The sequence below is a fragment of the Globicephala melas genome, chromosome 13 (assembly GCF_963455315.2).
Source record: "Globicephala melas chromosome 13, mGloMel1.2, whole genome shotgun sequence".
Classification (NCBI taxonomy): domain Eukaryota; kingdom Metazoa; phylum Chordata; class Mammalia; order Artiodactyla; family Delphinidae; genus Globicephala; species Globicephala melas.
The window spans coordinates 81199087-81487444 of record NC_083326.1 but is presented as its reverse complement, the minus strand read 5'-3'; the positions used below and the strand labels follow the sequence as shown (position 1 = coordinate 81487444).

Sequence of the window (288358 nt, the reverse complement as noted above, 5' to 3'; positions counted from 1 at the left end):
GCCTGCATGCTCTGGAGCCTGCGCGCCACAACTAGAGAGTCCGCGCACTGCAACGAAAGATCCCAAATGCCGCAACTAAGACCCGACACAGCCAAATAAATAAATAAATATTTTTTAAAAATAATAAGTCTACATTAAAAAAACATACTGAATGTACTTATACAAATTCTTTCATTGAATGTAAACTTTGCTCATTAAATCTGTATAGTCAATGCTAATATTTCACAAATGTGAGAAGTTAATTTTGTTCTTGAAAAATAAGTTTTAGAAATTGTTTCTTTTCTTCCAAAGTGATCAATATAAATAGTAAAAAAGGAAATATAGCTCCTGAACGATTGGTTTTCTTATCAGTTTTCTAGCTAGATATTCCTCTTCATCATTTTAAAAATCATTGTAAACCTTTACCATTCCTCAGTTTTCCAATAGAAAAATACTGTGCCCTGACTAGAGTAGTACATGATAAGAATGTTAAGAATAAAATGGAGTTAATTATACTCTAAACTCACTGATACATGTTTAAAATATTATAACTATGGTAGACACAATATTTTTAATGTTATTTCATTTTCTACTTTTATGGTACTTCCTGGTAAGGCCAAAGGTGTAAGAAATTAGCTTGGTTTTGAAAGATCATCTGCAAATTTTAATTTTACTTAAAGAGGCAGCATATTATATATCAAAGTACTAGAGAGAGACCATAAAATTGTTTCTAACCTGATTTTTCCAGTTCCTAGTTTTGTGGCCTTGGACAAATCATTCCTCATCTATAAAATAAGGAGAATAATGTATACCACAGAGGTTCAAGTTAAATATAATGTATGCAGCAGTATTTTAGAAATGATATAGTATGAATTCCTAGAGGGCAAGGACCCTGTCTGTCCTGTTTTCTTTTTGAAATCCCAGGGCATGCTTGGTACATAACAGGTGCTCTGTAATTATTTCTTGAATAAATTCATTGAATAAATTAAAATTACATATTACTGTTATGGGGAAAGAGCATGTGCCTGTCGATTTCTTGATAAAATATAAATGAAAATTCTAAAACAGTTTGGACATTCCTCGGGCCTAGGGTAATAAATGAATTATTTAAAGCTCTCTTAATAATAACCATACATTCTTCTTGAGGGATATGTCATTTAGTTCCTCCCAGCTTTTTTTCATTGAAGAGCTAGAAAGGTAAACAATTTTGACTTAGTGTCTCATAAATTTTAAGGGCAAAATGAAGGTTCATCAAGATTGTGTCTATTCCCTTCCATTCTTATTCCTGTGCACAAATTCTACCTTCACTTCAGCTCTGTAAGGGCTTCAGGTACTTTTGATTGCCATTCTCTCTGTTCTAATCATGTTTACCTCCCTTTTGACATAAATGCAAATCTTTCTTCACTTAAGCTGCTAGAGTTTGTGGTTTATGATTTCTTAGATTCCCAATTTTGTGTTGTTTAATTTCTTCTTAAGTACTACTGTGTAGCTTTACACAGAAATATAGTCTTTTTCCATACAAATTTGAGGTCTAAAGTCTCTTATCTTCTTGTCACTGGTTCCTTTGTCCTTGGTTCCTGTGTCCTCATCCTTCAATCTTTGTCCTTAACACTTCAAATCTCATTTTTTGTCTTATATAATATTAAAATATAATTATACCTTTGTTTAAAAATACAATACGTTATTTGTATTTCTATTTTTACATTAAAAATTTGTAACTTTTTTAGCTTACAAAAGAAATACTTATAAAAACAAATAGTAACCATTATCAAGTATAGCACACAAAAATTGAATGTTGTCCACACTGCCATACCTCATAAATGTCTACTGTTAATATTTTGTTGTATATTATCCCATATTCTTTTCCCATGCTTTTGCTAATATGTCTGTATATGTGTGTATACATAAATAAAATTAAGCTACATATACAGTTTTTTTCTTAATAATTTATCTAGAATTTTTTCCACTTTAGTATTTATAGATCTACCTCATTCTTTTTTTACAACTCTGTATTATTCCTTTGAACGGATGTACCATAATTTATTTAAACATTTCCCCGTCTATCAACATGTAGTTGGTTGCAGATTTTCACTACTATAAGCAATGGTGAAGTAATAGTCTTTGCTTTCATCTTTATTAACTTATGAGAGTTTTTCTGTAGGATGACTTCCTAGAAGTTGGATTGCTGGGTTAGATGCTATTTAATGTTTTTTAAAAATGTGTATCCTTTCTCTCTTCTGCAAACCTCTTTAAAAAAAAAGTGTAATTTAAGCAAATGGATTACCATTGATTTAAGTGTAGATTAACTGGAAATGGTACTTAACTTCTTACATGATATTTTGCCTTGGTTTTTTCCTTATATTACTGTTTATTAGATGAACTGACTAAAGATTGGAAAAGGGAGTGTTTGATAATGGGTTTCATTCTGACTCTAGTACTCTATAAACTGTATTGTCTAATATATTTAGATAGATATGTTAATTTATAATTTAGTTGTATGATCAAATCGATTGAAGTAAATGTAAACTAAATCATTATGTTTACTCCCCAGGGAACAGTATACCAAAAATATTGCTGAACAGGAAAATCTTGGAAAGGTAAGAATGCATTTTTTTTTTGGCTGCGTTGGGTCTTCGTTGCTGCACGCAGGCTTTCTCTAGTTGCAGTGAGCAGGGACACGGGCTTCTCATTGCTATGGCTTCTCTTGTTGCGGAGCACGGGCTGTAGGCACACAGGCTTCAGTAGTTGCAGCACGTGGGCTCAGTAGTTGTGGTATGTGGGCTCTAGAGCACAGGCTCAGTAGTTGTGGTGCACGGGCTTAGTTGCTCCGTGGCATGTGGGATCTCCCTGGACCAGGGATCAAACTTGTGTCCCCTGCATTGGCAGGGGGGGTTCTTAACCACTGCACCACCAGGGAAGTCCCAAGAATGTTGTTTTTTTTAATGTGTCTATTCAGGCTTTCAGTACATGTTTATGCCATTGTCATTTTTTTTAAGGTTATAGAGGATATTGGAACTTTCTTACTCCCTTTCAAAGATGAAGACTCTTCTTTAGGAATTTAGTTTTATAAAAGTGAAGGCACATGAATTTGGGAGGAGGGGGGAAATCCAGTTTTAAATAACAAAGAGTTCATGCGTAACAAACAAAATGCCACGTTTAATGAACTACAAGTTTCAGTTTATTCCCAGGTATCTGGGAATACTGGGATTATACTTATAAGTGTAAACTTATTCATTTATTTTATTTAATAAACGCAAATGAGCCAGGGGCTAGTTTAAGTCCTTTACAAACATTGATTCAATTAATACAAATAATCGAAAAACTTTACTTAAGATACTCACTCCCTACCTGCCAGTCTTATATGAGGGCTACTAAAAATAGGAGCATGTGATTGAGTCTTGTTTTCTCAGTTCTCTGAGCCACTCCTAGTAGAAGAGGTGGTGGGGCCTTGAACATCAGGACTTAAATGACTAATTGATTTTTCTAATTGATTCTAATCTTCAATGATTTTAAATCCATGTTGCATAGTGAATGCTAACCATGCTTCACTATACGCCATTTTATCTGTTCTTTACTTAGTTTCACTATTGAAAATTGAAGTTCCTTATTAGTTTTTCTAATAGGAGTGTCAAGTTTGTAGCATCAGAGTTAGAAATTGTTGGCTGCAGTTTTTCATTTAAAATACTGATTATATATGGGTGTCTAATTTCAACGTTCAAATATTCTTGAGGCTGCAGCCTGGAAATGATTTTATATACATATATAGGCTTGTCCATCCTAATAGTACAAATGAAAAATATGGCTTTGTTTCAGTCTTAATGCATTGTACAGTTTAGCTATTGGTCTGACTCAATAAATTGGTGATAGTAAAATTATTCATTCTTACTTTCATTTGAGTCATTATTAAAAACATATTTACATATATCTGCTTTTACATAAAAGCTGAATTAGCTCCCATAAACCTGTAAGTAATATTCTAACGATGAACTTCAGAAAAACAAATAGTGTAGAAAGCAATGAAGTAATTGCTAAGTAGACTTTTTAAAAGTCTTTTTGAGAAAAACTTTAAAAAGAACTAAAAAAATAAAAGTTTTTATTATGGAAAATTTCAAGCCTAAATAAAAAATTGAGGAAATAATGTAAAGAACTCACATGTAACCATCACTCAACTTCAGTAATTAAATTTGTGACCAGTCTTGTTTTATCTATAGTCCCACTCCCAGATTTGCCCATTTTTAGGCAAATCTCAGAGATTTAATTGTTTTATCTGGTCATATTTCAGTATGTATCATAAAGACTCTTTTTTTTAACATAACTGCAATACTATTATCATGCCAAAAATAATTTAACAATAATTGCATAATACCCAATACCCAGTCAGTGTTCAAACTTCACCAATTGTCTCATAATTTCTTAATGGTTTATTTGTTCAGATCAGGATCCTAATAAGAGTTCATACATTGCTATTATTTGATATATTTCTTAAGTCCCTTTTTCTCTAGGTTACTAGTCCATCTTTTTTCTTTACAATTTATTTGTTGGAAGAAAAAAAACCTGATCATCTGTCATTTTCCAGCATTCTGAGCTTTGTTGATGGCCTCCCTGTAGTGTCAGTTAGCATGTTCTTCTGTCCCCAGTATGTCCTGTGAATTGGCAGTTGGGTTTAGAGACTTGATTAAATACGATTCAATATTTGGGAAGCTCTCTTTTTGTAATGTAGGCAGCCAATGAAAATCACTTCCTCAGTCCATTAATTCATTAGAGGTTGCAGAACAGTCATATTCTAATTATGTTGTTCCTTCTTCATTTATTGGCTGGAATAATTCTGTTAAGAGCATCTTACCAACTCTGGTTACTCTAAAGTACAGGTCATATAGGAAAGGCAGAATAACTGCTTGATTTGTTTATTACTGGTTTTCAAAATGATGAGTTCATTTTTTATCATTCTTTAAAAGTATGTTTATAACTCCCAGATTTAACATGTTTTATATGTTTCAATCCATTGCAATTATTATTATTATATTTATTTTTATTTATTTTTATTTATTTAATATTTATTATTATTCCTATCCAAATTGCCCCATGTTTGGCCGGTGGAAGCCTCTTGAAGTCAGCTCCTGAATCCTTTTGAAACAATCCTACTAGGTTTTGATGGATTTTTTATTTTCTGGAATGACAAAATGTTCCAGACAAAAGGCTCATTCTGTACATTTCCTGTCCCCAATCTGGAATCAGCCATATCTATAAAAAGTGTTCATCTGTTCTTTTTGTATGAACTGTGAATAGATGTCCATCATATTAATCTAAGTAAAAAGAAACATTAAAGCTGATTCTTCCATTTCATCAGAGAAATTGAGTTCTGTACACCTTATTCCATTTATGAAATGACATGCCATACTCAAAAGGAAAAAATAATTTTCATATTTGAACTTATGTGTTTGAATCAAGTTGTACATTCATTTGTACAGTATTTTAACTAGAGATTTTGGGGGCTTTAGGATTTAGTATGATTGTCAATAATTGACTTTCATCCAGGTATTTCATAAATAATATAATTTTTTATATGAAAATATTCCTCTATTTCATTTGTTTTGAAAAGTATCTGGATGGATGCTATGTGTAGAGAAATATTTGTCAAACTTTGAATCCTTTCAAAGACCCAAACTTAATTGCTAAATATGATTAAAGATTATTCTTTCCCCTTCCAGTGTAGTGTTTTACTGCAGGATTTGGGGGGAAAGCAGTAGCAGCAGTCTGACGTCAAGCATGTTCCAGCAAAATGAGCCACTGATTAGTTCATGCCCCGATTGTCAGGCTGTATCATTTAAGAAACAAAGCTTCTTGATCCTCTCACTCCTAGAGTGGATCTAAATTTTCAAGGCAAACACAGAACATACCTAGGCTTTGAAACTGACAATAGCATATGCCTTCCAAACCAGCAAAGACTGGACATCCACAGACCTCCTCATGCCAACTGAGTTTCTGAAATTAGACCAAGCTATAGTGCTACAATTCACACTATCATATACTAGAATTTGCCTTACCAAGATGGAATATTGTACTGAAAGTTGTAACTTTCCTCCTCCTGTACCACCTCTTCCTTTTAAGAACAATGAAATCTGTGACAAGTATTTTTTGTACATTGCAACTATCCACAAAATAAATCTGTAATAAGTGACAGTAATATAATATTTCTGATACAGACAGTCCCCACCTCCTGTCTTTGGTTCTTTAAATAACTTTTTATAGGTTGTTAGGATTTTGACAAGGAAATTATTCCAATAATATAAGAAAAGTTACAGTTAAGTAGTACCTTAATCTTAAAATCATGCTCAGTACTCTTGATCTGACTTACTACTTTTGTTTTAGTTTATGAGGATAAAAATATTTGTTGTAAGATACTTTATTTGTAACATAGACTTAAATAGATGTATTTGCATGCCAGGCATTGTGTCAAAAAATTGCTGGTTATGTTTAAATTATATTTTCTTAATTCTGTTTTGTTTCCTGTTGCTATTTGCTGTTAACTTTGCTTTTCATTAACCATAGATGGAGAGGGCAGTCTTTAGTAAGCGTTTTGAACCTGGCCTCAGTTTAGTTTAGCCTCTTATTTGGGCAAGTACCAATGACCAGCCTTTTCACTTATGTGCTTAGGTCACCTGTTAAATCAACCGTGTATACTAAAAGAGGAAAAGATGGAGATGTTCCTGTGTAATCTGTTTCTGTGTCTTTGCTTGTTTTTCTGCCCTTCTTGGTGATTTCTCACACTGTGTCAGTGTATGTATTTCTGTCACACTGTTTCCTTATGTGTGTACTATCATCTCTGTTTTTCGCTTCTTTCCCTCCTTCTTTTCTTTCCTCTCATTGTCTCTGACTTTGTGCCTCCCTTTCTTTGTCACTCTCCTCAATTTGCCATAATACAGAACCAAAGTATAGTTTTGCAATGTATTGAAAAATGTTCTTATTCCTATTTATAATTTTAGAGTCAGTAAGTAGAACAATTTTGGCAGGTGGAACTATATAGGCTAGTAGTAACAAAAACAATTCTGATAAGGATTTGGGCCTTTTTAGAATATCACTAGACCTTCTCCCTGAGGAATATTTACATACAATTTGATTTATTTGGGTATAGAGCATACCCTTAGAGCATACTGATTCAGGAAAGAATACAGTATTTAATAATAATAACATGTATAACACATGGTAGTTTATAATTTTTTCCATATCTATTGTCATGTGGAAAAAATAATCTTATAAAGCAGATACTTTTATAATTACCCCTATTATTAGCCTTAATTAACAATTGAGAAAACTACAGTCCAGAGAAATTGTCTTCCCTACAGCTAGTGACAGAGCCAGAGTTGGAACTCAAGTCTTCTGACTTCCAAAATCTGCATATTTTTATATACCATGTTACTGCTCCACTTTCCAGATTCCCTTTATTTTTTTCCCCCCTTCCTTTCTTTTACATTTTTCTGTTCTTTTTAAATTCAGGTTGTCCTAGATCTATCATAAATTTAGTTAACTTTTATCATCTTCGTTTTCATCTATCATAGGAGAACCTGGCTTAGCTATTATTCATCAGATGTACAAAGCATACCATATTCTTCTGATTAGAACAATAGAAGTAAATCCGTGTATGAGATTTAATTATTCTTGATTTTTTTTTTAACAATAGAAACTCCGGGAAAAACAAAAAGCTGTACGAGAAAGTCATGGTCCCAATATGAAACAAGTGAAAATGTGGCGTGATTTTGAACAATTGATGGAATGTAAGAAACAGTGCTTTCTGAAACAACAAAGCCAAACTTCCATTGGTCAGGTAATTCAGGAGGGAGGAGAGGACCGGCTGATACTCTGAGTTCATGTGTCATTGTTTGGGGTTTTAGCTGATACTGCTAGCTATAAGCATAATCCCATGGTGTATTCCCTTTCTTGAAAGTGATTTGTACAACATTTTGCTTTCAGATTAGCCATTCCCTATTAAGTTTTCTTGGAAAATAATGTTAAGGTAGATTTAGGTTTTAAAAGTTTTTTAATATGGAAAAGAGTCCTTTATTTTTTTGCTTAGTTTAGACATAGTGATGTCTTCTGTGTTTTATGAGACAGGAGACTGAGTTTACTATCTGTAAATGTAAACATATGTCCATTAAGAAACATGTAGGTTTTTTTAAACATACTAACCCAGTGGCTTAATGTTTTTCTTAATCTTTTTTTAACTTTAGAGGAATCTTTTAGGAATTAATATCTCTTGTTTTGAAGAAACATTTATCTGAAGTTCAGCAATTCCTACAGTTTCACTTCAGTTTCTTTTTCTTATGTAAAATTCAAGAAGATTTATTATTTTGAATAACATATTTGTTCGATTTGTATCGTTTAAACACAAATAAAACTTGGTGCACATATCATGGCTATTTATTTAAAATTTATATAGTGTAAATTTTTATTCTTTTTTAAGTAAGTATTTATGTTATAGCACTGTGTTAAATTTAAGGATTATTACTTATTTTCACCAAAAGTCTAATATAGTATTTAGGTTTGGGGGACTATTATTTTAAATATAAGAAATTGTCGAAGTGCCTCAAGTTCTCTGCTTCATCTGGACAAGGTATTTGAAGATTTCTTTGGTTTTTCCTTAAAGAAATGTACTAAATTCATATGCCACCCTTTACTTCATTTCAGTTTCAATTTACTTTTCAAAATTTCTTTTAGATTTGAAAATTCAAATTTCAAATTGTTAGCATGTCCACCTTGGGTTCTTTCTTTTTAGCTATCCTGGAGAAAACAAAACAAAAACATTTTAATGAAGAAAGTTGTTTCTATCCTGTGCAAAATATACAAACTGGATTAATGGCTTTGGGTGTATTTGTTCCCACATGTGTTCTACTCTTGATTTTTGTTAGAAAGTGTCTTTCTTGGTAATCAGAGAATCTTATTAGCATGGAAATTATTCGTAATTCTAGGAGCTATTACTGGAAGAGATGGGATCCATCAGAGTATGGAAGAACTTACCAGGAAAGTATAGAAACAAAGTTCTTTTTTTTTTTTTTTTTTTTTTTGCGGTACACGAGCCTCTCACTGTTGTGTCCTCTCCCGTTGCGGAGCACAGGCTCCGAAAGCACAGGCTCAGCGGCCATGGCTCACGGCCCCAGCCGCTCCGCGGCATGTGGGATCTTCCTGGACCGGGGCACGAACCCGTGTCCCCTACATTGGCAGGCGGACCCTCAACCACTGCGCCACCAGGGAAGCCCCAAAGTTCTTTTAACATATCTTAAGAAAAAAAGAAGCATTTCAATGTTATTAAATGGTTTGAATCTGGTCCTCAGCTTACTTTAGCTACTTGTTTGATCAAATATCCGTTACCAGCATTCTCATTTGTGCCCGTAGATCAACTATTAGATCAACCATGTACTAAAAGAGGAAAGGCTATGTTCACTGTGTGGAAGCAAACCCTTATTAACTCAATAATCAGTTTTTGAACACTGAGGTAAATGTATTTGTTCAGTGTTGGCTACTGCCTTGTTATTTTTAAGCCAGTAGTAAGTGATATTCCTTTAACCAGAGTATGAATTCCTTTGCAAATATTTGAAAAAGACTAGATGCGCTTCCCAGAAACAGCATTTTATTCCCCAAAGTTATGTCAATTTGTAAGATTATTAAGCCTAATGATTAGTTTTTTCAGCCTTCACTGTCTTTGATGCTCTTCTCTTAATTTTTAAAATTGTTAGCGACAGATACTCCAAGGAATGCTTACAATTCTGATTTGATTATTGCTTGCTTTCTTTATTCCACACAGAAAGAGTATGTGGATTAAACTCTAAGGCAGCTCCAAAATTACTTTATTAACTGAAACCGAACATCATTATTATTTTAAGAAAAGCAAATTGAAAAAAAAAAAAAGCCCTAAAAGTACAAAGTTATTTATAGTTTTTATGTAACATTGGACATTTAGTAACACAGCTTAATGGGTTTTATACAGTGACTTTCCACTCATTTTACGATTTGATTGGAACATTAAAAAGCTTTGACTAACTCTGACAGTTTTTGACAGCTGGCACTTACAGAAGAAGAATTTATTACATTTTTCCTTCAGGATTGATACTCTAGCTGGCTAATTGATGAGAGTACTTAATCGTTTTGGAAAATAATCCAGCTTCCACATGATGGCCCAAATAAAGGAAAAAAATGTAGCCTGTGAAATCTGCTTCTGCGTTCACAGATCTTCTCCTCCTAGGACCCAGTATTGCCAGCTGTTGCATGGGACTGACTATTTAAACTGTAAATTTCAAAAGGCCAGTGCTTATCTTGCTTCCTGTATTAGTTAAGGAAATAATCCAACTTTAAAGGTTGTCCTTTAAGAAGAATCTTATAATAGGATAATGTCTTTTCTGTTATAAATCTATTAATAACTGAATCCAAGATCATGTATTTTCCCGGTCCAGAAGGTGTAGCAGAATTGTCTTAGAACATTGTTCGAAGGCATATGGAAATTAAACCAGATCTCAGGAAATTGTAGAACATTTAACTTTCTTCTTTAGATTAATATTTTCTATCATTTTGCTTTAATGCAGCAGACAGCAGTAATAAAAGAAGCCATTTCATTAAACTATCAAATAATTAGTTTATATAACATATATAATTCGGGGGGGAAATTTTAAGCTCTGTGAATTTTCCAAGTGTGTTTCTTAAGTTTTTAGGCTAACGTAATACAAAGAACTTTTTGGTAATTTGAGTAAAGGAAGAGACTGAATCTGTTGCTCAAACTAAAAATATATAAATTTGCAGCATTCTTCTGAATTGATTTTGAAAATATGCACAAATGGGTAACTTGCTAAAGCTGCCTTTACAAAGGCAAAAATCAAATTTGTATTGAAAAATGACTTCTCATGGAGATGTGTGTCTTAGTCTTATAGAAACCTCCTTGTCTCACACAGGCATTCACCCAACATTAGTGACTAATAATAAGTGTGAATCAAAGACTTGTTTCTACAAAGGGTTCTAGGCGCTTATATCATTCCTCTTACTTGGCAAGAAGGAGTGTTTAGCCCTAGGGAGTGAGTAAGTTAGCACCACCCTGATGATTAACTTTCCTTAAACTTGGTTATATCAATAACTTCTCCATTGTTGTGGTAAAGGTGAGATCTAGCTTATATATACAATGAATCCTTCTTTTTTAAACAATCCATGGCAGCCAGGAGAGAAATAAAGTTGTACTTTTATTAAATATGTAATTGTTTCCCTACTCAGGAGAAGCTGCTAGCCTGAGCTCCTCCTCCGTTTCCTTTTAATGAGAGCAGTTTAATTAGAGCTCTTTGATGTGTGGCAGCCAGGCACGAGGTGACTTTTGTCTGGGGAGGATGGAGAGGGATCGTTTAAAGTTATGTGTATCAGTCTTTGACCCTTCTGTCTGAAGACAATCTTAAAAAGAGAATATTGTCTGTAACTGTCATTTAGTCTCATCCCATCCTTGCAAAAGAAGTCAAAAACTAAAGCACAGAATCCAAACAAGTATTTTTTTAAAGACTTAGACAAACATGCTTTCTGCTCCCATGCTCCCTCTTTTGGCAAACTGTAAGTACTTTCTCAGCAAATACCGATAATTTCACAATTTCCTTTCTAGAATTGCTAAGAGACTTGAGTCAACAAATTTGGTTTCAGAACACAAAATTCACTGTTCAGAACACAGAAGGAAATTAAAGATTTCTGCTTTTCAGTGAAAGTATTTGTTTCCACCTCAGTTCAGAGTGTTAATGGCAAGTTCCTGGCAAGTCTGCTGCTTAACACTGCATGTGAGAAGCTGGTAAATAGGCATAGAGTTTTGGAGCTTGAAAGGAACCTCAGAATGAGTCATGTAGTCATTTATTAGATTGGGACCTTTGAGGGACCTCTTTCAGCCTCTCTACAGTGCAGAAATCAGGACGTTAACGCTTGTAGCAAATCACTTTCCAGCCTGGGTAGAGTAACCGCAATGCAGCTCACTCCTCATGAGGGAGCCTGTTCCATTGTTAAAGAGCACAGCCTGATTGGTTTATTGGTTCTAGAAGCGAAGCAGACTTACAGAGGAGGAGAAATTTTTTTCAACAGCAGTTAGGCAAAGCGAGATTGAACAAATTTTATTCCCTGTAATCTAAAGCTCTGTAATCATAATAATCATAATCATGATGATGATCATGCTAGCAGCTAACCCATTATTAAGCACTTGGTGTGTACCGGACACTGTCCTAAGTGCTTTATGTGTATGAATCAATGTAAATCTCAAAATAATCCTGTGAGATACTATTATTCTCATTTTATAGATGATGAAACTGAGGCACAGAAAGGCTTTCACAGTATTACACAGCTAATAACTGTGGCAGAGCCAGAGTCTAAGACCTGTGCTCTTTACTACTGTGTTGTCCTGCAGTGTGACCCATGAATATACTGGTTATATATATCCATAAAGGTTAATGTCCATTTATAAACTATAATATGTGTGAAATTATTTTTATTGCTTTTTTTTAATATTTATTTTTTTTATTATTTTTTTTGGCTGCATCAGGTCTTAGTTGTGGCATGCAGGATCTTTTGTTGTGGCGCACGGGCTTCTTTCTAGTTGTGGTACAAGGGCTCCAGAGCACACGGGCTCAGTAGTTGTGGCGCAAGGGCTTAGTTGCCGCACTGCATGTGGGATCTTAGTCCCCGACCAGGGATCGAACCTGCGTTCCCTGCGTTGGAAGGTGGATTCTTAACCACTGGATCACCAGGGAAGTCCCTATTTTTATTGCTTCTTATAATGCTTTTTTAAAAATGTATTTGCTTACTGTACCTGAGGAACAAACTTTACTAATTTACTAAATGGTTAAAAATAAGCTCTACCAACCAGATGAGGGAATTATAGTAAAAATGATTGTCAAGTAAATACATAAAAGAAGCAATAGTTTTAGATACAGAGCAAATAGAAGCTTTATAGGTTATAATTTAAAACTTTCTCTGTGAAAGTCTTAAAATCATGTGTCTCCTGTTGCTGGACATTTAGATTGATTCCAGTTTTTTACTTTATGAGCAGTGCTGCAATGAAACTTAAAGATTGAGATACAATAAAATATTAAGCAAAACCACAAAATTTATTTAATTTGGTCAAATCCAGAATCCATTGAATAGTTTTATGGACATTTCTTGCCTTCATCTATGAAAATGCCAAGGCCAAACTAAAGAAATTAGCAAGATATTACTTGATTAATTGGAGAATGAATTTGTAAGTTCACTCATTTACTTATATGCAAATATTTATTGAGTATTTTCTGTGTGCCTGACACTGTGCTAAGTGCTAAAATGGAAAATGAACAAGACCTGGTTTTTGCTCTCAAAGAGCTTACAGTCTAGAACACTCTAATATTAGGCAGCAAAAAGAAAAGTTTTTTTAATCTATAGAACAAGGAGCTCAGAGGAAGAAGCAATTAATTCTAACAGGGGGGTTTGAGGAAAGATTAATGGAAGAGGTGGGACTGGAGCTAGATTTGTAAGAATAAGTTAAGATTTTGATAGGTATAAGAAAAGTGGAAGACATAAAGGCATTTAAGGACATGGCATTTTCAGGAAATGACAAGTCTAGAATGGCTCAGTAAGTTACCCAGTTACATGGGGCCAGGGTAAGGAGTTCCTATTATGTGCTAAGCTCTTGTGCGCTGTAATTTGATATGCTGGGCATTCAGCTGGATTCTATGAAAAGGTACAGTAAAAGTATAAGACATGGCCCCTGTCATTAACAGGAGTAACAACAATACATTAAACAACAGCAAATATATCGAATCCTAATAACCAAGTGCTAAATTTTGTGTGCTATCAAAGTTCAATCAAAACGGAGATCTAGGGAAGACTAAAAGGTCAAAGGGGAGTCCAGGAGGCTTCATCAAAGAGGGAGGAACGATCTGGGCCTGGAAAGATGAGTAAAATTTGGATAGGAACCAGTAATCGAAGGAGTTTACAGCACTGGATTATCCAGTAGGCAAACAGATGTACCCTGATATTTGATATTTCAGAAATCAGAGAAGTTTTCAGGGCTTCCCTGGTGGCGCAGTGGTTAAGAATCCGCCCGCCAATGCAGGGGACACGGGTTCGAGCCCTGGTCCAGGAAGATCCCACGTGCCACGGAGCAACTAAGCCTGTGCGCCACAACTACTGAGCCCGCGCTCTAGAGCCCGCGAGCCACAACTACTGAACCCACGTGCCACAACTACTGAAGCCCGCGTGCCTAGAGCCCGTGCTCCACAACAAAGAAGACACCGCAATGAGAAGCCTGCGCACCGCAACGAAGAGTAGCCCCCGCTCGCCACAACTAGAGAAAAGCCCGCATACAGCAATGAAGACCCAACACAGCCAAAAATTAAAAAATAAATTAATTTTTAAAAAAAAGAAGTTTTCATTAGAAAAATCAGAACTCAGACTTCCTTACACTCTTTTTAGGGTTTAGGGTCTCTAAAAGTTTCAATTTAACTTTTTGGAATGGGATCAAGAGTTAATAGTCCTATGGGAATTCAAAGGAAAAAAAAAAACACTGTGGGCTGGAGCAGTCTAGGCACGCTAGAGAAGGAGATAGTACAAGTTTCAACCATTCTGGAAGCATGGGTAGAATTTGGCTTAGGGAGGGAACAGGAGCTCCATGGGGAAGAGGAAGCCCCAAGAAAGGGATGCCCTGAGGTACAAGCCAGACAAGGCTGGAGAGAGTAAGAGAGTTGAAGCTGGAAACGGAGTTGGAAACCAAGTTGCTGAAGGTTTTGAGTTGGTACACTTGTTGGCATTGTTCTTAATATCCCTGCTTCCTTTTGAACCCTTGATGAAATGAGAGATTCATACATTGTAGAGAATCACAAATTAATCATCTCCAAGAGAGACTACTATCATGGACTACGTTTGATTTGGTTTTTATGACAAAGGAGAGCAGTATAGGCAATAAGCCAGTTATTTGTTTCATTGTCTTTGGAGGAATATTTTTTACACTAACTCAGAAATTCAACATTTTATTCTTTGATTCAGTTTACAACTCTATCATCTCATCTATACAATCACGTTTTTGCTTCATGTCACATTTTCAGATATATGGAAAAGATTTGCTAATTCAAAGGAGTTTAGGTGAGAAACAAATTTTTTTTTTTTTTTTTATGCGGTACGTGGGCCTCTCACTGTTGTGGCCTCTCCCATTGCAGAGCACAGGTTCCGGACGCACAGGCTCGGCGGCCATGGCTCACGGGCCCAGCTGCTCCACGGCATGTGGGATCTTCCCGGACTGGGGCACGAACCCGTGTCCCTTGCATTGGCAGGCAGACTCTCAACCACTGCACCACCAGAGAAGCCCACAAAATATTTTAAAGTTATATTTTTGTTGGGAGACATTTTTATAAGTTTATATGATTTCCTGTATATCTAAAAATGTGAGAAAAAAAATTCAGAGCTGGTGTTTAACAGTGCTTGATTTCTTTTTCTTGAGAGTAGGAAAAAGAACTCTTTTATGTTGTAATAATTGACAAGTCGCTGAGGAGAGCCTCAGCCCTTGAAGAGACCCACTTGCTAGTGACTTGGCAGTGTCAAACAAATGTTCAACTTTTATTCTGACACTTCTTGAAGAATTTGATTGAAACTATATATGTCCAGATAACACTCAGCAAAGTGCCCTTCTTGCATTTGTTTCAAGATATATTTGGAAACAAGAGAGATGACCTTGGACTCAGCTGCTTTTCCAATTTAGGACTTCTCTCTGGGTCTAGTGAATAATATTCTCCAACATTGAAAATTCAACAAATGGAAAAAACATTTTAGTTACTATATGCCATAAGTCCTATGATAGAGAATTTTTTTCCCCAGCAATATGTTCTGCCTCTAAAAGAATGATATATTTAGACCACAAGCTCTATATTAGCTTTCTAACCATCTACTTCAAAATACAGGAACACATTTGCTTTTCATCAGAGTGCCTTTTTATAAATCTAAATTGAGCTGTCCTTGCTTTTTAAAATATTTTAGCAGCAAATAAATAAAAAATAACGAGCAGTTAACCCTTCACCTTTGCTTTTTGGCATTCAGAATTTGTTCGGAAGCCAGGGTTCATTGTAGCTTGATGTAAGATCTAAAAGAAGACTTTGGAGGCTCTGACATCCCCGTCTAAGGTTATTGCCACCTGTCCAGATGACAATAGAAGTCCTACTAGTCTAGCCTCAAGCCTGAAAGCCAAGGTTAGCTTCCAAATGTATCTACATTTAGCCCATGGAGATGGATGGTTTTAACTGTCATTAAAGCGATATTCTTTCAGTTACCGTTTTGCATATTTTGGAGGTTTAAGCAGTTCCATTTTTAATTTGTTGTCACAGTCACAGGACAAGACTTAGGTAACCTTTCTGATAAAGCAATTTTACTTTTAAGCAAATAATAACAACTGATCATTGTCCTACATGGCATATTACTGGGGATAGGAACGTTTTCTATTTTCATATGGTTTCCTAAGATGTTACAGTCAATCAGAGCATTTATAGAGATGATTATGTTGTTAGCAATAGTCTCCAGCATGCACAATTCATTAATTACCAATAAAATGTTGTGTTAACACACGTGCACATGCTTACATGCACATGTAGAAATAGGGAAACACAACATATTATAATACTTCAAAGGATAGCTTGTTCTCGAGGATTCCTTGTTGCTTGATTTTGAATCAAGTATTATGTCAACTGTTAGCCACATGGTGAGTGATTTTTGCAACTATTACCACTTAAGCAAGATCCTGCAAGCCACTGCGCAGCATGGCCTTAAAAAAATAAATAAAATTTTTTTGCACCAGCATTACTTTGCAGTTTCCTAATTCAAAAGTGGTGACTTATATTTTTAATCTGATATTTACTTCTTTATAAAAACAGGTTTTGCATGAGTGTGGCTATCCTGTGTACATTTCCATTATTATTATTATTATTTATTTTATTTATTTATTATTTTTTTTTTTTGCGGTACACTGGCCTTTCACTGCTGTGGCCTCTCCCGTTGCGGAGCACAGGCTCCGGACGCACAGGCTCAGCGGCCGTGGCTCACGGGCCCAGCTGCTCCGTGGCACGTGGGATCCTCCCGGACCGGGGCACGAACCCGTGTCCCCTGCATCGGCAGGCGGACTCTCAACCGTGCCACCAGGGAAGCCCCTATTTCCATTATTTTATTGATGTTGAACCAGATCAATTGCTATAGTCACCACAGGGCCCTAATTAAGTATATAAGAGCTCGTAGTACCCAAGCTAATTGATTTTATAGGATGATCAGTGAAGTTTGCTTTTCCTGGTGCCAGAGATTCCTCCAATTGCACAGCTTTTGAACTGTGCTTTTTAAAGATACAAAAAAAGGAAATAAGGTGATATTTTACAAAGTATTCCTAAGATCTGTAGTGCTCAAGCAAGATTTTAATGAGGGAAAAGTCTCAGAGAAAAGGTAATTTTAAGTAATACAGAGATTAAATGTGAGTTTTGCTGAATGTTTTCATAAAATATTATCTTTCAAATGTATGTTTTCTCATCCTTCTTCTAAAAACATATACAAAACTTTGAGCCAAAAAGTCAGAATATTCCTACATGGTTTGTGCTTATTAAGTTTGTCGGTATGTTTCAGGAGCCCTTTTCTCTCTACCCAGCTCTCCTTATTCTCAGGTATTCTTTTTTTTTTTTTTTTAGCATCTTTATTGGAGTATAATTGCTTTACAATGGTGTGTTAGTTTCTGCTTTATAACAAAGTGAATCAGCTATACATATACATATATCCCCATATCTCCTCCCTTTTGCGTCTCCCTCCCACCCTTCCTATCCCACCCCTCTAGGTAGTCACAAACCACCTAGCTGATCTCCCTGTGCTATGCGGCTGCTTCCCACTAGCTATCTGTTTTACGTTTGGTAGTGTATACATGTCCATGCCACTCTCTCACTTTGTCACAGCTTACCCTTCCCCCTCCTCATATCCTCAAGTCCATGCTCTAGTAGGTCTGTGTCTTTATTCCCACAAGAGACCTCCCAGCTCCACGTAACATCAAACGGCGAAAATCTCACAGAGATCTCCATCTCAACACCAAGACCCGGCTTCACTCAACAACCAGCAAGCTACAGTGCTGGACACCCTATGCCAAACAACTAGCAAGACAGGAACACAGCCCCATCCATTAGCAGAGAGGCTGCCTAAAATCATAATAAGGCTACAGACATCTCAGGTATTCTTAAGCAAATCAGAGCATTGTTGATGTTCCGTAAGTATTCGTTGCTTAAGAAGTAGTATCTCTCTGTTAACTTCCTAAGACAGGAGAGATTTCTAGCAACTACAAAATCAATATATTTTTCTAAACTAAATTCATATCCAGCTATCTGTAGATTTATATAGAATCTGGTCCAAATATTTGCAGTACAATCAAATCAAAGGTTTCTTTGTTTTCTTTTTCTTATCATGCCTAAATATCTTACCTTGATGTTGTTGGTACAGAATCCAGATGTGTTGATTTAATGAAGGCAGATCTAATATGTTCCTAGTTAAAACTCAATTTAACATCTTTATTTTTTTTTTATCTCTGACCCTCTCCATCATTTTTTTCCTCCTTGTTTATGTGTATCATTCCCTTACTCTTCAAAACTTTCTTTTTTCGTATCTCAGACACACATTCTCTTGCCACTAGTAAGTTTACTTTTAGAGCATTTTTCAAAATATTTTGCATTAAAAAAAATACACACCGTGGTGATGATTGTACAACTCTGTGAATATACTAAAAAATAGTGAATGTGTGCGTACATTTAAATCACTTTAAATTGGTGAATTTTATGCTATGTGAATTATGTCCCAATAAAGCTGTTAAAGATAAAAATACAAGATCAGTGTAACAAAATTCAGATAATATCAAAGAATAGTAGTTTAAAAAAATAAACCCTCACCTGTCTCAGTCTTCTCACTTCTCAGAGGTATGTCCACAGTTAGGTTTTAGAATATTCTTCCAGACATTTTAATTGCATACACAGGCACATATATGTATTTACAGCCTTTTAAAATTGTATACAGAAAGGGTTATATTCACTATTCTGAAACTTGCTTTTTGCACTAAACAGTAAATTATAATCATATGTACATATAGAGCTATCCTACTCTTTTTTTTTTTTTTTTTTGTGGTATGCGGGCCTCTCCCGTTGCAGAGCACAGGCTCCTCCGGATGCGCAGGCTCAGCAGCCATGGCTCACGGGCCCAGCCGCTCCGCGGCATGTGGGATCTTCCCGGACTGGGGCACGAACCCATGTCCCCTGCATCGGCAGGCGGACTCTCAACCACTGCGCCACCAGGGAAGCCCCTCTCCTACTCTTAATAGTTGCAGAATATTCCACTATATAGCTGTAGAACAGTTTAATTAACAAATTCCTTATTGAACATCCTTCTGCTTACATCTTTGCACCCTTATGCAAGTATATCTACAAGGAAAAAAAAATCTTAGAAGTAGAATTGTTGGATTCAGAAGTATGTGCATTTAAAATTTTAGATAGATATTTAGATCAATAGATATTGCCAAATCACCCTGAAAAAAACTGGTGACAATTTGTAATCCCATCAGTCATGAATGACAGTGCCTAGTTTACTGTCCCCTTACCTATACTAGGTATATTAGCTTCATAACATCTCTGTCAATATGATAGACTTAAAGAATTATTTTAATTTGTATTTTTTTAATTATGTAAGGTTGAGTTTTTATGGCCTCTTCTTTAATTTTTTAAGTATTTTTTTCTAAATGAGAAGTCCATAATGTTAATTGTAGAAATTTTGAATACAGAAGATAATTAAAATAACCTGTAATCCCACCACCCAGGGATTATCACCATTTACAATTTTACTTCTAGTCTTCTTTCTGTGAAATTTATCTCATGATTATTTTTAACAAATAATGAAGCTTATTGGTAAAGGAATTTACTTTCGTATTTAAAATACGCAGTTTACAAAATGAGGTTATAATACAGCTACTCAGACTACTGCTTTGAGCTCTTTTAATCAAGGTGCTATATAAACATTCAGTGGACTGAGCTCCCCTCTGCCAAGCTTTTGGGATCAGCTAGTGGAAAAATCATTAGCATTCTTTCCTTGACACTGTCCTGTCACTACCAGGGCTCAAACTGGATGAGATTTCCTAGGAGCCAATAGGTCTCTTAGTGGAGGAGAAGGAGCTCTATAATCCCTTAATGGCATGGAAGATAGAGGAATTCTTTTAAGGAATACCTTAAAGAACAAACACATTTTCTTTAAATATATGTCTATAAAGGAATATATTATATATATAAATATTGTATTATATATGTTTATGTGTGTATATGTAATCATTGTTCTCTCACACACACACATAAAACAGGAGATGAGATTGGTGAGCCAGGGTAAGAACCTTCAGAAAGTGTAGTAGACACCTGGGGAACAGTAAAATGCTTAACATATAGGGTCAGCCATTTAAAGATACAAGTCCTGTATGGTAATCATACATATCCTTATCTGATTCTCCTTTTGGACCATGCTGAATGCGGAATTGGTTTCTGTTCACAGTTGTATTTCCTGTGCCTACTTGCACATAAGCAACTTTGATCAGTTAATACTAGTTAAATGAATAATGAATGAATGAACGTAATAGAGTGTGACCTTGAGTAAATCACTTAATTGCTTTGGACCTCAGTTTCTTTCTCTGACAACTTCAAAGAATTGTTGAAAGGATCAAATAAGGTTATGTATGAAGGTGGTAGGTAAGACTGGGAGCCCTCTCCAAAGTGATTGTCTTCTCATTATTTTTACCGAGCTACTTACAGTCACCATTCAGGTAGGGCTTACTGTAGCAACTGCCCAAGTATCATCTTGATTAACCAGATAGAGAATAAAGTAAATATAATACAGCTCTGTAATTAGAAATAATCACTAGTATGTCCTGGAGACTTTGACATCTTACCCACTGCTTCATTCTCACTATTCAAAAGTATGTTATATAAATCTAATACTAGAACACTCATCAGGCTTAGGATAAAGTTTATAGAAAATGAATGTTGGGACTTCCCTGGTGGCACAGTGGTTGGGAGTCCGCCTGCCAATGCAGGGGACCCAGGTTCGATCCCTGGTCCGGGAGGATCCCACGTGCCGCTGAGGGGCTAGGCCCGTGCACCACAACTGCTGAGGCCCGCACGCCTAGAGCCCGTGCTCTGCAACGGGAGAAGCCACCGCAATGAGAAGCGCACGCACTGCAGCGTTGAGTAGCCCCCGCTCACCAGAACTAGAGAAAGCCCAAGCGCAGCCACGAAGACCCAACGCAGTCAAAATAAATAAAATAAATAAATTTATTTTTTAAAAACAAGAAAATGAATGTTGTCATGCCTTTAACACACAGAAATGCATATGTATGGAAAAATGCATATGTATGATTATTGTCTAAAAGCAGAGACGGTATCTCAGGAACGCACATAGTATAAGTATGGAATAGCTAGTAGCTGTTCTCAGAGTGACCCATTGTACATGATTGTAATGAACATCTGTCCTTTTTGGCTTATCTTGTATCAAATTGTCACAGTTCCAAGCAGTGGTTACATTTTAGAGTTAATGTGATGAAATCAAAAAATCTATGAAATATTTTGTGTATTACTCAAGATAGATTCTGTGACCTTTTAGGTTTGTTGAAAGAGGAAGCTAGTGTATTGTAAAACCAGTTAAAATAATACACTTGGAAGTATAAAGTAGCATCAGCTCATAGACCTTAGGGAAGATGCCTTACTTAGTGGCCAAGGCCCCAGAATTTCAATTTGTTTAGAAATAAATCTGTATAAAAACTTATATAAGTAGAAATATTTCTCAGTCCAGTCCTCTTTAATGTAATGCCATAATAGAGGCAAAAATAATAGACTAGCACATAAACTTTCCTTTTTTTCTATTTGTAACCAAAAGCATTGCATAATCAGGCAGGAACCAGGAAGTAAAAATAATCACAAAATTAAACCAAGTGATCTGTTTTCATTATACTCCAGCAGGAGTAAAAAGTAAAGATAAACACAAGCCAGCAAGTTTCTTTATCAAATTTGAAAATTCTTTCCATGTCAGTCATACCTTAATACAATAAAAATGAAATTTTTATTAAGGCTTGTAACTCAGCACTGTCCTTTTTAAACTTTTTAAATTATGGTGAAAAATATATAACCTAAAATTTACCATCGTAACCATCTTTAAGTGTATGGTTCAGAATATTCACATTATTGCACAATAGATCTCCAGAACAAACTGAAACTCTATACCCATTAAACACTAACTCCCCATCCCCCTTCCCCAGCCCCTGGCAACCACCATTCTACTTTCTGTCTCTGAATTTGACTACTCTAGGATCCTCATATAAGTGGAATCATATAGTATTTATCTTTTTATGACTGGCTTGCTTCACTTAGCATAATATCCTCAAGGTTCTTCCATGCTGTACCATGTGACAGGATTTCCTTCCTGTTTCAGGCAGACCATTGTCCTTTTTAATGTCATTTTTATGGTACAGTCTATTCTACTCTTAAACATCTTTGCAGGTATTGTCTATGTTAACGTCCCAGAGCATGATCAAGTACAGAATGATGAGAAGCAAGTTGAAATGCACATTTGGACTTCCAAATTATCTTGTCAAGAGATCAAAAGCGGTTATAAAGTGATTAAACAATGCAGGACTTAGTTTGAGAAAAACCTTAAAGACCTTTTGCAAGCCCCTTGTATTGAAGGTTTTTAGTTGCTTTGTTTTTCTAGAAATGTATTTGACCTATTACAACTTTTTTTGAAGTATCTTCTAAAAATATCTGCTGCTGGGTTATTTTTTTTCTTTCAAGCCTGCAGACATTTTTTCTCACTTCTTCAATTGAGTTAGCTGTATTCCTGTTTGTGAATAGCACTCCTCCCCTGTTCTGTCATAGCACAGCCTTATGTTCCTACAGTTCATTAAGGGAAAGCAGTCATCAACTAGATATTGTTAGATATTGTTAGATCACAGAACCTAACAATAATAATTTTTAAAAAGAAGCAGTTCATTCATTTTCAGTCTTCTTACCTTAATTTTTTAACAGCCTTATTGAGATATAATTTACATACCATACAATTCACCCATTCAAAAATTCAGTGATTTTCAGTACATTACCAGAGTTGTGCAACCATTACTACATTCACTTTAGGAACATCTCACCACCCTGAAAAGAAACCATGTACCTATTAGCAGTCACTGCCCATTTTCCCCAGACCCCCCCAGCCTGAGAAAACTACTAATCTACTTCTAGCTCTATAGATTTGCCTATTCTCGAACTTCACGTAAAGGGAACCATACAATATGTGGTCTTTTGTGTCTGGCTTCTTTCCCTTAGCATAACGTTGTCAAGGCCATCCATGTCATGGTATGTATCATTAGACTTCATTACTTTTTTTTTATTGTGGGAAAATACACATAACATAAAATTTACCATCTTAACCTTTTTTTTTTTTTTGGTGGGGGGAGGGGGTGTGCCGCACCACACAGCTTTCAGGCTCTTAGTTCCCCAGCCAGGAACTGAACCTGGGCCCATGGCAGCAAAAGCACCAAGTCCTAACCACTGGACCACGAGGGAATTCCCTTAACCATCTTTAAATGTACATTTCAATATTTTAAATATGTCTACATTGGTTCTACAGCCAATCTCCAGAATTCTCTTCATCTTATAAAACTGAACTCTATTCCCATAAAACAGGAATTCCCCATTTTCCTTCTCCCACCCTCTGCAACCACCATTGTATTTTGTCTCTATGAATTTGACTCCTCAGGAACCTCATATAAGTTGAATCATACAGTGTCCTTTCTTGACTGGTTTGTTCCACTTAGCATAATATGCTCAATAACCTTGTCGTTCATGTCGTAGCATTTGTCAGAATTTCCTTTCTACTTCTTTAACTTTTTATGACTGAATAATACTCCATCATATGGCTATACCACATTTTGTTTATCCAGTCATAAGTTGACAAACACTTAGGTTATTTCCACTTTTTGGTTATTACAAATAACAGTATTATGAACATTCATATACAAGTTTTTGTATAGACATGTTTTCAGCTCTCTTGGGCATTTACCTTGGAGTAGAATTGCTGAGTTATATGGTAAGTCTATGTTTAACTTTTTGTGGAACTGCAGAAGTTTTTCAAAAACTTTTTCACTGTACCATTTTACATTCCTACCAGCAAAGTATGAAGGTTCTAATTTCTACACATCCTCACCAAGGATACTGGAAAAAAGGATATTGTTATCATCCATCTTCTTTATTATAGCCAACTTAGTAAGTATGAAATAGTATTTCATTGTGGTTTTGTAAGCATTACCCTGATGGCTAATTTTCATATATTTATTGGCCATTTGTATCTTTTTTGACAAAATGTCTATTCAGATCCTTCGTCCATTTTTTAATTGGGTTATTTGTCTTTTTATTGTTGAGTTGTAGGAGTTCTTTATTCTAAATACAAGTCCCTTCTCAGACATATGACTTACAAATATTTTCTCCTTTTCAACTTCATTATTTTGCATGTGGATATCCATTTGTCCAAGCACCATTTGTTGAAAGACTATTGTTTCCGCATTGAATTGTCTTAGCACCCTTATTGCAAATCAGTTGATCATAATTGTGACAGTTTACTTTTGGACTTCTCAGGGTTAACCTTATAAAGAGGTTCTGTTTCCCATCTGATCCTTAGCCCTGGGTCCCAGTCATCCTGTCCCACTTCTTTTTACCTATCATCCCTGTGTGTGCGTATTTCTAGCATAAGGCAAGGAGATTTGGGGGCGTCGATTATTTTTAGTTTAGGACTAATACAAGGTTGAGGGTTAGTCAAACTCAAAACTGCGTCTGTTAATTTAAGCTCAGATTTTTTTTTAATTTATCTTATTTTTTTTTGGCTGTGTTGGGTCTTTGTTGTTGTGCGCGGGCTTTCTCTAGTTGCAGCAAGAGGGGGCTACTCTTCTTTGCGGTGCGCAGGCTTCTCATTGTGGTGGCTTCTCTTGTTGCAGAGCACAGGCTCAGTAGTTGTGGTTCGCGGGCTTAGTTGCTGTGTGGCACGTGGGATCTTCCCAGACCAGGGCTTGAACCCATGTCCCCTTCCTTGGCAGGCGGATTCTTTTTTATTTTATTTTATTTTATTTATTTTTGGCTGTGTTGGGTCTTTGTTGCTGCACATGGGCTTCCTCCAGTTGTGGCAAGTGGGGGCTACTCTTCATTGCGGCGCACGGGCTTTTCATTGCGGTGGCTTCTCCTGTTGCGGAGCACGGGCTCTAGACGTGGGGCTTCAGTAGTTGCACCACGCTGGCTCAGTAGTTGTGGTTCGCAGGCTCTAGAGTGCAGGCTCAGTAGCTGTGGCGCACGGGCTTAGTTGCTCCGCGGCATGTGGGTTCTTCCTGGACCAGGGCTCGAACCCGTGTCGCCTGCATTGGCAGGCGAATTCTTAACCACTGCACCACCAGGGAAGCCCTAAGCTCAGATTTTAAAAATCACTAGCCAGGGAATTCCCTGGTGGTCCAGTCATAGGACTCCACACTTTCACTGTCGAGGGCTCAGGTTTGATCCCTGGTTGGGGATCTAGGATCCCACAAGCCACGTGGTGTGGCCAAAAAAATAAAATGAAATGAAATAAGTAAATAAAAAGCACTACCAGTCTTGCCAAGTGCCATGTTCCACCAGTCCTTCCTTTCACCTTGTCTTGACATCTTTGGCCCCCCATGGTGTTGTTTTGTCACCTTCCTCCACTCAGACGCTGAGGGTCATTGACTTTGCCTTTGTCAGCTGCCATTTTCTGCCCTCTGCCTCACGTGGCACAGGATCCATATTGTGGGCCCACTCTGGGCCCTTAGGGAAGGCACCTGGCAACATCAGCTTAATTTTTACGTCCACTTTTACATGACAACCCCATTAGGAGTCTGCTACACTTTGAAAATAGTGTAGTGTTAAACCAAGTCATTCCATTCTCCTTTCTTTATACTTGAAAGAAAAGAGAGGGGCACCCTTTCAGTCTTTGAGAGACACAAAATGTAGGTGGCAGGAAATGAAGGTGGCTCTGCAAAGCCCCCTGCGCGTGGAAGGGCAGTAGAAGTGGTGGAGAATGTGCAGAACTTGTCAGCATTTCATGCCGAGCTGTAGGCATTGGTAGTTCTGGCTCTGAAGCCAAAGCCGCTATTCAGTACAAGCCAGCACGATCCCCTTGCAGTGAGTTTGGGGAATCTATTAGTTTTGCTCCTAAAGTCAGATTTCAGGCTCTCAGAAGAATGGTAGAGGGAGAGAGAGGAGGAGGGATAAATGAGAAAGAAGCTAGAAAAAGATTTGTTTTGATGGTAGAAAAAGAAAAATGAAAGCTCTTCATGGGTTTACTGAGGTAAGGTAGGGACTTCCCTGGTGGTCCAGTAGTAAAGAATCCTCCTTCCAATGCAGGGGACCTGGGTTCCATCCCTGGTTGGGGAACTAGGATCCCGCATGACGTGGGGCAACTAAGCCCGCATGCCACAACTACTGAGTTTGCACACCTCAACTAGAGAGCCTGCCTGCCGCAAACTACAGAGCCCACGTGCTCTAGAACCCACGCACCACAACTACAGAGCCCACGTGCCCTGGAGCCCACACACCACAAATAGAGAAGAGAAAACCCGCACGCCACAACTGGAGAGAAGCCTGCGTGCCGCGACGAAAGATCCCACATGCCTCAACGAAGATTCCACAACTAAGACCTAATGCCGCCAAAAATAAATAAATAATAAATCTTTAAAAAAGTACGTCTTTAAAAAAAAAAAGGTAAGGTAGAGTGCAGATACCTTGACCTGGCCGTTGTTTCACACCCCTGACTACCTTCCAAATTCTCACACACGTGCACACACACACACCAGACATACAGAACAATTCAGAGCTCTATTCTGGTCTGGAAAAATCTTTCCCCTGGGGCATCAGTAGCTTGCCTTGTGATGACAGGCTTAATGGTTTCATATCTCTGCATTCCACTGAGACCACCTACCCAGAGGCTATGCCCTACTGACCTGGTTCACCAGGGCCTGAGACTAAGCATGAGAACACGAGGACAGTGCCAGTCTAGGTGTCGGGGGAGCTATGTTCTGGTTTGGGCAAATCGTTTTGGTTGTTTTTGGTTTTTTTTTTTTGCGGTACGCGGGCCTCTCACTGTTGTGGCCTCTCCCGTTGCGGAGCACAGGCTCCGGACGCGCAGGCTCAGTGGCCATGGCTCACGGACCCAGCCGCTCTGCGGCATGTGGGATCTCCCCAGACCGGGGCACGAACCCATGTCCCCTGCATCGGCAGGCGGACTCTTAACCACTGCGCCACCAGGGAAGCCCTGGGCAAATCGTTTTAACTTGCTGGGTGACTGTGTCCATGTTGCTGCTCTCTCTGTAATACTCAGGGTTCCAAATTATAAAATGGGGACCGGACCCATGGTTCTTATCTCCTAGAAATGTCATGAGACAGAGTAAATTATGGTCTTCCAGTGCTTATGCTTCTAGGAGGCAAGGAACTAGGGGAATCCTGTGCTTTTCTCTTTTTTTATTGAGATAGGGTTTCCTAGGCTCTCTATGCAAGCCCTTAGAAGACATTTAATCAGAGAATAGTCTGGAAAAAAGCAAACCTGCTCACAAAAGAAGAGAGAGCCTTGAAATCTCTTAAGTGTTTCCTTCCAAACAGGTCCAAGAGATTCTCTTATAGTTTCTGGCCGGCTACCTGGAGTAGGGAGATAGAAGTGGTTTATTTTTCTTTCTTCCAGTTTCCCTTTCTGGTCTGATCCCTCTGAGTGACACTGGTTGGGGTGGGGCCACAAGTTATGGGAGAAAACCATGTCCCAGCCACTCAAGTCTGCCTATTGGATAATAGATTGATCGGTCTGCCCTGTCGGTGGGTAAAAATAAAAGAGCAGCCTTTTTACTGATTTGTGTTTATTTGATTGTTTGTTTAAAGGAAGCCATGAGATATAATAGTGAATCAGCCCACCTGATTCAGTGCCCTCCGATGGTCTGGTCATGTGTGGTAAAGTACATCAGGAAGGGAACACCATGGTTTCCCAGTCATCTGCCTGCAGTACTAGAGTATGGAGGACCCAAGAACTAACAGAAGGTTTCTTGTCCTTGTAAAAGATCCTTGGGTTCTCAGTTGCTGTATTAGTCTCCTATTGTTGCTGTAACAAATTACTACAAACTTAAAACAACGCAAATGTATTCTCTTACCTTTCTGGAGGTCAGAAGTCTCATGAGGCCAAAATCAAGGTGTCGGCAAGGGTATGTTCCTCCTGGAGACTCTTGGGGAGAATGCAGCTGCTTGTCTTTTCCGGCTTCTGGAGGCCACCTGCGTTCCTTGGCTTGTGGTCCTTCGACTGTCTTCCAGGCGCATCACTCTAAGCTTTCTTTCCATCGTCACATTCCTCTCTAACTCTGACCCTCTGCCTTCCTGGCACAGGACCCTTGTGATTAAGCTGGGCCCCAGCCCTCTTCTTTCTTGGGCTTCTAAGGACTTCTCAGGCATAGGAGTTGCAGTCATTGTCAGGGCTGGGAGCTAGTGGGGAAGTACATTGATAAGAATCTTTGTAGCTTTTCTTAGGACAGGAGGCAGCCTGATATTATAGCCTTTTTGAGCCCCTTCCCCCATAAAGGTGTTGATGACCATGGAAAGAACTAAGAGTCCAGGAATAAAAATCCAACATGCCTGGATTATAAGAAACTCAGTTAAGGGTGAAAGCAGGCAGATGGGCTGATGGGACATAAAAGCAACCTAACTGACACCTTTCTCCTTCACCCCAATTTTGGAATTATTTCCCCAAGACACCACCATGCTTCCTATCCTTTAAAGCCTGTATTTTTAGTTTGGGGTATTTTCTATTGTTTGCAGGTTGCCTTGCAACCCGTTTGCCTGGAGGGTTTAAACAATATAGTTTCTTTGCTGAACAGCAACCGTAGCCAAGAGAGACCGAATATAAACCTTTAAGTCTGTTTTCTCAGAGTTCGTACATCAGCGATGGCTTTAAACAGAATAGCTTATGCCCCCTGGCTTGCTTCTCCCTGGGGGAGGGGAGAAGGGTGGCTGGTGGAGAACATTTTGTGTTCCCTTATCTTTCATACTAGTGGAAGGGGATAAGCACCAGAATAGGAAAACAAAATATCTGTCTATTAATATACCCTAAGTCCTCTAGCACATGGATTGGATTTGTTTATTTGTGAAAGAGAAGGATGCTTCTCTCTGACTGTGGCCTCCCCTGCCAGATGGAAGGGAACTGGCAGGCGTAGTGCCCTCCATAAGGTGAAGGGAATAGGCAACCAGGGCCTAACTTCTTACTTAAAAGAGAAAACTCTCAGCCTTTTCTCAAGAAAAATTGGTTTTCTGGCTCAACCTGCCTTAAGCCCCAGCAGCATCATTCAGGGAAACTAAGAAAGAAAGGGAAAAAAGCAGGAGGATTTACCATGAAAGAGCCAGAGAGTACCCCTACCTCCCCACTAGACATGTGCATCCATCCCCCTCCTTGTGTCCAGCCTGGGGAGCCAGAGGTCTGGAGAACCTTGCTGGAAGAAAGGACACGCAGTTTCCTCAGAACAACCACTTAACTGGCAGTGAGGAAGGCAGACACAGGAGCGTTTCCCTCCCCAAAGGACGAGCCCTGCAAAGAGAAAAGCAGCCCTGCTGAGCTCAAATTCAGGGGCACTGTCCTTTAATATATTCCCTTGGCTCCGTTAGTGGTTATCCGTTAGTAGAAGGAGTGCCCAGAGTCGACACTTTTCTAAAGGAGTAGATGGCTAGTTAATGATAAGCCTTCTAGTTGGAAAAAAGCCAGAAGGGAAGAGATTTCTTTCGGGAACAGGAACATACATGTGCCTAGGAGCCCCGTGCCTGCCATGTCTGGACAGAGGTTCAGAGCGCCCTTTGGCTGCCAGAAGAGGTCTCTGCTTGCCACCCACCAGGGTCAGGCTTTCTCAGGTCCTGGAGAACATTTTGATTAGCAGGAGTCCCAGGCAGACACGGAGAGAAAGAAGAGAGCAGCATTGGCAGGGCCCGCCCTCTCCAAGAGCAAACGGGGACAAAGGTCGGTGTACTTACAGCTGCCCCTCCCAGCCTGCCCGCCTGCCAGCCAGGCCAGATGCCCCAGGTTGTCCCGGCGTTGCTACATGATGCAGGAATCTGTCATCTTTGTGCCTGCTGGGTCACCCATTACCCCAGATCCAATTCCCAGGCAGGGAAGGTTAGGACACGTGAGCAGAAGCAAAGGCTTTGGCATTCAATAGCTTTAAAACAGAAATGCCGTCATGTCTTTACCTGTTCAGTTGGGAGCAAAACATGTTTGTTAGGGGTGTGATGTGGTATTGTGGAATAAGTACGAGAGGAAAGAATCTGTGAGCTGCCCATCTGAGTGGAGGGCTCTCTGTACAAACCATGGTTCTTCAGGCACTTTTAGAATGTGAACAGACTTTCTTTGTGATGATTTCTTATCCTACATTTCACTGCCAGCCCAGCATGTTTGAATTTGTCTCGGCTTCAGCAGGTCTGAGTATCCATTGGGATTCTCTGTGAGAATTTAAACAACTTGGAGGCCACTGAGGTTACCACGTATAACCAGATCTGGCACAGATTTGGCATGAGAGTAAGCAGGAGACAGAAGCTTTGTGTGTTATGAAATCATTGAGGCTGTAGCCCACAGCCCTTCGTGTTTGGGATTACAATTAGAATCGCTGTTATTTGTTTGTTCGTTTTCTGTCTTTGTACCTAAGAATGGGCTTCAGCTAATGAAATAATGGTGATATAGAAGCTAACATTCATCAAGGCACTGAACTAAGCACTCTCCTTGAATTATCTCATTTAATTTCCACCTCAGACCCATGAGGCAGACGTGACATGATCCCCATTTAAAGGTGAGGATCCAGGCTCAGAGAAACTGAGTGACATGCTTAAGATGATCTGCTATATTCATCTGGGATTATGACTTGCTAGCACCGTATTCTGAACATAGAGGAAGAAAGAATCTGAGAACAAGTATTTCTGAGGGCTGCAATTGTGTACAGGTTTCTTGGAAGCTAGGGCCCTCTTGATTTATGCTCCATGGGGCCATCTGGGGAAGTTGTTTAGCTTCAGAGGTGATAGATGAGGGCTGGGTCACTTCTGTTTGCAGAGCATGGGTTGAAGGGTAAGTCAGGACAACATTTCTTCTCTGGTCCCCATCAGGGACTCCACAGGCCAACCTCTGTGGCTGTGTTTATATCATTATTTTTAAGGCATCAGCACCAGCACAGCAGCTCTAAGCTCTCTCTTCCTTTAGCCATCCTCCATGTGGAAAGAAGCCAAATGGGAGAATTTCCCCAACCATTTCCCTTCAGTGCAGCTGGTACCAACTTGAAACCTAAGACATTTAACACTGCAGCCCAGCTGAATCCTGGCTAAGCCGTATTTCTTAGACACAGCAGGAAGCCGTTCTGTGCTCTAGTATCAAGAACCATCTCAGGGCCCAGGGCAGGCTCTGCTTCCTTGGTTTGACCCCAAGAGGTCAGCTGGCTGATGAAGCCCATCAGAAGTACTTATGTAGACTAGGACCGTCAGCTGCAGCTTACCAGAAGAGACGGGAGAGGATGCCCAGGATTTTCATATTTAATTGAAAAGTAGTGTCTTTGGAAAAGGGGGTGGTAGAGGAGTTCCTACAGCATTGAAAGAACTCCCTCCACTTGTTGCTGTGGGAGGGTAGCGTAGATCCAGCTGCTTCAGAGCCATTCATTATCCTTCATCCTGGCAAGTGGAACTCTTCTATGGATAGGCACTGTTGGTAGTGAACCCCTGGCTCTCCCGGCTGCCCCCACAGGTCACAGGACCCTCCAAGCTGATGCTCCGGCGTGGTGACCAGAGTCTGGTTCCATCCTCTGTCACCCAGACCACACACATCAGCTTTGCCCCATTCTGTGCTTCTGAATTACACTCACTGGCAACCAGCACCAGCTCTCCCCTCCCAGTGCCCTGATATCCTCTGGTTAATAAGCAGCTCACATAAAGACACCAAGAACTATTGCAAGAGGGGGAGAAAAGCTGAGGCTCTGAATACAGGCCAGGAAGCCCTGGACTTGGCCCAGGAACTCGGTGGCTGTTTCTGTTCTCTGCCCTTTGGTAGCCTTCCTCACAGGTTATAGAAGGAAGAGAAGCAGGAATGCTTCATCTATAGCTGTAGTGGACCATAAAGCAATGATGTATTTATCTATCAATGAGAGACTCTCACTGAAGCCTGAGGTCCCTTCGTGGAGACTATTAGTCCTCTCCAGAAGAGACCAACTTTCTGCCCTTTATCCTTTCAAACCTATTTCTAGAAGAGTCTTAGGTCCCTGTTAATTAAAGCACTAAGCTCCCCACTTCCCTCTCTCTCCTGTCTTTCTGAGCTGCCCAGATGGCACTCTTCCCACCTTCACCTTCATCTCCCATACTGTGTTTTATCTCCCAAGGTTTGGAGATGTCCTTGAGACGTCCCTGTGGAAGGAACCAGTGGGGACTATGTGCCTGAGCCCCCCTCATTGTCATTTTGGTCTGAATCAAATTCTGCAAGGGAGCTGGAACCCTCTCCCTGGGCCTGCCCATTGTCAAGGTCCTGGTCACCTTTAAAGCCTCCTGCAGGGATTCCCACTGCCAATGGATCCTTTTCTGAAGCCCAGCACTGTGACATTTTAGACTTGGAAATCCCTAGACAAATATGTCTCACTTAATCCTCACCACACTGGAGACTCTCACTTGGCCAAACTTAACAAGTACCACTAGTTCTTGCAGCAAACGTTCCCTGTGTTCCAGGCATTGTGTTCAGGGCTGGGAAAAGGATAAACAAGGTAAGGTCCCTGTCCTTGAGGTGCAACCAGCTATTAGAAGAGACACATGAAACAGGAGCTCCCCTGTCACTCGAAATGCCTCATACCCAATGTTCCTTTAACTTTCCCAGGCTCTCTAAGGCCCTGCTCTTTCACCATTTACCAGCTCTGTAACTTTAGCTCAGTTGCTTGCTCTAAGCATCAGGTTGCTCATCTGTAAAATGGGTTTGTTAATAGTATATATCTACCTTGTAGAGATATTAGGAGGATTACATGAAACCACTTATTTGTAAGGCACATAGGGCTAAATAAATGCTGGCTGTTACTATCTTCCTCCTGAGGATAATGTTTGCCAGGAAGAGTGGTAAAAGCAGGGAGAGCTGGGTTTGAACCCCAGTTTCCCCACCCCACTGATACTGTATGCTTACGGGCAAAAACTATTCTCTCTGAGCATCAGTTTCATGGGTGATAATTTACTTAATTAGAGTAAATTAATATATGTGAAAGTACCTCACATATAGCAGGAGTTCAACACATTAGCCCCTTGGAACTTCTTAAGTATCTGAAGACCCTAAAGCTCCAAGGATCCAGAAGAGACGCAGAAAGATGCTAGCGCCTCCTTTAGGAAATGGCCCGCATTCCCCTGGTTAATCCTTAAAGCATGACCCTCCCCTATTTGGTTCTCGTTCAGCCAGAGAGGCTGCTCCGTGATCAACTGTGTCCCTCCCTCTGTGCTCTGTGCTTCTGTACTAAGTACCTGGAGGCCCTTGTCCTGTCCACACTCAGGCATCACTTGGCCGAGATATCCATTGAGCTCCTCTAATCTTTCCCCACAACTCAGTCTCCCCCTCTCCTCACCCTCCACTTCATCCCTTGTTCCCCTAGCTTCTTAATCAAATTAAGGGAAAGAAGAGGATTTAGATAGGGTTACTAAATATGTTTCTGTTCAGGGGAGGGAGGAACAGAGGAGTCTGGAGGAAGAGGCAGAGTGTGAAATTCCTTAATGGAATGTGCTCTGAGAGCCTCCTTTCTCTAGAATAAGCCCCAGAATCGCCTATCTGGATAGAGTTTTCTCTTTGGCAAAGTGCTTTCACAAACATTATCTCATTATGATACAGGCCCAGGTGGCAGAGTGCCCACTCCCCGGAAAGGTCTGCCGAGGCCATCATGCCTCACAAGCTGGTCTGACCCTGGTCTACATATTTCACAGGACACCCTGGCCTCACAGGGGTGACTCGGCTTTCTGTGGAGCACGACACCCGCGGAGGGGCCACTCACAGATGGAGGTCACAGTTTTCCCTTCTGTGTTCTCCCCACATCAGATTTGGAATCTCTGGAAATTTTTTACTTTTTAAAAATGATAACGTGCTTATTGTAGAGATTTTTGAAAACACAGTACTTGTAAAGGAGAAAACAAAAATCACCCATAATCCACAACTTAACTGCTGGTAATGTTGTGAGGTAACTCCTTTACGTGTTTTTGAAATGCATGCATATATTTGTGTATATGTGTGTGCATTTGAAAAATGGGATTATATGCACACACATTATTTGTATTCTGCTTTTATATTTAATATGTTATTTTTGTGTTCCATTTCATCAAAAACTCTTCTGAAATATTATTTTAAAATAGCGTGAATTAGGATTTTTCCTTATTAAAAAATTATGCATGTCCATTATGAAATAATCATTGCCCACATTGATTGAGTCTCGTAATCAGCCAGAAACCCTGATCACATGATCACATTTAATTCTCACAGCAGCTCTCCTGGGTAGATACTGATAAACTCATTTTACAGGTAAATAGAGTGAGGCCTTGGAGAGGTAAAGAACTTGCCCCACTAGTAAAGACTTAAAATGCCCATGGGATTTCACACACATTTTTGGACCAAATTGCCTATACCAATGACCATATTCAATAACTGCATCATATTCTCCAATGTGGATTTATCATGATTAACTATTCTCTTTTGTTGGACATTTCAATTATTTTTTTGTTGTTATAATGAAGCAATGATCATCTCTGCATAAAACCATCTTTGTTCACATCTCTTGTTATTTCTTTAGTCATTTCCTAGAAGAATTACTGAGTCATCATTTTCAAGTCTTGTTACTTATTACCAAGTGACTTTCCAGAAAGCCAGTATGCACTCCCACCAGCATGCGTAAGATAAGTCCCTCTTTAAAAAAAATTCAGTTTGGTAGGTGGAAATTGTATCTCTTTGATTTGATTTGCGTTTCCTTGATTACTAGTGAGGTTGAACTCTTCTCTCACGCACTCATTAGTCAGTTGTAGACCCATGAGTAAGCATCACAGAGAGCAGCTTGTCCTTCCTGCTGGCACTTACTTCTCTCTTGCTTTCACTCACTATCTCTGTTGATTTTGAGTTTCAGTCTGGACCCAGATAATTTAGGAGTGCATCAGCAAGGAGAAATTTTTTCATATTCAACATACCCAGGAGGACTTGGGTCTTAATGAAGAGTTGGGTCCCCATTTTGCCCCCTGCCCCCTCTTCTCACCCTCAGCCACACTGTGTAGCTCCCTCAGAATTACCCCACCTCAGAGCAAAGGTCAGATTTCAAGATTTCTCAGACCATTCTAGAGACAGTATAGTTTTATTCAGGAAGTAACTGAGCTAGAGCGCTGCTTTCTCTTCCCAAGAAACTTCCGTTCCTTTTGTTCTCAGGGGAGGTGAGACGGGGATGGGGCCAGGAATAAGAAACTGGCATTCACAGCCCCTTGGCCGAGGCTGCCTGAGTTCCCCCTACCGAGCTTTGTGACAGGGACCCCACCCTCCTCCCGTCTTTGAGGAGCCCTTTGATCCCTCGAGTTAGGGAGGAATGCACTGTCATTTCCGATGGGTTGTGTAACCCTCTCTTCTGCCTGGAGCATGAGAAGCACAGAAGGTGCAGCAGCCCTGAGAGAGGCAGGTGCCAGCGGGTTAGTCACGTGCACCCTCAGAGTCCTGGAGGAGTTTGCACAAGAGTTCCTCGATTCAGCTCCAGCCTGAAATGCTGTCCGACAGGTGTGTTCACTTTGGGTTCAATCCTGCACCGCACTCACCCCGTCCTACCTGCTGTTCCTGGACCACCAAACGCTTCCTGCCAGGCTCCACATTGGGTTGTCCTCTTGCTGCCATCAGAGAACTTAGGAATCTCTCTTCTATGGACTCTCTCTCCTCTGCCAAGCTCCAGCTTTTAGCCCCCGCGTCCCCCATCCTCACCTCCACTTAGATCTTCCACTCAGGTTGTTGGACATTCAGTTCTGTCAGGTGTTCCCTGCATGGAGCCAGAGGGGACTTTGAATCACTCCAGGCAGGGGAAGTGGAAAAAAGCAGAAATTTGGCCTGAGGACTGGACAGTAAGACCAATAAGACCTTTCCTCAGCCTCTTGATGTAACTCCTTTGTGTTTTTACATCAAAATCGTGTCTTTGACTCTATTCCCTACTTGGAGTCGTGTTACAGAAGGCTCCCTTCTGTTAAACTAGCCTATCTGAGCCCCAGTACATGGGTGGGGATGTTCCACACTGTGAAAATGTTGGCACTTGTGAAGGGACAGTAATTATGAAAGGCATCAGAAAGCCAAAAACAGCACTCTGCTTGTGCTGGTAGGGTTTCAGAAGCATCATCTTTGAGTAGAGTAGCAGTTAGGATTTGGGAAACAAAGGTGTAGAGGTCATGCTTCTGACCCTTATGGGGTCATAACAATATAAAGTTGGACTGCAGGCCAAACAAGTGGTCACCCACAATGCTGTATGAATTCAGAGGAGGGAGTACCGCCAGATCCCACGCAGCCAGGAAGGCTTCGAAGAGGCAGATCTTCAAGCTGGACCTTAAAGGCAAGATGTAAGACTTGAAAAGTGGCCTCGTGGAAGAGGACATTCCAGCAGGGGGTAAGGAACAAGCTAAAACATAGAGGTAGAAATGCAGTTGGCACATTTGGGAATTGCGAGATCATTCTAGCTGCTCCAGAACACATGTGCAGAGTACTGTATCCATCAGGGTTCCACCAGAGAAACAACCAGTAGATGATATATAGTAAGAGATTTATTGCGAGCAGTTGGCTTCTGTGATGGCGGGGGCTGTCCAGGAAAATCTGAAATCCATAGGGCAGGCTATCAGGAAGGGCAGATTGGAAGGAAACTGTCACACAGGAAGTGGAGCTGCTCTCCATGGGCAGAATTTCTTCTTCAAGGTAGCCTCAGCCTTGCTCTTAAGGTCTTTCAACTGATTAGATCAAGCCTACCCAAATTATCTAGAATAAATTCATTTACTTAAAGTCAGCTGATTTTTTTTCAGCTTTATTGAGGTATAATTGACAAATTGTTAGGTATTTAAAGTGTACATCATGATGATTTGATTACTATATGCATTGTGAAAGGATTCCTTCCCATGTAGTTAATTAATACATCCATCTCACGCACACACACACAGACACACACAGACACACACTATCTATCTATCTATATATATATATATATATGGTGTGTGAGAGAATATTTGTTTTACTCCCTTTCCAAATTTCAGTTACATAATAGTTATCATCTATAGTTACCATGTCATACATTAGATCCTCCCACTTTACTCATATTATAACTGAAAGTTTATACTCTTTTACCAACCTCTCACACCCCCTCATCCCCAGACCCTGGCAACCATTTTTCTACTCCCTGTTTCTTTGAGTTTGACTTTCTTTTTTTTTAGATTCCACATATAAGTGATATCACACAGTATTTGTCTTTCCCTACCTGGTTTATTTCATTTAGCATAATGCCCTGAAGGTCCATCCATATTGTTGAAAATTGCAGGATTTCCTTCTTTCTTGTGGCTGGATACTATTCCAGTGTGGGGGGGGGGCGGGCATGCGTGTGCGCGCCACATCTTCTTTATTCATTCATCCATTGACAGACACTTAGGTTGTTTCTTTATCTTGGCTGTTGCGAATAATGCTGCAATGAACATGGGAGTGCAAGAGTCTATATCCTGTTTTCATTTCCCTTGGATATATACCCAGAAATGGAGTTGCTGGATCATACAGTAATTCTATTTTGAATTTTTTGAGGAGCCTTCATACTGTTTTCCAATTTACACTCCCACCTACACTGCACCAGGGTCCCCTTTTCTCCATATCCTCACCAACGCTCGTTATCTCTTGTCATTTTGATGACAGCCATTCTAACCGTTGTGAGGTTAAATCTCATTGTGGTTTTGATTTACATTTCCCTGATGTGAGTGATTTTGAGTGCCTTTTCATATATTGTGTTGGCCATTTGTATGCCTTCCTTGGAAAATGTTTATTCACTTCCTCTGTTGATTTTTATTTTTATTTTTATTTTTTTTTTGCGGTACGCGGGCCTCCCACTGCTGTGGCCTCTCCCGCTGCGGAGCACAGTCTCCAGACGCGCAGGCCCAGCGGCCATGGCCCACAAGCCCAGCCGCTCGCGGCACGTGGGATCCTCCCGGACCGGGGCACGAACCCGCGTCCCCTGCATCGGCAGGCGGACTCCCAACCACTGCGCCACCAGGGAAGCCCTGTTCATTTTTAAATTGGGTTGTTTGGTTTTTTGCTATTGAGTTGTGTAAGTTCTTTATTTATTTTGAACATTACCCCTTATCAGATATATGACTTACAGATATTTTCTCCCATTCTGTAGCTTGCCTTTTCATTTTGTTGATGGTTTGCTTTTCTGTGCAGAAGCTTTTTAGTTTGATGTAGTCCCACTTGTCTATTTTTGCTTTTGCTTTTGGTGTCAAGTCCAAAAAATCATTGCCAAGACCAAAATGTCAAGGAGATAACCCCCTATAGTTTCTTCTAGGAGTTTTACAGTTTCAGTTCTTAAATTTAATTATTTAATCCATTTTGAGTTGATTTTTGTGTATGGTGTAAGATAGGGGTCCAGTTTCATTCTTTTGCATGTGGCTGTTCAGTTTTCCCAATACCATTTATTGAACAAACTACCCTTTCCCTATCGTATATTCTTTACTACTTTATTGTAAATTAATTGACCATTTATGCATGGGTTTATGTCTGGGCTCTCTATGCTGTTCCACTGATCTATGTGTCTGTTTTTATGCCAATACCATACTGTTTTGATTGTTATAGCTTTGTAATATAATTTGAAATTAGGACATGTGATGTCTCCAGTAAAGTCAACTGATTATGAATGTTAATCACATCTACAAAATACTTTCATAGCAACAATTGATGTTTGATTGAATAACTTGAGAGTGTAATCTAGCCAAGGTGACACATAAAACTGACCATCACAGCTACCAATCATAATGAAAATGGAAAGAGAGAATTGGGTCAACATGATTTTTCAAGGCATGAGACTGACATACATGAGTAAATTTATTACTACCTCCCCATGGAATCAGATTCCCATTATCTTTACCTATTCCCAGATTCTCTAACTGGTGTCTCTTTAATGGAAACTTAAGATTCAGAGAGGGAAATTAGGTTTATCGTGAACCCCCTTTAGAGATGAAACCTCATTTTTCTAAGGCTAAATCGAGATAGGTTAGTTAATTGGTACAGGTTCCAGCCTACCCACGTTTCCAGCAGACAGCATCAATAAGTACTCAGTCCAAGAATTCTGGGCTAAGGAAGAAGACTGTTTTGAACCTTTTCTCTCTCCTCTCTTTCCAACTCTATCCATCACTGAAACTGGAGGATATGTTTCCAGAGGGTAAGAATAATGTTTGAAGGTCTTTGTTTCTCCTTCCATACCTGCCACCCTTCCTCACAAGTCTAAGGTGGACCTCTGAACCCCAGCAGGTCAAATCTACAGCTGAAGCCAAATGAATCAAGCATAGGTGGGAAGTTACTTGTGCTAGACCTACCCTGGTTAGAAGATGATTCAGGATTCCCAAGCTCAGGATTAGCAGTGAGCCAGCTTGCCCATTGATGGGGTGGTTGTACAAAAAAAAGAAACTCTAACTTTTTGGTCCGATATGGAGCTTAAGGGAAAGATCTGAGCAAGGACTCCCTCCTTCTGTGACTTGGGGATTGAATTGTGCATGACTCTGAGCTTTTCCCTTTAAGAGCTCAGTGCTATCAAACCCCTAGAGCTACAGGTGACCCTGAGGAGCAGGAGAACAGAAAGGAAGTTTCTACTAAAGGTTTAGATTCTGTGCACCTGGGCTTCTGAGAGCCAGTTTCACCCACTTCAGTGGCCTCAAGAGCAGAAAAATGACAGAATCAGGCCAACAAACTCCTTCTGACAGTTACATCTCCCTTCCTAGAAGAAAGAGGAGGAAAATAAGAAACAAGTGGCAATGCTTTCCAGATCTAGAATGTAAAAAGTAACCAATAGGGAATGTGAGATTGTTTGGCGACCAGGAACTTGGGGCCTCTGCCTGAGCCCTGCTCCATCTGGAATCACTCTTGGAGGCTTAACCAAGGGGGCTGAATAGGGTGGAGCGGCCAGAACCCCGAGCACCTAGTGTAGCGAGTTGAATTAGCAGGATAGAGAGAACAGGTGGAAGGTGGGCTCACTAAACTGGTGGGGCAAAGCAGGGCAATATGGCAAGGATCAAAAGGAGGTGGACCACTACTGTTGATACGAATGTAAAATGGGGCAGCCTCTATGGAAAACAGGATAGAGGCTCCTAAAAAAATTAAAAATAGAACTACCATATGATCCAGCAATCCTACTTCTGGGGATATGTCCAAAAGAATTGAAAATGGGATCTCGAAGAGATTGGCACACCCATGTTCATTGCAACATTATTCACAATAGCCAGGAGGTGGAGGAAACCTACATGTCCATCAACAGATGAACAGGTCAAGAAAATGTGGTCTATCCATACAATGGAATGTTTTTCAGCCTTTAAAAAACATAAGGAAATTCTGGGGACTTCCCTGGTGGTCCAGTGGTTAAGAATCTTCCTGCCAATGCAGGGGACACGGGTTTGAGCCCCGGTCCAGGGAGATCCCACATGCCGCAGAGCAACTAAGCCTGTGCGCCGCAACTACTGAGCCCACGCACCTAGAGCCCGTGCTCCACAGCAAGAGAAGCCACTGCAATGAGAAGCCTGCACGCAACAACAAAGACCCAACGCAGCCAAAAATAAATAAATAAATAAATGTATTTTAAAAAACATAAGGAAATTCTCATACCTGCTACAATGTATGTGAACCTTGAGGACATTATGCTAAGTGAGATATGCGAGTCATAAAAAGACAAGTACTGCATGATTCCACTTATATGAGGTATATAAAGTAGTCAAACTCTTAGAAACAGAAAGCAGAATGGTAGTGGCCAGGGGCTGTGGGGGAAGGGAAAGAGGGGCAGTGTTGTTCAATGAGTATAGAATTTCAGTCTTGCAGGATGAAAATGTTTTAGAGATCTGTTGTACGACAATGTGCACCTAGTTAATACTACTGGACTGTGCACTTGAAAATAGTTATGATGGTAAACCATTTTACCATGCTTTTTACCACAATTAACAAAACAAAAAAGAAGAGGGAGGGCACTGTACAATCCAATACACATGCCAAAGGTTAGCTCAGTAACGAAACTTGGGGTGAAAGCCTTTCTGCTGTGTAGCAGACCCCACACATGTGGCATGGCAGGCTCCCCTGTCACATCTCATCAGACCACCTGGCCCACCCTAGAACACAGTATCTGGAAGACCCAAAACATCTTCATACGCACTGGTCATTTTCCATGATACCACAAATTGAGTTTTTTCTTCTAATATTTTTGCAAATTTTGTTATATACTTCAATAACAATAGTAATAACTAGCATTTATTGAAAACTTACACAAAGGAATTACATTGTGTATGATGAGCAAGGTGAAAATGAACTATAGTCAAAACCACCTCCGAAAGTCTCTTCAATTGCTAACAAAGTGCAATATATATGATTTAGTGTAAACAACTCTCCCATACAGTATTTCTCAAGCAAACTAAAGCATAAGAATTATTGGGGTAGCTCAGAGGAAAGACCAAAAGGAAAGTTTATAAGCAGATGTCTGGGCATTCACACCATTCTGCCTTTACGATAACTGAAATATTCCCAATGGGGGATGGGAGTGGGGGTGAGTGAAAAATTCCTGCTGACCTGCAGGTTTTACTTGATTCTCTCTTAATACTAAGGCTCTATCAAAAGCCTGACAGGGCTTCCCTGGTGGCGCAGTGATTGAGAGTCCGCCTGCCGATGCAGGGGACACGGGTTCGTGCCCCGGTCCAGGAAGATCTCACATGCCGCGGAGCGGCTGGGCCTGTGAGCCATGGCCGCTGAGCCTGCGCGTCCGGAGCCTGTGCTCCGCAACGGGAGAGGCCACAACAGTGAGAGGCCCGCGTACCACAAAAAAAAAAAAAAAAAAAAAAAAAGCCTGACAATCGAGAAATGTCATCAGCCAAGTCCCCTGCAGTGCCAGACCCCATGGCAATGCTGGCTTCAGCTTTCTTCCAGGTAGGAGCAGCCTTCTCAGTCTGAAATTGGGGGTGGGACCTGACTTACACGAAGATGAATTCTCTACAGTGCAAACCAGACAGTTTGTTTACAGGCACCTGCAGTGTGAAATTTGGCAGCTTTAAATCAATTTTGGAAGCAGTCCAAATTTTGGAAGCAGTCTCATCAATTTTGGAAGCAGAGGAAAAAACAAACAGAGCTAAGTGTTTTGGGAAGAGAGAGAAAGTGAAATCCTCATCTTTGATTTTACCTGGGAAGCCTAACATTGTAAACTACTTATAAGATGGACTGTAGGGGAAAGGGAAACAATGAGGATTTCAGCTTTTTCTGTGTGGTTTTACTTGTTTATTTAAAAAATATAAGTAACTACATAGCAAGAAAAATGAAGTAACCAGAGCTACATATATCTTTGTGGATAAACCTAAAAAAAAAAAAAACTCATTAGTGGTAAGTAAAAAAAGCAAGATGCAAGACATGCACAGAATTGGTGAGGTTTATGTAAATTGTTTTTGGATCTATATATCTGTAGTCAAAATATAAAAATATGCATGAGAATGACAAACTTCAAGTTCAGGGTGGAGGTTATCTCTGGGAAAGCAAGGTGGAGAGTGAGTTCAAGGAGCTCACAAAGAACTCCCATGGTACAAATCATGTATTTCTTACACTGGATGGTGGGTATATATTATATTATTATTGTACTTTTTTTTATATGTCGAGCATGTTTCTTTAAAAGGGAGAGGGGGATATGGAGCCTCTGTATCCTCAATTATGTTAATGATGTGTTTGTTGTTATGAGATTAAACCAAATGTTTTGTTTTAAAAGGGCTGGATCTTAAGGTGAACCTAAGACAAATGTGTGTCTCTCAACAGCTGTACCAGGCGTTGTGCTCTGCACTTCGCATTCAGGAAATCTACATGAGGTAGATTCTGTTATCCGCATTTGACCAGTGAGGAACTAGGGACATTGGTTAAGTAGTTTGTCTAAGAGCATGCTTTCCTTACCAGGTGGCTGCAGTTCTCCGAATTTGTTTCCCCACAATTTGTGAAAGGTGGTATTTTGAAGACCTGTGATAACATGGAATCATGTAGCTAGAACAGGGCGAATCACAAGTTAAAACATCCCTGGGCAATTCCCTGGCAGTCCAGTGGTTGGGACTCTGAGCTTGCACTGCAGAGGGCACGGGTTCGATCCCTGGTCAGGGAACTAAGATCCTGTATGCCACGCGGCTCGGCCAAAAAAAAAAAAAAGTCCCTACTGTCTGACGTCTACAAAGTAACCTCTGAGAGTATCATTAGCCTAAATCTGGGTCTAATGCACTAAGCCCTTTCCCTTCCTTCCCCAGCCCAGTGCTCTTTTGTAATTGACATTCATTTGCCTGCTGTCAGGTATCTTTCACTCCCAGTGCCTACAGGCCCCTGACCTTGAGGGACTGGGAGAGCCAGTACCTAACTTTTCTTAGATTTCCACTGACTTCTCAAGTTTTTTTGTTTGTTTTTAATTTTTTGGCCGCACCACGCGACATGTGGAATCTTAGTTCCCCCACCAGGGATGGAACCCACGCCCCCTGCAGTGGAAGCTCGGAGTCTCAACCACTGGACTGCCAGGGGAGTCCCAACAAGTTTTTATTCTTGGTTACAGTGGGCTCCACGTGCACGTCTTACTTTATATCCCTTTTTCTGTGCACGTGGCGTTAGTTGGGCAATCATAATGCCTTTCTACCGTTATGGTTGGTACGGAAGAGAGTAATCAAACTCTCAATTCTAAACTTCGGTAAGATAAGGTCAGCAGCATGTGTGGTATCGGTATGGCACCCGCAAGGGAAAATGACTCTCGGTGGCTCACATTGTTTTGGGGCTTGTTTGTGCTGCCGTGCAGTTGTAATGGAAAACGAATAAAAATAAAAATCCCGGGGCCCATTTTGGCCAGCGCTTGGGAATCTAATCCCACTGTCTTGGCAGAATTCCAGCTCAGGTCACTGCATTCTGCTGGCGGCAGCCTCCCTGTGCAGTTTTCAGTGGATGTAGCTTTCTGCTTTGCCTCTTTCTCAGCTGTCTGTGCAGTGAATTAATCAGCTGTCCCTTCCCCACCCTGAGGAGGGTGTAGTTCTGCGAGCCTCAGAATGATCCACTAGTGGGATCCTACCACAGCGGGAGTAGGAACTGATCTGGGACCAGCCACAGAGATATTTGCTACAATCAAGATCTATGTGCATGTGTCTTTCTCTGAGTGCATTTATGCAGTCATTGAATCAGACTCCTAACATGAAGTTTTTTCAGCAATCATCTAGCTTCTTTCCAAAACTGTGTGCATATATTCCCTCCATTTGTTTTGTGGCCCTTTGTTATGCAAATTTAAATATTCCTTTTTCTGAAGTACTTAGAAATTTATCTCCCTTCCACACATGTTTGCTTTTGTTGCTTCTTTTAATTGTTTTACAAATTTTTTTCTACTGTTTAACTCTCTTTCCCATAAGAAATTGATTGCATTTCATGGTGTGAGGAATAGCTCCAATCTAATTCTTCTCCATACAAATAATCTTCTATTCCCAACACTGTTTATTGAATAGTGATTTCTAACTGTATTACTTCAGCAAATGACTTAACCTCTCAGAATTAGCTGTGTCTGGAAAAATAGAGATGATAATGGTAACCTATCAGATGGGCTTGTCCTAAGGATGGAGTGAGACAACACATGCTTGGCAAATATGTGTCAAGTAAATGATGTCTTCCTTTTTGTCTCCTTTCCTTCCTTTTTATCTGCATTGGCCTTTTTTTTCTTTTCATGTGGGATCTTAGTTCCCTGACCTGGGATAGAACCAGCGCACCCTGCATTGGGAGCACCAGGGAAATCCAGCCTATTTTTTTCTAACCGACCCAAAGGTTGTCTATGCCAGGTTTTATATTAGGAAGGTACTAAGTAGAAAGGTTGGGGGAAGTGAGGAGAGGGTGAAGGCACTTTTCTTGAAAAGACCCATCCTCACAACACATGTACTTTCTTTGCTTTCGAGTCACCAGACTGTTTCTGCAGCTACCTCTCTGCCCAGTCAGAGAATCCTCTTAGAGGCTGTTCTTCTGAGGCCTCAGAATGCCCCCCTCTCCAAGCTGCCATGTCAGATCTCCGGGGGAAATCTGATTTTTGAGGACAAAGCTCTATGTGTGGGTTGTTTTATTTTGGGGGTAAGATGGGGGTAGGAGTTGGCCATGGGTTGGCATTCCGGGAAGAGGGAGGACTCTGCTGTCCTCTGATGAGTCATGGAAGAGAAACGCCTAATGTTTGCAAACAACTCCGGCCAAGCCTCTGCTTTCTTGTACTCCACCCATCCCCCATCTATGCAGATTGGACCCACCTGAGAAGTTTCTAACGTTAAGCTTGAAGAGTAAAGCAGAGGCCCTATGTTCTACCACCCTTTGAGATGGAAAGCAGCTAAGAGAAGGAGAGGCAGTTGTCTTGTACCTCTGGACTCCAGCAAGTGAGACACAAGACAGGACCTTACAATGAGTTTATCGGTCTCCAGGACACGATCTGGGTGGTGCAGGAGGACTAATTGAGCCAGCAGGGCTGTCCCCAAGGGGCATGCGTGAGAGCATGTCCCCAAGGGGCCTGCGTGAGAGCACTCCCAATCAGCCCCACCTCGCAGAGGCGTGGGAGATGGAGAGAAGCCACGGGTGGGAGAAGGGAGCAAAAGGGATTGTGGGAAAGAAGGCAAAGGCTAGGAAGAGGGGAAAGATGAAGGCTGAGCAGGCTGGAGAGGGACAGGAGCGGCCGGGGTGTGCTGGGAGAGGACCACTGCCTCAGCCTCGGCAGCCTGCTGGAGCCAGATGGGGCTCATGATGCATCCTCCCAGATGGCACGGATCAGCCTTGTCAGACATGCTTTCCTCAGGATACACAGTGTCCCCCACCCTCCCCCTCTCCAAAATCAGGAGAGAATCACAAGGTGACTTGGGAGGGCAGCCAACCTCCTGGGATCTTTTGTGAACTATCAGGTTAACTACAGCAGGATCACAGTAGGAGACCTAAACATGCCTCTGTCACCTCCACCCCCCCCCTTTTTTTTCTATTGTGGGACATCAAGGGAGTGAGTTGGTCAGCTTGGGAACAAAGATCCTATTCTAGGAATTTGTCCACTGCAACTCTATCCACTGCATTCACAGTCCTTGGATTTCTGCCCGTCATCGGAAACTCTACCTGCTCACTGTGCTACCACTACTGCTAGAGCAACACCCTGGCACCTGGCAGGGAAGGGGGAACTCATCATTTAAAATTAAAAATCGCATTTAATCACTGTTCATTTTTCTACCAGGTTCAGGAGGCCCTGTCATCTCTGCATTTTAAGCATTTTGCTGTTTAAGGTCTGAGTACCTTGGTGGCGGGGCGGGGTGAGGAAGGAGGGCAGTGGAGGAGAACTTTTGAAATCTTTCCACAAAAATCAAAGAACAAACCGACTGGAGGGAAAAAATAGCTGCTATATTTAAACTACATTATCCCATCAGGGAGCTATGGTTTTGAAAACCATTCCACAGTACTTTGTTTGGCACTGTGCTGTATGGGTTTCTCTTCTTTAATTTTTTTTTTTTTAAATGGCAACTTTTTTTTCCCCCCAGAGCAGTAATAGCAAAGGAAGTGAAGGGCCTCATTAATTGATGGCAGTAGACAGACATGTACTGAGCACCTGCCACATGGGCCACACTGTGCTAGGCACTGGGGACACAAATAAGGGACACTCAAAGTCCTTAAAGCAAATAATTATCACACGTTCATTCATCACTGTGCATATATCCTAAATGCATATGATCCCTGCTCTCCTGGAGTTTATAATCAGGTGAGTAAGTGCTAGTGATGAGTGCGGTAGAAGAGTACTCTTTGGGTCTGTCTCCTTTGCTCTTCCTCCTGCCCTGAATGCTGTTGTCTCAGCTCTGAATATGCAAACGGACGTATATTCACGGCTCACTTCTCCGAGGGAGGGTCGCCCCAGCCCCCACCCCCACCCCCACCCCTGTCATTCTCACAGGATTCCAAGCTCCAGTCAAATGGCAAAGTCAGGTAGAGAGCTGGGTGTAGGAGTCTGGACATACAAATGGGTGTGTCATCAATATTTTGGTGCCATTTAAACCAGTGGGCCTAAGGCAAAATCCAGATAGAGAAGAAGGCTAAGTCCTCAGTGGTAGGACACTGCACATTTCAGGTTGAGTAGGAGATGGGGAGGTGTGTGAAAAGAAGGCCGTAAAGGATCAGCCAGAGAAGTAAGAAGTAAACCTGAGTTACTGTAGTAGAGCTGAGTGATATACATAGTGCTGCGTGGGACACAGAAGAAGGAGCAAGTAATTTTCTGGGTGGTGAGGAAGGAAGTGATGGAGCGGGTCCTTATCAGGGAAGGCTTCCCAAATGGGGTAGGATTTGAGCCTTCATTTTGAAGGCTGATTAAGCATTCACCAGGCATATCCAAGCAGGAACCTCTGAGCAGAGATGCAGAGGAACAGGTAATGATCCACTGTGGCAGGAGCTTAGAATCGGAGGGGAGGTTGTGGTGGATATAGGGCAGATGAAACTGAAAGCTGCAATGGAATAATCTAGGGCATCTCCAAACAAGGTTTCCAGTGCTCCATGCTAGTTACCTCCGCTTCCTCCAAGTCTGTTAGATCTTTGACTTTTCTTGGTGAAGTACACATCTTTGGTTTTGCTAGCCCAACATCCGTTCCCCCCCTTCTGGTAACAGCACCAGGACCTTCCTCTGGGGTATTGTTTTTCAGGGTGTGGGTCCTGAAGTTGCAGCATTGACATCACGTGGCAACTTGTTAGAAATGCAAATTCTTGGTCTCCATCCCAGACCTACTGAATGAGAATTCTGGAGGTAGGGACCCCGCAGTCTGTTTTCACAAGCCACCCAGGTGATGTTGATGCATGCCAAAGTTTGAAAACCACTGCTTTGGGGACCCACTTCTCCCCCCACTCTCTGTCCATGAAGTTCAGGTAGAGCTGACCACAATCCCTGCTTCCAGGGGTGGACACATGACCCAGAGAAAATATTAGCCCTTTCCTTCCATTGAGATTGCTAAACTTGGTGGACTGTAAACTGGAGATGCTGGGGGTCATATCTGCTACCACCTGGAGAGAACTCACAAGACTGTAAAAAGCAAAGCAAAACAGAGTTTTGCTTTGAGATTCTCAGTTACTTTATCTGAGCACCTGGATCAAGCTGTTCTGAATTTGGAGTCTATTCCCCAATAAGTCCTTTTTTTTATAAGCATAAGCTAATAAGTTGGTCTTTTGACACTTAGCCATGAAAAGAATGCTTATCAATGGGAGAGGGCCAAATTCTGGAAAAGACATTCTGTTAAGTTTAGCAAATTCTCAGATGTTAAACTTATAGTTTGTGGGCATGTAGAAAAAGTGGTGGTCACTAGGTACTGACATGTGATCAGTAACACAAGCCATGCCAAACGGGACACATGTCTGTGAAAAGATCACTAGAATATGGACTGCTGTAGACAATTTACTTAGATCTTAGCAACACATTCGACAGAGTCCTCTCGTTAAGTTCTTATGGACAGTAGAGAAATGTAGGCTAGATAATAATACAGTGGACCAACATCTCATAATTACCTTAAGACACTTTAATTTATGTATGGTCAGGCCACTCAAGATGGCTGTTCTTTTGCTCTCTGTACATCTCCTGCCTGACCAGTGCCAGCTTCACCTATACCCTACACACATGACTGACCTTCCTATGTACTTGCCTCAGCTAGTGATATCTTATCAAAGGGTTGGTGAGGGGCATGCCCCTCTGCTGGTTTCCCTGGTAACTAATGAGCCAACCTGACGTCAATCTCCCATTCCCCTGGGGAGCAAAGACTGCCACCATGTCCTGCCCGCAGTGGGGTTCTTGCTCCAGGACCTCGCTTCAGACATGTAAGCTCCCCTATCCATCAAACCGTTGATGTCTCTGTTGCTAACTTGGCTCTTTCTTTGGTCTTGAAGCTGGACAAGTGCAGGCCTTGTAGGCCTGTAAGGGGGCCGCCCAACAATTTACAGAACAAAGAATGTAAATACTGCAGGCGATTTTGCCTGGCATTCGACTCAACAAGCATGTGTTCCGGAGTCAGTAAGAGACAGCAGATGTGAGTAAGTTGGATAGCCTTAATTCCCACTTACCTTTCAGTGTAAACACCTTACTGTGCCAGTTCTGAGTCTAGTTCGTAAATATGTATTTTTCATATATCATGATCCTTAAGTCACGCTGACTACATCAGGTGCTCAACCAAAAGAATGACCTGTATAATAATGTGTCATGGGAGGTAAGGAGGCAAGAGACTGCATTATAAGATTTTTACTTTCCTGACTTTGGGACCTGTAGTCAAGTTGATTTATAGCAGTTGACAGAAGTCATGCTTATCAAATTTGTGTGTAACCCAAGTTCGGGCATATGGCTAAAACATCACTTGAAGACTCCAGAAGACCACAGCGGACTGCAAAGATGGGCCAAAATGAACAGGAGAACACTCCATTACAGTCAGAGTTCAGTGCCTGGGTTAAAAAGAATCAACAGTGCAAGTAGACGATGGGAAGATTAAATGACTGCAGTTTATATATACAGGACTCATTTTTGAACTGATAACACAAATCAGCAATGTGCAGGGGGAAGCATTGAAACAAAGGTGCACAGTGATAACTCCACCGCAAGATCCTTTCCAGACTTCTGTCTTCAGTGTTGGGTGTCTCCGCGACTGGACGACAAGGATGCTGAGGGGTTGCAGACTCCCGCTATACAAGGCACAGCTCAGAGACAGAGCTGTTCTTTTTAGCAGAGAAAAGAGACTCTTAAAAAGTACAATAAATATCTTGAAGTACTGGAAGAGATCACACACAGAGGAGGGATTAAACTTATTCAGAGTTATTCCAAAGGGCTAAACAAGAACCAATGTATAGGAGAAGTTGTTAATGGGAGGTGGATTCAGCCCAGAATGAGATGGCTTTAATGATTAGAGCTGTCCAAATATGGAACAGACTGCCTTTTACCATCTCCATTGCCTTACAGGAGGGCTGTAGAGCGTTGGGAAGTTAGCATGTCATTCTTTTCTACTGGGCCTTTTCTATCTACCTAGCTTTTTAAACCAGCCTGCCTACTACCAGATAATATCCTCCTTTATTAATTCCTTTGAGGTTCTTTGATCAACTCATCCATCTTTCTGAATCACAGTTTCTCTTTTTTCCTCTCCCTGTTCCCAACCGACTGAAAATAGCTACAATCCTTGGTGAAAAATAGAGTACAGTTGACCCCTGAACAACAGGGGGCTTAGAGGCGCCCACCCTCCATGAGGTTGAAAGTCCGAGTTGGCCCACATACACAGTTCCTCCACATCTGTAGTTCCAAATCCGAGGATTCAACCAACCACAGGCAGATCATACAGTACTTCAGTATTCATTATAGAAAAAAATATGCATGGGAGTGGACCCACACAGTTCAAACCTGTGTTGTTCAAGGGTCAACTGTATTTCTAAAACCCATTCTTACTTTGTTTAACCTTATTAACAAGAAGCATGTGTATAAAATACATTGAGCATAAGTCTATTTCTACATAAGAGTAAATCTTTCTGCCTTTGGGAGGCTATGTTTTGCTAAATTTTGGCAACCTCTAAATAACAGGTTTCACCCCAATGTTCATTGCAGCACTATTTACCATAGCCAGGTCATGGAAGCAACCTAAATGTCTATCGACTGATGAATTGATAAAGAAGGTGTAGTGCATATATACAATGGGATATTAGCCATAAAAAGGAATGAAATTGGGTCATTTGTAAAGATGTGGGTGGACCTAGAGACTGTCATACAGAGGGAAGTAAGTCAGAAAAACAAATATCATATATTGCATATATGTGGAATATAGAAAAATGGTACAGATGAACCATTGAAAGGCAAACATAGAGACACAGATGTAGAAAACAAACGTATGGACACCAAGGGGGGAAGGAGGGTGGGATGAACTGGGAGACTGGGATTGACATATATACACTAATATGTATAAAGTAGATAACTAATGAGAACCTGCTGTATAGCACAGGGAACTCTACTCAGTGGTCTATGGTGACCTAGATGGGAAGCAAATCCAAAAAAGAGGGGATATATGTATACGTAGAGCTGATTCACTTCACTGTACAGCAGAAACTAACAGAACATTGTAAAGCAACTATACCTCAATTTAAAAAGAAAAACCACTGTGACCATTATAAAAATAAATAAATAAATAAACAGCAGATTTCAGAGACACCAATGGGTTGAGGAACCAAGGGCATAATTAGTATGTGATACAGAAGGGGCCAATCCCAGGCTGAAAAGCACACTGTTTCAGTTTAAGGGAATACAGACCATCCCTGACTTATGACGGTTTGACCTACAATTTTTCAACTTCAAGATGGTGCGAAAGCGATACACATTCAGTAGAAACTGAATTTTGATCTTTTCCCAGGCTATCAATACGCAGTACCATCCTCTCTTAAGATGCTGGGCAGCGGCAGTGAGCTGCAGCTCCCAATCAGCTGTGCAGATCACAAGGGTAAACACTGATACACTTAAAACCATTCTGTTTTTCACTTTAAATAAATTACATGAGATATTCAGTACTTTATTATAAAATAGGTATTGTGTTAGATGATTTTGCCCAACTGTAGGCTAATGTGTGCTGAGCACATTGAAGGTAGGCTAGACTAAGCTATGAAGCTCAGTAGGTTAGGTGTCTTACGTACATTTTCGAATTATGATATTTTCAACTTATGATGGGTTTATCAGGCCGTAATCCCATGGTACATTGAGGAATACCTGTATTCCAACCTCCAGGAAATAGCAGATTTGCAAAGAACAGTCTGGTAACACGACCAATGTGAACTTAGACATTACTTGTCTCTGAGAAACCTATAATGCTGCCTCACTTTGTTTTTTGTTTGTCTGCTTTTAATATTTGTCTGCGCTGGGTCTTAGTTGCGGCACGCAGGAACTTCGGTGCCGCATGCGGGATCTTTGGTTGCAGCATGTGGGATCTAGTTCCCTGAACAGGGATCGAACCCAGGCCCCCTGCATTGGGAGTGCTGAGTCTTAGCCACTGGACCACCAGGGAAGTCCCTGTTTGTTCGTTTTAAGCCTAACCTTCACAGCCATTCACATGAGGCAAGTAGTTCAGAGGCCTTCTGGTTTACATCACATACTGGAAATCAATAAACTTGAGTTCAGCAAAAATTTGCTGGGGTCCTCTCAAAGCCAGGCCCTTTGCAAGTCACTGATAGATCAGGGATGGTGGGGCTCTTTCATTCACTCAAATAGTAGGCATTCAATAAATGATGAGTGTATACCAGGGGACTCCTATATCCTGAAGATGGACAAGCTAGACAAGACATGCTGTTCTCATGGAGCTTACATCCTAGTAGGGGGAGACAGGCAGTAAACAGCTAAGCAAAAAATACAACATCAGAGATAAGTGCTGTGAAGAAAATAAAACAATAATGTGATAGCGAGGGTGACTGGGGAGGGTAGCCCTTTTAGTCAAGACATCTCTGAGGAGGTAACATGTAAGCTGAAATCTGAACAATAACAAGGAGCTCGAAGATCTGGGGAAGAGCATTCAGTACAAAAGCACAGATCAGGAACCTCCCAAGAAACTCAAGAAGCAGAAGCACTTACAACCCCAAGCAGAGACCAAGCCACAGAACGGAGATCCAAAGTCAAATGCTCAAGATAATTTCCAGGCTGAGAAAGGTAACAATCCTCCTGCCTGGAGTGCTTTTACACTCGCTGGGGTGAGGCAGAAGAGTTGGTAAGAAGTGGTGCAGGGGCTTCCCTGGTGGCGCAGTGGTTGGGAGTCCGCCTGCCAATGCGGGGGACACGGGTTCGTGCCCCGGTCCGGGAGGATCCCGCATGCCGCGGAGCGGCTGGGCCCCTGAGCCATGGCCGCTGAGCCTGCGCGTCCGGGGCCTGTGCTCCGCAGCGGGAGAGGCCGCAGCGGTGAGAGGCCCGCGTACCGCAAAAAAAAAAAAAAAAAAGAAGTGGTGCAGACCTGGTCTGAGGGGGAAAAGAACCACCAGCCCTCAATTACCACACACCCCCACCGTGCAGCCACGTGTCCCTGCTGGAAGAGGCTCCAATCCTGTGACCTAACCAGTTTCCATTTTGCTTCTCTTAGTGCATTGCCATACACTAGAATTTTTGTTTATTTCATGTAGGGTTTTGTTGGTCCTTTTCCAAGTATCAATTAAAACTGTATACCAGCCTCCACTCCTTGGAAATAATTAAATGAAATGACAAAATGACGTGCCTGATTTTTTCAGCTAGGTAATGTACTGTGATTTGCATCTGTTAAAGGACTTTAAGTCCTGAAGCTGAGCCATCTGAGACAACTGAGGTGATTTTTATTCTGCCTTGGCTCCTGTGGATGGTACACCATAGCCAAACACAAAAGTGGACTAAATGCTTCATTCTGCAACATAGTCCCTTAAGAAAACTGCCCTTTGTGATGCGAATGTGTTCACCTTTTGCTCAAGAATTCAATGCGAAGGTCCTTTTCTCTGTTGTCTAATTTTTTTATATTGGCGAAATTCCCTTTATCTTGCTGTTACATAGGTTTTCTTTTTTTAATTTACTTTTTATTTTATATTATAGTTGATTTACAATGTTGTGTTAGTTTCAGGTGTACAGCTAAGTGATTTAGTTATATATATGTTTTTTCTCAGATTCTTTTCCCATTTAGGTTATTACAGAATATTGAGAAGAGTTCCTTGTGCTATACTGTAGGTCCTTGTTGAGGTAGGTTTTCTACAGACCTCAAGAGCAAATTATCTGTGGTTTAAGAATAGATTTTTGGATTAAAGTCCTTTTTTCCCCTATTGGGGAAAGGGGCAGTCTAGAAAATAGCCTTAATCAATGCCCAAGCGAGGCACCTTCTAGCACAACTCTCGCTTATTTAGCAGTTACAGTAGCGTAATCTGTGACTTCCATGCAGACATGTTATCAAAGGCTGTGTGTGATATTAAAAACAATATGGGATGCGGTGTTCCTGAAGCGACAGATGAGGGATTTTGGCCGTGTGGGAAGTGAACTGCGGAATTCCTCCCCTCGGTTCCTAAGAGGGGCTCTGAAGTACACAGATTGGGTTGCACAGTGCGGCCCTGAGGGGTGGAGGGCAAGGGGACGAGCCAAGGACACCAACCCCAGCGCGCTTCGGTGAAGCTCTGCGCCGACCGAGTTCGTAAGGTTCCTCGGCCTCGCCTTTCCAATCACCCACCCCAACCCGAGGCCGACTCTTAAGGGTAGGCAGTTCCCTTAGGGCAGCGAGTGCAGGGAGCCCACGCGAGCCCTCCACCTCCCTGGGTTCTACGTCTACAGGTGATTGAACCGGGCGGGAATCGAGATCCGCATTAGCCAAAGAGAGGCGGAGAGCTCTCCGCCGAACAGCCGATCAGAGCGCGCAGGGCGCGGGCACGCCGGCTTCGATCCGGGTTCCTGGGGGCGGTTCGAGGGAGGAGGCGGGGCTTGCGCGGCCGCGTGGGCGCAAGTCGCGCGGGAGGGAGGGAGCCTGAGGGAGGGGGCGGGGCCGCGCCTCCCGCGCCGCGCTGGGCCCTCTCGGCCAATGAGCGGCGTCCACATGCCGCGGCGGCGGCGAGAGGGGAGGCAGCGGCGGATAAATGCTATTAGAGCAGCCGCCGCGGAGCCGTCCCCGACGCCACCTCCTTCCCCTCCGCTGCGGTTTCCTCTACTGCTGCCGGGGGTGCAGAGCTGAGGGGACAGGGCGAGCGCGCCGCGCATCACCCCGCCGGCTCTCCTCCGTTGCTCCGTTCCGCTGTCAGGGGTCGACCGAGCGCCCCCTCTACCGGCCCGGGCGGGGCCGAGAATCACCTCAGGAGCACGGGGAGGGGGCCTAGGGGCCGCGGCCTGCACTCCCGGCGGGCGGTTGAGGGTGAAGGAGGCCCTCCCTTCTGACGAGGGGAGGGAGGGTCGGGAGGCCCCCCCCCCACCGTCCAGCTGTGCCCGGGGCGGGCGCCGGCGAGGGCCGGGCTGCGAGAGGGGCGGTTGCTGGGGGAGGGGGTGCGGGGTGATTTAGCGCCCGGCGAGGCGGAAGCGGCCGGAGTAGGAGAAGGAGGGGGGAGAGACCAGTCCGCGCCTGGGCGCCCGGGGTGGCACGCGCCCGCGGCCCGAGTGCGAGGCGGAGGCGAGGAGGCCGCGGGGACTGGAGGCGAGGCCGGCCGGGCCCCCGCAGCCATGGAGAACGCGCACACAAAGACGGTAGAGGAAGTGCTGGGTCACTTCGGCGTCAACGAGAGCACAGGGCTGAGCCTGGAGCAGGTCAAGAAGCTCAAGGAGAGATGGGGCTCCAACGGTAGGTGCCCGGCGCCGGGACTGCAGCGGCGCCGCGCGGCTAGGCGCGGGCCCGAGAGCCAGGAAAGATGGCTGACTGAGCTCCACCTCGTGGGTTTCGGCTCCGCGCCTGACTAGGGCTGCAGGCGGCGGGTTGAGCCCGTGCGCCGGCCCTGCGGGAGAGGGGTTGCAGGCTGGGGGCTCCGGCGTCGGGTCTGCGCCTCCTCTCGACTTCCTCGCGGCTCCAGCCCTTGACCTTCCCCGCACGCAGCTAGCTCCGCGGCTTCTCACCAGCAGCAGCCGGCCCCGGCGGAGGGAGGGATGAGCCTCTTGCATCTAGGTTGAGCCCTGCGAGACATTTTCTCGTCCCTACCCGGTTTATGAGGCGTTGTAGTTGAGAATGCCTCTGACCGTTCTTGTACTACCCAAAGTTACACATCTGGCAGAAGTGATGACAGGGCTGAAATGACTCCTTGTTTCAGGAGACTTACTTAGGTGGTGATGAGATTTCACGTTTCGGAGTAGATCAATACAACAAATACTGCATATTTTCTTGAGGTACCATTTTGGTATGGTTTCTGTTAAATATGGTTGAATGTTCATATATCTAGGTGCGTCTTTCAAAGGCAGTGATAATTTAGTAATTTTTGTAAAGACAGAGTGCTAAAATGTTTTTTTTTTCCCCTCTCTTGACACGTTGCCTGGTGAATTTCTACATTCTACAGAGTTACCGGCTGAAGAAGGTGAGTAATCTTAACACGTTTCTTCCCCCACTTTGTGTGCTGATCTTAAGATGACATTTACAACAGATATGTTTCTTTCTAACAGGAAAAACCTTGCTGGAACTTGTGATTGAGCAGTTTGAAGACTTACTAGTTAGAATTTTATTGTTGGCAGCATGTATATCTTTTGTAAGTATAAAGAAATTTACTTTCCAAAAGTTGAGACTATACCGTAGATGAAAAACCAGGAAACAAATGTCTGTTGAGTGAGAACATTATATTTGGAGATTTAAGCTGTTTCTTCATGTTTTGTGTGGGGTTTTTGGGTTTTTTTTTTTTTGATTCCCTAGGTATTTTAAATTTATAAGTAAAACATTTGAAGCCATTCGCGTACAGAAAATAAATGGATGTCTGACATTGGCAGTGCAGTTAGAGATTGTTCCCAAATGCGGCAGGCAGGGTCTTATAAATTCTTGTGGTTTATCAGCTTTTAATATCAAAAAGTTCTTTATTGGAAGGCCTTTTCTGTTTTGGGTTCTTCCGTTGTGTAAGATCATTCTAAGATGATGTTGGGCTCTTTGTAGTCTGTAAATAGAACTTACAAAAGGAATATTCCAGTTGCTCTCCCTTCCTGGTAATGGCAAGGTGACAGTTGTTTCTGACAGTGACAAGAATGATGACGGCAGTGATGGCACCACTGTTGACCAAATTTGGTCACTGACCTTTAGGGTGGTAAATTTATCTAAATTGGACCCCTGTCTTGAGTGGCTCCTAGGTTGAGAGAACAAGGTTTAGTACAATTGGTTCTAGATCTTAAAAGAAAAAAAAAAAACTTTTCATGTTCTGTATGTGCTTACCAGCTTGAGTCCTGTATGGTTGCTAAGAAACTGGTGAAATGCAAAGAACAGCAGAAGAAAGGTGATGGGGGTTGGAAAGGATAATTCTAGGTTATTATTAACATTTTTTTTGTGTTCAATATTGATTTTTTTATTGCATTTTTTTTCTTGGGCATTGAACTTCGAAGTTTTCCTAAAAATGGTCATGAATAGGACACAGATGTTCCTAATCCTAACAGCATGAGATGCCTTTTGTTCTTAAAGTACAGTATTCTGTTCTTATAAAAACCAAGATGGGAAGTGAAATTCACTCAGTGCGATAACTTGTTTCAGGCTTTGCAAACTTGACACAGCTTCAAGATTTCATTTTTGTGTGTTTGTAAGCATGCAGGCCTCAGGGATCTACCTCTGTCTTTATTGACAACCTTATCCTAGAGGGCTATTTTGAGAACTAAATACATGAAGCAGTGGGCATTTCTTTACTTTCGGTGAAGGGAAAAACTTGGCATGAGGTGAACTTTTTTGGAGTTTCTGTACGCAGATTCTGCCATGAGACTTTAATATGTCATGCCGTGTTAGCCAAGTGATGTGTAGCTGTTAATAATTAATTCCTCACGAATGTTTTCTACGGTTTTCATTGAATAAAATTAAGAGAGTATCATAGCAAATCATTAAGCATCCTGAATTAGTCACTCCATACCTTATACGTGTCTGTTTTTCTTGGTTAAAAAAAATTCCTCTTCAGTAAGTGGCTGCTGCTTTACCAATTCAGATAAAGGAATAGAGCTGTTTGATTAATTAGTTTCAATACATTGTCGTGGAACAAAACAAATAATGTGTTTGAGGTAGTATAATGTTTATGTTTAAGCTGGCTACATAATTTTAAAATAGTCTCAAGCTTGGTAGTTTTAATACTGGGCTTCAGTAAGGTCATCGGGGATCTCTTAGAAGTTAATCAGCTGCTATATACAAGAAGAGATAAAATAAATTTTTATTGCGTTATTTTGTGTGTGTAATTTAAGGCAGTGTTGTAACATCGGTGGCCTTATTTCCAGTAGACAAGCTATTGACTATTTGGATTGTATAGGATCTCTTGAGTGGCCAGTTTGAGTGACTTTATATTAATATTTTGAAATAATGATGTGAGTTTTACTTTGAAGTAAGGAGCTTAAATCTTCTGGGCATTTTCAAATGTTTTTTTAAAATTATTATTATTATTTTATTTTTTGGCTGTGCTGCACAGCTTGCAGTATCTGTAGTTCCCTGATCAGGGAATGAACCCGGCCGCAGCAGTGAAAGCCCCGAATCCTAACCACTGGAGTGCCAGGGAATTCCCTCAAATGGGTTTTTAAATAAAAGCTTTAATTTTGTTGTAAGGTAGGATGTTGGCTTTTTATAGCTTTTTAGAGCTATATTTTGGAGTTGAAATTTGAGTTACCTTTTTGGTAACTACATGGAGTTATTGCTTAGGAAATGAACTATGTTACATTTTTATTTTATGGGTTGCTAAACAGAAAAGTTTAAACATTTATTGTTTAGGAAGTACTGTAACTTAATTTGCTTTGTTTTGTTTGATCAAGAAATTGCAGATATAAAACTTGTTGATTTTCTTCATGTGGGATTAGCACTACTGCTACATTATGCTTGACCCTTTTCATTCCACATTTCTTTACCTTTGAAAAGAGCACTGAGTTTTTTGTGGTAGTCAGTTCATTCCTATTCGTTTAAAAGGAAAAATGGTAAAATATACATGCTCTTATGGAGAAGCAGATAGGCAGTTTTTATAATCTATATATGATACATCATCAGGTTCTGCTCAAGTTAAGAAATACTAGGCTTTAGTGATATATTTCAAATATCTAAGTAGTAAACTGTTAACCATAGTTAATATTTTGCGTTGGCAGAAAGTAGAAACAGCATTAATGTTTTATACTTGTGACCTGTAGGGATAAAGTTTAATTAACTTGTCACTTGGGTTGGAAGAAGTGAGCTATATATCTCCCATTGTATGTGAAGTAACATTAGAAATTCCTTAACTTGACATTCAGTACCTTCCTATCCTTTTCACTTTTTCTTTCCATTCCCCTTGGTCACCAGCTTTGCCCTTCATATAACACATCATATGGTTGCTTAATTGGAATGCCTGTTCTTTTCTCTCTTCCCTGCTTTGTTAGGAATTGAGCACCTTAGGTACATGGCACAAACACTGGGGATACAGCATGGAACGAAATACACTGTCTCTTACCTGGAGCTGACGTTCTAGTGGAGACAGATAAAAGTAAAATATATAATAAACTGTTGGATTGGAGATAGGGCTGTGGGAAAAAATAACATGGTTGTTGGTGGCGGAATAGGGGAGCCTGTGGAAGGAGTGCAGTTTTCAAATAGGGCGGTCAGGAGAGGTGTCTAAGGTGACAGTTAACCTGAAGGAAGTGAGCTTGAGGACCATATTTGTCTCATCTGTCAGAATCATAAAGTCCTCTCTGGTAACACAATTTGCATAAGCTTCTCTACCCTTCACCCCCATTTCCCTATCTCAGTTACTTAGATTGACCCTAAAATGCTAATAAAACTTTCTTAGACCAGGGCATTTCTCAACTTTGATTTACATTTGAATAATTTGTCTTTTCTTCCTACTGGAACCTTTGAAGGGATTCTTAATTCCTTTTAGAACCTAGGTTAGTGCTGCTTTTCTTTACTTAATTAATTAATTTGTTATTTATTTATTTATTTTTGGCTGTGTTGGGTCTTCGTTGCTGCGCGCGCGGGCTTTCTCTAGTTGCAGCGAGCGGGGGGCTACTCTTCGTTGTGGTGCGCAGGCTTCCCATTACGGTGGCTTCTCTTGTTGCAGAGCACGGGCTCTAGGCGTGTGGGCTTCAATAGTTGCAGCACGCAGGCTCAGCAGTTGTGGCTCGTGGGCTCTAGAGTGCAGGCTCAGTAGCTGTGGCTCACGGGCTTAGTTGCTCCACGGCATGTGGGATCTTCCCGGACCAGGGCTCGAACCTGTGTCCCCTGCATTGGTAGGCGGATTCTTAAGCACTGCGCCACTAGAGAAGTGTCCCAGGTTAGTGCTTTTGAGTTAACAAATATTTGGATGAGTTTGTGTTGTAGCATTTTCAAAATACATGAAATTTGTTTACTCTTGTTTTCTCAGTAAGATATATTCAAGAAGTATTTGATAATGTAGTGACTTTAAATTTTTCCTGTGTTTTCTTTTAATTATTTTGAAGGACAAAATGGGCAGTTTACTGATTGGTTTAAGTAATTTATTTAGAGCCTGTCTTTAAAATATGGTTTGAAAGGTGAATGTGTATGGGGTTTTTTGTTTTCTTTTAAATAAGATTGTATTTTCAAATCTGAAACTATTGAAGAGTGTTTTCACATAAGCTTTATGTCTGGTTCACAAGAGAATCTATAGTCTAATTCATACTATTCTTTTTATAATGGCTGAAAGAATTTTTGTTTCTCACTTCAGAAAATTGCTATAACACTTATTGGTGATACTTTCTTATTTGTTTCCTCTTTTTAAATTTCTTGATGTAAATTTTTTCCTTCATTGAACAAATGTTTGAGTGCCCTAAGGCATTGCAAATTTCTAAGGATACAAGGAGGAATGCAGACCTGATACATGTTTTAAGACCCTCAGTCTTAAGAATGTGCTTATGATCTCTCATTTTCTTCTTAAGTTCTTGTTAAGAGCTCTGCACATTATCCTGACGTGTAGATAACTGAGTCATGGTACCGTGACTGTCTCCTAGTTTATACCAGAACATCCCTTTTTACTTTGGATTAAAATTTGCTTAATTCATTAAACCCCGCTCTCTGGCATCTTTCGGCTGTACTCTCAGAAGTTATGGTGATATACAGAGATCAGTCTTCCATATAACAATTAGAAGATACCCTACCCTGTCTAAAGTAACCTAGCAAGGGAATTCCCAGTGGTTAGGACTCTGTGCTTTCACTGCCAGGACCCAGGTTCGATCCCTGGTCAGGGAATTAAATAAATAAAGTAAAATAAATAAAGTAACCTAGCAAGTGTTTACTTTGAATAGGATTGACAAGTTTGAAACTTTTGAACTTGCCGTAGCTGGATACTGTAAGCCCCAGAAGTACTGTTCCTGTATTAATAGTGCAAAGCAAAGGAAGAAGAAACACTATGCCTAAAATTATACTGCAGTAGCTTTTCCTTCCACTTCCCTTTGATATTGTTAATGAGGTTGGTTACCTTTTTGCTCTCTTAATGTTTAAGTTCATAGACTGCCAGGTAGGGACTTGTACCTTAGATGTTGTATGAGATTTTGTTTTGTTTATTCATGCATTTATTCAGTAAATATATAGTGAGCATCAACTATGTACCAGAGACTCTTCTAGACCCCTGGGGGTAGAATAATCAACAAAAGGAAATACAAACAGATAATCCTTTATATTCAACCTGTTCTCAATAAAGATTTTTTAGAAACATTCTCTCTGCCCCCTGTATATTTTGTATAACTTCTGGTAACCATAATTATGAACTGACTGTACTATAATGCTAATAAGACATAGTAATTTGTCACTCATCCAGTTTCCCTCTTCACTACCCTCTTCCCCATCTCATGGGATCTTCCATCGGTCAGCATCATCTTCCCATTTACGCAAGAGAGGTTTTCTTTTCAATAGAACAAAACCATGAAGGACTGCACCATGTGGTTTGAACATGATTGACTGGATTGATTCTTAGCAGTAAATGAAATACGGTTCATCTTTATTTTGAGTTGTAGCACTTAATTCTTTGGGTTATTTGTGGGTTTCAAAATATTTTTTTAAATATTAGAAAATTGGTAGTTGTCAGTGTTAAATAGGTTCAGCACTGCCCTTCCACACTAAGAGATTTGCCCACTAGTTTCTCATCAGGCAGTAATTATACATTGTCCAGAACCCTCAAATAACTATGAATGCCTGTGTTTCTTACACATAAACATTTAAAGTCACATAGTGGAAGAAAATGCTACTTCATAATACAGATGAGGGTTATTGCATTATGGATAAATACCACTTGTGCAAAGGAACCACACATTTCTTGAAAAGCAGAGGTTTGCTTTGATAGTCCTGTCACTGCTTGCTTTCTTTAGTCTTTTCCTTTGTTCCAGCTTATGTGGATATTGCTTTAAGTTTGTTCCTCCCGCCTAGCTGCCAAGAGGGAAATTCATACCCGATTTAACAAGGTGTGAAGCTTATCTTACAGTTGCTAATGCCTCACTGACCTTTTCTAAAGGTCCTAGTTACTCTTCAAGTTGAGCAATTTTTCTCCCCCAAGAGCTAATTAAGTTTCTTATTTCTGATAGCTCTCCTTGGCAAATGTTTGAAAGGCTAGCATCAAAGCAGCTGTGATCTTGCATCTATCAAAATTTATAACTTCCTAGAGAAGTTTTCATCCTGCCATTAGGCCTGGCCTTAACACCAGGAATGCCCAGCTGAAAGCTTGCAGGAACAATTTATATTCATTCTGGTGTTCTGCTTGCCCTGGTTCATTGGCTGTCAGTGGTGATTGGCGTCTTTCAGGACCTGGCCTTGGGTCTCCTGTTTTTTTTCCTGCTCAAATTGATACGATATTTCTTTTGTTGGTGGTATAGTGGTGAGCAAAGCTGCCTAACAAATTGATATTTGTTGTTAATTCATCGTTACCGTCATTTACTTGCAAAATTCATGTTGGGTCTTACCTTAATCATCTTTCTGGTTGTTTGCTGTTTGTGTCAAAGCTCATTTTATAGTATTCCACTAGGTACAAATGTAGTCGTCAGATGGCTTCATTATTGCCATACCTCATATCTGACAATATTAAAAAGTATCAGAAACAGTGCTTTCATTGTTTACTGAATAGATCTTTTAAAGAAAAGATTTCATTGTGGAATATACAAACATTTTAAGCAGTGTTAAAAGGCAAAGGCAAATCTTACCTCCCAGACTGTATCATAAGATACCTTTAACATCCTTTTTGGATTGGCAGTTTTCCACAAAAATTGGTTGTTAAATTTTTAACCATTTAGATGCCTCTTTTACTATGTTATTTATTTTAAGATTCATTGTGTTGGATTCTCTCTTCTTAGGGTTGCTCAGTTAGAAAGTATAGTGTGGCTTGTGTGAGCTAGAAGTTAATTCTCTGCTCATTTTTCTTGGGACAGTGTTCTGTGCCCAGGTATAACATTTTTGGATTTATGTCATCTCTGAAGAGCTGTGTTCCTGTACTAGATATCCTATGGAGGATAACCTTCAAAATACATTCCTGATCGCAGAACAACCTTGCAGTAATGACCTTCAGCAACACCACTGAAAATACGTGGGACATTAGCAGTTTATATACTCTAATTTTGAGTCAATGATTAAGTTGTTTTTACTATGAATTTGTGCCACATAGGTATTATTTGATGTGAATATTAACCAAATTAACAAAGTTTCATGATTGCCTTTTGCTTTAACAAAATCAGGAATTTGTTTTATTTCTTTTGAAAAATATACACAGAAAATGAATGGAATTTAGTTCCCCAAAAGTATTTGTTTTGGATTTTAAACCAATTATTACATGAAAAAATAAATTAGTTCTTAAGGGTATTATTAAGAAGTTTATAGTTTTGAGTCTTAAGAATTATTGGGAACAAGATAGAAGCTTGTTGTTTATGTCATTACATTTTGCTACCTTTTGTTTCTAAGGATGGTAAGAAAAGAGATTTTATGTATCATAATAATTCCTTTAATGCCAGCCACTTTTGTTGTAAGAACACATTACAGTTCTAACGCGTGCCATTTCTCTTTTAGGTTTTGGCTTGGTTTGAAGAAGGTGAAGAAACAATTACAGCTTTTGTAGAACCCTTTGTGATTTTACTTATATTAGTAGCCAATGCAATTGTGGGTGTATGGCAGGTAAGCAAAAATTCCTGTATTGCAAAATTTTGGTAATTTACGTAAGTGATTTAAACTGTTAAAACAATCTGTGGAACTACATGTGTTTTTTATCTATTAATTTATTTAATGGCAAAATTTTAGACCTCATGCATATATACTTTGCTGTTAAAATTGCTCATCCTTCATGGTAGCATGGAATTAAGAACAGTGGATAAAGAAGCTACTTAAGGAAAACCAGAAAATTTGACGACCAGTATTCTCTTTATATTTTCTAGCTGCTTCCTATGAAAAACTTTTATTCTCCTTGGGTGTGTGTGTGTGTGTGTGTGTGTGTGTATTTAGCTATAAAAATTGTTTAAATCCTAAATAATTTTACCTTCAGAGCATATTCCTGGCTATTTTCCCTTAACTGCCCAGTACCCAGGCCTTTCTTATTCACAGAATGGAAGCTGATTTTACTACAGAAACATAACGGGATCACACGTCTGCCCCATATTTGCATGATTGGTCTTCTGCAGATAGCTAGTTTGAGAATTTAACTTTTTTAAGACTATGGATCTTTTAGGTTTTTGTTTTTGATATATTTTAACAAACCCAGACTAATATTTCACATTCATCTTTTTATTTGTGGCTGTGTTGGGTCGTCTTTGCTGTGTGCAGGCTTTCTCTAGTTGCGGTGAGCGGGGGCTACTCTTCATTGCAGTGCGGTGGCTTCTCTTGTTGCGGAGCGCAGGCTTCCGTAGTTGTGGCTCGGGGGCTATAGAGTGCAGGCTCAGTAGTTGTGGCGCACTGGCTTAGTTACTCCGTGGCATGTGGGATCTTCCTGGACCAGGGATCAAATCCGTGTCCCCTGCATTGGCAGGCAGATTCTTAATCACTGTGCCACCGGGGAAGTCCCTCTCATTCATCTTTTAAGTATTGATCTTTTAGATGTTTGATAGATATAGTCACCTCTTTCAGGACTAAAATAGAGTGTATCTGTCATTCTTAAAGTGGAAGCATCTTATAAACATATTTAATCCTATTGGAATTGTAAACTTCTGATCTTATTAATAAACATGAAGGCCTTTATGTGGTGAGCTCATTTAGAAGGAAGCCTACTTAGAAGAAATTTTTAATTGTGCTACATTTGATTTTTTTAAATTGCTTTTATTTAAATAGAAACGATCTTTTTGTGAATAATTTAGGCAAAAGAAACAATATATAGCATTAGATTGTCCTTCTCAAGTTAGTAATATGCATTTTTAAATTAATTTATGTCAGTTACATAGTAGATAACTCATACATATTCCCATTTCATGCTTAGAGTGATTTTGTAAGGCAGATGATATTCCCATTGGACAGATGTGACATAGAAGTTCAGAGTGATTGACTTATCAAAGGCCATACAGATAGTACATACATAGAGTATCTGGGATTTATATCCAGGGTCAGGCTGATCTGAACTCCAAAGTAAAATTTTACAGCAATTTTCACAGGACTTTTAGATATGTCTTAGCTTAAAGAAAACAGTAATATTTTTGATGGATATCCTATTACATAATATACAGAAGGGTATGAGCAATAAATACTATAGGGTTCTTGCTTTTCTGGAAGTAATGAAAGTTATAATTATAGTGTAAGGTAGTATTTGGGAGGGGTGGGGCATGTATTTCTGATCAGTGTCATCAAGGAAGGCTGACAAGCAATTGGGGGAACTATAAAGAAATAGGACTTTTGTGGGTGGAAGCTGGGGAGAATATTCCAGAGAGGGGGTGGCATGAGCAGAGAGGTACAAAGTGTGTTTGAGGAATGACACTTAGACCTATTTAGGTTTGACTGGAGGAGGTAGGAGTTGTAACTTTTAGAACAAAGGAAACCTTAGAAGGTCTTCTAAGTTTTTGTTCATAGTAAGTTAGGTATATTTGTTTTTCCCCAAGCTGACCTGTTTTTTGTTGTTTGTTTGTTTTTGTTTTTTTTAAATAAATTTGTTTATGTTTGGCTGTGTTGGGTCTCTGTTGCTTCACGCGGGTTTTCACTAGTTGCGGTGAGTGGGAGCTACTCTTTGTTGAGGTGCGGTGGCTTCTCTTGTTGCAGAGCACGGGCTCTAGGCGGGTGGGCTCAGTAGTTGTGGCTCACAGGCTCTAGAGTGCAGGCCCAGTAGTTGTGGTGCACGGGCTTAGTTGCTCTGTGGTATGTGGGATCTTCCTGGACCAGGGCTAGAACCTGTGTCCCCTGCATTGGCAGGCAGATGCTTAACCACTGAGCCACCAGGGAAGTCCCCCTGATTTTTAATGTGGAACATTTTTTTTAAAGTCTTTATTGAATTTGTTACAGTATTGCTTCTGTTCTATGTTTTGGTTTTTTGGCCACAAGGCATGTGGGATCTTAGCTCCCTGACCAGGGATCGAACCTGCACCCCCTGCATTGGAAAGCAAAGACTTAACCATTGGACCACCAGGGAAGTCCCTCCCTGATTTTTAATAGAAGCAAAATACAGTGCTCCTGGACATCTTAATTTTGGTCAGTCTAATTAAACTCTACCTGACATGACCTCGAGGAAGGAGAAATAAAACTGCCACAGTTCATAAATTCAGGGGGGAAAATCCTGAGGAAAAAGTAGTTTCAAAGTTGAATAATTGAATAGCAACAATGCTCAGAATTTATTCTTTCTACAGTATCAGTAACATTTGAACTTAACCTGAAGGACCTTTTAGTCAGTGACATTAATTTGAGTTAGATATGCTGGTATTTCTGTTAATTATAAGGTGATACAGATAGACTCATTCTTCAAGCAGATCTGATTGGGATTTAAATTATTCTTATCATGAACTTTCCAAATTTAAGGTTTCCTGTACTTTCTCAGGAATGCATACATAAAAAGTTAGACACATGCCATTAGCTTTCAGTTTTGTGTCATCTAAATTCTCTTTAAGCAGGTTTGGGGACTTAATTTTTACCACAGTGTGAAAAATTAGATTGCATGTTATCGAGCATAAATTTTATCCAAATGTTAAACTGAAGAGCTTTAGGTTGGAGAGCAAAGATGTGAGAGAAATGAAAGAATTATTTCCTTTGTCCACTGAGTAACCTCAACTGGGCATGTGCTTTGTAGATTTGCTCCTTCTAATGGCTTATTTTCTTTTTTTTTTAATTAATTAATTTTATGTTTATTTTTGGCTGCGTTGGGTCTTCGTTGCTGTGTGGGGACTTTCTCTAGTTGCAGTGAGCACTCTTCGTTGTGGAGTGTGGGTTCTCATTGCAGTGGCTCCTCTTGTTGCAGAGCACGGGCTCTAGGCACGAGGGCTTCAATAGTTGTGGCACACGGGCTCAGTAGTTGTGGCTTGCAGGCTCTAGAGTGCAGGCTCAGTAGTTGTGGCGCATGGGCTTAGTTGCTCCACGGCATGTGGGATCTTTCCGGACCAGGGCTCAAATCTGTGTCCCCTGCATTGTCAAGCGGATTCTTAACCACTGTGCCACCAGGGAAGTCCTAATTGCTTATTTTCTAAAAGGAGAAAAGGCAGATTTCACACATACTCCCCCACCGCCCCACAAAGGAACTTTCCCTTAGCTTTTTTTTTTTTTCAACATGGCTCATTTTAATTCTGCATCTTTCATCTTGAAATTAGGAAATAAAAATTGTGTGTCGGGCTTCCCTGGTGGCGCAGTGGTTGAGAGTCCGCCTGCCGATGCAGGGGACACGGGTTCGTGCCCCGGTCAGGAAAGATCCCACATGCCACAGAGTGGCTGGACCCGTGAGCCATGGCCGCTGAGCCTGCGCGTCCAGAGCCTGTGCTCCGCAATGGGAGAGGCCACAACAGTGAGAGGCCCGCGTACTGCAAAAAAAAAAAAAAAAAATTGTGTGTGACTAAGTCTTGACATGTTTATATATAATATTATGGTAAATATGGTATGTGACTGGCAGTGCTTCCGGCCACTTATTGGTCTTTAGTACTGGTGAGAGATTTAGAATTTGTGAGACGTAACTGGATTTTCTTAATTCATCACTCAAAGCATTCACTATGTGCCAAAACACAATCTAAGCATTTTACACATAGCTTGTAAATCCTCACAACCCTTGAGGGTGGGTACTGTTAGTGTCCTGGTTTTGTAGGCCATAAAGCTGTATGTCATATTATCCACAGTCACATAGCTTTTGAATGCAAAAGCCTGTGTTGAGCCTGGGCAGTCCAACCCCAGACCATCACCTTTCATGGGGGTCATGATTGATTTAATGATGTGAGTGTGTGAAGCTGAAGGTGAGGGCCATGTTGCCCAGTGTGCATAGGGACAGCAGGTTCTAATAACTGCTTCTTTCCATTGATTTTTATCTCCTTACCCTTCTTCGGGTGCTTATTTTTTCATTTTTAATACAAAATCATAAGGGCCTAATGTTATTACCTTAAGATGTGAATCATTTATTACAAATGTCATTAATATGCATCTCCTGTGTTTTTTCTTTTTAAGTTTAGTTTACAACTCTAAAATTTGATTCCTAGGGCCAGAAACACTTGGCAGTGGCAGGCTGTATTTACTACTGTTATCTTTTGTTTTCTTTTTTACAGGAAAGAAATGCTGAAAATGCAATCGAAGCCCTTAAGGAGTATGAGCCTGAAATGGGCAAAGTGTATCGACAAGACAGGAAGAGTGTACAGCGGATTAAAGCTAAAGACATAGTTCCTGGTGATATTGTAGAAATTGCTGGTGAGTTCAGTTTGTCATTTTTATTTTAGGTTGTATATCTGAATACAGTCCTTTTCTGAAGGCTCATACTTAAGAATTTTAAAAGTTAGGCTCGTGTATCAATTACGTTAACAGATTTTTAGTGCTATCCAAACAAATCAGGTTTTCTGTAAAATTTTCAAAGTGTTTTGGCACCTCCCTTCATGTTGATGTGTTTATCTTTTTTTTTTAAACAAGGTGTTTTGAATTATTGTGCTTATTACTTTTAGTACATTGTGGAACACTAGTGCAGGTGAGATAATGAACTTAATCTTGATTTGACAGTTAGTTGTAGTGAGCAGTTTGTAGAATACTAGTTAATGGCTACATAGTTTTTCCTGTTTTGGTTCTTGGCACAAATAGGTCAATCTTGGAACCATCAAACCTAGTTGATGGCTAAGGGTAATCTCATGACTTTAAAAGCTCTACTTAAGAATACTTTGACATAACACTGAGCCGGGGATCTAGGTTTGGGCTTTAAAGAGTTAGTGAATCCACTGCAATGCCAGAGCTCTACACAGATCTCAAAAAGGTCCTCTTTCCTATAGGTCAATGCCATGTTTTCAGGCAACCCAAATGCCCCTGGAGCCAATCAGAACTGTGTAATCTTTTTGCTGGGGAATTATTACATTGGGTTATTCAAATCATTGTGGTTTTTCACACCCTCCTGAGCTCAGAATACTTGTTTTCTTTTTGTGAATTGTCTCATAGTAACACCTTTACACTGACTTGTGGGGAAATTGTGCTTTGTCTTACTCATTGTAATGAGAATTCAGTGCTGAGTCTCCTGGCCTGTGCTCTGCAGTTTTGGTCTTTGAAAGTAAATTACCGGGACTTCCCTGGTGGTCCAGTGGTTAAGACTCTGCCCTCCCAATGCAGGGGGCCCGGGTTTGATCCCTGGTTAGGGAAACTAGATCCCGCATGCTGCCTGGCGCAGCCGAAAAACAGAAGAAAAACAAAAGTAAATTACCTTGTCATAGGTCTTCCAGTAAAAGAATAGTGTTGCCTGTGTACCCACACGTTGATTACTTAGGACAGCAAAATTTGTATAAATGACCTAACAGCTTGCTTAATAGTGTTAACAAAAGTACAACTCAGAATGAAGTGTTTTGGCCAGTGGATTTTTTAAACTTAATTTTGACACAATTTCAGACTTAAAAGTTGCAAGACTAGTAAGAGTTCCCATTTAGCTTTTACCCAGATTCTCCAAATGTTTGTTATCACATGTGCATTATCCTCTTTCAGTCTGTATCTATACATTCACACATTTTTGTCTGAACTGTTTGAGAGTAAGTTGCAGAAATGATGCCTCTTTACTCCTAAATACTTGAGTGATTATTTTATAAAATTTAGAGCATTCTTTTAATATGATTCTAGTTAACTACTGAAAGTAGATAACAGTATTGTATCAGTTTTTTTAATCTGTAGACCTTATTTAGATTTAACCATTTTGTCACCATGGATTTTACAGCAAAAATATGACTTAGGGAATTCTGGTGGTGATGTAGGAAGTAGGTCAGAATGGGAAGGCTGGAGATAGGTAAGGGTTAATGAGAGCAAACAATAACGAAGGCTGTAGCATTAAGAATAATGAGGGGAAGATTTTGAGTTTATAAGTAGGAGTTTTAAAGCAAGGGTGCACATCAGAATTATCTGGGGACCCTCCTTAAAAGTTTTTACCAGGTCTCAACCCAAAGTATTAACTCTGAATCTCCCTTGGGCAAGGAATTACAGCCATGTATAGTTTGAAAAGTGAGCCTCAGGTTTAGGTGCCAAGCAACAGGTTTTGATAACTTAATAGATATTGGGGTGGATGTGAAGTAGGGTGTGGCATCAAAGATACTGGCAGGATATCTAGTTTAGGTGCCCGGGTGGTGATGGTGCTAGTAACTGAGGAAGGAAACATTAGAGGAAGATAGTTTGTCTTTCCACAAATATATATGTGGTCAGTGCACTTGCAGGTCACCTAAATATTGCACAAGATTCTTTTTGACTTTGTATGTTTTCCAGTTCTCCAGCTTAGTCTGGTAATATACTTTCAGCCTGTCAAATTAAGATATTGTAAGAATTTTTTGTGCTACTTAAGCTATTTCAGTATATTCAATGTATCTGAAAACTTAGAGAAATCACCCCCAAAGTGTTTATCCTTGGTTTGCATCAGTAGATGGCAGTGGTTTACAGCGTCAGAGGAAACTGTAACCTTGATCCTCAAAGCATCATCTTCCCTTTTGAAGGAATAAACTAAGACCAGCTTCTCTTCAATGGAGGTGGTTTTGGTTTCTCTTTTCTCTGAATTCTGGTTCTCTCCAGTCTTTCCTGTCTCAGTAAGTCACTCTTACCAACTAGTTAACTGAGAGAAACTTGGGAATCATCTTGATTCTTTCCTCTTTTATTCTGTCTCTAAGACCAGTTGATTCTGTCTCCAAAACACACCCAAATTTGTTTACTACTTTTTCCTCAGTCACCACACCAGTCCCACCATCACCTCACACTGACATTGTCATTGTGTCCTAAAGAGCCTCTGCCTTCCTTTACTGTTTTCTTTCCACACAGAAGCCAGTTTCCTAAAGGTCATGTTTATTCACTTGCTAAAACACTTAAGTGGCTTCTCTCTTGCACCAGAAATATAAATTTTTTTCTTTGACCCTAAATGACCTTGCATTGTATAGCTCCTGCTTGCTTCTGTGATTTCATCTTATGCAACTCCCTATGCTCTAGCCATGCAGGACTCTTTTTTTTTTTTTTGGCTGAGTTGGGTCTTTGTTGCTGCGCTCGGGCTTTCTCTAGTTGTGGCTAGCAGGGGTTACTCTTCATTGCAGTGCGCGGGCTTCTCATTGCAGAGCACAGGCTCTAGGTGCGCAGGCTTCAGTGGTTGTGGTGTGTGGGCTCTAGAGTGCAGGCTCAGTAGTTGTGGTGCACAGGCTTGGTTGCTCTGTGGCTCGTGGGATCTTCTCGGACCAGGGCTCGAACCCGTGTCACCTGCATTGGCAGGCAGATTCCCAACCACTGCACCACCAGGGAAGCCCCACTGCCTTTCTTTTAATATTCAAAAAAAATATTAAAACATGAGTTTAAATTCCTCATCTTAGGTGAATCTACTTATTACCAATAGTAATTGTTCTAAGCAGTACACATTCTCAACCCTATTCCGATTTCACCTGTTTTTGAATCCTTTGTGAGGAGTCTAACAGGTCCTGATAGTTAACACTTTTTTCCTCCGACTCTTCCCCCGCTGTATACTAATTGCTAAAAGCATATGCAATGCTTGGACATTGGGCTCTTGTATAGTATTATTTTTTGAATTTTGACCATTCTGAGGAATGCTGAACAGAGGTGGTAACTAGTTTTAGATAGATACGAGCAACTAGTTTTAGATAGATATGAACATTTTATTAAACACTATTGTCATACTACTAGGCAACGAGCAGACGTGTGTCACAGTGATCATTGTAATCTTGCTGAGCATGTAACAAGCGCTCAGTGAGTAATAAATGAAACTTGAAATCGGAAGTATGGAGTAGGTTTAGCTAATGTAAACCTGCTTATTGTGCAGCTTCTGTGCAGAATAGATAATTTGAAGTCTCTGTGCTTAAGTTCAGTAATAACAAAGCTTGAAGTGTGTGCCAGATATAGTGATAAACTTGCTAGTGCTTGGTTTTTAACCATCAACCACTCTATGGGGTGCATACTGTTAGTCATATTTTACAATTGAAACTGAGTCTTTGTGGTTTATTGCTTCTATCTTCAACTGTAGTTAATTTGCTAGAGAATATACAGTATCCTTAGTGAATGTGTACATATTTCATATATCAATTTGTTGGAGGCCTAGTTTATAATCTTTTAAAAACAGCTTTATTGAGATATAATTCACATGCCATAATTAATATTCACTCCTTTAAAGTGTGTAATTAAGTGTTTTTTAGTATATTCAGAGTTCTACAGTCATAACCACTGTCTAATTTCAGAACATCTTCCTCCAAAAAGAAAACCCTATATCCATTAGCAATCACTTCCTCTGCCCTTCTTTCCCCAGTCCCTGGCAACCACAATTTTTTTTTAGGGATTTGCTTATTCTGGATATTGTATATAAATGGAATCATACAATAAATGCCCTTTTTAGACTGACTTCTTTCACTTAGTATATTGTTCTCAGGATTCATTTATGTTGTAGCATGTATCATATAGTTCATTCATGTGTATACTGTATTCTTTATGGCTCAATAATATTCCATTGTTTAGGTATGCCACATTTTGTTTATTCATTCATCAGTTCATGAGTGTTTGAGTGGCTTTCTCCTTTCTGGCTATTACGCTACTGTGAACATTCAAGTACAATTTTTGTGTGAACATATGCTTTCACTCTCTTAGATATATACCTAGACATGGAATTGCTGGAGCTTACGGTGACTCAAAGTTTAACATTTTGAGGAACTTCCCAACTGTTTTCCAAAGTGATTTCATCATTTTACATTCCATCAGCGATGTATATAGGTTCCAGTTTCTCCACATCCTCATCAACACTTGTCTTTTTTTAAATTTTAGCCTTGAAGTGTTATCTCATTGTGATTTTAATTTGTACTTCCCTAATTTCCTAATGATATTGAGCATCTTTTCATGTGCTTATTTTTAATTAGTATGTCATCTTTGAGAACTGTCTAAATCCATTGGGTTTAGTTGGGCTGTCTTTTTAATGTTGAGTTGTAAGAGTTCTTTACATATCCTGGCTTATCAGATAGGGTTTGAAAATTTTTTTTCCCGTTCTGTAGGTGTCTTTTTTACTTGACAGTGTCCTTTGTAGCATAAAAGTTTTTAATTTGATAGAGTCCTATTTGTCTTTTTTTTTCTTTCATTGCTTGTGCTTTTGGTGTCATATCTAAGAAGCTATTCTGTGATCTCATGTCACCAAGATTTTGTATATGGTGTGAGGTAGGTGTCCAACTTGATTTTTTTGCATTTGGATATCCAGTAGTATCAGCACCATTTGTTGAAAAGACTTCTTCATTGAATTGTCCTGACACTCGTCAAAAATCAATTGACTTCATTTTCCACTGCAAATTGACTATTATTCCATTGATCTGTATGTCTTTCCTCATGCCAGTACCACACTGTCTTGATTACTGTAGCTTTGTAGTAAGTTTTGAAATCACTAAATTTGAGTCCCCTGGCTTTGTTGTTTTTCTAGGTTATTTTGGGTGTTCTGAGTCCCTTGCATTTCCATATACATTTTAAGTTTAGCTTGTTAATTTCTGCCCCAAAACCCTGCATAGATTTTGATAAGAATAATGTTGACTCTGTAGCTCAGTTTGGGGAATATATACATCACAGTAATATTAAATCTTCTGATCCATGACCATGGGGTGTCTTTATGTTTATTTAGGTCTCGTTTCTTTTAACACTCTGTTTTCAGCATTCAAGTCTTGTACTACTTTTGTTAAGTTTATTCCTAAGTATTTTATCGTTTTTTGTTCGTTTTTTGCGGGGGAGCTATTTGTAATTGGAATAGTTTTCTTAATTTCATTTTCAGATTGTTCTTTGCTAGTGTATAGAAACACAGTTGATTTTTGTGTACTGATATTGTACCTTGCAATCTTGGTAGACTCTTTTATTCTAATAGTTTTTCAGGGGTTCCTTAAGATTTTCTCTATATAAGACCATGTCATCTGAAAACAAATATTTTTGTCTTTTCAGCCTGGGTGCCTTTTCTTTTTCTTGTCTAATTACCCTGGCTAGACTCTCCAGTAGAATGTTGAAAAGAAGTGGCAAGAGTAGAAATCCTTGTCTTGTTCCTGGTCTTAGGGGAAAAGCATTCAGTCTTTTACCATGAAGTATGATGTTAGCTGTGGGTTTTATAGATGCCCTTTATCATGTCGAGGATGCCTGATCACAATTTTAATTTTTAGGTTGTCAGTATACTCTTGTTTGGTCTGTTCTGGTGACTTTTCATGGTGGTTATGTATTTAGATCAAATTAGAAATGGTTAGTTTTGCTAGACTACTAGGACCAGTGGGTCACTGAACTGGGAAAGATGTAATCCTAAGGCATTTAAGTGAATTATATGGAACATTTTGGGAAAACATATTGTGACTGCTTGACCTGGGCCAGATAAATAGGTATTTATTTTATTCAGACTTTTAATTCTATACACGTTGAGGCTTTTTAACTTCTACTTTTATTAGGATTAGTAATGTAGTTGACCCTGCAATTTGGCATTTAGCCCAATAATTCAGTTCTGTAAAACTGTAGAAATGAACTTCAATTCTAAATGTAGATCTAAATTATTTCTTGTCAAAGTCTTGCATGGCCTGAAGGGATAAATGGCATGAATTGTGCTTTTAGACATGGTAACTTTTATACTATTACTTAAATTATGAAATTGAGTGTGAGGGTTCTTTCTGATGAATTGAAAAACTGGAGAATACTGTGAACTGTTTTGAAGATGAAAGTGAGCATGGAGTTGCTTTTTTGATATTTGCCGAAAGAAAGAGACCTTTTTGTAGTCATTGTTTGGATGTAAGAATCATCTCCTAACTTCAGATGATAAACTTCTTTTTGCTAGCTTCTGGAAGACATCTGATAGGATGGTTCTGCTGAACTTTCTGAAGACTGGGTGGCTTTTTGAGGGGGAGATGGAGGGGGTTTAAGGGAATTATATTTTAGATGTTGCTATACCAACTAATAACCTTTCCAGGAAGACATTGTGTAAGCGTGCATAGCAAAACCATACGTATACTTATAACTATCTAGAATACAGGAACCAAATAAAATTGATTTGGCAAGTATAAATATGGAGACAGTTACCCATGTGTTCATCTTCTGAAGCCACAATAATTTTGTTTTATCTTAATGCCAGGAAAATATTTCTCTGACGGATGGAAACCAAAAGTAATAAAATCAGGGGCTTCCCTGGTGGTGCAGTGGTTGCGAGTCTGCCTGCCGATGCAGGGGACATGGGTTCGTGCCCCGGTCCGGGAAGATCCCACATGCCGCGGAGCGGCTGGGCCCGTGAGCCATGGCCGCTGAGCCTGTGCGTCCGGAGCCTGTGCTCCGCAACGGGAGAGGCCACAACAGTGAGAGAGGCCCGTGTACCGCAAAAAAAAAAAAAAAGTAATAAAATCAGGTATAATTTTATGAGAAATGAACATCAGTGTTTAAGCGTTCTGTATTATCTGCCAATATTATCAAGGTGAATCGAGCTATGATAGTCATGAAACTCTTTAACTTTAGAATTTGGGGAGGTTTCAGTATTTGCATGGGAGGGGTATTACTGACTTCTCAGCTTTTTTTTTTTTTTAATTTATTTTTGGGTGTGTTGGGTCTTCGTTGCTGTGCACGGGCTTTCTCTAGTTGCAGTGAGCAGGGGTTACTATTCGTTGCAGTGCGTGGGCTTCTCATTGCGGTGGCTTCTCTTGTTGCAGAGCATGGGCTCTAGGAGCACAGGCTTCAGTAATTGTGGCTTGTGGGCTCTAGAGTGCAGGCTCAGTAGCTGTGGCGCATGGGCTTAGTTGCTTCGCGGCATGTGGGATCTTACCGGACAAGGGCTCGAACCCGTGTCTCCTGCATTGACAGGCGGATGCTTAACCGCTGTGCCACCAGGGAAGTCCCTTCAGAGTTGTTTAAAACAAACTTCTTGTATCTTGGTAATCCAGAGTTGATAAATAGCACAAGGACATAAATATCCTCAGATGACTTCTGTCCTGTAGTATACTCTGGAATAAATCATATTTTAAGATTATGTAGGTGATAGAAATGAGTCTCAACATAAAACTGCATTTGCTTTATTTAGGTTCTGGAGAAGTTGATTTTATATTTCCTAAAATGAAGAATAAATATTCAGCAGTAGTGCCAGCAATTTCAGGATTTTTTTTTTTTTTTTAATTTCAGGATTTTTTAAATGAAAAGAATAATTCTTAAACTTGGTAATTATTTAAGGGAAGAAAAGTTTCACTTTTGATAGCTTGCAGTAATGAAATTTAGTAACATGTATGAAGTGGCATTTCCAAGCATTTGAGGTAAAGAAAAGATAAAGTTGTAAAATAGAAAGATGACTGATTCATGTAAGAACCTGTGTTATTATCCTAATTCCATATGACACAGGACAAAGTAAATTAACCTAATCTCTACAAAACTGGGTAATTGGAGTAGCCTCTTAAGGAGCTTTCTGGCTCAAAAGATGTATGATTCAGATAATGTAGCCTTATTCATTTAGCTGGGGCCATGAGCCTTTTTTTCTTTTGCTTTTAGAAAGAAGGATAGGAGAAGCCTGACTGAACGGTCAGCAAACACTTAATCCATACCTGTTGAGCTCCCTAACACAAATATCAGAAAAGTTAATTCTGTGCTGTAGAGCAGAGGGTTTGGCAAACTTTTTTTAACGGAGCTACCTAGTAAATATTTTGGCTTTTGTGGTCCCAAACAGTCTCTGTACGGGGGGGGAAATTTTTTTTTAAATAAGACTTTAAAAATGAAAATCATCCCTGGCTCAAGGTCTGTTTTTATATTTATTTATTTTTTTTTTTTTGTCATTTACTTAGGTTGTGCCAGGTCTTAGTTGCAGCAGGTGGGTTCCTTGGTTGTGGTATGCAAACTCTTAGTTGTGGCATGCATGTGGGATCTAGTTCCCTGAGTAGGGATCAGACCCAGGCCCCCTGCATTGGGAGCGCGGAGTCTTACCACTCTGCCACCAGGGAAGTCCTTCAAGGGCTGTTTTTAGTGTGTTTGTTTTTTTTTTTTTTTTTTTTTTTTTTTTGGCCTGCGTTGGGTCTTTGTTGCTGGGCGTGAGCTTTTCTCTAGTTGTGGTGAGCGGGGTCTACCCTTTGTTGCGGTGCGTGGGCTTCTCATTGTGGTGATTTCTCTTGTTGCAGAGCACGGGCTCTAGGGCTCATGGGCTTCAGTAGTTTTGGTGCACAGGCTCAGTAGTTGTGGCGCACGGGCTTAGTTGCTCTGCGGTATGTGGGATCTTCCTGGACCAGGGCTTGAACCTGTGTTGCCTGCATTGGCAGGCAGATTCTTAACCACTGTGCCACCAGGGAAGTCTACAGCAGTAGTTCTTAATCATTTCTAGATCACACGTCCTCTAAAAATTAATGAAATCTATGGACTCTTTCCCCAAATACATGTATTCAAAATCTTGTATGCAATTTCAGGGGATTCTTTTGCCCTTCTCCCTAGAAATCCACCCCAAGATTCTAGCTGTTTGGTTTTAAAAAATGAAGTTACAAGCATACCCAGTTTTACTGTGCTTCTCTTTATTGTGCTTTGCAGATACTGCATTTTTTGCAAATATTTCAACTTTTTATTATTATATTTTTATGATCTGTGATCTTTGATGTTACTATTGCAAAAATATTGACTTACTGAGGGCTCAGGTGATTAGCTTTTTTTAAGTGATTAAGTCTTTTTAAATTAACATATGTACATTTTTTTTTAGACAATGCTATTGCACACTTAATAGAGTACAGTATAGTGTAAAATCTTCCATGTGGCTCTCTTTATTGTAGTATTTGCTTTTGTGGTTGTCTGGAATTGAACCCACAGTGTCTGCAAGGTATGGCTATATACTATATAATCCAGCAATTCCACTTCTGGAGTATATATTCAAAAGACATGAAATCGCTCTCCTTAAGAGGTCTGTACCCTTATGTTCATTGTAGCATTTGTGTATAATAGGAAAAACATGGTAAAAACCTAAGTATCCATCAACGGATAAATGGATAAAGAAAATGGTGTGTGTACACACACACTCTCTAGAATATTATTCAGCCATAAAAATGAAATCCTGCTGTTTGCAACAACATGGATGGATCTTAAGTGAAATAAGTCAGAGAAAGGCAAGTACTGTGTAATCTCACTTACATGTAAATCTTTTAAAAAGCAAACTCATAGAAACGTATATCAGATTGGTGGTTGCCAGGGGCGGGGAGTGGGGGAATTGGGTGAAGGTGGTCAGAAGGTACAAATTCCAGTTTTAAGACAAATGTGTTCTGGGATGTAATGTACAGCATGATGACTATAGGTAACAGAACTGTAGTGCATATATGAAAGTTGCTAAGAATAGATCTTAAGTTCTCATCATAAGGAAAAAATTGTAACTGTGAGGTGATGGATATTAACTGATTGTAGTAATTTCACATTGTATGTATATATCAGATGTTTTACACCCTAAACTTACAGTGTTACAGCTGGTTTATATCTCAGTAAAATGGGAGAAGTCGATTACAGTTAAACAGTCTAGTTAGTAAAATATTGTCTGATGAAGCAATTTACATAGTGTTGGAATATTGTTAGAATAAACAGTTTTCACCTGTTCCTAGAATGATTAAACACAGCTCAGAGAAATAGAAGCAAAGATACATGACCAAATAAGGTTTGTTGTCTTTTGCCTTTTCCCCCATATGCAGTTGTTTCACAACAAGAAGGATGGGAGAACAAGGCTAGTTAGAGATGTAGATCTAAGCCATCTGTAACCAAATAACAGTAGAAATCATTATTTTAGTTGTTCCCGTAAGTTATATCTCTTTGTGTAGAGATATAAGTTCTTAGTCTTAAGAACTTGTATATAAGCAGAACAGCAAATAGTCTAAAACAGAAATCAGCGTGGGAAAAACGAAAGAAATCAGCATGGATGTATTAGAAGCGGAGGGTTTTGAGACCTAGAGCCCTTTATTCATCACTGTGAGAGTAGCTAAGACGTTAAGAACAATGAGAAATGAAGAACTTGGAAAGATCTCCCCAATCATCAGATCATGATGGACCAGTTGATCTTGAAGGCTGACCTGAATTTCATGGAGCTGGCATTTCCTCATTTCCTATAATCATCTCCTCCCCTTCTCCCCTCTCCCTCTGACTCAGTGATAGTCACAGTACCAATAAGTGCCAGCCTTTCCAATCCTTATCAGTGTGATTAAGATTTGGGGAAAATTAGAAGAAAGACATGGTATAGGGAGCACATTTCCTAAGTGTGACACAAAACCACCAAGATCACCAGATTTGACTATGTAAAAATATAAAACAACTTTTGTTTTGAAGATGATAAAAGAATTTAAAAAAATAAAGTGTTTGGTGTTAACAGTGGTCAGAAAAATACAAGATTGAGAGTATGGGGAAATGGCAAGAAAATAAATTTTGGTGGAAGTATACATCTGTAGGAAAATTCTGTTTCTGTGAATCTTTTCTCCAGAAGTAATCTAAGTGCACAAAGATGTTCTCTATATAACATTGTAATAGGAAAATTGGAAACACCTAGATGGCTATGAAAATGGTGACTGATTAATTTAGTCCATCCACAGTATGGCTATCAAATACCTGTGACCTTGAGCAAGTTAGCCTTTTGTGACTCATTTTCCTCATCTGTAAACCGGGAATGAAGATAATCAGACCTTCCCTAGAATTGTGAAGATTAAGAGTTAGTAACTCATAAAGCTCTTGTAGTAGTGCTTGGTATAGAATAAGCATTCTCCAAAGTTTAGCTTTAGAGATTATTGCTTTAGCTTTAGGTATTATTATTATGTAGCCATTAAAAAAGAATGAGACAGATAAGTATATACTAATGTAAAAGGAGATTTGTGATTTTTATTTTAATGAAGTTTTAATAAGTGTTAGCCATAGAGAAAGGTATCTGATAAGTACTGTTAACAGCGAGATATTTGGATGAAGGGAGCGAGGGATGGGTTATCACCTCGTAAAAAGCATACTTTACTTTTGTAATAAAGAGGAATTTATGTTGGTATCCCAGATATTGTATACTCTAAATTTGCCTAATGATGGGCTGCCTCCACAGCATCTAATGAGCCGGCTATCTTCCATTCTAGTAGCTGGAAACTTGCCTGTCTAGGAACCGCCATGCCATTTTTATTGGTAGTTATATATTACACCAGTTTTATTATAAAATATTCCTTTATAAGGAGCTAAAATATACTTGTCTGTTTTATACGTTAGTTTTTTGCTTTGGAGCACATAGAAGTCTGATTCCTCTTCCTATGGTGGCCTGTTACGTAGTTGAAGGTAAATTCGTCTCCCTTTTAGAGCTGGGGGGAGACCTCAACTGAAACTCTGAGAGCGTGCAACTTGTCCAAAAGCGTGTGGCAGTTTATGGTAGAACTGGGAGTCTCGAGTGTTAATGGTGTGGTGTATCCTAAAATTTTTATTTTCAGGTTAGTCTTGGCTCTTTCTGTTGTTCCTGTAATTATTTTTAAACCTTTACCATCTTGATGGCTTTTTTTGGTGCCCAGACTTGAATGCAGTTAATGTAAGTGGAGTCTGGTTGATATTCTAGACCTTATCCTCCACTCTTACACATAAGGACATTTCTTTAGCAATCTTAATTGCCCTACCAGCTAAAACCCATGAGTCTTTTTCATGCTTCTCTTTCCCCACTACATCTAGTCCTCTACTAGCATACATGTATTTTGTTTTTAGTCTAAATTTTAAGCAGCAATCACTGTTAAACCTCATTCAGCTCAACCAAGTCTTAGGTCTGTTTGGATCCTGATTTTTTCGTTCCAAGCTTTGTGACATTCTTCAACTTGATAATTATCATAAGTTTCTGGTGCTTGTTTTTTAAAGAAAATAATGTGTGTGCAGGTACTTCATTCCTTAACAAATATTTTACTTGGTAGCCACTATGTGCCAGCATAATACCAGGACCTGGGAAATCAGTGGTGACTAAGTGACTGCCTTCTTGGAGGTTTTGAGTCTAGTGGGGAAGACACATCAAATATATAATGTGGTGAGTGTTAGGAAAGGACAGCTCTCTGTTAGGTTGGTATCCCTTAATCTTGGAAGTTCAAGGAAAGCCTTGCTTTTTGTGAAGACTCAGAACTTTGAGGAACTGAAGAGCATTGTTTGAAGCTTAGAGGGAAGGGGAGAGTCATAAAAAGTAAGAGCAATTGGGTCGTGGAGGGTGTTAAAAACCATGGTTAAGATACTAAACTTTATTTAGAGTCTAGTAGGAAGAAGCTGTTCAAAGGTTTTAAAGAAAAGAATTATATATCTGCATTTTTAAAAGATGAGTTTCATTTCATCATAGATAATACATCCAAAAAACGAGACTGGGAACAAATACGGTATAAAGTATGGCAGTTTGTAGTGTTCCTTCCATGCTCACCCTGAGGCCTAGAAGTAGTTTTAAGTAGGCAAGTAGGGCTTCTCAAGTGAAGAATTTCATTCATTCTTCCTGACTACAAAATTTATGAACCAAATTGCAAAGAGTGAAAGTATTTGAGTCATAGTTAAATGTTTAAGTAATTTAGGTTAATTCATTCTATTGTGGGTCATTTTTCCTCAGCCATCTAAACTCAGAAACAGTAGTGGTATTTAGGAGATAATTTCTGATCTTATGTATAGTTTTCTCTTAAAAAAAGATTTGAATAACTGGTAGAATTTGCCACAATAAACTAGATTTTTTTCCTTATATATAATCAATTCAAAAAAGACTTTTTCTAAGTAGTGCTGATTTTAACCATCAGTCTTTTTGACGTAATGATATAAACAATGTTAAAGTATCCTGGCTTTATAAAACTCCTTCCTAGGTTTTAAGGTAAAGAAAGCTTGTGTTCATTCGATTCTAAAATGTGGCCAAGTAATAATTTCCTTTAAATGACTTTTTCTCGCCTTCTTGGTAACCTAGCATAAAGTATACATTGAAGAATTTGTTCAGAGTGGAAATCTGTGATAGCAGGTTTTAAAGAGCTACAGACTTAAGGAGCCAAGAGCTGAATTTGAAGTGTCAGATGTTAAACAAATAGAAGGTAGTTTATAACAGAGTTTATTATTTTATTACACTGCCTGAACTCAAGAGACAAAAAAAATTTCAGAGGAAAATATTGCAGAGCATCCCCTTGGCAAGAGTAAGAATTTTCCACTACCACTTGCCCTAAGGGCACTGACATTCCCCATCGGGGAAATATCACTGGATGTGATCATCAGAACAGGCTGCCTACTCCTCATGCACAAAACTGTCTGGAATTCACAGAAGCCTGCAGACAAAGCAAAATTATTTCTTAGTGGAAAAGTATTCATTGAATCTTTGCTTTCATGGATTTTTTACTTCCTTAGACAACCAGCTTCCTAACAGATTTAATCCTAAATTGACTCCTACAAACAAAAAGCACAGAGTCACACAGTAATATAAAGGAAGTCTTTCATTAATTGAGGTTCCTTAGGTAAGACTCCTTTTACTTACTGCCTTTAGTTTTTCCTGTCTAAAATGAGGACTTGAGTTGGGTTGGTCAAGATGATGTGAGGGAGGGTCTGTCTAGCTAGGAGAATACTAGAATTTGGCAGGTTTTTAAAACCAGTTTGGATTTATGCTATTTAGTACCTTTCCACAAAGAGATCGGTTTATAATGGAAACAAATTAAATGTGAAACTTTAAGGTAGTACATTTCCCAAGTGTTGGGGGATTTAGGGTCTTCTTGGCCTAGAGCTGTGGCATACGTGGCACATGAGAAACAGCACATAGTAAAGGCTATTCTAAACAGGCCCTTCACAGGATCTGTGACACCAGGTACTAAGCCTTTTCTTTTTTCTTATATTAATTTTTTAGTGTGCTTGGAGAATTTCTTTAAAATATGAATTCCTGGACCCCAGACTCTTGAAGAGCAGGTCCTGAGATTCTGTAGTTTATAAAAGGCCCCCAGGTCATCTCTTAATTTTAGAATGGCTGTTACAGGATGGAAGAAAAGTGAAGAAGAACTTGAGGTCAGTTTTTTTTTTTTTTTTTTTTTTTTTTGCGGTACGTGGGCCTCTCACTGTTGTGGCCTCTCCCGTTGCGGAGCACAGGCTCCGGACGCGCAGGCTCAGCGGCCGTGGCTCACGGGCCCAGCCGCTCTGCGGCATGTGGGAGCTTCCCGGACGGGGGCACAAACCTGCATCCCCTCCATCGGCAGGCGGACTCTCATCCACTGTGCCACCAGGGAAGCCCTTGAGATCAGTTTTTAAGGACTTCCCAGTCACTTGTTCCACCAGCATTTTAAACTTATTTATTTTTGGCTGCGTTGGGTCTTTGTTGCTGTGCACGGGCTTTCTCTAGTTGTGGTGAGCGGGGGCTACTCTTCGCTGAGGTGCACGGGCTTCTCATTGCGGTGGCTTCTCGTTGCGGAGCACGGGCTCTAGCGCACAGGCATTAGTAGTTGTGGCACGCAGGCTCAGTAGTTGTGGCACACAGGCTTAGTTGCTCTGCGGCATGTGGTATCTTCCCGGACCAGGGCTAGAACCCATGTCCCCTGCATTGGCAGGCGGATTCTTAACCACTGCGCCACCAGGGAAGTCCCTCCATTAGCATTTTACATTTGACTCATTCTTGAATATTTAACCAATAATTAAATGTATATGAATACAATTTTTGTGCAACAAAGAGACAGCCTTCATATATTTAAAACATATAGGGGGAAAAATAGCTGGTTTCTTTGTAGTGCCAGTTTAAATATAATTTTAAATGCTGCATATATAGTATCAATTCCACCTTAAACTAGTAGCTTATATGTTGACTGTGCTACCCAGGAAAGAAATTTAATCTTGGTATTTCTTGCCTCAAAAACACATTTTTCATTCATTTTTAATCCTCTGAGCTTCCACTGAAACAGCAAAGTAAATGGCAAGATAAAACTTTTGGGTCCTCAATTTGAATATTAGATTTGTTGCCCTTAATTAAATTGTGGCCAGGTATATGAGAGTATGAGCTAGGGCTAATATATGAAATTGTTTAAAAAGAAGTAAGAGATTCAACTTTCAGTATAAAATGATGCCTTCTGCTTCCCCCCCTCCCTTTTTTTTTCCTTTTTTGGCTGCACCACTTGGCATGCGGGATCTTAGTTCCCCAACCAGGGATCGAACCCTGTGCCCCCTGCAGTGGAAGTGAGGAGTCCTAGCCACTGGGTCGCCAGGAAATTCCCGGCATTGTGCTTTTAGATTGCTGGTTTATGTTCAGTTGTTACAGTGCAGACATACTTATAGATTGTGGCGACCTCTATACCATGTTAGAAGTTTTCCACTCCTGTAGGATCATGACATAAATTGCTTCAGACCTTAAAGGAACATTTTCAGGTAATTTTTCCATTTAGGGTCATATGCTCATCATTGAACTTGCATTCTTTTCATGTTCAGGGTCATGTGGGGTAAAATTAATTATGACAAACAGAACTAATACAGGAAAATTTTTTTTTTTTTTTTTTTGCTTTTTTTTTTGCGGTACGCGGGCCTCTCACTGCTGTGGCCTCTCCTGTTGCAGAGCACAGGCTCCGGACACGCAGGCTCAGTGGCCGTGGCTCATGGGCCTAGCCGCTCCACGGCACGTGGGATCTTCCCGGACCGGGGCACGAACCCGTGTCCCCTACATCGGCAGGTGGACTCTCCTGCGCCACCAGGGAAGCCCGGAAAAAGTTTTGTTTTTCTTTTTATTTTATTTTATTTTTTGGCCATGCTGTTCAGCTTGCAGGATCTTAGTTCCCCAACCAGGGATCGAACCCGTGCCCTTGGCGGTGAATGTGTAGTCCTAACAACTGGACTCCCAGGGAATTCCCTAAATTGATTTTAAAGTTTTATCTTCATGGGGTATTTTAGGTGTTGAAGGTCACTAAAGTTTAGGGTATGGTTACTTTATTGTAGTATGAGCAGAATTATATTAAAATGAAAGGTTCTAATTTCTTCAGTCTGAATATTGCTGTTTGTTGCATAAGCATTTCCAGCAGGAATTTCACCTTAACTTAATGTATCCCTGCAGTCAAATGCAGGGATGATCTTTGCCTCTTGAGATTATATATTGGCAATCTCTTTCTGTGCCACCTTGTGACCACATTTCCTACTTAGGTTATAGGGTTGTTTCATGAACTAGAGCTCAGAAAGCACACCATACTCTCCCTGAATTTAAAAGCTCTGAGATACAGAAAAATTAGAACTAAACTAAAGGTTTAACAAATGAAATAAATCTACTTCTTGGACAGAATGGCTGTTTTGCCAGTTTATGTATAACCAGTGACAGTTACAGTTCAGTATAGTAGGGTAAGTCTTGAAAATTAAGATTTAACTTAGAAATACCATATGCAGTTGTGGGGGGGGACTGTGCTTATTGTTTTGACTTTTAGCTGTCCTTCCATAAGACTTCTAAAACCACTGTAGTACCTTTCAGAAAGCCAGGGAAAGCTGTTGTATACTTATTTTTTACTCTCCAGTTGCTTTGGTACTGATGCGAACTCATCCAGTAATATTTGAACACCTACAGTACACTGGGCATTGTTCTCAAGGTGCAGGTGAAATATTGGCTTTATCTGTTCCTGGGTCTGTGTTGTGGCATTTACTTCAAATACGTCAAGGAAAGGGGCTAAGACATGGTCTGTTTAAGAGCTGTTAAAGGGACTGTTTGGCCCAGAAAAGAAAACTCAGTTGACTTAAAGATCTTCTAGAGGTTTTGCAAGAGGTTTATTTATTTATCTGATAATTCAGACTTCAAAAGGTACCAAAGGGTACAAGGTGAAAAGTCTCCTGCCACTCATGCCCTGCTCCCTAGTGGTACAAGTCTGTTACACCTTCCCAGAGGTATGTTCTCATACCAGTGGAGCTCCATATACATGATGCTTCACACTTGTGTTTTCCCCACTTAATGTACAGTATGTCTTAGAGGAAGTTTTTACTTTAGTATGAATACAGTTGTCTCTTTTTTCTACTGCTGATTAAAAAAAAACTAACCACATACAGCAAGCATATCTGTAGAATAAATTCTTTGTAGTGGAATTTATGGGATAAAAAGATTGTGCTTTGCATTTTTTTTTTTTTTTTGGCCGCGCCGTGCGGCTTGCGGGGATCCCAGGTCCCCGACCAGGAATCGAACCCACGCCCTCAGCAGTGAAAGCAAAGCGTGGAGTCCCAACCACTGGACCACCAGGGAACTCCTGTGCTTTGCAATTTTGATATGTATTGCCAGTTTGCCCTCCAGAGATTTTGTAAGTTTTTTTCTTCGTACTCAGCAGTGTATATAGGGTCGTCACAAAGTCTGGACGCGTAGTTGAATTAAGAATACTAAATGGGTTACTAACATTACATGGTATGTTTAGTGACATATTCAGTTTATCCTTGTTAGTGCACTAACACTGAGTTTTCATTAATATCTGCTCACGCACTTGCCTCTAAATGATTTGTGCCTCTGGTTTTGTTTTGGTTTGTTTTTTTGCTTATTAAAACTAAACTTGCCACATCTTACAGTCACCCTGTATAAGAAGCCGTTTCTATACATCCTTTCAAACTTGGTGCATTTTTCTCAACTCCTTTGTCAATTTGATAGTTTAAAAGTGGTCTCTCTGTGTAGTTTTATCTTGCCTTTCTTTTATGAGTGATATTAATTGAGCATCTTTTTATAGAGGCATGTTTCCTGTTCATGGTAATTTGGCTTTCTTAGTGGAATAAATCATGGCTTGTACAATTCAGTCCCCTTCACCATGCTGTGTGTGTGTGTAGGTGTGCAAATAATGTGTACTTAGAGCTGTTTGCCCGAGTATCATTATTCTCTTCTTGTGTACTTCAAATCTTGTATCTATCCAGGAAGAGTTTTTATGACCCTGAGAATAAGTTGATTATATTGCTTATTGTAGCAGATTTTTTTTTTTTCCCCTCCCTGCCATGCCATGTGGCCTGCAGGATCTTAGTTCCCCAGGATCAAACCCGTGCCCCCTGCAGTGGGAGCTCGGAGTCCTAACCACTGGACTGCCAGGGAATTCCCTATAGCAGATTTTTATATATTTGTGCTGTATACAGGCTATTTATTTCCTTTAAAAATTGTGTTTGATTTGGAGACAGATTTTTCTTTATGTAACATGATTGCAAAAGTTGCTTATTTTAGCTTTTTTTCTTCCCCAATTAGTTGGTGACAAAGTTCCTGCTGATATAAGATTAACTTCCATCAGATCTACTACTCTAAGAGTTGACCAGTCAATTCTCACAGGTAAATATTATGTATTGGAACGTTGTTGAATTTCTGAAGGCTCCCTCAGATTCCATGCTAATAATTGAGTTGACTTCTTGCCCCACTGTCTCTCTTTTTTTTTTTTTTTTTTTTGCGCTATGCGGGCCTCTCACTGCTGTGGCCTCTCCCATTGCGGAGCACAGGCTCGGGATGCGCAGGCTCAGCGGCCATGGCTCACGGGCCTAGCTGCTCCGCGGCATGTGGGATCTTCCCAGACCGGGGCACGAACCCGTGTCCCCTGCATCGGCAGGCAGACTCTCAACCACTGTGCCACCAGGGAAGCCCCCCCACTGTCTCTTAATCCTCTCCAGGATATTTATTTCTTAATGCTTTATCAGTTAGGCTTTTTGCCAATACATGAGGTAAAGCTATGATTTAAAAACAATTGGCTTTCATCTCATAAGGCCTATTTATCTTTAAATTTTATTAAAAATTAGTTTTGATTTAAACTTAACTTTTAAAAATTTTTTAAAGGGTTACAAATTCCTTCAGTAGCAGAGGTAATATTCTTAAGGTTGAAGTAGTGTTGTTGTCTCTCTGTTTTGTGGAAAGTGCATTAATTACTTAGTGTTCTTTTTCCAAGCAGGATACAGACTCCAGGAATGCTAATCTCACATCTGACATACTTTGCAGTAATCAGATGTACAATTAACAAAAGTTAGCACCCTCTAAAATGGTGAATGTTTACTACCTAAAGTTTGCACACTTAGATTTGGGATTGTTTGGAACATTTTCCCGTTTTTGTTTGATACAGGCACAGTCTAGGGTGGAGGGTTCATATTAACTGGGTGGAAGTAAGGTGGTCAGAAGATTAAACACAATGCTAACCTGAATTAAATAGAGAGTAAATATAAAATTCAAAGATTTATCTGATTATTAGTTTTGAAAAGCAACTCATGTCATAGAAGTAGGGATGTGAGTAACCTGGGCTCTGTTTTTTATTGTTTCTTTATGAATAGCTTATCTACTAAAACTCCCATTAGCAGCAACAACCTGGAAGCTGATTAAGCCATAAAATGGTAGGGAATTGATGGGGTTGAATGTATGAAATTCTCATATTGTGCCTACAAAAATAATTTCCATTTTAAAACTTTCCATAGAGTTTCTTGAATGTTGTTTTTTTGTTTAAAAGTCATACTCTAGTTTTAGGCTAGATTGAAGAACCAGATTCTTTTGTTAAATTTTGAGAGTGAAATTTCCTACCTGGAATTTGACCTAACAACTAGGGCCATATTTCACCCTCATTATATACAGTTAACCCTTGAATAACATGGGTTTGAATTGTGTGGGTTCACTTATCTGCGGATTTTTTTCAATAGTAAATACTACAGTACTTACTATACTAGTTGGTTGAATCCTCAGATGCAGAACCGCAAATATAGAGGAATTGCATATACGGAGGGCCAACCATGAGTTCTGTGCAGATTTATGACTGTGCAGAGGGTTGATGCCCCTACCTCCTGCGGTTTTCAAGGATCAACTGCATTTCATAAGTGATGTTAAGTTGAAACCAGATTCAGACATTGTGAAAGTTCTAAGAAGTAGTCTCTTACTTCTTAGAGACTTCTACTTACTTCTTAGTAGACTTACTTCTTAGTCTCTTGCTGTTTTTCATTTTGGTTTATTGAAATAGAATGGTCTGATTACTGCATGCAGATATTTCTAGAACAATGTTTTCATTTCTCATCTTTGGCATTATTGAACAAAAACAAAAACAGGCTTTCCAGTGGATGATCCTCAGTATTCATATACTGTACCTACAGTTTGTTTATTTTGTTAAAAGTAAATATACTTTCACCTTAAGTATCAGAGTGTATGTGTATATAAATATACAACAAATCTACATTCATAATATTAGAGTATAAAATGATACCTGAAAATGAACTAAATTTGTATAGTTATTCAAGAAAATAAAGGTAATTGACTGGGATTTTACTTCAAAATTAAATTCCTTTATTTTGATTTTTTTTCTTTGAAATTAGTTTCTATTACTGAATTTTACTAGTTTATGTTCTTTTGAATGAATTGGGCCTTTTTTTCTTTTTCCTGAGAGTGGTAGTGGCATGAGCGGTTGAGGGTACCAAGGTTCTAGGTGCACACTGCACAGATCTAAACAAACCTTCTGTATCACAACCTGCTTAGGTGAATCTGTCTCTGTCATCAAGCACACTGATCCCGTCCCTGACCCACGGGCCGTCAATCAAGATAAGAAGAACATGCTCTTTTCTGTGAGTACTTTGTTTGGAAAAGACTTAGCCTATAAAGAGATGTTTTCAAAATGATGTGGATGATAACTGTGTGTAGTTCACAACCTGTGTTTAGAGAGAAAGCAAATGCGGCAAACCATTAATAATTGGTGAGTCTGGATGAAAATGGAATGGATGTTCATTGTACTACTTCAATTTTTCTGTTAAATTTTTTTGAAATAGAAAGTTGGGAAATTTATAGTTTTCGTTTGTTTAGAACTTAAAGTGGTATTTCAAGTAGTGGGCTTTTGTGGGTTAGCATGGGAATCTAACCACCCCATAGTAAGTAAAAAAAGTAGAGCTATAATGAAGCCCTGTTCTTCCAACATTTAGGAATTAAAATGGGTTGGGGGGAACCTTACACTTGATTGTATTGATCTTTGAATACTAGTGCTTAAGTGGAGGTCCTCAAGGACAGCCCATGGTCCTGGTTGCCCTTCTTATTATGGGTGATAAAAGTAGGAGGGGTTGAGTTGTTGGAGCCAGAGGTGGAGAATGCTTAGGGTTGAGAGCTGTATGAAGTATGAAAAGTCAGGAACACAGAGGGGTTAAGCGCTGTCCCAGGCCAAAGCTAGTCTGCAAGCCAGGCTCAGTATTGTGAATAGAGATTCAAGGTGGCCGGTGTAGAGGGCTCTGGGGCAAGTAGGTACCATTCTGATTTCATGGAGAATCAAATCAGAGAGAGATGGACCACACTGCCTGCATGAGGTATTGCTCATCATCAAAGTTAGATGGCTGGTTGCCACTGGAAGGCCCAGTAGAATGTGGTGAGAGAATCTTGTTGCCCTCTTGAAAATCCACACAAGTCTGAGTTTACTAGTCAGTATTTAAATTGGGTGTGGTGTTAGTCTTGTAACCATTTCTCTACTTCTGTCCTAGGGTACAAACATTGCTGCCGGCAAAGCCATGGGAGTGGTGGTGGCAACTGGAGTGAACACTGAAATTGGCAAGATCCGGGATGAAATGGTGGCCACGGAACAGGAGAGAACACCCCTCCAGCAGAAACTAGATGAGTTTGGGGAACAGCTGTCCAAAGTCATCTCCCTTATATGCATTGCGGTCTGGATCATAAACATTGGACACTTCAATGACCCAGTTCATGGAGGCTCCTGGATCAGAGGTGCTATTTACTACTTTAAAATTGCTGTGGCCCTGGCTGTAGCAGCCATTCCTGAAGGTCTGCCTGCTGTCATCACCACCTGTCTGGCTCTTGGAACTCGCAGAATGGCAAAGAAAAATGCCATTGTTCGAAGTCTCCCTTCCGTGGAAACCCTTGGTTGTACTTCTGTTATCTGCTCAGACAAGACTGGTACACTGACAACGAACCAGATGTCAGTCTGCAGGGTAAGTGGGAGTAGTTTCACAATCTTTGCAGGTTATGGTTGTTGATTCATCCTAAGAATATGCCTTCGTGCCATCAAAACCTTTGATTTATTATTTTTTTAATTACTATGTTTTTTTATCAGTGTATAGTTGTTTCACGATATTGTTAGTTTCTACTGTACAGCGAAGTGAAGTAGAGCTCCCTGTGTGATTTATTTTTTTATTTTATTTTTATTGAAGTACTGTTGGTTTACAGTGTTGTGTTAGTTTTGGGTATACAGCAAAGTGATTCATTCATATATATATATATATATATATATATATATATATATATATATTTTTAGATTCTTTCCCCTTAGAGGTTATTAGAAAATACTGAGTATAGTTCCCTGTGCTATACAGTAAGTCCTTGTTGGTTATCTGTTTTATATATAGTAGCAGGTATATGTTAATCCCAAACTCCTAATTTATCCCTCCTCCCCCTTCCCCTCCCCCTCCCCCTCCGGTAACCATAAGTTTGTTTTCTATGTCTGTGGGTCTATTTCTGTTTTGTAAATAAGTTCATTTGTGTCTTTTTTTTTTTAAGATTCCACATACAAGCGATACTATATTTGTCTTTCTCTGACTTACTTCACTTAGTATGATAATCTCTAGGTCCATCCATGTTGCTGCAAGTGGCATTAGTTTTTCCTTTTTTTAAAAATTTTTATTGGAGTATAGTCGATTTACAATGTGTTAGTTTCAGGTGTATAGCAAAGTGAATCAGTTACGCATATACATACACCTGCTTTTTTTTTTAGATTCTTTTCCCATATAGGCCATTACAGAGTATTGAGTAGAGTTCCCTGTGTTAATACAGCAGGTTCTTATTAGTGATCTATTTTATATATAGAAGTGTGTGTATGTCAATCCCAGTCTTCCATGTTATCCCCCCCACTGCTTATCCCCTGGTAACCATAAGTTTGTTTTCTACATCCATAACTCTACTTCTGTTTTGTAAATAAGTTCATTTATACCCTTTTTTTTAGATTCCACATATAACAAGTGGCATTATTTTTATTCTTTTTTATGGCTGAGTAATATTCCATTGTATATCTATATACCACATCTCCTTATCCATTCATCTATCGATGGACAGATACTTAGGTTTCTTCCCATGTCTTCCTCCCTCCCTCCCTGCCTCCCTACCCCTCTTCCTTTCTTTGTTGTGCTGGGCCTCAGCTGCAGCATGCAGGATCTTTTTTTAGTTGCAGCATGCAGACTTCTTTGTATGTGGGCTCTTAGTTGCGGCATGCGAACTCTTAGTTGTGGCATGCGTGCTGGATCCAGCTCCCCAACCAGGGATTGAACCTGGGCCCCCTGCATTGGGAGCGTGGAGTCCTACCCACTGGACCACCTACCCCCTGGACCACCAGGGAAGTCCCTCTATGTCTTTTTTCTTTTCTTTTTTTTTTTTTTTTTTTTTGGCTGCGTTGGGTCTTCATTGCTGCGCATGGGCTTTCTCTAGTTGCGGTGAGCAGGGACTACTCTTTGTTGCAGTGCGCAGGCTTCTTATTGCGGTGGTTTCTCTTGTTGCGGAGCACGGGTTCTAGGTGCACAGGCTTCAGTAGTTGTGGCCCGCAGGCTCAGTAGCTGTGGCACACGGGCTTAGTTGCTCCACGGCATGTGGGATCTTCCCAGACCAGGGCTCAAACCCGTGTCCCCTGCATTGGCAGGCAGATTCTTAACAACTGCGCCACCAGGGAAGTCCCCCTCTGTGTCTTGACTATTGTAAATAGTGCTGCTATGAACACTGGGGTGCATATATCTTTTCATCATTTCTGGATATATGCCCAGGAGTGGGATTGCTGGATCTTAAAACCTTTGATTTATAATTTGATACCTTTTTATGTGCTTTAAGCAAATTGGGTTGTATGTGTAGCTTGAGCCCAAGGGTAATTTCTTATACTCCAGGGGAATTAATCATTTAATTCCCAAAATTATGTCATGAAATAAAGGTTACCTACATGGCTGATATATTTGTACTGGGGAAATAACTGTAAGCAGTTTGTAAATGTGTTAGGTGACTGTGCTTACTTTATTTCCCTGTTCTTCTCTAAGTGTATGTATGTTAACACGAGCTTCAAAGGAAGAGTTCTATAAACCAGCTAGTTACCTGCCTACATAAAATTCTAATTGGTACTTCCTTAACACATTGAATGAGACATGTTTTCTTCTTGAAAAGTAAATAATTGCCTTTAACTTGCTTCATTCTCTGTGTTCATCCTTCCTTTCTTAGGTTGTTTTGACCATCACTTGGGGATAAAATTAAAAACTTTAAACCTTCCCTTAGCAAAATAAGAACTAAAGAAATAATATAATGGTACAGCTGAATGAAGTTCTTTCATGTAATTCAATTTCCCTAGGTTTTGTTGAAACAACTTTGAGGTGGGGTATGAGAGAAATAGATGAGGGAAATTGAGGTACAAACTTCCAGTTACAGAATAAGTGTGTCATGGGTATGAAATGTAGAGTGCAGGGAACACAGTCAATAATAATGTAATATCTTTGTATGGTGACAGATGAGAATTAGACTTATCATGATGATCATTTTGAAATGTATAGAAGTATCGCATCACTATCCCATGCACCAGGAAGTTTTAGGTCAATTACACTTCAAAAACAAACATAGGAAAAGAGATCAAATTTGTGATTATCAGAGGCGGAGGTGTGGGTGGGAGGGGGAGGAATTGGATGAAGGTGATCAAAAGGTACAAAGTTATAGGATAAATAAGTCTTAGGGAATGTAATGGTACAACATGATAAATATAATTAGCACTGCTGTACGTTATATATGAAAGTTGTCAAGAGAGTAAATCTTAAGAGTTCTCATCACAAGGAGAAAACTTTTTTATTTTGTATATATTAGATGATGTTCATTAAACTTATTATGATAATCATTTCATGATGATCATAAGTCAGATCATTGTGCTGTATACCTTAAGCTTATACAGTGCTGTATGTCACTTATATCTCAGTAAAACTGGAAGGATAAATTAAATATAAAATTGACACACGCACACAAAAAAACTACTACTACTATGTACAAGTCAAAGTAATTTTCCAAAAGGTACACAGCTCATACAAATATTGAGTGGACACATGTCAAAGATTCTATTTGGCTCATTAATTCAATGAGGGAGAATCAGTAAGATGGTAAAACTGGTTACAGGATCATGTGAGGAAGTGTGCTCAATATTAGAATAGAATTGATGTGTGTTAGATTACAAAAACTGGTTAATATCCTATAGGGCAGTAAAACTAAGGTTATCTTTTATACAGGAGAAAAAGCCACAACTTCATAAAACATGAGCCCTTAATAATAGCACAGTGAAAGAATGTTAAATTTTTCCAAAACACTAAATCTTTGAGTGTGCTTGTTAAGTAATGCTTCTGAATGGCATTGAAAGGACATGCCATCCTCCCCTTGGCCTTATCTCCAGGTTTTAGTTAATGTTTTTTTAGCACTGGAAATTGTTCGTTTTAATACAGTTGAACCCTCTGAATCTTTTTCTTGCCAAATTTATAGTCATGGTATTTTTTTGATACATCCACCCTCAACTTTTTGTGTTGTCCAAAACCCAGATTTAGAGTGAATGGACAGGTGTTTAAAACACACTGGGGTGTTCTCTCAAGTGGTAACCTTCTAGCTTGTCTTGAGTTTCTTGAGTAGATGCAGGGTGTAACTGAGCTACCTAAGTTCTCTTTCCTTGGAATCAAAAAAGGTTGGACGAATCTGCTAAAAGCTAGTTGTCCGCTAAAAGCTGATTGATTGGGGGAGAGAAAGGGAATTTCATTTTATCTGTTTGGTTTCCCCCAGGAAATTGTTTAAACTTAGACTGTAAGCTTTAATTCCTCAGAATAGTCCTTATATCCATGAAGGTAAAGCAGTGTGTGAAATTGTAATCTTTAAAAAATGGTAAGATTGTGGCAGCTTCAGACTTCAAACTAAGACTAAAACACAATCCATGATAAAAATGTTTTTGTTCTTACATTTTCCCTTAAATGATTTGATTTAAAATGTTCTATTAAAGAAATAGCTTGGCTCTTTGTTCTGTTCTACATTTGGCGACAGAAAGCTGATGCTAATCAGTATTCTACAGGAGGTTTCTTGCAGTGGATTGCATAACTGCCCTTGACTTCGGGATACTTTCATCATGCAGTTTCTAAATGGTTTACTGGCTTGCAGTCTAAAATGCCCATGTGCATTCAGATTTAGTTGGTGTGTGTGAGAATTCTGAATGTCTTAGAATATTTTGAACTCTGGTATAGACCCAAAGAGTTTCACTTTTATAAACAGTGTCATTAAAGAAATGGCATGGTGTATAGTAATAATAATGCCAACTTGCTTTGGTAAGGCTTAGTGCAGTTAATTTTTCACATGTGACTTTATTTGAATTGTATGGTAATCCTGCTCAAGAGGTTAGAAAACTTAGGCTCTGAGAAGTTGTGACATGTCCGAGGGTCGCACAACTTTTAATAGAAAGGTAAAGTTGAATTTTCTGATGGGAAACATTGGTAAACCTGGTTCTCTCTCTTCCACTTAATAATTGTGTAACTGTGAGCACATCTTTTAACCTCTCTAGTCCTTTGTTTCCTCTTCTGTAAATGTCAGACATCTTTGGAAAGAGCTTTGTGCCAAGCTTCCTTTTTTAGATGTTGTATCTGTTAGAAGTTGTAGGGATTGGTGATCTTGCTGCATGTGACCTTGGACATGAATCTTTTCCTCATTTGACAAACCAGTTATATGTGTTTGAACTAACACCTTTTATCAGGAGTCATCACAGTTTTACTTGTATATTTTAATTTTTTAAAAAATCGTTTTGTCTTACTTATAGCTTTAGTTCAGTTCCAAGGTTGATTTAGTTCTGAGTGTACTTTTGAAATGAAGCTTTTGGAATTTAAAAGTATGTGCTATAATTGACGTATATACACTATCAAATGTAAAATGGATGGCTAGTGGGAAGCTGCTGCATAGCACAAGGAGATCAACTCCTTGCTTTGTGACGACCTAGAGGGATGAGATAAGGGAGGGTGGGAAGGAGGCTCAAGAGGGAGGGGATATGGGGGGATATATGTGTGCATATAGCCAATTCACTTTGTTGTACAGAAACTGACACAACATTGTAAAGCATTTATACTCCAATAAAGATGTGGGGAAAAAAAGTATGTGCTATATAATAAGCAAATCTTATGAGGCAAAAGAAGTTATTTTAAAATAAAAATGAGCAGATTTTCTTACTGAATATGAGTCAGAATGCTCTGAAAAGATGTTTTTAAAGCATTACATGGCCCTTTTTTACTTTAGTTTAACATTTTAAAAATTCCTTATTGTAGAATGGTTTGATCATTCCAAACTGGACTTCTGAATTATAATTGGAAAACAAACCAAGAAAAAAAAGCCATCTTTAAGAAACTAGCTTATGTCACTTTATTATTCTGTAAAATTAAGAATTCTTTCCTAAGCCTGCTTCCATCTGTATTGTCTTGGTAGCATCAGTTCATTCAGCTCTGCGGGCTCCTTACTATATACACGTAGTTGTGCAGCTTCATAGAAAATGAGCTATTGCCACAATAAAAATAAGTAGGAAGAAGTAGAGAAGCAGTTTGTCTTATTTTACTTGGGGAGTTTTTATGCAACTCTGAAACGTGAGTTTATTCTTCCTAGGCTTTTACTGTTAGCTCTAAGGCAGGAATACCTGTGTCACTTCCTCAGCCAGCCATTTGAAATGTGGAATTCTGAGCATTCTAAAGAGTACTGCTGAGTCTTGGAATTGACTGACCCAGAGTCCTCATAACTCAGATTTCACGTGGGTTCTCTTCTGTGTCTGGTGCTGTTGCTGCTTATTATTTATTCAGCTCCTCAGTGATGCTGTTTCTCAGACTGTTAGGTGGATGGGGGAGGCAGTCTTAATAGTGTCCAGCAGGAATAAGGGACAATATTCCTCATGCTGAGCTTCAATTAATCACTTTCATTAACATTTATACTTAAGTGAGAAAGGCCTTTTGTCTTAGCAAATGTTACATGTTTTTTCTAGCATATTTTTTATACCTTTTCAACACTTAGGCTTTTTTTTTCTGTAGATGTTCATTCTGGACAAAGTTGACAGTGATACTTGTTCCCTTAATGAGTTTACCATAACTGGATCAACATATGCACCTATCGGAGAAATGTGAGTAATCCCTCCTTGTCTTTTAAAGGCTCCACTCTGGTAGTTTGGTGCTTGTATAGACTTGCAGTGTCTCTAAAATGTTCAGACAGTTTTCCTAATGTGGCTCATGTTTATCAGAGTAGTTCATTTTCTTTAAAAACAAAATTGATAATACATACTTTGGAAATTGAAATTGACATTACAGGTTGTATAAGCCAGTGACCCTTTTTCATCTTTTGAAGCCTAAATTTTCAAGTGGGGTTTCTGGTTTGCTTTGCTTTGGTTTTGGTTTTGGTTTTGATTTGATTTTTTTGGTCACCCTGCACGGCTTGCGGGATCTTAGTTCCCTGACCAGGAATTGGACCCAGGGCCCTGGCAGTGAGAGCACCGAGTCCTAACCACTGGACCACCAGGGAATTCCTGTTTGTTTTTCATTGATACCAGTGGTGGAGGAATTTCATTAACTAAGAATTCCTGGTCTTTACTGATTGACTGCTGATACCAGAGACATATTCTGTCTCCAGCATCAGATTTCTTTTGAATGCTTGCCAGTCTGTTGTCCACAAAATTCTATTTATTAGTAAATAATTAAATAAAAATCAACAGAGATGACCACAGTGTGTTCTAAGAGTTACTTTTTCTTTTGACAGACATAAAGATGATAAACCAGTGAATTGTCATCAGTATGATGGTCTTGTGGAATTGGCAACAATTTGCGCTCTCTGTAATGACTCTGCTTTGGATTACAATGAGGTAAGCCTCCTCACAAATGAGAAACTAGACCTGGCTGTTCCTAGTTCAAGGGTGCGGTGGGTGGAATGAAAATCCAGCCTTCCTTCCTCCCTTTTTGAAAGTATGGGTTCCTGGTTTTATTTTCCCTTTCCATTAAGAGCCTATCTCTATCAGAGCCAGCATGACCTACCCAAAGGAAGCTGGAAGCCTTTCATATATTCTCTGTGACTGAGCATTGCAGTTACTTAACTAGGAATTGTAGCGTACATGATGTTCTCTTCTGTGTATAGCTTAGTTACTATAAATGATTAAAACCAGGATACTTTTTCCTGAAAGTATAGGGTATTGATCTTGCTTTTTAAGATGGGTAACATTATGTCCTAGAGGACAGGCTGAGGCTTAGAAGGTTGTTTTGATGATGATGATGATGATGATGATATAATATAAAATTTAACCAACAGAAAACCTTTTTTTCCTCCCTTTTTAATTTTAAACAGTGAGATAAATTCTTTGGTTTCTAAAGGCAAGCCAGTCCCCAACGGAAACAGAATGTAAACTCTGTAGAATGATAAATAATGACAAGGAATTACAAATACTGTTTGAAAGCTCCCTATGTTTGAATTAATACTGTGAATATTGGCTTCTTATGGTTAAGGGAAATGAAAGATCTAATTATTAGAAAAAGATAAAATGCACACCTATGCTTTGAGTTTATTTTTAATTATCTGGATCATATGCTCCAGAATAGGATAAAAATGGCCCAAAGAATAATGGTACAATGGGCAAGAGATTATCCACCTATGGAAAAAGTCTTTATTAAAGAAAATTTACTACTTTTCCCTTTTTGTAATTTGTATGCTTTTAACTATTACAGGCGAAGGGTGTGTATGAAAAAGTTGGAGAAGCTACAGAGACTGCTCTCACTTGCCTGGTAGAGAAGATGAATGTATTTGATACTGAATTGAAGGGTCTTTCTAAAATAGAACGAGCAAATGCCTGCAACTCGGTCAGTATTTGAGCTTAGTGTTTTATTCATGCTGCCCATCACTCAGACCATATATTCTTAGTCTGCTCACTCTCTTACTCTCTTAGATAACTTAGTGTATACCTTATTTCCTCAAACTTGCAATATCTCCTTCCCCATACTCACTATAAGGTAAAATGGTCTGGCCATTTGACCACGAAAATAAAAGTAATCAATGGATAATTTCCACATGCAGCCTCTGTGCCCATAAGGTCTGCTGTCTCCCCCAGTGCTGTGAAATGGACTCTTCTTGCTCCCAGCAAAACCCAGCTGCTCCTTGTCTAGTGAGCCCCAACATCTTTCCTGCTTATCAATCTCCCATCTCTACTGGATCTTCATTAGAGAAATAATAGTATGTTTTTTATCTAAAAACTTTCTTTTGCCTTAAGCACCCTGCTTCTTTTCCTTCACAGTGAAATTTCTCAAAAGAGCTATTTTTATGTATTGTTTCATTCTTCCCATTTTCTTGAATCCACTCCAGTCAAGCTTTTGCCTTCTTCTAGTCTATCAAAACCTCTTGTCCAAGTTGCCCATGACCTTGTGCTAAATGGTCCAATTGTTTATACATGTGTACTACTAACACATTGAAAGTACACGAAGCAGGGACTTCCCTGGTGGCGCAGTGGTTAAGAATCCTCCTGCCAGTTCAGGGGACATGGGTTTGAGCCCTGGCCCAGGAAGATCCCACATGCTGTGGAGCAACTAAGCCCATGCACAACTACTGAAGCCCGTGTGCCTGAAGCCCGTGTGCCTAAAGCCCTTGCTCCGCAACTAGAGAAGCCACCACAGTGAGAAACCCATGCACCACAATGAAGAGCTCGCCACAACTAGAGAAAGCCCACGCACAGCAACAAAGACGCAACACAGTCAAAGATAAATTTAAAAAGTACACGAAGAGGGCTTCCCTTGTGGCGCAGTCGTTGGGAGTCTGCCTGCCGATGCAGGGGACACGGGTTTGTGCCCCGGTTTGGGAAGATCCTATGTGCCGCGGAGCAGCTGGGCCCGTGGACTGTGGCCGCTGAGCCTGTGCGTCCAGAGCCTGTGCTCCGCAACGGGAGAGGCCGCAGCAGTGAGAGGCCTGCGTACTGCAAAAAAAAAAAAAAAGTACACGAAGCAAAAGTTGACAGAAATAAAAGGGAAAGTAGATGAACTCACAGTGAGTTGGAGATTTTAACACATCTATCTCAAAAATTGACAGAACAAGCAGTTGAAAAATCAGGATGTGGAAAGACACTGTAAATATACTCAATCCAACACTTATTTCTATTGTGCTACTTTTTTTTTAAATTTATTTTTATTTATTTATCTATCTATTTTTAGCTGTGTTGGGTCTTCGTTGCTGCACGTGGGGGCTGTTCTTTGTTGTGGTGCGCGGGCTTCTCATTGAGGTGGCTTCACTTGTTGCAGAGCATGGGCTCTAGGCATGCGGGCTCAGTAGTTGTGGCGCATGGGCTTAGTTGCTCCACAGCATGTGGGATCTTCCCAGACCAGGGCTCGAACCCGTGTCCCCTGCTTTAGCAAGTGGATTCTTAACCACTGTGCCCCCAGGGAAGGTCCCTATCGTGCTACTTCTAATATGCTTTTCAAATGCATAAGGAACATTCACCAGAATAGACCATATTACTGGTCCATGAAGCAAGACTCAACAAATTACAAAGGATTGAAATACAGCTGGTTGCTGACCGTGAAAGAATTAAACTAGAAATTGATAACAAAAAGATAAATAAGCTTCCATCTGAAGAAAGTAGAAAACCAGCAAATTAAATACAAGTAGAAGGGAAATAGCAAAGACAAGATCAGAAAGCTATTCTGAACAATTTTGATGGCGTAGAAGAAATCAACAAGTCCTTTCAGTAACACAGCTTTCTAAGCTGACACAGAAAAATGGAATAATCCTGTGTCTGTTACATTAATTGAATCTGTAATTAAAATCTACCCCACAAAAATTCCTCAGGCCCGGTTCTGTATAATGCTAAAGAAATGCCAGTTTGGGGGAGCTCCCTGGCAGTCCAGTGGTTAGGACTTGGTGCTTTCACTGCAAGCTGTTCAGCATGGCCACAAAAAAACAAAAAAGTGCAGAAAATGAAACCCTTATCACCTCATTTGATGAGGCCAGCATAACCCTGATACCAAAACCTGACATGGATGCGACAAGAAAAGGAAGTTACAAGCTAGTATTCTTCTTAATATATCAATAGAAGTAGAGATTCTCAGCACAACATTAGCAGATTGAGTCTAGTAATATATCGGAACTTTGACGTGTTATATTTGAGCAGAATAACCACAACTACAAGGCTAGCTTGACATTCAAAGCTCAGTGAGGTGGCCGTGTTGCAGGGTGCAGGCGTGTCTGCCCTAGACACTAGACAAATCTGTGGCTCCTCAGCTGCCTTCCCCCTGCCTGTCGGAGCCCCAGAGCCTGGGTTTCTTGGGCTGAACAAAGTGGCAGGCAGGATGGACCAGCCTGTTGAGGACACCCAGGTGCTGGAGGCTGACCAGATGGCCAGTGTCTGTCAGCCTCTGTTGCAGGTGGTTTTACTCAGGTCCAGCTGTACCAAGTGTTCGAGGACACAGAATCCACTGACAGTTTACTGCAGGACAGATCCAGCCTTTGTCCTAGACAGAGTGGTGAATGGTTGCTTAGATGAGAAGCAGCGTAAGCAGTGTGCAAACAAGATGTTATAACACACCAAGGTCAGAGTAACAGGCAGCGGTACGTACAAGTGGAACAAGAGGAAGAGAAGAAGCATAGTGCCAAGAAGCGAGCTAAGGAAGCTCAGAAATGGGAACTGCAGAAGCCGGAGAAGACGGGTTGAAGGGACTGTGATGCCGAGCAGGAGCAGAAGGTACCTAAGAAGGAAGCAGGTCAGGCCCCAGAGTCTCCGTCTGGGCCCACCCCCACAAGCCACCACCCTGGAAACACACCTGCCCCTCTGCACCAGGGACAACATCATCTTCGTGCAGTGCAGGGTGGTGTAGCCAGGAGATCCTACGGTGGGTCCTCCAGACCTATTCCCAGTACCTGCTGCCTCCCAGCCTTGGCGCTTAGATTTCTTTGGAATTGGGTTCTGCCACACATAATCTCTTAGTACCTGTCATCTCCAAATGGCTGCCAGTTAGTGCTTGAGGCTCCTCTTTGTAGCACGTCTTTGATTTGTAGTCAGGGTTTCCTGGTAGATAGAATAAGGAGAAATGGAAAGTTAAAAATATAGCCTTTCCTAGTTATACAAAAGCAAGACTCATTTCTACTAAATGGTCAGCTGTCACTACGTTTCCTTTCTTTCATCCTTCCCTGGATATCCAGGGCAGATTAGGAGGCAGTGTGTTTTGGGGGAGTAGGGTGGCACCACACAGCACAGGCAGCCTAAGGTGGGCGACAGTGTGAGGCAGAACTGGACTTCTGCTCTGGCACTCCGTTTCCTTTACATTGTTTTGCCTCCTTTATACTATCCCGAGAAATCAAAACTCGCACCGGCATGGAGGATGTCTCAGCTGAAGTATAGTCGCCCTATTTGTGCTTCACAACTAACAGTCTCACTGCCATGAGGATCTTGGGCAGCTCCTATGGCATCCTGCCCCGATTTACATGGTTTTCATGAAACAGACATCCAGGCCCTTTGTTTCTGTTATAGGGAATTCACCCCAATTGTCATTAAGTAGGGGGCCAATCCTTGCAAAGCCACATTGTCTGACAGCTCTATTATTAGTTGGTGTGACTAAACCCTCGAGAAGCAACCCGAAGATTCAGCTTCACAGAGACTGAGGTTTAGAATTATATGATTCTAGACCTGTAACTGCTCAACGAAGGGAAACAAGTAGCAGCATGGAACTTAAAAAAGTGGTACGTTAATTGTAATGACCACTGCAAATAAGGGCAGGAGTGTCTGTTCTGTAAGAGTCTGCGGTCTAAGTATTTTCTTGCTCTGTGTCCTCCTTTGCCTCATTTTTTGCCACAGCAGCTGAGTGAAGGGATCAGAAATGACTGTCATGGTGCTCACTCACTGAAAATTCCCAGAAATGAACTTTTGCCTGCTCCTCCCGCCCCCGAAAGCAAGAACCTTTTATAGTACAGAGGTGAATAGAGCAGGACCAGCTTTTTAAGGCCTAGCGGCCCATTTGGATAGGACTGTTGATCTTCACAGCCCTGATACTGGAAGCAATGGCTTTGTTCTTCTCTCCCCCTAGGATGTGTCTGGCGCCGAGGTCCACACCTCACTCAGAATCACTACCCATTCTTTCAGTCTTCCTAGAGTCATTGGTACAAATGCTTAATGGAAACTAAATACATAAGTAATGTATCAGTCAAATAATGTAGAATTCATAGTGATTGTCTTTTTGTTGCTTGGGGCAACTCTTGCTGAGAGGATGGCTTCAGCCCACTTGTAATTGCCTACATTGGATGCTGAGGTTCTTTGGGATTTCTACAGTTATTATTAAATACTTGTCTGAATTAGGGAGAAATCAATGTAATTCACCACATAATTGAGTAAAGGCAAAAAACCGTAAGATCATTTAAATAGATGCAGAAAAGGCATCTGATGAAATTTAATCTCAGTTCATGATAAAAACTCAACAAACTTATCTTCAAGTTGATGGTGTATTTACACAAAATTAACATATCTAATGGCAAAAGAAGAATTTCTACTTTCAACATTTCTATTCAGTGTTGTACTGGCAGTCCTAGTTCATGCAGTAAGGCAAGAAAAATCAAAGATATAAAAATTGGGAAGGATAAAGTATGTTTATTTTGTAGGTAACATGATTGTATACATAGTCCAAATCTGAATCTGAAGGTTAATTCTCAGTCTTCGTTTTACCTGAGCTGTCAGTTTATCCTGTCAGTCTCTCCCTCCTTGAAAGTCCTTCACTTCACTCGTTCTCCTCCCTCCCCCACCCCCTGTCCCCTGCCATCTCCTTGGCTGCATCTTCCACATCCCACCAGAGGTGAAGAGGTTCCAGGGCCCAGTCCTCGACCTTTTCTGTTTGCAGTTACTCCCTTGAACTCCTCTCACCTCATGACTTCAAATACTGTCCATGTGCTGACATCTAATATAGTACCCACTAGCTATCTAAAGCTATTTAGAATATTTAAGTGGTGTTCCTTGCCCCCGCTTCAGCTAATACTTAACTACCAGAGCTCGAAACCCTCCACTGTCTTCCTGTTTCATCTGTTACAAAAGCCAGATGCCTTACATTGACTTTTAAGATCCTACAACCTGCTTCTGCCACTCCTGCCATTAACCTCTCACTTCTTTTTTGCAAACTCTGTTCCAGCCATGTTGGCCTGGAGGCTCCTTGAACGTGCCAGGTCACGTCAGCCTGCACGTCTGTTCTCTCTGCCACACTCACATCTTTCACATTTTTACTCAAATACTGCCTTCTCAATACTTTATGTAAAAGCGCAGTCATACATAATTTTCTCTCTTCCCTGCTTATTTTTAAATATTCTTCTCCGTAGCACTTATAATCTACTTTCACATTCTAGTGTGTCTTTCCCAAACTAGAGGGTAAGTTTTATGAGGGTGAGAACTTGGTTTGTCTGTTGCTGTATCCCTATTGCCTTTCACATAATAGGTACTTAGTGAGTGTTTGTTTAACAAATCAGAAATGTGCAGAAATTGCCATCCAATAATACTCCATATGTTCTCTTTATAGGTCATTAAACAGTTGATGAAAAAAGAATTTACTCTAGAGTTTTCACGCGATAGAAAATCGATGTCGGTTTACTGTACACCAAACAAACCAAGCCGGACATCGATGAGCAAAATGTTTGTGAAGGCAAGTACAACTGATTGCAGTTGAGATGTTCTTACCAGGATTGGAATCCTGGGTGAGCTAATAAATAAAATTGTTGATATAAATCTGTAACATTTCCAGGGTGCCCCCGAAGGTGTCATTGACAGGTGTACCCACATTCGAGTTGGAAGTACTAAAGTCCCCATGACTCCTGGAGTCAAACAGAAGATCATGTCTGTCATTCGGGAATGGGGCAGCGGCAGCGACACACTGCGATGCCTGGCTCTGGCCACTCACGACAACCCACTGAGAAGAGAAGAAATGAACCTGGAGGACTCTGCCAACTTTATTAAATATGAGGTTAGCTAATGAAAAGCTTCCTTGCCCACATCCTGCACATTCATTGTGTTCAGACAGCACTCCTTCAATAAAAGGTCAAACGAGTCTTGCTTTTGCCGAGAAAAGGGTGCGGTTATTTGTTTTTCTTCAGGCCAAATGTATTTATTACCTTTATAATTTAGATTGCTGCTTCAAACATACACAGTTAACAACTTAATACAGGCCTGTTACTTTCAAAGTAGAATCATCAAGGCTAAAAACCTATTTTGCAGCTCTCATGTAAATTTAAGATATTTTAAAAATTGAGGCTATTTTTAAAACACTCAGTTAGTTACTAAAGGTCAAATTGTCCAAGTGGAGAGATTCCGTCTACTTTTCTGCTTATGGAATACTTTCATATCAAGTATGTGACTTCCTGAAGCCTTGAACAGGGAACAGATTTGGGTAGTATGGGCAACTAATTGGCCACTATCAAAATGTTTTTATTCCTCGGTATTTTTTTTCCCTCATTTCAGAGTATTATTATGAAAGCTAAAGAATTTGGTAACAAGAATGTAGTGATTTTTAATTGTTTCTGACTTATTGGAATTAATACTGTTCTTCATTGGATTTATATCAATGGTGTGAATTCTATCATAAGAAAATGCAGAAACCTTTGCTGTCCACACTGGGGGGAAAACCAGAATTTCCTGTTTTGACATAAGGTGATTCTTTAACTCTAGACCAATCTGACTTTTGTTGGCTGTGTGGGCATGCTGGACCCTCCAAGAATTGAAGTGGCCTCCTCTGTGAAGCTGTGTCGGCAGGCAGGCATCCGGGTCATCATGATCACCGGTGACAACAAGGGCACCGCTGTGGCCATCTGCCGGCGCATTGGCATCTTCAGGCAGGACGAGGATGTGACGTCAAAGGCCTTCACGGGTCGGGAGTTTGATGAGCTCAGTCCTTCAGCCCAAAGAGAAGCCTGCTTGAATGCCCGCTGTTTTGCTCGAGTTGAACCTTCCCACAAGTCTAAAATTGTAGAGTTTCTTCAGTCTTTTGATGAGATTACAGCCATGGTGAGTGTCTTTATACATGTACAGGTAACAGACTGCACAGACACAGCAGATTCTGATTCTGACCATTAAATTTTTAGTAATAGCTCCCATATTTGGAACTTCTTTATTTTTGTCATGATCTGGGGCTGTTTATCAAGGATTCTGTTGACCAGTAGTTGGCATGCTGTATGTTGCATGCATGGAAGATTCTGGAGAAGTTTAAGACCTGGAAGTCTGAATCAGTCACAGGGGAAATATTTGGTGATATCTTTTTTAATCTTTGTTGTGGTTAAAATACACATGTTTGTATCTCACGTTTCTAAAAGCTGATTCAGGACATAATCCACACTCTGTCACCCAGTTTTGGATAGCCTTACCTGAGATGAGATGTACTGGTGATGTGTTCTCTTAAGAGCTACCTGTTGATGAAGCATTTCCCATATTCTCCCTCGCATCTGATTTTTTCACTGAGACATGTTAACATTGTGTCATATTTGCTTTCTGCTGCTTATCTGTGAAACTTCACACTCTTAAAAACAACTTAATTTTGTTGATTGAAACCAGTTATTATAGTTGTCTTCCTCCCTTCCTCTTTCCTCCCCCTTCCCTTCTCTCTCCCAGAGGAAAGCACCATTCTGAATTCAGTACTGGGTGTTTACTATAGAAAACATACATGGGAATGATAGTTTTGTATCTGTAGACAATATTTAAGTGTTTTTGCCCTTTTTTGGTCTTTATATATATTATATATTATAGTTTACATATTTTTGAAGTCTGCCTTTATTCTACTTGAGATTTATCCATGTGGATACAAGTATTTTGTCTTGACTGCCATATTGTGTTTTGTTTGGTAAAAAAATAATACAGATAATTTGAAGTCCCCTTTGTCCCACTTCCCTCTGAAGTGTCACCTATTATAGCTCGTTTGGCAATTTTACATTTCCCAGGTGAAATGTGTTTTATGACACCAACTTACAAAAACGAAAACTTTTCCAGAGAATTCTGTTGTCCAGAGGCCCAACAGCTCCATTCATTCCCTGGCTTTAGGATGGCTGAGCGTTTGTTGGCAGCGTGTTAGGTGGCAGGTGTAAACCAGTGGTGGGTTTCTAACCCTTTCAGACTGGAGACGGTGTGAATGATGCTCCTGCTCTGAAGAAATCTGAAATCGGCATTGCCATGGGCTCTGGCACCGCGGTGGCTAAAACCGCCTCTGAGATGGTCCTGGCTGATGACAACTTCTCCACCATCGTGGCTGCCGTGGAGGAGGGACGGGCGATATACAACAACATGAAGCAGTTTATCCGCTACCTCATCTCGTCCAATGTCGGGGAAGTTGTTTGGTGGGTCCCTATGACCAGCTCACATATATTCCTTGGCTTGTGATGACCAGTTTTCCAGATTTGCTCTTCATGTGGCAGTAGCTTTGCTCTTAGTGCAGCGGGAGAGAGGGAGGGCCGGGCAAGACGAAGGAGGCCCTTGTGAAGGTAGAGGTACTTCCTCTGGTCCTCAGGAGGGCTGTCTACGGCTGCTCCAGTGTGCAAAGGATACACTTTCACATAGAAATGAATTTAAATTAACTATATAAGGTAACATGAAATTCTTGGTCTTGTAAAAGTTAACTTAATTTGAAATCGGATATAATAAATGTTTTATGATTGCCCAGGGAAAAAGTTAAAACAATCATTGCTGTCCACTGATTTTTATGGAGGAAGGTGGGGTGGTGATGTTATTTTAAATAGTGGCCAAAAATAATTTGGGGTCTTTTTCTTCTTTTCTTGGATGGAAACAGTATTTTCCTAACAGCAGCCCTTGGATTTCCTGAGGCTTTAATTCCTGTCCAGCTGCTCTGGGTCAATCTGGTGACAGATGGCCTGCCTGCCACTGCACTGGGGTTCAATCCTCCTGATCTGGACATTATGAACAGACCACCCCGGAACCCAAAGGAACCACTGATCAGTGGGTGGCTCTTTTTCCGTTACCTGGCTATTGGCTGTGAGTACAGTTTTTTATATTATTGATTTTTAAACGAATGTTTGAGTCCAAATTTTGTAAATGCATCCCTTAAAACCCCTTTTTTTTCTGTTTCCATATTAGGGGAGCAAAATATGGAGACTGCCCTTTTGCAGTTTAATGAGCTGTGTATACCCAGTTTACAGTAAAGTTATTCCTTTACTTTAGCATCCTCGTTCTTCCTTGGGCCTTTGTGAATGAGGTTCTCAGATTTAATCTATGGGCAAAGGAAATACAGGGAGGACTGAGGCCTTAAATCACCAAAATGTAAAACGAAGTCCCCCTTTCCCTGAGTGAGAGAAGGGATCTGTGCATTCATCAGCAATGGTTGGTTCTTCCACATGTGTGGCCTTTGTAGACCTCGTCCTGACCCAGGATGCTGCTTCTCTCTTCCTCATTTCATAGGTTAGGAAAGTGAGGCCCAGAGAGGTTAAATGACTTCCTTAGGGTCCCATAGGAAACTGTTTTGTTTTAATATGTTCACATGATTTAACACTCAAAAGACACACAGTGGCATAAAGCAGGAAGGCTCTCAACCAGTTGGTTCCCCTCCGGCACGCCTTCTTGGGATACTTTAGCAAATAGATCCATCTTAGGTGTTTATTTTCACAAGCGAGATGGTATGCTGTATACACCTGTATGCTGAACCCTGTCTTTTGTATTTCTCCCTGTTTTATGGGTAGTTTTACATCAGTACCAGTATAGCTGCCTTATTGCTGTGCACCACCTGCCTACTGCTCTGTTGGAATTGCTGGGTTAGAGGGTGTGCACTTGGACCTTTCAGTGGATACTACTGCATTGGGACAGTCTCTTATTCTCAAGTGCCTGTGTTCTCCACTACCCTTGGTTGTTTCTTTATAATAAACTTGCTGAATTCAAAAGTAATTGTTGGGGTGGGGCAAGGGATGGTCCCAGAATTGGCTTCAAGCACTGCCATGTGCTCAGCGTTCTGCACTAACTGCTCTAATGGCCTTTCCATATAAAGGTTCTGCCAGGCCCTTGATGGAGCAAATAAATTAGTGTATAACTGGTAGCATGAGTTTGCCAAAGTCATGACGGGTGTGATCTGGTGCTCTAGCACAGCATGGCCTTCCTTACATGGAGAACACGTGCCTGCAGCCTTAACATACTGGCCGCTGGTTAGAGAGGGCATGGCTAGTGTGAAGGTCCTACCAATTCTAGTAGGTGCATTTCCTCACAAATTCTGGAGGAAAAGCTGCCTGGTTCTTCTGTACCACAGACACCCTTCTCGTTACGGAAACCATCAGCCTAGCTGCTTTATCTGATGCAAGTGAGCAGGTGCCAGTGGTAGCACAGGCTCATTGACATACCATGTCTTTGATCTCTGTCCTAGGGGTTGGCCCTCGAGGCAGCACCTGCAGTAACGCTGCAGGCCGTAAACCCCATGTGTGTTAGTGTCATGATGTTTGTTCCCAGGTTATGTTGGCGCTGCTACGGTGGGTGCTGCTGCGTGGTGGTTCATTGCTGCCGAGGGTGGTCCGAGAGTGTCCTTCTACCAGCTGGTACGTAGCCACCTTTCTTTGTGTACCTTAGATGCAAGGTGGTGTAAGTCTTCACAAACAGTTGTCCTTGAGCTTTCTATGGTTTGGATGTCAGTCAAATAATCTTAAAACTCTTAACAATAAGCAGTTGCATCTAAGGTTATTCTGAAGGACCAGGGCTTCTCTGGGAAATGCGGTGAGATTTTGTGTGGGTCTGTGTTCTGGGTTTGGTGTGGAATTGGTGTGTGGACTTTGGAAATGTCCTTGGCTGATCAGGAACTTGATTGGGCTTTTGTTGCAGAGCCATTTCCTACAGTGTAAAGAGGACAACCCGGACTTTGAAGGAGTAGATTGTACCGTCTTTGAATCCCCATACCCAATGACAATGGCGCTCTCTGTTCTAGTAACCATAGAGATGTGCAACGCCCTCAACAGGTCAGTGAGTCTTCTCAGCATGCTGGGGCAAGAGCCTGACAGCCAGGGTGCTGGGGGATTGTGTGTGTTTCCTGGTTGATTGAGAATCACAGGAAAGCTCCGCCCTCCCCAAAAGGAAGAACAAGCAGCACCGGTTTTAAGAGCTTAAGTCATCATCACCTCCAGGAAGTAGTGGGAGTGCTTAGCCACATGTTCTTCAAGAGACAGCAGAGGCCAAAAATAGGGACTTCTGCACCCCTGTGTGCCAGTGCCCACAGGGAAGGAGCTCTTGCCCTTCAGCATTGAGACAAACAGTATCACCTAATTAAGCCAGTGACAAAAATGGAAATTTCAAAATAGCCTAAGTGTCAAGGGCAATTGAGAGCAGGTTTGAACACACTGAAATGGGATTGCTGTGCTGAAGCCTAGATTTAAATTGGAAGTCTGTCCTACATCTGAACATTCTTCCTTAACTTTGCCACTGTAGAAACTTAATAGAATTAGGTCAGTAGGCAATAGGCAGTGCCAAGTTAGCCGTCACCTTATTGAAGTGTGGTTCTGAACAGTCTCTGTCGGTGATGGCATATGCCTTTGCCCTTTCAGCAGGCACATTTCACCCACCTACCTCTCCTTGTTCTGCAGCTTGTCTGAAAACCAGTCCCTGCTGAGGATGCCCCCTTGGGAGAACATTTGGCTCGTGGGCTCCATCTGCCTGTCCATGTCACTCCATTTCTTAATCCTCTACGTGGAACCCTTGCCAGTAAGCGGTGGGGGGAGCCTGGGCTGGGGCCTGGCTGCCTGTCCAGCAAGTCAGGGAGCTTGATGAGGTTTCTTTGTGTTTCAGCTTATCTTCCAGATCACACCACTGAATTTGACCCAGTGGCTGATGGTGCTGAAAATCTCCTTGCCTGTGATTCTAATGGATGAGACCCTCAAGTTTGTGGCCCGCAACTACCTAGAACCTGGTAAAGAGTGTGTGCAGCCTGCCACCAAATCCTGCTCGTTCTCAGCATGCACCGATGGGATCTCCTGGCCCTTTGTGCTGTTCATAATGCCCCTGGTGATCTGGGTCTATAGCACAGACACTAACTTTAGTGATATGTTCTGGTCTTGACTGACAGTTTTGCATAAAGGTGATGTTTAACTTAATCAATTAATTTTTTTATTGTTTAAAGCAACTGTCTATTTCTGCTGAATTTTCACATGAACATACTGGCTGGTGAAGGAGGTTTCATACTCTAGATTTTGTTTTGCTTTTTCTGACTCCAGTGGGGCAAGATTTTCCTTTTTTATACACATAATTAAAGTGTCCATTGACATGTACAGAGAACTAACACTATTTTATGCAAATATTTTTTTGTAGATGAAAAAGCATGTACAGTGTTCTGTTTAATACTCATCCTTGTATAAAAAAATAGTTGAGCCAGCAGACATTGTCAGCAAATTAATTGGCAGCAGATTTTAGGAAATGAATGTGTGTGGTTTTTTCCTAAAACTAAATAGCATGTATTGTGTCTTTTGCATGATCATCTGGATTTAATCTGAGATCACAGTCTAATTTTTATTCATAAGCCAATTTTTCTGCACTGAGCAGAGTACTGCTACCTCAGTCAGTATTTTTTTTTGGTTTGCCCCACCCCCACCCCTTCACCCCTTGGCCCTTGTTCACCTCCACCCCACCTCCACCCCCACCCCGCTCGGCTGCTTCTCCTGTAGGGTTTTGATGGTTCTGTTTACATCAGTCTTAACAAGAGGTATGCTTGTTCTCGCTTGTGCAGAAAACATTGTTCCAGATTCAATCGACCAGGTTCATGTCCCCTCACATAGTTTTTAAGGTTATTTATTTAAATGTCTAATGTATTTTATTGTAACAGACATTGTTTTGCCAACATTGCCTATTTCAATGGCACTTCACAATCTAGTTTAAAAAGAAAAATAAAACATTTTAAATGGACAGAGAAAAATAACTGTCTTGTTTTTAACTCTTAAGTGGCTTAGTTTGAACTAACAGATGTCCAACTTTCTCTTAAGTTCTTAGTTTTACTTTTAGTTTTACTGTGCTTGAGGGGAAGAAGGATCCTGTTCTGCTGCATAGGTGGTTGTAGGAATTTTATTTTTAGTGTATAGGCACTAATTGTTATCTGTGATACATTTTTATGCAAGTTTCTGCTGGCCTGTTTTAGCCTGGTGTAGAGGACATAAGGGCAAGTGTGTATGTGTGTGTATGTGTTTTGTAAAATCTGTAAATAGCACATGACCAAATGAACATATTGTATAGAACTATTTTTATTTGAATGTGGCACTAACCACCACCGTTACTATGACAAATGTTTGCGCATGTTCGAGATCAGTCTTAACCAACAGTGTGTAAGTCATTAACAGTCCTAACTGTGGTGTTTTCCTCCAATGCCTTCCAACATCCATCAACTAACGTGAGTATTCCCTGAAATTTGGATGCTTTAGCCTAAAGGTTACTGCCACTAAATGAGCTGGCTATATGACACTAATGAGTAAGCCCCTTATGTCAGGCACCCTGAGAGCAGTGGGCATATGACTTTACGTGGCACCTGTGGGCTGGGGTAGCTGTTCTCGACGCCACCCACTGCCTAGGATAACAGCACAGCCACATGTCAGTTGGGGAGGGCCTGGGGGAAGAGAAGGTAGTTCTGCTTTGGTCAGACTGACAGGTGCCTTCACAAATGCCAAGATGAGGATTCACAAAAACTTGTCATGGTTCCTTTGATCTTTGTTAGCTGCAAGGACTTGTCCCAGAATCTTGCTACCTGGTTCAATAAAAAGCAAAAAGTGAGTGAAAGCAAGTAACCAATAAAATCATGCATCATTTGTTGCATGACTTTTTTCTTTTTATGGCTGCGCTGTGCGGCTTGTGGGATCTTAGTTCCCTGACCAGGGACTGAACTCAGGCCCCGGCAGTGAGAGCACTGAGTCCTAGGCACTGGGCTGCCAGGGAATTCTCTGGTTCATTTTAAATAGGCCACCTTTTTCCACCTTCTGGGTCATACTCTTTGCAGCTGAGATTTAACTGTGCTTTAATGTACCCTGGAGAGAAAAGATACTGGCCATAGTTCTGCTCAGCTAGCAAACAACCAGCCCCATCATTAGCCAGGGTGAAGGAGGGCCTAGGCAGCAGCTCGTATTCAGGGTGGTAGCTCACTGCACGTGAAGCCCCGAGAGTTCTTGTGGGTACTTGAAGGTACTTGGGCCCTAGCTGGATACAGGGCCAGCCAGAAGACATGATGTAAATGCTGAGCGTCTGGGGAAAGGTTAACAGGTATCAAGCAGGACAAGGTGCTGCGAAGTTAAGAGGTCTCCATGTAAGGGGGTAGAAAGGTCACATGGAGGCGGATTCTTAATTTAGAGTCCTGGCCTGGCTCATGGAGGCCTCTCAGAGGAGGAGGAGCTGGTTTGGTTGGCAGAGAATGTAGGGGATAACATTTTGCCAGTTTTAGTGTTATGGGGTGTAGGAACAGGTTGAGCAGATCAAATGCAAGGAGTGTGTCTCGGCTGCAAATCAAACCAGGGTGTCTGAGCTTGTTGGGTGGGGTGCCATTCAGTGGTCAACTTTTCCTGACTCAGCTCCTTGATTATTATTGGCCCTTGCAAAGTAAGTTGAATGGTATGGAAGGCTATTACCTTGTGCTTTCTCAGCTTCAGGCCTGTCCAGCCCACAGAGGTGGTTTAGGCACCCATTTCCCTCAACTCAGACAGCTGGGAGTGGGAAAGACCCAGTGGTGCAGAGTCCTTTTGTCTGCTCTGTTTCAGGCTTCGCCACCAAAAAACGTCTGATTGGCACCTCCTCAGTAGTTGGTGCTGCTGTGGGCACATCCCTGGCCTCTGTCCTATAGGGAGCAGCAGGTACCCAGCTCCATCCTCACCAAGTACCCGCAGGAAGGCACCGTTGGCCTCTCTGCTTCTGCTGCTATCAGTAGCTGGATAGGACGGCAGCATCCTCAGACCCATCATGTTACATGCTCTCAGGCAGCTCTTGCCTGAAACTTGCTCCAGGTTCTTTCTCAACGGGCAAGTGGGCTGAAGGCCCATCCCATCAGTGTTCTGTTTTTTTGCCACCCCATGCCCAGACTGACCTCTTTAGTAGAGCTTTACCCTTTGCCCAGGAGATGGCAGTCTTACACGTTTCCTAAGTGGGGTACTGTGCCAGCAGCTCATTCTGCATCTGTACAGTGCAGGTGACACGTTGGGTAGGGAGAGCTGCAAGAGCTCAGAGACAAGCAGGGCAACTGCCACCTTCCCTCACAAGCAGCGGCTGCCACATTACCTTCAAACTGGGGCCTCAGGCCCCTGAATGTCCGTGTGGTGGGCAGACCTCAGGAATATCCAAGACCACAAGCGTTATTAGCTCAGTGTCTGCCAAGCCTGTTGTGTCTGCAGGGCGGAGGCACCAAATTGTGTCAAAACCACCACCCTGCATGTGAGGGTAATCTGCAGCCTTTTTTCTTGAAAGGGAACAGTGATAAGCAATTCCCCTTCTAGGACTGGATGCAGCCCAGAGGCTGGCCCCCGGGGAAGGAAGGAGAGAGGCTTGGCGCTGATTACCACGCTGCTCACTCTGCTTCGCCTTCCTTACCCTCTGCACTGCTAACTGAGGACTTCGTAACTTTTGTTATACCTGAAGCGATTAAGTGTCTGCCTGGTTGGATTCTCTGTAGCCAGGTGACATGAGGGGCCTGTGTTGCTGAGCCAGTGCTTCTGGATGCTACCCTGTGTAGGCAACCCCTCAGGGACAGTTGATCAGAAATGCTAGTCTTAAAATCTTAAAAGATCAAACCGAATATTCCTTTTCATCTGTCACTATTAATCTTAAATTAGTTATTCTAACATTTCCTCCCCATATTTCATAAAGCTGATTTCCTCTCTCTTTCCTTTTCAGCAATACTGGAGTAACCGCTTCCTAAACCATTTTGCAGAAATTTAAGGGTGTTCAGTTGCGTGCATGTGCGTTTTTTAGCAACACATCTACCAGCCCTCTGCATGATTGATGTTGGGGGGAAAAAGAAAATTAGAAAAAACTCCCCAACTCATTGTGTGTTATGTGGAGGAAACGTGTATTACCAGTGGGGTTTTTAGCTTTTAAATCAAAATAATTACAAATGTACAGTTTAGCTTAATGAATCAGAAAGCCTCTCCAGAGAAATTTGGTTTCTTTGCTGCAAGAAGAATGAGGTTCTGAAACCTTATCCAAGAGCTTAGAAGCCATCAGCCAAGTTGCCATATTTCTCTGTGCAAAATGTCATAGCTTAAATAAATGTACAATATTCAGTTGTAATGCATGCCTTCAGTTGTAAGTAGCCAGATTTCTCTATGGTGTCATTGAAACATGCTACTTTTTAATTGGCCCTGTACAGTTTGCTTATTTATAAATTTATTGAAAACACTACAGGTGTTGAATGGTTAAAAATGTAGGCTTCCAGTTCATAACTTCGGTTATATTTTGAGTGTGCAGCTATTTTGCACTGTATTAAATGTAACTTATTTAATGAAATCAGAAGCAGTAGACAGATGTTGGTGCAATACGAATATTGTGATGCATTTATATCAATAAAATGCTAAACGTCAATTTATCAACGCATGTTTGACTTAGACTGTAAATAGAAAGCAGTTTGTTTCTGTGCTGGCAACAGGCATTGCACAGACATGGTTTCAGGTAAATAAATCTATTCTATGATAAGTTCACAGTGTGGTGTTGACTGTTCTCCTGCAGGAGGGGTGGGTGATGTGCACTGAGGACCTCCAGCCCTGCACCCTGAGCAGTTGTGCCCTTAGGTAGATAAAAGGGACAGAAAGTTCCTGTTGACTTTCTGCATAGGAGAGCAGAGTGGTAGAAGGTCTGGTTGTGTGACATGAGATCTATAAAATATTCCTGCCCTGGTTCCACTGTCTCCCCTTAAGTATGAGAAAAAGAGTGTGTCATGAGTGGGGTTTTCAGAGATAACATGATTTAAAAGTTGTCAGCAGCTTGGAGACTATAGTGATGGAGAGATACTTGTAATACTACTCAGATGCAAAATGTAAATCCCACTGTTAATAGATATAGAAAAGAGCTGAGTAAACCAACTATACTCCAATTTAAAAAAAAAAGAGAAAGGAGGTCCCCCTCCCAAAAAGGAACTGAAATCTATATACATGGGAAAAATATTTGATAAATTTTAACATCCATTCTGTAACGGATAAAAAAAAACTTTTGAGTACCCATAATTCCCATTTTTTGACATAATGAAAAGCCAGAAGTATTGAATTCCAGAATTAGACTCACCATCCACTGTTGCCCACAACTTAGCACTGTTCTGGAGAGTCACTGTAGTCAGACAAGAGAAGGGAAAATGCCTAGGAGTGAACAGAAAGGAGCAATGGTCATACTGGATCAATAAGAACACCTTATTTTTATGAAAGTTTAATAATTCAGGGGAGATTAACATCTTAGTATGAATGATGATACACATCATACATTATTAATAATATATGAAGGGGCTTCCCTGGTGGCGCAGTGGTTGGGAGTCCACCTGCCGATGCAGGGGACACGGGTTCGTGCCCCGGTCCGGGAAGATCCCACGTGCCGTGGAGCGGCTGGGCCCGTGAGCCATGGCCGCTGAGCCTGCATGTCTGTAGCCTGTGCTCCGCAACGGGAGAGGCCACAGCAGTGAGAGGCCCGCGTACTGCAAAAAACAATAATAATAATATATGAAAATACCAAATGTTTTAATCAGACTGATTCTAATAAAAATGAAAATGCAAGAGTAGCAAGGAAGGGTACAAACCTCAGGTATAAAACCTATAGTCATTAAATGTATTATCTAAGAAAGGTGGCATTTTAGCTTAGTAGGTAAAAGTTGGGTTATCCATTGTCACTGGTTATTCTGAAAAAAAATATGGCTGTATCCCTCACACCCAATCAACTGCAAATGGATCAGAAGGTTTGAAAAATGAAGTTATACCCCAAAAGAAAAATGGCTAAATGATATAAACAAAATTTGTAAATATAAGATGTTCAATCTCACTAGCAAATTAAATTCACAATGAGATACCATTTCATGCCCATCAATTGACAAAAAAACGGGTCTTCTAATACCAAGGATGTGGACAATGGGCCATCCTTACATTGTAGAGCAATTGGGTATCATCATCTGGTACATTTACAGATGCTCTTAACATACAACCTGGCAGATCCTTACCTTCTTAGGGATTCCTCACAAGTGCTGGAAGAGCCATACCAGGATGTTTGCAAAAGAAAAGCACCAACCTAAATGACCAACAACAGGAAAATGGGTAAGTATATTTAAGGCATGTTGAAGTCACTCTGCATCAGTGAAAATGAATAAACAAACCAGGCATCAGCAGATAAACCTCCCTGCACGGTGCCACCAAGTGCGATGTATATCAAGTTTAAAATACCCAAAATAAGACCATATCATAGCCTTTTTTTTTTTCTTGGCTGCACTGCACAGCATGCAGGATCTAGTTCCCCGACCAGGGGTCCAACCTGTGGTGTGCCCCCTGCAGTGGAGGTGCAGAGTCAACCACTGGACGGCCAGGGAACTCCATGACCATATCATACTGTTTAACCTGGCCCTAGGGCCAGTGCCTGTCTGTGCTAAGGCATGTGCACTGGCTTCCTTGATGAGAAAGTCCAGCTCACAGAAAGTCAGCTAAACTAAACAGCCATGTGGTGGATTCACAGTGCAAGCTCCTCACCTCTGTGGACTAGGAGCAAACATAAATAACAAGTTCACAGACACCAGCCACAGGGATAGGAAGTGAGTAGGTGGATAGTGGTTAGTTCCAAGAGGGAGGGAGAGCAGAGTTTCACTTCTGTAAGTAATGCTTGGGTGCCATGTATGTAGGGGTTCATTATGCCTTTTGCAAATCTGAGATTTTTTTTTTTTAAATCATAAAAGTACCAGGAGAAAACATGGAAGCTGAGAAGACTTTCTAAGCATGACACAAAATCCCAGGAGAGTGATAAACTGACTACATAAAAACGTAAAATTTTTGGAATACCATATACCTCTCTGGAGTTAGTAAAATAGATGTGCTACGCATATAACAAAGCATATTCTCTAAACATACTAGCAAAGATAAAAGTTTAATGATCTCTCCTTTGCAGCTGGCATTAGGAAAGAGCTCATGCTGATCGTGAAAATATAAATTGGCCCAATCTCTAGAGGGCAATCTGACAATATCTATGACATTTTTAAATATCCATCCCCTTTGATCAAGCACTTAACTTTGGTGAAATCCCCCCACATGTTTACAAAGCCAAACGTAATCCTGCTGCATTATTGTTAGCAAAAGATTGGAAATAACCTGTATGCCCATCAATAAACAAGCTAGCTGCTAAATAAGCTAAGAACATTCTTACCATGGAGTATTAATGCAGCCTTCAGAAAACCCAAGGTTAGATCTATGATCCAGCAAGCAATGACGTCCAATACACATTTACTGCCCAGTGAAATATTCAAGTGCAGGTCCATCCATGTTGTCATAAAGGGCAAAATTTCATCATGGCTGAGTAATATTCCATTGCTATGTTCCACATCTTTATCCATTCATCTACTGATGGGCACTTGGGTTGCTTCCATGTCTTGGCTATTGTAAATAATGCTGCAATGAACATAGGGGTGCATGTATCTTTTCTAAAATACGCAGGAGTGGAATTACTAGATCACGTGGTAGCTTTTTTTTTTTTGAAGAACCTCCATACTGTTTAGTGGCCATGCCAATTTACTTTCCCACCAGCAGTGCAGGAGTGCTCCCTTTTCTCCACACCCTCCCCAACACTTGTGATTTGTTGTCATTTTGATAAGTCATTCTGACAGGTGCAGGTAATACAGCTAACTGTGGTTCTGGTTTGCATTTCCCCGACTATGATGTTGAGCATCTTTTTACGTACCTGTTGGCCATCTGTATGTCTTTGGAAAACTGTATTCAGATCGTATGCCCATTTTTTCATCAGGTTTTTTGATGCTGAGTTGTATATTTTGGATATTAACCCCTTGTCATATGTATCATTTGCAAATATCTTCTCCCATTTAGTAGGTGGCCTTTTCATTTTGTTGATAGTTTCCTTTGCTGTGCAAACGCTTTTTAGTTTGATGTAGTCACATTTGTTTGTTTTTGCTTTGTTTCCCTTGCTTGAGGAGACAGATCCAAAAAATATTACTAAGACCAATGTCAAAGAGCATACTGCCTATGTTTTCTCCTAGAAGTTTTATGGTTTCAGGTCTTACATTTAAGTCTTTAATCCATTTTGACTTTATTTTTGTGCATGGTGTGAGAGTAGTCCAGTTTGATTCTTTTGCATGTAGCTGTCCAGTTTTCCCAAAACTATTTACTGAAGAGACTGTCTTTTCCCCATTGTGTATTCTTGCCTCCTTGGTCATAATTAATTGCACATATAATCGTGGGCTCATTTGGGCTATTTTTTTCCATTGATCTATATGTCTGGTTTTTTTGTGCCAGTACCATGCTATTTTGATGACTGTAGCTTTTTAGTATAGTTTGAAGTCAGGGAACATACTTCAGCTTTGTTCTTCTTTCTCAAAATTGTTTTGGCTATTTAGGGTCTTTTGTGTTTCCATACAATTTTAGAGTTATTTGCTCTAGATGTGTGAAAAATGCCACTGGTATTTTGATAGGGATTGCACTGAATCTGCCTGGGATAGTATGGTCATTTTAACAATATTCTTACATTAGTATGATATATCTTTCTTCTGTTTCTGTCTTCTTCAGCTTCTTTCATGAGTGTCTTATAGTTTTCAGAGTACAGGCCTTTTACCTCCTTAGATTCATTCCTAGGTATTTTACTTTTTTTTTTTTTTTTGCTGTACACAGGCCTCTCACTGTTGTGGCCTCTCCCGTTGCGGAGCACAGGCTCCGGACGCACAGGCCCAGCGGCCATGGCTCACGGGCCCAGCCGCTCCGCGGCATGTGGGATCTTCCCGGACCGGGGCACGAACCCGCGTCCCCTAGCATCGGCAGGCGGACTCTCAACCACTGTGCCACCAGGGAAGCCCTACTCTTTTTGATGTGATTATAAATGGGATTGTTTTCTTAATTTCTTTTTCTGATACTTCATTGTTAGTGTATAGAAATTCAACAGGTTTCTGTATATTAATTTTGTATCCTGCAACATTACCAAATTCATTGATGAGCTCTAATAATTTTTTGGTGGCATCCTGTGGATTTGCTATGTATTGTGTGTCACCTGCAAACAATAAATTTATTTTTATTTTTGGCTGCGTTGGGTTTTTGTTGCTGTGCGCAGGCTTTCTCTGGTTGCAGCAAGCATATGGCCTGTACTATGTTGAAGTATGTTCCTCTATATGTACTTTGTTGAGTTTTTATCATAAATGGATGTTGAATCTTGTCAAAAGCTTTTTCTCCATCTATTTATATGATCATCTGGCTTTTATTCTTCAGTTTGTTAATGTGGTATATAACACTCATATGCAGATATTGAACTACCCTTGCATCCGAGGTAAATCCCACTTGATCATGGCATATGATCCTTTTTATGTCTTGTTGAATTTGGTTTGCTAATATTTTCTTGAGGATTTGCATCTGTGTTCAGCAGTGATACTAGCCTCTAATTTTCTTTTTCTGTGCTATCTCTGTCTGGTTTTGGTATCAGAGTGATTTCTGGCATTGTAGAATGAGTTTGAAAACATTCCTTCCTCTGCAATTTCTTGAAATAGTTGAGAAAGGTGTTAATTCTTCTCTAAATGTACAGAATTCATCTGTGAAGCCATCTGGTCCTACACTTTTGTTTGAGGGAAGTTGTTTTATTGCTGATTGAACTTCATTAATGGTAACTGGTCTGTTTATGTATTTTCTATTTCCTCCTGGTTCAGTCTTGGGAAAGTGTACATTTCTAGGACTTTGTTCATTTCTTCTAGGTTGTCCATTTTATTGGCATGTAGTGATTTGTAGTAGTCTCTTATGATCTTTTGTATTTCTGGGGTGTGGGTTGTGACTTTTTTTTTTTTTTAATTTATTTATTTTTGGCTGCATTGGGTCTTCGTTGCTGCAGGCAGGCTTTCTCTAGTTGTGGCGAGCAGGGGCTACTCTTTGTTGCGGTGCGTGTGCTTCTTATTGTGGTGGCTTCTCTTGTTGCGGAGCACAGGCTCTAGGCGCACAGGCTTCAGTAGTTGTGGCACGAGGGCTCAGTAGTTGTGGTTTGTGGGATTTAGATCACAGGCTCAGCAGTTGTGCCGCACAGGCTTAGTTGCTCCACAGCATGTGGGATCTTCCCAGACCAGGGCTCGAACCCAAGTCCTCTGCATTAGTAGGTGGATTCTTAACCCTTGCGCCGCCAGGGAAGCCCTTCATTTCTGATTTTATTGATTTGGACCCTCTCTCTTTTTCTTGATGAGTCTGGCTAAAGGTTTATCAATTTTGTTTATTTTTTCAAAGAATCAGCTCTTAGTTTTTTTGATCCTTCCTATTGTTTTCTTAGTCTTTATTTCTGCTCTAATCTTTATGATTTCTTTCTTTCTACTAACTTCGGGTTTTGTTTGTTCTTCTTTTTCTAGTTCTTTTAGATGTAAAGTTAAGTTGTTTGAGATTTTGCATGTTTCCTGAGCTAGGCTTGGATCACTATAAATTTCCCTCTTAGAACTGCTTTTGCTGCATCCCACAGATTTTGAATCGTTCTGTTTTTGCTTTTATTTGTCTTCAAGTATTTTTTAAATTTCTTCTTTGATTTCTTCAGTGATCCACTGCTTGTTTAGTAGCATATTCCCCACAAGGGAAGAGAACAAAAGAAGAAAGGGAGAAAAAGTAACTACAAAAACAACCCCCAAAACAATTAACAAAATGGCAATAAGTGGGACTTCCCTGGTGGCACAGTGATTAAGAATCCGCCTGCCAATGCAGGGGACCCAGGTTCGAGCCCTGATTTGGGAAGATCCCACATGCCGCAGAGCAACTAAGCTAGTGCGCCACAACTACTGAGCCTGTGCTCTAGAGCCCGCAAGCCACAACTACTGAAGCCCACGCACCTAGAGCCTGTGCTCTGCAACAAGAGAAGCCACCGCAATGAGAAGCCCGCGCGCCACAATGAAGAGTAGCCCCCACTCACCGCAACTAGAGAAAGCCCGCACACAACAACGAAGACCTGATGGCTGCATCAGGCTGCATAAATAAATAAATTTATTTTTTTTAATGGCAGTAAGTACATACCTATCAATAATTACTTTAAATGTAAATGGACTAAATGCTCCAAGACATAGAGTGACTGAATGGATACAAAAAGAAGACCCATATATATGCTGCCTTCAAGAGACTCATTTCAGATCAAAAGGCATACTGAAAGTGAGAGGATGGAAAAAGGCATTCTATGCAAATGAAAGCTGGAGTAGCAATACTTGTGTCAAAGTAGATTTTGAAACAAAGACTTTAACAGGAGGCAAAGGACATTACATAGTGATCAAGGGATCAATCCAAAGACGTAACAGCTGTATATATATATTCACCCAATATAGGAGCACCTAAATACATAAAGCAAATATTAACAGACATAAAGGGAGAAACTGACAGTAACACAATATTAGTACGGGACTTTTAACACACCACTTAGATCGATGGACATATCATCCAGACAGAAAACACTGGCCTTGAATGACACATTAGAACAAATGGAATATATATATAAAACATCCCATCCAAAAGCAGCAGAATACACATTCTTTTCAAGTACATATGGAACATTCTCCAGGATAGAGTCATAAACCGGGGTTGGTAAATTTAAGAAAATTGAAATCATAGCAAGCATCTTTTCTGACCACAATGCTATGATACTAGAAATCAAGTATAAGAAAAAAAACAGAAAACAAAAAATACCCTGCAAACACGCAAACATGTAGAGGCCAAATAATATTCTACTATTTCTTTTAAAAAACAAGAGGAAGTTTTCAGTAATGATGGTTTCTGAGAATAAGTGAAAATGCTGTGATATAGATGGCAGATGGTGGTAGCCAGTTTTCTCACTGTTGGAGTAGGAGGTTACAGATAAGCAAGGGAAGACAGCTAGAATGATCCATGTGGTAGTGAATTACAGTTGGAAACACCAGGATAAATTATGTTTAGCTTAATATCGATACAGAAAATTCCATATAGAAATATTTCTAGTTATGTGTATATATACATGTATTACACTGTCAACTGAGTGGGCCAAGAAGCAAGGACAGACACTCCAGTGGCGATGAGCACACTTAGCTCCCAGTTTAGGTTTCTGATGCCATTCTCCAATTAAAGGAATCAAGTCTCCTTAGAGAAATGGCTGATTCTAGGACTGAGGCAGAAAATGTACAAATGCCTGGAGAACACTAGTGCCAGAAAGCAAGGAAGTGCTCAAACACAAAAACAATGATCAAGGAGATGAAGTTATGTCAAAGGGACACAGGAGCCAAGTGAAGAAGCTTTGAATGGCCAAAGCTGGAACAATTAGAGCAATAAAATAAAGTAGTATTGAATTATAATCCAAAGTATAAAATAAATATCCATGAGTTTATACTGATATAAATAAATGGGAGAAAACAGAAATCTCCCTTGTAGAAGAAATCCAAGTAATTTCTATAGGCACTCTGCCATTACAGAGGTGAAGTTCTTTAAGCCTGAGCTTAAATCACATAGTGACTTCCAAAGAGTACATATGGGGACGTCCCTGGTGGTGCAGTGGTTAAAAATCCGCCTGCCAAATGCAGGGGATGCACGTTCGATCCCTGGTCCAGGAAGATGCCACATGCCGCGGTGCAACTAAGCCCGTGCGCCACAACTACTGAGCCCACATGTTGCAGCTACTGAAGCCCAAGCATCTAGAACCCATGCTCCGCAACAAGAGAAGCCACCACAATGAGAAGCCCGCACATCGCAACGGAGAGCAGCCCCCCACTCACCACAACTAGAGAAAGCCTGTGTGCAGCAACAAAGGCCCAATGCAGCCCCCCACCCCCCCCAAAAAAGAGTACATATAATGTAGACAGGGGGAAAAGTGACTCAGAGTAGAGAAACCTGACAGACCCTACCTCAGCTAAGTGATGTCATCCTGAGAGCATGTACCTTTGATATGAAGTGAAGATGACATTTTTACCTGTGGTCTTCCTCTCAAAACATAACCTCAGTCTAATCAAAGGAAAAACATCTGACAAATCCCAAAAGACATTCTGCAAAATCCCTGACCAATGGTCCTTAAAACTGTTGAGGTCATCAAAAAGAAGGAAAGTCTGAGAAACTTTCACAGCCAAGAGAAGACTAAGAACACATAATGACTAAATACAATACTACTGAATGGGATCCTGGAATAGAAATAGGAAAAAACTAACAAAATCTGAATAAATTATGGACTTTAGTTAATAATAATGTATAAGTATCATTAAAAATGTACCATATTGTTAAAAAATGTTAATAACAGGGGAATCTGTGTCTGGGGTATATAAGAACCCTCTGTACTATCTGCTTAATTTTTCCATAAGTCTAAAAGCTCCCTCTCTCTCTCTCTCTCTCTCTCTCTCTCTCTCTCTCTCTCTCTATATATATATATATATATGACTCAGAGCCATAAAAAAGAATGAAATCTTGCCATTTGCAACAACATGGATGGATACATACCACATCTCCTTTATCCATTCTTCCACTGTAAAGCTGGTTTTCATGATTTTGTGTGTGCCCTTTAAAAGCACCCACTGACCTTTGAAGCCAAATGTTTTGGGGACTCATTTTCCTAGTGTGATGTCCCTGGGCTAGGAAGCCCAATGTGGGGCTCAGACCCCTTTACTCCTTGGGGAGAACCTCTCTAATTGTAATTATCCTCCATTTGTGGTTCGCCTACCTGGGGGTATAGGTCTTGACTATACTGCGTCTCCACCCTTCCTACTTGTCTCATGGTTCCTTCATTTTATCTTTAGTTGCAGAAGATCTTTTCTGCTAGTCTTCATGTCATTCTCATCAATAGTTGCTGCGTATAAACAGTTGTAGTTCTGGTGTGCCCATGGAAGGAGATGAGCTCAGGGTCTTCTTATTCCACCATCTCGGCCACTCACCAAATTTTTAAAAAATCCTCATAGAAGCATCAAAGAACTATAAGGTGGTCCAGAATTTCCAGGCAAAAATCTAAGAGAAAGCAAGAGAGATCATCAGAATACCCACTAGGAGAGGTCAACTTCTCTCCTAGTGGCATCTACCTATCCCAATAAACTAAGCTGTGAAAGCAAGCAGGGGTTTTGAGGGCTCACAGAGTAAAAAAGGCAAAGTCAAATCCAGGGCCCACCAAAAGTGGGAAGTCTCAAAGGACATTAAGCTGTGACCCCTGAAGGGCTAACACCTCAGGGTACAAGCAAACCTTCCCCAAAACTCAAAGAACTGTAGGTAGCATTGCCTTGGTGCTGAGCAGAACCAGGAAAATATCTGCAGCCCAAACTCTATCCTAGTGGTAAGCTATGAAACTTCAAGGCATGAATTTAAAGTCACTGATAGTACTCCTAAGCACCAAGCAGAAATAAATGTAAATCCTGTCTGGGGGGAAGGCACCTTCATTTTACGTCATAGGAGAACCACACAATTATTTTTCAAAGCAGCACACAGTAGAAGACAACCAAGTACATAAAACAAGGTGCCATGAGTGAGAGCCTACAGAAACACACATTACAGATTCATACAGACTTCACATATGGGAAGTATTAGATATAAAACATTCATACTGGGACTTCCTTGGTGGTCCAGTGGTAAAGAATCCGCCTTCCAATGCAGTGGACGCAGGTTGGATCCCTGGTCAGGGAACTAAGGTCCCACATGCCGCGGGGCAACTAAGCCTGCACGCCACAACTACTAAGCTTCCGCACTTCAACTAGAGAGCCTGCATGCTGCAAACTACAGAGCCCATGGGCTCTGGAACCCGAGCACCACAACTACAGAGCCCACATGCCCTTAAGCCTGTGCGCCACAACTAGAGAAGAGAAAACCTGCACATCACAATTAGAAGCTCGTGCACTGCAACGAAAGATCCTGCGTGCCTCAGCTAAGACCCAACACAGCCAAAAATAAATAAAATCTTTTTTAAAAATAAATAAATAAAAAGAACACATTCATGCTTACTTTGCTTAAAGAAAAATAGATGAAAATCTGCAGGACACAGCAATTATTAAAAGTGAACATAGGGGGACTTCCCTGGCAGTCCAGTGGTTGAGACTTCACCTTCCAATGCAGGGGGTGCAGGTTTGATCCCTGGTTGGGGAGCTAAGATCCCACATGCCTCACGGCCAAAAAACAAAACATAAAACAGAAGCAACATTGTTAACAAATTCAATAAAGACTTTAAAAAATGGTCCATATCAAAAAAAAATCTTTAAAGAAAAAAGAAGTTAACATAGGGACTTTCCTGGCGGTCCAGTGGTTAAGACTCCATGCTTCCACTGCAGGGGGCACAGGTTCGATCCCTGGTCTGGGAACTAAGATCCCACATGCTGCAGTGCAGCCAAAAAAAAAAAAGGGAACATAGCAGAGAGGGAAGTTAAATGGAACCCTAGAAATGAAAAGTATAAGAACCAAAACTAAAAACTTAATGGATGGATGGACGTGGTATCAAAGTGGACACTGCAAAATAACAAATGAAGTGGAAGACAGATGAAAAGAAAATACAGCAGAATGCAGCAGAGAAAGGAAAAAAAAGCTAGAAAATACAGAAGAAAGGTAAAAATACCTGGAAGATAGACTGAGAAAGGTGACAAAGTCAAATATACATTTTATCATAGTTTCAGAAGACGAGAGTATGAGAGAAGTATTATTTGAAGAGGTAATGGCTGAGAATTTTCTAGAAATGACAATACAGATGCAAGAATCCCAACAAATCACAAAAAGTGTAAATAACAAGAAATCCGGCCCTAGAAATAGTATAGTGACCTGCAGAGAAGCCAAGACAGAGAAAATCTTAAAAGCAACAGAGGGCAAAAAAAAAAAAAAAGGCACTACCTTTAAAGAGTGACAGCCTACTGCTGACTTCACAACAGTTAGTGGAGGCCAGAAAACAGTGAGATGACAGCTTCATGTGCTGAAATTACTGGCAACCTAGAATATACAGTAATTAAAGAATCAAAGTCAAATATTTTCAGACAAACAAAAACAGAATTCTTCACCAGCAGACTCACACTAAGGGAAACTCTAGATGGGGGGCAGGGGTAAGCAATCTAAGTGATATGCAGGCCTCTGTCACCCAGGAGCATGGTAAAGTCACTGGCTAGCTCCAGACATAGATACACTGGTAAGTATGTTGCTACTTCCTAGGGTAAACACTAAATGACAGAAATAGAGGCAAGACTAACAAATCAACAGAAGGACAAAAATGAAAGAAATCTAAAAAGATTAAAAAAATAAGAAGGATAGAAAGGATAATAGAAGATGATAGAACCAACCCCAAATATAATCAATAGTAACATTATAAGAACATACTAAATATGTTATTCCTGTTGCTGTTTTTGAGAGAGTGATTTCTGCATGACCCAGATATTTCTATTTTGAAAAGCAATCCGTGCTTCTACTTGATTCCAGCAGCAGGAAGAGATACAAACACGTCCAGCAGTCAGCTAGGAAGTGCTGGAGGAGCTGAAATTGGCTGCTTTTTCGTCAAAATTTGTAGAAATTATAAAATACATTTTGTAAGTTAAACTTACTTAAAATCAAAATGGTTTTAATTCAGGACTAAAAGTGTACAAAGTTTAACATTTTTATGTCTTTGATATTTATACATCATGACCTATTAAGAAAGATTTCACTGAATACGAAAAGTTTACTTTTTAAATAAACTCTGCCGATGAACAGTGCAGGTACAAAACGGGGGGTGGTATAGTATATATACAAACATGCAATTTCAAATTATTTCTGAAAAACTACACACAAAACTAGTAATTACGATTGCTTCTGAGGAGGGAATTAGGAGAAGAAAGAAGACGGGGAAGTTTCACCTTATGCCCTTTTGAAAATTGTGAATCTAACTTTAGAAAATATATTAGACCATCTGATACTAACAATTTAATGGAAGTGCAAAGAGCTAAGAATAGCCAGAACACGTCTAAGAATAAGATCAAGGGGTCCTGCCCTTCCAAATATCAATAAATTTTATAAAGCTACAGTAAAATTAAGACAATGAGGTATAGGTGCTGGGATAGAAAAACTGACCAACGGTATGGAAAAGAGAGCTTAGAAACAGAGTAGCTCATTTCGAACACCTGATTTGTAACCCAGTTGGCATTAATCAGTGGAAAAAGCAGGTAATTTTTTAATACCTGGTGGTTATGCATGTTTAAACCTAAATTTTTAAAAATCAATAAAATTGGATCCCTACCTCGCACCGTACATATAAGAATAAATTTTTGACTCTGAGATGAGGAAAGATTTCATAAGAATTAAAAAATACAACCATAGGGAATTCCCTGGTGGCCCAGTGGTTAGGATTCTGGGCTTTCACTGCCGTGGCCCAGGTTCAATCCCTGGTTGGGGAACTGAGATCCCACAAGCTACACGGTGTGGCCAAAAAACAACAGGAAAGGAAGGAAGGAAGGAAAGAAGGAGGGAGGGAGGAGGGAAGGAATGAAGGAAATACAACCATAAAGAAAAAGATTGGTAAATTCAAGTACATTAAAATTAAGACCCTCTGTTAATCAAAAGATACTATTGGGGCTTCCCTGGTGGCGCAGTGGTTAAGAATCTGCCTGCTCAAACACAGGTTTGAGCCCTGGTCTGGGAAGATCCTACATGCCGCGGAGCAACTAAGCCCGTGTGCCACAACTACTGAGCCTGTGCTCTAGAGCCTGCAAACCACAACTACTGAAGCCTATGTGCCACAACTACTGAAGCCTGCGCGCCTACAGCCTGTGATCCGCAACAAGAGAAGCCACTGCAATGAGAAGGCCTCACACTGCAACGAAGAGTAGCCCCCACTCGCCACAACTAGAGAAAGCCCGTGCACAGCAATGAAGACCCAACGCAGCCAAAAAATAAATAAGTCTTAAAAAAAAAAAAAAGATACTATTAAAGAGAGTGAAGGGGACTTCCCTGGTGGTCCAGTGGTTAAGAATCCGCCTTCCAATGCAGGGGATGCAGGTTTGATCCCTGGTCAGGGAACTAAGATCCCACATGCTGCAGGGCAACTAAGCCCACATACCACAACTACAGAGCCTACGCACCACGCACCACAAGAGAGCATGCACGCTGCAACTAGACAGAAGCCCGCACGCCACAACAAAAGATCCCGTGTGCCTCAACTAAGACCCAACACAGCCAAAAATAAATATTTCCAAAAAATAAATAAAGAAGGCTGGAGATAGCATAGCTCTGACTTCCAAAGATGAAAAAACAAAAAGGTGAATGTTAAAAAAGAGAATGAAAAGGCAAGTCACAAACTGGAAGAAGGTATCTGCAACTCGTATTCTGAATTACATCCAGAATATATAAAGAACTTCTGTGAATTAACAAGAAAAATAAATAACTCAATAGAAAAATGGGCAAAAATTTTTTTCATAGAAGAGGAAGCACAAGTAATTCCTAGATATATGAAATGATGTTCAATCTTGTTACAAAAACAGAAACTTGTAAATTAAAATCACTATGTCATCCCACATCCAGGAGAAAATTAAGGTTTGACAATACCAAATGCCAGTGAGGAAATAGGACAAAGGACTGCAGGTGTGGGTGTGCATGTAAATTTGTACAACTTCTTTGGAAAACAGTTTGACAATATCTGGTAAAACTGAACACGTGCATACCTTACACCCATCAGTTCCACCTCTGAGTGTAACCCTACACAAGCCTGTGCTTATGCACAGAAGTCACATATGAAAACATACATAGCAGCACTGTTTGAAAAAAACTAGAAACTAAAATGTCTGTCATTGGCAGAATTAATAAGATGGGGGTGTTGGATACACCCAGTGGAATATTATATAGCGATGAAAAATGAACGTAGCATCCTACAAATGCCTGACCACTCCTCACCAAATTTTCAAGGAAAGTTATCAAAAAAAAAAAAGGATACTCCGAAAAACTTTCACAGCCAAGAGGAACCTAAGGAGACATGATGATGTCTAAATGTAATGTGCTACCCTGGATGGAACCCTGGAACCAAAAAAGGACATAAGGTAAATACTAAAGGAAACTTGAATAAACTATGGACTTTTGTTAATAATAATGTATCAGTCTTCATTCATTGTAATAAACATGCCATACTAATGTAAGATGTTAGCAGGGAAAACTGTGTGCAAGGTATATGGGTATTCTCTGTACTATCTACTCAATTTTTCTCTAAATCTAAAACTGTTCTAAAAATAATGTCTATCAATTAAAAATGAAGCTATAGGAGTATTAATATGAATCAATATTTAAAATAATGTTAAGTAAGGGTATCATGGAAAAATATAGACAACATGATTCTATTTACATTAAGTTCAAGAACAGCAAATAAATGTATTATTTAGGATAAATACATGGTAAAAGTGAAAATAAAATGGAAAAACAATATTACAGGTAAGAAAAATGAGCTATCTGTTGAAGGTTCACTTGAACTTCCAGGGTCAGAAAGTAAAGGAAGTATATAAAAACAAGATTCAAAATAGTGGTTACCTCTGGCTGGGGTAGTGGGGAAAGGCAGGCAGAAGGAGGGAGGGAATGGGATGTTATCAGTTTTGAGCACAACGGGTCTTCTGGGATTGTGAAAATGTTCTATTTCTTGTCCTGGATAAAGTGTACATGTGTGTTTCTACATATTTTCATATACTTCTATATATATGCTATATTTTACAAATTTTACATTTTTATTTAAAAAGAAAGGAAAAACTTATCTGTCCCCTAGGCAGGCTCCGGCCCTAGTGCCCTGGCACAATTATTCTTCAGGGGAGGCGGTTCTCCTATATTTGGTTAGGGGTCTTCACATGGCCTTGTCCTCTGAGGTGGCTCCCTCTGGCCTCCCCTAAGCTGACAGAAGCTGTCTTTCTGGTCAACACGGCTGGTTAGAGTAGCTCCAGATGGGGACTGTGCATAGGGGTCATCTCTGTCCCTTCCCGTCAAACACCATCAAGCTCAGCAAAGCAGCAGCATGGGACTGGGGAGCCGTAGGGGCCTGTGGGGCTTTGGAGATCAGCTTGTTTCAGCCCATCAAGGATGGGGCTTCAGTCTGGGCACCACCCAGGCGGGAGGGCAGAGGCCTCTCTCAGAAAAGATTCCTGCTTGCTACCATTCCCTCTCAATTCCTGGACAAAATCCCCACTGCCCCAGGGGCCTGACAAGGGAGATGGGCCGGTGGGTAGAGTGGACTGAAGTCATAAGTGGAAAATGATCCAAAAATTAAAAATAATTTCTCTGGGCCACAGACCCATGTAGGACTAAACCTGGCACTGAGAGGGGCTCAGGGCAAATCTGTTCATCCAGCACCAAAGGGGGCCAGAGGGCAGGGCTCACGTCCACAAGGATGCTGACCCCAAAAGGACCAAGGTTTAGCCTTGGGAGGCCACTCCCCTCCCACACGACCCACCCAAAGGCTCCAATGCTGACAGCCCTGCCACAAAGCCCCACACACTGGACGACCCAGAGAGGGGTCCCGACTCCCTAAGTTCTCTTCCAAAAGAAGATGGAGGCACAGAGAGGTTAAGTAGCCAGTGACAGGCCATTGACCTGAGCCTTCTACCTGGTGGTAGGGACAGGCCCTCCCTTTGAGAGGCTCAGCCCTCGTAGTGGGGAGGGTGGAACTCCTCCAAGGAGGGACTGAAAGAAGGATGGAGGCTCAGAGAGGACACAAGTAGCCCGCAATCACCACTGACACACACACACACACACACACACACACACACACACACAGCCAGCCAGCAAGGGCTGTCCCATGAGGGAAGAGGTCCCCAAATCCCAAAGGCCTGAGAAAGCAAAGGTAGAGGCCTCCGCAGACCTCACCAGAGTCCACCATAAGCTCCCACTCCAGCAAGAGGAAGTGAGATGGGAGTTCCAGAGACTGGGAATCTCCTGGTTCACCCCTAACCTGAAGCCAATGGATGGACTCCCTAGGTAGACTGGGGCAGCTGGGGCACACCAACCAGAAACAGGGAGGCCACAGGGCTGGCCTGAGCTTACAGATTCGCTTCACAGAAACAGGACCAGCTAGTCAGCCCCCTTGAAAGTTCCAAAACAGATCACTATATCCTTTCACTCTGAAATTCCCCTCCTGGGAATTTACCCAAAGAAGGAAAAAGCTGTGAGCACAACGGAGGTCACCACAGGGTTGTTTATAAAGAGACAGACACTGGAAGATTTAAGTGGCCGGCTCTGATGCTGCCCTTGCCAGACGGTTTGGCAGCCCTTAAATCCAGCGAGACTGAGGATTAAGATGGACAGCAAGGGGTGCTTAGAGCCCATTTTTTCCTTAACAGACTATAAAATTGTGCAGAGATCACAGTTAAGAACACACACAAACTCTAGGATGAGAAATCTTGGACAGATGAAGACTATTAGCTCATCTGTGAAATGCGGCTAATTTCAGTGATGCCTCAGGAGTGTGAGGCTAAAATGTGATAACACAGGCACAGGGCTTACCTTATAGCTCAGGCCAGACGAGTGCTCAAGAAATAGCAAATCAAAATGATAGAGCTTTTATCACACTGACGACCGGTAAAAAACAAAAACGCTTGATGACACCAGTGTTTCCTGAAGGTTCAGGAAACAAGCACTCCCATCTATTGTTGGAGAGCAATCTGACAGCATCCATCAAAGCCTTTAAATGCACATACTCTGAGATCAGAAATTTCACTACAAGGAACTTGACCTATCTTTGGAGTACTATGCCAAAACATATTCATGGTAGTTCACACTGTAATAATTACATACAAAGCTGGAAACGGGGGTCTACCAACAGCAGAAGGGTTATAGAAATGGTTCCATCCACAGAATGGGATTCTGTGGAACTGTTAAGGCAAGGAAGAGCAGTGATACCGCTGGAAGGAATTTCTGTGTGTACAGCATGACCAATTTAGTGTAACTTTCATACCATTATCATTAGGTAAAAGCTCAAGACTATTTTTCTAAATGTAGTCCAGAAAATTTATTTTGTGGAGACACTAGGATTCAGTAGAGATTGGGAAGCAGATATATTTTTAATTTTACACCTTTCTCTCTTAATTTTAACCATGTGTACGTTTATATAACACCTATATATTACAAACACATGGGCTGACAGGGTTATCTGAATGGCAGAATTACAGGCCATTTAATTTTTTTTGATATATATTTTTTAACCAGCTTAACCATTTTTAACCATCTTAACCATTTTTAAGTAGTTTGTTATGCAACCATCACCACCATCCATCTCCAGTTTTTTCAACATTCCAAACTTGTACTCATTAAACTCCCCATTCCCCCTCCTTCCAGGCCCTGGTAACCACCATTCTACTTTGTCTCTCTGAATCGGACTCCTCTAGAGGTCTCATAAGCAGAATCATTCTACTGTCCTTTAGTGACTGGCTTATTTCACTTAGCGAAATGTCCTTAAGGTTTATACATATTGTTAACATGTGGCAGGATTTCCTTCCTTTTTAAGGTTGAATAATATTCCTTTGTATGGATATACTATATTTTGTTTGTCCATTCATCCAACAATGGACATTTGGGTTATTTCCATTGTGAATAGTGTTGCTATGAACACAGGTGTGCAAGCATCTGAGACCCTGCTTCAATTCTTTTGGGTATATACGCAGAAGTGGAATTGCTGGTTCATATGGCAAATGTTTAAATTTTTGAAGAACTGCCAGACTGTTTTCCACAGCAGCTATATTATTTTATCTTCCCACCAGCAATGCATGAGGGTACTTGGTTATTTTTAAACTGTTTTCTTCTAACGGCTGCTAAGGAGACTTACGTGATCTTCCAGCTTTTCCTGGTGTTGCTGGTACCATGTAGTTTGTGAAATAAGTAACATGTTCTGTGATGGCAACAACTGACATCTTGCACACACCCTGGCCCCAAATGGTGGAGGCCCAGGTGTAGCCAGGGCAGGTCAGAGCGTCTAGACAATAAAAGCCTGCCCTCTGTGGCCCATGACTGGTACCCCCTTCCACTGCCCCAGGGCAGGGAAGCTCCTGGGGGAAGTGGAAAACCTTAGTAAGGTACTTACCTCAACAGGCCCTCCCAGTGCCAGGGATTCCTGGCAGGCCTGGTCATGGCTGCTGTCCCTGGACGCTGAAGTGAGGTTCTTGAGTCAGGCCTCACTGCCTATTGTCAGCAGAGAGAATGCAGCAGTCAGTGCCCATGGCTTCGGGGTCAGCAAGCAGGCCTGGGCATGGGCTCAAGAGGCCTGGTCATGGGAGTTGCCCCACCCACAGGCAACTACAGAGTGAGGCCCCCAGGGGCCCTCTAAGGTCAGGCCTGCAACTTCTGGGGCCCTCAAACCCTTCTCCCAGGTTTCTCAATATTTGGACCAGGGAACACCTGCATCAGAATAGTAAATTGGGATGGGATTAAAGATGCAGACTCTTGGGCCCAGGGCCCAGACTTTGATTAAAGTTTGGTGTCCAGCCTAGAGATCTGTATCACTGAGAAGCATAATCAAGTTTCAGAATTACAGATTCAGGCAAAAGCTGGCCTCATTCTCTGGGAAAGAATTCAGAGGCAGGAGTGTGGCCTCCAAACTAAGGCTGGCAAGGAGCACTCCTGACATAAGCTCTGTAGGGGTCACATCTGCCAGGTCCCTGGCACACAGCATGGGTTCAGAAGTGAAGGGTGAAGGGCCAAGGTGGAGGGCCTGGAATACCTTCCTTAGGACCCTGCCTCCCTGCTCAGCAGAGGGACATCCAGGAGAGAAGAGCAAGAAGTCTTCAGAGTGATACCACCAGTCCCCAGTTCCCCAGGAAAGAACTGGGATCTCCATTACTCTTGTGATGGCGATAATGTTCCCAATGGGGACCATGCTGAACTCCTCACAGGATCACTCAGTCTTCAGTCCAGAGGAGGATGAGGGAGCCCAGAACGTGGAGGCTAACCACCTGGCCCCTGACCCACAGCACTAACAGGTGAGCTGAGACTTTTAGAACCCAACCCAGTCTGATTCCAAACCTATGCTTCAAACAATCTGGAAGGAGCCAGGAGGAATGACAAGCATCAATTAAAACATCTCCACATTGGCTGTGCGAAAATCCAGACAGCAAAAGGTACCTGTGGTGACTGCAGGCATGTGGAAGGGCATCCCTTATAAGGTTGCTTGGTCTCTTGCAAGTGGATCAGTGGGACAGCGACAGAGCTGGTCAGCCTGATTGTGCCCCTGCTTCCTGGGGCTCCTCACTCTCATGAGGTTTTCTGTTTATGAGAGCAAGTGACTGGCAGGGAAGCGCTTCAGCACCCTCCAACTCAAACTCCTCTGATTCTTTGACGTAAACTGAGAGTGTTTTCAATCCTATGTCAGGTGCTCTAAAAATAGTTTCAGTTGTCACTTCAACCCAGTTGTCACCCCAGCACTGCCGAGATGGAAATACTGGAGCTGCAGGTGTGAGGGCCTGAGGAATCCAGTGCAGGGTGTTGCTGGGATGGACAGGCCAGACTGATCCAGGGGCTCCCAGCAGAGATGAAAGGGGAGGAACGTGAGGCTGCTGATGGAAGGCGGTGCACAGGTGTGGGTTCCAAGGCACAGACTGATCCTGAGAGAATCTCAGGGCTCATGGTGATGAGCCTGACATGCAGAAACAAGGTCAGGAGGGTGTGGCTGGGCTTCCTCCCCAGAGGAGAGATTTCACCTTTTCACCCAAAGCACTAACTGATCATGGATGCTCAGAGGCGAGCTGAGGAAGGACACGAGCCTGCATCCTGCAGCGAGCACAAATGAGCAGTGTCTTCTCTGGGCCACACATTCACCTGGCATGACTCCAACTGCCTGCTGGGCTCTTTAAAAACTGCTCCATCAAATGATGCTGCCCAAGCTTTGGTTCTCATACTGAAAGATACTTTAACAGTAACCTTTTGCCCACTTTAAATTGCAGTTATCAGATGTTCTAAGCTCCTAAACTATTGTACACTCTATGTTTTTACACATTAAGACAGAACTTTCCATTTATGTCAAATTCCCATTTTGTACCACCTTTGGCTAATTTTATTTTGATGAGAATTTGGGGTTAGCTGTGACACCCCCCACTACCTTCACCTCCAAAAACATCACATATTAAACAAGGGGGAGAGGGTGGGTAGTCTCCCAGCACCCGAGCCCAGGGAATGAGCCCCCTGCTGACCCCACAATAGAACGCTGAAACCAGACACCGACCTCAGCGCCCCTGACAGAGATAGGCAGACTCAGTCTAAAATCTGGCCAAAGACTCTCCCCAGGAATTTACCAATCAAAAATGCGAATGGATGAACCAGCTCAGTATTACCTGAGGTTCCCAATCCTCCCAGCTCCCTTTCCTCCCAATCCTTTCCCTGGGAAAAAGAGAGTCTATTTATGGCACATAATTCTAGAGCTGAATCAATGCACTGTAAATAAGAGACCAAAAAAAAGAATCTATAAAGGGCTTCCATTCTGACCAACCCAACATCATTACTGTACAAAAAACAGTTTTATTAATTACCCCAACTGTGCCTCTGTTCATGCTCTAGGTCACACTTGTTTCTCAGATTCGGCCCAGGCTCATAGGCAAGTTACCAGATTAGCAAATAGGAAAACTGTTCTGCAAAACAGCAACTGTCAGCTTAAGGCATTACTAACATTGCAGAAAGAAGCAAGGTTACTAGGGAAGTTTGGACAACCCAGGATAATGATTTCTGGGACAGGAAACCCTCTCTGAAAGGGCCAGTCCATGCTGCTGCTGGGAGATGACACTCTTGCTCTGGGGAACAGGTCGCTCCTTTAAACCCATCCACAACATCACAGACAAAAGACTTTCTATTCCTCGAGCTTTCAGATTTAGAAGTTAGTTCTATAAAAAGCACTCTGTCCCAGAAGCCCCGACATGTCCACGGGCCTCTGAGTGCTCACTTGGTCCTCCCTGACTGGAGCAGAGGAGGATGGAGATATATGGAAGGTTGGTCAGGCTCAGTTTTTAAAAATGAAGTCATTACTAGAAATACGGAGCAAGGGGCAGAGACCCCTGCTGCAATCACATGCTGAATCATTGTCCTCCCAGAGAGCGGGCTCCTACAGGTTCCTTCAGTCCATGGAAGTGCTCAGAGCGGGGCAGGCCAGTGTGGCCACGGAGCTGTGCCTGCCTCACTGCATGCCGAACCACTGCTCCTGGTCAGCCCACTGGGCCGCCTCACTGTCGCTGCCCTCCAGGTCCCCTTCTTCCCCACTCCCTTCCATGTCGTCCACATCCTCCTCCTGAGTGGCATCCGTGGGACTCTCCTCCTTCTCCATCTTCTGCATCCCCTCTAGAGACTTCTGGTCATTGGGGTCCAAACTAGGGGACAACAAAACAAAGGAGAGGCCTGAATCTCTGCCTTGCTTCTTGCTGGCTGATGCGTCATCTCTCCCTGGCACAGCAGTGAAATGACCACCCAGTCACAGAGAAACTGCTAATGCCTGGCCTCTCCAAACAACTCCAGTTCCATAGGGAAGATCGAGGGAGTCCACCACTAGAAGTGAAAAAAGGCATCTTGTCCTAAGTTTTAGAATTCTCAATTTGAGTTTTCTCCATTTATTTCTTAAACCTTTTCACACTTAATACCCCTAGCATTCTGCTAGAGGAAGATACTAGATAACACAAATGAAAAAGTAGCAAACAACCATTAACAGAAAAATTCAAATATAATTTAACAGTATTAGGTTTTTAAGTTACAAGTTTACAAAAAATACTTATTTTTCTGTGAGTAAAACTGTTCCATATTCTTATGATATAATTAAACATATCAGCATTTCAGTAGTCAACCAAAATCATCATGCTTACCATGGAACAGATTTGTCAACTCCTAGGTTAGACCCCAGGACCCAAAGCTACCCAACCTGGGCATTTGACTGTAGCAGCTAAGAGTATTGTGCATGCCAAAACCCTCAAAATTCAGAGGGTCCAGAACATTTATTTACTTGGTTCCTAAGCAATCTCTCCTCTTGCCTTTGTGACCATCACTGAGGCCAGCCGGTGTCCAATCTCTAGCAAATTCCGCTTCTATATTTTATTTTCACATTTGCTTCTGGGTTTCCAAAAAGCAAATGAAACCCATGTTGGAATCCTGTTCCTACTTATATAACTGTAGATTGACTGTAACATCTCCTATTCTCTGAAACCTTCCATACAGCTCTCACCCACACGCAGCGCTCCCCACCCTCTGCACTCCCACCCTGCCTTCTAGAGACTGCTTTGAAAGCACTTAGCACATGGTATCTATCAGTCTGCACGTCTGAGACTGAGAGCTCCCGGAATCACAGCATCCCCAGTGTTTACTGAGATGCCAGGCACATGAGTGGTGCTTAACTGCTGAACAAGTAAATAGATGTGATCAGACTCGATTAAAGACAGGCCTCCACCATAACTTTATAGACACACAGACAACCCTCAAAGAAATCACTTCTGTATTAAGCAGTAAGAATACCACTATTTATTTAGTATTTACTATATACCAGGCACAGTGCTAAGAGCTTTACACGGAATAATCATTTAATCCTCGTTTAATCATTTAATACCTAATAAGGTAGATATAGACAAGGAAATCTGTTAGTAACTTGCCCAAGATAACAGGTGGTAAAGGTAGTATTCTTCAGAGCTTAAGTTCTTAACTACTACAGTAGGTAGAAACATGGGAAAGTACTTACAATACGTTGATTGAAAAAGCAGAATATAAAATATATACTACGTATAACCCTATAAAAATACGTATATGTGTTGGCAAGGCCAGGAAGATGATCTACACAAATGAAAACAGATGTTATAGTGGTGTGGCTGGTTATGAGTGAAACAGTTCTTTAATGTTAATATCAGTTAAGGAAAAGACTTTAGAAGTCATAAATTTACAAACAACTCTACCATTACTATTATTACTGTTTTCAACCATGGGCACAAAGTGTGTGTGTTTCCAGAACTCCTGTTACATTGTTCCCTGCTTCCTCTACCCCTCAATGACCTTCCCCCCATGGGAGGCTAAGTGCCTACCTTAGTGCTATACTATACTGGTCCATTGCTTCCTGATACTCATTGACAGCTACAAGGAAATCTCCTAGGATCCGATGCAGGACACAGTCACTCTGATTAGCTAGTGCGTTCCGCAGCAAAGCAATTCCATCTTCATATTTCTGTTCTCTGCCTGAAAAGAAAAAGACTCTCATTTTCCTACTTACACAACATTTCGAAATATATTCCCATCGCAAGTCATATACACAAAACCACAACAATGATCACAATCCAACATCTATTTATAGATGTCAAGAGAACAGTGGTGTGGCAGGAAGTGAGAACAAGGTCGTTTGAATTCTTATTCCATTAGGAACTCTGCAGTTTGAGTTCTGATTTTTAAAAACTTACTCACGACCAAAGTTCATATAAAAAGCCAAAATGGATTTTATTTGCTAAACTACCCTAAACTCAGTTCATCATAAATCAGGACTTAAAAAACCAAGTCTAAAAGGGAAGTCATAAGATGGGTCAAAACAGTTCAAATTGGTTAAAACCAGTTATATTCGGCCCAAATTAGTTCAGGACAAAGTGAGCTGAATAGGTACTAACCAAGTACACCTGGTTTGAGCCACTCCACAAAAGTCATTCTAAGCCAATTACATTTGGTTGTGCTAAATATAAACCAATTCACATGGGCTCAGACCTAGTGCAAAAGCACACAGCCAGGGCTTCCCTGGTGGCGCAGTCGTTGAGGGTCCGCCTGCCGATGCAGGGGACATGGGTTCGTGCCCCGGTCCGGGAGGATCCCACATGCCACGGAGCGGCTGGGCCCGTGAGCCATGGCCGCCGAGGCTGCGCGTCCAGAGCCTGTGCTCCGCAACGGGAGAGGCCACAACAGTGAGAGGCCCGCATACCACCAAAAAAAAAAAAAAAAAAAAAAAAAAAAAAAAAAAAGCACACACCCGTTTGGTCATCTGTAACCAACTGGGACTAGGGAATCCAACTGAGATCAGGTTTTACACAATTAACTACGAACAGGGAAGTAAACAAGATACACTTACTAAGCAGTTCCGCTTTTTTCACCACAGCCTTAATGTAGTCCGGCCTTTGAGTCAGGGCTTTATCTAATAGAGTTTTGGCTTTCTCCTGTGTCACTGGGTCTTCAAGACAAACGGTGGCTAAAAGGGTAAGGGTCTGTGCATTTGCTCCTAGAGTTTTGTAAACATTGTTAGCCATTACCATTGCTTCACGAATACTGTTGGAGGCTAAGTAACATTCGATGAGACCTGAAAAAATATAACACAAAGTTCAACCACATTACCATTCCAAGCCATGCTTCCATCTGACAGCCTTCCAAATTACAAACCTTCAAAGTTTAAAACAAAGGGCAGGCCAAGGGAAAAGTCTGATGGTGAGATCAGACTGAAGGGTATGTTGATGGAACAGCTAAGAGGTGCTCTTCCCCAGAGCACTTGACGGACGTGGAAAAAGCCTGTAGCGCAAAGGCACCTTCAGTTAGTGAAGGAAACAAACATGCACAAGTAAACCAAAGCATGTAGGCAGCCCAGCTGCAAGTCAAAGAAACGAATGTGACACTAACTAATGTGACATTAACATACTGTGAAAGAGGAGGTTTCCAACAAAACCCAAGGTTTTGCTGCCTCTTAACAAACTGTTAATTTCCAGCTGTGCTCAGTCACCTTTAGTCCTACATTTAAGGGGGAGGGCTCCTACAGTCCACAGCGAATGTCCAGCTCTAAAAACTAAAGGACCTAGGGAGCAACCTCAGGAGAAAGGAAGACCTTCTCATTTGAAACATAAACGTTATCTCAAGAAGCATTTGCTGAGGGTTTCTCTAAACTGGATGGAAAGGGCTTAATCAGATGGATCAAATACACTGAGATCGGCAGCTCCTGCCTCTTTCCATACCCACAGCAAGATGCTCCACGGGGACATTTCAAGTACAGTCAACTCTCAACTGTTCATGCCAAGAAATCAAAGAGAACAGAGGAGGTACTTTTTAGTCCAAAGCACTCATCAAAACAGAAAAACAGCTTAAACCCCAAACCCACACACTCCCTGGCAGATTTTCTCTGTATACTCCTCCACCCTCGTGGCATTTATAATATATGTGCACATTCTACCACACACTATGGTTACTTAACCAGAAATTACCTAACTCTTAAGGGTAACGTGGTGGATTCAGAATATGGTGGTTGGTTGTAACTACCTACTGAATAGTTTTACTTTCCTGCTAAAGCCCCACTGGAAATTCAGAGGGAAATGTGAAGAATGCACTTCACTGATCCAGGGCCCCCACCAGTAAAGAAAGCTTGGTTGGCGGCTGCAAGAACCACCAGAAGGCATAACCAAGTCACCCTGATCCAAATTTCCAAATTGTGGCTTGAGTGAAGGCATCCCATAAAGCCTCACTGGCCAACTGGGGAACAACTCTAACTATCCTGTGTCCAACCACTCACTGTGGTAATGCAGTTAGCTGCATTCCTAGGCTCTTGTGAAACAGGCACACAGCAGACAGGAGTTAGCGTGATAAAAGCAGCTGGGAGGCTAGGGAAGCTACAGTTTCAGGATCAAGAATTTAATCTGAAACCAAAAGCTTGGTTTGTTGCAGTTTCTTAAGAACAAATCCACAACAGGCATAGTTCTCTGGCTATCTAAGCAGATTTGTTCTTTACACCAACTTCCAAATTTTATTTCTCAAATTTGAACTCATCTTCCTGTTAAGAGCAAATCACTCCTAGACTCCTCGGTTTATTTTTAAATTCTTATAAAAATATGCTTTGGAGGAACTGCATCTTGTAAGATCTATTTTAACGTCTCCGACTGAGTCACCAAATGCTGCTGAAGCTGGCATAGCTTTGAACTCCTAGGGGCAGTTCACACGAACTTAAAATAGTACATAACAAAGTTTGACCCTGATCATGCCTACTCCAGAGGTCACAATGAACTGACCAGTTCCCACAACCAACACTGTCATATGGATACTGAGTTACCCTATGAGTAATATTTCTGGCCCAAGGTAAGACAATTGTAAAAAAGAATAAAGACAGGGACTTCCCTGGTGGTCCAGTGGTTAAGACTCTGCGCTCCCAATGCAGGCCCGGGTTCGATCCCTGGTCAGGGAACCAGATCCCACATATGCTGCAACTAAATAAAGATCCCACACCCGGCAACTAAGACCTGGCACAGCCAAATACATAAATAAATATTTTAAAAAAGAAAAAAAAAAAACCAATAAAGACGTACCAAGCAATCCAGCACAGTGCCAGCACAGAGAAACTCACGTTAATGAGTGGGCCACGTTTGAGAAACAAAACATGACAAAAAAAACCAACCCAACTATACCCTAACCAAAAATCAGAAACAAAAAATGAAAAAACTGGATTTAAAGTATGGAGTGAAAAGTCCGGCCATAAATGAATTTATAATGACTAATGCAGTGGTTCCCAAATATGTCTGCACAATGGCATTACCTGTGATCTTAAAAGAGTACTGATGCCTATATCCCAACAGCAAATATTCTGACTTAAACAGTACTGGAGTGACCTAGCATCAGGATTTTTCAAAGTTCCCCCAGAGGACTCCAATGTACAACAAACTTCGGAAACTGCTGGCCCAACAAAACCTTCCATCTGAGTGCTGTCGCCACATCTACAGATCCACACCATTCATCTATATTTTTTATCTTACCTTCATAACAATCTAAGCGACAAGGTGCAAGACGTATAGCTTCCCGAAAGTGGATTATTGCTTCTTGGACTCTGCCCATGTTTCTGAGTGCTGCTCCCTTAAGTAGCAAAGCTTGAACACTATTACTGTTCAGCTGAATGGCCTTGGCTCCTAAATAGAGGGCTCGGGAGTAGCGTTTGCTATAGAAGCTATGACACCTGGAGGAAAAAACAACCAAAAGTTATGAGATAAGACCATAAAGAAACTTCTTCAAAAAGGAAAATCAGAGAAAAGGCCCTCTACGTGATCCTTACTACAAACCCCTTACAACTTTAGCCTAAGATATTAGTGAAAAAACAGAACAACAAGAATCTACTGAATATTTATTTTTAAGGGAGAAATCTTGATACGGAAGGGAAAAATTACAAAAAAGAACCTGATGGGGACTTCCCTGGTGGTCCAGTGGTTAAGAATCAGCCTTCCAACGCAGGGGACGTGGGTTCAATCCCTGGTTGGGGAACTAAGATCCCACATACCACGGGACAACTAAGCCTGCATGCTCTAGAGCCCGTGCACCGCAACTACTGAGCCCACAGGCTGCAACTAGAGAAGCTCACACTGCAACGAAGAGCCCACGAGCTGCAACTAAGACCCGACACAGCCAAATAATAATAAAATTTAAAAAAAAAAGAACCTGACAATCTGGGTATGTTATCAGGTCAGAGACATTCAGAGAATTTGTAAAGCCAGGTTAATAACAGCAGCACAGTTCCTGGACTGCTCACTGATGGCTGCCCGTGTTCAGGTGCAGTGCTGAGCATGATACATTCACTATCTCAGTAAACACCTACCCCATAAAGCAGGGGTATTATCCTCATTTTCCAAATGAGAAAACAGACTCAGAGAAGTAAATGATGTATCCAAAGTCACAGGCAGACCATGATTTGAATCCAAGTCTTGATTATCCCTTAAACCAAAGCTTTCAAATCTATATTCTATTGAGGAGGAACCACAATTTCCTAAAGAATCTACTAAAACTGGGGAGAAAAGGGAGTGCATAAACATACCCAGAGACCACCCAGGGTTCCGCATGTTGATCAGAAATATTGAAAAGGCGGCAGCCAAGGTTCTCCACATCCTCCAGCCGCCCTTCTCGTGCCAGGAGGTAGCCATATACATCCATTCCTACAAAGGAAGAGGCTCATTAAAGCAGCAGGCATCTTTTCTGAAGGAGGTGTAACCTTCATCAGAGTCCACACTGAAGCCCCAGCTCCAGCAAGGTCTGAGCCCTCTCCACCATCATGAGCTCCTCCCACCAGCATTCCCAGTTTCCTACAGAATGACTATTAAAAAGACAAAACAGGGTTTCCCTGGTGGCACAGTGGTTGAGAGTCCGCCTGCCGATGCAGGGGACACGGGTTCGTGCCCTGGTCCAAGAAGATCCCACATGCCGAGGAGCGGCTGGGCCCGTGAGCCATGGCCACTGAGCCTGTGCGTCCGGAGCCTGTGCTCCGCAAGAGGAGAGGCCACAACAGTGAGAGGCCCGCGTACCGCAAAAAAAAAAAGACAAAACACATCCAAAAGTAAAAAAAAAAAAAAAAAAGAGTAGAAGGACCTACCTCACAATTTGAAAGCCTGTTATTTTCAGGAACTATTTGTCCCTATATCCTGTGGTGTGATAATACAGCTATCCTAACACATAACCAGAAAAGGCCCAAAAAAGGCATCAAATTAACTTCTCTCTTCCAACAGGTCTAGACACAGTCAGGAGTACACACTTAATATGACGGTCTCAGAAAAAGTTAGCCTATTCTAGAAAAAGCATCTAGTTCCTTCTGGAGTCTAGTTCATTTAAGATCATCCCCCAGCCCTACCCCCCCCCTTATTTTCGCTCATGTTCTATTAAAAAAAAGCCCCAAGCTCGCTGTCACCCATCTCTTACCACCATTCCCCTCCATTCCTTAATATTCCTTCAGATTCCAAAGAAAATGCCTCTCAAACCAAGATTACTGCAGCTCTCCCTGCTGGCCCCTGGACTCGGGTCTGAGCTTCTAACTCCAAGATGCTGACTCTACTGCCGGGCTACTACTTCTAAAACATCATTTTCATCATGGGCACAGGCAATTTGAAGAAGAGGAATAACAATGGGCAGGAGGGGACCTTGGGCAAACAAATTCATCTTTCTGGATCTGTTTCCCCATCTACATGCTTGTGAAGTTCCCCTCCCTGCTCTGTCAACTCTACAAAACTGGGATTTCCCTGGTGGCACAGTGGTTAAGAATCCGCCTGCCAATGCAGGGGACACAGGTTCGAGCCCTGGTCCGGGAAGATGCCACATGCCGTGCAGCAACTAAGCCCATGTGCCGCAACTACTGAGCCTGTGTGCCACAGCTACTGAAGCCTGCGTGCCTAGAGCCCGTGCTCCACAAAGAGAAGCCACCGCAATGAGAAGCCTGTGCACCACAACGAACAGTAGCCCCTGCTCGCCACAACTAGAGAAAGCCTGTGAACAGCAACGAAGACTCAATGCGACCAAAAATAAATCAATAAATAAATTTATTAAAAGAAAAAAAAAGAGTCTACAAAACTGTTTATTGTCACAAGGCCATGTTTTTCTGATGACCTTTTTGGGGCCTTTACAAGCAGACTTCAGCCTATCTATCCAACCTTATTTCCTACTATTCCTGCGCACATTACCCTTCACTCACTGCCACTCACCCAACAGCCATCCTTTGGAAGTCCCTGTGGCTTACCTCCTTCAGCAGCAATCTTCTTTTAAATCAATGATTTTTTTGTTGTTCACTTCTAATTACTTCCTTTAACCACCTGATCACTTTCTTAGTATCTGTTCACTTACTCCTTTTTAACTACATTTAAGGACACAGTAAAGCTAAATTCCCTAAAAGGATATACGGTCCTGGGGATGCCATCCAAATTCTCAGTCAGGCACATCATAAATCTGTAAATCATAAGGAAGGGCTATGATCCCTCCCCAAACAAAGAAAGCTAAATAATGATCTGTGGGGTGATGACACTTAAATTCAAGCAAAAACAACTGCTCAAAATGGAATTACCCAAGTGTCAGAGACACTGTCAAGGCCTAAAAAAAAAAAAAAAAAAAGGTAAAAGACTACTCTAATCAATTTTATAAAATATTTTTTTACAAAAAACTGTATCAGAAGATCATGTTACATCTTCTCCCTATCTTCTGATTTGCCCCTCTACAGACCTCCATCCTGCCCCAAGAATTACTTACCTTTTATCAGATAAGGATCCAACATCTGTGCCTGTTCAAACTTGAGGACAGAGTTTTTATTGTCTCCAGCTCTGAAGTACAGATCTGCCAAGCTTCCCAGTAGGTCCACGTTATCTCTCAATAAGGACTTTTTCTCTAGTGAACTTTAAGATATTAAACAATGAACCTTAAAGTCTATTGTAAATCCTCTTAGTTGTTGAATCTGGGTGATGGGTATATGGGCACTATTTTCTTTTATGTATGTACAAGATTTTTCACAAGGAAAGACTAAAAAAAAAGTGTAACTAGATTTTCTTATTCTGAGCTTTTAACTTAAAGTTATACAAGACTGGATAGTAAATACACAGAATAAAGCAGAAATCTCTCTTATTACCTAGAAACTTTCTGGTTGCAGTTTTTCAGAGGATAACATATACTATACGGTGTTAAATGTAATGTCATTCAAAGTGACAGCTACTTATTATTCAACCAAATGACTTTGCCTAACACAAACCCCACTCTTGTCCTTGGACTTTACCTGACTAGAAAGAAAAATCCCAGTCCTGAGGCAACCCAGGTCAGATGCTGCAATAATCTATGCTTCTGGGGCATCCGAAAAGATGTTCTTCCAGGTTCAAGTATGACACACTAAGGCCGTCTGTTTTGCAAGGGTTACTACTTTTGCAAGTACAGAGCTAAACTTGGTCCAAGTTTACATTTAACAGAGACTATTACATCTGGGACCATTCAGTACATTAACAGACTAGCAAAGCCTAGGGACAATTGGCTGTAATACCAACAGATAAGCATCCATTTTTCTGTTTTGCTAATTTATATACATAAAACCCCCATATAAGGGCCCCAAGAATACTGAATCAACTTTGTGGCTCTCACCAGATGGTATTGATTGCTCTCGAGTTGTCACCAACGTGCACAAAAGCATACGCTTTGATCCACACAGAAAGCCAATCTAAGTTAGGCAAGGTCTGGATCACGTTCATCGTCATTGATGCCACCTCTGCACCTTTTACAGAAAGGGACAGCAAACCTAATCCAACAAAAAGTAGGAGAAAGAAGGTGAGGCATAGCATCCTTCTTCTACAATGCAAAAAGCAATAGGCTACCCTTTCACTAGGTTATAAGGCAACCCTTTCCCTATTCTAAGCAAGATGGACATGACAGAACAACTACAGTATTTCTTGATCAGTGAAAGAATACACGGCAATAGTAACCTATTGACTCACTCTCTGGAGGTGAAGCATGGTCAACTTTAAAAAAAATAAACTTATTCTAATGTACAGCCAAGATTATCTTAGAGAGTAAACACTCCATGAAAACAGGGAGAATGACCTGTACCTAGAATGGCATCAAGGGCTAATGGGCACTGCCTCAGCACTTCCTTATAGCTGGTGACTGAAGGTCGCTCCTGACCAGCCTTCTTGTACAGGTTTGCCAGCATCATGTTTATCTGTAATGAAAAGAAAGGACAATAAGGTAAGTATATATTTAAAAACAAAATCTCACCATCAATAAGTCCTGATTTTTATTATCAGCTATTCTACTTTTTACTGGAAAATCTACCCAAAGCTGTGTGGAAATAAAGCCCAACCCCATTCTTCAAACCAAAGAGGAAATTACTACTTTGTTTTTTCTATGTCCTCCCATTTCCCCCCAAATTCTTCTCACTTACCCAGCCAAAAGGTCCAAAAATACTGGACCAAAGATGCTGCCTCTGGAAATGGAAGTAACCTTCATTTGAGAAATGTTACAGAATTCTAATTACCTTGATTTTTAAGACAGAAGATGAACTACCCTAAAAATGCTTGTTTACGTATTTTATTTTTTAAGTTTATATATTCTAAATGCAATTAATATCACAGCATGAGAAAGTGAGGAATTCTTAACACAGCTAATTAAAAAAGATCAGATGAATTTTCCCCAAAAAGGAAATGACATATACAGAATAAAACACTTCGCTTCTCTCTGACAATTGGTCTAGCAGCTAGACTCTAGCCTTTCTAATGCTTAAAGCTTTGACCCACAGGTACTGTCTGATTGATCAAAGTAATGCTACAAAAATCAAACTCTAACTGACCTCTAGAGGTGATGATGATCCTGAGATCAGCTACACTATTTAAATCTAGTGAATGCATTTTTAGCACAATTCAAATATGTAACTCAGAAAAGCTCTAGTTAAGGAAAAAAAAAAGAAAAAGAAAAAGAAAAACCCTTCCTAAAAATGCAACAGGGAAAATTTGAGAATACCTAAAAGTTCCAAAGAATATAGAAGTTACAGGGAAGGGATAAATATTCTTAATAGTAGAAAGACAAAAACACAATTTTCCAATTTAAAATTAATAGGTATTAAATACAACACATTGTTTGCCAGATCATTACCCTAAGGAAGCAGTCAACATGAGGGCACAAAAGAAAAAAAAAGCCAATCCCCAATCTCCTCAATTATCTGTAGCTTGGTATGCCAGACACTTACTAAAAATTACTATGAAGATAAAGAACATCAACATCTGTTCCAATTATGAACTCATAGTATATAAAAATCTAGTACGCCATTAATCCATACTGAATCAAACAATGCAATAATGGATACTGGAAATAAAACTTTTTTTTTTCATTCAGATGGTCTTTTAATCGGCTTCATGAAGCCAAAGAAAACTGCTTGTAAGAATTCCTTCACCCCTTCAGACACAACATTGACGGGACATGTGTACGTCTTCCGGCAAAAAAGGACAATATAAATACACATTTTCAAGAACCTCTCGGGGATGTCTGCAAATCTACTGTGGGTCCCACAGGACAGGTGGACGCCCAGGCCAGGGCAGCCCGGGTGCTCTGCTGCCACCTGCACGGTTCTACCACGCTACACTCAGAAACATGACACCGAGTTGGAAAAAAGCTACAACTTGCTCAGCTTCGGACAAAGAGCAGATTCAGAGTCTGTTCAATCTCAAAGAGAAGTGACTCGGGGCACCCAACTTTACGGGGCCGACCCCAATGAAAAGAAAAAGAAAAAAAGCAACACAACCGAAAACAAAAAACAAAACTCTCACAACCCCTGGTGATTTTCTGAAAAAAACCTCTTGGCTCACAGTAAAATGGTAAAAGTAAAACTGGAAGTGCTCTTCAAAACGTTTTTAAGACTCTTAAAAATGGAAAGCGCTTCCTTAAAAAGCAAAGTGTAGTAACAAGGCCATCTGGGGGCCAGAAGCAGTCAGGCTGTGTTTGACAAGATCAGAACCAGTAAGACTACGAAAGTGGGTACAAGGACGTGTGATCACTACACATTAACGATTCAGCGGAGCTCCCAAAATCTTTAAATATACGGCCACTGGAAGGACGATCTCGAGCAGGAAGGATTTTTACTCGTTGTGTGTAGCATAACTGTTGCAGCTGTCTCTGTAGGACCCGCCCGAGCTCCGGTCACCGCAGCTGCCACCCTGACTCCAGCTGCTGTAGTAGTCTCTGGAGCCTCCATAGCCCCCACTCCTGGACTCGAACCAGCTCCCCCTGTAGCCGCGGTCCCCTCCTCCTCTGGAGAACCCACGGCCCCGGCCTCGGCCCCCGCGGAAAAAGCCCTGGCCCCCAGCAGAGCCAACTCGGTACCCGCGGGATTGGTTACCAGACGACTTGCCAGCCTGGTCGACCCAGATCTGCCCCCCATCCACAGACTTCCCGTTCATGGCCATCATGGCGTCCTTGGCATCGTTGATGTTCTCAAAGGTGACAAACCCAAAGCCCCTCAATCGCTGGGTCTCCCTGTCTTTCACGACCACCACTTCTGAGATCTGTCCATATTTTGAGAAGACCTGCTCCAGTGACTGCTCGTTGGTGTCAAAACTCAGCCCTCCGACGAAAAGCTTGCCTTCATGTGATGCCATGGCGGCCAATGAGTCGGGCAGGTCCCTGGCACAGGCGGGAAGATGGCACGGCACAACGGCCCGAGCTACTAACGTGCAAAGTGACTCAAAACTATTTTTTATTTGGCCTCAGATTTTCCATTTTAGGCTATGTTGAAATGCAAAAAAAGGTACTTAAAGGAAAACTCCAGTACTGGTGTCAATACTTGAAAAAAATAAAAGAATTAAATTTAATATCCTTTCTTGACTGCTTATTATTAGCAAACTACGACGGACGGACCATCTGTCTCAACAAATATTAAAATTCCCTTTAAACTACCTGACACTTTGAAAGAGTGAGTTTTGAGTACTACCTAGTAGGAAAGTCAATTCTTTTTAAAACAGATCCTTACTTGTGGGCATCATTAAAGCCACATTCTACCAGTAATACACACAAGCAGTCATCGTGTTCTAAAAACTGAGTGAGAAACTGTTTGTTGGTATGTTTCTCTTAAAAGTTGAAGATTTTCCAAGATATAATAATTTCACACTGGAATTTTCCTTTAAAATTGTGAAAGAATGTGTGGTGGTGTTTACCATACATTAACAAACATTTATTTTGACTCACTTCCTTGTTCTTTACACAGACTGAGAAGCCAGTTAACTCCCTAACGGACAAGAAAGAAAAACTGTAAATATTCTAGGTTTATGTGTGAGGCACACATCTTTGCTTGCTCCTGGCTACAACAGCTCTACAGAATGAAGAACGAAAGATATGTACTCCTAACATATGTGGACTCCTCTGGTCTCTCCTGAAATGATGGCTGTAAACACCAAAGTGCTGGATACAAAGCTCAGCTTCTTTGCCATTACTCATTTTAAAAAATGTCCCTGAACTCCCTCAAGTCATCAAGGAAGAAATTACGGTACATTTCCAATAAGATAAGGAACAGGTACCATGCAAAGTTTATAATCAAAACAGCATTTTCCAAAAGAAGACACTCTTTACATATACAAAAAAATTATTCTTGGAGTAACACTTTCATAGCGTACCAGAACATAATTTAGTATAGAGCGCCCAGCTTACTATGAGACAAGTTAATCTATAATATACTTACAAATGTTTTTAATAACAGCTATCACCATAAAATATACTGAGGAAATAGCTTACTTTTGAAAATTCAGAAAATATTAAATAAATCCTCAACATGAGGAGATGCTTCAACATGTTCTCATAAAGTTTGATTATTTACTTTTAAAACTCAGTAACACCTGGGTGAAAAAACACTAACTAAATACACCAGGTCCCTACTGGTTATGATTCCTTTTCTTTTAAGGGCAGGAAGATGTACATAGACATCATACCTATAAAATTCCTTATTGTTAAGCACACACTGCACAGAACAGTTTTTCAATGAAATGAGGACGGTAGGTGACATGAGAGTATGAAGAATATTAAATACTGATGTGAATTTACTCCTAAGAGCTAAGATTTTCATTGTTTTTCTAAACTGGACTTCAAAAAAAAACCTGTAATCAGAGATGCCCAATATAATACTCCTTATGGAATAGTACTTTTAAAAAGTATTCTCACATACATGAACTTAACTTATACCAGAGAAAGTACCATTATCCTCAGTAAGGAAAAAAAAAGGAAAGCCAGATTTTTAACTTGTGCCAAGTTCACACTGCACACAGCTTGAATGCCCTAAACTCAGACAAGACACCAGAACTTTTGATTTCAGTTGAAGGTGTTCTATACATTATAATATGTTGACAAATCAAACGTACAAAAGGATCTTGTAGTCTTAATTCTGAAAATGAAAGGAACACACACTATCAAATGCGTATACCTATAGAATGCAAAAAATGAGGTTCTAAAAAGTATTATTGCTACCTGGAAGTATACTGCAAATCATATTTCCTACAATAAGAAACACCAAAAAATAAACATATGTAATATTATTCTCCAGCTACCACTTTCATTAGCTGAATTTTCACGGTCTCATAAGAAAGTCACTCCTTCATCTCTCTAAACAGGGAGAACAGGTGAACAAAGTGGCAATTAGAGACAAGGATAAAATGTTCAGATGGAATCCCTGAAAACATGGCAGAAGAGGGTTGGAAGGACTGGGGAAGAGAAAAATATGTAACAAGTTGTTAATTCAACTTACTTTGGGAGTTCTTTGTCTTGAAGGGATCCCATCAAGAATAGCAATGGCATCTTTATCTTGTTTTAGCATTGTATAACATTCAGCCATTTTGTACTTTACTTCAATTTCAGATGGAAGACACTTAAGAGGAAATGAAAACATCTCTTCAAAATATTACTTCAACAGTACAGCAGTTCTTCAAATTGTTAAACGTAAGTACCATATGACCTAGCAATTCTGCTTTTATGTATACAGCCAAGAGAACTGAAAACATGTCCACACAAAACCTGTATACAAATGTTCATAGCAGCATTAATAATAGACAAAAAGTGGAAACAAGGCTTCCCTGGTGGCGCAGTGGTTAAGAATCCACCTGTCAATGCTGGGGACAGGGGTTCGAGCCCTGAACCAGGAAGATTCCACATGCTGCAGAGCAACTAAGCCTGTGCGCCACAACTACTGAGCCTGCACTCGAGTCCACGAGCCACAAGTACTGAGCCCATGCGCCTAGAGCCCAGGCTCTGCAAGAAGAGAAGCCACGGCAACAAGAAGCCCACACACCACAACGAAGAGTAGCCCCCGCTCACCGCAACTAGAGAAAGCCCACGTGCGGCAAGGAAGACCCAACACAGCCAAATAAAAATTAATTAATTAATTAATTATTTTAAAAAGCGGAAGCAACTCAAATGCCCATCAACTAATGAACAGTTAAAATATGGCATATCCATACAATGGAATATTATTCTGCAATAAAAAGGAATAAAGAACTGATTCTTTATTCCATGCTGTAACATGGATCACCCTTGAAACCATTATGCTAAGTAAAGGAAGCCAGCCACAAAAGGCCACATATTGCACAATTCCATTCATATAAAATGTCCAGAACAGGTAAACCCACAGAGGCAGAAAGGTCAGTGATTCCCAGGGACTGGGGAGATAAAGGGCAGAAGGTTTCTCTAGGGTGATGAAAATATTCTGGAATTAAGACAGTACTGATGGTTGTACAATTCTGTGAATACACTAAAACCCACTGAATTATGAATTTTATGTTGTGAATTGTATGTCAATTTTTTAAAAGACTCTTTAAAGATTAAATGTATTTGATTCACATGGAAGGTTCAGCATGGTGCTAAGCATACAGAGCGCTCAAAAACAGTTAACTACTGGCCTTCCCTGGTGGCGTGGTGGTTAAGAATCTGCCTGCCAATACAGGGGACACGGGTTCGAGCCCTGGACCAGGAAGATTCCACATGCTGCAGAGCAACTAAGCCCGCGAGCCACAACTACTGAGCCTGCGAGCCACAACTACTGAAGCCCGCGTGCCTAGAGCCCGTGCTCTGCAACAAGAGAAGCCACCACAATGAGAAGCCTGCTCACTGTAACAAAGAATAGCCCCCACTCACTGCAACTAGAGAAAGCCTGCGCACAGCAACTAAGACCCAACAAAGCCATAAATAAATAAATTTTAAAAAAGGAGTTAACTACTTCTATGAATGAGTCTGTGTGGATAATACACATGACTTCCATTCAGTGTCAGAAAACAGAATTCCTGGCAATCAGCTCTTTAATAACAAAAACAAAGGTTCTGGGCTTCCCTGGTGCCCCAGTGGTTAAGAATCCGCCTGCCAATGCAGGGGACACGGATTCGAACCCTGATCCGGGAAGATCCCACATGCCGTGGAGCAACTAAGCCCATGCGCCACAACTACTGAGCCTTTGCTCTGGAGCCCGCGAGCCACAACTTCTGAAGCCTGTGCACCTGGAGCCCGAGGAGAAGCCCGCGCACCGCAACAAAGAGTAGCCCCTGCTCACTGCAACTAGAGAAAGACCGCGCACAGCAACGAAGACCCAACGCTGCCACAAATAAATAAAAATTAAATAAATTAAAAAAAAAAAAAGCTTCGTTTTAAAACAAAAACAAAGGTTCTACATAAAAAGAAACAAGAGGAAGATGTACAGGCTTTAAAAAAAAAAGCAATGATGTTACTTTGTATCTTTTTTTAATGTGGAAAAATACAGAACACAACTCATAATTTCACTTCCAGTTCATTCTACTGACACTCCTCTTAAATAAGTTGCATGTGTAATTTAAATTTAAAGACAGATTCAAACTGAAAAGTCAAAGTTCCCCTCTCCCTAAAGCTTCCCATTAAATGTATTTCCTTCACGCACACAGAAAATTTTTCATGTATATTAACCATATATATTTTAGGCATACACCAAGATATACTTATATAACTATAAACTATCCCCTTTAGGGAATTCCCTGGAGGTTCAGTGGTTAGAACAACGTGTTTTCACTGCCCAGGGCCAGGGAGGGCCCGGGTTCAATCCCTGGTCCCGCAAGCCGTGCGGTGTGGCCAAACAATAAAAATAAAATAAATAAACTATCCCCTTTAAACAAAAAGAGTAGTGAACACACTGCTTCAAACCTTATTTTCTTTACTAATATACACAGTATTTTCCACATCAGCACATACACCTCTATATTTCATTTCTTCAATATTTCCATCATATTCCATCCTAGGGCTATATTATAATTTAACTAGATCCTACTGATAAACACTTTTGCTTCCAGTTTCTTACCATTATAAACAATACTACAATAAGCAGCCTTAGTTATATACCCTTGTAAACCTTTTGTGAATCTACTATTAGGATTAATTTCTAGCAATGGGATGACTGTCGAATGGTGAAATTATAATTTTTTACCCTTCATTTATTTAACTAATTATCAAGCAACCAAAACTAGTAGGAATTCATAAGATTATTTTATATAAATTTCCCCAGGTGCTCACTATCCTAAAAACTGAGTTACAGTTTAAGAGTGTACTTTCATTAAAATTATTAAAAACACTTTAGATTTTGAGTTCTGTTTGTATAAAAGGGAGGAACAGGGACTTCCCTGGCGGTCCAGTGGTTAAGACTCCGCGCTTCTAACACAGGGGGCGCAGGTTCAATCCCTGGTTGGGAAACTAAGCCAAAAAATAAATAAATAATAAAATAAAAGGAAGGAACAATGAAAGGCTTTGGTTAGAGCCTAGATAATTCCATTTAATTTTTAAACTAATTAATTTAAAATTTAATTCTATTTTTAGATTCATCCATAGAGTCAACTTTGCTTCTAGCCCTTAGTGCTTGGTTGGATGCATTCTTGCATCTAAGTGGTTTTTCATCTTTGTTTCTCCAGTCAGCTCCCCTTTAAAATTACTTTTTATTTTACTTCTTCTACATCTAATCAGCAATCTTTCAAACTCCTTCAGCGTCTCTTGCTCTCAAAACAACCCAACCAACCAAAACCACATCACACATCTACTTCCAATTACCTGACTTTGTGGAGTGGATGCAGAATTTCCAGTTGAAGGTCTCACTTTTGAAGTTTTACTTAAAGCTTTCTTCTGCTGTAAAGCCATAGTATACTTACTCACAGCATTCCGATATTCCTTATCGTGAAAGAGAGAATCTGCATGATACACCAAAAGCTGGTACTTCTGAGATGGGGAGAATAACTCACTAGAAAACAAAGAAAGTATACCCCCTACATGGGTTGTTTTGAAATGTAAGAAAGAACGCTCTCCTTAGTGTCTACATAAGCCTAATACACCTTATGTTGACAGTTTACAAAAAAGTAAATTTACCTTAAGTGCTACTCCCCCCAAAAAGAGGCAAGAGTCATACTTCATGTCAATATGGTCAACACATGTAGAAAATTGCCTTAAATTGTTCTCTTTAGTATAAAAACAATCGATACATCTAAATCAAATTCAGTAATACAGAGATATACAAAGAGAAATGTAATACAGTTGACCCCTGAACAAACCAGGTTTGAATTACAAGGGTCCACCTATATGTATAGATTTTTTCCAATAGCACACACTACAGTACTACACCACTCTTGGTTGAATCCATGTATGCAGAACTGCAGATATGGAGGAAATGCATATATAAAGGGCCAACTATAACTTATACGTGGATTTTTGACTGTGGGGAAGGTTGGCACCCCCTCCCCTCCCCTGAAAGTTGTTCAAGGGTCAACTGTGTATCTTTTCCTCCCCTTCTTTAACCCAAGCCCTCTTAATTGAAGAGTCTGATATATATCCATAACTCTCATATTAACATCAATTTTTAGGGTAATACAGACAAAAGAGAGCAATCATGACTTAACTAATATTACTGAATATTACCAAAGAAGGGTTAAAGAACCTGGAAAAGAGAAACTCACCACTCTGAATCATTTTTAGCTAAGTGCTGAACAAAAAGAGGTTCGGAGGGTACTTAAAACTCTTCAAATACTGAAGAAAATGGGAATACTAAAATACCGAAGTATGGGAATAGACTAGGATAAGCCAGTGGGACAGAGTGGAACAGAATGAGAGAGGACTAGCCTTATTTGATGAAAGGTTTTTTTTTTTTTACATACAGAAGTAAACTTCACTAACAAGAATTTTTACTTCCTTGAGTCTCAGGGGTTTAAGGACAGCGTAACAGAACCAATACATTTCAGAACCTTTTCTTTAACCTTGAATATTGCTCACAAGTGTTATAAGTGCCTAGGACTGGCCACCAATCTTAATGGGAAACTCGTATTTTTAATCTCCAATCCCATCCTTCCCCCAGTTAGAGTTTACATTTTTTCATTGACAGGGAAAACCTACAGCCACTTAAAATGAAAGAACAGTCAGAGTCAAAGAACTCTGGAGACAGTTAACTGCTCAGCAAATGAAGGATACTCAAGAATAGGTACCATAGATTAGTAGGTGCCAGGGGCTGGGGCAAGTGGAATTGGTGAGTGACTACTAATACATTTGGGTTTTCTTTTGGAGGTAATGCAAATGCTTTGGAACAGACAGTGGTGACAGTTGTACAACTCTGTGAATGTACTTAAAACCACAGAAATGGGGGCTTCCCTGGTGGTGCAGTGGTTGAGAGTCTGCCTGCCGATGCAGGAGACACGGGTTCATGCCCCGGTCCGGGAAGATCCCACATGCCGCGGAGCGGCTAGGCCCGTGAGCCATGGCCGCTGAGCCTGCGCTCTGCAACGTGAGAGGCCACAACAGTGAGAGGCCCACATACCGCAAAAACAAAAAAAACCAAACAAAACAAAAAACACAGAAATGTATTCTTTAAAAGGGTGAATCTGATGGTATGTAAATTTTATCTTAGTGAAAAAATAATTTTAAAAAAAGGATAGGTAGGCTAAACACTGGATATAAAGTTACAAAGGAAAGTCAAGGACTGAAAGGTACAGTCCAGATAGCTGAGATCTCTTCCAACTCTGAGATTCTATATATTTAGTGAGAAATAAGATGTGAAAGAAAATAGTTGATTTGATAGAAATACTACACTCAGAGAAAGGATTCAGATGTTTATATATTGTAACATACATGCCTACTTATGCATGCCTAAGTTATCTCTGAAATGATACATGAAAAACTGTTAAGTTGTTGCCTGTGGAGAAGGGAAATAGTGGAGTGAGGGTCAAGACTCAGGGTCAGACACTTATCTGCATACCCCTTCAGTACTGTTTGATTTTTTTTTATGGTGTGTATTGGCAATTAAGAAATATTAAAATATAAATGATAAAGGTCAGAATTTAAACACCTCCTGAAGCTAGGAAGGAAACTGCCAGTTTAGCCTAAAATAAAGAACGGGCCAAGTCTAATCAAAGGACCAAACTCCTTCTAACTATCCTGTAACATCTTCAAGAACCAAGAATAATGACTAACTGGTGCATAAATTCCCAATGGTAGACACTGTATGCTTTGACAAATCACTCAGAACCAGGTGAAAGGCTCCAGAATAAACAAAGAAGGCCGACAGAGACCAGGGCTCCTCACTGTCAACACTAAGTGGATGGTGGTAAAATGATGGGTCTCCCGTAGTGAGGTCCAAAAGCACTAATGGAAATGAAATAGGTAGGAACAGCTGCAACGCCCTTAAGTGGCCCAGACAGCTTCCAGAGCAGGCCAAATGCAAATGGGTCCACCCTCAGTAGAAGATTACAATGCCATTTAGACGCAGTAGACTGTGGTGGGTCAGAATGGAGACTTTAGAGTCAGAAGGACCAAAATTCAGACACTGCGGCTATTCCACTTACTAGATGTGTGAACTTGAACACGGTATTTCACCTTCCTGAGGTTGCACGTATTTCCTTAGCACCTTCAATAAACGTTTGAGTGCGTACTGCACACAGGCACTGTGCTGATTTCATTAGGTGTTAAGTGATGAAGAACATAGATCTTAAAAGTTCCCATCACAGGAAAAACATTTTTCTGTAACTATGTGAGGTGACAGATGTTAGCCAAACTTACTATGATGATCATTTCACAATACAGACAAATATCGAATCATTAAGTTGTACACCTGAGACTAGTATGTCAATTATATCTTGGTTAAAAAAAAAAAAAAGTGATGTAGAATATAAAACAGGGCAAAGGGATAGAATGGTGAGGGTAAGGGACAATTCTGGTGGCCAGACAAGAGTTCTCTAGGAGGGAGACTGTCATACAGAGTGAAGTAAGTCAGAAAGAGATAAATATCGTATATTAACGCATATAGGTGGAACCTAGAAAAATGGTACAGATGAACCGGTTTGCAGGGCAGAAAGTGAGACACAGAAGTAGAGAACAAACGTATGGACGCCAAGGGGGGAAAGTGACGGGGTGTAGGATGAATTGGGAGATTGGGATTGACATATATACACCAATATGTATGATATAGATAACTAATAAGAATCTGCTGTATAAAAAATGAAATTAAATGTTTTTAAAAAAGAGTTCTCTAGGAGGGATATCTGAGCTGAAACCTAAATGAGGAGGCAGCTCTGAGGCGAGGACTCTAAGCAGACCCGCAAATGCAAAACCCCTGAGTTGAGAACGAGCTTGGTGTGTTCAAGTTAACAGAAAGAATAGCCAGGGAAGCTGGAGCACAGACAGAGTGAGAGAGAGATGTTTGGTCTTGTAGACCGTGGGAAGGAATTTTAATTTAACCAAAAGGGAGAAATTTAAGCACAGGGGCGACATGCACTCAAGGCTGGAAATAGCCCTGTGCTTCATCCGCAATAAGACTCCATAAGCGGCAGCTTTGGAAACGTGAAAAGGGCAATGCGAGTCCTTCAAAAGGTGCCACTCTCACCCATCAAGGAAGTCTCCCGTTTTCAGGTGTTTGCAGGGACGAGAAAGTAAATAAACCCTACTGACACACCCAGGGAAAAAAATCAATCTCAAATGCAGGACAAGGGTCTAAAACCAGGCGACTGGGCTTCTTTGAGCCTCGTTGAGCGAGAAAACGTTCTTCGGGAAGGAGCTGGGAAGGGATGAGTCAGCCCAGCGATGTGACAGTCGCTATGCCGGGCGACAAGTTCCTTAGGAAAACCTCTGCTCCCAACTTTCGGGAAACCCTAGCCAGGGTGGTCCTCAGAGCCCCCGCCTTCCGTTTCTCGAAGCAGCCGCTCGCCGCATCCCCCGCAGGGAGCGCATCCCAGCGCCCGGCACAACGCGGGGACCCAGAGAACTCAACTTCGTTCCTAAGTCGGCTCCGCCCGACGAGGCCCTCGCTGACCTCGGAACCTCAGCTGGGGCCCGCAGCCGCTCCTTCCCGCCAATCCCCAGGTCCCCTCAGCCCCCGTTCCCAAACCGGCGCCGCTTTCTCCTCAGCCCCAGGCCGCTCCCCGCCTCAACTCACGGGTTGTTATTACTCATTGTAAGTAACAAGCTGCTGAGGAGCCGCACGTTGGAGTGCAGCCCCGCTGCCGCCATGTCTCGCAAGTGGTCTATCACATTCATTCTGCCCAACAAGGCCGCCGCGGCACCAGCGCGAAGAGAAGGTTGAAGCTCCTTCGGGAAGACTCCAAGATGGCCGCCTCGCCAGGGTCCATCGGGTCTACACGCGGCACCGCCCCCAGGATAATAGGCAGCTACCGAAATGCCTGAGAAAAACGAAAACAAAAACAAAACCCTCAGTTCCTTCCCCGCCAAGCCCCCTGTGAGGTGGTACGATTTGGTTTGGGGTGCGGGGGGTTGTTTTTAGCGAAAGTTACATCATCATTCTAAGCAGCAAACTTTATGGAGGGCTTACAATGAGCTGGGGACAAAAGGCAACTCAGGACGAATGCATGCCCAATTGAAATGAGTCTGAGAGGACTCTCAGAAATTAATAAAAATGTATTGATATTTATCATAAATAAAAGTTAATATACTAGTAGGATGCGGGGGGGGAAAATCCCCAACAGCTGGAATTAGATATTTTAATCAGGCGCCAAGGGCAGTCCTAACTGCTTTTAGTCTCGCATGAGCGCGAAGGCTGAAAGCGCCACGCCCCCTCCCCTCAGGTGTTGCGTGTACCTTTGGGAGTACGGCTTCACTCTTTGGGTGCAAAAGGACGTATTTTTACCATGGGAAATTACTCACTAGCTCAGAGTGAATAAAGACTAGGTTGAGTTTTAGCCGTCCTAATATGAGTGTAGTGTTATCTTGTGATTTTTGCCATTCCCTAATGACGTATGAAATTGAGCATCTTCTCATACGCCTATTTGCTATCTGGGTATCTTCTTTGGTGAGTTATCTGTGCAGTTCTTTTGTCCATTTTTTAGTCCGGGTGTTCGTGTTCTTTTTTCTTTCTTTTCTTTTTGGCCGCAGGGCGCGGCTTGTGGAATTTTAGTTCCCCGACCAGTGATCGAACCTGGGCACTCCGCAATGAGAGCGCGGAGTCCTAACCATTGGATGGCCAGGGAATTCCCAGGGTGTTCGTGTTCTTGTTGTTCAATTTTAAGAGTTCTTTGTGTATTTCGGATAGCAGTCCTTTATCAGATTTTATCAGAGAATATTTTGAAAATATTTGCTCCAAGTCTGTGGCTTGTCTCATTCTCTTGATCACTCCCTCGCTTTAACTTTCAGTAAGAGTCCTGAAATGAATGACTAATAATAATGGCCCGAAAAGAAACAGTGAAAATATTATTTTATTAAACTTCATCTAAATAATGATGCAGTAAAATTTTTAATGAAAAAATAAAACCAATATTACAGGACAAAGAGTTAACGGATTAATACTTTTTAATTATATTAATGTATTTTTAAAAACTGTTACCCTACATGTTGGATTAGCAAAGAAATGAATAATATACAGTTTCTGGTCTTGACCTTTAAATTCTGAAAACTTGTCAATGACTGCCAAGCTGATCATCTCTGCGTATTCATGTTCCATACACAGTGTAAACAGATTTGTCAATTATTGGAGCACAGCCATGAAAAGACAGGGAGGAAACTTAAATGCATATTACTAAGTAAAAGAAGCCAATCTGAAAAGGTTACATTCTGTATGATTCCAACTATATGACATTCTGGAAAAGATAAAACTGGGGACAGTAGAAACATCAGTGGTTGCCAGCGATAGAGGGGAGGAAAGAAGAGGTGGAGCAAAGGGCATTTTTAGGGCAGTGAAACTATTCTATACGACACTATGATGGTAGATACATGTCATACACTTGTCAAAACTCATAAAATGTACATCACCGAGAGAAATCTAAAGTAAACTATGGACTTTGGGTGACAATGGTAGGTTCATCAGTTGTAACAAATGCACCCTGAATGTGAGATGCTGATAGTGGGGCAGGCTGTGCACATGTGAGGGCAGGGGTATATAGGAACTCTCTGTTAGTTGCCCTCAGTTTTGCTCTGAACCTAAAACTGCTTGAAAAAATTAAACTTAATAAAAAAGAAGAAAGAAGGGGGGGTGTCAAAATTGACCTTCTCTGGGTGTCAAACACACTAGATACACCATTGTATCTAACACACTTGCAACAATGGCTGACACACAGTAAACATTATATAAATGCTTGCTATTATACTTTTTTCTACATTTGAAATATTTCATAATTAAAACCACATCTAATAATAGCAAAAAGTGGAAACAAGTGAAATGTTCACCAGCTGATGACTATATCACCAAATATGGTATATTCATACAATGTAATCCTATTCAGCAAAAAATTAAAAACGAAAAGAACAAACTACTGAGAACAACATGAATGAATCTCAAAAATATTATGCTAAATATAAAGTCATGGTAGGTGAAAGAAATCAGACCAGAAGAAAAAAAATCACATAATCCCTGACTCCATGTATATGAAATATCCAGAAAAAATAAACTGAAAGCAACAGAAAGATTTGATTGCTTGGTAGCGAGGGTGGGAACAAAAACAAAAGCCCATGTCTGGGACTTCCCTGGTGTCGCAGTGGTTGGGAGTCTGCTGGGACACGGGTTCGAGCCCTGGTCTGGGAAGATCCCACGTGCTGCGGAGCAACTAAGTCCGTGTGCCACAGCTGCTGGGCCTGCGCTCTAGAGCCCGTGCGCCACAACTACTGAAGCCCATGCGCCTGGAGCCTGTGCTCCGCAGCAAGAGGGGTCACCCCAAGGAGAGGCCCGCGCACCGCAACGAGGAGGGGCCCCCGCTCGCCGCAACTGGAGGGGGTCCTCGCGCAGCAACGAAGACCCAACGCAGCCAAATAATAAGTAAATAAATTTATTTTTTTTAAAAAAGCCCATGTTCTTATGGAGCTGACATTATAATGAGGAAAGATAAACAGTAACCAAGTAATACAAATAGTATTATGAGAAGGTAATAAAACATACTAAAGTATTTATGGAAGAAAAAATGTATAGGGTTTACTTTAAAATATTCCTGGGAGTGGAGGGAGATAGATGAAACAAAATTAGCAAAATGTTGATATCAACTGAAATTAAGTGGCAGGTACATGGGAGTTCATTATGCTATTCTTTCAACTTGTATGTATATTTAAATTTTCCATAAGTGTTTTTTAAAGGTGCTTAAAAGGTAAAGAAGAAAGAAAGGGAGTGTTGGGGCAGGGGCTGCCATTTTAAATCAAAATCAGAGAAGGCTGCACTGATTAGGTGACATATGAGTAAAGACCTGAGGGAAGGAAAGTGGGAGCCATGTAGAAATCTACAGGGAGAGGATCCCAAGCAAAGGAAAGAGCAAGCTTAGAGGTCTGAAGCAGGAGTGAGCTTGGCATGTTACAGGAAGAGTAAGGAGGTAAGTGGGCTGGAGCTGAGCAAGCAGGGAGAGGAGTAGGAAACAAGTTCATGGATGCCAATGGAGAGTCTTGAGCAGAAAAGTAACATGATCTGAATTGCTTTTTAAGAGGATTGTTCTGTCTGATGCGTTAAGAGTAGATTGGAGGAGGCAATCAAGTCCAAAATGTCCAAGTGCCAAGGTTGAGAAGGCCTGTTATAAAGGGAAGGAGGAAATGAGTGACAGCAGGTGGGGGAAACAGAATAAAGATTTTTTTTTAAGATGGAAGAAATAACATGTTTATATCCTGATGGGAATGAAGGAGAATATATCACTAGCTAAATGGCAGGAGAAACGTTGATAATTTCTATAAAGAAATAGTGCTAAAAGACATCTGTGGAGTTGATAAACAACACAAAGAATGCATGAAGCAAAATATTTATAGAGAAAAAGAAGCAAAGGAGAGACCACCTCCTCTGGAAATTTTTTAAAAATCCTCTTTAAAATAAATTACTCCAAAATAGGATGGATTCCATGGTTAAGTTCCATTAACCTCATGTAAGTCAGATCATACTGATTTTCATATTATACAAAGGACACATGTAATATTAAACTAACATGGGAAACACAAGAGATAAATCCAAGGGGACAAAGTCTCCTCTTTCTCATGGAATCATCATCTTCTAAAATGATAATTTTGTAACTGGAGGGGTCTTTTCAGACACACAGCTGGCCATGAACATTTAGACAAGCCACTTAGATGCAGAATGATGTGAATTCCATGGAGTGTTGAATCAGATACATTTAGAGGAACAATTTATAAATGTAAATGTTTTGCTCCACTTAAGTTCATTTCTAAATCTCCAACAGCCTAAGAATGAAAACCTCTCCCAGCTCCATTAGACATTTTTCTTAGATCTGTCTTTTGTACAAGGGGAAAAACATAACACTTGTAAATTGCTCTAAGGGAAACATTACTTAATATCCCTTAAGTGTCTCCTGGCAGTGATAGCCTTCCTTTCAGTGGAAAAGTAACTTTAGGACAAAGAATTTGCCTGGACAACTGGAGGGAATAAATATAGCCATCTTTCCAAATGATTTTCCCTCTTTTCAGTAAAAGTGGCTGGCAAAGCAATATATTCTAGGGTTCTAAGGTGTCCAGATTGGCACTTTGTTTATGAGATGGTCAGACAAGTAAGGACAGAGCAACTAATTCACACACAAATGCAAAACCAACAAGGCTTGCTGATTTAGAGTTCAACTGCCATAAAATAAAGTTTTCTGGAGATTTTAATACTATTAACAACCCCCTCCAAGAAATTCCTCTCTAGGACTCGCATGTTTTATTGATCCACCCTTTATTCCGATTAACCTCTTAGACTGATTCTTTGCTGAGTCCTTCCTTCTTCCTGATCCTAACTGCTGACTTGTCTCAGGGATCAAATTCTATCTCCTAATTCCGCTAAAGACCTCCTGTCTCTCAAGTCTTTATTTCTATTGCTTTCACGTATATTTTTGTTTGCTGCTGGATATCACCCAGGCCATCAGCTGCCCCCTCACACTCAAAGTGCTCAGAATTAAACTCATCTCCCACACCCCTTCCAAAGGACTTCCAATTATTGATTTCTAGAAGTTTGCTCGGGACAATTCCAGTTTATGTCTGCTGTTCCAGAATTAATTATAGCACGCTCTTTTATGCTCAAGAGTTTGGATGACAAATTATGTCATCACTCAACCTATTTTCATCAAAGGAACTGCTATTGTCCAAGTCAACTAGACTCAAAACTAAAACAAACAACAAAAAAATCCAAAAAACAAACAAACAAAAAAACTCAACCTTGGGGAATTCCCTGGCAGTAGAAGAAACAGGTGAATTTAATAAAAACAAAACAAAACAACAACAACAAAAACCCTCAACCTAACCTTCAGCTGCTAATTCGAATGCAGTAGAATCTCCCGCAAATCTCCCCTTATTTTTACATTCCCAGTAACACCCACTAAGCCCTTACATGGGAACCACTAATAAAGCTTCTTACTTCCTGGTGTCTCTCCCTCCCATCTCTCTACCCTCCAATCCATCTGGTGCACTGTAATTAACTAAATTTCATAAAAGTCCTGACTTTATCCTTTCACCATCCGCTTGAAAATGTAAATGTAATCTTCATGCAGTATATATTTGAATGCCTCGTCACCTCGTTTCAGGCACTGGGGCTACAATAATGATAGGCGTGGCCCATGACCATGTTAAGAAAAAGTTAAATAGTAATATAAGAACAGACAAGATAATGACTGGTTCAGGGGGAAGTCTTCAGAGGACTTGTGATGAAATGGCAGATGACTGATTTTTTTTTAAAGCACTGTAAGAAACAAGAACTCAAACAGATACTTGTACACTGATGTTCATTAAAGCATTATTCACAAGGGCCAAAATGTAGAAACAACCCGTCAGCAGATGAAAGGATAAACAAAATAGAGTCTATCTATACAATGGAATATTATTCAGCCACAAAAAGGAATGTTACAACATGGATGAACCCCCAAAACATGATGCTAAGTAAAAGATGCCAGTCATAAAAGGACAAATATTGTATGATTTCCCCTTATATGAGACACATAAATAAGCAAATCCAGAGACAGAGAGTAGATTAGAGGTTACCAGGGGCTGGGGGAAGAGGAATGAGGAGTTACTGTTTAATGGGTACAGAGTTTCTATTTGGGATTATAAAAAAGGTTTGGAAATAGTGGTGGTGGTTGCATAACATTATGAATTTAATGCCACTGAATTGTACACTTAAAATGGTTAAAATGGAAAAATGACAATGTAATATGCTACAAACCATTGAACTGTATACTATAAATGGGTGAATTATATGATACATGAATTACATCTCAAGAAGACTGTTTAAAAAAAAAGTTCTTGAGAGTTAAGCACAGAAACTCTGGAATGGCTTGGGGAAAACTGGGGCAGGAAAAGTGATGTTCAGGCAAATCGTTCTCATAATGGTAGGTAAAAGCAGAATGGTGCCCTTGTGTGGAGAACACAGGGTTAAACAGGATTTAAAAAGGCAAAGCATTTAGCAAGCTGTCAGATCACCTGTAAACTGGAGCTGCAGTGTTGAAGTGGAAAATTGTGATTGGTGATTTATCTCAAAATCAACACAGAACAGATGTGGCCCTAAAATTACACTCTCCTAATGGAATGGTCTTCCAAACTTCTATAAACAAAATGAAGGGAAAAACAAACCAAATGGCTTTTGGTATTACATCCCTTTCTGGACACAACTCCAAACTTTTTATTAAGTTCTTCAGTACTAATAATTTTGGAGGAAAGGAAAATGTAGAATAAAACAATTCTCATAAATCTTGTTCAAGCATTTCCATGTACTGTAATTTTTCTATGCATATGACAATAACTGGTGGCATATTTTAAAAATTAATAAATGTAAACAGGATGCTTAAGAAAAGAACCAGGTGACTGTTGTCCTCAGCCTGGTTTTTGGCTAATATATTTTTTCTCATATTTGACTTCCTATCAATGTTCTTTTTTTTTTTTTTTTTTTTTTGGTACGCGGGCCTCTCACTGTTGTGGCCTCTCCCGTTGAGGAGCACAGGCTCCGGACACACAGGCTCAGCAGCCATGGATCATGTGCCCAGCCGCTCAACGGCATGTAGGATCTTCCAGGACCGGGACACGAACCCGTGTCCCCTGCATCGGCAGGCGGACTCTCAACCACTGCGCCACCAGGGAAGCCCTCAATGTTCTTTTTAAAAACTAGATTTTCCCTCCTGGTTATTAAGGTAACACATTTCTTACTGAATTGTAGTATATATGACTTAGGATGTACAAGTCTTTGTAATTGCCCCTGGTGCAAAGTAATCACTCTTAACAGTAATCACTCTTAACCGTAATCACTCTTAACCCCTACTTTTTTTTGGAGTACATACAATTAAATAAACAAGGATGGAATCATACTATAATACTACCCTCAACCTTTCTTTTTTAAACTCAATGATGTATACCCTAAGGCATCTTTCCATAAGAGAACAGATAGAGCCCCTTATTATTTTTAAGGGCTGCATATTTCATTTTATGGATGCACCATGATTATTCACTTATCCAATTCTCTATTAAAAGATGTCTGAATTATTTCCAGGTGTGCGTGTGTGTGTGTGTGTGTGTGTGTGTGTGTTTCAGCATTCAACAATACTTCAAGATGAGTTGCTGGGGGCTTCCCTGGTGGCGCTGTGTTTGAGAGTCTGCCTGCCAATGCAGGGGACACGGGTTCGAGCCCTGGTTGGTCTGGGAAGATCCCACATGCCACAGAGCAACTAGGCCTGTGAGCCACAACTACTGAGCCTGCGCGTCTGGAGGTTGTGCTCCACAACAAGAGAGGCCGCGACAGTGAGAGGCCCGCGCACGGCGATGAAGAGTGGCCCCCGCTCGCCGCAACTAGAGAAAGCCCACGCACAGAAACGAAGACCTAACACAGCCAAATAAAAAAACAAAAAAAAAAATAGGATAAGATGAGTTGCTGAACCAAAAAGAATGAACATTCAAAAATCTGATACAGGGCTTCCCTGGTGGCACAGTGGTTGAGAGTCCGCCTGCCAATGCAGGGGACACAGGTTCATGCCCCGGTCCGGGAAGATCCCATATGCCGTGGAGCGGCTGGGCCCGTGAGCCATGGCCGCTGAGCCTGCGCGTCCCAAGCCTGTGCTCCGCAACGGGAGAGGCCACAACAGTGAGAGGCCCGTGTACAGCAATAAAACCAAAAAAACAAAAATCTGATACAATTTTTAAAAGACAAACAAAATCTGATAATTATTACTAAACTGCCTTCCCTAAAAAGTTGTATCTTGTGGGCCTCCCTGGTGGCGCAGTGATTGAGAGTCCGCCTGCCGATGCAGGGGACACGGGTTTGTGCCCCAGTCCGGGAAGATCCCACATGCCGTGGAGCGGCTGGGCCCGTGAGCCATGGCCGCTGAGCCTGTGCGTCCGGAGCCTGTGCTCCGCAACGGGAGAGGCCACAACAGTGAGAGGCCCGCGTACCGAGAAAAAAAAAAAAAAAAGGTTGTACCTTGTAATAATATTCTTTTAATGTCGACATCACATTTTGGTTAAAGATGTATTTTTGAACCCATTATGCTATACTTCATGTATAATTTATTCTAAATCCTTTGGAAACCGTTCTCTCTGGTACATTAAAAAACAAAACACTGGGTGGGAGGGAGGGAGACGCAACAGGGAAGACATATGGGAACATATGTTTATGTATGACTGATTCACTTTGTTATAAAGCAGAAACTAACACACCATTGTAAAGCAATTATACCCCAATAAAGATGTTAAAACAAAACAAAACAAAACAAAACACTTACCATATAGCACTAATGGGAAATGATTTGGAAGCCAGGTTTTTAGCGCTTATTGTCTGTGCTCTCCCTGCTGGTACTAATGGAACAGGCACCACAGGAGTTGGTTTTTATCACAAAGATTCCACAATTAAAAAAAACACAACACATCTGTTAGAAACAAACCTTTAATCTTGATATGAATCACTGTAGCTTTCTTTCTTTTTGACATGTCTCTGAGTCTGTAACAGAAGTTCCAACCCAAACACCCAGAATCTGATTTTAGATAAGAATTTTAATTATAAAACAAAAACACAAACAACCCAACAATAGCACTCTTTTGGCTTCAAGACTATCCTTTTACCTATCTATGGAGTATGTTTTAACATACCCACATTCTTTGGTATGTGAAATGTGGTACTTACTTAGTCCATAATTCAGATCTTCAGTGAACAGATGCCCAACAGTATTTAACTCACATTTAAATTACATATTAACCCATAAAGCCAAAATGGAAATTCTCTAGTCAATCAAGTATCACTGCAAAGCTCCAGTTTTAATACAATTTGAAACTTAGTTCTGTTCCTATATAGCGTTCCCTTTGTCCTTAGTAGCACATTACAAACAATCTGACTAACAACACACTCAAAACTTTCCTCTTTCCAGGCTCCCTTGTAGCTAGAGGCCAAGAAGACAAAAGTGTAGGTCTGGGCAGGATTTCTGGGAAGGGTAGGTAAGGTGGCACTCAGTTGGTATACTCCTTTGGCCCTCATGCTCTCCCCTCTTCCTTCCACCAAGCCCAGAGATGCAGGAGCATCTAGAGACTATGAGGATGAGAGCCACATGCAAAGGAGAGTGGATTAGGAAGACAGGAGGAGACTGGGCCCCCCATGACATCCTTAAATGGCTGCCCCATGTGGGAGTACTTCCAGATTAAAAACAAACAAACAAACAAGGACTTCCCTCGTGGCACAGTGGTTAAGAATCCTCCTGCCAACGCAGGGGAGACGGGTTCGAGCCCTGGTCTGAGAAGATTCCACATGCTGCGGAGCAACTAAGCCCGTGCGCCACAACTACTGAGCCTGTGCTCTAGAGCCTGTGAGCCACAACTCCTGAGCCCACATGCCACAACTACTGAAGCCCGTGCACCTAGAGCCTGTGCTCCGCAACAAGAGAAGCCACTGCAATGAGAAGCCCACGCACGGCAACGAAGAGTAGCCTCCACTCAACTGCAACTAGAGAAAGCCCGCACAGAGCAACGAAGACCCAACACAGGCATAAAGACATAAATTAATTAATTAATTAATTAAAAACAAGCAAAAAAAACCCCAAGACACTGTAAATTGGGTTTTCTGTACTTGTGGCCAAATACTATCCCAGCATACATACCAAAACAACTGCATCTTTCTTTCTTTCTTTTTGGCTGTGTTGGGTCTTCGTTGCTGTGCGTGGGCTTTCTCTAGTTGCAGTGAGTGGGGGCTTCTCTTGTTGCGGAGCACGGGCTCTAGGCTCGAGGGCTCTAGAGCACAGGCTCAGTAGTTGTGGCGCACAGGTTCAGTTGCTCCGCGGCACGTGGGATCTTCCCCGACCAGGGCTTGAATCCGTGTCCCCTGCATTGGCAGACGGATTCTTAACCAGTGTGCCACCAGGGAAGCCCCAAAACAACTGCTTCTTAAAGTAAAAGTCAACCATGTAAAGGTATGATAACGGTGGCAGTGCAGTAACTATGTCCAAAGGACTCGAGGAACCTCCTGAAATATCTAATCTATAACCTTAACATACATGGAAATACATGGTCCCATAAGTTTTTGGAAGAACTCACACTTTCTGTCAGCCTAACAATAAAAACCTCTTAAATGCTAAAAACTGGCCAAATATAAAAATGAATGCCACATAAGGATAGAAAGTAGCATCTGAAAATAAACCCAGGGCTTCCCTGGTGGCGCAGTGGTTAAGAATCTGCCTGCCAATGCAGGGGACACGGGTTTGAGCCCCGGTCCGGGAAGATCCCACATGCCTCGGAGCAACTAAGCCCATGAGCCACAACTACTGAGCCTGCGCTCTAGAGCTCGCGAGCCACAACTACTGAGCCCGCGTGCTACAACTACTGAGCCCATGCACCTAGAGCCCGTGCTCCACAACAAGAGAAGCCACCACAGTGAGAAGCCTACGCACCGCAATGAAGAGTAGCCCCCACTCAACTGCAACTAGAGAAAGCCCATGCACAGCAACGAAGACCAATACAGCCAAAAATAAATAAATTAAAAAAAATAAATTAAAAAAGTTTAGTTTAAAAAATAAATAAGTAAATAAATAAAAATAAACCCATACATTTATGGTCAGCTGAGTTTTGACAAGGGAGCCAATACAATTCAAAGAGTAAAGAATAGTCTTTTCAACAGAAGGTATCGGTACCAATGGATAGTCACATGCAAAAGAAATAAAGCTAGACCCCTATCTCACTTCACATACAAAAGTTAATTGAAAATGGATCAAAGAAGACTATACTTTCAGGGATCATATAGAATGGACCTGAGGACATGGGGAGGGAGAAGGGTAAGCTGGGATGAAGTGAGAGAGTGGCATGGACATATATACACTACCAAATGTAAAATAGATAGCTAGTGGGAAGCAGCTGCATAGCACAGGGAGATCAGCTCCGTGCTTTTTGTCCACCTAGAGGGGTGGGATAGGGAGGGTGGGAGGCAGACACAAGGGGGAGGGCATATGGGTATACATGTATATGTATAGCTGATTCATTTTGTTATACGGCAGGAACTAACACACTATTGTAAAGCAATTATACTCCAATAAAGATGTTAAAAAAATGGATCAAAGACCTAAAATTTCTTGTTACATTAAATTTCTTGTTACGTGAAAAAAAAAAAAACCTAAATGCAAGAGCTAAAAGTATAAAATGCTTAGGAAACTTAGCTGTAGATTGACACTTTGGTATAGGTAATGGTCTTTTAGATATGACACCAAAAGCAAAAGCAACCAAAGAAAAAATAGACATATGACATTTAACTAAAATTAAATATATCTCTGTGCTTCAAAAGACACAAGCAAGAAAGTTAAAAAAAAAAAAACAGGGACCTACTGTATAGCACAGGGAACTATACTCAATGTCTTGTAATAACCTATAATGAAAAAGAATCTGAAAAAGTGTACTTTCCTGTACACGTGAAACTAACAAAACATTGTAAATTAACTACACTTCAATTTTAAAAAAAAAAGATCTTCATGGGAAATAAACATTTCATTCATGGCAAAAAAAAAAACCTATGGAATGGGAGAAAATTTCTGCAACTCATATATCTGCTATGGGTCTAGTATTCAGAATATATATAAAAAACCTACAACACAACAACAAAAAGACAAATCAAATAAAAAATGAGCATAGGATTTGAATAAACATTTCTTTTAAAAAGTTATACAAAAAAAAAGTTATACAGTCAATATCCACATGAAAAGATGTTGAACACCACTAGCATTGGAGAAATACAAATGAAAACCACAATGAGATACTTCACACCCACTAGGATGGCTACACACCAATAACAAGTGCTGGTGAGGATGTGGGGGAAATCAGAAGCTTCATACACTGCTGGTGGGAACATTAAATGGTGCAGCTGGTGCAGCCTCTGTGGAAAAAAGAGTCTGGCGGTGCTTTAGAAAGTTAAATATAGCTATCACGTGACTCAGCAATTCCATTTCTAGGTATATAACCAAAAGAAATGGAAACGTATGTCCACACAAAAACTTGTACATGAATGTTCTTGGCAGCACTGTTCATAACAGCCAAAAAAATGGAAGCCACTCTGATGTTCATACACTGATGAATGGATAAACAAAATGGGGTCTATTCACACAATAGAATATTACTGAGCCATAAAAGGGAATGAAGTACTGATACAGGCTACAATATAGATGAACCTTGAAGATTATGCTGAGTAAAAGAAGCCAGACACAATAAGACAAATATTGTTTGATTGCAGTTATATGAGGTGCTGGGAAAAGGTAAATTCAGACACTGAAAGCAGATTAGAGGTCACCAGGAATTGGGGGTTACAGGTACCAGGGGTTTAATGGTTAGTGTTTCTGCTTGGGGTAACAAAGAAGTTTTGGAAGTAGATAGTGGTGATGGTGGTGCAACATTGGGTATGTAATTAATACCAGTGAATTATATACTTAAAAGTGGTTAAAACATAGTAAATGTTATATTTTACCACAATAAAAAAAAAAGAAAAAAGAAAAAGGAATGAGGTACTGATATAACATTGACGAACCTTTTTTTTTTTTTTTTTTTTTTTTTGCGGTACGCGGGCCTCTCACTGCTGTGGCCTCTCCCGTTGCGGAGCACAGGCTCCGGACGCGCAGGCTCAGAGGCCATGGCTCACGGGCGGGCCCAGCCACTCCACGGCATGTGGGATCTTCCCAGACTGGGGCACGAACCCGTGTCCCCTGCATCGGCAGGCGGGCTCTCAACCACTGCGTCACCAGGGAAGCCCAGATGATCCTTTTTTAAAAAAAAAAATTTATTTGGCTGCACCAGTTCCCAGTTGCAGCATGCAAACTCTTAGTCACGGCATGTGGGATGTTCCCTGACCAGCGATGGAACCCAGGCCCCCCTGTATTGGGAGCGTGGAGTCTTAGCCACTGGACCACCAGGGAAGTCCCTGACATGGATGAACCTTGAAAACATTATGCTGAGTGAAAGAAACAAGACAGGAAAGACCCCTTGTTTTATGATCCCATTTATGTGAAATGTCCAGAATAGGCAAATCCATAGAGACAGAAAGTAGATCAGTGGGAGGAAAGGGCTGGATAGGAATTGCGGGGGAATGACTGCTGAAGAGTACAGGTACATCTTTTTTGGGTGGCAAAAATATTCTGGAATTAGTAGTGACGACTGCAAAACTTTGTGTCTATATTAACCACCACTGAATTGTACACTTTTTTATTTTTTTAAACATTTATTTATTTATTTTTGGCTGCATTGGGTCTTCGTTGCTGCACGCGGGCTATTCTCTAGTTGCGGCAAGCGGGGGCTACTCTTCATTGCAGTGCGCGGGCTTCTCATTGCAGTGGCTTCTCTTGTTGCGGAGTGTGGGTTCTAGGCACACGGGCTCAGTAGTTGTGGTTCACAAACTCTAGAGCACAGGCTCAGTAGTTGTGGCACATGGGCTTAGTTGCTCTGCGGCATGTGGGCTCTTCCCAGACCAGGGCTCAAACCTGTGTCTCCTGCACTGGCAGGCGGATTCTTAACCACTGCGCCACCAGGGAAGTCCCCTGAATTATACACTTTAAAAGGGTGAATATTATCTCAAAAAATTTTTAAGTGAATGTCAAAGATAAGCAATGAAGTTTTTCTGACATGAAACGTTAGAAAATTTCTTTATTATTACTCATTAAGCACCAGCTTAATACTGCAGAAATTTCAAATCACCCATCAACAACTCATTCTTCCCCACCCCACAGCCCCAAATTCTTGATAAAGAGATCTTCAAGTAAAGACACACTCTCTTCTCTCCTCTGTATAAAACTTTATGAAATAAAGGCAAGAACTGTGTACATCTTGCTGTAAATGCTGCCCACAGCTGTGAAGACAGTGTCTGCCCAAGGCTCCCTTTACTGTCCAGGTCCTGAAAGACTCTTGTTCATGAATTGTCTCTTCACAAAGCAAGTCCACCACTAACAAGAGGGGACAAAACAGAATGAACAGTGGTGGTCAAATCACAATGCAAGTTCAAGGTAAGGTCAGAATATGGATTTACTTAATAACAAAACTTAATATTGGTCTGGCAGCCCTTATATTATATAAACTCTTTGAAGATACATAAAAAATTTTCCTCCCTCCCTCCCTTTCTTTTGGAGTGACTCACAGGTTACTCAAAATAACAACAACAAAATAAATGTAATACATTAAAGCTATCTCACACAAAAAAGCTGTTATATGGGTTTACAATGCCCCAACATAAGAATATACAACCAAAATTTTTTATTACATGCAATTCATTATTCAGTGTGATTCAGTGAACTCCTACTATGTATAAGGCACCAAAGTTAAGCAACACTGCAATGCAAAAACTAAAGACCTCAATGTGTTTAACAGTGGCTACAGGGTAAAAGGTGATTTATCAACTAAATGAGAAAAGAGTTTTACCTTGCTGGGTTTATCATTCTGAGGGTCAAAAACTTTCTCACAAAGTCTCAGTCCAGTCTCTTGCCTCAGCTGTTGTAAGTAGGCCCTCATCACTTCTAAAATCAAGAGCAGGTAGAACAATAAAAAAATGTATTTGAGAAAGCATCCCAAATGGGCTGGCTACTGATCTCGACATTGACCTTGGCAATACATTTCAATACCTTCGAACAGGATAAGAAATAGAAACGACAGTTCAAATGGTTTTATAACTATACTCATTTTGGTCCAAAAGATTCTCCACATGTCATGCTTGTTGCCAAGGATCTTTTGTGAGAGTGAGTAGTAAGATAATGTACGGGCTAAAGATTCCACTCTCAATCTGTACACCAGTCAAGGCAAGAAAAGGAGGGGTGTTAAGAAGTCCAGTGGAGAAAATCTTGTGCCATATAGGAAGGTAGAGATGTTGTTCTTACCATCTTCCTGTTTGTTTGCAGGTTTGGCGTAAATTGCATTAAGTGGAAAACCAGGCTCTCCAGGAATGGGAAAATTAGTGATTCCCAGTGTATACATTTCTTTCTCGCCTTGGCTTTTAGAATTGCACTTAAAAAAAAAAAAAAATTATATACACAAACATAGGGAAAAAGGATAGTAATATCCAATTTTCAGTTTTTTATCTAAGTAGCCATGTCTGGGGTTATGTTTTTGGTGCCCTTTTGCAATCTGGTGAAGCCTGTAGGCCCCTTCTCAGACTAATGTTTTAAATGAATAAGATAAAACAGAACTACAAAAGAAACCAATTATAGTGATATACAATAATTACCATATTAAAACATCAAATTTATCACACAGTCATACATGTGCTTCTTTATTAATGCGCTAAATAACAAGACCCAGCAGTGGGCCTAACAACTAAATTTTGAAGTAATAATGAATGTAAACAAAATTTCAAAATATCTTCAACTCTAAATGTAATATGAAAACGCTGGGGACTTCCCTGGTGGCGCAGTGGTTAAGAATCTGCCTGCCAATGCAGGGGACACGGGTTTGATCCCTGGTCCAGGAAGATCCCACATGCTGTGGAGCAACTAAGCCCATGTGCCACAACTACTGAGCCTGCGCTCCAGTCAATATTTACTTGTCCTTAAAGTCTCAACAAGTCTAAATACCTATTAATTTGTGTTCCTGACAAATGATCATCCAAGTTTAATTACCTTTTGGAGTTTCTTTAGACACTCAGAAATGTAGAGAGTTATATATATCAAGGTCCTATCGGCTTCATTCTATGGGAAGAAAACAAAACTCAAAAACAATTCTGATCAAAACCTAATAATTATGTGCAATAAATGAATTCAATCTTTGTCTTTTGATTTATCAACTGAAAACTGTGAAAGCAGTTACTACAGCATCAAAAATTCCCATTTTCGGGCTTCTCTGGTGACGCAGTGGTTAAGAATCCACCTGCCAATGCAGGGGACACGGGTTCAAGCCCTGGTCCGGGAAGATCCCACATCCTGCGGAGCAGCTAAGCCTGTGTGCCACAACTACTGAGCCTGTGTTCTAGAGCCCGTGAGCCACAACTACTGAAGCCTGCGTACCTGGAGCCCATGCTCCACAAGAGAAGCCACCGCAGTGAGGCCCACGCACTGCAACGAAGAGTAGCCCCCGCTCGCCGCAACTAGAGAAAGCCCGTGCACAGCAATGAAGACCCAACACAGCCAAAAATAATAAATAAAAATAAAATAAATTAAAAATACATAAATTTTTTTAAAAAATTCCCATTCTCTGCATGCAATCTTCTCAAGCCCCCTTTCTGTCTGCCCCTGGGGAGGGAGCCACCAGCTTCCACCCTGAGCTTGTGTGGCTGCCCCTGTTTTCACCCTGAGCTTGTGTGGCTGCCCCTGTTTTCCTCAGCTCCCTTCGCCCTTGGGTTCCTGAAGAGTTGTGCCAATAGCTCCTCATTCTGTGTACGAAGGAGAGTTAACAAAGCCTCCTGGAAAACCTGAGATGAACCATACGGCTGGCTAACCTTTAAAAACTCTTTCACTTCAGGATCTCTGCCAAGAACAGAAACATTTATGACTCTAAATGAGGAAGCAATTATTTCACAAGTGACTTGTTCTTGAAGAGCTTCATTAGCCCAACTCTTGACCTAACCCAAAGGAAAAATGTGGAGAAGACAAATGGATGCTAATCAAATGTGGCACATACTTCATGTCAAATTTGACACAGATTTATAATTTTAAAGAAACAAACTACACTTTTCCCTATTTTTAAGATTATATTATATTCGAGAGAGAATGAAATGTGGCAGAACTTTAATTACAAACACCACACTTAAGACTATGCATTAGATATAGAAACATCTGTAACATCATAGAATGTTTAGACCACAGTTTATAGACCAAGAGTCTACAAATAAAGATTTCACATCCTGCTTGATTCCGAGAGATTAAAGTTTGGCAAGGAGTTGAAGTTCCATATTTTAGAACATTATCAAGAAGATTTATTGACATTCCTTGTAACTTGCTCATAGCAGCATCTTAGAAAACTTCATTTTCCATTTCCCCCCCTCCTTTTCTGCCCCCACCCCACTTCTGCCTTCCTCCTGAGCTCACAAGAACTAAAAGCAGAAGGGAAGAAATGGAGGTTGAGGGAAGGGTCCAGGTCACTGAATTTTCTTTATCTCTCCATCTTAGGTCCAGGACATAGAAGTATATTAAAAAAGTAACATAGCATGCAGAATTTTTTGGTTTGGGACTTCATACAGTAGGCGCTTAATACTGTTGAATAAATATAAATAAGTGTCTAGACCATGGGCTGGTAAATTTCCTCTGTACAGGACCAGATAGCAAGTATTGTAAGCTTTGTGGGCCATAGTCTCTGTCACAACTACTCAACTCAGCTATTGTGGCATGTAAGCAGTCACAGATGATATATAAACAAATGCACGTGGCTATGTTCCAATAAAAGTTTGTTTACAAAAAGAAGTGGTGGGCCAGATTTGGCCCTCAGGCTGTAGTTTGCCAACCCATGGTGTAGACCTTGGAGGAAAAACGAGGAACTAACATTGTTACAGAATTAGGCACTGTTCTGGATTTTTAAAATCACACAATCTCATTTCATTTAATTTATTCCTTACATCAACCCTGACTGCCAGGTTGATACCATCCCCATAAGAAAACTAAATTAAAGAGTAAAAGCTCTATACAACATTGTAAATCACCTATACTACAAGAAAAATTAAAAAAAAAAAAGAGTAAAAGCTCTGTACTTTACCTTAATTTCATAGTTTTTGAAGAAGACATTGGCCTTGAAGTAATAGATAGCTTCATCCACAATATCTGTATCTTTTGCTAAGCAGGACACAAGGGGAGTAAGGCAGAAAACATTAGCCAAATGTAAAACATAACATCTAAAAAAGGTAAAAAGAGGGGCTTCCCTGGTGGCGCAGTGGTTAAGAATCCACCTGCCAACACAGGGGACATGGGTTCGAGCCCTGGTCCAGGAAGACCCCACATCCTGCGGAGCTACTAAGCACGTGTGCCACAACTACTGAGCCTGCGCTCTAGGGCCCGCGAGCCACAACTACTGAAGCCCACGTGTCACAACTACTGAAGCCTGCACGCCTAGAGCCTGAGCTCCGCAACAAGAGAAGCCATCACAATGAGAAGCCCTCGCACCTCAACGAAGAGTAGCCCCCGCTCGCCGCAACTAGAGAAAGCCTGCGCACAGCAACGAAGACCCAACACAGCCAAAAAATAATAAAATAAATAAAAATTAAAAAGCTATCAAGAAAAAAATATCCAAGCTCAACGGTCAAGGGTTTTGGAGTTTTATAAAATAAGATGAGGGTACTGAAATATAAAGTCTTTAGAAACAATTTCTAGAAAAATAAGCACATGATTTATTCTTATAGCTTTATTGTTTTACAAAAATTATACATGCCCATTAGAGAAACAAATTAATCAACACAGAAAAAAAACTTAACTGTCACCCTAATCTCACTACCCAGAAATAACTGCTCTCAACATTTGGTGAACATCACTCCAGACATTTCTCAATACATTTATAAAAATAGACTGAGACAGGCGATTGGGATTGACATATATACACTAATATGTATAAAATAGATAAGTAATAAGAACCTGCTGTATAAATAAATAAATAAATACATTAAAAAAAAAAAAAAAAAAGACTGAGACAGGGACTTCCCTGGTGGTCCAGTGGCTAAGACTCCATGCTCCCAATGCAGGGGGCCTGGATTTGATCCCTGGTCAGGGAACTAGATCTCACATGCATGCCACAACTAAAGATCCTGCGTGCTGCAACTAAGACCTGGAGCAGCCAAATAAATAAATTTAAAAAAAAAGACTGAAACATAGACTAACTTTAATAAAATGCTTTTTAAAAAATACAAAGTACTCAATATAATTTTATTTGACCTTACATACTATAGCTTTAGGTAAAAAACTCTTAACTGTCATTTAGGAACACACTGGGATTCACAAGTACATCTTTCTTTTTACGAAAACTGACTTCAAATATATTTGTACAAGCTGTTCAGATGGCTAGAGACTGAGAAAAGCCAGAAGTACTGTTGTAACAAAGACAGATCTCATTACAAAATTTCTTTGCCTTTTTTTTGGGTTTTCCTTTTTTTTTTTTTCATTTTAAAAAGGTCAAAATCCCAGGATCTTGATATCCAACAGCTGGTTTCTGCAATGCAGAAATGGTTACTTATATTTCTCGTCCCTGACTTCTATCCCTCTCGCACAGCAGAAATGCAAAACAATTCTGAAGTTTTGGTACTCTGAAGAATTTCAACAGAATTCTTTTTTTTTTTCCCTTCCTTTTTTAAAAAAATTTTTTAGCTTCGCTGCACAGCCCATGGGATCTTAGTTCCCCAACCAGGGATCAAACCCATTCCCCCTCTAGTGAAAGCACAGAATCTTAACCACTGGACCACCAGGGAAGTCTGCAACAGAATTCTAACTCTAGACTTGTGTTCCCTGCAATCTATTTTCTTATCTGCAAAAAGGAAACTTCCTCAGATGATCCAAACAGCGCTTACAAGAGCCAGCTAGTTCTAAATGTCACATTGCAGGGAGGGGGAGGAAGCTAGACAATAGGATTTAGAACCTAGAAGAGTGTTTGGTATATAAAAGGTGTTCAAAAGATATTTGTTGAGGGCTTCCCTGGTGGTGCAGTGATTGAGAGTCCGCCTGCCGATGCAGGGGACACGGGTTCATGCCCTGGTCCGGGAGGATCCCACGTGCCGCGGAATGGCTGGGCCTGTGAGCCATGGCCGCTGGGCCTACGCGTCCGGAGCCTGTGCTCCGCAACGGGAGAGGCCACAGCCCGCAACGGGAGAGGCCGCAGCGGTGAGAGGCCCGCGTACCGCGAGCGCGCGCGCGCGCGCGCGCGCGCGCACACACACACACACAAAAAAGATATTTGTTGGATGTAAGTAATTAGATTAATGTTAACAGTTACTTAGTCTACAGCACAGGCTTATACTTCTCCATAATTCCAATTCAGTCCTAATCCAGCCCCCAGGGAAGAGTTAAGAAGTTACTCCTTATCTACAGAAATCAGAGTTCCGGTTTCTTGGGGTCCCATTCTCCCTCAAGGGCCCAAGAATTGCAAAGGTGGTAATTAGATTTACTCCATCCTTGGTCAACTGCATCTTCTGATATATAATATGGTATTTTGTAACGATCTGAGAAGAGCTCTGGGCCAACACTGACTCTTATTCTTCTTTTGCACTGTAATTCTTTTACATTATTTTTTCTCTTTTTGGTCTGCTTTTTCCCACTGTTCCTTTTTTTTCATCTCAGAACAAGTAAACAGTGTGGTGACTCACCAAATTTATTAAGTTTACTGAGCTTTCAAATGGTGTTGAAAACAAAATTAAGAGGAAGTCAAGTCAAATAATCTGGCAGAAGAATGGAGACAGGGTCAGTACAAAATTGGTAATCCAAACTATGGTCTTGGAAACGATGAATGGAACGCAGTGCAGGCGGAAAAGGTGTCTAATATAATACAAATTACACTGTTGGCAGAACATCTCAGAATGTGTCAGAAGAGTCTCAGATAGCATCTGAAATGAATGAAGCTTTCTGAACAGTAAAGAAAATGGCTCACCCTCGCAAAAAAAAAAAAAAGAGTACCAAGAAAGAAAGTAAAGATATAATGTTCAAGAAGCAAAGAAGCAAGAGAAGAAATTAGTAATATTATACAGGATACTTAAGATTGAGGTATTGCTGAAAACTGAGATCCTGAAGAATGGACAAAGAAAGTAGATTTAAATAAAGAAGAGGTTAAAATACATTTTGTTTTTTCCAGCTTGATAACAGAGAAAGGAGAGAGACATGGCGTTCTACAGAAGTAGCAGCATTAGTTTTTAAGAAATGATAGTGATGATAGGAAGAGTGTTGAGAATTAAGCACATTTCCTCTTCCCTCTCAACAAAATATCCTGGAGAAATTGGCAGCAATAATACAGTTTCTTGTTAAATGCAACATATACCCATGATCTGAAAAGGTCTAGAGCACAATATCCCCCAAGCAAATAGAAAATACAAGAGCAACCTGAGACAGAATTTCCTTGATTTGACGTCAGAGGGTTTCATACCAAAATCTGAAAATAATGGAGTTTCGACTTACTCTCTCTAGGGGCGGGTCCTTTGAACTGACTTCTGATAGGCAACAGTGCCATGTTTCCAATGAGTTTCGTGTCAGGGTCCATGAGGGAAGAGTGGTAAGCCTGTAGTGGCAAGCCAGGTAAGAACACAAAAGCAGAAAGAGAGCAAATGTCAGCAGGGCAAACAAGTACATTTCCCTAAAGGAAAAAAAGACTAACTCATCCAAGATTAACTGGCTCATGAAAACTGACTATTAAATTTTGAGAAAATTTGAGGCAAGCTGGTTGCTGAACACAGCCATTATTAAAAATGAAATTATATAAATTTACAATTATGTAAATTATATTAAAAACAAAGGTAATAAATACTTGAAATTTATTACTTCCTATTTAAAAAATTTATTTTTAATATGATCTTAAGCTTATTTATATCTTTTGTATCTTTATGGTGTAAATACTATATAATGAGGTGCTAATGTGCATCTCTTCCAGTTCCACATTCAGTGACACCACATTGGTAACTGGTGGAGTATTTACACTATAGAAATAGGCAAACACCATATAAATCAGGGGTACCCAGCCCCCAGCTGTTGTTAAACCACAACCCAAGCACTGGCTCTTCAGCTCTGCCACTTCCTGGCTTTATGCCTTTTGACCAAGACATCACTTTTCTTCTCTTAGCCTATTTCCAAATTTGTAAAATGAAGAGATACATACTTGCTTTCAGTGGGTGGATGGGAGTTAAAGGAGGAGGGGGGAAAATCATATTTATGAGAGCAATTTATAGGCTGATTTCTAGTTCTGCTTTTTACAAGATGTCTGGCTTTTTGTAAGACATGGGCCCCATTCATTTATTCATTCATTCATTCATCAAAAGATTCCTAAGCACCTTCTGTGTGCAAGGCATGCAGATCCAATGGCATGCAAGGCTAGTATGGGCTCTGTCCTTGAAGAATTTTCAGGTGAATGGAGAAGACAGACATTAAGTCTGTCTTCTTAAGAGCACCCGCACAGGGGAAGCCCAGGTGCTCTAGGTGCAACTGGAATGATGAGTACAAGGCTTTGGTGTTCTGGTAAAATCAGGCTTTATCAAGATTTAATAGTGTGCAGCCTTGGGCAAGTTACTTAACTTCTCTGAGCCTCTGTTTCCTCCTCTGCAAAATGAGAAAACAATAACATATCTACTTGATAGAGTCACTGTGAGGATTAAATGGGATAATTTATATAAAGTGTGTAGCTCAGGGCCTGCCTGGCATACATCAGGAGTCAAATGGTAGCTATGAGATCCGTAAAAATACGTACCGATAACTATGGTTTGCTCTTTTATTACAGATATGCTTCATCTAAACAAGCCTCTACCCTCCCCTTCACCAGCTATACTGTCTTGTTACCCATCTATTTCCTTCATGGCATTTGTCATTATCTGAAACAATCTTCTTTATTTTATTTGTATTTACATGTTTATTGTCGGTCTCCCCATTAGAATGTAAACTCCTTAAGAACAGTGATTTGTTGGCCTTATTCACTGCTGTCACAGTGCTTGGCATGCAGCAGGTGCTCAGTAATGTTTGTCCTATGAATAATCACATGTTATTGAACCTCTTCTTTCCTCATCTGCAAAATGGAGACCATGATGGTGATAAATCTACCCCAGAGACTGGCTGTCAGAACTTAAGAGCAACCAAACCACCATCAATTTTTACTCCCACTCTGATGCACGCGAAAACAGAAACATCTGGAAACCGGGCGCGGACCTTGCGTCTGCTCTGAGAGCCCTAAACCTAGCGGCGCAGGGGTGGCCGCCACTACCCGGGTGACAGGGGAGGAGTCCGGGAAGTGGGGTCTCACAAATGACAAGCAGCTTAAGAGACCCGCCCCCAGAGGCGGAGGAGGAAGTGGGCCTGCAGGAAAAAAAGGAGAAGCTGACTCTAGACTTGAGATATGAAAAATTAAAAGGGCAGCCCTGGCCTTCGCGGCTCTAATGAGGCTTTGGGAACCCTGCTGGAGTCGGGGGAAGGCAGAAAGGGCGAGAAAAGGGGTCGGGATTGTTGAGGAGAGGGCAGAAGAACTGAGGCAGTCTCCTCAGCACGCCCGGGATCTCCGGCCCACTCTGCCGCGCCCCGGTCCTCCAAGCCCGGTCTACAGTCCCGGGCCGCCCGAATCCTACAGGGGCCGGCCCGCTCCTCTCGCCTCTCCCCTTCTCAGGCCCCTGCTTTCTCTCTGCCCCCCTCGGCCCGCTTTTCTCAGCGCACCCACGACTTCTCGCCACTTTCCCAAATCCCCGCCTTCTCCCAACAGCCCCAGCTCGGCCCCTTTACCGGCATCTTGGAGGCGCCCGGGTTTCAACCCCGATGAGGAGGATCGGGTTAGAGCGCGGCGCTTCCGGTCTGGCAGCCCGGGCGGGGTAGGCGGAAGTGAGCCGGAAGGGGAGGGCGAGGGCAGGACGCCGCGCTTCCGGCCTTGCTGTTCGCGGCTAGCTGTTGCGGCTGCGCGGATACGCAGGGGCATCAGGGGGCGCCCGAGCCTTAGGCATGGGCTCTGAATGTCGGGCAGGCGTGAGGTGTGGGCAAAAGTGGAGATGGATCTGGGGGTACTGAATCCCAGTGATAAATCACCACTTCGTTTTTCCTTAAAGATCACCTTTTCAGTGAAGCATTCCTTGGGGCACACTATTTTAAATTCAGTCCCACTTCACTCCCCTTTCTCTCTTTTCTTCCTTAGTTCTGATTCTTTTTAGTTTACTTCTGTGTTTTGTCTCCCTCTCTCCATGTGAACGTCGACAAGGATTGTTTTGTTCACTGCTATATCACTACACCGATAACAGTGATGGTACATGGTAAGCATCAATAATACTTGTTGAGTGAAAGAATGAACTCAGTCCACTGATTTTAAAAACGGAGAAAGGATCACAGTGAGAAGGGATTTGTGTATTACTCGTGTGATTACGTGCTGCAATTCTTTGTGTAATGGTTGAGAAAATGGACCCTGGGTTTGAATGCAGCTCCAAGATTAATTGGCTGTGTAACTCCGGGCAAGTTAACTTCTCTGTGCCTCAGTTCTTTGTCTGAAAATGGAGATAACAGTGCTTACCTCAGTTTTCTGAGGATGAAACGAATTGCATGTAAAGTGCTTTGAAATTACACGCCCAGAACATACTAAAAGCTCAGGAATTCTTAACCTATTATGCCTCTGGTTAAAAGCCAAGGTCATTGCTGCTTCTGGCCATTTCTTCTGCCAGTGCCTCAAACTAGGTTACTTTGTCCCATGTTCCCACAACTGATTTGTTATTTACATCTCTGGCCAAATTGCACCTTTTAGGGGGAGACTTATTTGACAGGCATGCAAAGTAGCCCCACAGTCACTCTCCATTTCATTACTGTTTTCTTTTCTTCACATTCCTTATCAGAGGTTTCCTTGTTTATGGTTAGTCTTAAGGGCCCAGCATATCATCGCATGACAGTAAGGTCGTGTTTGCCCTAGGCAGTCCCATTTTAGCCCCAGTGCCTGGCACCCACTAGTAAATTTGTCTGAAGAATCACGTCAGGCTCTCCTACAAGACAGTGAAATCCTTCAGGACTGGAACTGTCATATTCATCTTTTAAACTCCAGTGTCGAAAGGGGAAGGAAATGGAATCTGACCCTTCACCTCTTCCCCACAGGCACACACCAGACTCTCCAGAAGCTAAAGTAGGGAGGTATAGCTCAAGGAGTAATGAAGAGGGCGAATGAAAAGCTGTCTTTTCTTTCTTCCCCTCTCACATGACAATAACATTTCTAAAATTTAGCAACACTGGGAGATCAGGGTGTTTTTGCCCTTTGCATTCTCAAGGGCCACAGAAAAAGTCCCCGAGCAGCCCAGCACGTCCTCATGTTGTCCACTCATCATGCTCTCCTGAGTGCCCTGTGAGAATAGCTCACACCAGCGGACCATGGTGCAAATACCCAACTCCTGCCCCCAGCCTGGGCCGCTAGGCACAATTTACCACTGATAGCTATGGCCCCTCACACTTTGCATCTTTAATGAAAATGGATCAAATTTGACACTGCAGGTGTACTTCTGCTATCCAGGCCCAAGAATGATTAAAAATTTAACCCAAGTTACAGGTTTTCTACAAGGACTTAATCTGCAACTGCAGGAAGATCCAGCACCAATGGAGACCAGACCTGCTGTGAGGATTAAATGAAAGAGATTATGCAAAATGCTTCTTCTTAGCACAATGCCTGGCAGAACTCAATAAAAGAGATTCTGCTTTCCTTTAGTGGGTGCTAGAGAAGTATCTGTTGACTGACTAGCCATTCCCCAGGGCCTATCACAAATGAACTTATAAATACTGAAAATAATTCAATGTGTCAAGAAGTTAAAAAGAAAAAATTATCTTTTGCATTTTTGTGTGCATTTGTTATTCAAGTAAAGTACACATTTTTAAGTGCTCAGAGACTACAAATCACACTTAAAAAAAAAAAGGCACTGCCTACATTTGGACACTTGGGGAAATTTACTCATTCAAAACTTTGGGAAAAAACCAAAAAACAAATTGCCCTGGCTGAATATTTCAAATTCTGACTGGAAAACAAGAGTGTAATAAAAAGTTAGTACTATTTTCCTGTTTCTTTTATTTATATACATATATATCTTAAAACACAGTTACTTTTCATTTTTAAATTACACAAATAATACATTTTCAATGTAGGAAAACTGGGAGATACAGGTAAGCAATGGTCTATCTATATTCTTCCAGATTTTTTTTTCTTTGGACACATATATGCATATTTTGTTACAATAATTCCTGTCCCTCCAAAAAAACTTCAAAAATAACAAAAATCAAACAGTAAAACTAAAAGTAGACTGGTCTTAACTGTATCACAGGTGCTAATTTATAGTATATACACAAATCTATCTACATTCATTTCAATTTCGACTTAAAATCTAAATTATGCTGTTCCAATAATACTAAAAGATGCCACTTTAAACAGCAGCAGTTTCAGAATAACTAAGAACTTGATTCAGGCATGTTCCTGATTGCTGATAAAGAGTCAAGTATTATTTTTTTTCATTAAAGTAAGTAGCTTTCTAGTATTCCATCTTTCGAAGAGAAGAAGGTTCTGCCAGTTCAGCCACAAGCTCCTCACACATTTGGTTACTTTTTAACAAACTCTTCATTCATTCTGGTGTTCTTGAAAATATTCGTCAAACACGGAAGATGACTCATCTTCATGTTCCTGACACAAAGGAAACACAAGATAGAAAATACATCCACTTCCCCTCAGTTAGACCTAGTATATGCTTACATGTTTTTCAGGTAATGCTCTATAAGGAGCTAACGCCCAGCATCAGCTCCAGGTGTTGCTCACAGTGATTGTTAATAACAAAAGGAATGACTGACAGAATGTTTCCAGACATGTGGTAAATTAAAGGGCTTATATCTCATTTAGAAGTAAACTCTTCCTCGAGTTTATACTCATGCCAATTCTCAGCTAATGTGCTGTGACAGGGCCTCACTGACATACGTGAGGGCAGCCCGAGCCCAGTTGCATTTCACCTCCTCTTTCCATGTATGCCCAAGCTCTGAGGACAAAGAGCTTAACTCCATGGGATTATGCAGGAGGCCAGTGAGTGCTGGTAAACATTTTTACCAAAAGGCAATAAACACCCCAAACCAGAAAGTACCTTCGGTTCTTTAAATTCCAAGTCTTCTCCATACTGAATGGCAAAATCAATATGCTGTAATACGATGTTCATGCTTTCTTCATCTGACTGATCGTAAGGCAAAAATCGAACCATGCTGTAGTCGTCAATCTACAAGTTGGGGATTTCAGAAAGGGTCATTCTGAAGTACAAAATACTTAATTTTCAAATTATATTTGAGTTTTATAACCATTTACACTTCTGGTTAAAACCATTTGTGTGTGTGTGTATGTGTGTGTGTTGTAGGGAGGAAGGACAGACAGAGACAGAACAACAGCAAATCAATACTGATTTTTCTGGCTTATGACCAACTAGAATACTTGCTAACTTGTTACTGAACCAGACACTGTTTCATAGGCATTTACCTGAACTCAACCACCACTGGAAATTCCAAAAGGCAAAGACAGTCTGAGCTCCCAAAACAGCTTGGAATAATAGACACATCAGTTAACTTACTGGCTACTGCCAATAATTGCTTCTAAATTAAACTGCTGACCAGCCAGCCCACAGACTCCCACCCTCCTCCTTTGGCAAGGCAATAGGGTTGGACCATGTTTTCCAAAATGGTGGCCACTGAATGGATGCCAATACACACCTGACCAGGTCATTAAAAATAAAATCCAACAATTTTGAAAGCTTACCAGTCCACATATAGCGTTAGTCAATTTTTTGAATTTTTTGCTTCTTAAGTCGCTTGTAGGGTCATCTAATAAAGAATACATGTCTGGATCTAGAAACCTTTAAAAGTGAGAAAGAAGACTGATGAATAAAGGAAGAATAAATCAGGAAACTAGATTTATAGACTGACAGAACCTCACATCGAAATAAAGCTTAGAAGGTTCATCTCTGCAGCTGACATATGATGATATGGAAGAAGCAAACTCACTTCTCAATTTCCTTTTTAGCTTTCTTACTCAGCAGATCCATTTTCGTCATGACGTTAACCTGAGGAATTTCTAGAGAGATCATAGCACTCAGGGCTGATAAGATGCCAGAAATAAACTGAAGGAGGAAACAGAAAAGGGAAGATGAATCAACTGGTGCCAAAAAAGTTCCCTGGTCTCCACATAAAAGAGAGGCTCCTGCTTCTCTCTGAACAAAACTGGCCTAAGTAAAAGAAAGGCTAAAGTAAAGTAAAAGAAGACAGTCCACTAATCAGATTCTTGACCGCTGGTTTCCAAGGGTGAGGATAAGGAGGGAAAATGTATATTTAATCCATGGTGATCACAAATCTCAATTTAGATGACACCTTTAATCTTTTCCATCAAATATTCCTTAGGGGCTACTAATGGGAAATAATGTTTGTTTTAGATAGTTCATAAACTAGATAAAACATCATCAGAAAAACAGACTTATATGAAGATACACATCTGCCTAATTTTTCTTGGTAAGTAGTTCCCCCAAATCTATACAGTATCACAATTTATCATTTGAGTTAAGAATACATTATTATAATAATTTAATATTACGGGATATTAAATAATTCTAGAGTATAGTTTGTGAAACATCCAGAAATCCTGCAACAATTAAAGGAGACTGCCATCTGCTTGTACCCATGACTGAAAAATCGACAACAGATTTATCCTCGAACCTTGAACGACTCCACCATGAACTGAGAATCAACAAGAAAAACTCCACAGACTCGAAACTCCCACTGTTCTAGTTGCTGGACCAGCTGTTTCATCACGGGCAGGTGAGTGTACAATTCAATCTGACCTACATGAAGAACATTATGAGACTATTACAATCAGGATATATGTTAAATTACCAAATTACAGGAAAACAATTTCCTATAAGACAGCTGAGGAAAAAAAAAAACGAAGTCAACCTCTGGTGGTAACATATTCAATTTTCAAGGGGTCTTACAGGCTCTTGAAGCAATCACAATACCACGAGAATCCCAAGGAAACTATGCAGTTTTACGTAGAAAGTGAGGTTCTTCACACTTCCGTTTCTGCTGATCAAAAGTGAATGCTACAAAGGTGTGCTAGGTTTGGGAATCTTCATCAAGCTGTACACTTATGACCTCTGCAGTTTTCTGTGGGTGTGTGTATGTTCAGTTAAAAACAAAGGGGAGGGACTTCCCTGGTGGCGCAGTGGTTAAGAATCTGCCTGCCAGTGGAGGGGACACAGGTTCGAGCCCTGGTCCGGGAAGATCCCACATGCTGCGGAGCAACTAAACCCGTGCACCACAACAACTGAGCCTGCGCTCTAGAGCCCACGTGCCACAACTACTGAAGCCCGCACGCCTAGAGCCTGTGCTCCGCAACGAGAAGCCACCACAATGAGAAGCCTGCACATGACAAGGAAGAGCAGCCTCCGCTCGCCGCAACTACAGAAAGCCCGCGTGCAGCAACGAAGACCCAACGCAGCTAAAAATAAATAAATAAATAAGTAAATTTATTTTTAAAAAAAGGGGAAAAAATGTGAGAGCCACAAACGATCAAAACTAGGTTAGGCTTAAGTCTTAAATTCATAATTTGGCTTGAGAAGTCGTGTGATCATCTGTCCCCTACCAGTCTCACCTCAGGACACTTCCCTTTGTTTACTGTGCTCCAGCCACAAGGGCCTTTTTGGTGCCTCAAACACAGCTCATTCCTTCCTGCCGCAAGGCCTTCAGCATGCTGTGCCCTCTGCCTGCAGCACAGTCTCCCTCACCTCACCCTAAGGTCTGGCTTACATGCTACTTGATGAGAAGCCTCCCCAACCTCCCTGCTGTGTGATGGTCTGTGCTACTCCTGTGGAGTGCCTGTCAGAAATATATTAAATAATCATTTGGGTGATTATTTATTTATTTGTTTGTTTATTTATTTATTTATGGCTGCACTGGGTCGTCGCTGCTGTGCACGGGCTTTCTCTAGTTGCGGCGAGCGGGGGCTACTCTTTGTTGTGGTGTGTGGACTTCTCATTGCAGTGGCTTCTCTTGTTGCAGAGCACGGGCTATAGGCACGCGGGCTCAGTAGTTGTGGCACGTGGGCTCAGTAGTTGTGGCTCGCAAGTTCTAGAGCACAGGCTTAGTAGTTGTGGCACATGGGCTTAGCTGCTCTGCGGCATGTGGGAGGGATCTTCCCGGACCAGGGATTGAACCCATGTACCCTGCATTGGCAGGCAGATTCTTAACCACTGTGCCACCAGGGAAGTCCATTTGGGTGATTTTTGTTTATACTGCCTAGCACTACCACTTGCCTGTGGACTCCATGAGGGCAGAGACCATGGGTACCTTGCTTTCTAGGTATTTCCAGCGTACAAAATAAGCACTCAGTAAACTCAATGAATTAATATAAGCCAATAAGTAAGCGAGTTGTACCTTACCGCAGCAGGGTTTAGAGCTACGAATGCTCACTCCACTTTCTCCACTGAGGACAGAATGAGCACGACTTCAGGGAAAATGATACATTCAGATAGCTGACTTACCTGGACAGTCAAAAAGGATGTAGTCATCCTCTACATGGCCGAGACAGTCCTCTAGCCAATCGAAATTATTGGCAAAGTATTCCATGCAAAATACCAATCCTCCATTGGGACCGAACTGCAGAGTATTGTCCTCCATCACGTCATCCACCTCAATCAATTCCCGGATGTCTGAAACCACAGAGAGGGACCACAATACAAGAGCATTATCCTCACTGGTGATAATTAACAATTATATAAAAACTCACATGCATGAAATTACTTCTGTACATGGTTATTCACTGTAGCAGTGTCCATAGTAACAAATTAAATACATTTTTGTACAGCCAGACAATGAAATCCTATCCAACCATAAAAAGGAGAAGCTCTTGGGCTTCCCTGGTAGCACAGTGGTTGAGAGTCCGCCTGCCGATGCCGGGGACACGGGTTCGTGCCCCAGTGCGGAAGGATCCCACATGCCGCGGAGCGGCTAGGCCCGTGAGCCATGGCCGCTGAGCCTGTGCGTCGGGAGCCTGTGCTCTGCAACGGGAGAGGCCACAGCGGTGAGAGGCCCGCGTACCGCAAAAAAAATAAAATAAAGGAGAAGCTCTTTAAGAACTGAGGTGATATAATCTTCCAGGTATACTATTCACTGAAAATTGCAAGGTGCAGAACTCTGTGTTAGAATGCCGTCATTTGTGTTAAAAAAAAAAAAAAGACAAAAATTTACTATATATACAAATATACATATTTTATTTTACATGCATAGACTTTGGAAAGATATCCCAGAAACTAGCAACACTGGCTGCCTCAAGGGAGGGTAGCCACCTGCCAGGACACAGAGCTGGGAGGAAGACGGTTTCCTGCATACTTTTACTCTTCTGTACCTTTTGCAATTTGAACAATGTGAATATACACCACCTATTCTTAAGCAAGTAAAACAAAACCATACCAAGAAAACCAATTACCGTTTCTTAATATCATCACCCTAGGGAAGCTACTTAACCTCCCTGTGCCTCACTTTCCTTATGTATAAGAGTGGGGACAAATCATATATCCTGGGGTAGAAGGATGAGGACTACATGAGATAATGTAGCTAAATCACCTATAGCAGGAGCTTAAACATTCTGGTATACATATGATTCTCTTCTATTACAAAGTATTGGAAATCAGTACTCTTGTGTTCAAACCTACAATCTCAGTTCACTCACAGCCACATTTATATGGATAATGTCTTCCTATGCACTTTCCCAGGGATAAACATCTGCTCAAAGTTAGGGCCTTCTAAAAGGATGACTCAAGGACATTAGTCAGTAAGGCACTTGAACCAGAAAGTGATGTGAACTAGAGGTGGGGGGATTTTTGTTGGCTGCCATGTGCATCCCGAAGCAGAGAAGCTGGTCTGTAAGACAGACAAAAAGAGACAGAAAGCCAGCCTAGATTCCTGTTAGTTTTTATGTTTTGGGTTCCAGTCTCTCATAAAGCCTTGCTTGCTCTTGGGTTTTGTGAGGAGTCCCCCAGTTCCTTCTAAAAAATCCTCCTTTTATATAGGCTAGCTTGAGTGCTCTCTGTTGGAAGTAACCAAATGATCCCAAAGCAATGAAATGCTTTTTCTCAAGGAAGATGACTGTTTCATACCTCTTCCTCTCTTTTCAACCTGCCTCCCTCACCCTACCCACACCCACTTCTAGCCACCCTCAGCTGATGACCACACATGACATTCACAGAAACCAGAAGTCAACAAAAGAGAATTTCCCACATTCCCACCACCAATATTACATGGTGCCTTCCACCTTGGCTTCCTTCCGGCTACAATGGAAGAACTCCCCAACTCTTGGCAAAGGCAAAACCCTCCACCTGTTTGGGAGCCCCTCCCCTTTCTCACTCTCGCAGTCAACCTTACAGTCATTGCCCCTCTCTGGTATCTTCAGTTTCTTTCTTTTTATTGGATCATTCTCTTCAGCATACAACTCTGTTCCAGTTACCATCTTCAACCTTAAAACCTCCCTTGACCCTCACATACCCCACCAGTTATAGTCCCACTTCTCTGCTTCTTTCACAGCAAAACTTCCTCAGCAAGTCATCTCTGCTCAGCATCTACACGGCATCACCTCAGTTCACTCTTCAAACCACTGCAACCTGGCCTCCATCCCTACCATCCCACTGAAATCACCAAAGTCGCCAACACTTCCACATTCCCAAATCTCACAGTCACTCCTCTGTCTTCTTGTACAACTTCCCAGCTGCATCTGACATAACCAGGCACCAGCTCTTTAGTGAAACAGTCTCTTCTCCTGGCTTTTTTTAAATAGATTTACTTATTTATTTTTGGCTGTGTTGGGTCTTCGTTGCTTGCGTGCAGGCTTTCTCTACTTGTGGTGAGCGGAGGCTACTCTTCATTGCGGTGCGCAGGCTTCTCATTGCAGTGGCTTCTCTTGTTGCGGAGCACGGGCTCTAGAGTGCAGGCTCAGTAGTTGTGGTGCACAAGCTCAGTTGCTCCACAGCATGTGGGATCTTCCTGGACCAGGGTTTGAACCCGTGTCCCCTGCACTGGCAGGTGGATTCTTAACCACTGCGCCACCAGGGAAGTCCCCTCCTGGCTTCTTTGATGCTACATTTTCCTGACTTTTTTCCTACCTCACTGACCCCACCTCCTCTACCAGACTCCTGAAGATGAGACAACTTCAAGGCTTGTGGGCTTCAGTAGTTGCAGCACGCGGGCTCAGTAGTTGTGGCTCACGGGCTCTAGAGCGCAGGCTCAGTAGTTGTGGCGCAGGGGCTTAGTTGTTCCACGGTATGTGGGATCTTCCCGGACCACGGCTTGAACCCGTGTCCCCTGCGTTGGCAGGCGGATTCCCAACCACTGCGCCACCAGGGAAGTCCCCGAATGCCTTCTTGGTATAACCTCTTAGATAGCTATCAGACATCTCAAACTTAGCAAGTGCAAAGAGAACTGCCTCAAACTTAAACCGATTTGTCTTCCTCCTCAGTAAACAATATCATGCACTCAACAGCTCAAGTCAGAAACCTAAGAGTGACCCCTGATCTCTCCCTTTCCTACACCCTTCTAGTTCAATCTCCCACAAAATGCTGCTAATTCTACTTGCAAAATATATACCATATCTGCCTGCTCCTTTGTATCTCCACCATGATCACCCTAGTCCAAGCCACCTAGACAACTGTAATAGCCTCACTGCTGGTCCCTGCTTCGACTCTTGACCCTCTAGAGTCCATTTTTCATCTGAGAGCCAGTTATTTTTAAAAACATAAATCAGGGGGCTTCCCTGGTGGCGCAGTTGTTGGGAGTCCGCCTGCCGATGCAGGGGACGCGGGTTCGTGCCCCGGTCCGGGGGGATCCCACGTGCCGCAGAGCGGCTGGGCCCGTAAGCCATGGCCGCTGGGCCTGCACGTCCGGAGCCTGTGCTCCGCGGCGGGAGAGGTCACAACAGTGAGAGACCCGCGTACCGCAAAAAAAAAAAAAAAAAAAAAAGATTAAAAACATAAATCAGGGACTTCCCTGGTGGCACAGTGGTTAAGACTTCATGCTCCCAATGCAGGGGGCCCGGATTTGATCCCTGGTCTGGGAACTAGATCCCACATGCATGCTGTAAGTGAGAGTTAGCATGCCACAACTAAGGAGCCCTCAAGCCGCAACTAAGGAACCCATGTGCCACAACCAAGAAGCCAGCGAGCCGCAACTAAGGAGCTCACAAGCCGCAACTAAGGAGCCCTCTTGCCGTAACTAAGGAGCCCACCTGCCGCAACTAAGACTCGCCACAACCAAATAAATAAATATTAAAAAAACAAATAACCCCTCACCAAAAAAATAACAAAAGAAAACCGTAAATCAGATGTCAATCCTCTCCCCCTGCTGGAAACCCTCTAATGACATTCCACTGTTGAAAGGTGCTGTAAATTGAGGATTTTTTTTTTTGAGGGGGGTGGCTGTGCCGCACACAGCTTGCGGGATCTTAGTTCCCCGACCAGGGATTGAACCCATGCCCCCTGCAATGGAAGCGTGGAGTCCTACCTACTGGACTGCCAGCGAAGTCCCTTATAAATTGAGTATTTGTGTCCCTCTAAAACTCATATGTTGAAAACCTAACGCCCAGGATGATGATACTAGTAGGTGGGGCTTTGGGGAGGTGAATGGGATTAGTGCTTTTATAAAAGAGGTCCCTCTCCCCCTTCCATCATGTGAGGACACAGTGAGAAGTCAGCAGTCTACAACTGGGAAGAGGGCCTTCGCCAGAATCTGACCATGCTGGCAGCACCCTAATATTGGACTTCCGGCCTCCTGAACTGTGAGAAATCCATTTCTGTTGTTTATAAGCCACCCAGTCTGGTATTTTGTTACAGTGGCCCAAACAGACTAAACAGGGTAAAAAACAGGAAAAAATCCATACTTCTCATGTCCTACTAGCTCCTACCCATCTCTTTCCTTCACTCCTTATGCCCCAGCTTATCAGCATCTTCGCTTTTTCTGGAACACACCAAGCCCTTTCCCATCTCTCCCTTATATAGTGACCTTGATATTCTTCCAACTTGGTGAGCACATTACCATCTTCAGGTCTAGGCCCAAAGAGCTCCTTCTCAGAGACGTCATCCCTAAAGCAACCTCTCCCAGTTATTCCTTCTCATCAGCCTAAAGCAGTCCTTACCACAATCTGTAACATGTTTATCATTTTGCTTATCTCCCTTGCTAAAAGGTCCACAAAGGTAGGGATAGTATCTGTCTTGTCCTCTGCTATAACCCTGGTGCCTGGCATAAAGTAGGTGTTCAACAGACAATTGAATGAATAAATTAAGAGACTTAAAAGACAAAACAAAACATTTAGGTTGTTCACTTATAGTATGATCAGCAGTAAAACAGGTTTACCAAACATGATCAAACATGAAAGAAACAAAAGGGAAGGGTGGTGAGGGAGGAGTCTACTCATTTTTAATTCTTACTTCAGAGACTAAGAAAGGATACTGTCACATACATCAACATGAGCTGATGTCACCAAATGACATTCAGCCTCATGTTGTTCACCACAAAACCAGGGGACCAGACTGTATTAATTTTCAGCTTCTGTGTTGAGCAGCCAGTGCTCACTGCCTCCCTACTCCCCTATTTTTCCTGAAGGAGGGGCAAGGCTCTGCTCAGGACTTACCAGCCATCACGGAGTAGTTGAAATGTTCTGCTGCAGGATCTAGGTTCACAACTTGGACAGACCGATTGAGGGCTTCACAGTGCTGGACAATGGTGGCACAATAGGTGCTCTGTAATGTCACAAAGCATGAGGGGTTACAGCAACAAGCAGTGCAGTGCTTACCATCTACACCTCCAGAAGGACTCTCCACACCCCTTGAGCCGTGTCTACTAAGGCCAAAACTATTCCTTCATTGACCAAGAAGCTGACTGAAAAGAGGGAAAAGGCACTGGGCTGGGAGTCAGGACACCTGACTGGGCTGCAGATCCAGACCTGGCTCGGACTCATGGGTAACTCTGGGGAGGGTGCTTTTCCAATCTGTCCCTCAATTTTCTTGTCTCTAACTGGAATGGCCTCCATGATCACCAAGGCTCCTTACTGCTCTAACATGCAACAAGTGGAATTTAAAGGGAAGATTTCTGATTACACATTGCAGCACCTGACACAAGGTGTCTCCACTAGGATTGGTACAGTCCAAACAAAGCTTTAGGTGGGGTGCTCAGGGACGATGTCTCTGAGAAGGGAATATCTGAGCTGAGAGACAGCAGTGTGCTTGCCAAGCCAGGGGAGTAACATTCCAAGATGAGAGAATATCAGGCCAGTAAATAGCCTGGAAGTGCACTATCAGTTTACAACTTTGGGTTTAGAAAATTTTTTATCCCTCATGTACTACGTTAAAATCTCTAGGCTACTTGTCTGTCTCTCCCACCCTCTATTTAAAGGCAGGGATGTGGGAACTTTCCTGGTGGTCCAGTGGCTAAGACTCCATACTCCCAATGCAGGGGGTCTGGGTTCAATCCCTGTTGAGGGAACTAGATCCCACATGTAGCAACTAAGAGCCTGCATGCTGCAACTAAAGATCCCACTCGCCTCAACAAAGATCCCACGTGCTGCAACTAAGACCCGGCACAGCCAAATAAACAAATAAATACTTTTTTAAAAAATAAAAGATAAAAAAATAAAGGTGGGAATGTGTTGGGAATTCCCTGGCTGTCCAGTGGTTAGGATTTGGCACCTTCACTGCCAAGGCCCAGGTTTGATCCCTGGTCAGGGAACTAAGATCCAGCAAATCACACAGCAAGGCCATAAAGTAAGTAAATAAATAAAGGCAGGGATGTTGTATTCAGTTGTATACGCCCAGGGACTATAACAATACCTGGTACATAATAAATGCTTGATAATTATTTCTAATTGACTCATATGTTTGAATAAACTCCACAAGTGCACAGGACTTTGTGAGTGTGTTTTAGTCACTACACAATCCCCAGGGCCCAGAACAATGCTTGGCACAAAGAACATGCCCAGTGAGTATTTCTGGTAGCAGGCATCAAAAAGTTTATAGAAAGATACTTATCTAACACAATCTGTCTGAAAATTAATCTAGAATATAGAAATAATCTCTATCATGCTTTTATCTTTCTCCTCAGTGACTTTACACACACTGTTCTCTCTGCCTAGGAGGTCCTCTCTATACATCACACTGTATTTTAAGTAGACTACTGGCTTCGGGTAAGCAAGGGCCATATCATAGTCGCATGTGTATCTCCTGCACCCAGAATAGGCCAAGCATCAGAGCAACGTGTTTGTCAATTTAAAAACTGAAGCCAGGGCTTCCCCGGTGGCGCAGTGGTTAAGAATCTGCCTGCCAGTGGAGGGGACACAGGTTCGAGCCCTGGTCCGCGAAGATCCCACATGCCGCAGAGCAACTAACCCCGTGTGCCACAACTACTAAGCCTGCGCTCTAGAGCCCGCGAGCCACAGCTACTGAAGCCCGTGTGCCTAGAGCCCGTGCTCCGCAACAAGAGAAGCCACCGCAATGAGAAGCCCGCGCACCACAACAAAGAGTAGCCCCTGCTTGCCACAACTAGAGAAAGCCTGCACACAGCAGCGAAGACCCAACACAGACAAAAATAAATAAAATAAATTTATAAAAAAAACCAAAAAACAAAAAACTGAAGCCACACAACACCTCCACAGACTCCAGTGTTTCCCACACTCCTGTTACTTGATCAATATCGTCACAATTTCTACCATATTTGAGTGCCCCTAATAGGATTCCCTTAATAGTTGTTTACAAGAAAAAACTGTATCTCTAACCAGAAAACCAGTTATAATTTCCATAACGTGAAGGTAATCATAAAATTATATGCAACTTTAACAAAATTCTTTCAGTTCTAGCTGAATATAGTTGCCTGTCAAAACCTCTGAGTCTAAAATCTGCTCTCCAAAAAGACTTGAGAATTAAAGAAGTGTTGAAGATACGCTAGCGCCAAACTGATGATTTCACCTCAATGCAAACTGAAAGAAAACTGAAAAGGGAGCAACTTTCTCAATACACGATTCAATGCTCATTAATGTCAGGCCCATGTACCTCCTAAAGTCTCCTCAAATTCCATAAGTCCACGTCTCAATCTCTGAGAAGCAGTGATTAACGAGACCCCACTTTAACCTCCTGGGTTAAAGACTGGGGACAAATTCTGGAGTTAGACAAAACTGGATTCAAATTCCAGCCATCATTTACTAGGTGTGTCACCCTGAGCAAAAACTTAACCTTTCTGTGTCTCATTTTCCTTACCGGCAAAATGGGAGTAACAGGACTTAACTCACAGGATTTTTAAGGAAGTAAGTTGTTTTTCCTTAACAGGAAAGGATCTGGGGCTTAAGTACGCTATAACTTGGGGCAGTATCTGGGGCTTAAGTACGCAATAAATATTAGCAACTATCATCAATCTCCTTTCAAAACAACAACAAAAGGAACACTGAAGCCCAGACTGCAGAAGCGAGCTGCCCAGGGTCTCAAGGTCCCCAATACACACAACCGCCAGCTCCTCCCTCAGGACCTGAACCTCCCAGCCTCCCACAAACTTCGACATTTCTCTCCTTCTTCCGCCAAAGCCTCACCTTCCCGCTGCCTGCGGGGCCCATGACCAGCTGCGCATACCGAGGCATGCTTGCTCCCGCGGTTCCTGACACCTCCCGCCGCCGAGACCCAGAGCGCCACCACGACGCTCCCTTCAGCCTTCGCGCGACGCCCACTGAGTTCCCGGAACACGACTACAAACCAATCGCAGTCCAAATTCCTTTTGCGTCTTCAGTTCTGCCGCGCCTCTGACTACGGGGTGTCCAGAAGGCCAAATCCCATGTGAAACGCGTTTTGCGAAAAGCCCGAGGAGGGTTTGCGCGTGCGCAGAAGTAGTTGGCTGAAAAAGAAGGTTGGGATTCTGGCGAGGTCTGGTTGCCCTGGTGATAACGGACAACCGTAACACTGCATCCCTCAGCCGCGTGCCTCGGTCCTTTATTTGCGTACTGATGTTTGACCTATATGGTGACCCTCGAGATTTACAAATTTGCAGAGGATCTGGATACTGAGGTGGAAGGCACCTTCCGTTTTAGAGGGAAGGTATACTTCCTTTCCGTGACGCATCCCTTCCACAAAAAGATGCAAACGTACAAACGCTCAATCAACTAAAGGACTCCCGCCCCTCCCCCAACTTAACTCCAGGATCGTGGATCTGCCCTCCCCGCTCTCCCGAAGCTGTTCGGGCAGTGTCCGGACTTCATCGGAGGGGGCTGGAATCCGGCGTCTGCCTCTTCACCCCCAGTATTGCCCTGCTTGACGCACGCGTGCTGACAGGGGAGGGGAAAGGGGAAAGCTTCTCCCGCACATAGCTCGCGGTCAGGGCACACGGGAGGAGATGCCCGGCCAGGGTCCAGTGTCCGAGTGGACGGAGTGCAGTTCTTCCACAGAGCCGCCCACAGGGGCCAGGGCCGAGGGTGGCGGCGGCGGGTGAGGCTGCGGGGCCCTGAGGGGTTTGGGAAGATGGCGATCAGCCCCGGGTCGTGATCCCCGGGTAGAGGAGTGGGTAGGAGCAGGCTGCTCCAGTAGACTGGTCCCCAATGTACTGAAGTGAGAGGAAGAGAGAACCTTTGTTGTGGCCGCGATGGGAAATATGGAAGCCGACTCAGTTTAGGGGAAGGGCTTCAGAGGGAAGCTTAGGAAGAGGGTTGGTGCAATGACTGACTAAACGCGGTGACTGCGACAGTCGCCTGGGTGCCTCTTCTGCCCCAGGGGGCGCTACGAAATCTGCTGGCAATTTTGCGGTCTGGTCAACGTACTTCTACAAAAAAGGGGTTGGCGGTGTGGGGTTGGGGGGTTGGGGGGCACCAAGGGAACAGAGGTTCAAAGAAGCGCTTCCAAGTCAAATCATTTCCCTGTGTGTGACATTAGCCACCTTTATGTCAAATTGGGATTCATAATCTGTAATGAGACAGATGACTCTGAATCTTAGAGACACCTTGATTTTAACATTTTCTTCACTCAGTAGTTCCTTTTTCATAAATCCATTTCATTTTGAGCAGGTTTTTACTATTATTTCCTGGATGCTGAAGACAATTAGTTGCTGAAGTTACTGCTGTGGGCAGTACCTCCTTATCCCTTGCATGAGTTATTCCCTAAAAGTGAGAATTGCCCGGTGTTCCTCTGAAGCCCACCGTCATGGCTCCTGCTGCACCCATGGCCATGTTTTTTTAAAAAAATAAATGTATTTGTGGATTTAGGATTTCTAAAGATAGGATGGGGTTGTGTGTTTCTTTTCTGTTTGTCACAGTGCTTGGCAAAGTTCTGGATCCCAGTATCTCAGGGGATCAATGAATTCTTGGTCATTGAATAAATTGCAGGAAGAGGAAAAGGGGAGTATTTGTCAATTTGAGAAAAGAAAAAATGAACTTGTACAAAATTAGCAACATTCCAGACCAACTTATCAGTTCCAGTTCACCTTAAATTACATACAATAAATTACTTTATTAAAAATAAAGGAAGAAAATATCATGAATAGCACAGAAGCCCAAACAACTTTATTGAGCTCGGTGTAGGAATTAGATTAGGTGGCTATAAAAGTAAAGCCAAATCTGGCTTACAGTAAATCCTTTACAGAATGGTAAAAATCTCAGATAACCCACTTTGAAGAAGCCTGGAGTCATTAGAATATAACCAGAATTACAGGAGAAGATTTGCAAGACATTATTATCTGATGGAAACATGAAAAGTAAAAAGCATCTGCAATACTGTCCTTTTTTCATTTAAAATACTTTCTTTAATGCTTATAAAGCTGTCAATTATTACATATTATTTACATCCCTTTTTTTTTTTAAACAGATCAGCTGGATATTCTTATTACCAGAATTCCAAAGGTATTGGTGAGTAGAGCATATAAAGCAGATAATATGTATCAGTAATATGGCTCAGAGAAGCCAGTTTTGCTATAACTACTCACACAATGGAATTTTAAAAAGTCTTCATTAGCATCCTTGGTAAACTCTTTAAGATTTTCAAACAACAATCCAGCAGGTTCTTTGTCTCCTGTTAAGATATCTCACATCAAAAGAATACTTCAAAATTGCAATGAATCTGAAAAGAACTGTGTTTATAACCGATGTTGGTTGAAAAGGACAGAACACAACCTGGGGTTTATACACAGGTTGAAGGAAAAAATTCTAAATTGTTCAACTTCAAAGAACATAAAATATTTCTCAATGCTGCTATTTTCCTCTCACTTGAAGTAAAGGATAGAGCTGCTGGAGGTAAGAGGTTAAGACAGGCCCCCAAGACCTCTCACTAATTTTTTGAGGGGAGCAATTTCAATTCAGTGATATATAAACCTGAATTCACTTTGCTTTTCCTTGGAAAATTTATAGTCCTAACAGTTACCTAGGAAAAACACACACATATCTGCGTGTATATACATATATATCACTATTTATTTTATATACATGTGGTTGTTTTAAAATGGAATTGCTGAATCATGGCAATTCTGTTTGCTTTTTTTGAGGAACCGCCATACTGTTTCCACAGCAGCTGCATCATTTTATTCAATATATTCCCACCAGCAGTGCGCAGGGCTCCAATTTCTCCATATCCCAGCTAACACTTGTTTTCTGTTTTTTTGATGATAGTCATCCTTATGGGTATTAAGTGATATCTCACTGTGATTTTTATTTGCATTTCCCTAATAATTAGTGGTAGTGAGCATCTTTTCATGTGTTTATTAGCCATTTGTATATCTTCTTTGGAGACATCCAAAGTCTATTCAAGCCCTTTGCCAATTTTCAATTGGGTTCTTTGTTGCGTTTAACTATTATTATTATTGTTTTATTTTTTATTTTTTTTAGAAGATGAAACCCCCTTGATGGCAGTTTCTCTTTTTAAAAAAATTATTATTATTATTATTTTTTTTTTTTTTTGCGGTACGCGGGCCTCTCACTGTTGTGGCCTCTCCCGTTGCGGAGCACAGGCTCCGGACGCGCAGGCTCAACGGCCATGGCTCACGGGCCCAGCCGCTCCGCGGCATGTGGGATTTTCCCGGACCAGGGCACGAACCCGCGTCCCCTGCATTGGCAGGCGGCCTCTCAACCACTGCGCCACCAGGGAAGCCCTAAATTATTATTAATTAATTAATTTATGGCTGTGTTGGGTCTTTGTTGCTGCGCGCGGGCTTTCTCTAGTTGCAGCGAGTGGGGGTTACTCTTTCCTGCCATGCGTGGGCTTCTCACTGCTATGGCTTCTCTTGTTGCGGAGCACAGGCTCTAGGCGCGCAGGCTCAGTAGTTGTGGCGCATGGGCTTAGCTGCTCCACGGCATGTGGAATCATGCCGGACCAAGGATTGAACCCGTGTCCCCTGCATTGGCAGGTGGATTCTTAACCACTGCGCCAACAGGGAAGTCCCTAAAGCTCTTCATTTTAACACTGCCTCATTAAAGGGATAAAATGTGTGTTATTCTATCTTGAGTCTAATGCAGAATAGAATTTCGAAACTATATACTGAAGGCAAATGAATGATAAAATATTTTTGAAAATCTTTAAAGCACAAATCCTGCATGTATATTCCTGTTTAGTATGGTCTGACATACAATAAACTAAAGAAATAAGTTACTGTCAACATTTTGCATCTCAGCTGAGTTCAAAATAATTTTGTCCATATGTAATGATTATATATCATTATATATAGTAAATATTTATAAATATCTTAGATTTTTGTGTGCTCTAAAACCAAATGGCATATCATAATGTCTCTTCAGATTTAACAGTCTGACTCATACTGGTATTCCAGGATAATCAATGACACATGTAAATAGATGGATCTTAATAATTAATTTGTTAAACTTATCTTTGCTTATGAAATTCACATAATAATGTCCTTGCCTACAGATAGATTCAAAGATGGACACAAAATGAACTCACACATAGCCATGCTGCAAGAGTTATGGAAAACGCCTCAAGTTCAAACAATTCACATCCCTAAGTCAATGACAGAGACATCCTTTCTAAAGGTATGCTAACCAAATACCAATACTTTATTTAAATACCGATAGTCTTTGTATTCAGAGCTGAACTTTTTATTGAAGATAAGCTAGTTAGAGGGTAAGGCACTGTAGAAGACAAGTACACCCAGCACATTGTCTAGGAGTCCATAAATATCTGCTGGGTAAACTCATGAGTGAATGCAAGGATTTTATCATTATAGATTCCCTATCATAAGAGTTCTTTCAGGGTTTTATGATACTTTGGATCTAATGTACCTTTACTCAGGAAGCTCAGTGCCAAGCACAAAGATGCTTGAGGAAAGTTCCACTCTAGAGACAGAAACCCAACCTCATAAGGATTTTGCTCAAGGACCACAAAATTAAAAGCAAGTAAGTAAAGAAAATGGCAATAAACACTTCATAACTGTTGACCCGTATTACCCATTAAAGATCATAGCTGGCAGAAGTACCCTCTCTAGAGCAATATAAATTAGGGTTACTAAAGATCTGTGCAAACTGATGTTATTTCTGACCAACATTTAATATTTTCTCTGCATTTATTATCTATTCAGTTCAGTAAATCTTGTGTTTGTATGTATATACACATGCATATATAGTGGAGTCTTGCATTTTAGGTGAGCGTTAACTTCTAAAATCAGCAAGTACAGTGAAAATCTTAGTCAAAATTACTTATATGACTGGGACTTCCCTGGTGGTCCAGTGATTAAGACGCCATACTTCCACTGCAGGGGGCACAGGTTTGATCCCAGGTCAGGAACTAAGATCCCACATGCCGCTAGGCACGGCCAAAAAAAAAAAATTACCTATATAAGAGACCAACAGACTACCCTCAGTCTGTCCAACACCGAGAGTTATTCTTCTGGTGCTAGAAAAGACTGTTTCTAAGACTAGAGTAATTGTGTTTCTTTTAGGTACCACTTTTGAGGTACCACCTCAAACATCATATTCAGAAGGCAAGATGCCTACACTCACTGAGAGGCACATGGGAACTAAGACTCATTGACAGACAGCAGATTCACACTTTCCTTATTCTTCTAGGGCAGTGTTTCTCAAACCCAGTGGGCATCTGAATCACTCGAGTGGAAATGGCAAACAGAGTCACTTGTACTATTTAAATGGCCATTTCTTTCTCTCTTAATTTTTTGGCCAAATGAACATTCTATCCTTTCAGATATGGAATATTGCCAACCTCTGTTCTACAATGCAGCCTATAAATCTTGTTTTGTCTTCTAGCATCCAGACCTCACCTTAGGCCAGAAGCGTTACCTGTGCAGCATTGCTAAGATCTATAATGCAAACTATCTGAGGACGTTAATGAAGAGGCAGTACATGCATGTGACCCAGCACAGCTCACAAAAACCAGGCAGGTGCACCTCCAGGTAGTTTCTCACTAGTTCTCACAAGAAACAAGAGGGTGTTCTAACAGAGGTGATTTGTGTGACAGGTGTCCTCACTCATCACAGGAGCCACCTCAGTTCTCGTTACTCACAGAAGCAGCATTACCCCTGCACTACATGGCGACACCAGCTGGAGAGAGAGGACTCGGGGCCTTCTAACATTGCAGCTGCATCTGCACCTGAGATGATCATACAGCATTCCCTTTGGCAACCAGTGAGAAACAAAGAAAGGTTTGTTTCCTACTCTTTAAGAGAAAAATGTACCCCTCAATTTTATTTGAGCTAAATGACATTAAATCTTGTGTTCCCTAATATGTTCACTTTATTAAATTCAGAATAGGTTGGACAAAAAGCACAAAAGAATGCTATCTTATAGTCTCTTTACTGAGCTGACTGGGATATGTTACTGTTTTCAGAACTTTGTGGAATTGTAAAAATTTCGATCAGCTAAAGATATGGAAGACTGCCCTTTTAAATGATTCCCACTCAAATTTAAAATAATACAAACACTTTCAAAAGGAGAAGCATATGGTGGCTTATGCACAGGGGAATACTATAAACAAAAAAGGAAAAAGGAAAAAAGAGATTAAGATGCCTGATTATTCAACCTGCGCTACAATCGTTAGCTTTGCATCTCAGGGTTAGTATGTCACGGGAGAATTCAGGGTCTGAAAGGGTCTCTTTGGTGATGCCGGCAGCTTAATAAAAAGAACATATATGGTCTTCCACATGCATTTGGCAGCTGTTCACTGTGCTGGTTCCAATTAAGATGCTTCTCTTTCTTACAGTTTAAAAACTGGATATGCATCTAAAACAAGATGTAAGTCGCTGAAGATTTTTAGAAAACCAGGCAGACTGTTCATGCAATCAGGTAAATGTGGAATTCTTAATATATGCATTTTTAAAGATGTCATGCTAAAAAATATTAAACCCAATATAGTTCCATTTCTATTAGAGAAGACATTAAAAAAATTTAGAACGTGACTTGCTTATATTGCTCCAAACAAAACTAAACATGAGGGCTTCCCTGGTGGCGCAGTGGTTGAGAGTCCGCCTGCCGATGCAGGGGACATGGGTTCATGCCCCGGTCCGGGAAGATCCCACATGCCGCGGAGTGGCTAGGCCCGTGAGCCATGCGCGTCCGGAGCCTGTGCTCCGCAACGAGAGAGGCCACAACAGTGAGAGGCCCGCGTACCGCAAAAAAAAACAAACAAAAACTAAACATGAAATCGATTTCTGCTTTCATTTAAAAGAACACACTGCTCAGGGACTCCTGCATGCAGGATCTTAGTTCCCCAACCAGGGATCGAACTCATTCCCCCTGCAGTGGAAGCACAGAATCGTAACCTATGGACCACCAGGGAAGTCCCCAGACAGCAATATTTTGTATAGAATCAAATAGTTAACAAAGGGCTATATCACCTATACCATTTTGTTTAATATTCAAACCAGTGGAAACAAACCAATTATTATTATCAAAATTTTACAGAGCAACTCAGACAAATCCACATTTGGGAAGGATCAGCATAAAGGATCCTTCTACCACAAGTACAGAATATCACAAAATGAAAAAGGCAAGAGAAAGACTGAATGCTCAGAAATATTCCTCAGAATTGATAAAGTGGAAAGGATTAAGTGGAAGTTAAATAATTTCCTAGTTACTACCACAGTGAGTAGGGAAGTTGGTAGGAAACAGGGAACTTAGGCCTTCTGAACCCATATCCCACTGCTGTATGACAGCACCACTCAGCTCTGCTGTAAGTACCATACCATGCCTATCCAAGAAATGAGGGAAATGGCAGGGGAGAAGGTAAGTCTGGTTCCAAAAAGAACAGCTGGAGGAAACCACAGATAGAGGAAAAGTCCCCATGGTCCCCCAAGAGAAAAGAAATGAGAAGGAACTTAAGGAAAACAGAGAATACTGAAGCTATAACTTCCCCCAGTCAAAAGATTTTGAAAAGCAATGGGAAAATAGGACTTAGTAACAGAGAATTTGCTATACAATAACTTGGCTAGAATATAGTACTGGGCATCTTATTTTAAAAAATAAGAGATTTAGGGGGAGTGGGAGATAATCAAATTTTGAAAATTGCAATTTGTTTTTGCCAAAGGCTTATTAAAAAAGTAGGTCATTTTGAAGGTTGTTCTTGTATACAAATCTCAATTTTCAGGATGAAATACTTTATTTCCAAAACAGACATTATAAACTCTTATTTTTTCCTTCAGTTTCCATAAATGATTCTGAATCATACATGAATGAAGAAAAAAAGGAAGATGATTTGCTAAATAAGTGTATGCAATCAATGTCAATTGAAGAACACGGAGAACATCTGATGCTAACTTGACAATCTTGAGTATTGGTGATGTGCCAAAGGTGGGGGGAAGGGATTGTGAATCGTGTCCTCTCTACATTCAGTATTGTTATTCACCACTAAGTCATTAAGTAATTTTAGTTTGTTCAGAAACTTTTACTACCATGTAAATGGTTTGATGTAGTTCCATGTACGAATATTTTGTGTAATAAAATTTGTGTGAAATATATGCGTGTAGTCCTAGCTAGGTACAATTAAAATTCTTCTTGTCACCTAAAACTGAATTATTCTTCTTTAAATCTGAAAAATACATTGTATAATTCTGTTTACAGTAAGTCCTAAAATAGCAACATTAGAATATCCTGGAAATATTTTCCAAATCAGGCTGAGGAAAACTCTGAATATCCTGATATAGAATAGCATTTGATAGAGGTAACATCCTGGCTTGCTCAATAAATATTATCTGCTTGAACACAAGTTAAAAATGGAAATATCAATTTGCCCTATTTTATGAAAATTGCCAAACACTTGGACTCTTAAACTAGATTTAAGTTGGGAATAGTTGTATTAATGAAAGGATTGTTCACATTACATTTTTGCTCTAGTGTGCTTGCCTTCTAAATGTTTTAGAACATTAGTGTTTTAAATTTTTATTTTTTTAAATTTTAACTTTTTGAGGTATAGTTGATATACAATATTATGTAAGTTGCAGGTGTACAACATAGTGATTCACAATTTTTAAAGGTTATACTCCATTTATAGTTATTGTAAAATATTGGCTATATTCTTTGTGATGTATAATATATCCTTGTAGCTTATTTATTTATACATAATAGTTTGTACCTCTTGATCCTCTACCCTATCTTGCCTCTCCCCAGTTCCCTCTCCCCACTGGTAACCACTAGTTTGTTCTCTACATCTGTGTTTCCTTTTCGTTATATTCACTAGTTTAGTTTTTAGATTCCACATATAAGTGATATCATACAGTAATTTGTCTTGCTCTATCTGACTTATTTCACTTAGCATAATACCCTCCAAGTCCATCCATATTGTTGCAAATGGCAAAATTTCACTTTTTTATGACTAATATTACACTGTGTATGTACGTATGTACGTGTGTACATACACACACACACATACACACCACATCGTCTTTATCCACTCTTCTGTTGATGGACCCTTAGGTTGTTTTCATATCTTGGCAATTGTAAATAATGTTGCTATGAACACTGGAGTGCACGTATCTTTTCAAATTACACAGTAGTGTTTAAAAAAATTTTTTTGTTAAAACGTAAAGAATAGGGCACTTAAAAGCAACAGTCTGAAGAATCACTGATGATTTACTATGTCAATATGGTATTCTATTTAGTTAATAAAATCTGAGTCCAACATTATGACCTAGAACGTTTTAAGAAAGAGCTCTGAAAGGTCATCTCATCTACCTTATCACTGTAACACTTGTCTGCAGTTTCATTTGGCCTCTTATTTTCATAAGTTTTAAAAATTAAAACACAGTTTATCAAGAAAGTATAAATGAAAGGTAACTGTTTATTACTGGAGAAGAGAAGAATGTATACAAGAAAATCTAGATTCTTTCTCCTCATGCACTACTTTGGTAGTAAAGTTCCAAATATCAACTATGAAGATATTTACAAGGATAAATTTTTCTTAACATGTGACCATTTACTGTGTGGTGGATGTTTTTTCATAGAAATCATATACTTAAACTAAATATAATCTTATAGTTTACAAGAAGCTTAGAACATTGTATTAACAGAAGACGAGATTACATTTTACTGCAAAATATTATAAAAGTGATACAATTTTGTGGCTCTTAAACATTTAATTACTTGAGTTGAACAGGGGAATGGAAAAAAAAAAAAGCCCAACAGAAATATCATCAGGACACGCCTCGCTTTAAGATTTTTTGTATTCAATTCGTTCTACTTTCACGTCATCTCCAATTAGCTGATACACATAAGTGACAACTGTAGAAGCCTGGATATCCATCAACACAAATGAAGGAATAATGTTTCTGGAAGAAAATATAAATAATGTCAGTGTTTTGTACTAAAAAGCAGTAGCACTATAAATTTCAATTTAGGATGACAATTTGGATTCAAGGAGAAATCTGGTTGTTAGACATATTAAAAAGAATAATCACCAATAGAAGATTGCCAAAAAGGCTATAATTATTTAAATAATCACATTTCTCTTTTATGAAATGTCACTTGTACAATTATTAACTTTATGAAACCCCCAAATTCCCAAATTGCATACTACTTACGTTTCCAAGGCATTATATGCTCCAGTGGCAGAACCTGGATTAATGTAGAATTTATTTTCATGCTCAAATGCTTCAAATTTATGTGTGTGTCCTGAAATAAGAATATCCACATCAAACTGCCTCTGCAACAGGGCTAAGCTGGCCATATCTCCCCATGGAATAACTTGATGTCCATGGATCAAACCAATTTTGAACTGCCCAACAGTTACAACTTTCTGTTCTGGATAATTCAGATTCTAAAATATGAAATAGACATAAGAAAAACAAATATTTTAGAGACATAGAGGTTTAAAAAATAACCTTCTTAAATATTCAATCTCATATGGGTGTTTTACTACAATGCTCCACAACCAACATATTTGTTAAATATTTGATTTCTTCTCAATCTCTAAGGCTGCAACGGTGCTCAAAACATAATTTACTTTAGGTAAACTGGAACTTATCATGCAATCCCTTTGTTGAGTTTTTTTTTTTATAGGATGAGTTCTTTTCGGCTTTCTGTAAAGGATAATTCCCCCAAATTTATGTTTCCTTTATTTAAGAATCCAAGGAATATGACCTGTAAGCTAGGATATGTTCAAATTATATCCCAGGTTTTAATAGTTACATAGATGGCTTAAAATAATAATGGTAGTTAAACTTATGTAGCACTTAGTATGAACCAGGCACTATTCTAAGAAGTTTATAAATATCAACCTATGTAATAATTACAAACAATCCTAAGAGGTAGATTCTATTATGACTCCCATTTTATGGATGAGGAAACTGAGGCACAGAGAGGTGAAAATAACTTGCCTAGGAGCACACGTTATTAAGTGTGTGAGCCAAGATCCAAACCCTGGTAGTATGGCTCCAGGGTCAAGCAAAAAATTTAATTCTTGCTACTGAAACTATCTTTAGCATATCATAAACAGAACCCCTAATATATTTTTAACAAATGGCAAACATATACTCGAATTATTGACAAGATGTCTGCCCCTTCCCTTCTCATCCCCCCACCCCACTTTTCACTTTCATGCCACCTCTAGTTTATTCAAACTTAAAACCAAAAAAAAAAAGCACCAGTGAATTTAAATAGTTTATGAAAAAGCTTATATTCCTAGGAATAAAAAATAAAATTTTCATACTAGAATCAGGTTTATTAAGCTATGTCATACAATGTTAGCACTGTCATGGGTCTTAAAAATCATCTATTTCAATCATATTTACATAGTAGGGAACTAAGAAAGAGGATGTAACTTGCCTAAAATCTCATTATTAATTAATGGGCAAAGTTGGAACTCCAGAACTCCTTATTTTTCCTTTAAAGTTAGGTTTATTGAGGTAAAATTTACGTACAGGAAAATTACCCTTTTTGGTATACAATTCAAGGAGTTTTGACAAATGCATACAGTTGTGTAAGCACTGCCACAGTAAGATATAGAAAAGTCTATCCCCTCCTCAAAACTCCCTCATGCCTGCTTATAGTTAACCTTTGAGATAGGGAGCCATGGCAGGGTTTTCAGCAGAGAAGTGATGTAATCTTACTTCACCTAGAAAGGATCACTCTGGTTGCTACGTGGAGAATAAACTGTGCAGGGAGCAAGGATAGAGTCAGGAAGCTGGAACACAGTAAAGTGATAAGTAGCTTGGAACAGGGTAGCAGAGGTGGTGGCGGGGTAAGTTCCTGACAAAAACTTTTTAAACTAAATGATAGTACTACAAAAAATATTGACAAAACCATATCAATTTAATTAGAACAAGTATGTAATATGTTTATTAAGTAGTCTAAAATCAGTGATTTTCAAACTGTAAGGGAGGGGTATGTGTAATAATTTTACATTGGAAAACTAAAAAAAAAAAAAAAAAAAGCAAAAAAAACCTTAACAGTTGAGAAACTCTGGTCTCAAAAATAAACCTTATATATATAAAAATCAAGAAAAGGAAATATTTAATTAATATATAATCAACACAACAGGAAAAAAAAAGGAAAGGGAATATTTGGGAAGGGAAAGGGAAGTACATCACCTCATCGAAGTCTCCTCTCACAATATGAACATCACCAGCCAGAGTCTTGAGATAGTCATAACTCTCTTTGGTACAAAGGTTTCCAGTGCAGAGAATGTGCTGAATCTTTCCTGGCACCAGCAGTTTTTTGAATTTAGCTGGCAAACTGTTGCACCGGTGTGGGATGTGCAGGTCTCCTAATACCAACACCAACTTTAAAGTGTCAAGGTGAGAAAAGGTGTAATGTTAAACATGATTTCAAAACAAGATATTCTCCTCCCATAAGTCCTCTTTTAAATTAAACTAATCAGAGATTCCAAAACCCAAAAGAGCAGAAGTTACTCACATAGTTCCTATCATGACCACTTAAACACACATATGATTCTAAATCAATCTTCGTTTATTTGGGTCATAAATAGGCGTGCACACAATACAGGTAATCATTCTATTTATCAAGAATAAAATCAAGCTTTCTAAAGCGATTCATTCAGAGACCTATAAATTACACTCAAAAAAATTGAAAAATGAAAAATATACTACCAGGCCCTATGGAATTTGATATGGTAATTCATATTTCTGCAGTTTTAATGTAAAACATCATATATTGATTCCAGGGATGTTAATAAAAAGAATGGTTAAAATTATAGAGGAAAAAAAGTTAATTCTATAATTTACTAGACTGACAACTATTTGGAGGAACAGTAGCCAAAATTTACAATCTTTGTTACTTAAAATATTAACTATACATTGCAGAGGAATAAAAACAGCCTATGTTGCAAAGAGTTTCAATAGGGCAAACATGTGCTTCTGAACTATAATTTTGTTATCTTCTCTTTCCTTCATCATTAGAAATCCTGACTGTCATATTTTTGTTTAGATCAAATTGTCTATGTATCCTCAGTTTAGTTCCCAAACTTAAAATAACATATCAATCTTTCATGTGCATTAGAGCATTAAAAAAAGAGAGAGATCAGCTAAATAAGTGATGAATTCAGCAGGAGGTGGTTTAGAGTTGGAACAATCTCAGACGACAAAACCAAATTCTGCATATAAATATAAAAGAATTAAAAAACCTCAATCCTGCAGATTTTTAATTTTAAAATTTCAAGATTTGACATATATACACCACTTAACACAATAATGTCAAAAAGATCATTTAAAAATAGTATTCGCCCTCCAAAGGACAAGAGAATCAATTTCTCCATGTCCATTGGTATAAGCACCTTCAGACGAGATCTGGCGCGTTCAGGGTGGTATGGCTGCAGACAGTATAAGCACCTTCATTCTATGACAGGATGCTTTCCCACACAGATATCCCATCCATAAATGTACATGCCCTTTAACTGGTTCTAAAGAACGCATTACTATTTTTTAATATTACCAAACATTAAATATCTAAAACAGGATAAACAGCAAAGTTTGGCCACTACAGACTTTGTAAGTTGAAATTAATCAAAACCAAAATGTGTAAAATTAAAATTATTACCACAATAAGCTTGATTCATCTTGCAACAAATATCAAAATGATTACAAAGGAAAGGAAATGTTATCAGGATATAAAGTAACTGAGGTAACACAAGGTTACAAAACTAGCTCACTTTAAAAGAAATTATTAAATAAGCTTCTTTACGAAGAGTAGTTTCAGCTGGTATTTGCTCAATGACATATTGTTTCAATCCAAATCTTAGTGGACAAAACATCTATAAAACTAAAAACCACCACATAGTTTCCACCCTCAGTGATAATCAATACAAAAGTACCTGGAGATAGAACAATCTTCATCTTTAGAGGGGGATCCCTTCAGATATGAATTGAAGTACATAGTTAATGTGGGAAGCTGGCATTTGAGAAAAAGGTAAAAAAATAGATTTCTATATTAAAAAAAAAAGAACCTCAAACTCATAAATTAAGGGTATATGTCTATAACAGGTTGAAAATGTTTGGGCCTAAAAATGAATGAGCTGTTCAATCTGAATGTGGTAGAACGAACATTAGTAAGACATGATACTTTATAATGATCTATGAGCTAAATTCTATAATGTACTGAGGATTATGCCCAAGTGTACCTAGACTATTAGCAGTCTAAAGATATAACTATGAATGGCCACACAGAAACTATTTCAAATTAGTAAGGATCCTTACTAGGACTTTGATTTCCTGCAGCTTTTTAAGTTATAGGGGGAATAGTGTCACATAACAAATACCATACTTTGAGCAGCGTCTTTGCCCAAATTCCACACTTTGGACAGTTCAGGTTAGACATAGATTACAGAGTCTTTTAAGACAGCAAAAGATCCTGGAAATGGCAGTCTTGTTAAATTCAAATAAAGAACCAACCTAATCAAAGCATAGGAATTTGGTTACTTCCTATTTGATAGACATAAAAGGGTGAAATCCCAGTAACAGCACCCAACCACCATTGTTAGTAGGAGCTAAGAGAAGAAACTTACTCTGTGCCCAGCCTTAGTGGAATGAAGAAGTTGATTGCAGACAGGGGAATGAAAAAAAAAGGGTGAAACATGACCAATGTTAAAAGAAAGCAACGAAAAGAAACAAACCAAAAAAAGAACAAAAAACTCATCGAATGAATATGCAAACAACTGTTAATGATTTCTGAGTGTTATGAAAGAAAATGTTAAAAATCAGCTTTGCTCAAAACATTACCAAAAGAACCATTTGCTGTACTATTAGATATCTCTCTCTCTCACACACACTTAAAATTTTTTCGACTTTTCCTAATCTCATTCGCCACTTTGACTCCCATCCGTTTTGTTTCCTGTTCTGTTTAGAATTTTATTTGGAAAATTCATCAGCAATAGCTTAAATGAAAGCTAACATTTTCTGGATCCTTTAGGACTAATTATTCTTCAAGTATATTGATTTTAATCCTCCTATGTTTAAAATTCTAGTAGTTGGGGGCTTCCCTGGTGGCGCAGTGGTTGAGAGTCCGCCTGCCGATGCAGGGGACGCGGGTTCGTGCCCCGGTCCGGGAAGATCCCACGTGCCGCGGAGCAGCTGGGCCCGTGAGCCATGGCCGCTGAGCCTGCGCGTCCGGAGCCTGTGCTCCGCAACGGGAGAGGCCACAACAGTGAGAGGCCCACGTACAGCAAAAAAAAAAAAAAAAAAAATTCTAGTAGTTGGAAAATTATGCTGCAGCTAGGTCATTTTGTACAGAAGATCTAACACAGCACTGTGAATACATTATCAAGTATTGGATGTACTGGATGATAAAAGCAGACACCTTCCTCCAGCTAAATCTGGACTTTCCCCACACTTGAATTTGCTGCCCATAGACTCTGGATACTACTGTATATTGAACATTTCTGGTCTCTTTTGCCAAATAAAATGCTTTTAATTGTAAAAGAATTGACTAACTCTAAATTTTGCCCAGTTCTATTTCACATGAAAAGTGATATTTCAGTACAACTACCATGAAAAAGTGTTCACCTCTCAAAAAAACTTCAGAAACATTAATATAGAAATCATGTCAGGTAATTTCATCTTCTCCCAGGGATAACTGTCTCAAAATTACTGTAAACTGGACTACTCTAATCTGGAGTCTGTTTAGAAGCAAAAATCAAAAGTGGGATTAAAGTCTCTAACATACATAAAGAAGCTAAAGAACCAGAGACCATGAATCTTTGGCTGTCACGTCTATAAGGCACCTTAAAGGCTGCTGGTCATAGAATCACGATCATCTTAAAAATGCAATAGATGTTCATCAGAGAGAGAAGTTTCTTTTCAGCAACACAAATACCAAGATCATGAGAAATCCTTTTAAAACCGTTCTTCACTTTGTAGGGGGTCAAGGGCACTTTGAAAATCTGATTACCGCTATTAGCCCTCTCTGGCAGCAGTTCCCGAGTTTTCACGTAGGCAGGCCTTGGGGTACCGATCTCCTGGGGGTGAGGGGATGATCTGGGGCAATCTGATGGACGAATGAGGTAAAGCTTCCCAAACTACTCCTTGCTGCCAACAATGACCCTTTCACCAGAAAAACGTTCCAAAACGTATTTCAAACCATTTCAAGGAGTTCGAAAACCATTAAGGAATCCTGCTCTAAAGGGTCGCAGCAGCCTGAGGAAGTAGTTCCAGCAACCCTAAAAGCTAAATCCAGTCCTTTTCAGGGCCCACTGCCACATTTCAATGGCAGCTGCACGGTATTTCAGGGGCGAAGGGGACAGCTCTTATCCACTTTCTCTAGACAGCAAACTAAATGGTAGCTTGCTTCTTCCCGTTTTGCCTCCGAGAAGCCAGCTTTCGCCACATGGGGGTGGTAACCGGTGGGTTACCTACTAGCGGGAGGGGCTTTTTGCGCGAAAGGAGCAAGGAAACGTCTGGAAGCGGCGGAGTTCCCGTGCTCCTTTCTCTGGGACGCTCGAGGCACAGGCCCAAAGGCCTTCCCCGGCTCGGGCGTGAGGGGCTCGTGACAGAAGCAGCAGCTGAAAGGGACCCTGTCCCCCCTTGGACGTCCTGTGGCTCCTGGGGCTGGGCTGCGAGGCCAGGGCTGGCCGCACCCAGAGGTGGCCGCTCTTTCCTCCCTTGTCTTTCCCCAGGCCCGGGCCCCGGCCGCGCCCGCCACGGCCTCCGGGATCGTTTAAGCCCTCGCCCAGAGACTCCCAGCGTCTCCCAACGACGCAGCACCCCAACCGAGAGGCAGGCCTCTGTCGCCGCAGCTGCCGCCCTCACCATCCTGTCACTGGGCTCCGCTCAGTCACCACAACCGCCGCCGCCCTCTCTTCCTCAGACGCCTCGACAACCCGCCCACCTCGCTCACAACCAATGAGAAGAGAAGTCGGCGAGAGACAGCTCTACGGAGGCCCGCTTAGGCTCTTCGCCGCCGTAAAGCGAAGTTGTTCTTTGGGAAATTGTGGTGGGGCGGTGGCCAAGATCGCGAAGTTTCCAAAAGCGCGGGCAACATCCGGGCGCCTGGGGCCCTCGAGCTGAGGCGCGCAGAGTGACTGACATTTTTAGGGATTGCAGTCATGCTGAAGTGCGGGATGAGCGGCAGTCAGGTGAAAGGTGCAGAGGCCTTTTTGCCTTTCTGTGTAGAAAAGGGAAAGCCTAGGGTTCATGGGGAAGTTTCCACCATCGTCTAGTTTCTTGATCTTTGCCTTTCTGCCTAGGGGCTGAGGACACAAGGCCTGGCCACAGCCGGCACCCACCCACCCACCCAGGGTCCTGTTAGCTTCTGAGGGGCGAATGACGGCCCATCTGCTTTTATTTATGCATAATATTTATATTCATAGGTGTCCATAAAATGAAGTTGCACTATCTGGACAAATATTGGAAGGGCAGCTTCAAACTCGGGACGATAGGACTGTGTGGGAAGTTGGGAAAAACAATGCTTGGACAGTAGAAGTATTTTAGTGCCATGAGAAAAAAGCATAAACCTGTTTTTTTCCCCAAATTCTAGCATTTTTAATGTATGACCTGGGACAAGCCACGGAATCACTTCCGGGCTCAGTTTTCTTATTTGTAAAATGAGAATATTAACAGCATCTTCATTATAGGGTTTATTGTAGGAATAAAATGCAGGTAAGGAGCTCAGTAATGAATGGGAATGTATAAGAACTATTGTTTATTGTAAATGGTACTTTAAACATGTAAGTTACTCCAGAAAGTCTCTATTTAGAAAAGTAATGGTCATACAGATCATAACCTGAAAGTGATTATTGAAAGGCATCTTGTGTTGCGGCCGGCTTCCCCTGTGTTGACAACCTCTATGGAACAGTATTAATGAACAGGAAAGGGAAGCACAAGACCCCCCATTGTTGCATGTTCTCAGAGTTCTAGAAAGTTCTTTCTTGCAGTGTGTACCTTAGTTCTCAATAAGTGATAATTTGTATGATTGTTTAAATTTGTTTTTCCTCCGTAACTCTAAGCCCTGTGAGGGCAGGAGCTGTAAACCCGTCTTGTTCATTGCTATACCCGCATTGCCTTGGCTTGTACCGTCCTTGGAACATACTAGGTGCTCAATAAATATTCATTGAATGAATGAAAGGTCTTCATTCGCTAGCTCCAGGAAGAAGTGGTGAATGTGAAGTGGTAAAAAGGGACAAACGCCTCTTTTTCTCCCCCTAGTCATCCTCTCTTTCTCAGTTTGAGGCCTGCACCCCCCACTTCCGGCTGTGCCGTGCAGCTTGCGGGATCTTAGTTCCCCCACCAGGGATTGAACCTGGGCCCTTGGCAGTGGAATTGCGGCGTCCTAACCACCAGACCACCAGGGAATTTCCCCAACTCTGATTCTTTTTTTAATTTATTTATCTATTTATTTTTGGCTGCGTTGGGTCTTCGTTGCTGCGCGCGGGCTTTCTCTAGTTGCGGCGAGCGGGGGCTATTCTTCGTTGCGGTGCGCAGGCTTCTCATTGCGGTGGCTTCTCTTGTTGTGGACCATGGGTTTTAGGTGCGTGGGATTCAGTAGTTGTGGCACGTGGGCTCAGTATGTGGCTCACGGGCTGTAGAGCGCAGGCTCAGTAGTTGTGGCGCACGGGCTTAGTTGCTCCACAGCATGTGGCATCTTCCCAGACCAGGGCTCGAACCTGTGTCCCCTGCATTGGCAGGCGGATTCTTAATCACTGCGCCACCAGGGAAGCCAGCCAACTCTGATTCTTAAGCATGATAATCTGATTTTATGTTCTGAAATTATTTTTCCTTTTTTCTACTTTTCCATGGATTGATATGGCCATCCATTTTTATTGCATCATAGTATCCCATATCTGTTTGCCATATTTTTTACTTATAATTTATAAGAACACAAATGGTGTCATACCAGATAAGACCAATATTTCATCCAGCCCTGGCCTCTCTTTCTGACAGGGCATCTAACTGTGTTTTCTGGGAAGATCTGGCATGTTCTGTGCTCGAACGTCAGAGATACATCTTGAATTCCTCTAATTTCTCTCTCATGACTTGTTTTGACTTTGCTGCCTGTGAAGTTATTAAAACCCTTCAAACCATCTCCTATATGCTCTGTTTTCACACTTTTGGGGGGTGGGGGTATACATTTATTTAAACCAAGTTTAAAAATGCATTAGTATGGAAACTGGCTTGCCACAATAGTTCCATGCAACACTGTGAACATATAGAAAGGAAGAATTTTGTTGCATTTTATTATTTCACACACTCACTCTGTGAATTTATTATTTTTTTTAAATATTTATTTATATATTTGGCTGCGCTGGGTCTTAGTTGCAGCATGCAGGATCTAGATCTAGTTCCCGGGATCTAGTTCCCTGACTGGGGATCTAACCCAGGCCCCCTGCATTGGGAGGGCAGAGTCTTAGGCATTAGACCACCAGGGAAATCCCTCATTCTGTTAATTTATTGAGCACTTACTATGTGTCTGGCATTTTGCCAAGGGTATTATACCATATTTCTTAAAACAATTTGTAGCATTAGTCTATAAAACACTGTTCTTTATGAATTTTTCTTGAGTCCTGTGAATGCTGAAGTAGTCCTATGATTTTATTGTTTGAGAAAAAGAATGTAAAAGACACCTTTCTTTTTCTCCATAGTATTTGGGAAAGCGATCCAAGCACTCTCACGAATTAGTGATGAGCTGTGGCTAGACCCTTCTGAAAAAGGTGTAAGTAAGAAATTTAACTAATAGATTAAGGAAAAAAGAAGATGTTTATAAATCCCAGTCCAGATTGAATGTTAACTAGGAAATCCAGAAATTCTAATCAGCCCTTTCACTGTTCATCTTTATTTTACATATCTAAATACATTTAGAGCGTGGTAAACTTAAAAATCATACACAGTTGATTTAAGCCAGAAGAAACAAACTGGTGGTCAAGAGGCTAGACATGGCTTGCAGAAATGTTTTGTGGGGCCTGCACTATGTTTTTTTTAAAAAATGAAATAATATTCTAACAGTAATTGGGAGAGTCCACATAAAAATCTGAATTTCCTGATTCTGTTGAAAACTCAGAAGATCTGATAGTTTGGGGCCTGCATTCCCAAGTGGAAGTAGTTGGCTGACTAACAGTTTCTCCCCTTAGGCGAGGGAAAATTTTGCTGCAATCTTTTTACTCCCTTTTATATTGCCTTCTGCCACTTTGTGCTTTAAAGTTAAGGCCCCTGTGGGCATTTACATTTTTACAATTATAAATATGTTCTTGTTACCAAAAACAAACAAAGAAAAATACAATTTCAGCATGCAGGATTTTAGACTTAATACCTATATATAATATATTCCGTTTAGATGTGTGTACATATGAAAATTAAATGCACACTGTATAATGCAGTCCATATTACATCAGTACTATAACTTATGTGTATAATGTAGTCCATATCATGCAGTTCACATCCCATAGCCTTACTCGGACATACTTCAATGCGATGTTAAACATAATAGAATTTTTTAAATTAAAATTAAATTAAATTAAATTAAATTAAAATTAAAATTTAAAAATTTTTAAATTAATCATTAAAGTTGATTTTTTTCCTGTATAGCTATTATTTTATTTTTCTAGCTTGCTTTAAGATCTATGAATTCTTGTCGGTCAGCATATGGATGTGTCCTCTTCTCGCCTGTGTTTTTTCAACATTATCAATGGTCAACCTCGGTGAAAATGAATGATGGTGACACAATATCTAATTTAAATTGCAAATTGGGAATGAAGGTAAGAGTAAGTGGGCATGGTTTTCTCTTGTATTGTAGAAATATTCATTATATAGGGCATAACACCTATTCTGTACTTAATACTTGGTTTAAATGGCATGCAGGACAGTCTGTTCATTTACGAATATACTTACTCTTCTTTTGTTAGGTTGTTTTTAAACTAATGAAGCAACCATATTAAGTATGTGCTCTTCTATAATGTGTTTGTGTTACAGTCAATTCTGCCTATCTTTAGATGTCTGAATTCCCTCGAAAGAAATGTAGAGAAATGCAAAATATTTACCAGATCTGATAAGTGCAAAGTAGTTATTCAATTCTTCTGCAGACATGGTAGGTATAATTAAATCCAGTTTAAAGTATGTGTGTGTTTTGTTAATATTTTTCATGTTTAGAATATTCAAACTGCATATCAAGACTTCCCATTGCACTATTGCTTAGAATTTGTATAGTTTTGTGGTAGGGCGGTTATAAATATTATCTTACTTGTCTCTGTAGAAGTACTGTGAGTTGATTGGTATTAATTATTTCCTTTTTTGGCTTGTCAGTGGCACAAGCTTTGCCTGCACACAGACCAATTTTTTAAATATCCATCTAAATTCTAACAATTGATTATTCTAAAATTAACTAGCTGCTTGATGATATTCTGTAAGACTGCCTTTGTAACAGTGTTCCTTGGAATGAACAGAAAAGAATAACGCCTACCTGTATTAAAAATGCTCCAGGAGGTAAATAGTATTTTATCTGGGGCTGAAAGAAGCATGGTAACTGGCCCAAGGTCACAGAACTAGTAAGTCACAGAGCCTGGATTTGAGTCCAGCCCCACAATAGTAGGAGCCAAAACCTTCATTCATTCTCGCTGCTACACCAAGAGATTTCCTGCCTCCCAGCCTTGCATGGTAGATATTCAAATGTTGTAGTCATATAGGATTTTACATGGTTAAATATGTATAGCATGGTGGTAAAGTGCATGGACTCTGGAGGTCAACAAGGTCTGGGGTGGAATCCTGCTCTGCCTCTTCCTTGCTGAGACATTGGGCGAATTATTTTACATCTTTGTGCTTCAGTTTCCCTATATGTAAAATGGGGACAATGGTAGTACCAGCCTTCTAGGGTTTTTGTGAAGATTCAATGAGTTACAGGAAGTTATAGTTCTAAAGTGTTTAAAGAAATACCCGGCATATTTTCTAAGAGTTAGCGCTAGTAATATTTATAATGATGGCTGCTATTTTATTTGAAGTTACCAGTTAGGAGTGTATGTTTTAAAAAATCTTGTACTTGTGGTATTGGTCCAAATCTTTTTATAGTGGAATGGTCTTCTGGAAGGTTATATTAGTGTTACGATTTATCTTATATTTCTTAATTTTATCTTACATTTATCTTAATATTTTTATTTCAGATCTTATTTATATTATATTCCTTAATTTTTCCCCTGCAAAATATCAATTTTTAACATTATGTTTTCCTTCTTTGAGCTTCAGTTCATGTTATAGCAGAATCATGTAAAGAGCATGATTAAAAGCCCAGCAAAGGTAGGGGGAGGGATAAATTAGGAGTTTGGGATTAAAATATACACACTACTATATATAAAATAGATAAACAACAAGGACCTACTGTATAGCACAGGGAACTATACTCAATATCTTGTAATAAGCTATAATAGAAAAGAATCTAAAAAAGAATAATATATATATATATGTATAACTGAATCACTTTGCTGTACACCTGAAACTAACACATTGTAAATCAACTATATTTCAGTAAAAATTAAAAAAAAAAAAGCACACACACACACACACAAAAAGCACCACAAGCTCTGACATCTCACAGATTTGGATGTGGATTCTTCTATAATTCTTATTACCTTTGTGACAGTACATAAGCTCTCTGAACCTTCATTTTCTTTTCTCTAGAATGGGGATAATCTTACCTACCCTCAGATTCTGGGGTTGTTGTGAGGATGAAGTGAGATCACATGTGTAAAGCACTTAGTGTGGTGCCTGACACAGAGGCAGTACTGAATAGTCAGTGACTGATGTTATTACAATTATACTCATCCCTTATTTCCAGCTAGATTTTATTTTTTAATTTTTTATTAAAAAAATTTTTTTTTTGGCTGCACCGCGCAGCTTTCAGGATCTTAGTTTCCTGACTGGGGATTGAACCTGGGTCCTCGGCAGTGAAAGCATGGAGTCCTAACCACTGGACCACCAGGGAATTCCCCAGCTAGATTTTAAACAACCAACTTTTCAGCTTCTTAAGTATGTCTCAAGTGGCTTGATTAATGTCCAATACATATTTGTGACTGGTTGATTTTTAATAGCTTTTGTAGGGAAGTTGTATGAATTAGGATGCTATGTCAGTGGTCCCCAACATTTTTGGCACCAGGGACCGGTTTCGTGGAAGACAATTTTTCCACAGACGGGGCTGGGGGGATTGGGATGGTTCAGGCAGTAAAGCCAGTGATGGGTAGCAATGGGGCTCAGCTGCCACTCACCTCCTGCTGTGCGGCCCAGGAGGTGGGGGTGGGGGGGATGGGGACCCCTGCTTTAAGTTACAAATAACAGGGAAAAGAAAAAACCACCCAGAAAATCCAACTCAAACTGACTTAAACAATAAGGAGGAATTTTGGCTCATGTAAACTAAAAGTTCAAAATTAGGTCATAGGTGTGTTTTGATCCAGGCTGCAGCAGCTGCTGCTTCTTCTTTTTAAAATTCTCTCAGGTCTGCATTCCTCTATGTGATTTATAGTAAGGCCAGTTTCTCTTATAAACTTTTTTTTTAACATCTTTATTGGAGTATAATTGCTTTACAGTGGTGTGTTAGTTTCTGCTGTATGACAAAGTGAATCAGCTATGCATATACATATATCCCCATATCTCCTCCCTCTTGACGTCTCCCTCCTCTTATAAATTTTTAATAATGAGGTGACTTCTAGCAGCAGCAGCAGCTGGGGCTACATGCTTGCTCTTTCACATCTGGGGGAGTGAGAGCCATACTTCATACATGCACTGAACAAAAGTGCTTGACTTTGCTCTGATTGGACCAACCTAAACTAATCCTGGGGAGCCAGGGGAATTCCATTCTCTAATTGCCTTGGCTTATTGCCATATGTGGACCAAATTCAATTGCAAGGGGGATAAGATTACATCAATTGATTTATACCAATGAGGGCCCACAAGTGATACTGGAAGTGAAGTCAGTCCCACCCAAACCTCATGGCTGCTACATAACAGGGAAGGATGGCTCAGGAAGGAAGGGGGAAGTAGGGGATAGATGCTGATACCCAGTAATTGGGGTAAATAGTTATACTTTCCAAAACTGTATGTACCCAGGAAATTATGTTTGCAATTTTATTTTTATAATCTGGTGGAGAAACATCGTTCAAATTTAGTTGAGAAAAATCACCTGGGCAGAGATATCCAATAAACTGCTAGAAATACATATTTGGAACTGGGAAGAAATTAAAGACAGTGAAGTAAATTTGGCTCTCTTATTGATAGAAAACAATTGCAAAGGCATGAGCCACTAAAAAAGACTAACTTCTCTGAATCTAACCATAAGTGGTTTCCAGAACGGTGATTTCTTAGGTTATTTAGCATCTGCTAATAGGAAAAAAAAAAAAAGTGATTTATGTCATCAAGAACCAAGGTTCATATGAAATATTTACCTGCCTAATAATAATTCTATCAATTCTCTGTATTGTCATTGGCACTGGCCCCAGAGTGGCTAAAAATGAGTCAGTGAATTGTCCCTGAAGAACATGCTCTGATCTAAAGCACCTGCTAATAAGTTCTGTCCTGCTCAAGAAGACAGATCTCCGACAGAGAGGGGCTTCCATACGAGCGGTGCACTGGCTATTGTGTGAAAATAAAACCCTGATTCATACATGTATATTAATGACATGGTGTCAAGAGGGCAGAATTTCCACTTCTCGGTTTTAAGGTTTTGTAAAAGGGCATTCTACAGATATGCTAATGACTTTAAACTTGCATAACAGTGAACTTAAAGGGATTGGGAAACATTTGCCAACTTATAAGTATCACTAACCTCTGAAATTCCAAACCCCACAAATGGAACATCTCCAAAATAATGCTTGTTCCTTAGCTGTACCTCTTTAAGTTTGAAAGAGTTCTCTGGAGCCACTGAGGGAAGTTGCAAATTGAGCTATGAAACGGCAAGCAGAATTCTATCATAGCATCAGATATGCCATGGCTGGCAGCTGATGGCATAAGGCAGTGCTCCTCAAGCCGTCCATGGACTGGCTGCTGGACCTCAAATTGTCTGTTACTGGTCTGTGAGAAGATAAGGAGCTTATGTCAGAATTTAAGTCAACCACATTACTAGGCATTCTCTTTAGTTCAGCTGTTTTGTTTTTGTTTCAATAGTGAGATTTCTCAATGAAGGAAGAGATTCTGGTGAAAATTCCTTGTCTCTTATAGTCCAGTACTTTGTGCAGCATTAGATAAAATCAATAATGATACAGAGGAAACAGGACTTCTAAATTTTTATCCTGTTTGCATTCTATCAAGGAAAATTATTATTAAGCTGGAAGACTAGAAAAACCACAATGAAGAGGTACACCAAGCCAAGTTGCTTTAAAAAGAGCACAGGGGGCTCGTGCCCCGGTCCGGGAGGACACCGCGTGCCGCGGAGCGGCTGGGCCCGTGAGCCATGGCCGCTGGGCCTGCGCGTCCGGAGCCTGTGCTCCGCGGCGGGAGGGGCCACAGCAGTGAGAGGCCCGCGTGCTGCAGAAAACAAAAGCAAAAAACAAACAAAAAAGAGCACAATGGATGTACTTGGGGCAACAGATTCATAGGAGAGAAAGGTGAAGAGGAAGGGCTATCTAGGTGGTAGCATCACATGTGGGTAAATTTCTTTTTTTTTTTAAACGTCTTTATTGGAGTATAACTGCTTTACAATGGTGTGTTAGTTTCTGCTTTTATAACAAAGTGAATCAGCTATACATATACATATATCCCCATATCTCCTCCCTCTTGCGTCTCCCTCCCCCCGCCCTATCCCACCCCTCTAGGTGGTTACAAAGCACCCAGTTGATCTCCCTGTGCTATGCGGCTGCTTCCCACTAGCTATCTATTTTATAATTAGTAGTATATATAAGTCCATGCCATTCTCTCACTTCGTCCCAGCTTACCCTTCCCCTGCCCGTGTCCTCAAGTCCATTCTCTACATCTGCGTCTTTATTCCTGCCCTGCCCCTAGGTTCTTCATAACCTTTTTTTTTTTTTTTAGATTCCATATATATGTGTTAGCATACAGTATTTGTTTTTCTCTTTCTAACTTACTTCACTCTGTATGACAGACTCTAGGTCCATCCACCTCACTACAAATAACTCAATTTCGTTTCTTTTTATGACTGAGTAATATGCCATTGTATATATGTGCCACATCTTCTTTATCCATTCATCTGTCGATGGACATTTAGGTTGGTCCCATGTCCTGGCTATTGTAAATAATGCTGCAATGAACACTGTGGTACATGACTCTTTTTGAATTACGGTTTTCTCAGGGTGTATGCCCAGTAGTGGGATTGCTGGGTCGTATGGTTGTTCTGTTTTTAGTTTTTTAAGGAACCTCCATACTGTTCTCCATAGTGGGTGTATCTATTTACATTCCCACCGACAGTGCAAGAGGGTTTCCTTTTCTCCACACCCTCTCCAGCATTTATTGTTTGTAGATTTTTTGATGATGGCCATTCTGACTGGTGTGAGGTGATACCTCATTGTAGTTTTGATTTGCATTTCTCTAATGATTAGTGATGTTGAGCATTCTTTCACATGTTTGTTGGCTATCTGTATATCTTCTTTGGAGAAATGTCTATTTAGGTCTTCTGTCTATTTTTGGATTGGGTTGTTTGTTTTTTTGATATTGAGCTGCATGAGCTGCTTGTAAATTTTGGAGATTAATCCTTTGTCGTTTGCAAATATTTTCTTCATTTGCAAATATTTTCTCCCATTCTGAGAATTGTCTTTTCGTCTTGTTTATGGTTTCCTTTGCTGTGCAAAAGGTTTTAAGTTTCATTAGGTCCCATTTGTTTATTTTTGTTTTTATTTCCATTTCTCTAGGAGGTGGGTCAAAAAGGATCTTGCTGTGATTTATGTCATAGAGTGTTCTGCCTATGTTTTCCTCTAAGAGTTTTATAGTGTCTGGCCTTACATTTAGGTCTTTAATCCATTTTGAGTTTATTTTTGTATATGGTGTTAGGGAGCATTCTAATTTCATTCTTTTACATGTAGCTGTCCAGTTTTCCCAGCACCACTTATTGAAGAGGCTGTCTTTTCTTCATTGTATGTTTTTGCCTTCAAATCAAAAATAAGGTGACCATATGTGTGTGGGTTTATCTCTGGGCTTTCTATCCTGTTCCATTGATCTATATTTCTGTTTTTGTGCCAGTACCATACTGTCTTGATTACTGCAGCTTTGTAGTATAGTCTGAAGTCAAGGAGCCTGATTCCTTGACTTGACTTTTCTTTCTTAAGATTGCTTGGCTAGGGCTTCCCTGGTGGCACAGTGGTTGAGAGTCCGCCTGCCGATGCAGGGGACACAGGTTTGTGCCCTGGTCCGGGAAGATCCCACATGCCGTGGAGCGGCTGGGCCCGTGAGCTATGGCTGCTGAGCCTGCGCGTCCAGAGTCTGTGCTCCGCAACGGGAGAGGCCACAACACTGAGAGGCCCGCGTACCGCCAAAAAAAAAAAAAAAAAAAGATTGCTTGGCTATTCAGGGTCTTTTGCATTTCCATACAAATTGTGAAATTTTTTGTTCTAGTTCTGTGAAAAATGCCATTGGTAGTTTGATAGGGATTGCATTGAATCTGTAGATTGCTTTGGGTAGTATAGTCATTTTCACAGTGTTGATTCTTCCAATCCAAGAACATGGTATATCTCTCCATCTGTTGGTATCATCTTTAATTTCTTTCATCAGTGTTTTATAGTTTTCTGCATACAGGTCTTTTGTCTTCTTAGGTAGGTTTATTCCTAGGTATTTTATTCTTTTTGTTGCAATGGTAAATGGGAGTGTTTCCTTAATTTCTCTTTCAGGTTTTTCATCATTAGTGTATAGGAATGCAAGAGATTTCTGTGCATTAATTTTGTATCCTGCTGCTTTACCAAATTCAGTGATTAGCTCTAGTAGTTTTGTGGTAGCATCTTTAGGATTCTCTCTATATAATATCATGTTATCTGCAAACAGTGACAGCTTTACTTCTTCTTTTCTGATTTGGATTCCTTTTATTTCTTTTTCTTCTCTGATTGCTGTGGCTAAAACTTGCAAAACGATGTTGAATAATAGTGGTGAGAGTGGGCAACCTTGTCTTGTTCCTGATCTTAGTGGAAATGGTTTCAGTTTTTCACCATTGAGAACAATGTTGGCTGTGGGTTTGTCATGTATGGCCTTTATTATGTTGAGGTGAGTTCCTTCTATGCGTACTTTCTGGAGGGTTTTTATCATAAATGTGTTGAATTTTGTCAAAAGCTTTCTCTGCATCTATTGAGATGACCATATGGTTTTTCTCCTTCAATTTGCTAATATGGTGTATCACGTTGATTGATTTGCATATATTAAAGAATCCTTGCATTCCTGGGATAAACCCCACTTGATCATGGTGTATGATCCGTTTAATGTGCTGTTGGATTCTGTTTGCTAGTATTTTGTTGAGGATTTTTGCATCTATGTTCATCAGTAATATTGGCCTGTAGTTTTTTTTCCTAGTGACACCTTTGTCTGGTTTTGGTATCAGGGTGATGGTGGCCTCGTAGAATGAGTTTGGGAGTGTTCCTCCCTCTGCTATATTTTGGAAGACTTTGAGAAGGATAGGTGTTAGCTCTTCTCTAAATGTTTGATAGAATTTGCCTGTGAAGGCATCTGGTCCTGGGCTAAATTTCTAATAGTCAGAAATGGGAAGGCATTCTATGATGAGGGAGCAGTGTGGTCAAAGGTATAGACTGCAAGTGTTTAGCGTATGTTAAGGAAAAAGGGGAAGGAAGCAAGTAGCAAGAAAAAAAGCATCAGGGATGACAAAGAAATAAGGCATTTCTCAGCTTGGACATCCTCGGCAATGCCAATAGAACATTCACCCAAGTCAGGTATTTGTTATAGAGATATGATTGTGCTTGTATATGCATGGGCTATTTCTGAAGAATACCTAAGAAACTGGTAACCGTAGTTACCTCTGAGTAGGGTACTGGGGTGGCAGGAGTCAGAGGTGGAGGGTGACTTATTTTCACTGTCTATTCTTTGGTATCTTTTGAATTTTATACCATGTACATCTATTACCTTCTATTACCTATCCATCTAAAAGTAACTTGAAAATATTTTTTAAAATAGGTAAGATATGCCAACTTTTGAGCTTTGTGTCTTCCCAAAATAGCAGCCACAGTAATCCCTTTAAAATAGGTCAGATTATGTTACTCCAGTGCTTAAAACTCTCAAAAAGCTCACCATTTTACCCAAGGTAAAAGCCGAAGATCTTACAATGGCCAGTAAGATACCACATGATCTGGGAGTCCCAGGCTGGGTCCCTGTTCCCTCTGCCTAGCAAGCTCCTTCTCCAGATAGCACATGGTTTGCTCTTTCAAAGACCTCCTTCAGTCTTGCTCAAATGGCATCTTTTCCATGAGGTCTTCCTTGACCTCCTTATTTGAAATTGCTGCCCACCACCACCGGCACTCCCCAGCCCCCTTTCAGCTTTCCTTTTCTCCTGTGCTACTTATCACTATGTGACAGACCAATTATTTTACTTTTTCTTTTTTTGGCTGCACCGCACGGCATGCAGGATCTTAGTTCCCCGACCAGGGAGCAAACCTGTGCCCCCTGCAGTGAAAGCGCAGGCTTAACAATTGGACCACCAGGGAAGTACTGCTTTTGATTTTCTTATTGTTTGCCTCCCTTCGCTAGAATGTAAGCTCTGTGAGGTCAGAAATTTTTGTCTGAGTTGTTCTTTGCTAGTCCACAGCTCCCAAATTCATCCCTGTGTGTTTCCCTACTTTGAATCTCAGCTGGCCTTGGAGTTGCTTTTATATCAATAGAATGAACTAGAAGTGATGTTGTGTGAGTTCCGAGTCTAGGCCTCAAGAGGCCTGTCAGCTTCCACTGTTAAACTAAGAACATTTTCATCAGCATGAGAATAAGCACAGCCCAGCGAAGACTCCTGGAAGATAGGAGACCATGTGGTGAGAGGCCCCAGCCATCCCGGCTGTCCCTGTTGTCCCAACTGTGAGGCCCCAGATATGAATATGAGGCCATTCAAAATGATCCAGCCACAGCTAAGCCAACCCAAACCAGAGGAGCCACTCAGCTGAATTGTTAGAAATAACAAATGTTTGTTATTTTGAGCCACTAAATTTCTGATTAAATTTTGTGGTTTGTTATCCATTAAAAACCAACTGATCAGGAATTCCTTGATGGCGCAGTGGTTAAGAATCCGCCTGCCAATGCAGGGGACACAGATTAGAGCCCTGGTCCGGGAAGATCCCACATGCCGCGGAGCAACTAAGCCCGTGAGCCACAACTACTGAGCCCGTGTGCCACAACTACTGAAGCCTGCACACCTAGAGCCCATGTTCTGCAACAAGAGAAGCCACTGCAAGGAGAAGCCCACGCACCACAATGAAGAGTAGCCCCCACTCGCCGCAACTAGAGAAAGACCGCATGCAGCAACAAAGACCCAACACAGCCAAAAAAATAATTAATTAATTAAAAAAAAAAAAAAAAACCTAAGTGGTCAGGGACTTCCCTGGCTGTCCAGTGGTTAAGACTCCGCACTCCCAATGCAGGGGGCACAGTTTCGATCCCTGGTCATGAAGGTCACACATGCCTCACTGCGCGGTCAAAAAAAAAAAACAACAAAACAAAAGAAAAGAACAACTGATCAGCCTTGTACATAGTAAGTGCTCAGTAAATATTTATGAAAATAATAAATATTGCTGTTGTTATTAATTCAGTTAAAAAATAAGTTGAGAAATGTTTATAGCGAATCCTTTTGATTCTTATTATAACATTATTATGCTGTAGAAAGTTATAGCCCACCTGGATTTTATTACACGGGCTCCATATTCAAACTCAGATTCAGAAAAAAAAAAGAGAGATAAAACAAACTTAGATTCAAATTCTAGCAATACTTGTTAAAATAGCATAGCCTTGAAGTCATTTAACAGAGCTAGAGCTATACTTTCCTCTTCTGAGATCAAGTACCTATCCCATAGGCATATTGTGAGGATCAGAGGTAATGTACGTACAACATATCCTACAGTTGCCGGTACATTGGGCCGTAGCCATTATTGCTCCACACTCCTCTCCTCCTCTCAGAGGGAAAGAATTCACAGACCGGATGCTCACGTTTTACTTTTAAAGTTCCCATCCAAAAATATTAGTTTGGATGAAAAATACTGAAAAAGAATCATAGACATATGATCTGTAGTGGGCAATTACTATTTTACACACAATTTAAGAAATTACCTGTATTTCAAAAGAATGTGGGAACTCTACTGCCTAATTGGTTGGAGGGTGTGACATGTTACATGGTGTCCACTAGGGAGCGATAAACACATGCATTAAGGGATAGTGCTTCTTGTAAGCTTTGTGCACCTGTCAGATATTAAATATTACTTTAATTTTATTATTTTAATCTGGCTCTGAAACTTAAAGACTTTTAAAAATCTGTTAATTTTGCACTTAAAATTATTAACGGGTTGCTTTATTATTTTTAAGGTATTAAAAGGATTCATAATTTGTGTTTTCAAGAAAGTCAGCCTTTGCAAGTTATTTTTGAAAAGAATATGTGTTCTAATACACTAGTGATTCAACCAAGGTAATGAGTTCTCTGTTGTTTATTTTTATTTTTCTGAATATATTATGGTCACAGAGTAAAGAATTAATAGCCTAGAGCTTTTAAATCAGTTACATTTTTTTAAGCTAACACTGGACTTGTAGAAATCACCTTAAAGGATCAAGAGGAAACCTTGAGAAAGGTAAAAGTAGATAATAATAACTGCCTAATGGTAGAAATAATAATTTAGTGGCCAAAATATTCTAGAAGTATCCCATCAATGGCTTTCTACATCAAGTGGTATTAAGAGAAAAATATATTATCTAATAATACTTTGCATTTTTATGGTTCCTTCTATCTGAGTCTTAACACACACAGCATGAGGAAATTTTAACACTTTTTACATGAACTGATTTTATCCCTAAGTGTTTGTTTGTTTGTTTTTTCTAGAGAATGAGTGGGACATATTTGTCAGTGAAAGGTACTCAATTTTTCAGTTAAGCTGTAGCTTAAACATTAATTACTTTGTAAGCCAAAAGATATTTTATCCTTATTGTTTTTCAAATTACAAAAGAAATACATGCTCCTTGCAATACATCTAAAATTTATAGAAGAGTGCAGAGATGAAAAATGGAAGTCTTTCTCCTCTACTTGCCACATATATCCCACTTGGCAGGGGTTTAACATCTATTAACAATTTGGTGTAATCCTTCTATATCATCTTCTATTTATAGCCAGTCTTTCTATAACTTTCTTTTTCCCTATAGCTATGGATATCTTTCTTTCTCTCTTTTTCTCCTCTCTCAAATTTATATCACCTACTAGACACATACATAGTTTTTTAAAAGAAAATGTCCTACTATCCTTATTGTTTGGCAACTTTCTTTTTTAGTGTCTATGTCAGTTTAAATCAATTTTTTTTTTTTTTTTTTTTTTTTTTGCGGTGCGCGGGCCTCTCACTGCTGTGGCCCCTCCCGTTGCGGAGCACAGGCTCCGGACGCGCAGGCTCAGCGGCCATGGCTCACGGGCCCAGCCGCTCCGCGGCATGTGGGATCTTCCCGGACCAGGGCATGAACCCGTGTCCCCTGCATCGACAGGCAGACTCTCAACCACTGCGCCACCAGGGAAGCCCTAGTTAAATCAATTTTATTCTTTTTAATGATTGCATAATTTTTACTTGTATGAGTGAACCATAATTTAGTTACACATTACCCTATTTGTGAAAAAGTTGGTTGTTTCCGACTTTTTGCCATCACAAACAATGCTGCTGGTAGTGCATAAGATAGTGTATTAGTTACCTATTTCTGTGAAGCAAATTTCCCCATAACTTAAAGCTTTAAAAAAACCCAGACATTTATTACTTCAAAATAATAAGTGTGACTTAGCTGGGTACTTTTGGCTCAAGGTTTCTCATGAGGTTGAAGTCAAGCCATCAGCCAGGGCTGTGGTCTCATCTGAAGGCTGAACTTGGAGAATTTCACTCCCAAGCTCACTGACATGGCTGTGGGAGGCCTCAGAAAGTCAGCTTCTAAGCTCACCCATGTAGTTGCTGGTAGACCTCAGTTCCTCACCATGCAGGCCTCTTTGTAGGCTGGCCGATTGTCCTCACAACATGGCACCTGGTAACCAGAGAGAGAGAGAGAGAGAGAGAGAGAGAGAGAGAGAGAGAGAGAGGAAAGAGAGAAGGAAACTCCTATTATGGAAGACATAGTCTTTTTTTTTTTTAATATAAAAAAAAGTCATTTTTTGGTGTTTATTTTATTACTAGGGAGTTTGAGCATCTTTCCATATATTTATTAGCAATTTGTATTTTTCTTCCTTTTTGAATTGCACATTCATATTGTCATTTCTGGTATCAGGTTGTTTAGTATCTTGTACAACACCTCTCCCTTAACACTGGAAAAGTTTCCAGATTAATTTGGTAGGTGTTCCTGACATTTTGGCATTGAGAAACTCTGCTAATCTAATGTCTATTAGCAGGTTAACACTAACATTACAGAAATTCTAAGAATCTCATTTTTATCTGACCTCACCTCAATTTAAAAAATAGGCCAGGGCTTCCCTGGTGGCGCAATGGTTAAGAATCCGCCTGCCAGTGCAGGGGACACGGGTTTGAGCCCTGGTCCGGGAAGATCCCACATGCTGTGGAGCAGCTAAGCCCCTGTAACACAGCTACTGAGCCTGCGTTCTAGAGACCGTGAGCCACAACCACTGAGCCCACGTGCCACAACTACTGAAGCCCACGTGCCTAGAGCCCGTGCTTCGCAACAAGATAAGCCACCACAATGAGAAGCCCGTGCACCACAAGAAAGAGTAGCCCTGGCTCGCCGCAACTAGAGAAAGCCTGTGTGCAGCAATGAAGAACAAAACAAAACAAAACAAACAAAAAATAGGCCAGAACTTTTAATGCAATAATAAAAAGATAATAAGTAACCTAACTAAAAAATGGGCAAAGGATTTGAATGGACATTTTTCCAAAGAACGTATGCAAATGGCCAACAAGCACATGAAAAGGATGATCAACATCATTTGTTGTTAGGGAAATGCAAATCAAACAATTTTAAATCTGTGAATTGTGTAGAACGTGAGTTATATCTCAGTAAAGGTGTTTTTAAAAAGCGAGCCCAGGGCTTCCCTGGTGGCGCAGTGGTTGAGAGTCCGTCTGCCGATGCAGGGGAGACGGGTTTGTGCCCCGGTGCGGGAAGATCCTACATGCCGCGGAGCGGCTGGCCCGTGAACCATGGCCGCTGAGCCAGCGCGTCCGCAGCCTGTGCTCCACAACGGGAGAGGCCACAACAGTGAGAGGCCTGCGTACTGAAAAAAAAAAAAAAAGGGAGCCCAGGATGAAAGGACATTTGGGATGTCAGGACAACCTTGAAAGATATAGTTAATAATCTAGGACAAGTGACAAAGGGAAAGAGAATACAGGCAGCAGACTGCTTGTAAACCTCTACCCCTCGACTGCGTCTCCAGCATAGTTCACCCCAGTTCTGTGTGAACATCTCCATTTTCTACTATCTCCCTTAGGAGTATGATCCCAGGTCATTTTTGTTAAAAAATGTATTGGGGATGTGAAAGCATAGAATTAAAGATATTTTATTCTAGTGTTTGGTTTATTCTGCAGTTTTCACATGTTTTACTTAGAATATATTTTGCTATTCTCTTGGCCTTCAAATGATGTTGTAATTCTTTCTTATTTTTGGCTGCAGCCGAGCGGCTTTCAGAATCTTAGTTCCCTGACCAAGGATTGATCCCAGCCCCCATCAGTGAAAGCGCCGGGTCCTAACCACTGGACCGCCAGGGGATTCCTAATGTTGTAATTTTAAGATATACTAAAAATATACCAGCTCATATAGAAGAATGAAGATAGGTCTTTTGGGTAGATTTTTCTAAATCCAGGACAATTAACCTATTTATTTCCAGGTTAAAGATGAGTCCCATTTAATATGATAATTTCTTTCTGTTTGTTCTTCAAATAATGTACTACTGTTCCTTACATTTTATAGAGTGCTTGCTGAGGCAACTGTTCTTTTTACATCGAGTCAAGAGGAAGTTACTCTTGCTGTTACTCCACTGAACGTTTGCATTAAGAGTTCTAATGAGGAATCAATGGGTAAGGATTATATCTGTCACTGTGCTTTCATAGAATATTACTTCCTGGCTTTCCTGATAACTGTACGGTTATACAGTAAATATTAGTGACATAATACTTTTTCTTGTCTAAAAGGCAGTAAAATGTAGAAAGATCATTAAAATTTTTAAGAGACCTGAGAAATTTGTCACAATCAGTAATTAAAATACTTGGCTTTGAAATTCAGATTGTTTTATAATTAGGAGAATGGGACTTCTCTGGTTGCACAGTGGTTAAGAACCACTGGGCCAATGCAGGGGACACAGGTTCGAGCCCTGGTCTGGGAAGATCCCACATCCGCAGAGCAACTAACCCATGAGCCACAACTACTGAGCCCGAGTGCCACAACTACTGAAGCCTTCATGCCTAGAGCCTGTGCTCCGCAACGAAGAGAAGCCACCGCAATGAGAAACCTGTGCACCGTGAGGAAGAGTAGCCCCTGCTCTCCGCAACTAGAGAAAGCCTGCACGCAGCAATGAAGACCCAACACAGCCAAAAATAAATAAATAAATAAATGTATTAAAAAAATAAAATTAGAATGGTTACTGAGAAAAATATTTTTTCAGTTAAAATTTTAAGGTCTATTTCTCATCCTTTGTATTTAGCATAAAGAAAAATTAAGAGGCCAGCAATCCAGTTGAGATGATCTTTGACCACATAAAAAGGAAAAGTAACTTTAAGTTAGAAATGTAAGATATTCCAGATGGCAAATATATAGGACAGAAAATATGAATATTTCTTAATGAATGAAATATTTTTTATAAATTTATTTATTTTATTTTGGGCACAGGCTCTAGGTGCGTGGGCTTCAGTAGTTGCGGCACGTGGGCTCAGTAGTTGTGGCTGGCGGGCTCTAGAGCACAGGCTCAGTAGTTGTGGTGCATGGGCTTAGTTGATCCGCAGCATGTGGGACCTTCCTGGACCAGGGCTCAAACCCATGTCCTCTGCATTGGCAGGCGGATTCTTAACCACTGCACCACCAGGGAAGCCCCAACGTGAATATTAAGTCAGCTCTTCTAAGAGTTATACAGATGGAATGGAGAAACTAAAGCATGATTAAGTCAGGAGTTTTGCTATTAAGGAAATTTACTAGGGTATTATGGACACCACTTGTCTGAGACTCTTTGACCTTGGATTTTTTTTTTTTTTTTTTTGGTGATAGCAGTAAAGAAAGAATACAAAGGAAGAAACATTATTTTGAAGTGAAAAACCAGTATAACCAGGGCTTAAGTTGGGTCAGACGACTTTGCAGGGTCTAGTTTGTGCCAGGTTCTGTTCTAAATGGTTTACATTTCTGAATCCATTTGATCTTTGTAACAAGTCTGTGATGTAAGTACTATTAGTATACATTTTCTATATGAAGAATATGAAGCACAGAGAAACTAAGTGACTTGCCTGCTGTCACATAGTTAATAAGTGGTGGATTATAATCTGAATATAGACTGTCAGGCTCCAGGGCTTAGTCTCATTACCACTGTGCTCTTATTGCTTCTCTCAAAGTCCCATCTAGCATTCTGTTTTGGCACTCAGGGGTGCATGATCTGGAAAATATATGCTTGGCTAGTGAAAGGGTCTGTTTTATATTCATAATGCCATCTCTGAATAAATGGCCATTTATTCAGACACTGTCCCTTGTAAGAAGCTTTCTAATGAGTAGTTGTAGTTATGGTTGACTGGGGACCCAATTGTTTAACTTTATTATTGAACTTACTCTACGCCAGCACACTGGGAGTGACATGAGCCTTCTTTTTTTAAATTAATTTTTTTAATATTCTGTTTCATATTCTTTTCCATTATGGTTTATTACAGGATACTGAACATAGTTCCCTGTGCTATACAGTAGGACCTTCTTGTTTATCCATTCTCTATATAATAGTTTCCATCTTCTAGTCCCAATCTCCCAATCCAGTGACACCCCCCCACCCCGCCGCCCCCAGCAAACACAAGTCATGACATGAGCCTTCTTGATTGAGATGAAGGTATTTGTAAGGTATTGTTTGGTCCTTTTAAAATATATATACCATTTCTCCTTTGTTCTTACACTTACATAATTCATGTTCATTGAAGAAAATTAAAAACACATAAAAAGCACTAATAAAGTCACCTGAAATCCCACTGTCTAGAGACAAGTACTCAATAGTTTGGTTCATCTTTTTCTATATACCTTAGATCTGACAACAGGAGATTGGTCTAGTGAAATACTATGAAGCTATTAAAAGTAGTCTTGGGAGTTCCCTGGTGGCCTAATGGTTAGGGTCCGGTGCTTTCGCTGCTGTGGCCTGGGTCCAAGCCCTGGTTGGGAAACTGAGATCCTGCAAGCCATGTGGCGTGGCCAAAAAAAAAAAAAAAAAGAAGTCTTGTGTGTGTATCTATATACATTTCTTTCTCTCTGGGTGTGTATGTCAAAGATGTTTATTGAAGTTAATTTTGTAGTGGAAAACACAAAACACCAACACACATAAATAATTAGGAAAATGTATTTATTGACATGGAAAAATAGTCAGGATACATTATTGAATAGATTATAAAATGGTATGCATAGTATCATCATATTTTCATTTTAAAAAATGCACATAAAAGTTTAATAAAATATTAGAGAACAAAATTCAACACCTCTGGGGGAAAAAAAATTCAACACCTCTGTTATTGTCTGTCTTTTGGACGATAGCCATCCTAGTGGGTGTGAAGTGTTGTCTTATTGTGGTTTTGATTTTCATTTCTCTAGCAACTAATGATGTTGAGTATCTTTTTTTGTGTTCTTATTGCTTATTTGTATATCTTCTTTGGAGAAATGTCTGTTCACATCCCTTATTTTTCACTTGAGTTATTTGTCTTTTTATTTTTCTCCCTTTTTCATATATATGATTTCAAATATTTTCTCCCATTCTAAGTTGATTTTTACTTTTTTTTTTTGGCTGCCCTGTGTGGCTTGTGGGATTGAAGAAGTGGAGGCTGCCAGTCTCTTAACTTAAGGCCTGGGCCCAGACCAGAAACTAGCACCAGGTCACTCCACCATATCCTATTGGTGAGAGCAGACGAAGAGCCCACTCACCCCAGATTCAAGGGGAGGGGACATAGACACAGACCCCACCTCTCAATGAAGGAATGTCAGAGAATTTGTGGCTATTTTTAACTTATCACTTATGCTTTATTTTCTTATCAAAATTTAACAAATACCACTGGAACTAATTTTATTCTTTACTTTCCTATAACATTGAGCAGATTTGACCAATTCTGTATACAGTGAGATGTTTGTTGGGCCAGATGAGTTTGACTTCTATCAAATTGGAGTCAACACTGAAATAACATTTTGCTTCAAAGAACTGAAGGTAAACCAAAATTTGTGTCCAATTAGAATTATCAATGGCAATTTTTAATAAAGATTTCACATTTTTCCCCTTTTTTTCCTTTCAGGGAATGCTGACATTTTCAGAAGCTACACATGCTCCTATAGCCATTCATTTTGATTTTCCTGGGAAGTAGGTCCTTGGGAAATTTCTGAGTTTGTTTCTTTTTCTTTTGTCATACATTAATAATAAAACCCTTTGGTTCACTTTGAAATTAATTCACACCTCAGGAATTCCTTAACTTTACTAGCAACACTTATCAAACTAAAATTTTGAAAGATGTCATAACCTAGAGTTCTTTTTATTGGTAACTTGATTTAGAAAGATATATTATTCTGAAGAGTAAAAACATTTATAAACTTGACATACTGAATAAATTGCCAAATTAGAAAATTATACATGGCTTAAACAAGTTAAATCTCTATGAAACTATGGTACTTTATATTTCAGAACTAAAATTTCAGAGAGATTGGGCTAGGATGAATGTGTTTTATGAAATTGGATGTGATGATTTCTAAGGATACTTTTAGTTCTTAGGACTGTCTCAATTTGTGAAAAGACAAGACTTTTACTGTTTCTTTTTACTCCAAAATTATCATTTTTTAATGTTTTCCCAATGTCCATCAGAAAATGAGTGAGAGTGTGATGTTTGCTCTTACTTTGCCTTTTTTAGACCCATGGCTTTAAGTATTGACGATATGTTATTGGAAGCCAACTTTATTTTGGCTACATTAGCTGATGAGCCAAGTAGAGCATCTTCTCCACAATCATTGTGTCTTTCACAAAAACGAAAAAGGTAAGGCCATGTTTTAATGTCTTTATTGGTTGGGATAAAGCCATTGCAGTCTTATTCTGAAATAATTCAATGGCATTCATTTAGGAAACAATTGAGGATGAAAACATTAGAAGATCAGAAATTTTAATTGAATCAGGAAAGCTCCAGGAAGACCTAACTGTAACAGAGAAATATCACCCATCTTTCACTAGATATTTGCTTTTTCTCTTATGATCACAATTTAACAGGACTGCCTGGTTTATCTTTGTCGTTACCTAAAACTCATTTCCATTTTCAGTAGTTGTTTTTTAGGAGTGATATAGTGTTAAGGTTCACAGGAAAGTTTGTATTCACTACCCAGAACTCTCTTTCTTAGAGAGAGAAACAGCCATTGCTTTTCTTTCTTTTTTTCCCCTTTTGTCTCTCTCTCTCTTTTTTTTTTTTTTTTTTAATTTCGGCTGCGCTGCGCGGCTTGAGGGATCTCAGTTCCCCGACCAGGGATTGAACCTGGGCCACGGCAGTGAAAGCACCGGATCCTAACTGCTGGACCACCAGGGAGCTCCCCCTTTTGTCTCTTAATAACTTTTTTTTGGTGGAAGGTGCTTCATTGTAAAAGTAACATAAACTTACTATGGGAAATTTGGAAAATGCAGGAAAGTACAAAGAATAAATTAAAAAACACCGACAATTTTACCATCTAGTGATAGCCACTGTTAATATTTGGCACACTGTGTTTTCTTTCAGACTTTTAATTTTGCATACAGTTGCATTTTAAAACAAGATTGGAAAAAAAAAAAAACAAGATTGGGTCATATAGCATATGTAGTTTTGTATTCTGTTTTTTCCCACAAAATATTATATTGTGAACATTTTCCAGTATTGTTGATAATAACTTGGAAACATGATTTTTAATGACTCTATACAATTTTATCATACAGATATACTGTAATTTATTTGACTTTTTTTCTAACTTCGCCCTATTACCGTGTCACAAGATTGTCTCATATACATTGGGTTGTTTTACTGAAAAATCTGAATCTGTCAAGAGAATTTCTAAATAATCATGTATGTAAATCTTAACTTTCAACAATTAGTTCAATGTTATTTCAGTATATTCCCTAAACCAGTGTTATTGTCATCCCACATTGATCCATTAGTTATATAAAAATATATTCTTCAAAGTAAACAGTTCATTCATTTAATCTCTATTAATACCTCAGGTCAGAGCTGATACATTCAAATTCAGAGGCTGGTAAAAATGTAACCAGCAAGGACGCAGAGTATATCTCGAGAAAAGCAGTACCCAAAAGGCTTTATTCTGAGACTCGCACGAAAGTCTCTTCATTGGAAAACCGTGGCAGCCCATTAACGGAAAGAGCGAACAGAGACATTAGTGAAGTACCAGAAAGCAGTGTCAGTGACACGGAGGAAGTGCCAGGATCTTCACATCTCAGGAAGGTAAAAGAAAAACACTGAGACACAACTGCATCTCAGTCAAGAACTCTCGTCATCCGTCTCCCTTTGCAATCTCCCTGCCTCAGCCCACCCCCAATATCCGGGAAATTAATTTTATTATTTTTTGCTAGGGGAGAGGTGAAACCAGTCTGACATGGAGAAAAGGCTGATTTACAGAATGTCAATACAAAATAGTTAAATTGCTCATTGAGTAATTCTAACAAAGTATATTCAAATAGAAATTTGAGTCACTTGTTTTAAAGAATAAATTATGATTTCTTATAGCATACTTATCTTTGAATACAAATAATATGCTAAAGTCATATACTTTGCTTTCTAAAATACATGTCCTTCTAATTTTATTTTTCAAGTTTGGTTGGGAAATCCTTTATTCATGGTAGTACAAATGTAAACTTCATCACAACAAACATCACAAATTCCTTCATAGTGGTGTCCCAGTTAAGAACATTATTATGTAACCAACATTTTACTAGATGGATGATAAACTTCACAAAATGCTATAGTGTTAAACCTTAAGAAATCCACTGAAGATAAACAATTTATTAGAAGTATCAAATAATGATAGTCCCTGTTTTACATGTTTATATTGATGTTTTATTCAAGCTTGTTTTGCTGTTGTTATTATTATTGGTTTGGAAATATGAGTTTCTTAGAGTTAGAAATAACTCTAAGGAGAAATAATGTTACTAAAAGTCACTACTTACACTGTATGAAGACTTTTAGGGTAGTAAAACTGGATAGTAAACTCCACTTATTATTCAGTTTGATGCCACAGTGTTTATTGAATACCTGTTATATGCCTGGCACTTATGGCAATTTTCTCTTCTCGTGAATTACTAGCTTGGCCATAAAGTGAAAACTGAAATCTGTCTTTTCATTATACAGAAACATTTTCCTCGTCCTGTTTTTTGGTCACACATATTGTGCTTACTTTTTCGCAGGCAGCAACAGGAATACATTTTCCTGCTGCTTCACTTCCCTGAAATTCACTAAGATTGCCAATTTCCTCACTAGGGAAAGTGACATTTAGAGCTGTAAGCTCCATGAGTACCATTACAGCACTCTTTTCTTCAAATTTCCTATCATGTCACTTAAATTCTAAAAAGAAAGTTCTATTTTTAAAGGGAATTATTTGCCTTAACTCCTGCAAAAATGAAATTACGTTATGGGTAAATAATTTAGACCATTATCATCTTCTATATGAACTACGGTGGGCCTTCTGATTGACCTCCATGCCTCCATTCTCCTCCACTCTAGTTTCCTCCACAGTGTACCAGAAGATTCTTTTGAGACCTTATATTTACAATGAGGTATAGGACTCCAGAGCACTGGCTCTAGAGTTTCTGGGTTGGAATCTCTGTCTTGCCACTTATTAGCTGTGTAACTTGGATAAGTTACTTATCTTTGCTTCAGTTTTCTTTCTGTTAGTAAAATGGGAATAATAATAATGCTACCCAATTGAATTGTTGTGAAAATTAATTGGGCTAATACATGGAGCTGGCACATGGTCAGTGCTCATTAAATGTTAGTTATTGTTATACATCACTCTCCTGCTTTTATTGTCACTTGGATCATTCTGCTTCGCCCATAGGATTTCACCTAAACCCCTTGGAATGGCATTCAGGGACTTTCCCTAGGGTATTTAATAAAATCTTCTCATTTCCTCCCTTGAGGTCCAGTTCCAGCCCTTCAGAGTATGTTTTAATGTCTGGTAGAGTTAGTATCCCTTTGTAGATTTAGTCAGTTTTTCCTGGCTATTCCTGAATGTGTATTTTTTACTTGAACTTTAATATCAGCTTATCTAGCTCCAGAAAAAGTCTGTTGGTATTTTTTTAATTGGGATTTCCTTAAATTTCTGTTAACTTGGGGATGTTAAGAGACACCTTTATGATGCTGAGTCATTCTATCCAAACACAGGCAATGTATTTCCACTTGTTAGGTCTACTTTTGTGTCTCTCAGGAGTGTCTTAAAATGTTTTTCATATACATTTACACATTTAAGTTTATTCCTAAGTAATTTAACCTTTTATATTGCTATTGTAAATAGTTTTCTCTACCATTATGTTTTCTGATTGCCAATTGTTTGCGTATATGAAGGCTACTGTTTTTTTTTGTGATAATTTTATATCCTACTACCCTGCTGAATTATTTTATTGTTTCCATTAGTTTTATCATTGATTCTCTCAGGGTTTCCAGACATGCTATATGTCATTTTTATATAGAGATAGTTTCATTTCTTCTTTAATCTCTCCAACTGACTCCTTTGTTCAGTTGTATTAGCACATAATCTCTAGTACAACATTAACAGTGGAGACAGTGGGCATGCTTGCTTAGTTCCTGATCTTAGTGGAAACATTCAGCAAATGCTTTTGTGTCCTACTTTTGTTCATACTATTGCTCCTACAGTCTGGGGTGATAGTATTCCTTTTTTCACCGTTCAAACCCCTACCCACCCTTCAAAGCCCAGCTCAAGTGATATGTCTCTTTTTGAAGTCTTCTCATTCTAATCATTTTGTTTGTTTTATTCATTTTTAATGTCATGTAATAATTTAATAAATATGCTTGTTACTCCACTAGGTAGATTGTGAGCTCATCAAGGGCAGGCCTGAGTCTTACTCATCTCTGTATTCCTAGTGCATAGCCAGTGGTTGGCAAACCTTCAGCCCCGGTTTGGGATAGCCTAAGAAAGTTTCTAAAATCCCTCAAGTAGTATCACAAAATTCCAAAATGAAATCAATTTTAATTCACCTTATTTAAAAAGATAAATAATATGGTAGTATTCTACTTTGGGAAAGGGGATTTTCAAAATTAAACTGTTGTAGAGGAGTATTACTATATTCTAATATTCAAATGACCAATATATTTTTCCATTGTTGATTTTCAATAAGTTATACACAGCTCTCAGGGGCACCAAAATGGGGGAAATATCTATATTATTATATTTTTAATTGAAGTATTATTGACCTACAACACTATGTTAGTTCTAGGTACAGAACATAATGATTTGATATTTCTATACATTACAAAATGATCACAATAAGTCAACAGCAAATTTAGGGCAGTTTTCAAAGACCAAAGTCACCATACAAAGTTATTATAATATTGTTGACTGTATTCCCCATGCTGTACATTTCATCCCCATCACTCATTTATTTTGTAACTGGAAGCTTGTACCTCTTAATCTCCCTCACCTATTTCACTCATCCCCCCACACCCCTCCCCTCTGGCAACCACCTGTTTGTTTTTTGTATCTATGAGTCTGTTTCTGTTTTGTTACGTTTGTTCATTTGTTTTGCTTTTTAGATTCCGTATATAAGTGAAATCACACTGTATTTGTCTTTCTCTGACTTATTTCACTGAACATAATACCTTCTAGGTCCATTGACGTTGTTGCAAATGGCAAGATTTTATTCTTTTTTGTGGCTGAGTGATATTCCACTGTGTACACACACCACATCTTCTTTATCCATTCTTCTATCGGTGGACACTTAGGTTGCTTCTGTATCTTGGCTATTATAAATAAGGCTGCAATGAACATAGGGGTACAGATATCTTTTTGAATTAGCATTTTTGTTTTTTTTCTGAAAAATAGCCAGGAGAGGAATTGCTGGATTGTATGGTAGTTCTATTTTTAAGAGAATATGAATATTATTTTAAAATTTTTATAATAATTTATCTTCTTACCCAATTCGTATAGGATTTGGACTAATTCCAAGTTGTATGGCCATTCATAAACTTTCTCCATTAGAAGACTGTTATATACCAGGGAAAGGCTTGATCATCCAGCCATGAAAGATTTAAAGGCCAAAGAGTAGGTAGGGAAAAGAGGGGGTAGCAAATGACATTACCTTAAGTCAGTGGCAAATTCAGGGCAGCTCTCAAAGTCCAAAGTAAACTAGTAGGTTTTTAGTTTAATATAGCACAGTAAGCATTATGAAGAGCTATTTGCACATGATATTATACATTGAAGAGACACAGATGCTATCATTAGGTCAATTCCAGCCTTTGGATCTTGACCTTGGTTAACACTAGACTCTTCAGAAGCAACTGAGACTATGCCTCCAATTAAAATCAAAGCCAGTGTATTAGTTTCCTATTGCTGCTATAAAAAATTACCACAAATTCAGTGGCTTAAGACAACACAAATTATCTTACAGTTCAGAAGTCCAAAATGGGTCTCACTGAGCTAAAATCAAGGTGTTGGCAAGGCTGCGTTCCTTTGCGGAGACTCTAGGGAAGAATCTGCTTTCTTGCCTTTCCTATCTTCTTGAGATCACCTGCATTCTTTGACTGTGGTTTCCTTCCAGCTTTAAAACCAGCAACAGCCAGTCAAGTCCTTTTCACATTGCTTCACTCTGATGCTGACTCTTCTCTGCTTTTCACATTTTTTTTTTTTTCGGTATGTGGGCCTCTCACTGTTGTGGCCTCTCCCATTGCGGAGCACAGGCTCCGGATGCGCAGGCTCAATGGCCATGGCTCACAGGCCCAGCCGCTCTGCGGCATGTGGGATCTTCCCGGACCGGGGCACGAACCCGTGTCCCCTGCATCGGCAGGCAGACTCTCAACCACTGTGCCAACCAGGGAAGCCCTGCTTTTCACATTTAAGCATCCTTGTGAGTCCACTGGGCCCACCTGGATAGTCCAGGTCACTGATTAGCAACTTTATTCCATTTGCTACCTTAATTCCCTTTTGCCATGTGATATAACATATTCACAGGCTCCTGGGATTAAGACGTGGACATCTTTGGGGGTGCGGGCAGGCCATCATTCTGCCTACCACAGGCTGTATCACAGCTAATTTGGGGTGTTTCATCTGGAGCAAGGGTTCAACAGCTGCTGTCAGAACTGCCCCATGCAGAGGGCATCTTCACCTTCTGATGTGTGAGGATGAGCCAAGAACAGGGATCATTCACTTATTCATTCTTGTTACCTACCATGCAACTCCCACAGGTATTTGTTGAAGGCCTTGTGTTGTAGATGTGGGGTATACAATGGTATGCAAAATAAACAAGAAACATTCCTAAACTTGATTATAGACTAGGAGGGAGACAGACATTAAACAAATAGTCACATGACTAAATATTTGATAATTTTTAAAAACCTGTGGTAAGTTCAATCAAGGAAAAGTTTAAGGTGCTTTGAGAGGATTTAAGGTATGAACTGACCTAATCTAGGAGGTCAGAACGTCTTCTTTGAAATTGGTGTTTGAGCTGAACTGGAAAGGATAAGGTAGTAGGGGGGAGTTAAGTGGATGTGTGGCATGTGCACAAGCCCCTGTGATGGAGGGAGTGTGCTGGTTTTAAGGAACTGGAGGATGACCAGTGTGGTTAGCAGGCAGATAGCCAGGGTGAAACAATGGCACAGGGTGAATGAAACTAGAGTAATTGCTGAGTGCCGATTCATGCCAGATGTAAACAGCCATGTAAACGGCCATATAAAGTACTGTGGCATTTAAAGTATTTGAAGGATTTTAACAGGGAGGGCTGCCAGAGTTGAATTTTGGAAAGATAACTTTAGTTGCAGCTACTATGTGCAGAATGGGATGCAGTGAGGCAAGAATGGAAGTTCAGTTGTGGCATCTGAGAGATGGTGATTCAGTAGCAATGGAGAGAAGTGGCCAAAGTAGACAGCTAATTGAGGAGGTAGAAGTAGCAGGACTCTGTGATGGATTGGTTATGGGGCTTAAGGGAAAAGGAGGTATCAAGGTCTGGAGCAACAGGTTCAATGCTCACTAAGATCATGCATTCTATTTTGGACATGTTAAGTGGCAGAAATCAAATAGGTAGTAGGATATACGAAGTTCAAATTCTGTGAGACTCCCTGGCATATACATATGTAGTAATTTCTGCCAGCAGTGTGAAAGAAAGTTCCTAGGGAGAGGGTGCAGGGGAGAATACTGCCATCATTTAAAGCAGTGGTTCTTAACCAGGGCCAGGGGACGTTGGGCAATGTCTGGAGACAATTCTGGATGTCACAATTCAGGAAGGAGGGTGCTACTGGCATCTAGTGGGCAGAGGCAAGGGATGCTGCTCAACACCCTCCCATGAGCAGGACAGCCCTCACAACAAAGAAGCACCAGGCCTCAAATGTCAGTAGTGTTAAGGCTGAGAAACCCTGATTCAAAGGCTGGGTAGAAGAGGGCAAGCCAGCTGAAAAGTCTAAGAGCAACCAGGAGAATGCAGCATGAGGAAGGTTTGAGAAGAAAGTGTCAGAGTGACTATCAAGTGGGATGGAGACTGAAAATGGTCATTGGCTTAAGGATCTGGCAATTTTTGGTGACCATCTTGAGAAGTGCTTCTGTGTGAGGGTCAGGAGCTTTTTTAGATAGGACGGAAGAATAGGAGAATGAGAAAATGGAGAAAGCAAGTGTAGACAACTCTACAGCAGAGGTAAGGATGGAGGGAGGAAGGGAATGAGGCTATTTATATATTTTAATGAGAGACATTTGATTATTTTAAAATGCTGACATTCTTATCCAGTAGAGGAGAGGCATGGGAGGGGCTGGGAGTCAGAGACAGGGAGAGAAGGACTGGCTCTAGTCAGGAGTAGCTGCTTCTGTCGCAGCAGGAGGGAAAGGGGAGAAGATGGATGGAGTCGAGCAGGATGGCCTACAGTGTCTCCCTTTATCTCTGTCTCCCACAGCCTTAGTGTTAGTTTCTTTCTTTCTTTTTAAAATTAATTAATTAACTAATTTGGCTGTGCCAGGTCTTAGTTGCGGGATGCGAGATCTTTAGTTGCATTTGCTGCATGTGGGACCCAGTTCCCCGACCAGGGATTGAACCTGGGCCTCCTACACTGGGAGCGTGGAGTCCTAGCCACTGGACCACCAGGGAAGTCCCTGGTGTTAGTTTCAATGGCTCGGGCAGGGTAGTCAGAAGCAGACCACTGATTCCACACTGTGTGCATTTGGAGTCCAGGGAAGGGTTTTATTTTAGGATGTTTTGGGCCACTCAAGAAGGTTTTGGGTATTTCATGAACCATCACTATTAAAGTTAGGGAGACCACCTTGGCTGAGCTTCTGAAAAGGGGTATTTGATGAGCGCTAACTTGCTTTGAATAAACAGTACAGTTACTTTTTTCCCCTCCAGTTTTCTCGCATGTTCTTTGGAGCAGTTTCTTCTGACCAACAAGAACACTTCAACCACCCTTTCCACAGTCTGGCAACAGCAAGTGACAGTGAAGAGGACATGAATAATGGCAGTTTTTCCACATTCTAACAATGATGGCTGAGCTGGCCCCCTACCCATTTACTGGCTCACTTGCACCTCAAACACATTTTCACACTTAAGCCTATGAAGATATTGTCTTGGACTTCCTTGAAATGGATAATGGGCTGCAAGTTTTCTAAACATCTTCTTATACAACAACCATATCTAGAAATAGCTGCTTGTCAAGTAAATGTAATTTGCTTTAAATCCATTATGCTTCTTGGGAGAGAGAAGAGTTTTCTGTGCAGGGAAAAAGCTCATTAGAATTCTTCAATTCAGGGACTTCCCTGGTGGTGCAGTGGTTGAGAGTCCGCCTGTCAATGCAGGGGACATGGGTTCAAGCCCTGGTCTGGGAAGATCCCACATGCTGTGGAGCAACTAAGCCCGTGTGCTGCAACTACTGAGCCTGCACTCTAGAGCCCATGAGTCACAACTACTGAAGCCTGCGTGCCATGCTCCGCAACAAGAGAAGCCACCGCAATGAGAAGCCCGTGCACCACAACGAAGAGTAGCCCCTGCTCACCGCAACTAGAGAAAGCATGCGTGGAGCAATGAAAACCCAACACAGCCAAATAAATAAAATTTAAAAAAATAAAAAAGAATTCTTCAATTCAGCGCACATTCACACTAGAGCTTTTAGCATTTTCTTTACCAGTTTTATAAAGGTATTTAAACTTTCTTTAGCAGCCATTTTGAGTGCATCAATATGGCTTGTAGAGTTCAGGTATCTTCTGTGTTTGATTGCAAACATTTGAGTTTTGGTGCTTTCAGACATAGTAAAAAGTTATGCATGTAATACCATAACATTTTTGGTCTATTGCTTACTATATTTTGTTAAGATTTTAAGTAAAAATATATGACTTTAAAATTTTGCAGTGTGATGCAGAAAAGAAGTGATGCCAAAAAATTATTTCTGTATTATCTGATATAGAACAGCAGCCTCCACTGCCAAGAAAGCCTGGGTTTGGAGGGGAATGAGATGGAAGATGAATATCTCTGTTCTTTGCCTCTTTAAGAATTAGCTTCTTACCTGCACAGAATAAAAAATCTGGCACAGAAATATTGTTATATAACATCTTATGATGTGTGCCTCTCCCTCTCCCAAACCTGTTTAGAGTCAATTATAACCTGACAAACTAGACTTTTGTAACACCTTAATTGTTAAGCCTGTGAAACCATCAAATCACAAGGAAATGTTAACTGGCAAGCAATTGTGCTTTAGATTTTGTGAGGAATTAATAAGACAAAGGTGGCTGAGTGGATTAGTAAACTTTAGAACTGTGAACAGAGTTCAAACTAAAACCAGAATGAGTTTGGCTCTTGTAGCTTGGTAATGAGCCACAGCTACCCACAATAACCTAATGAAAACTCAAGTTCATCCCAAAATGTTCCTCAGTGAATGAAACTGGGCTTTCATCAAGCTTTTTTTGGAAACTGGCAATGCCCACATAATTTCACATTGTAGGCTAAAGATTTATGTATCTTTTGCTTACACTGATGACTAACACTGAATTTCACATATTCCTAATAAATGCAGATGACTACAAGGAGAACATTTATACCCGAGAGTAACTGTAGGTCTCCTTGCTGAGGATGAAGTTTCTGGTTCGCTCATTGAAATGGGCCAGGGCAGTTTCAGCTGTGAAGGCATCATCATCATCAGTAATCACCTAGATGCAGCACTGGTCTGTAAAAGACAGTTACACTGTCAAATTGTATATAGTTTGGATTTTAGAATTTGGATACAGAATGCTAAATTTAAATGACACCAGATTTTTGTTTGACTTCACATACCATTTAGAAGATGCAAAAGGCTTCTCAGCTGGGAAACCATCTATATGTTACATTCAATTATTAATCCAGTTTGACGAATTTTTGAGGAAGCTAAACTGATGTAGTAAATGAGCTGGTGAAAAAGAGCCTTAGTGAATAAACTAGTAAAAGGCAGAAATGATAGCTACAAAGTATGGAGTCACTGCTAGACTAAGAGGCTTGGAAATGAGGACCTGATAGGGACCAACAAAATCAATGTCAAGGGCCAGTGTCTTATTTTGTTACTACTCAAATTAAAAGGAGTACACAGATTAGTATAAATACTATATTTATTAAATATCTTTACAGTTTATTTAAATGTATTTACAGAACTATTCCTGCATAAGTTATACTTCAGACATCCAATTCAGGTCACTGCCTCTTGGGTAAGACAAATAATGATAGTCTCAACAGAAAAAAGCAGCTCATTAGTATACACAAATTCAGACTTGCTTCATTATTTAGCCATCTTTGCCACAAACTACCTGCTTACAGTTAAAATTTTGACATGGACACTGTCGATTTTTAGTTGAAGTTCAATTTTGCAAAGAATTTAATTTTTTTAAACAATAGAACCCAAATGTTTTCTGTTTCACATTTTGTTTTATAAGCAGATTTTGGTTTTTTGATGTTGTAAAATTTGTTAAATGCAAAAATGTGATAGTTTCCAGGAAAATTGGATGCTGTAGCTTCTACCAAAGATAGCTGGTATAAGGTGACAAGGAACCATGAACTTAATCAGAAGTACAAACATTTACAGTTCTAGCCTATCTTGTTTACAATCTCCAAAACGCTCAAAACTGACTCAGTGAATTCCCACAATTACTGCCTTGTTACATGATGTGGTATGTTGGTGGTACTGAAGGCGGTACTGAAGGCTACTATTCTATCCAGAACGAATGCAACCGATGTGATAAGACACTCGCCCATCATGCAAAGCTCGAAATCTAGTTTCTAATCTAGTTACAGCCCAACTCCCAGACATGCACACCTGGAATGGATTCTTTTGTGATTTAGTACCCATCAACCATGTCAAGCCAGTACAGTAATTCAGGACAAGTAACTTGTTTTCCCCACCTCATTTCTTCTTTCAGTTTTTAGGAGCCTATGGACTCTACTGTGTATCCATTCGGTGAATTCTTTTTTGTGCGCAGGCAGCTTAAGTTCACAGGAAGAAATAAGGTTCTGATATGTTTAGAGTGCACACTTTAAAACAGAACAAAATAAAAATTTCAAGCATGTGATAAAAATATTGATTTTTATAATACAGTATTGCTTTATAAATATAGATGGAAAAGCTATAAACTTTACTGGTCTTTGGTGCATCCAGAGAGGGATAAATAATTTGCCATTTGTAAATTAGAAATCCAAATTCTCTTTTGTTATAAAAGTCCACTACGTGAGGCAAATGTATCAATATGTGTGTTTATACTGCTTGATTTAAAATACAATTAACACATCAAGTTCAGAATTAGACCCACCAAGTGGTATATCTCAGGCACACCCCACAAAGACTTGGGTCCTGTGACATGGAAAATTCCAGTATGGGTACTACACAGCCTCTGACCACTGACAGTGGAAGGAAAGTTACTTGTTAAGCAGCACTCCAACAGACCCCCAGTCATAAAATTAAGTGCATAACACAAAAAGGGCAGGGGAAAAAAAGAGAAAATATTTTGTGTCCCAAATCTACAGGCCAGGTCCAAAGTCAGTTCCCCTGTGAAACTCAATTCTTGTCCCACTATTTTCAACATCCCTGGAACAACCACATTGTCAATTTCTAACGCTCATTTCTCAAAAAAGACTAAGTTGATTAAATGAGTTGTGTAAAACACCACCATCAATCTACCTTTATGAAGACTGTGTTTGATGGGTTTAGATGAGTGCAGAGAAAGCCAGTGACGTGACCAGCACTGCTCTTACCTGGAATTAAATGTATGCATTGGAAAATTAATACAAAATATATCCAGATCATAAGGCTCCATACCTCTGACCAGAAATAATTAAAAACCCAACAAAAGAACTGAAGTTGTCAGCCCAAGTGTAAATGTATTCCTTCCAACAAAACCCTTCTGGATGCAACTTTCTTTACTTTTTAAATACACAGAGACTGCAAATAGTTTGTGCAAAATAAATACCCCGCCACTTGCCACTCACGCTTCTGTGTTTTATCACAGCACAATGGATTCTCATTATTTAAACAGAGTCTCTCTCCACCCCCCACCCCACCCCCCATCTCCTCTACCAAAGAATTCTGTTTTGTCAAGTTAGGGTAGTTAAGGCATTCTGACATGTAATTAAAGGTGATTCAAAATAGATATCTAACATTATGCCAATTTAGGAATAGTAGATAAATTACTGAACAGCTTACAAATGAATAACTCATTCTTATTATAAATGAAATGCCTGTTACAAGCATGATGCATTGAAATATAGTAATGACATGTACATGGTACATGTTAAACATTTTTAAATAAAACAAAAGCTTGACAGTTACTCAAATATACAGTACAAATTCACAAAACAAAATCTTTTAAAACAAGTTGAGGTAACCTCAAACATAAGTTTTAATGCAATAAACCAGGGAGTAAGTATCTCCTTTAGAGAAAGAGACTTTCTATATTCTCAAGTAGATTCTCATTAGGTTTAATTGCATTCTCATCTATACACCAATGTTACCTGACATATATAAAACATGGCTTTAATTTAAGGATTTCTAAGTATATATATTTTTCTACCACGAAGTTAATGAAGGAAAAAAACTGACCCAAAAATATATATCTTTACAGCAGTCGACTTGTACACAAACCTTAAAAATAAGTTTGAATTTGCAGATAATGGAAAAACTGAATGTGGGGTAATTTTATAAGGAAACTATACACTGCAAGATGGCTATTCGGAAACTGTAAACATTAAGCTTGATTCAGAAACCCCTAAATTTCTGTGTAGGGCAAATGCAAATGTCATATCATCACTAGGAGTTTTCCTCGTGGATTCTTGTGCCACTGCCCACAGTGTTCTTTCCACATGGACTCCCTGAATTTGGTACATGCTCTATAGAAAGCAAGGCTACTAACAACAGGTCTGAGAGTGAGAAAAGGGGTATAGCGTGACCATCAAAGGCCAACAAAATTCAAAGTTAGAGCTGTTCCATTCTCAACCCATCAGGCCTATGGGCCTAAAGCTCCCACACAGGGGCATCATATCAGACAGCTGGGAGGAATTTCAGCTGTAACATTAAATTTGTAGGCTTTGAGGAATTTATAACCTTGAATAATATTTCCATTAAAAATTTTTGGTAAGGAGTCTCCCCAAACCCCCCTGCAGATCAGGCCACCAGCCTGTGATATGCAGTAACCAATAAACTGCTGAAACTTTCATCACAGGAGCACAATTAATCATCTTTTAAAAACCATGAAACATTTGCATACATAGAACTAAACTGAATTTTTCTTCCAACTTGTAACCAAAAAAAAGCTCCCCGGATCAAGATTTTGTAATCCAGAACAATGTTTTAGAGCAAGATTATAAGCCCCTGAAAAATAGGAGTTTATAATGAAAACATAAAGCCACACCCAATCATAACACAGACTGTATAGTACACGTGTAACATATCTTTTGATAATATATAACGTATGTTTCTAGTAGATGTACCGTAACATACAATTTGTGTTAGACTTTTAAAATCCCTTTAACACATTCTAATTTTGAATTCACTTTACCAATATTACTCATTTTCAATACTTCAACTGTTTTTGAAAAGTAATAGACATTTTGGCTTTGAAAACCTCCATCCCATCATGGAAAGGACAATGTGAAGTGAAGGCCAATCTTCAAATCTTGATTCTCTTCAAATGTTGCTGGCAGATATGAGCTAGTGAATGACAGTAGTGGTTCTCAACAAAGATCTCAATGGGGTCTCAAAAAGACAGGCAAAAGGCTTACATCACTGGCCACTGAGATCAGTAGCAAAGAAACATGGTCCTGCCAGCAGGATCAGCACACACGGTAGGGGAGAATTTGGGATGATGAAAGGAGAGGCAGGAGTTGACACCTAGGTGAGTCAGTCTGTATACTCAGCCACTATTGAGAGAAGGACAGTGATGTCATCTGGCTTTCCACCTAAAATGAAAATGAAAACGTATTTATATATTTTAAAAGGAAAAGTCAATAAAAAATGTAAGCCTAAATAAATAAGTACTAGGAAACAAATACTGGTATTTCAGGCAGGTTTGGTTTGTCAATATACTCTGGCAGAAAAAAGGAAAAAAACCATTTGATAAATAGTTAAAACGCACCAAGAAATTACATGTAATTTAATTGAAGCTTTAAAAAAAAAAACCTTCCCTGCTCCTTTACAACAGCTCTGTTAAAATGGCCACCACCACATCCTCTGTTTATAGCAATCATAATAAAGACAAAATGTGGCTAAGATTAATTCTGCCTGACAAGAAAGTTACATGTTATACCCACAATCCTAATTTGGACAAACATATCCAATGTTTTGAAACTAGTAATAGTCTTGTATTCTAATCTGGCAATCAGCTATGGCATGTGCTTTTTTCTATTTGAATATTTCCTGGACAGCTAAGAAATGCTTTACATATCATAAGATTCTACCAGCAAGAAACTGACCAACTCTGCTAGTTCTGATATGCTAGTACCAACATGTCATCTGAGCTCCAAGACTGAGCTACTTGGCCTGCTCCCAAAGTTACATATCGCTCAGTAGATAGGAAGACTCTTTAGGCAAGGACAGTCTAACATTACTTCCATCTTCAAAACCTGCCATGGCAATTTGGCAGGCAAATACTGTCAATGAGTCCCACAAAGCCAGAGGAAGGGAGAAGTGAAATGTCAGACTCATGAAGGGCAGAATGTTTAAACTGTTAGGAATGTCCAGGCAGAGCTCGGAGGCTTTTGGGGCTCAGGTCCAAGCAGTGCAGTGGCAGCAATAAAGGGCTTCAGGTTCCACCTGCCTCTGCAGCCAATTAAATTCAGTTCTGAAGGGCACCTCTGTGGGGAACACATGATGACATGCACTTGCTCTGTCCTTCAGTGTTACAGCCTGCTGACCTTGCTCCCACGGGCTCACAGCTGGGAGAGGGCACCTCAGCAGTCTCACCCCAGTGCTGTAGTTTGCTTCACCCACAGCCCAGAATGCTCCCATCCTCTATGTCCCCGGTTAGTCCCTATGACCTTCCTAAGGAATGCTTACCTCTCACATTCAATCCATTGTCACATGCAAACTGTGCAAAAGGTGACATATAATTTGGGTCATAGGCCAGCTCATGAGCTTGCTCAGCAATGCTTCTTGCCGTCTGTTGTATACTCTCATAATTTGAATTCTAATATGAAAACATGAGGGAGTTATTTTTACCATAATGCCTCACATGATTTCTGCACACAGTAAACATCACTTGCAAGCATCGCTTTTTAAGACAGTAACATTTATCTAATCATATTTTCCACCACTTAAGTTTTATTCCAGTTAGAGAAGACAATGAAACATTATACCTCAACTAAAATGAATGAGATCACCAGTGCTGCCTGCATAAGATGTCAATTAGAAAGTCCTTTGCATGGACTTGGGTCCTGAAGTTTGAATTTTCTTTTTTTTTTGGCCGCGCCATGCGGCATGTGGGATCTTGGTTCCCTGACCAGGGATCAAACCCACACCCCGTGCGGTGGAAGCGTGGAGTCTTAACCACTGGACCACCAGGGAAGTCCCTTGAATTTTCATATTTGTTTTTTTTTTCCCACTTGAAATTCTTAAGGCATTCTTGCTAAAATGGGATGGGGTTGAAAGGGCGGATTTTGATAGCACTTCGGGATGACCTCAAAAGCTTCCTTGCTTGGGAATGCCCCCCTGGCCAAGCACAGTGTGCTCTCCAAGTAAGGGCTGCCAGTTGCCCTACTGAAAATCCCTCTCTATTCTGTATTCCTTCACCTTGCTTTATTTTTCTTCTTCTTATTTACCACCACCATTATAGCTATTCTTTCTTTCTCTGTATTATCTGTCTTCCTCCACTAGAATGTAAGCTCCATAAGGGCAGGGAATGTGTCATTTCTGCTTGTCATTCTGTTACCACACAGAGCACAGTGCCAGCACGTGTAAGCGCCTGACCTTTACTAGGCCCCACAGACAAGGCGTAGTGCTAAGGGTTTCTAATGCATGGTCTTGGTTTATCCTTACCAAAACCCTACAAAACAGGCCTTTTGTACCACTCCACCATTTTACAGGTGAGGAAAATACTGCTTAAAAAGTTTAGAAACTTACTCAAAGTCATACTGGTTAGTGGTAAAAACATGAGAAAAGACTAATTTTCCCCAGAGTCAGTACTTTACAAAGCCAGGAGAATATGCAGACTGGTTTTCACTTCCTTCCACTCTCTGTATGGGCCAAATCTCAACAGTTTCTTTACTGATGACAGCTCAGATCACATCAAGGCCCCTAGCTGCCTGCTGCCCTTGGCTGCTGCCTTGGCTGGCTCTGGTATGATGATTTCCTATCTTTCCCAGCCTGAACACCTGCTGAGTTTGCTAGGAGAATAAAAAGTGAAAAAGACAACCAGCAACTAACACCATTAAATACCATTAAAATACCATTAAAAACACAAACAAGAACTCGCCCATCTGGACTTTTCCTACCTTTACCACCCTACTAAATAAAGGCTTGGATGAGAAGCCTCTTTTCCCTTCAAGTTCTCCAACTGTGAATATTTCTATCTACAACTGTTTCAAAGATTAGAACCATTTTTATTTTCCTAAATTCACAAAACAGTCCTTTCCAAAACTACAAAAAGAGATAATGCAATTGAATTAATAAAAATCAGCCGCCCAGAAGAGGGTCACTGTTTCCAAAGGCCAACCTTTGAATTAATTACCTTTAACTTTTTTAGCTCCTGAAGGATCATATAATCAGGCATGTTGTCAAAGAGTCCATCTGTCGCCGTCAGGATAATGTCTCCTAACTGGACATCAAAAGATGTGCTATCAGCGGCATCCGGGCTGTGACAAGGACAGCGTAGGGACAAAGTTAACAGAGCCTTTTAGAGATAACTGTTAAAAGTTTGCAATGGGAATGATGCTACAATGTAATGAGGCTTTAAGGAAAACTAATATATAGTAGCAGTCAATAATAAAAACCACCATTCTGAAATTTCTAACCTTGAAAAAAATTAACTGAAAACTCTGATACAAATATTTCAAAAGCTTAACTAAAACTATCAAGTAAAACTGAGTTTGATGATTAGTCTCATGTGGTTTAAAAGGCGGAAGGGTTCTTTTCTGAGTCAGACACTAAAATGCCTCTAAAATCCTGGTGGAAATGAGTCTTTGTTTCCTAATTCTTTAGAGCCAAATTCCATCCTCTCTTATTCACTTTCCACTCATCAGTTTCCCTGCAGGCTTGAATTTGGCTCTCAGGAGGCTGTGTTATAGTGGAATAACTGAGCACTATGGAGGAGAGCATGCAAATCCTATAAGAATTAATTCATATGAAATACCTGCAATGGTATTTCTTACTATAATACTAGTAATTACTAGTATATTACTAGTAATACCAAATTAGTATTACTAAGTCATACTTACTCTGGTAGAGTAAGGACTGTGTGTCTCCCAGGGTTTACAAAGTGCTCATCATGTATAGGTTACTTATTTATTAGTGTGCCTGGCACACAGTAGGTCTTCAAGTAATATCTAATGAATGGAAGAAACAAAGTAACTGACCCTCCAAACTGGGGAAAAACTCATTACTATATTGTTAATGAAGAGAAGAAGGTACTGTGTGTGTGTGTGTGTGTGTGTGTGTGTGTGTGTGTGTGTGAGAGAGAGAGAGAGAGAGAGAGAGAGAGAGAGAGAGAGAGGGAGAGAGAGAGAGAGAGAGACGCTTCTATATGCAGAGAATAAATCTGGCAGTGGCTGCCTCTGAGAACAGAATGTGTGGATGGGGTAGGGACAGAAGCTTGATTTTTCACTACATGTTTTTGTGTAAAACTTTTAAAATGATATAAGAAAACAGATATAAGAATGGGGGGTGGGGGGAACCACAGGTGGGAAGAAGAGAAAATATATTCAAAGAGTTAATGGTCCCCTCAGAGGCTGGTTCTCAGCCATTTCCAAGGCCAGCTCCACTGCTTCCAAGCCTCCAAGGTGAGGAAAAGGTGAGATATCTGATAATCTACCTTCACTTGTAATTAGGGAACAAGAGCCAGGAAAAAATTCATACACTGACCCAGAATATGGAGACAGAACCAAAGCACCCTAAGCTTGATTAAAAACAAAAAAAAAAAACAAAGAAAAAACTTGTGTAAGTGACATGTTATAAAATTTGCAAAAAGAAAACATAAAAACAAACAGCCCACCCATGCCTGCTGGGGATTTACGCAAAGCCCATTGAGGAAATTTCTAGTTTGTCTTCTCTTGACTGAGGAAAGCAGCAGCACATCTAGAAGTTCTGTGACGGGCTTTTGGCAAGGAACAAATTAGCTTTCGCTTACACAGTTATACAGTAAACATTTTGTAAGAACAGCTACTAAAGGAAATCTGTAAGTTAAGCTTAAAACAATATTTTATAGATAAGAGGGACTAATAACTAAGGAGATAACATGCAGCTGGGAAACAAAAAAGACCAAAAAATAAGAAAATTTTAAAATGACTGTAAAACTGGTAGAAACCAGGTCGATTTCTTCCGTGGAATAAAGAGAAACGATACAAGACATTTCACATTTGCTCAGTCTTTGGAAACTAATCAGATTTTAGAAGTTTAGATTAATGACCAGGTTGGCACGGAAGTTCTATTTTATGCTGAGGTTTTTCTTTCCCCAGGAGTGTCCTTTGCTATTCTGTCTGTGAGAGACTCGCTGCCATTGGACAGATCGTCCTCTTCTCCCAACACTCCCACCCACGAGCTTGGTGTTCCGCCAGCTGCAGTTTTGCCCATTTTGATTGAACATACTGTGCTGCTGGAAACTTTTGACTGCACTGAAACACGAGCTGAAATCACATGCTAGCATGCTGCCTCTGGGCTCCAGGGGAAGCAACCTCCACCTCACTGGCAGGCCAGGCCAAGTGCTGTCCTGACCAGACTGTCCCAAAGATAGCGTGTGAGGTACAGCAGGGCCGCTCTAGCACTCAGAAGCCAAAACAACAAGGATCAAGTAAAGGAAAATCAAAGCACTGTTCTCCAAAAACTGTTAGCTGAACTTGACATCTACGAACGCCTTGGGGTTCTGAGTTCTCCCCACTCCAACAGGGCTAATATTGATGTGCATTACAGCCAACTGAAGAAGGGCCTATAATCAAATTTTCTTCCAATTATGGTAATCTGCCTTAATCTGAAAGTAAAAAACTGCTTCCCTCTCTCTAGGAGTCAGCAATAGACTTCAGATGGGTAATACTGTACTTAATTATACAGTATGCTCATTCCAGTTTAAAAGATGGCAGTAATCATCATTTTATCTTAGTTTGGACTTAAGATTTGGCCCAATAAGAACTATTAAGTAGAGACAATAGGCACTTGCTAGAATGCTTCTACTTTTACAAAAGGTTCATTACCCATTTAACCACATTTATGAATTGCCAACAATGTTTGTGTCAAGCCCTGTAAGGCTGTTAAAGGCAGTGAAATCTGAGACTGTTTTAGTGTTACTCTGTACTCTGATCTTAGAAAAGATAAACTGTAAAAGTTGATTCAAAAAAGTCCTGATTTTCCTGGAAAGTTCTTGACAATTTAAAAATGAACTGAGAGAAGGTATCAGAAGAAAAAAAGAACAGAACACATCAAGAGCACCATCAGACCACCTCTGAGTCCATTTCCTGAAAGTTAACTTTGCCTGACAAGTTTTGCAGGGACTGCAAGTTCTATTTGATGCATATTATAGGAGGCCCCGAGAATCAGGAAGTTATTCTGATAAATAAAGCAGATGTCTGTTTGCATTTTCCCCCAATAACGTATGCAAAATCTTGTATAGGCAATGGCACAGACAAACAATGACTCATTTCTCCAGCACAATTTAACAAATACAACTGTATGTACCATGTGGTCTTGGTATGAAAAACTGATATTCTGTAAGCCTGAAATAGTATTTTCATAGTCTTGTCAAATTATCAGGTGTTTATCAGAATTCAACTTGGCTGAAATATCAAGTTCAAGCACAGTATCTTTCGATGTCAGACTAAAAGGTCCTCAGTGTGCCTTCTTTTCTCACATGAGAATGGAAAATGCCTATCTCCAACACTGTAGTTAAGGGGAATGGGAAGGAACCTGTTGGTGAGAATGGGGAGATTACCTGTCACTCAAGACGACTCCCTCGGCTTCAGGGGGTGCGATTGAGAGCTGGAACGGAGTGTTGAAGTAATGCTGCTGTTCATCTGATCGGTGCACAACTTCACCACCTCTGACAACCAGAAAGCCTGAGTCGCCCAGGTTTGCTGTGTGCAAGCGGTGGCTAGTTCTGTCCAGCACCACGATGCAGGCAGTACTGCTACCTAGAAACAAAAATGATCTCCATTTATTTTCTCTTTCTAGGCTGTCTCTGCATACACATTTTTATCATATCGCCCCAAAGAGCAACATGCCATAATTTGAATCTCCTTTGCCTAAACAGGACCTTTCTTAGTTATGGCTCCATATCAATGTCCGTAGTAACCTGATGAGGATCAACATGACGGGGGAAAGAAAACGGGATTTATACTATGCATAGTTAAGTGGGCCAGTGATGACTTGGATTCTTCCACTTGCAGAGATAGGAAACAATAAAAATGGCTGGTATTTAACCACATTATTTCAATAGTGCTATAATCTATCTCAAATGCTCAAAAGGATGTTGTTGAGATATTAAGTTTTAATACTTAAAATGCCAGAAGGAGCATGTTACGTTTCCATGACATTTCTCATTAGTCATAGGCAGAAAGCCTTCTCTGTGAAATTCACTAACATTTAAGACAAGGCACATAACTACAATTTTAAACAGAATTTCCATCTGCTGAGGTCATGAAGAACTTTTACTGAAGACTGACTCACTATGAAGTAACAAGACCAATTTTCCCAGGTAGCTTGTGGAATCAACCTGTTCACTTTACAGAGACTACCTGTTCAGAGAGAAGAGACCACATTCCAAGCAGACGCTTCTGTGTACCTTTGCAGCACACAGCTCACATGACCTTCCCCACACTGAGGCTGATAGTACAATTAGTGAAAGTGCTTTCAAGTGCTAAAATTTCAACCTATGCCCTGAAATATGTGCATATCCTTTGATCTAGCAATTCCACTGTGAGGATTTATCATAAGAAAATAATGTGTTAGCTATTTGATAGCCACTAAAATTGTGTGAGAGAAATATATCTGAAAATGAAAGATAATTTAAGTGAAACAAGTGACTATTTTGCCAGAAAAATGGCAAAATAGAAAAATGAGCAGTTTACCAAGAAATAAATGTAAATGGTCTGTAAATATATTTCTAAAAAATGATCACTGCACTAGTGTAGGAAACATGGTCACTCTCATTTCACAGTGGTAAGAGAGTAGAACTAAATAACCTTTCTAAAGGACAATAATTGCCCTGAAATATGTGCATATCCTTTGATCTAGCAATTCTACTGTGAGGATTTATCATAAGAAAATAATTAGAGATGCAAACAAGACTTAAGTACAAAAACACTGCATAAGATCACAAAGAACTGGTAACAACCTCAACATCTAAAATTAAGGGACTGGGGACCTCCCTCGTGGCACGGTGGTTAAGAATCCGCCTGCCAATGCAGGGGACACGGGTTAAAGCCCTGGTCCGGGAAGATCCCGCATGCCGCGGAGTAACTAAGCCCGTGCACCACAACTACTGAGCCTGCGCTCTACAGCCTGTGAGCCACAATTACTGAGCCTGCCTGCCACAACTACTGAAAACCGCGTGCCTAGAGCCCATGCTCCACAACAAGAGAAGCCCGCACACCACAACGAAGAGTAGCCCCTGCTCGCCGCAACTAGAGAAAGCCCGTGTGCAGCAACGAAGACCCAATGCAGCCAAAAATAAATAAATTAAATAAATAAATTTAAAATAATAAAATTGGGCTTCCCTGGTGGCGCAGTGGTTGAGAGTCCACCTGCCGATGCAGGGGACACGGATTCGTGCCCCGGTCCGGGAAGATTCCCACATGCCGTGGGAATCTCAGCTCAGCGGCCATGGGCCCATGAGCCATGGCTGCTGAGCCTGCACGTCCAGAGCCTGTGCTCCGCAACGGGAGAGGCCACAATAGTGAGAGGCCCGTGTACCGCATAAAAAAAAAAAAAAAAGGCAAAAAGAAACAAAATAAACAGGTTGTGGAACCAGCTGTGTTAAATCCCAGTGCTCTATGATTTTCTAGCCACATGACATGACCGTGGGCAAACCACTTATTCTCTCTAGGCCTCAGTTTCTTCCTAACAAAATGAGGAACAAAAATGCCTACAAATCTACCTCACTGAAGCTATTGTGAGCACACAGTAGATTCAATTCCTGTTGTTATTATTCTATGGGCAAAGAAAAAAAGTCAGGGAGTATAATCACTAAAAAATTAACAGTTTTCTTAGTGGATTATAGGTAATTTAATTTTTGTTATTAATTTTTCCTTAGTGAAAATGTGTAACTTAATTTAAAAACACTTAAATATAATCATTTGTGTCACTGTAATGTTCAGAAATTCTGTTTCCTTGTTATCTACAGTATATGCATGTGTATAAACTTGACACTTTAATGCTAAGCTATCTAGTCCCTACCCATTAATTGTCAAAGAAAAGAAAAACATGGGTATTGTAACTAACTGGCCATGCTGTCAGAGAACCTACTCCATAGCTTATATTAGAGCTAAAATCACCAATTACCCTTCCTTCCTAACTCAATGCACAGAAACTCCAATCATTTACGTCATTAATAGAATCACCACACAAAAGATCTTCTGAAAGCTGATGGAATTAATTTAACTGAGAACAAAAAAATGACAGATGAGTAGCACAGCCTTGAAAACTGTGCTGCAGGAAGGACTCACATTGACTCATTATTACTCACTGACAAATCCAGGCTATCATTTTGCTACCCTTGTGGCAGTAACCCACTGCGTTAGAATCAAAATGGTCCTCATGAGTGACAGACAGAGCTTTAATATGCAAAGCAGCACCAACGAAGGGAAGCTCAGCCTTACAGAATCATCTGGGCTCATAGTGTGTAAACTCCTCTGCCTCTTCAAATTACTGATGCGTACAGCGGCTCAGGCCCTGGTAGCCTAATACTGGGAGAAGAGCTCACCACTCTTACGTGTTTGGAGAGGAACAAACTGGCAAAGAAGAAAAGAGTGCTAAGAACAACAGTGTTGAATGTTCTGACGACTGAGCAATCCAGACAGGTCCCTGAGCAAATCCCTCACGCTAACATGGAAGTATTTTTATCACCTGGCCCTTATTCTGTAAACTACCACTAAGCCTTTTGTGCAGCAAAGAAAGAAAGGGATAGCCTTACTGGGATTAACCCCTCAAATTCTTAAGATATGTTGGCTTCATAAGACCTAAATCCACTTAAGGGTTTCTGAGGAAATAATATGTCAACAATTAGCCTGTGATGCCAACCCAGATCTAAAAGCAGCTAGAAATTCTCAAGAAATACGTGGTTACAGCTATCAGCTTGCCCTTTATATTGGAATTATGTTATAGGCTTTTTAGCAATGGCACAATTTTTTAAAAAAGGATCACCTAATCTTATAAAATTATTACTTGCAATTATAGCTGAGGTTCAGTAAAACTCAGCAGCCTGTCTTTGCCAAAATATGCTTGAGTTTTAGTTACAAATAGCTTAGAGATGTGTAGATAAGGTAAGAGAGAAGTGTATATGGTCAAACATGGTAACGAAGGATTATTTCAACGTGTTTTTTAGGAGAAAGAGGTAGTCATAATATTCAGTGCAAGAAAAACTCTTATACGTCCTTAAATTTATTTTATTAAGCTCTCCCAGTTACATGAAGGTGAATAGGGGAAAAAGTAGGAACAAGGAAGAACTACAGCAAAAAACAAAGCTTTCAAAGTACAAAATCAGGATAGGTGTTACAGGTTTTAACAGGTTATTCCAAGTCACAGTAATTTAGTAAATGCACGGTGGGGTGCAGCGTGGGGTGGTGTTGGCAGAAGACTCAGGCCCCTGGTATCCCTGTCTACAGGTTCTTTTGTTAGGTGGCACCCTGCAATGTTCTCTTTTCCCTCAACATGTTTCTGAGTATTGCAAGAAGCTTTAAGTCATTGCTTTTCATAAAAAAGATTTATCCAGTTAACATATGAAATAAGGGGTCAGAGGTTAAGTGGTTTGCCCAAAGTCATACGGCAAGTGTACAGAGATGAAATAGAATCTAGGATGTTTCACGGTATCAGGCAAGCTCAAGATTGCATGCCCAAAACAGCAAATTAAGACAAACCAGTATATTGAAACTTCTAGACAAGCTTTCTCTTCAGTTAGAAGGAGAACAAGCTAGTTAATCACAGCACAGAGAAGACAGAAGATGGTAGCATGATGAAAAGTACCCCTTCTTGCAAAGGTTTTAAATTGAAGGCAAAATTCTACAACATGGAGATCTCTGTTAACATTGAACATTGAGGGCTGATTTTAAATGTGCATGGTGATTGGGAGGGAGGCCTTCTAGTAACCAGAAAGATGCTGGCAGTTAGCAGAAACTTAATAACACCCTTTCTGAGAGCCTGCTTAGAAGGCTTGGGTAAGTTCCCAAGAAACCACTTAACAAACAAATGTAGAAGCTTAGCCAAAGGATGCTCCATTAGCATACCAGAAAACAAACACTGGGTATTTGTAAATTTTCTAATACAAGATTAACAGGGATCTACACAGACTAAATGTTAACTGCTAGTAGCTGGGGAGCCAATTTGCAACCTGAACTCCTCACAGGTAATCAACTGAGTTTTACATGCTGGACCTATCCCCTCTTTTCCTCCCTGGGAGAGAATCACTATCCCAATTATACAACCACTTGCTTTTCTTTCTTCTTTTATCATATTTTAGAATCCCTAAACAATACAGTTTTACTTGTTTATGTTTCTGAATTTGAAATATATGGAATCAGACTGTTAGGTGATATTCTGCAATGTCCTCTTTTCCCTCAACAACATGTTCCTGAGTACTGCATGCAACCTTAACTCGTTCCTTTTCAAAATGCGTTTTTCTACTATAAATGGGCTTTTAGGTTGTTCCCAGTTTTCTGCTATTATAAATAATGTTACTATGAACATTCTTGTACCTATGTTTTGATACACAGATGTGCAAGAGTTTCTCTAGTCTAGGGTAAAGACCCAGAAGTGGAACTTTATTCTGTAATTCTAAATTGTTTTCTAAAGTGGTTGTATCTATTTCAAGCAGTATTATGTATTCTGGTGTTGCCCACAGCTTCTCCATCAAATTGCTTAATAGGAAGAGCCTCAGAAAAAGAGCTGGGCTGGTAAGTGATTTTCTTGGTTTTTTTGTTAACCATCTCCTGGGCTTCTTTAGAGAGGAAAACGCATAGGATATCTACTTACCAAGCAAAGGTACTTTATTTTGCAGCAACTCACAGTAGCTTGTGGTGAGGATTCCAATGGGATTACTTGGGACGAACCGTCCTTCTTTTACTAACCGTTCACATGTCCGCATTAAAGTCCCTGAGAACTGAGACGGATCAACTCCATAGTCTCTCCATCCTCCTACACCATCTGCGACCCCTAAAAAAAGAAATTTACATTCAAAGGATATTCTTACCAACGTCTCAGGAACTCTTACCCCCGTTTTCCTAATACTAATTTTACTACATACTAGTACATCTATTTACCCTGAAATTCAGAATAAAAAGTGCTCAGGTTTAATGTATTAAACACTAATACTCCTAAGCCACATTCTCTACTTAGAATCTGATCTTTCATATACTGATGAATAAACACGTGAGCTACCACAGGGTGGCATTGCCTCCCAGCCAAGAGTTCGATTTCAGCAGGATTTTCATCTTTGTACAGAAGTATTTGTGTTATTAATCTCTGTTGTATTTTATAGGAATGAAAATGGATTTTTTTAAAAAAGTGCTGATGCTAGTGAGAATACAACTGAGCCAGAGCTGTCCATCATTAAGAATACCAAAAGCAGCAAACTTTTAACTTCAAATATTGGTCAATAACTGTGAAAGAGAGAACAAGATTAAGAATACATCCCACCCCCTTTCCTCCTCCCTCTGAGACAACCTCTATCCTGTACAGGGCCGCACTGCCCAGTATAACAGCCACTACCACACGTGACTAGCAGGCACTAGAAATGGGGCTGATGCAAACTGAGAAGTGCTCTAAGTATAAAACACACACTGGATTTTTGAAAACTTGTTAGCATGAAAAAAAGGGTAAAATAGCTCATTAATTTTTATACTAATTACATGTTGAACTAATATTTTGGATATAATGTGCTAAAGAGAATACATTATTAAAATTAATGTGACCTGTTTCTTTTTAATTAATGTGAATATTAGGAAATTTAAAATGACATGTGTGGCTCACATTATATTTCTATTAAACAGCACTGGTATAGAGATTTTTCACGGGTCCATAGAGCTGCTGCTGAGTTCACAGTCTGCCTAAGACTCCTTTATCGAGAGGAAACCAGTGCTCAAGAAAAATTAGACATCAAAGTCAACACCATACCATCTCCTATTCAATCCCTTGCAACACCAAGCTAGTTGTTCAACATTAAAATCAATTTCTAAATTCAACAGTCTACTAAATTCAAAAACTGTGAGGTTGTTTATTTGAAATTCAAACTAAAATGTCAGATATATACATTATTAAAATTTTAAGTGACCACAAATGAAGCTTTCTAGAATGACAACTATAGTTGTTTTCAAAATAAAAGATCCGTGAACAAATGGGAAAGTTAAGCTTTTTACTTCATACTGTTCTGTATTATTAAAATTTTATTTTTATAATGAGCATGTATTGATTTTATGATAAAAATATTAATTAGGGAATTTATAATTTTTAAGGCTATCTGAGCATGAAACATCCTCCCCACATACACATTTACATTTTTTCTTCCAGTTTTATTGAGATATAATTGACCTACAGCACTGTAAAAGTTTAAGGTGTACAGCATAATGATTTGACTTACATACATCATGAAGTGATACCACAGTAAGTTTAGTGAACATCTATCATCTCACGTAGACACAAAATTAAATAGAAAAATATTTTTTTCCTTGTGATGAGAACTCTTAGGATTTGCTCTCAACAACTTTCATATATAACACACAGCAGTGTTAATTACATTTATCATGTTGTACATTACATTCCTAGTACTTATTTATCTTATAACTGGAAGTTTGTTCCTTTTGACTGCCTTCATCCAATTCCCTTCCCGTATTCCTGCCTCTGGTAACCACAAACCTGATTTCTTTTTCTATGAGTTTGTTTTTAAGTATAATTGACCTATATTTACATTTTTTGTACATTCAACTTTCACACACACTTCAAAGAGCATATTTGGTGCAAAAGTAGGAAAGTGCTTATATGTATCCCTGAAAAACTGGCTTAACATGAAATTAACACATTAAACTATTTTTCTGGTGATGGCACTTATCAAGCAGAAATGGAAAACATCCTGAAAAAATAATAAGAAACAGAATTGGAAGACAGTAAAGAGGTTGACAAATAACTTACCACTATTGGAGAAGCAACTTTCCTCACCTTTTGTGACCAACCAATGGGCAAAATTTCCCTTTTTTTTTTGGCCATGCTGCGCGCATGCGGCATGTGGGATCTTAGTTCCCAGACCAGGGACTGAACCCATGCCCCCTGCAGTGGAAGCTCAGAGTCTTAACCACTGGACCGCCAGGGAAGTCCCAAGGCAAAATTTCACTTTAGGGCAATTCCAAATTAGTTGGTTAGATGATATGATGTCTGCGATTTGTTTCAAAATATTGGGGGGGGGGTGACAAAAGAGTAGATGAAACAAGACTGGCCATGAATGGATAACTGAAGTTGAATAATGAGAGGTACATTCATCCCTCTACCTTGATGTATATTTGAAATTTTCCATTATATAAAATTTAAATAGTAATAATGATAAGAAGAAAGATCCTTCTGCCTGCTGTGTGGAGAGCAAAAGCAGAAAAGGGAATAAATCAGGAGACTGTCTCAGTAGCCCAGTTGTGAAATGGTGGCAGTGCAGTTAGAGTGCAGGGATTTGGGATCCAGTGAAACAAAAAGACTCACAGGTACACTGAATGGGGTACAGTGAGGGTGGGGGAAAGAGAAGCATCAGGGATGACTGAGGTCTACCCTCCCAGGAAGAGTATCATTTTTTGGTGCTTTTCAAGCAGCTGTAAGGATATCTAGAAATTCTTACAAAAATTTAAGGTAGTTCAATAGGAACTTCTTTTGAGGAATTCTTACGTCACCAGGGATAAGATTTTACCATGATTTAAATGCAACAATTTGTGTTAAAAACACAGAATGCAATCATAGTCCTTGCAACTCCATCTGATGAATCATTCATTCTTCTCAAACTACTGTTTGCTTGAGGGAAGAATTTCTTAACCAGTTTCTGATCTAAGAGCCACAATTAACTTTAAATACAAACTGGTTTCATCTACAAATGCCCTTCATAAGAAAACCATTAAAACCTGAGATAATGTTGAGAGTTGATCCCGGCACTCACTAAATAATCTGTCAGCAGGTTATAGAGTCTGACCTGGCACAGCCCTTCAACATTAATCAGATTTCTCCCAGAATAGACGTAACCTTTCAGGCACCTGTTTGCTCTTATATGGGAAAAAGAACACAGGCAAACTCCATTGGCCAAGACTCTTTAGGGGGAAAAAGAGATTCAAAAAGCATATAAACTTTTCAATAAAGCTGTGTGAAAAAAGTCTTAGTATACATACATAATTTACTTACAAAGAACAAGTTATATAACAGGAAGAGTTATATTTGGGATTAGAACCAGGCTAAAACCAGAATAACCTACATTTGAAACCAGTTTAATTCATATTAGGCAGTTATTTCTATAAGAAAATGAATATTTCCTCTCTTGCATAAGCAAAAGCTTCAATCCACAGTGGAACCGTGGAACTGATCCAGATATAAAGGGAAATTTCATTCAGAGGTAAAGAAAACAACTGTTAAAGGAGAGATTGCTTCAGATCTTGAAGATATCAAACAACAATGGATAAGAATATCCCTAAGAACAAATGGAGGCTACAGTGAATACTAGGAAACAGAAGCTGAGGGAGACATATCCTGCCTCTGGGAAGCTCACCTTCTAGTGGGCAGCTAGACTACTCACTCATGGGATCTAGACAAACGGCTCTCACAAATGCTGCTACAGAAGAGTCAAGAGCAAGTGGTTAATGCTTATGGGGCACTGCGAGAATGGAGCAAGCTTTCACTAGGAAGTGGCATTCAGATCTGGCCCTGGAAGGTAAGTCAGATTTCCTCAGGCAGGGAAGAGTAATTAAAGGAAAAGAATGGCAAATTAGGTGTGGGTGGGGAGAAGTTGAAATACGCAGGGCAGGGGCTGAAGCTGTGGGGTGCCCAAAATTGCAGTCCAAGAACTTTAAGCTTTATGCTATAGACCTGTGTTGTCCAATACAGGAGCCACTGCCCACATGTGGCTATTCAGTTTGAAATGTGGCTAGCATGGATTGAGATGTGCTGTTAAATGTAAAATACACTCTGGATTCCAAAAACGTAGTACCCCTGAGATTGTAAAATGTCTTAGTTTCATGTTGAACATACATTTTAGATATACTGGGTTAAATAAATATGTTAATTGAAATTAACACCATCTGTTTCATTTTACTTTTTTAAATGTGGCTACTAGAAAATTTAAGATTACATATATAGTTTACAGTATATTTCTACTGAAGAGCACTGCTCTAGACAATAAAAAGTCACAAGGTTTCTGGGTACAAGTGATATAATCCAATCTATATTTTAGAAAAAATCCTGACAGCAGTGGACAGAACGGGTTCAGAGAGGTAAGAGGTCAGGCATCAGCTGCAAGATTTTAGGTTAGAGGTAATGAGAAAAGTAGAATAGACAACCACTGGAAATACAAAGGACATAAAGACAAGACGGCTCTCCATCAATACATTTTATATCAATAGGTTTCTGGATTTCAGGAATGAATATTGATTAGATGATTCCCCAGTTAGGAGGGGGTGAAAATGCCTTTAGAAGATACTGACTTCTGTCTCAGGTATGCTGAGTTTCAGGCACCGGTAGGGCATTTTTGTGGAAATGTTCTGTATGAAGTCAGGAACTAAGAGTCTGCACTGGGGAAGGCAATCAGGGCCAGTTCTTTGACAAAGGTCCAGTACTGACACCACAGAATGGACTGGATGCTCAGGGAGTATAGAGTAAAAAGTTTAAGGACTTAAGGGGGATCTTATCTTAGGAACGAGAATTCCTGGCCAAACAGCTCACTTGCGATTTGCATCTTACTTCAGGCATCAAATTACAAACACAGATATAACTGATTAAGTTTAGGAAACAGCCAAGTATCCAATTTGTCAGAATGATATAATTTCTTTAGCGGTAAAGAGAGGTGAAGTTGAAAAGGTGGACTGAACTGGAAAGGCTTTGAATGCCAAGATAAAGAGTTTGCATCAATATAGAAGCTATTTCATTTAACTCACTGTAATCACCTTATGTCTCCATTAATAACATTCTGTCAGCGCACGTCTAGCTTAAGTGTTTCCTTTGACCTAAAATCCAATTAAAACCATTATTAGATTAAGATAATGGTTACATATCTGAAATAGCTGAGCAAAAAGCTGAGAAGAGACTATAGGGCACAGAAAATTCCTTTAGTTGTACCATTTACAACTGAAAATGTCAAGTTTTATGAAGTGGGAAATAGCCAACTAGAAAATATTTATATTTATGATTTTTATAAAATATTTTGCTAAGTTTTCTGTAGATTGCTTTTCTAAAGTAAAGAGAGAAGGAGAAAGAGTAATTCTGGTGTTATCTCCCATCATTTAAATATATTTTTTTATAGGAAGAAAATTCCTAAAGTAACAATTTTCATTTTTCTGATTAATACTTTTTTGTCTTTGCCTTAGTTATAATCATATAAAAACAAAACTTTGATGTACTTGAAAAAAAATCACTTAGCTTGTTATTAATGCAGAATTTTACTTAACAGCTTTATTCTAACCAGAAAATTCAAGGAAAAAAGATTTGGTAAGTAAGCTGAAATTGTGGAAGCTTAAAAATCCTCTTTCCAACTGCATTTGGCCACCTAACTGTGTAGCTGGCAAAAGGCTCACCTTGAAAAAGATTTTGAACTAAGCGATCATCAGCCTGAGTCTCTCCATCATTATCCATTATCAGCCATCAGCATGAGGCTGCCGTTCTTCTTAAACTCTTCTTACTACACTCATCTTCAGATTGACATGCAATTAGTTACAAGACATTTTCCAGAAGAAAGTGATACCCAAAAAATAAATACTAAATTTCAATTTTAATATAAGCATCAGTGAAGAAAAATAGGTAATTTGATTTTATCCAGTAGCTCTGGCAGAATTTCAAATACTAAGTAGTACCCAAAGGTAATATAGAGCTTTATTCCTTGCATCTTTGATGATCTCGAGGCATTTTACATTGAGCCTCATACTCTCCCTAATGAAGTAGGATGGTTCTACAGGGATTGTTTTTCCATCAGTGAAACACATCTCCTATCTACTAGGATGGGTACCTGATAGTGAACTGAAACTCCAGAGGAGAAATTGAGTAAGAATCTGGCTGGATCACAAGAGTTGAATAATAAAAGCAGCAGGAGACCCTCTGTACTCAAGGGATAAGGATATCTGGTTTTACACTTTCTGCAGCAAGCACTCATCTGACAGGGAACTGGTTAGGCAGTATCTATTGCAGTGCTACAGCCGGCTTCTTTTCAGATGCCAAGGCTCTTCTTCAAATACTATAGTCTAGTGGTCTCAAAGCCAACCTTATTTGTCTAGGGGCATCACAACATGAAGCATTATAACTAGAGAAAAATGAGATCAGAGTATAAACTCAATTTCTATCAAATGGAACAGATCACACTTGTATCAACAATTCTGAAGCCTCAACTATCTGGGCATTAAAAACACTCCCCTGTGATTCAGGACTGTGAAATCCTTCTGCAAACAATTATCCCAAAGGGAACAAAAAGAAGGATTACTGGAAAAATGTATTCAAAAGTTGATTTATTCAGAAAAGTACAATTTGCTTTGATTAACACTCCTTTCAGTTCTCTAGAGGTGAAATTATATAGATTATCACGTTCTTCCTGCTTTAACAAGTGATATATTCCCTTTGCAAGAAGTTTCCCCAAAATAACCACTACGCATTAGTCCCAATGAAACCTGCATCTTCTAATTCTCCAGATACCAAGTCTACGTCAAGAACTCAAGATCTTGGGCTTCCCTGGTGGTGCAGTGGTTCGGAATCCGCCTGCCGATGCAGGGGACATGGGTTCGAGCCCTGGTCCGGGAAGATCCCACATGCCACAGAGCAACAAAGCCCATGCGCCACAACTGCTGAGCCTGCGCTCTAGAGCCTGTGAGCCACAACTACTGAAGCCTGCGTGCCTAGAGCCCGTGCTCTGCAACAAGAGAAGCCACCGCAATGAGAAGCCCACCCACCGCAATGAAGAGTAGTCCCCACTCACCGCAACTAGGGAAAGCCTGTGCACAGCAACAAAGACACAATGCAGCCAAAAATAAATAAATAAAATAAACATTAAAAAAAGAACTCAAGATCTCTAAGCAGAACAGCTAACTCAAAGCTGAGGCAATAAAGCTGAAAGGATGGAAGGAAGAAAGGTTCAACCTTATGACAAAATGTATAAAAAGGGACACTTATAAGCAAAACTCAAATCCTGCTCAAGAAATAGTACTGTCCAGGGCTTCCCTGGTGGTGCAGTGGTTAAGAATCCGCCTGCCAATACAGGGGACACGGGTTCAAGCCCTGGCCCGGGAAGATCCCACATGCCGCAGAGCAACTAAGCCCGTGAGCCACAACTACTGAGCCTGCGCTCTAGAGCCCACACGCCACAACTACTGAGCCCACGTGCTGCAACTACCAAAGCCCATGCGCCTAGAGCCCGTGCTCCGCAACAAGAGAAGCCACTGCAATGAGAAGCCCATGAGCCAAAACGAAGAGCAGCCCCGGCTCACCGCAACTACAGAAAGCCGGCGTGCAGCAACGAAGACTCAACGCATCCAAAAATAAATAAATAAAAGAAATAGTACTGTCCAGGACAGTTAATAAAACTCAAATACAGACTCAAAGCAGGAATAAATGTCCTATTTTATGTTTTAGAATTCTAAACAAAATAACTATTCCTTTCTAGCTTAGTAAACCTGAAACTACTTAATAATTAATCAAATTAAAATGCACACACATACATATACACATTTAAACCCATTGTCCAGAATATTTCATTAATTAGAGACAGTAATCTCCAGACTACTCTGGGTGGTAGAAGACGATTAGGAAATGATAGTGTGAAGGCAAAGAAACTCAAAGTCAACCTTTTTAAAAGAAAAATGGTCTTCCTCTAACTTCCTCTAGCTCTTCTGTTTAAATACCAAATATTTAATGTGGAATGATATGTTTTGACTTAACTGTGGCTGAGGACCTTGGGTATCTTATAAAGTTGAAGGTTAAGTCACAGATAAAGGTCACTTCACTCCTTTCTGAGCTGCAACAGTATCTTCCTCAAATGCTAAATGCTGTCAGCAATGCTTTCTAGACAGGAGGAAGCAACAGACAAATCATCTGGGGGGGCTCACACTTATTTTAAGATATGAACAGTAGAGACAGGGACCTTAGTGTGTTACAGAATTAAGGCCTTCTATTAAAGCTGAGGCTTCTGTTAGTTTTTAGATATTAGAAAATGTTACACAATGCCTAATAATTTAACGTTTAAATAAGAAAGTAACAGCAATTAAAGTCCAGCTATCTGATGTGTGTCTACTTGTACTGGCCCTGTAGGCTAAGAGAAAATTTTTCCTTCTATTTATAAGATTAGATCTAGAATTTCGGTCTTAAAGGTTAACCTAATATTTACAACAATTAAGCCATATACCCTGACCTAACCCTAAAGAGGATACTATTTTACCCCCTGCTTTCTCCACCCCTCTATAAAAATAAGAGCTGCTTTTTACTAAAACACCACCCTCTGGGAGAGGTCGAGTCACATGCAACCCTGGCACAAACGCTTTTTTAAAAAAGTGAGAACATAATTCTTTTCAATAAGCCTGCCAAGTTAAGGTCTTCCCTGGTGGCACAGTGGTTGAGAATCCGCCTGCCAATGCAGGGGACATGGGTTCGATCCCTGGTCCAGGAAGATCCCACATGCCACGGAGCAACTAAGCCCGTGCGCCACAACTACTGATCCTGTGCTCTAGAGCCTGTGAGCCACACTACTGAGCCCGCGCGCCTAGAGCCTGTGCTCCGCAACGAGAAGCCACCGCAATGAGAAGCCCGCGCGCCACAACGAAGAGTAGCCCCCACTCACTGCAACTTGAGAAAGCCCGCGTGCAGCAATGAAGACCCAACACAGCCAAAAATAAATAAATTTTAAAAATAAAAAAGCTTGCCAAGAACTGACCCTTAATTTCTGAAAATTAATTATATTTCCCCTATATATTGTTCAACTAAGTAATGACCTTTGAGGGGGTAGAACAAGTAATCTTTTTTTTTTTTTTTAAGATTTATTTATTTATTTGGCTGAGTTGGGTCTTTGTTGCTGTGTGCCGGCTTTCTCTAGATGCGGCAATGGGGGCTGCTCTTCGTTGTGGTGCATGGGCTTCTCATTGCGGTGGCTTCTCTTGTTGCGGAGCACCGGTTCTAGGTGCGCCGGCTTCAGCAGTTGTGGCATGCAGGCTCAGTAGTTGTGGCTTGCGGGCCCTAGAGCACAGGCTCAGTAGTTGTGGCCCACAGGCTTAGTTTCTTCGCGGCATGTGGGATCTTCCCGGACCAGGTCTCAAACCCGGGTCCCCTGCGTTGGCAGGCGTATTCTTAACCACTGCGCCACCAGGGAAGTCCTTTTCTTCTTTTTATTTTCCATACTTCCCCATTTTTCCAGTAATGAGTACATGTTGCCTTTATGGGAGAGATGATAAACTATATGAATTCAGTTAAGAATTGCATTTTACACTTACATTCAATATTAAAGTTAGTCAACACATTTTATTGAACATCTCCTATATGCAAGACATGTGGTGAAAGGGAGCCAAAGGGATTTACATACAATAAAAGATTTCCCGCCCAGAGGAACTTAAAATCAAGTGGTAGTGCAGGGAATTGGAGCAGCTTAAGATAAATGGCTATAATAAAACAAAATAAACATGTACCACTAAAGCCAAAAGCAAGGAAGATCAGATTACATCTAGCTAAAGGAATTAGAAAAGCATTCATGGAGAAGTGTCTGATTTGAGCCTGGAAGGATGAAAATACCGAGTTGTGGGGGAGGAGGAGGCTGAGGAGAGAAGCATTTTGGGCAGTTCCCTGCGATTTGGACTAATATGGATAAAGTACAAGTAATAAAGGCGGAGGTTACAGCTCTAAGAGCAGAGAAACCTCACCTCTAGGTAAATGCCTATCACACCCCTGCCACAAACCTCTCACCAGCAATTAGCCAAAACAATGCACTGCAGGAGTTAAGGTATTTAGGAGGTCCCCCAGAAGCAAAGGGCTGGCCTGAGGCCACCAAAGTTCCTGTGGCCTACTGACTAGTTCAACAGGCTCGCTAAGGCCTTTATCTGCTTTAATTAAGGGGCTTTGCTCAATTATTAGCCTAGGAATAGTTATAACTAAATAGTACTCAGACCCAGCAAAGACCCAGTAAAACGAAGTTTTAAATGATCATTTCTGACTTAAAAGGCAGTGTACACACACTGGGCAAGGCTTTGGAGTCAGATCTGGGTTCAAATTCCAGCTCCAGGATTAGGATGAGGTGTACTAAAGGTGTCTTGGGTAGCTCTCTGAGCCTCATTATGTTCACCTGTAAATGGGAATAAAATCATGAACGTCACAGTGCTGGTGTGAGGAACACGGATAATGGTGTTAAAGAGTGCCTCGTCACAGTGCTCAGCTCACGGCCAACATGCAATAAATGAGAGTTATGTCTCTCTTAAGGCCAGGGCTTCCCTGGTGGCACAGTGGTTAAGAATCTACCTGCCAATGCAAGGGACACTGGTTCGAGCCCTGGTCTGGGAAGATCCCACATGCCATGGAGCAACTAAGCTTGTGTGCCACAACTACTGAGCCCACGTGCCACAATTACTGAAGCCTGTGTGCCTAGAGCCCATGCTCTGCAACGAGAGAAGCCACCAAAATAAGCCCCTGCACTGCAATGAAGAGTAGACCCCGCCTGCCGCAACTAGAGAAAGCCTGCATGCAGCAATGAAGACCCAATGCAGCCAAAGCTAAATTAAAAAAAAAAAAGGCCAAATAACAGTATATAGACCGGTCTGCCCTGTAGCAATCAGAAAAAAAGTCTTTGATCAGTGTTGGCTGCAAGCTCTACAAACACTGGTCTATGGTCACAATCAAAAGACAATTCCCACTCATATATAATGTTTAAAAGATGAGGGCTTCCCTGGTGGCGCAGTGGTTGAGAGTCTGCCTGCCAATGCAGGGGACACGGGTTCGTGCCCCGGTCCCGGAAGATCCCACATGCCGCGGAGCGGCTGGGCATGTGAGCCATGGCCGCTGAGCCTGCGCGTCCAGAGTCTGCGCTCCGCAACGGGAGAGGCCGTAACAGTGAGAGGCCCGCGTACCGCAAAAAAAAAAAAAGATGAGTGGTCCACTCAGCTTTTCTGGTCACACATCCACCACCATTCAATATTCCATTAAACATTTAAACAGCAACATTTTCAAGCACTAAGGGACAAATCTATATTTGTCTCCAAAAAAATAAACGAAGAAAAAAAGATTCATCTACACCTTGAAAAAATAAATTATTTTCCAGAACTGACTGAAGTAACCTTATTTAACAAATACCTCTTAAGTGCCTGCTGCCTACTGTGTGCCAGGGTTCAGACTTAGAAATTTCTCATTTTAAATGGGAAATCTTATAATGACAACCAACACAGAAATGCTAGTGGGCCTAACCCTCTCCCTAGGTCACTACAATAACAGCAGCGCCTGTATCATGACTTTCCTGTCTCCTTTCTCCCACTCCGTAATGTGATCCCCTTCAGGGCTGAGTCTTTTTCATACTGGTAACGTCTTTCATTCTGGAGTGTTAGTCTGGTTCCTGGCACAACAGTTCTCAATTCTTGCTGCACATTGAGATTACCTGTGGAACCCAAGCCCTACCTCCTGAGCCAGTGTGCCCAGGGTAGGCCTGGGCCTTGTAACAAAGCATACAAATCCAAACTATACAGGTGATTCTAATGAGACTCACTGTCAGAGCACTAAGGACTCAATAAAGACCAGCTGGATCCAAGCATGCCACGAACCAGATAATTCTACCTCTGAAATGTCTCTGCTACCCTGTTTTCAATTCCCAAACTTTTGATTCTTCTCTTGCATTTCCTAACCTGATTAATGGCAGCCCAAACCACCCCACACTTCCAGGCTAGAAACCTTAAAGAAGCTTCCAGAAGCAAAACCTCAAAATCAACTCCAATTTCTCTTTCTCCTTCACCCTCTTCGTCCAGTTATCACTAAGTCCTGTTGATTCTTTGTCTGCAATGTGCCTTAAGCCCAATTACTTTCCAGTACCCTAAGTTAAAGCCCATTCTAGCTCAGACTATTTCAGTAGCTTCCTAATTGATCTTTTGCCTCCTGTTCTCCCATTACACCCTCTTTATCTTTTTTTTAAACAAGATTGCTATGTCCATATTACACTTCTAGTCAAATACCTTCCATGTATATACACTTATTTACTTGTATTTCTAAGAACATTCTCTAGAAGAATATACAAGAAACTGATAACACTGGTTTCTTTTGGGAGAGGAACTTTTGCAGCTAGGAGACATGGGTGAGAGGGAGACTTTATGCACCCTTTTGAATTTTGAATACCTTTTCAATTTTGTACCATCTAAATGTGCTGCTTCTTCACAAAAAAAACAAACTAAACCCAAAACAACAAAAGCAAAAACACCTCCTATAGCTTCTACCAAAACCAAAAAACGGAACAACACCCAATATGGCAACTGTGACCTTTGACAATCTGGTCATAACCTGTTTTCTAACATCAATTCTCAACCATCCTCCCAATGCCACCCCGCCAGCCCAAACTACGCTCTAGCTACAAAACAGCTGTAGTTTGGGAAGTCTTCTACTGTGCATTTGCTGATCCCTCAATCTGAAGAGCCTTGCCAATCTTCTCCTCACTTGCCTCAGTTTATTGAAAAACCCATCTCTCGGGGCCTGACTCCATGCTTCCACAATATCTAACGTTTCTGTTCCTGTGCATATGTGTACCTTCTCCCCCAGACCGTGAAACTGCAAGGCTAAAGTCTATTTTGTTCGTGGTCTTTTCCCCAGCACCTGTCAAGGACTAACAGGAAACAACCAGTAAACAATGAATTCAGTTGACTGTACTGATAAGTTAGAATACCAGCATTCTGATAAAGCAACTTTCATCTGAGAACTACAAAAAGAGAATGAACCCACTGGGGATAAGGGTGGGGGGGGCAGGGATAAACTGGGAGATTGGGATTGACATATATACATTACTATATATAAAACAGATTAACTATTAAGAACCTACTGCGTAGCACAGGGAACTCTACTCAACACTCTGTAATGGCCTATATGGGAAAGGAATCTAAACAAAGAGTGGATACATGTATAACATTCACTTTGCTGTATACCTGAAACTAACATAACATTGTAAATCAACTATACCCCAATAAAAATTAAAAAAAAAAAAAAGAGAGAGAGAGAGAGAGAATGAACCATTATCTATCTCATCCTAGAGTTGCACAAGGTGTTGTGCCCTCTTCTCACAGACTGTTAAAATAAGGCTGGATGGAAAGAGCCTTGAAAAGGAGTCTTGGAGATGACACAGCTCCCAGCTTTCTTTGCCACTAACTGGCTGTAGGACACTGGCCAAATAACTTCTCTAAACTTTAGTTTTCTCATCTGTGAAAGAAAGGGCAGGAGGACAAATTCTCTCGAGAGTTCCTTTTTCTAAGATATAAGATTCTGGGATTCTAAGTCACATTGCAAGAAAAGGGAGCCTGTTTTAGAAACTCTTTATAAAATAAAAGCTAACAGATACATCTATATTTTACTTTTCATATACAATAGTGCATTTACTGCATGCACTAGTTTTGAAACAAAGGCTCCATTTCAGGCTTCTCAATTTATCCTTTCCCCTTAGTACACCACCTTATGTATGTTTTCAGAGAAGTTTTGATAATGATCCAGAGGGTAAAAACACTGCCCCATGCCCTTTTACTTCAGTTTTAACCACCAGACTAGAATGTTGGAAAAGTTTTTTTCTCCTTCAGGCCACTGACAAAAAGGCAGGCCAACCATTTCTCAATTTGAAATTCTGATGAAAGAATAAAAGATAGTTATAGATTAATTGGCTTCACTGAATTCAGACGATCTGTAAATTATTTAATATGTATGTATAGAATGTATTCACAAAACACACCAAAGACCATTGATTGCTCAGTGAATTCAGGGTACATGAACAAGAAAATAAGATCAACGTTGCAGCTCAAGAACCAAGAGAAGTGAATTTTTAAAAACAATACATGCATAAATGACACCTCTGTTTAGACTTTCTCATTTCATAGAAACACTGATGACCATATTACCAATTAGTATTCAAACTAGAGGCCAGGAACAGTTTTCCAGCTCTAATGTAAATAGCTCAAATCTATTTTCTTATTCAAAACTGCTATCCAAACATTGATGTGAAAACAGAAGCATTTTTTGTTGGCTTCATTCAGCACAGCTAACCTTTTGCATCTACCTCAAATGACAGCACAGACAAATTTTGATAAGTCAAAAAACCTACTGGAGATGGCATCCTTGAAAGATCGAAATGTACAGTCACAGTAGTACAAAAAGAAAGAAGTTTCCTCTTCATGAGGGAATGAGTAAAAGAAAAATCACTGCAAAAATGTGTTGGAACTGGCTTGAGTCAAAATAATACTCGGTCCCTCAACAGAAAGCACTCTTTGTAGTAAGTCACTTTTGCAGTCTCTGGCAAAGTTTTTGCAGTCATTTTGTAACCCTTGGGATTCAAACCAACAATTCAATCCGTCCTAAAACTATTCACCAGCTACAAACTTACTCACCTCAAAAACAACTGTTTAAGAACCTAGTAAACTTATAAATTGTTAAATGTGACAGACTCAAGATCAACAATAAGCTTACTGATGAGAGTAATTTCATAGCAAATGGAAACGTATAAATTAGTATAACCTTTCTGGAGGGAGCTACACTAATATTTAAATCAGAAACCTTTCAAAAGTTCACAGCCTTTGACTCAGGATCTCCTCTTCAAGGAATTTATCCTAAGGAAATACTTACATGTAGAGGTATTCACTCTAGTGTTACTTGTAACAGAAAATTGGAAATAATCTAAATAAATAAAAATAGAGGGCTTCATGTACTATATACACAGTAAAATATGATAGCTATGCTTATTACGGAAGTATGCTCAAGCTACATTACATAACAATAACATTACAGAGCAGAATACACACTAACCCAATCTTATTTACTAATATGTATACATACAATTGTATATACACAAAGGCTAGAAGAAACCATACTGACTATAATTGAGTTATGAGTTACAGGTATTTTACACTGTGCTTTTGTGAACATGTATTACTTTTTTTATTATTATTATTTATTTATTTATTTTTGGCTCCGTTGGGGCTTCGTTGCTGCGCGTGGGCTTTCTCTAGTTGTGTTGAGCGGGGGTTGCTCTTTGTTCTGGTGCGTGGGCTTCTCATTGCTGTGGCTTCTCTTGTTGCAGAGCATGGGCTCTAGGCGCGCAGGCTTCAGTAGTTGCGGCACACGGGCTCAGTAGTTGTGGCTCGTGGGCTCTAGAGCACAGGCTCATTAATAGTGGCGCACGGGCTTAGTTGCTCCGTGGCATGTGGGATCTTCCCGGACCAGGGCTCGAACCCGTGTCCCCTGCATTGGCAGGCGGATTCTTAACCACTGCGCCACCAGGGAAGCCCCATGTATTACTTTTATAAGCGCAAAACAAAACCATTTATTTAAAAGCACTAGATGCGCAAGAGAAAACTTAGGTTCAAGTCCCAGCTTTGATACTAACCTTACTGATGAGTCAGCCTCATAGATGAGGAAATAGATGCAGATTAAGCAGAAATAAGAGCAACTATTTCATAGTTAAAAGATTAAATAAGGTAAAATATAAAAATACACTGTAAAATCTAGGGACTTCCCTGATGGTGCAGTGGTTAAGAATCCACCTGCCAACGCAGGGGACACAGGTTCGAGCCCTGATCCCGGAAGATTCCACATGCCACGGAGCAACTAAGCCCAAGAGCCACAACTACTAAAGCCTGCAAGCCTAGAGCCCATGCTCCGCAACAAGAGAAGCCACCGCAATGAGAAGCCCGCCCACAGCAACGAAGAGTAGCCCCCGCTGTCTGCAACTAGAGAAAAGCCCTCGCGCAGCAACGAAGACCCAACGCAGCCAAAAAAAAAAAGTAAAATCTAAAGCACTGTATATGTATAAAACACTGGTAAGTTGAACCATATTTTGTGTCAGATATTGAATAAATGTTTAGGAGAAAACAGAGTGAAGTATTTCCCACTCTTTAAAGAAAAGGTTCTGCTCCCTCACCCCCACCCCATCCACCGAAATCCTGTTTGGGATCCCATTCAAAAGTATTTAGCATCTTTTCTTCTTTAAAATTTTAAACTGAAAGATCCGTGCCACTTGTCAACTTAAGTTTAAATGAGTAAGTGTGTTATCAGCCCAATGCCTCCTGCAGTTGGTCAGCTTTTGCAAAAAAGTTTTGATTTATGATGCAATTCTGTAAACTGTGAATTGTTTAATAACAGGAAACAAATGATTTTAGACCTCAGAGAGATAGAAAACTATCAGATTTTTAAAATATTTGACAACTCTCAAACAAGATAGATCACTGAATTTTATTACTAATGATAAAAATTAGGATCTAGGTAACCAGTTCTTAAAATGAGACCAAAAGTTATCACTAATTTTGAAAGGCAAACCCACAAGGCACACCATTTTTCAACTGACTAGAAAAAGTAAAATTTCTTTAGAAAGAAACTGTCAACTTACCTTTCCAAAGCATTTCCCTAAAAATTCTGAACCTAAAGCCCCTGGTAAGGCCTCTCTAAAAGGCACGGGGACCTATATAAAATGAATTTGCCATTTAGTTTGAAGTTGACATAAACATTTATTCAAACCTGACATAGGCATTTATTCAAAGGACATGGTTGTAGGTTCAAATACTCTGACCTGGTGTAGTACTTCTTGAGTCACACACAAGTACAAACTCCATTTGGATACTGTTGCAACCATTCAGGTTATGTATTGCCCAGTTCCAGAAAGCAGTGCTAAAGTTCAGGAACAGCCTCCTCCAATCCAGGTTCCCCCAACTCCCTCAACACCCTGCCCCCCCCCAAAAAAACCCCACAGCACAACCAGTTAACATCTACATCTTATCTTCTGCTACAATTTAAAATCTTTTAACAAAAGTATATTTTCTAAAAAAGTATAAACAGTCATGCTTTTAAAATGCAATTACTTGCTCTATAAAAAAAAGATTTATCCAGATTCCTTTAGGAGATTATTAACAAATTGAGAGAGAAGCTGGAAGTTAGGAAAATTTAAAACTAAGCTCAAGAATTTCTAGATTAAAGACTGAACAAAGGAAAAGTAGTTCTGACAGTATAACAAATGGGGAAATGACTTTAAAAATAATGTGCCTTATAAGAACCTTATGAAAAGTACAATATATAGCAAAATGAGAAAAATATTGGGGAGCAGGAGTTTAAGAAACAAACAGCAAAATTCCTCTATCCATCAACCCTATAATCTATTTATTACAGAATGACAGAATACTCAGAAGAGTCAGAGGACTAGTCAGTGGCTATTTTTTTGTCAGTAGCTTCTTAAATCCTGATGTTTCTGAGTCCTAGAAGGCTCTTTTACTGAACCCACAACTCTCACACTTCGTTAACATTCCACAATTTTCTCTTGAAAGCACACAATTATGAAATCCAGCATATTTAAAGTACTGATTGATCTCAGAACTTAAATATCTGATTGCTGACATTTAAAAAAGATTTCCCCCTCTATTAATTATATTAATGATATATAAACATTATATATTAATGATATAAAATACATAAAAAACAACTATATTGTTCATAAAGTTGCAAAGTTACAATATGACCCAATGATTCCATTTCTAGGTATATACCCAAGAGAATACATATGTTCACAAAAAAGCCTACACATAAATGTGTCACAGCAGCACTATTCACAACAGCCAAAAAAGTGTAAACAACCCAATGTCCATTAATAGATCAATTTTTTTTAATGTGGTATACCCATACAATGGAATATTATTCAGCCATAAAAAGGAATGAAGTACTGATACATGCTACAATGTGGGTAAATCTTGAAAATCTTATGCTAAGTGAAAAAAGCCAGACACAAAAGACAGCATATTATATGATTCCATTTATATGAAATGTCCAGAATAGGCAATCTGTAGAGTCAGAATCTACTTTCTGTTGCCAGGGATTAAGGGAGGCGAGTTGGGAAGTGACTGCTAACAGGTAGGAGTTTTCTTTTGGGGTGATGAATATGTTCTGGAACTAGTTAGTGGTGGTGGCTGCACAACCTTGTGAATGTTGTGCTACTGAATTTTTCACTTTAAAAGGTAAATGTTATGGCAGGTGAAAAAAATTCAGTCAGGGTTATGTCTGCTGTCAACAGGTGGATCAGACTGAATTTTGACCTTCAGAAAATTATGACTATATAATGAGACTAGTTTCCTGACACAGCTTGAAATCTAGATGAGGAAAATTCGAAAGAGGGCTTCTTGAAAGGTTGAAATTAGCACGCACACACACTTTCCCAAGGTGACTAGTACTTTGTTAAAAGGACAACTCACTTTCAGATATAGAGGTTCTACCAAATACATTAAAATTACCATGACTGTTGGAAAACATCAAATTCTGCCTAATCAATTCACTTCCTAAATAAAATTTTTATCTTTATATTGTTTGTGTAATCCTCATACCTTAAGACAACTACTTTTTTCTTTTCTTTTGGCCATGCCTCGTGGCTTGCAGGATCTTAGTTCCCTGACCAGGGATTGAATCTGTACCCCTAGCAGTGGAAGCACGGAGTCTTAAACACTAGACCACCAGGGAATTCCCAAGACAACTACTTTTAAGACTGTATTACTCACAAATACACTTCAAATTCCTGGCCACAATCAAAATTATATCTAAAGGCTAGAATTTTTCATTTCTTTTTAAGGTTTCAATTTAATCAAGCTTAAACACTGTGCAGTTTTAAAAGAATTACTTTACAAGTCAGTATTCAGAAGTCAGAACTTACATGGCATACACCATGCTGTCTTTTTTCCAATAAACTGTTGTTTAGTATGCAGAGGAGTTTTTTTGCACTGTAGTGAGTCATAGAGTGAATAAAGAAGTTGTACACACACACACATCCCCATACCCTTGAGCAAGAAAAGCATTACCAGAACGCTTTAACAGTACCAGAAGACAGATGGGTTTTGAATTCACCTATCTTGTCAAGAAAACGTAACCGGTGGTGTAACGGAAAGAGGACTGGAATGGGGAATCTTGGTGCTAGTCCTAATTCTGCCCTTAACTAGTGGAGTAACCTTAGCAGAGTGATTTGACCCTCTGTTGTGTCTTCAGTAAAATGAAAGAATTGGATTGCAAGGTTCCTAAGTCTTACAACTCTCAACAGTCTTTGATTCTATTGTTAATTGGCGTAGGGCTGTGGGAGGCCCAGCAGTTACACGCTAGGCAGTTCTCATATTTTTACGTACTTAGGTAACCATGCCATATAGAGTAATAAGAGAACTCAGTATTAGTCACAGGGAAGAAGGAAAAAGTGCGCATAGCTCCTGCTGGTACTAGTTTACTCCTGTTGGACCTAATAAAGAGAAAGCACCTTTGCCAATTTTCCAGGGGATAGGAGTAGTTCTTATGTCTCACCACACCCACCATAGTTGGTTTTTCCTAAAAGAAATCCAGTGGGACTCTACAAAAATGTTGTAAAGCACCAAGTACTTTTAGTCACTGCATGACTAATACAACAGACCAATTCTAAATTAAAGAAATAAATCAGCTTTCTCTTTCTAATACAAAAGAAATAAACAGCTTTCATTCCAAACAAAGAGTCCTAGATGACCACAGTGAGTTGCACAGATAACAGCAATAAACACAGTGTCAACCCAAAGAAAATGAATTATCTACAGAAATAGAAGGTTCAAAGCACTGAGGTTCAACATAACATTATTATTCGACATAGCCTTTTTTTTTTTTTTGGCTCCTCCGCACAGCTTGTGTGATCGCAGTTCCCCGACCAGTGATGGAACACAGGTCACGGCAGTGACAGCACCAAATCCTAACCACTAGGCCACCAGGGAACTCCCTCCACATAGCCCTTTAATGAAATTCAGTTTACCACTCCAACTTCCAGAGTAAAAAGCAGTATTAAAAACTCACTGAGGGCTTCCCTGGTGGCACAGTGGTTGAGAGTCCGCCTGCCGATGCAGGGGACATGGGTTCGTGTCCCGGTCCGGGAAGATCCCACATGCCGCGGAGCGGCTGGACCCGTGAGCCATGGCCGCTGAGCCTGCGCATTCGGAGCCTGTGCTCCGCAACGGGAGAGGCCACAACAGTGAGAGGCCCGCACACCGCAAAAAAAAAAAAAAAAAAACTCACTGAGACTCATCACCTCTTTCACGGCAAGAGATAATCAGACCTGCCTGGGATGGGATGGTGTCAATAAAACAGAAGTCACCATCATACGGACTGGATTGTGGAAACCAAAGATCAAATGAGGCCAACTCAGAAGTTGTATCAGGTGGCTCCCAAGAAGGCTTTCTGGAAGAACTCCTCCAAAACAGTCCTAGCTAGAGAACCTGTGTTCCCTGATTTGCACGCAACTCTCTCTCTTAAAACGGCTCTTTGTCAAATATGGCCACAGACCACATAAGCAATCATCTGTCTGGTTATGCCTAGCAACATTCCTTTCAAGAGGGGTACAGAGCTGTAGTTCTTAATCTAGTACCCCTTCATGGACCTCTAGGTGGCACATGGATGGACTTCACGGGGTCAGTGAAGTCCCCAAGGACCTATGCAAACTTTTGTCTCTCTGCACATTTTGGGGGCAAAAGAGCCCTTGGGCAGTAAACCAAGAGGCTGTGAACCAAGGAAAGTTAAGAACTACTGGTGGTTTAGAGACAGATGTAAAACAGAACAAATCTCCTGACGGTGCCCATGTAAATAAGACAGGAAGTAATGCCCATTATTTGAGATGCAAAATAACAAAGGGTGCTGTCTTTTCAAAACAAAAAGAAAATGTGATATGATGGTCGGAAGTTCTCGAGGGTCAGGTATTCCACTCCCTTCATCCTCTAGTCTAGATGAGGAAAATGAGCTGAGAGGCTCTTATCCAAAACCACAGATCACAGAGTGGCAAAGCTGAGCACCAAACCAGGCCAGGTTTCTGCCAGGATGGTATGTTTATACTTTTTTCAGAATGGTTTTGACCAAAATTTTCCTTATGAATACCCCACTCCATTAAGAAGGGAGCCTTCAAAAAATTTTAAATCAAGCTTCAGCCTAGAAATTTGACACATTAAAATATCCAAATCATAAATCAAATCACAAATCTTTCAAATAAGCCAGCACATAACAGATTTATAAGGCAGAACCTTAGTGGCTCAATATCCCCTATCCTGCTGCACTACAAGTGCGACTTGAAAAAGCAGCACAGGTCACAAGCTTCTAATTGTGAAGTGCCTCAACTGTAATGAAAAGCGACAGCCACTGACAGACCTTTAAAAAAGATACCGAGTCAGGGTCAAGCTGACTTTAGAGTGGATTTGTAGGACTTCAGTTTGCAAGTTCCCACAGGGAACTTTACTCAATACTCTGTAATGACCTATATGGGAAAAGAATCTAAAAAAGAATGGGTATATGTATAACTGATTCACTTTGCTGTAGAGCAGACACTAACGCAACACTGTCAATCAACTATACTCCAATAAAAATTTTTTAAAAAATTTGCAAGTTCCCTTCTGAGGAGTCTTAAGTGTTGCCTAAATACCAACTGATTTTTTTCAACCCAGGTAATGGAGACTTTCATGAATTAAACTGATAACCACTTTTCTAGTTCTATGTTCACAAAGAGTACATGAGTAGAAGCAAAGATAATAAGCAGTTATTCTAAGACCAAATTAAAAAATAATTATGGTCATAAAGTTACAGGTCCATTTGTTCCAATGCCTAACTTTGCCTCAGAATATGAAATTTAAAGTAATCAAAATAATCTCACCTGAGAAGTGAAACCAAAGCGACATTTGAACCTAAGTTCAATGACAACATGTCCTTCAATTACAAAGGAAGTGCTTTATTTATTAAAAGAGATTTAACGGCATAGGATTCTATGGCATACGCACTGCCTCCAAAGACAAACAATATGGTAAAGTTTCTGATCGCTTGTGAATTATATTTAGCCATTTCTGCAAGCTCTAACTCTAGACTCCCAAACCCTAAGGTGTAACTGGAATGGGCCATTGGAAGCACCTGTGGCCTTTAAAGGCTTTAACCAATTCTCAAGGCTTTCTTGGCCGCAGTCTAGAAGAGGGTTTGACCATTCTATTTTGGGTCAAGGAGACTCTCTTACACCCCAAGTGACCTCAAGTGGGCAAGATCAGTTTGGAAGAATGCACTGCGAGTGATTTTTCACCAGGCCAGCGGCCTCCGCTGCGAGACTTCCAAAAGGATGTAGACCTGGTCTCGATCGAGACGACGAAAGAATGCGGCTGGGCTGTGTGGGGCTCACGACAGCCAGTCGGCTCGGGATCCCGCTGCCCGCGGCCGGACTGTGGCGTCAGGAGCGTGAAGAAGCAGGGATCCCCGGGGCACGCAGAGGGAGGAGAGAGGGCGGGAGCCAGAGCGAGGTTCGGAGACTGCAGGTGTCGCCGGGGGAGGGGACGAGATCGTCCGGGGCTGGCACTACCAAGTGACTAACAGTGCGGTTCCGGACTCGGGCAAACTGGTCACATTCTCAGGCTGTGTGACCTTGAGCGTGTGGCTCGCCCGCTTTGCACCTCAATTTCCTCATCTCTAAAATGGGGGTTGTTCAAGCGGAAAACGCACCTTGGATCGCTTGGCAAGGCGCCTGGCACATAGTAAGCGCTCCGTACAAATGAGCTACTACTGGCTCTCGGGCTCCTCTTACCGCCCGGAGGAGCGAGGAAAGCCCCGAGCAGGGGAGTCCCCAGGAGGCGGATCCCGGGCTGGGAAGGGGGGACCTGGCCGGGCACTCACCGAGCACGTCTGCCGAGCGGTGCCGGGCTACGAAGCACGCATCGTCTCCGTAGCACGCGCCCTTCTTAAGGAGGCCCTTACGGAAGTCCTTGCCGAAGCCGCAGCCGGCCGTCACGAGCCCGTAGTCGCCGCCGCCGCTGCCGCCGGCCCTGGGGTCGGTCTGCGAGAGGCCGCCGAGCACGGCGCGGGCCACCAGTCGCCCGTACGAGAGGACCGAGAACATCGCCGCCGCCGCCCCCCCGAGGAGGCGGGGGGCCCGGGGAGCAGAAGGACGCGGAGGCCCGGAGCCGGCTCTCTCCTCAGCCGCAGCCGCGCCGCCGCCGGGACGCTCCTCAAGGCGGCGCGCAGTCGCCGCCGCCCCTTCCCGACGCGCGGGGCCTCGCACACGTTCCGCCGCGCGCACTGGAGCCAGAGCGAGGTCAGAACCGGCGGCTCCTCCGCCTCAGCCCGACTGGGGTCCCGGCTGCAGCCACCGCTGCCGCCGCCATCTTCCACTCCGCTAGCGTGTTCCGGGCCTCGCCGGCAGCACCGCCCCCTTTGTGGCCACACCTCTAGCCCCGCCCACGGCCCGCTGCTTAGGCCCAAGCCCCGCCTCCTCGGCTCGGTGCCCTACGCAGCCACAGAGGTCGAGCGTGCGCAGAGGATGTGGACACAATGTCTCTTGGGAGTTGTAGTCCAAGAGTTGTAGTCGCTTTTTTACTTCACTGCCTAGCTTCAAGGACCTAGGAGGATTCCCCAGACGCGGGACCTAAGTTAAAATACCGAGAATTACAGGTGGGCTGTTTTCTCCCCTGCTTTAACCATATCTTTTAAAAGCTATTGTTTTAAATAACGCCACTATTCCTTTAAAGAAAAACCTGGAAGAAAGTATCGGGTCACATATCATTATTCTGTAGTATATATATTAAGAAACTGAAGTACACTAATCTAGTGACACCTCCAGAACTTATATATTGGAAGGGTTTAGGGGAGGCAATCTGTTTGGAAAGAAGAGCCGTTTTGCATAATGTTTAGGAAAATTCGAGAAAATACTATATGTTCCTATTAGACGGTTGGGTGAGGATGGAGGGTTAGTGATGGAGATTCAGGCACGGCCACTGCAGCCATGTCATACAGAAGTGTTTCAGACTTTCAGACGGTTCTGCCAAGTGGGGAATAAAAACTTCTAGGCCCCAAATT

At 40.6% G+C, this 288358-nt stretch overlaps 8 protein-coding genes, 1 non-coding gene and 1 pseudogene across 33 annotated transcripts in view; 4 read left to right on the top strand and 6 right to left on the bottom strand.

Moving 5' to 3' along the window:
• Positions 1-8374, top strand: part of IFT81 (intraflagellar transport 81) — a 140652-nt gene extending 132278 nt beyond the window's left edge. For all 12 annotated transcript variants that reach the window (XM_030860290.3, XM_060283151.2, XM_030860291.3 and 9 more), the window contains 2 exons: positions 2531-2576; positions 7658-8374. In XM_030860290.3, the coding sequence (XP_030716150.1) occupies positions 2531-2576; positions 7658-7840 (229 nt within the window). In that variant the 3' untranslated portion in view covers positions 7841-8374. The remainder of the gene's footprint in view (positions 1-2530; positions 2577-7657) is intronic.
• A 15135-nt stretch (positions 8375-23509) lies between these two features.
• On the bottom strand, positions 23510-23582 carry TRNAK-UUU (transfer RNA lysine (anticodon UUU)). Its single transcript has one exon. It is a non-coding gene; the product is annotated as a tRNA-Lys (tRNA).
• Positions 23583-54840: 31258 nt separating this feature from the next.
• Positions 54841-115905, top strand: ATP2A2 (ATPase sarcoplasmic/endoplasmic reticulum Ca2+ transporting 2). The gene is made up of 21 exons (XM_060310303.1): positions 54841-55574; positions 56278-56295; positions 56381-56463; positions 63903-64007; positions 68534-68672; positions 87538-87618; positions 89782-89867; positions 90765-91229; positions 97332-97420; positions 98050-98152; positions 99006-99137; positions 104811-104933; positions 105033-105251; positions 105953-106288; positions 107387-107607; positions 108057-108259; positions 109715-109800; positions 110081-110214; positions 110836-110953; positions 111038-112625; positions 115103-115905. The coding sequence occupies exons 1-20, from the start codon at positions 55457-55459 to the stop codon at positions 111305-111307; spliced, it is 3129 nt and encodes a 1042-aa protein (XP_060166286.1). The 5' UTR covers positions 54841-55456; the 3' UTR covers positions 111308-112625; positions 115103-115905.
• LOC115855267 (actin-related protein 2/3 complex subunit 3) lies at positions 112018-183791 on the bottom strand. Of its 13 annotated transcripts, none has more exons than XM_060310310.1 (20): positions 183693-183791; positions 181398-181497; positions 159890-160133; positions 155533-155719; positions 152228-152347; positions 147556-147667; positions 147094-147247; positions 146221-146363; positions 144032-144149; positions 142986-143182; positions 140336-140560; positions 139314-139464; positions 134363-137627; positions 127192-127287; positions 126319-126686; positions 125057-125337; positions 124254-124287; positions 117402-117469; positions 116486-116885; positions 112018-112976 (listed from the first exon to the last, which is right to left on the bottom strand). In XM_060310310.1, the coding sequence occupies exons 1-13, from the start codon at positions 183696-183698 to the stop codon at positions 137438-137440; spliced, it is 1947 nt and encodes a 648-aa protein (XP_060166293.1). In that variant the 5' UTR covers positions 183699-183791; the 3' UTR covers positions 112018-112976; positions 116486-116885; positions 117402-117469; positions 124254-124287; positions 125057-125337; positions 126319-126686; positions 127192-127287; positions 134363-137437. The 13 variants fall into 13 exon arrangements, with proteins under 13 accessions (XP_060166293.1, XP_060166288.1, XP_060166289.1 ...); XM_060310305.1 differs by lacking the exon at positions 124254-124287 and having other exon boundaries at positions 116486-116556; positions 116678-116885; XM_060310306.1 differs by lacking the exon at positions 124254-124287 and having other exon boundaries at positions 134363-134460; positions 134999-137627.
• Positions 147701-151851, bottom strand: LOC115855268 (cold-inducible RNA-binding protein pseudogene; annotated as a pseudogene).
• Positions 183792-185964: 2173 nt separating the features above from the next.
• On the bottom strand, positions 185965-198698 carry GPN3 (GPN-loop GTPase 3). Its single transcript, XM_030860305.2, has 8 exons — positions 198547-198698; positions 195607-195715; positions 190475-190642; positions 188652-188776; positions 187947-188062; positions 187702-187798; positions 187043-187171; positions 185965-186594 (listed from the first exon to the last, which is right to left on the bottom strand). The coding sequence occupies exons 1-8, from the start codon at positions 198592-198594 to the stop codon at positions 186532-186534; spliced, it is 855 nt and encodes a 284-aa protein (XP_030716165.1). The 5' UTR covers positions 198595-198698; the 3' UTR covers positions 185965-186531.
• Positions 198699-199117: 419 nt separating this feature from the next.
• FAM216A (family with sequence similarity 216 member A) lies at positions 199118-208569 on the top strand. Of its 2 annotated transcripts, none has more exons than XM_030860307.2 (7): positions 199118-199432; positions 200801-200835; positions 202850-202971; positions 204199-204328; positions 204410-204593; positions 205151-205233; positions 206589-208569. In XM_030860307.2, exons 1-7 carry the CDS (start codon positions 199341-199343, stop codon positions 206705-206707), a joined length of 765 nt encoding a protein of 254 aa, XP_030716167.2. In that variant the 5' UTR covers positions 199118-199340; the 3' UTR covers positions 206708-208569. The 2 variants fall into 2 exon arrangements, with proteins under 2 accessions (XP_030716167.2, XP_030716166.2); XM_030860306.3 differs by having other exon boundaries at positions 199123-199432; positions 200801-200841.
• VPS29 (VPS29 retromer complex component) lies at positions 208203-215739 on the bottom strand. Its single transcript, XM_030860315.2, has 4 exons — positions 215637-215739; positions 210969-211160; positions 208962-209197; positions 208203-208709 (listed from the first exon to the last, which is right to left on the bottom strand). Exons 1-4 carry the CDS (start codon positions 215637-215639, stop codon positions 208592-208594), a joined length of 549 nt encoding a protein of 182 aa, XP_030716175.1. The 5' UTR covers positions 215640-215739; the 3' UTR covers positions 208203-208591.
• Positions 215740-218481: 2742 nt separating this feature from the next.
• On the top strand, positions 218482-247277 carry RAD9B (RAD9 checkpoint clamp component B). The gene is made up of 10 exons (XM_030860308.2): positions 218482-218535; positions 219425-219574; positions 219789-219903; positions 230295-230394; positions 233859-233965; positions 237206-237312; positions 237398-237462; positions 238004-238126; positions 239326-239563; positions 246670-247277. The coding sequence occupies exons 2-10, from the start codon at positions 219440-219442 to the stop codon at positions 246796-246798; spliced, it is 1119 nt and encodes a 372-aa protein (XP_030716168.2). The 5' UTR covers positions 218482-218535; positions 219425-219439; the 3' UTR covers positions 246799-247277.
• Positions 247278-248882: 1605 nt separating this feature from the next.
• On the bottom strand, positions 248883-287707 carry PPTC7 (protein phosphatase targeting COQ7). The gene is made up of 6 exons (XM_030860312.3): positions 287180-287707; positions 264146-264325; positions 258894-259092; positions 255489-255612; positions 253820-253949; positions 248883-252723 (listed from the first exon to the last, which is right to left on the bottom strand). The coding sequence occupies exons 1-6, from the start codon at positions 287400-287402 to the stop codon at positions 252665-252667; spliced, it is 915 nt and encodes a 304-aa protein (XP_030716172.1). The 5' UTR covers positions 287403-287707; the 3' UTR covers positions 248883-252664.
• Positions 287708-288358: the final 651 nt, after the last annotated feature.

What these genes read in the sequence shown, in the direction of transcription:
- PPTC7 (XM_030860312.3), bottom strand. Translation starts at nt 287,402, where the DNA reads ATGTTCTCGGTCCTCTCGTACGGGCGACTGGTGGCCCGCGCCGTGCTC. An exon ending in AGGAGCTAAAAAAGTTAAAG is followed by an intron (nt 253,950 to 255,488) that starts GTAATTAATTCA and finishes TTTTCATATTAG; the next exon opens with AATTCAAATTATGAGAGTAT. An exon ending in CAATGGATTGAATGTGAGAG is followed by an intron (nt 252,724 to 253,819) that starts GTAAGCATTCCT and finishes TTTTCATTTTAG; the next exon opens with GTGGAAAGCCAGATGACATC.
- LOC115855267 (XM_060310310.1), bottom strand. An exon ending in AGGACCCGCCCCTAGAGAGA is followed by an intron (nt 160,134 to 181,397) that starts GTAAGTCGAAAC and finishes CGTTTTTCTCAG; the next exon opens with GCATTTCGGTAGCTGCCTAT. An exon ending in CAGTATAGTATAGCACTAAG is followed by an intron (nt 137,628 to 139,313) that starts GTAGGCACTTAG and finishes GTTGTCCCCTAG; the next exon opens with TTTGGACCCCAATGACCAGA.
- VPS29 (XM_030860315.2), bottom strand. An exon ending in TGAGAGGAGACTTCGATGAG is followed by an intron (nt 209,198 to 210,968) that starts GTGATGTACTTC and finishes TTCATATTTTAG; the next exon opens with AATCTGAATTATCCAGAACA. An exon ending in GCATATAATGCCTTGGAAAC is followed by an intron (nt 208,710 to 208,961) that starts GTAAGTAGTATG and finishes ATTTTCTTCCAG; the next exon opens with AAACATTATTCCTTCATTTG.
- FAM216A (XM_030860306.3), top strand. Translation starts at nt 199,341, where the DNA reads ATGCCCGGCCAGGGTCCAGTGTCCGAGTGGACGGAGTGCAGTTCTTCC. An exon ending in CAGAGACATCCTTTCTAAAG is followed by an intron (nt 202,972 to 204,198) that starts GTATGCTAACCA and finishes TTTGTCTTCTAG; the next exon opens with CATCCAGACCTCACCTTAGG. An exon ending in CAGACTGTTCATGCAATCAG is followed by an intron (nt 205,234 to 206,588) that starts GTAAATGTGGAA and finishes TTTTTCCTTCAG; the next exon opens with TTTCCATAAATGATTCTGAA.
- RAD9B (XM_030860308.2), top strand. Translation starts at nt 219,440, where the DNA reads ATGAATTCTTGTCGGTCAGCATATGGATGTGTCCTCTTCTCGCCTGTG. An exon ending in CATTTTGATTTTCCTGGGAA is followed by an intron (nt 237,463 to 238,003) that starts GTAGGTCCTTGG and finishes TGCCTTTTTTAG; the next exon opens with ACCCATGGCTTTAAGTATTG. An exon ending in GATCTTCACATCTCAGGAAG is followed by an intron (nt 239,564 to 246,669) that starts GTAAAAGAAAAA and finishes TTTCCCCTCCAG; the next exon opens with TTTTCTCGCATGTTCTTTGG.
- GPN3 (XM_030860305.2), bottom strand. Translation starts at nt 198,594, where the DNA reads ATGCCTCGGTATGCGCAGCTGGTCATGGGCCCCGCAGGCAGCGGGAAG. An exon ending in CATCCTTTTTGACTGTCCAG is followed by an intron (nt 188,777 to 190,474) that starts GTAAGTCAGCTA and finishes TTCTTCATGTAG; the next exon opens with GTCAGATTGAATTGTACACT. An exon ending in GCTAAAAAGGAAATTGAGAA is followed by an intron (nt 187,799 to 187,946) that starts GTGAGTTTGCTT and finishes TCACTTTTAAAG; the next exon opens with GTTTCTAGATCCAGACATGT.
- ATP2A2 (XM_060310303.1), top strand. Translation starts at nt 55,457, where the DNA reads ATGGAGAACGCGCACACAAAGACGGTAGAGGAAGTGCTGGGTCACTTC. An exon ending in AATGTCGGGGAAGTTGTTTG is followed by an intron (nt 107,608 to 108,056) that starts GTGGGTCCCTAT and finishes GGATGGAAACAG; the next exon opens with TATTTTCCTAACAGCAGCCC. An exon ending in CCGTTACCTGGCTATTGGCT is followed by an intron (nt 108,260 to 109,714) that starts GTGAGTACAGTT and finishes GTTTGTTCCCAG; the next exon opens with GTTATGTTGGCGCTGCTACG.